The sequence below is a fragment of the Electrona antarctica genome, assembly GCF_951216825.1.
Source record: "Electrona antarctica genome assembly, chromosome: 18".
NCBI lineage: Eukaryota > Metazoa > Chordata > Actinopteri > Myctophiformes > Myctophidae > Electrona > Electrona antarctica.
The window spans coordinates 33,983,788-34,252,755 of record NC_136799.1 but is presented as its reverse complement, the minus strand read 5'-3'; the positions used below and the strand labels follow the sequence as shown (position 1 = coordinate 34,252,755).

The window sequence follows — 268,968 nt, the reverse complement described above, 5'->3', positions numbered from 1 at the left end:
CTGGACCGCTAAGCCAGCCCAGGCCATTCGTTTCCCTTTCTAGCACATCCAAGCTCCTTGTTTGTTAAAGTGGTATAAAGGGATTATTATACAACAGGTTGTTTTGAGGAAGCAATCTGATTGGTTGAAAGGGCTTTCTAGCCGTGCTTCAAACCGCATTATTTCAACGCCTAATCAAAACAAACAATTCAGCCGTGCTTTTCTCTCAGAGCGCAGCAGACTCGGTGGCTAGGCTAGCTAGTTTCTTGGGACATTTGTGGTCGTAGTGACTACATCTGTCATTGAAAAAATATTATTTTTGTTCCTGCAGCATCGCAGGCGTGCATTAATGACGTTAAACCACCCCCTCTCGTGTAATATTGCTTAATTGTACCCATTTGTGGTGATTGTGGTGCTAACTGGTCATCATGAAGAGCTAGAGAGACATGGAGACTCCCGTTACTGAACACTCATAGCAATGAGTACTATCATAATATAGTGCTATTTAACACTCATTTAAATAAAATCACTTTAACATTGATTGTGACCGCTGACAGCCATTGCTACGTTACAGGTATTTAATGTAAATAAGACGGATACAATATACCTTTTTATGGTGATGGGATTTTAGGGTACAGTTTTCAGTCTTGGCAGTTGGCACTCATCAGAATCTACATTAGAATCTCTAAGCCAATCAAAATGTGACACAAAATGTGACACTTAGTGGAACTAACTGCGGTAGGATAAATAATAAATGACTAAATTCACTTTATAGTTTAATTGTATTGGTGGTCCATCCTTCCTTCCTCTGCAGAGGATGTAGATAATGAATAGGCCATGTTCAGACTGGCAACCCAAATCCCATTTGTTAAGATAAAATTGGAATGTTTTGCTCATTTAAATGCACCAAAATGTTTTCCTGCAGGGCTCGCTTGAATTCATTGAGCAACACAAGTTCACGCATCGAAGTGAAATCCTTAGTCTCGGTGGCATGACCCCACTAGACGCATTGGGATTGGGATCCTGCAGGGTCACGTGGGACCCAACGCAAATGTTGCATGAGTGGGCGGATTTTAAATACCTGCGGGCTGGAATGGGGGGTAAAGGTTTAGTGCACCTGAAGCATGAGTGGCTGTGCATCACGTTAGCTTGATATATTATGGCTAAATGTAGAGAATGTCATTTCAAAACACTAGACATGTACGTGCCCGTCGGCCACCGGCCTACTTGAGAACGATGCAACTTGGGAACCTAATAATACCCATTGTCAACTTGTCATAGCACCCGTTTTAACTATCTGTCTGTGTCCCACATGGAGATCTCTGTATCTGCCTGTGTCTGAAGAGTGCAAACTGACTGTGAAAAGTGGAGTGGTTAAGTAATCAATTTGCAGGTGTGGGGTTGCCATGGCAATCAATTGGCAGATGCTGGAAATTGCACATGTGAGGGGACTTTGGCTCATTAGGCCCACTGGCAGAGCTTGACCAGAGCCTTTTGTGGTGGTTCTGGAGAACCGTGGGTCCGACCGACTCGATACCTGGCACTGCACTCCCTGCGGGGGTGTGGGACACGTGTGTCGAATTTGAAGTCGGTGGGGCAAACGGTTCTCGAGTTACGTGCATTACAAAAGTACACACACACACACGCATGCACGCAGACAGAGACGTTGCGCATTTATAGTTAGATTGTTCCCAACAGGTACAGTATGTGCATAAACAACATAATGCATCTATTTAGTAATAACCTACTGCCAAGCAGTAAGTACAGCCAAGCCCACTGTGTCGCTGTCCGTGGTGCTGTAATGGCAGTCTCTCTGTGTCTCTCTCTCCCTCTCTCTCTCTCTCTCTCTGTGTCAGTCTGTCTGTCTCACTCTCGCTCTCACTCACTCTCATTCTATGTTTCTGATTGTTGTTGGATCCCAATAGAAATATTCTAGGATTATGCAGGATTTTTCTTACCCTCCTGCTCCAGGGACAGACTACTACATACTTCCTGATTACACTGTACCAAAACAGCCTCCCTCTTTGTGTAAAGTAGCCACAATATTTTAAAATGCACCAAAGTATAAATAAATAAATCTCTGCGTCTCTGGATGCAGGAATAAGTGCCACATATCTGCTGACATCAAAGCTGTCCTGAGGGGAAGGGACAAGGTGGGGTAGGTGGTGTCTCCAATCTCTAGAGCTTGCACCCGCAGGGTTTGCATCAAGGGCTCTATGTGAGGTGTGGGAGATGGCATGTCTGTGCATGCTAGCCACATCTCCACCAGGAGCCCCAGAAGGCACAGGGACCACACTCTTCTCCCTTAGTTTGTCAACAAGAATCTGCTTTACATCAGTTATTTTTAGCACTTGAAGGTATATGTTTCTAATATATGAAAAGAAGGTTCAGGCTTAAAAAACATTGAGTTCCTGGGTATACTCGTTGCTGTTGGGAGGAAACCGCCTAACTCCATTTTTGAGGTTTTTGATTTTTCTTTTGCATAAATCAGTGCTATTGAACACCCTTTACGTCTGTGTGTTGGTTAAAAAAATATTGAACCAATGGAACGTATTAAAAAGCGCTTCGGACAAAACCTCTTACTCTCTCAACTCAAGTCACAACACCAACTTTGATGAGGCAGTATTGCTTTGTTTTCAATATATTTATATATTATATATTTCCTGAAAAATGTATATTTCTGAAAAATGAACATTTTGGAGTTAGGTGGTTTACTGGTTTCTTCCTGACAGCGGAGATATGAGACATCGCACATCGAGGTGGGCTAACAGCAAAATAAGAAACAAAATAAACTAAACAGAAAGCCACCTTACATTACCTAGGCCAAAATAATATAAACACTTAACAACAGTTAATCTAACTCCTAATCAGGGAAACGGCAGGAAAAGGTGAGCCTAAAGAAACACTGCCCATCTCTACCACCAAACCATGGTGTTAAATCATTAACAGCATGTTCATTGTAACTACAGTCAGTACAATGAACAGAGAAAGTGGCATGGTTGCTGTCAGTGTGGCTGGGAGAGGAGCGAGAAGGCTGCCGGACCAGCCTCTTATAGCACGCAGGAGAAATCACCTGTCAACTATATCTGCCAGACATAGTAGCCCAACCCCTTGCATCCAGCGGCCCAACCCAGTAGTCGTGCACTTTGAGTGGCAGGGGTGCGTATAATTCGAGATTACTAACCCTACTGCTAACCCTAACCTCACGCAGAAGCCACGGGTGAGTCTTAACTGGCCACGTATGTCAGACTCACGCGCGGTTAGCGAAAAGATTGTGGCACAAGCAGGATTTGATACCAGGAGGTGTGGGTTGGGAGTCTACTTAATTAGAGAGTCAAGCCACTGAGGCTGGTGCTGAGATGGAGCATTCGGTAGATCGGTTATGTTTGGCAATCGTCACTGTCGTACGACACTGTAAGTTTAAGTTAAGCACTATTCACACCCATGTTGTCACAGTGTATAGTTTCCACAGCAACCAATGCAGATAGGTCGACGATGTCTGAATACACAAATCCGATTTGATCACACTTGCAAATAACAAGTCAGTCCTAAAGGTCATATTTGAGAAACAATTCAAACAAATCCTGCCTTTTGTTCCAGATGTCTGACCAGATGTCTGACCAGCCAGCAGAGGAGACATTGACTGACCCAGAGAGAAGCACTGTGACTTCTACCACTGCCTCCAGTGTACGTACAATATTACATTTTTGAGAGGCGGTAGCCCCTTCTATGTCCAGCTTTGAGGGTTTGTGTAAACACAAACATTGTCCTAACATTGAATGCCATTGGAATTATGGCCAGTTTGGAGTGTTTGTGCAATCGCGGACATTGTGTAAACACAAACATTGAAGACGCAAATTGTGATCGGCCGGAATGAGATCATGTATGTATGATGATACACACACACACACACGTGTGTGTGTGTGTGTGTGTGTGTGTGTGTGTGTGTGTGTGTGTGTGTGTGTGTGTGTGTGTGTGTGTGTGTGTGTGTGTGTGTGTGTGTGTGTGTGTGTGTGTGTGTGTGTGTGTGTGTGTGTGTGTGTGTGTGTGTGTGTGTGTGTGTGTGTGTGTGTGTGTGTGTGTGTGTGTGTGTGTGTGTGTGTGTGTGTGTGTGTGTGTGAAAATATATATAAATTGCATCGGGGTACTCGGGTGGCGCAGGAGTAAAGTACCTGTCCACCAGTCTAGGGGTTGCAATCCACCACAGTGCATCTGGCTTAGTGGCTTAGCCATACGCTATATATAGCACGAACACAATTGTCCATGTTCTACTCCAAATAAAATAAATAAATATAAGATAGATAAGATTAAGACAGATAATCAGGATTCCAATCTGCTGTACCGCGTAACTCTAACCCAATTGCCAACGACTTTTCTTTTTTCATTTTATTTCTGTAAACCGTAATTGTTGAATGTTGACGTTTCTTAACCAAAAATATGTTTCATATCAATATTTGTAGATGCGGACCATCGCGACTCAACACGGTCCATGTGAAAACTAACCCTAGGCGTAGTCTCTTTGGCAATTGTTTTGTTTTGGTGGTGTCTTGAGACTATATGTGCAGTCCTGGGAACACATCTAAGTTAGTTTCAATCTCTTGTTGTGGTGTACAGTTGCCTGAGAACTTGGAGCTTTATTGTTATAGCAATAAATCAGGCTGGACCTGTCCAAGTTTAAAAAAGGTTTTTCCCTGAATTGCAATATTTTACATAAATGTTATATAATGTACATATTTGTGAGGCAACAGAAAGGATCATTACTCTCTTCCACAGTCATGGGCATAGATTCAACCTGTCTAACATAGCAGATGTAAGGCCTTTGCAAGTGTGACGCAGGCGTTCTTGCCTGGATCAGCGACGCGTCTCCACATGAGGGGCGCGGGCCGTGTAGCGCGACCACTGACCACCTCTGACCACAATCCAGCTATATTTGGGCGGGAACCCCTTTTGGTGTTTTAAAAATTGTTATAATTTAGCTATTGAAAAATAGCAGATCTACAAGCTCATAGAAGGAATCTTTTTAATTTTGAGGTCAGGCCTAAATGGGTCAAATGATAAGGGACAATATCGGTGGCACCCAACTGTATGATTTTAGCCACTAACATACAGAATGACTTATGTGTCACTCTCCCTTCCCCAGCTGTTTGTGGCATCAGTGTTGCTAGAACCAGAGTTGAGCTTGACTCCCATGCCCTCTCCAGCACACCAGAGCTACGGTGCTATGGCCAGCGCTCAGAGCTCCGGCCACAGCCCAGCAGACGAAGAGGAACAGGCCAAGACCCATGAAACTGAGCTCCAGGACCTCCCTGACCCGTACTATTCCAGCCAACTCATGGACAGCCCCGTGGGCTACCAGTAACTCCAAATGCCCGCCTGCTAATGTCCCTGTGTCCTTTATGTGGGAAACACACGGAGAGCTAAATGCCACAATGCTGCATTTTCGCCACTGACCTCGGAATCCAAACCAGCTGCCTCAGACCCCTCACACTGGATTTGGGCTGATTGAGAAAGTCCCTTTGAAAGACTTATGAAGCTGTGGTCCCCTCCCGGGGGATAGACTTACGGTATGAGAGCACGATGCCTGTAGACCTCAAAGTCTCAAAAACATGTCCTAAAGCTGTCTTATGACCATTAACCATGCATTAGTCTCCATGGATAGGATGCAGTACATCTGCGTGTAAATGTACCTCTATAGATTCACTTTTGTTCCATCTTCTTTGAGGCCTAATTTGTGACTGGGGTGAGTAAACCACACGTCTCATGTGTGTAGGTCGACAGAGACACATGTCCACGACCACATGAGGTGGGGGGACAGTTCCCACAGAAGCGGGTGGTGCAGGCTTGCCCCAGCAGACCGACAGAGTGGTCTTGCCGTGGGCGGACCTTCTGTGGCAGAGGGTGAGGGCAACACCACGAGAAGCCATCTGCACAGTGGGCAGAATGGAACTCAGAGATCTAATCTACACAAAATGTCTACAGAGGCACAAGAAGCCTGACTGTACCTGATTTATTACCATTTTGAGGTCGCAATTTTTGCTCTTTATTCAAATTGACGGTTGTATGTAATGTAATCAATATTGTGGTTTGGGTTGGCAGTTTGATTATTCTATTTGTAGAGCCGTCATATTTGTTAATCTAGTTTGACATGATCTGAGTTAAATATGGCAATGCATTCTTATTTGAAGCAAATTGAGAAATGAGTCATCAGAGGTCTATTCAATTCAGTCAATCTTATCGATGGTTGCCATGGTCGAGGTAGCAGAGCCAATTACACGATAGCACTGGTGTGTCCCCTCAATCGCTAATGGCACTACAGTTAGGATTGGCCATATTGATACATATGTATGCTAGATGTGTGAACACACAGCCAGATTACATTGGATATTAGTTTGTTTGTTTTAAAATAACTAAATATACTTAAATTATACCCATATTCTGGCATCCCAACAATTTTCAGAAATATATATCGAACTGGAGTTTGAAGGGAATGGTTATGATTTCCGGAGGACAGGACTAAATGTTTAGTTATACCAATTGAACAATTATTCGTGCAAATTTACTATCATAATTCATTTTTATTTTTATGCAGTTTCCTTTAATTTCTTTTTGATTGTTACATCCATGATATCATTCTCACAATTCTTATGAGAATCTGACGGCAAAAAAAGAAAATCGTAACAGTAAAAATACTAACCAAATTGAAAGGTGAATTCAACCGCATGTTGACAGTGTCTGTATAACGGAGAGATTGTCCCTATGCATTCTTCTCAAGGTCATAAGTTCTATGGCTAAACATACTGATCTCACAAATTACAATAACATGCTGTTATTTGCTAATTTTGACTTCCCAGGCGATGTGAAGGTTTCCATGTCAACCTGAATGTAAACGGAATGTGGTTTGTTAACATGCTGTCTTGCTGTGCCTTGAAGAGAAACTCCCTTTTGTCTGACAATCCAGCATGGCCTGACATATGCTGCATGGACTGAATCCGAAACGCAGGGAAACCAGGGATATTGACTTAAAAACAAACACCTTTTGACAACCCAGATAAGTTTGTATTGCATAGAGGCAAGCAGTAGGCTCCTCTAATTATATTAATGCATTTGTTTTTGAGTATTTAAAAACAATCTATTTAAATTTCATTACTTGTCTTTTATTTTTTTTATTTTTTTGAGTGGGTGGATCTGTTTAGATTGTGGCTCGAGGTGCCTTTTTGTGGATGTCCCTCAGTGTCTTTGCGGTGCTTAACTGCTGCGTTCTGTGATCACAAAAGCCAAGTTCTAAGCAAAGATAAATCATTTTGAAAGTTGTCTAACCAGTGTCTCTCTTCTATCTTTCCTTTTATTCTCTTTTCTATCTTTCCTTTTATGATTTTTACTTATCCCCATGTTTAATTGGAATTCAGCCATTGACAACATGACTTAACGGTTCCCCCCACAGCATCTCCAACAATAGAAAAGCTATTGTGTTCTAAAGTAAATTGAGCAGTACTTCAAAGTCGGTAACTGCGAACCAGTGCGTCAAGTCATGAAGGGGTTTATGTGGTTTTAATCACATCTTTGTGTGTAATGTGAATATACAGTAGCCTGCATACTGTGTTTTTTAATTCATGTTTCTTAAATGTATCCCTTGGGAGCAATTTTTCAGATGTGGTTTATGAACTGAAGAGACTATTACAGTGTCTTACAAAATTAAAGTTATTTGTTCCATGTGAAGAACAATGGAAATTGTATTTCTGCTGAACACAATAGCCGACAATAGAAAACAAGAAATGCCCATTGTGGGGTTAGATTCTTTAAATAAGTATTTTTTTTTATTTTTATTTTTTTATATTTCTTTATTCAGGGAGAGGTACAAGGTTAGTTTTACATTGTCATTGGTGACATTCCCTGTTTTTTTGTTTTTTTTTAGTGCAACCCTTCCCCTTAGGTTGGGCAGAGTGACCAAGAGTGGTCACGCTTTCCCAGCCTAACCTCCCGTTCACCCTCCCACCCTCCCATGGGTCCTAGGGGAGGCAAAACATAAGAATTAAAATAAATTTAAATACAGCACAATAAGGAAAAATAAATAGTAGGGTAAGTAAGTAAGAAATAAATGAATAAAAAGAAACAAAAAGAAAAAGGAAACATGACAAACGGAGAATAAAACACAAACAATTACCAAATGGACATTTGTATAATATAGCCTACTGCATATACCTCCCTGGGACATTGAAATTGATACTGAGTAGTTAAATTAAATTACAACTGATCGCTCGGGTGTGTTTCCAAGTTGTTGAAGTGTGATATGAAGGGTTGCCATCTAGCATGGAATTTCTCGATTGAGCCTCTAATTGTGAATTTTACTTTTTCAAGCTTTAGGAAAAACATCTACTTATAAATAAGTATTTGAAGGATAGATCAGAAATCTTCCTAAAAGATCAGTCTTTGAGCTGCCCAAGTGTGTTCTGGTTTCTGCTTTAAAATTCTTATCACAATCATTTTCTCCTGAAAAATACAAAATAGATCAGTTTCTATAATGCTCATATAAATTGACTACTGCTGCGATCATTTGCAAAGAGTAAAAAAAAAATGAAGAGAACTGAATTTTCATGGTCCCTGTAACCATACAGTACCAGTAGGAAATGTTAGATGTAATGCTTAATTTGCTTTGCTGTACATCTGCCATTTCTGTTCACATACTGAAATCATTGCTGTAGACATTGCTATGTCTATTTGGAAATTCAGTGGTTTTTCCAGACTTTGTCTTGCTGGTAAACTGGTAAATCTTAACTTCTTAATATAGATTTCTCGAAATCATTGACTTGCAGTAAAATGAGGACAAACGTTGGCCAGCCAGCTGTAAATGTGGGTTGTTATTTCTCCAAGGTTGAGGTTAAGGACCAGCTTGTGATTGACCCCCGTCAGCCTGACGGATTTTCATCTGTCAAAAAGTGAAGTGCTGTAATGTGAAATTAAAAAGAAATCAGCTCGTTCCACTCATCGCGTGCCATGAAGTCATTATAATTCTCCAAAGCTGTGGTCTGCACTCTGCAGGACGGCAGGTTGAGAGCCAGTGTACAGCTGACGGCATATGGTTAATAGTAGGGGATGTGTTTGTACGTACTGCAATGCTGTTTGTTGCTTTCAGGGTTGATGTATTGCTTTCTGGCTTTTTGTCCAAAATGCTGGATCGTTACTGGCCCATTTGGGGCGGAGGACGGTAACTGAAACCTAAAGTTCAATTTAAACACACAGCCGCCCTCCTGGCCACATGTATACAGACTATACACAAGCATGTACTTTTGCTGGCCATGACTCCTTACACAAATGTCAAGTTGTGAATGTGAAAGTTGAATGCCGAATAATTCAAGAATTCCCTTTGGGACATGGTTTGTTAATTGCTGCTTTAGGGGAATCGGTGATGCTCAGTTAATGAGGTAAACAACTGAAAATAGTGAACAAGAGGTGAAGCACAGACAGGTATGTTTTGTGAAGGTTATTTTACTACATCTAATACTGTACCCTTTTTATGATGAAGATTAAGGTCATGGTTCAAGGTTTCTTTATTGTTATTTTTGTGTACGGGCGCTAAGGACCCTATTTTCGTCAGTGCTAAACCCCTTATCCCTAAACTTCTCTGCCTTTTTGACTATTTTGAAAAACATTAAAAAGTAGATAAGTAGTTAAAATGTAAATTGCAAGCTAGTCAACACCTGTCTGCCACTCAAGACGTAGCCTAATTATGGTGTGGCGAAGGGAAGGGGCCATACTGGGTCTATGAGCATTTGTCCTGTAGTACTTGCTTCACACACACACACACACACACACACACACACACACACACACACACACTCACTATTTCAGAACATTAGCATGTGTGTGCATCATTAGCTGACACATGTCACACCAATGGGAGCTCATGCTGCTATGCTCATGTTAGCACATCTAAAACTTTTTTACGGCAGCCATATTGACAAAATAAGGTTGTGTTCCCTATTTAGCCAGGCTAGCCATTCCCCAGGGTCAACGGGCACAAAAGCAGCACCGTGACTCTGTTTGAGCTGAATGGAAAGAACCTTCATTAACTGCAAAGATGTCAAAAAGTCTAATTGCTGCTCCGTTCACAAACTGCACACCTATTAAATAACCATACTATAGTTACAGATTTATTTATATATTTATTTGTAGACCTTTATTCATCCCGCTCAGGAAGTTGGCTGGTCAGATGGTCAATATTAGCACAGAAGGTGACCTTCTGATTATCAGACGGCCTATACCCACTGTAAGAGCCATTTACTTTCTATCCATTTCTTTTCTATGCATTTTATTTCTATAATTGACGTCACGGTCAAGGCCAAGGTGTTGGCCTTGTCTAGGCTATATGAGGGAGTGGCTTACAAAGCACAAGTGCTACTGAAGAGAAAGAGGCAACAGTTTGTTGACTGTATCATGAGAACAAAGGCTGTTGATAATCTCATTGTTTAACCTGCTGAAGTGACGGTAAATAAATGAATTCAAACGAAGTCAACGTTTATTTGGTCATCAGTTTTTTGGTTTTTATTATATACACGTCTAAACTAGATCTCGCTTTCAGTAACCAGTCCGTGGTGTCAGTTCAGGACTGACGCTACATTTGGTCAACAAACTGCCTCGGAGTCCGGACCGCTTGCCATTGGGAAGCAAGTCGAACCGGCGAGGCTCGTTTGGAAGGAGGAGGAGGACACATCACACACGGGCCGCAGCGCAGCGTGTGTTTGTGAAGGCGGACGGGACGGGATCATCTTCCACGGCGGACACAGCAGCGCGGTGTCAACCCAAGCTACAGGGGTGCTACGGGGACATCGGCAGCCACGACCACCGCAGCTGTCCGCTGACAGCAGCGGACTGGACCGGACCGGACCGCGGCGCACGGCGATCGGGATCGCATGATTCGCATCTCATCAACGCTGACGGCGTTCAGCAACGTGCATGTGGTAGGCTAAATGCTTTAGCGGCACAGCGCCGACACTTAAAAACAAGTTGAACAACAAGTACATTATTGAACAACAAACAAGGTCGAATTAACATGGATCAAGTGGAGGCGCTAAAGAGCGCTGGTGATGACAATGAAGTTGAAATTGAACTTGAGTCTGGGGAAATGGCCATGGGAAAACGGGTGGTCAAAATGACTCCTAAGGCTTTGTGTGAGAAACTTGAAAGCTTGCACAGGGAAAGAAAGGCCAAATTGAGCAAGCTGACAACTCTGAGGGAAAATGTTACTGCCTTGTGGGATGAGACACGTGAAAACGAGGCAAAAGATGCATTTCATATTTTCAAAGGGTTATATGATGAAACAAATGGTGTTCACACAAAGCTGTTGGGGCTTGTTCCGGCTGATGAAGCCATAAGACAACAAACCTGGTATGATGCAAAAATGCTTAATTTTGATAAATTTATGAAGAAAATGGGTGAGAGGTTTTATGTTCCAGGTGATGATGATGATAATGATAACAATGATGATGATGTTGATGATGATGAAAATGTAAATGCTGGGAGTGAGGGTTTTGTTGCCACAGGCGACAATAAAGGTGATGATATTAACATTGAAACTGAGAGTTCTGTTGCTGCCCGTGACAGTGATGTGGTTGATGTTGAGCCACATGACAGTATTTCAAATGTCACTTCCAATGTGTCAGATGGTCATAAAAGCAGTGCTTCAAAGTCCAGCAAAAGATCCTCAACCTCATCTGCACGCATCAAAGCAGAGGCGGATAAGGCCGCACTTGTGGCTCATGCTGCAGCACTAAAAGAGCTACATGCTTTGGAGGAACAGGGCGAGGCTATAAGCAAGGAAGCTCAGGCTATAAGGAGGAAAAAAGAGCAAGTGGAGTTGAATGCCAAAATAGCAGCCTCTACTGCCAAAATAGCAGTCCTACAGGAGGCTGGCAGCAGTGTCACTAGCAAAAAGTCAAATGGAATGGAGTCCTATTTCAGACAAGGTGCTAAACCAAAAAGCCAACCTATCGTCACACAGCAATCCTCAACTCAACAGCGTCAATCAATGAAAAACCCAGTCACTTCTCAACATCACAAGCATCATAAACAATCAGTGCACACAGCCACTCTGGATCCTGTCAAAACACAACCAAGGCAAAAATTACCTCAACCAGTTTTGCCATCTCAAGTCCATAACCAGGTATCAGGGGATGTGTACAACATATTACAGAGGCAAAATGAAATAACATCACTCCTGGTTCAAACCCAAACCTCTCACTACTTGCCTCACAGGGAAATTCCACTTTTTGATGGTGACCCACTAAAGTTCCAATCATTCATTAAGGCTTTTCAGCACTGTGTGGAGGCTAAAACTGGTGATTTTGGTGATTGTTTGTACTATCTTGAGCAGTTCACTAGGGGGCAGCCAAGGGACCTAGTGCGCAGTTGCCTTCATATGCCACCTGAAGAGGGTTATCCTTCTGCCAAAGCACTTCTGAGGGAACATTTTGGGCACCCATTAAAAATAACAGAAGCGTACATGGAAAAAATCAGGACATGGCCCAATGTCAAAACGGAGGATCTTAAAGGTCTCAAATCCTATGCACTTTATTTGAGAGAGTGTGCAAATGCTATGGGGGAGTTACAGTACCTGGAGGAGCTTAACATGCCTGCTAACATGAAGGCCCTCATACAGAAGCTCCCATACAGACTCAGAGATCAGTGGAGAGGAAAAGCATGTGACATTGTTGACAAGTTCAATCGAAGAGCCTGTTTCATAGACATTGTGAAATTTCTTGAACATCAAGTCAGAGTTGCTTCTGATCCTGTCTTCGGTGATATCCAGGACAGTCCTTTGGGTAAAACGACAATTAAACCCAAACCTCAACAGCAAACCATGAAGTCACAATTCAAAAACAGTTTTGCAACCCACGTTGAGCTTGATGATGAAGTAAGATCAGATCCTCTCCAGAATAGGTCTAAGAATTACCCCAAGGAAGGCCCTACATCCTGTCTGTATTGCAATTTACGTGGGCATACTTTTGAGCAATGTTGGCAGCTGGGAAAAAAGACACACAGGGAAAAGTTGGACTTTCTGAAGGAGAAAGGCCTGTGTTTCGGGTGCTTGCGCACAGGGCACTTGTCTAAACGTTGTGTCAAGCGTATGAAGTGCTCTCACTGCAGCCAAACACATCCCAGTGTTTTACACATACACAGAGAGACGGGGAGCTTTGGAGGTAGCACTGATCTGCCAAAAAGAGAACCGGAGAGCCATACAACATCAACTTGTGGCCATACAGGGGCTGGCAATGGCATACTTCCAATCTTGCCGGTACAAGTTAAGTGCTCAAAGGGAAATAAAATAATCCAGACTTACGCTTTTCTAGATCCAGGAAGCACAGGCACGTTCTGTTCAGAACAGCTGGTCAATAGGTTGAACACAGAAGGTCGGAGAACAAAGATCCATCTGCGCACCATGGGCCATAGTAAGGTGACACCTAGCTGCATTGTTAACGGCCTGGAAATCTCAGAATTGACTGGCAATCAGTTCTTTGAACTCCCTGATGTGTTCACACAAAGGAAAATGCCCGTGACTACTGACAACCTCATCAGTGAGGAGGAACTGATTAAATGGCCGTACCTCCAAGGTATCCACATCCCTCGTATAACGTCTAATGTGGACTTGTTAATAGGTACCAACGCATCCAAGCTAATGGAACCGTGGGAGGTGATTAACAGTCATGGGGATGGTCCCTATGCCGTTAGAACCCTACTGGGGTGGGTTATTAATGGACCACTACAAGGCAAAGACACTTTGAGTGGAAGTGGCTGCCCCACCGTTACTGTTAATCACACAGTTGTGAACAGGTTGGAGGAACTGCTTATTAACCAGTACAATCATGACTTTAACGAGAAGACTTCTAATGACCAAGAGGAAATGTCAAGAGAAGAAAAGAAGTATATGGAACTTGTGGAGAGCTCTGTTGAGCTGCAGGATGGGCATTACAAAATGAAGCTGCCCTTCAAAGCAGAAGCCAAGGCTCTGCCTAATAACTTCTGTGTTGCTAAGCAACGGATCCGTGGCCTAGAAAGGAAACTTCAGAAAAATGAAGGCTTTCGCAGTGAGTACACAAGCTTTCTCACTGATGTCATCAACAAAGGCTATGCTGAGCGGGTGCCACAACATCAGTTGGAACCAAGTGAGGGAAGGGTGTGGTATATACCCCATCATGGTGTGTACCACCCTAGGAAGGGCAAGCTGCGAGTGGTGTTTGATTGTGGAGCAGAGTTTAAAGGGGCCTCACTCAACAGTCAACTTCTGCAAGGCCCAAACCTAACCAACTCCTTGGTCGGAGTTCTCCTACGGTTCAGACAGGAGTTTGTGGCAGTAATGGCAGACATAGAGGCCATGTTCCACCAAGTCAAGGTGGCAGAGGAGCACAGGGATTTCTTGAGATTCTTGTGGTGGCCTGAAGGGGACCTAAGGCAGGATCTTGTAGAGCATCGCATGACTGTTCATTTGTTTGGAGCAGTATCGTCACCCAGTTGTGCATGCTTTGCTCTCAGAAAGACCGCTGCAGACAACAAGCACAGCTATCCAGTAGAAGTCATCGACACCATCAACCGAAACTTCTACATGGATGACCTACTGAAGAGCCTACCTTCTGACGAGGATGCAGTCCTCTTGATAGCAGAGCTCAGGTCTGTCTGCCAAAAAGGAGGGTTTAACCTTACAAAGTGGATCAGTAACAGCAGGAAGGTACTTCAAAGCATTCCAGAAAACCACCAATCCAAAAACCTGCACGAACTAGACCTGGACAGAGATAAGCTGCCTATGGAGAGGGCTTTAGGTCTGCAGTGGTGCATTGAAACTGACACTTTTACATTCAAGCTGAAGGTGAAAGAGAAGCCCCACACCAAGCGTGGCATGCTGTCCATAATCAGTTCCGTCTATGATCCATTAGGATTCCTAGCACCACTCATACTCCCTGCTAGGCTGTTGTTGCAGGAGTTATGCAGACAGAAATGTGATTGGGACGACTCAATACCTGAAGCCTTCCTGCAGAAGTGGAACAAATGGCTGGCAGACCTTGAGAAGGTGGCAGATTTCAAGATCTGTCGTTGTGTTCAGCCCAAGGGTTTCAGAGGTATTGCAACTGCTCAGTTGCATCACTTTTCAGATGCTAGTGAAAATGCTTATGGCACAGTCACCCACCTCAGAATGGAGAACACAGATAAAGTTGTTCATGTTGCTTTCCTGTTCGGCAAAGCCCGAGTTGCACCACTGAAGCCTGTTACCATACCCCGCCTAGAACTCACAGCCGCCGTTGTCGCTGTTAGAGTCGACAAAATGCTGCAGGCTGAGCTGCAGCTTCCACTGAAGAAATCTGTCTTTTGGACAGACAGCACGTCAGTGCTAAAGTACATAAAAAATGAAGACAAGAGGTTCCAAACATTTGTTGCAAATAGGGTAACAACCATAAGGGACCACTCAGATGTGTCACAATGGCGATACATCCCTACATCACAAAACCCTGCCGATGATGCTTCTAGAGGACTGAAGGCAGAAGACCTGGTCAAACAGAGATGGATCGAAAGCCCAATATTTCTATGGGAGACTGAGGAAAAGTGGCCAAAACCTCCTATAGATGTGAACATCACTGCTGACGACCCAGAAGTTAAGCGAAATCTGTTGATGAATGCAACTGTTGTTGATGCTGTGAATGCTACTCACCAGCTGATAGCCTATTTCTCTGACTGGCAGAGGCTAAAGGTTTCAGTTGCATGGGTCCTCAAACTAAAAAAGGTCCTGCTGCACTTGAAAGAAAAAAGAAAGCAGCTTACAAGTACTGGTGGTATTGGATCACCTATATTGGACGTGCATAAGGAAATGCAAACTGTGAGAGCTTCACTGGGAAGCCAGACATTGTCGCTTGACGATCTCTCAGAAGCGGAGAAATCTATCATTTCATTCTGTCAGCAAGAGAGATTCCACAATGAAATCACAGCCATAACCTCTGGAAAACCGGTACAAAAGAGCAGCTCCATCTACAAGTTGGATCCAATAGTAGATGGGAATCTGCTGAGAGTTGGGGGTCGACTGAATAAAGCAGCTTTGCCGGAAGAGCTAAAGCATCCCCTCCTCTTATCTAAGGACCAACACATCGCAAGCCTTATCCTCCGGCATTATCACGAACAGCTGGGTCATGGAGGAAGAAACCATGTACTTTCCACTGTAAGGAAAAGATATTGGATCACGAACGCCAATTCTGCAGTGAGGAAAATCACCACCAAGTGCAGATTCTGCAGACAGTACAGAGGGAAAACTGGCGAACAAAAAATGGCAGACCTGCCCACAGAGAGAGTGGTTCCAGATCTCCCTCCATTCACAAACGTTGGTGTGGATTACTTTGGACCCATCAGCGTGAAAAGAGGACGTAGCATCGTAAAGCGTTATGGAGTAATCTTCACTTGCATGGCAAGTAGAGCTGTTCATCTGGAGGTGGCTTACTCACTCGATACAAGCTCTTGTATCAATGCTATCCGCAGATTCATCTGTAGGAGGGGTCAAGTTTCTCACCTAAGATCAGACAATGGTACCAACTTTGTGGGAACTGAAAGAGAGCTAAGAGAGGCCTTGGCTTCATTCGATCAAACCCGTATTGAAAGGTCTCTAGCACAAAGGGGAATCAAATGGAGTTTCAACCCACCGGCTGCATCTCATTACGGTGGCGTATGGGAGCGTATCATCAGAATGATCAGAAAGATCTTAAGTTCAGTGCTTCGCCAACAAACACTAGATGATGAAGGCTTTCAAACTGTGTTGTGCGAGGTTGAAGCTATGCTGAATGACCGCCCCATAACCCGACCATCGGATGACCCAAATGACCTAGAGGCTTTGACACCAAATCACCTACTCCTAATGAAAGGCAAACCAGTTCTGCCACCAGGACTGTTTGGAAAGGAGGATCTGTATGCAAAAAGAAGATGGAGACAGAGCCAATACATTGCTGACCTCTTCTGGAAAAGATGGATCCACGAATACCTACCGTTATTACAGGAGCGTCAAAAGTGGATAAAGGAAAAACGATGTTTCATGCCTGGAGACATTGTCGTTGTGGCGGATTCTTCAGCACCAAGAGGCTCTTGGATACTTGGAAGAATAGTGCAAACCTTTCCTGATAGGAAAGGCCTCGTTCGTTCAGTTCGTCTTAAAACTAAGACAAGTGTGATTGAAAGACCTGTCACAAAAATCTGCCTTTTATGTGAAGGTGCAGATTAACCACTTTGAGTTTGGAATAGCGCAATATTGAATATTGCTGAGTTTAAATGCCTAAAAAGGGTTTTTGTTTTTTCTGGCTCTTTGGTTTTTTTGGTTTAGAATTGCTCTGTCTTGCATGCCAGTAGCAATTAGGGGCTGGCGTGTAAGAGCCATTTACTTTCTATCCATTTCTTTTCTATGCATTTTATTTCTATAATTGACGTCACGGTCAAGGCCAAGGTGTTGGCCTTGTCTAGGCTATATGAGGGAGTGGCTTACAAAGCACAAGTGCTACTGAAGAGAAAGAGGCAACAGTTTGTTGACTGTATCATGAGAACAAAGGCTGTTGATAATCTCATTGTTTAACCTGCTGAAGTGACGGTAAATAAATGAATTCAAACGAAGTCAACGTTTATTTGGTCATCAGTTTTTTGGTTTTTATTATATACACGTCTAAACTAGATCTCGCTTTCAGTAACCAGTCCGTGGTGTCAGTTCAGGACTGACGCTACACCCACTCTATGGCCGCCCTGTCTCGTTTCATTTTGACTCGTTTCATTTTCTGAGACATTGCAAATCTAACGTTATGAGGTTTCTCTCTTGATCAGACTGGCTGTCATGCATTAAACCAGACCAGAGACCTTAATCTAAACTGTCCCTGCCGGAGCTCGGGAGACGATGCTAATGAATGCAGGAGCTCACTTCCATGATGAACTGACATTTTGAAGCAGTGAGCCTGCATATAAACTAGTCTGGGATCAGCCCCCATGCATACCACAAACCTCATTGGCCCCCAAAGTCACAACGGATGATCGAATGCATTGCATGAACCTCTGCCTTCACCTAAGGACTGCATTGCAATGCAGAGCAGTATTGGCTATGGATGAATGAACATTATAGGTTCCCCACAATATGGGGAACTATATTATAGTACCGGTAAGTAGTTTTTCTATTAAAATAGCAGATCTGCAAGCTCAAGTTTATTATATGTATTTTAGCAGGCCTTGTGTTAAAACCTTGTGTTAAGGCCTTGTGTTAAAACTATGTCACTTTTTAATGAATGAAATGCATTTTGTCCAATCTGTATGGTAGAGTATGTTAATACAATATAACAATCATGGATAACTTCCATTATCTTGTATTGCTAATAAAAACAAGTACTTTATTGTAGAATAATATAATATATATATTTTTAAATAATAGATTTTTGACATTTGTGAATCGGTTAATAATCGCCATGAATTAATCGTGATTAATCTAATCAATTTTATTTTCCACCCCAAAGAGCAGCACAGCATTAACAACTGTGCAGGATATGAGCTAACGACTCCCCTTGCAGCCAGCCAGTTCCAAATTGCAGCCACCTGTGTAGGGTCTCTTTTTTTAGAGTGGTTGTAAACCCTCATGCACAAGAAGATACAAGTGAACTTTATTCCGACTGTAATTGGATTTGAATACGGGGATCTGTGGCAATATAATGACTCTGATCTTACAGTTCTTCACCACTTTTTAAACCCTTCATATAATTGGTCAGGCATTTTGGTCCAAAAGGGATTTCCAAAGGAAGACCTTGCGGTCTTGTTTCCATTCGGATCCCATGTACTTACACATGCAGTCATGAACAATAATGTAAAACAGCAATCGATCACCTCCGTCCTCCGCTCCCTCTGACCTGCTGACAGGTGAAATGTTAGGCCTGTTTTAAAGGAGGCCAGTGATCTGCAAGAAAGGGGGCATAAGGGCATTCTACACCTGAATAGCAGTGCTGCGGAAGGTGAATTTACCCATATTTGTTTTATAAGTGGGTGGCACCAGATCATTTGTTTAAGCTCCCCCTAGTATTGTGGATGTGGGTGTCGCTCACTTTTTAAAAGTAATTAGTCAAGTAAGTGGGCACTGAGGGCATGGAGAGCAGAGCTGCATGTACAATTTTGAATATCGGACCCATTTTCAATTGTTTGACTCTGTCTTCTACCCGGAGCCAGCCAATGTTATCCAGATGCTCTGCATATAGGTGGGTCATTGGTCCCAGGCCTAGAAGAAGTCGAATTAGTTTGTTTTGGGAGGTTTGGAGCTTAGTCTTCCGTGTCATTGAGATGTTAGAGAACCAGGATGTACATGGGCAGTATGAGGGCTCCAGCTAAAGTCCTGAAAAAGAGGAAATTCTGCCCAAGAATCTTATCCTTTGATTCACTCTTTTGATCGCCCTTGTTGTCATGCTTTCACCTGTCAGCTTATTGTTAAAGATACAGCCTAGATATGTAACCTTTTCTTTGCTAGAGATTACTATGTTGTTAACTCGGACCTTAAAATCATGTACATTTTCTAAGGGAATGGTTGGACCCAAAAAGAATGGATTCCGTTTTACCAAGATGCCATGAGAGTTTGTTAGAAATGCCGGTGAAAGACTTTTCTCACAGGTCTTCACTAATGTTCATGATAAAATGCCACCATTTCTTTCTACTCAGTCTGTGTCTCATGGCATGGGAGGGCTGTGGGCAGAAACCCGTCCACCAGAAACAGCAGGCCTTTCTATTCCCGAAATAATTGATAATGGATAATAAGTGATAATGGAAGCCATCGTTCTCACGATAATAAAAATTGAAATATTTTTGAGAAAAAATCTTGTTTAAAAAATATGCTTAACGATGATGTCACTGGTGGATGGGTTTCTGAACGGCCCACAGCTCTCCTATGAGACATAGACTGAGTAGAAAAGAATAGTGGTATAGAGGGTATGCGCATCATCGCATGCATAAAGTGAATGGGAAATCAAGTCGAGTGGTAAAGTGAGTGACAAAGTGAGTGACAAAGTTTAATGTTGTTTAATACAATCAGATAGGACTTTTATTTGTGGATGTATGGGATGTCAAGGCCATAAAGTAGTTTTTTGCCACTCACTACTAGGCATTCCCGCATAACTTCCAGGTATGATGATGATGTCACGACATGTGCATACCCTCTATTGTATCATGAACATTAGTGAGGACCAATTATATGAAGATAGGTTGAAAAGTGGTGAAGTGGTCCTTTAATAGATTTTAACCTTGGACTGCCTGAAAGGCAACCTACCCCAGCCCAGATGGTCAGAATAGAATCTCTACCTCCTGCCAGAGGCGACATTGTCAGTCCCTAATAGGTTAGTCTCAGTCTTTGTGGTGGTGCTTGCCGAAAATAAATGTTCAACAGCAGTCGTTTTCAGCGAGCGGCAGTATTGACAAATTAGCCAATACTGGCCTGTGCCGCGGCTGAACGGTCCAGGCTCCAGTAAGGGCGGTAATCCAGACAGCGAGTCCCGAGCCCGTCGGCCTTTGCTGCATGTCTTCCCCCATCTCTCTCCCCCTTTCCTGTCTAATTACTGTAGTATATCAATAAAGGCAAAAAACACCCAAAAAATATCTTAAAAATAAAAAAAATTGCCAATACCACAGCGTTGCAAAAGTTTTGGTGGCCACTAAACGGCTCTGGTTGACAAAGCTAGCCAATTAGTCATAGTACTGCTTCTTGGATGATCTGTAAAACGGATTCATCTTGGTTTCCAACCCCCTCCCATCCTCTATGATTTATCAGCTGAGATTGAAGTACCTAGCCCTTCTCTTTCACCAAAACCAAACACTCATACATGCCGCTCTGGACCCTCACAGTTGCTATGACAACGTTCAATCCCCCTTCATTCCAAAACACATTGCAGACTTTCTAAAAATAATGTGTGTTTTCTTTTCTCACAGTCTCTTCTCTAGAATGTGTACAGCCTTCAGAATCAGCGCTGCAGCTCTCAGGGGTGAGTTAGCTGCTAGACCCATAGAGGCCTTAACCATATACTTCATCATAAAATAGTGAAAATAGTGCATCTACAAACTTACAAGGCGTTGCATCGCAATGCCTTGTGTAGATCTGCTAACTTTTTCAAAATATTGTAGTTTTTGAAACTAGAAGTTTGGGCCGCTAGTATGCCGCCATACAACCAATAGAGGGTATGCGCATGCATAAAGTAAATGGGAAATCGAGTGGAAAAGTGACTTTGCAAAGTGAGTTTAATGTCGTTTAACGTCGTCCAATGCAATCAGATAGGACTTTTCTGTTTGGATGTATGGGCTATCAAGGCCAGAAAAGTCTTTTTTTGCCACTCAGTAGGCGTTCCCGCATAACTTCCGGGTATGATGATGATGTCACGCGCATACCCTCTATAAGCCCATATATGGAGATCTCGGTATCTGACAGTCCATGTCCCTTTTACGCCTGTTTTTATGATCCCTGATGTCGTCAGTATACAGTATGCACATTGTGCCCATATATGGAGCTGACTGATTTGTTTGTGTCTGATGCCATGATGGCACATTGAGGTTATATGACAACATTCCATATTTGGGCATATATGCATTGGGAACTCAGGGTTATGGGACGGTGAGTCATAGTGACTTGAGCGTGATGGCGTGGTCCAGTCTTCCCATTGGCCAATTTTAATATGATAATATAAAATTGAAAAGTGTGTTTTTATTATTACATTTTTGCCTAATATGACATGCCCAAAATAGTGTGGTCAGGTTGAACGTGCTTAAACCTATTCATTAGTAATTACACACTTCATTCACCCATTTGGTTAGGGGACCTGAGACAAGGCCAGGTAAAAAAAAGTGCCTCAGCAGACAAGTGTTGGCCCCCATATTGCTCTGTAGGCGGAAGTGGGACAAGTGACATCTCATCAGCATGCATAAAGCCAACTTTCATTGGGATAGAGAGTGTTCATAACATTGGCTGTGCGGAGAGACAGATTAGGGCCATGTCAAATTAGGGCCATGATGTCAACCACTATTCCAGCGGCAGCAACAGACAGTCAAGTCAGCCCACAGATGCGACGCTAACAGTGATGCAGCCAAACTGAGCGTGTGAATTCTGTTAATGAGGTTCTTCAATATTACATCATAAGGCGTCTCAACCTTTTTATATGTCACTGGTGTTTAGCAAACACACACTCAATCACACAAACAAGCATGTGTGTACTGTTGCGTGCAAATGAGGATTAAAAACGGGACTGTGTTCCTTGTCAGGTCAGTGTGGAGTTCTAGAGATGATCTTACTGTGACATTGTGCAGTTGCATGTTTAAGTGGGCTGATATGCTTACAGCGCTCTGATATTCAGCCGAGGTTGCCCTCGCTTCTGTAGCCAAGGGGAATTGGCCATTCAGCACACGGCTCTTACATAATGCTAGGGAACATGCATTCAGAGTAGAAAGTAGGAGAAATCGTGCATAATATGATTGAACACTGAACATATAGCATTTCAACTATCAGTTATCGGTCGGAGACTGAAACAAACAGATTGCGGGTGAAAGAACACTGCTGAATGTCTTTATTTAGCGTCAGGAAAGCACAAAACATGTTACATAAAGTGTAGATTACATTACAAGCTGTTTGGTTGAGAGAGTGCCTATTTGCAACAACTGTCAAATGGGTTTTCGTTTTTTGGTAAAATAATAGCTAGTGAAATCAGAGCTGCTCATTAGCAGCTGATAATGAGGTAGACTTTGACACACCCAATATGAACAGACCTGGATGTTAAGGAGTTAACAAACAGTTTGTCAATCATGGCTGCCAAATAGAGCTACTCTCAGCTAATTGAAAATAGACATGAGCCACAATGTGCATGAGGCCATGCACTGTTACCAAGAAGGGAACAGCTATAAATACAACACCTACACAGTCAGTTAACAAACAATACACTTGTAACTGGGAAAGCACAGGTTGAGCAGACTACGCAGGGATATTCACGTTCACAAATAAAGGTTTCCCCACTGAAATGTAGATAATAAAAAATAAAATAAAGCAAATGCAGCCATTACACTGAATAAAATATTATTCTGGTGGCACTGATTTGCTCCTTTGGGGGCAGCAGAAGTGTCTGGTTAATGATCTACCTTAGTACAGCACACACCATGTGGTTGTCCTGTGAGACAGAATTATTCTACAGGAAAAGACACGTAAAGCTAAATATTTTGAGGGCATATATCAGCTCTCTTATCACAGCAGATACACTTCAGAATACAAAAATAAACTTTATGAATGTAAACTCAGACTAAAGCGATAATAACCACCTAGCAGCTGTGTGGCATTATTATCAAATACTTGGCGTATTGTTGCAAAATTACTTGGCATTATGGCAGTAAATATAATGAACCGAGGAAGAAAAATTAAATGTTATATGCCAATGTTATAGCAGCAATAATAATTATCGCAAGAGATTTGATCTAGATAAATTGAAGGGGAATTTAGGGGAGCGCTATCATTGGGTCCCAGTCCCAAACACAGTCCCAGTTTTATATGGTGGTGGTGCAATATATAGATTATTGTGACCATAATGCATAACAGGTCTTCAAGCCCTGGATGTTTCCCCTCAACTACTTGGAGTAAACGCAACATGGCCGCTGTGTCAATGTGGTCAAGTACTGTTTGGAGCTAGATTAACAATGTTTAGATTAACAGACATTATTGAGATGAACTACAGCGAAACTACATCACACTAATACCGTGGGACAAAACTGAATAAGTCAAAGTGAAATGATGCTCTCATTTCTTTGAGTTAAGATGTCCGTAACATCCGAACTCTTAAAGCAACAATAACAGTCTAGCAAGGTTAGAGATTAACAGTCAGAAACAGTCAGCTCAAGCCCCTGTTGATTCTGTGAATAAAGAGGCATCACACACCATGTTAACCGAGGTGCCCATGGATGCCTTAACAGTCATTGAGATCACAGAAGAAGCTATCGAAGATAATATAACAGTTCGTGTCAGTGTGTCTAGAGTATTTCTAAATGAAAACCCCTTAAGCCCTCTTACATTTATTCAAATATAGCTGATCTAAACGCTCACAAAGCATTGCACTATAATGTGTTGTGAGCTTGCAAATCTGCTATTTTCAAATAATTTATGAACATCTTTCAAAACATTTAAAACATTTTGCCTATAATGATGAAATAGGGATGCCAGGGTTAGTTAATTATTAGATTAAAGGTTACTGCCCTCTTAAATAATAAAACCGTCTTAATGGGTTCTGCATCAGGTTTGTAAAGTTTTATCAGAAGCTGCCAATGTGGGCCACAGTAATCATCACAGTTTGATTAGTGTCAGTTTGATTAGTGCCCAAATGTAATATCCAGTGTTTCACTATTGTGCAACTTTTTTTAAAGATACATCACAAAGACCACCACAGGCATTGTTGTCATTTGAGTAGATATATCGATGCCATTATATACAAAGCAGTTTCAACTTGGAACAGTTATCGCCTAAAGCCTCGCCCTCCATGTGAGGACCTCATATGATGTTAGCAGAGCCAAAGCAGGCTGACAAAAATCCTCTCCACTTTATAGCAGCAGGGTCAAGTAGCTACAACATCCACAGAAAAAGAAAGCGAACTCTGTGAATGTCAATCGATCCAACTATCACTGCTGTGCGTGATTACACCGTACATTCGCAAACACAACACAACCCGTAATCACAGAGGAAATGTACAGCAGCCAAATCAGCCGATCTGCAAAGTTACACAACCTCACTCCATGGCAACTATTTGGGTCAGTCGGCCTTGTGCTCGCTGTCCGTTGGCCACCCTTGGCTCATGACCGCCTCCACAATGGTGTACAGGTTGAGCCAGGCTTGTTGCAGGGGGGCACTGTACGCTTCTCCCAGGCTGCATTGCAGCATGTAGAGGAGGGACTCCCCCACCACCTAAAAAGAAGCACAAAACAAACAAGGGAACACATGCACATACACAGAGATGTCATGATACAATTATGGATGGTTGAAATGATTTGATTTGAATTGCTGTTGTAAGATCGTCTTACACCAAATGCCTTGATGCTGACTCCTGCTGTCGCATGCTTCCTTCCCAGTTTCACCAGATAGTCCTTCAGAGCGAGAAGGTTGTCAAGGTTTTTGACGGCTGCATCGAGGACAAGCATCACCTGGAAGCAGATAAGTATGTGCACACACCACACAAACAAAGAAGAAAACGAATGCACATGTTGAAGAGCTCAATGCTGTGTCTTGAGAGTGAACTGCTGTACTATACAGTGTGTATACTTGTAGCGGAGCTCACCTTTGTGATATGATCTAGTAATGCGGCATTGGAGAGGTAGTCCTCAACATAGGTTGTGTCGAAGTTGAAGAGATTGCGGAGTGAAGGTTCCAGCTCAAACATTCTACAACAGATACATACAGTTAAAAACGATTAATTTATTTAACTATTTCATTTAAGCCTCACAGGTCCATTTAACACTTGATGATTTGGCTGTGCACACATGTCACACTACTATAATAGAGGTGCATGCATGCAGGCACAATATCCCTCTATAAAAGCTAAATCAGATCTCGTCTTCTCGCATCTTTTTGGCAGCAGCAGTTTCAAAGTAAATTGTAGATTATTGCTGTCTGTCGCCAAGCAACAAGTCAAGCCTTTGGTCTCAAGTGTGCTGTGCAGGAGCCTGGAGGAGCCGCCATAGGTTATCTTCTCTTTACACCTGCGCTACATTAGCAAGACTGCACTCCAACAATTAACAATTAACACAAAATGTAGCAGCTATCCTTTACCATGTCCTTCTTGCGTTTGTGCAAAGCAATGCATGTGAAGTGAATTAATGATGAGTATCCTCTGCACAGACTAAGTACCTTGACAGTTAGGTTTGTTTTCTCACTTTACTGTCATTCCCATCAATGCATGCAACCATGTAGGATATAGAATATTACCTGTTGAACATGACGACACCATGTGGAATCTTGTTTTTCCCCAGGCTTTCCCAGCTGCCTCGTATCAGCTCCTTGTCCTTCTCTGCCATTGCCATCCTCGCTCTCTGTCTCTTGTGTCTGTGCACGTGCAGAAGTTCTTCTAGTGGAGGAGAAGCAGCAGCTATTCTAGTGGACCAGATGAAGGTGCAGTTGGAGGAAAGCCATAGCATGCTATAGTGACTCCACGAGAGGACACTTCTGCCGACCCACCTGGAGAGCACAGTGGAGCATCAAGCCGAGACAGCGACAGTGTTATACATCGAGAGGTTGGATGCGATCCCTGGCAAAGTATGTAGACGAAGCATGCTGTACGTTGGTTAGAGTACACTTTTTTTCTGAACTTCTTATGGCAAAGCCAGACTGTGTGTGTATGTGTGTGCGTGTGTGTGTGTGTGTGTGTGTGTGTGTGTGTGTGCGTGTGCGTGCGTGCGTGCGTGCGTGCGCGTGTGTGTGTGTGTGTTCGTGTGTATGTGTTGTGTGTGCTTTTGTGCACACAGGGACTTGCCTGACACCCTGATGCACTTGCTCTCTCTCGCTCCACTGCTCCTGGTGCAGTCAGAGGGATACAAGTCCTACCACGCTCTTATCTGTCACACTGACTGCTCTCTCTCTCTCTCTCTCTCTCTCTCTCTCTCTCTCTCTCTCTCTCTCTAACTGATATGCTCTCTCTCCAGAGCAGGGATATTATTCATGCCACTGAAGGAGAAAAAGAGGGATCTCTCTCTTTCGCCTTTCTGAGGCTGCAACGATGAGCCACAGCTCCTCCTGCAGGTGAACTGACAGCGACAGTACCAGCTCCTCCTGCAGGTGAACTGACAGCGACAGTACCAGCTCCTCCTGCAGGTGAACTGACAGTGACAGTACCAGGGGGGCAACTCCTCCTGCAGGTGAACTGACAGCGACAGTACCAGGGGGGCAACCAGCTCCTCCTGCAGGTGAACTGACAGCGACAGTACCAGGGGGGCAACTCCTCCTGCAGGTGAACTGACAGCGACAGTACCAGGGGGGCAACCAGCTCCTCCTGCAGGTGAACTGACAGCGACAGTACCAGGGGGGCAACTCCTCCTGCAGGTGAACTGACAGCGACAGTACCAGGGGGGCAACTCCTCCTGCAGGTGAACTGACAGCGACAGTACCAGGGGGGCAACCAGCTCCTCCTGCAGGTGAACTGACAGCGACAGTACCAGGGGGGCAACTTGCACATGTGAACACAAACACAAACAAACATGCAAACCAACAGTTGGCCCTTAATTACTTACATCCCATCCCTTTTTTGGGCATGTCATCATTCGCGTCAGTGGTTAAACCCCCTGTCGGTGAATTATCTCCCGCCACCTACCACCTAGGCAGAAATTATCCCTTACTTAATAATTCAGTCATAAGGCTTCATAACACTCATTATAACTGTTCATAATTATACATAACAACTTATAACAAAGACACTTGATATAACTGATCAAGTTATACAAGTATGTGCCGTTTCCCACTGAGCTTATAATGCATTATGACTAGCACTTTTTTAATACTTAATAAACTTTGTTATAAGTTATATATTATATTGTTATGCATATTACATAATTATGAAAATGTATAGCAAGTGCTATGAAGCCTATATAAATGAAATCATGATGCATTATATACTCGATCTTTAACTAAAGTGCTACCAACATGTCTTATGCTATTCATTGTACAGCAAAGTATATTGGGCTTAAGTAGTTGTAAAGGGACTGCCAGCGCATTGGGTGTTGGACTGCAGAATAACCTTTAATTTAAAATGTTAACAATAGGTGCTCTTAAGTGGTTTGTTTTCAAGGAGTGATCCATTTGAGGCCTGTATCATCTACTCCGTGGGCGTGTCTCGTTTGACCCTTAGTGAACTTCACCACCGTCTGATTTTATTATACCCTGCTTTCATCTTACTGTATATTAAAAGAAATCGCGGTGCCCTTTTTGGCACTGCATGGACAACCAGCGGATTTGCTGCCCTTGCACTTTCAGAATTAAACGTGTGGGAATTTTAATATTGTACAGCGGCTAAAATAATGAGCGACCTCCTTGGTGAAATTATATTGTTGATCTGCTAGAAGAGGCCACTCCTCAAACACCCTGATCATAATATGTGTTGGCCAAACACTCACCCTGTTATTAATCTAAATGAGATATGTTGTTTGTTCCCACTCACAGCCCCCCCATTGTAAGGTACTGTAGGCGGTAGTGGAGTGCTCTCACATTCCTTTGCTGTGAATCAGTCCTTACTATTTAATATAATCTCTTGGGCCTTATATAGTACGAAAATATTAGATCGACAATGTGTATGTATACATACTCACATATATACACACACGTATACACACACATATACATATGTGTGTGTGTGTGTGTGTGTGTGTGTGTGTGTGTGTGTGTGTGTGTGTGTGTGTGTGGATTGATTGATTATTTTATTAGACAATAACATTTTCAAACGTCAAAGCACATTGGTCCAAAAGGATAGCACCGCAGAAAGACCTTGTGGTCTTGTTTCCATTCGGGTCCCATGCATTCTCCAAAACATGATAACTATGCTCAGTGGCCTTGTGGTTAGAGTGTCCTCCCTGCGACTGGGAGGTCAGGGTTCAATCCCGGCCGGGTCATACCAAAGACTCCAGGGGGTGTACTTGTACATCAAGCTGTCTCACGCTACAGAAACAGGAGATAGGCTCCTGCCCTATGGGCCTCATGGCTTGGCAAGGCTACTTACTTATGTACAGGTCGGAATACAAGCAATCACCTTCTCTCCTTTTGACCTGTTGACAATGACAGGTGAATTTTCAGACCTGTTTTAAAGTTAGAGTTGCTCCAGTGCCTCCTTTTCCTGTCCTGCCTCTGAGATGCACCAGACTGGCCTGCCATAGGCTAGAGGCACGGTTGGAACTCCCTTCTGCCAGTGATTTGCTTGTTTTGAGGGAAGGGGGCAGGGCATTACACACCTGAGTGGCAGTGCTGTGGAAGGTGAATTTACCCATATTTGTTCTAAATGTTTGAAGACACACACACACACACACACACACACACACACACACACACACACACACACACACACACACACACACACACACACACACACACACACACACACACACACACACACACACACACACACACACACACACACACACACACACCATATAATAATAATGGGCAGAGGATAGTGTAGTCTCCCTGTTACATTCTATCTACTATTTTCATTAAATGTTCCTGACTGTATTATTCCTGAGTAGGCAGTTACTGGTCGTTACTGGTCAACATGTTATCTGAACCCCAATCTGAGAACCCATCAGCAAATAAAGGAGATGTGTCAACAGTCTGTCTCGAGAGACTATCTGAACCCAAACAGACATCTTCAAATGGTTACCCTGCAGTCCAAAACATACATTTTAATTTTATTACTTATATAAGGTTATAAGTAACAATAAATTAATCAATTTGGCACATATGTACACGATACATCACAAATTCAATTATTAATCGATTAGGCTTTTTCAATTGATGTTGTGGCCTCTAAACTGGATGTTTCCAGTAATGCAACAGGAGATGTGAGGGACAGCCTTACAGTAGCTTCTCCTCAGGGTTCAGTGCAGCGTGGGGAGGGATGCATGGTTCCCATGACAACCTCATTGGAGCCCTTGAAGCTTTGTCATGTGATGTTTGAGGTGTTGGGATGAACTCTCTGACTATCTGTAACATCTATAGGTAGTATTCAAGGGACCTTTAGCTTCTCAACATCTTTTTTTCATGAATCTTCAAACAAAAGCAAATGTTTGTCACACTTCAAACCAATACTTGGGCTTTTATACCATACAGGCCTAGGCATAGAAATATTGTATTTCCTTTTTGTAGATCACTTGAATCATAGTGAATTTATATCTAGATTTTGACCGCCTGTAGTGTAAAACATGTAAAAACAAAGAATCCAATGGCCCCAAAAGTGATGGTAAAATATTTGTATTCAGTTGAATTATGATCGGATGATCGGATTATGATACAGCAGTATGACCAAACAAAGATACAGGTAAGGATATAATAGAGAACTGAATTAGTAGTAACACTTGTAAAAATATAGGATAACAAATAACAATATAATAATATAGCTGCAAGCAGCGATAACAAAATCACACCTGTGTGAACTGAGCGGTCAGGCTGCTCAACAACAACGCTTACTGGCTGCACTATAGTGCTCAGTGTGAATGGCCGTTTTAGGCGGCTCAACAACTGACTTTAGGTCACCCAGCGGTATTGCAGCTGTTCATACCCCAAACAGACAGACAGACAGACACACGCAGCCAGTCATTGGATCGGTTAGGTACCGCTCAAAACACAATATGCAATAAGTACAATAAGCCATATAAACATAGAACACTGAAGCTGAGAAAAAGAAGAATATATATTTTTTTACACATTTTCACATACAAACTTCTCTTCAACTGGGATTTCAGATAATGGTCCATAAATTGTGTGTAGAACGTTTCACGTACATTCATTGCTCAAAAATACCGGCAGAAAATCAGGTGTAAGCGTCTTTCAAACTGCTCAAAATGGCGGAAAATCTCTGGGCGGAGCTTACTGGTCAAAGTGACAGCATGAGTCAAGACACATGTGTAAACAAGATCCATGGTTTCAGCGCTATTTGGCATTTTCCTCTACCATACTGTAAAGTTAAGTTTCATAAACATGTGACTCTGCATGTATGCATTAGGGGCAGAAGAAGAATTCTCATCAAACTGCAATATTCATTGGTTCATAAAAGCTTCATTTTTTCACATACAAACTTCTCTTATACAGGGTTTTTAGATATTGGTCCAGACTCCAAAGGTTGTGCGTAGAATGTTTTGAGAAAATTGCGCAAAAATCCCAGGAGTAGATCGATTTGAACGGTTTCATATAATTCAAAATGGTGGGAGATCTAAAGTCACAGGTCAAAAGTCAGAACACAAACGTTGTTCGGCATGAGGTGGCGCATATGTGTCTCGAAGTTTTATTGCTGACGGTCAACCGTTTCATAGCTATGGCTATTCAAAGATTGCATTTTCAATTGCGTGCTATAGCGCCACCCTTTGGCCAATGGTTGTGAGCTTCGTGTCTTCACCGTTTGGCATTAACCTTTACCATATTGCCACGTTTCGTGAAAATCGACTGCATGGTTAAGCCAGAACTGCAATAAGTAGCGGAAGAAGTTGAAGAAAAATCACACCGGCAATGTGAAGTGAGCGGTCAAGCACAGTTGTTGACTTAAGCACAGGGTTGTAATTACCCCTCCTTCCTGGTGTGTGTGTGTGTGTGGGGGGGGGGGGGGGGTGACCCATTGACCCGGTGTGTGTGTGTGTGTGTGTGTGTGTGTGTGTGTGTGTGTGTGTGTGTGTGTGTGTGTGTGTGTGTGTGTGTGTGTGTGTGACCCATGCGACCCCAATTAGCTGACTGCTGAGTGTGCATCTGCAGGGGTCAATAGGTTGTGCTACAAACACATTCTGTGCTCAAACAGACAGACAGACAGACAGACATACACACACGGCTGTTCTTGGGAGAGGCTAGCAACGCTCAAAAAACATACAAATACAATGAGGGACCATAGGCCCTTCAGACCTGGCCCCTCAATAAAAGACAGTATAACCAGAATAGCCCTCTGTGCCTGGGCTGGTCAAGCGTGCATAGTATAGGCCACCAGTAAGTAGAAGTAGAGGGATCTGTATTATGTGCAGTCTACATGTATCACCAATAATAAACGACCTATATAGACTTAGGGACTGATCTGGCCATCTGCACTTGGACTGACCGGACATAAATAAAATAAGACAGCAACCATAATATGATTTTTACGATCTACATGTTCAGACATTTCCATCTGGTTTAGTAAGAAATATATATCCTTGGAATTCCAGACAGTTCGCTACTTCAGTACATGCTCACAGAGGATTGCCAATGTAAAAGGCCATTTGATGTGGGAGTTTAGGCTTGGAGCAGAGCACTGAACTTGCCTTTGTGACGGACATGACCGGTAAGGGCTATTTGTTTAAGTGGCAGTGTGGCTCCAGAAATAACTAGGGACATTGACCAAAGCATCCGAGAAATGTCCATTTCAGATGTTTCCTGTCCTCACGGGACCTGTCCATTGACAAATTATTTGTTATGATTATTCAAACAGAACTAAAAGAAAGGGCCAGCTGACCAGAGTGGCAGTTTTAATACTTAAGCATAAATCAGTGGTATATGATTAGCATGACGTTTATACGTCCATCAGAGACGTCTTGTTTTAGAATAGAATAAAACAAACTGACTTTACAGACAAAGTAGGGTCAATTAGTCTCAATTTGTTTTGAACTGTTATTTTCTGGCTAATGAAATGTTCATCATGCTCTAAAGTATAACTCTCATATTAATAAAAAACCGAGCCTTTGATTTTCTTTAATAGTATTTTAATGAGGATAGAATATCATACAGCCAAATATTTTAATTTGTAAACTTCAAGCATAATTCCCTTCCACTAAAATATATTATGTATAAAAAAATCTTAATTACTTGTGGAGTTCTATGCATGTTGATTTAATTTGCTCAGCCCTAAGACTTTGTGTTAGCATTTGTCTGAAAATGCAGATGCATTGCAATTTCATAATTCATAGTTACACATCTGAAACTATCAACTGCCTCTTTGCACATGGTTAGCCTTGACATGAATTATTTTTGAGGACAGGACTCTTCTCAACCAGAAAGACCACAAGACAATCCATGCCGCCTGGAACTTTTTGATCATCTCGTTTTTTTGTACCCGTTGGATTTCACGCTCTTTTCTTCTACCTCTTCAATTTTCTCTCCGTCGTCTACATTTTCTTCCCTAAATCAGACATGTTGGGTTAGAAAATGCCTATATAGTAATTACATGAAACTTTTACTTGGCTACACTTTTTGCCTTTTCTCGTCCAAAGGTTCTGAGGCCGAATCACAGCATTATGTAATGTAACATTATGACTAAACCACATGCAGGCTTTGGCTTTCCAGCACCGGTTCTATTCATACGGTCACCAGATACAGTGGAATTACATGATTGTATGGACAAAACTCGAAGACAAGTGCTATATGGAAGAAATACCCATGTTGCATACCTTATCTGAGTGCTATTTTCAGTGGTGTGTTCATCTTTCTCATCCTCAGATGATGATATGGATGTCATCTGTGTTAATTCAGCCACAGTGCCATTTGCTTCTACAAAATGCTCACTCAACCCGGCTTCTTTCAGTTTGTTCCTGTATGTCTGCTCTGCATGGGCCTTGGCCTTTCTCTGGAAATAAGAGGTAAAAAATAATGCAACTGGGAAAGATACCGTTTTCTGATGCAATTTAAACGTATTGTGTTTACCTGCTTCATCTGTTCAAACAGAAATGGGCGTACGCTGACTCGTGTTTTCATGTCACACAGTTCTCTTTCATAATCTCTCATCCTTTGTTGGTCAGCCTCTCTGACAGTCAAAGAGAAGATTATAGATTAGACCACTGTGGCACAAGTGTGTGGCTGTTGTCATGTGTATATCAACAACAGGTATATAGAATACCACAGGGCAGTATTATGCGTGTCTTAAGTACCAGGTCTTATGACTTAACTTAAGACCTGGAGGCGTGGTCAACGCTGTTTAAGTAATAAGACCTGGTACTTAAGACACGCATAATACTGCCCCACAGTCTCTTGTGCAAGTAAATACAACACTGAGCAGCAGATATATAAATATATTGCAGATATAGAATATCCCAATCTCTTATCAAGTTTGAGATGTCACTTCGCAAAATATATTAAACACAGCCTTTCTTACGGCACTTACCGATTCTGTTTTAGTTTTTCGTGATACACCTCTTTCAAGCTGCTATGTGGGTCCATAACTTGTGCACGGGTGGCAACTGCTTTTGTCATGGCTTGAGACCTCGTTTGGTACCTTCTCATCCACTCTTCACTCTCTTGTTTCTTACTGTCCCTCAGCTCCATGGAGTTCCTGCACAAGAGGAAAAAAGGATTTTAGACATGCACGCAGTTCTCATTGCCTATTATAATGACATGCCAAGAATAAGGATGCTAGGGTTCATGTGGTTGAGATAGATTGCAATTTTATTATATATATTGCCAACACAGTGAGATTCACCTGATGGCCATGCAGCGCTGTCTTGCAGCATCTGTGATGTACGTGGGAAGTGTGTCAGTGGACAGTGAGGTTAAGCCCCCAAAAGAATGACTTCTCTTTAAATAGCTGGACAACGATGCTGGTTCCTAATGGAAAGGAAAATAACTTCAAAGTTTAAATACAAAAAGCTTACATTACAGCTTAAAGCTTATTACAGATATGGATATCGGCCATGTTTATTATAGATAACAACAGGAACTCACAAACTGCATCTTTGCAAAGAGATATAATTAAAAAGCTGCCGAGGCTGCATGGTTCCTTCTATCCTTAACTGATCAGGGCGCTTTTCCTTTCTGCTTTGGATTACGGGGACATCATTTACAGAAATTAATTTTCTACCACACTTAAAACCATTAGATTCGGTTTATCACTCAGCTTGCAGATTTATAACAGGCGATAGTTACAGTACCCACCATTGCATCCTCAAAAACAAGGTTGGCGTGTCCTCCATTGCTATCTAAAGAGATCAGCATTGGTATTTATTTACAAAGCGGGATTTCACCCCCCTACTTAAATGCGCTTTCACATTGGAATATTGGAGCCTACTGAACCTACCACACAGTCCCAGGACTGTCTAATGCTTGAGGTTGTGTGTGTCTCCATAGACCTCGGAAAGACTTTTCAGTGTTGTGTCCCGCACACTGTGCCTGGAATAATCTATGGGGTCAAGCACCTTTCCCTTGTTCCCCTTGGACTTTTTCAGTCTGGTAGTGGTACTGTATATCAACTCTGGTTAACCTTAATTGCACCTATTTTTTTTTAAATGTATGGATGAGCTCCTATGAGATGTGATTTTGTGACTTTGTTTTTTATTTAGTAATTTAATTTCCTCTTTCATGTCATTTTGTTTTTTTCTTAACTTGTGATCTCAGCACCAGTGGAGGGTCTCTCAACTCTGTCTGTCTTCTGAAAATTAAATAATGGCTGATTTATATAAATTATAGAGATAGATAGTAGAGGAGGAGCAGTTTCAATGAGCATTGCCTCCAAGTCTAAGACAGAATATGAAGATTTATTGTGGTTGCAGGCAACAATATTTCGTTTTTACCAAAAGCTCTATACTAGTAGAGTAGAGTATGAAACTGGTATTTATTTGTATAACATTTCTAAATAGAAAATATACTACAACTAGCAAATCTTGTCTGAAAAGTGACCCAACTGAAAATGTTGTTCAATTTGAAAATAAAGTCAACATTAACAACTTTGCAAATCCCAAAATTATTGAACTTCTGTTGGCAGCTTTGAAATACTGAACAAAATCCTGGGTCTGCACCATGCCAGAGGCTCACCGGAACTCATCACAAGATTTACGGTTCAATTCTGTCTTGAGATCTGGAGATCTTTCCTCACTTTCCTATCTTTCTACTATCTCAATAAAGCAAAACATATGTTATAATTAGGGATGTTAATCGATTAATCACCATTAAGAAATTAATCAATTAAACTTAAACGGTTAATTCTTAATCGAACATTATGCGGTTCTATCATTGGGTGGTTTTCTGTGCTGTCTGCGTGTGCACGCGGCCGAGGAACGCACATGTGGGCCGGAAAAAAAGGCCCCCCCCCCCACCTGACAGACAAGACCGTGCACTTTTCATTTCATTTTATTCCTCATACAAAGATGCCATTGCTTGGCCCAATGGCCCTGTATCGCAAATGGTCAAATAAATATTTGATTTAGGAATATATAGCCTTTTGTATTCTTTCTGTATCAGCAAAGTGTAGATTTTTGTTAGACATTGAGGGAAATTAAGATTCTCAGATCTAAACTTAATCGATAACTCCCATCCCTATAATTAAAGGATAATGGTCTACCTGTGAGTTTTCTGGGCTCATCCTACTTTGTCTCGAGGGGAGAGTTGAGGTTAGCAGTTGGAATGGTTTACACCTTGTTGCATCTTTCCTCTCCGTCCTTCTCATAGCATGGGTCTGAAAGGTCTTGTGCAGCCTGCTGAAGTCAGGGACAAGAGGGTTGATCTTTGGATGGAAACTAGGCTTCTCATCCAGGAAGGCCAACATCTCTTTTTTTGTACGCAGGGCACTGCGAGGTTCAGGGTCCCCAGGGGAATTATTATTCTGTACAGGAGCTTTGCAGTTTCTCAAGGTCTCCTGTGCCGTTGTCTGAGTGTGAACCTTTCTGCAAAGTTCCTCTAGAAAAAAACACCACATTCAGACGGAAGAAGTGTCAGCTGTATGGTGTAGATAGAATGTACAGTATGTATTGATTATATTAACAGAACATATTCTGTGACACTGTATTTTATTTAAAATAACGCTAGATAGATGTTAAATTCATACAAAATGTTTTCCATTCTCTCTCTCTCTCTCTCGCACGCACGCACGCACGCACGCACGCACGCACGCACGCACGCACGCACGCACGCACGCACGCACGCACGCACGCACGCACGCACGCACGCACGCACGCACGCACGCACGCACGCACGCACGCACGCACGCACGCACGCACGCACGCACGCACGCACGCACGCACGCACACACACACACACACACACACACACACACACACACACACACACACACACACACACACACACACACACACACACACACACACACACACACACAGAGAAAATCGACTGGAACAGAAAATCGGCCTTGGCATTTGTGGTCTTCACCGGCTCAAAGACACCATTATGTCTTTTTTTTATTAATTTTTCGCTTTGTTTCAGCTCGGCTGTGGCCCCAGACTGCCCAGCCCTTCTGGCATCTGCCAGAATTGCCAGATGCACACACACACACACACACACACACACACACACACACACACACACACACACACACACACACACACACACACACACACACACACCTCACCTTTCAGAGGTTCAGAGTCTTCTGGTTTCTCAGTTTCTTTGGGAAGAGACTTCCTTGCAACAGCAGCTTTGTTTTTGTGATTTTGTGCAGTTTGATTTAACATTTCAGTTAACTTGTCTACCTTTTCTTTCTCTCTCTCCAGGAAGCTGAAAGGTTTTTGTGAGGAGAGGAGGAAGTTTCTCCTCTCCTCATGGCCATGTTTCCTCTCCTCCTCTCTTAAACGCAACATGTCTTCGTACAGGGGCAGACTCACATGGCTGGGGACGGGAACCGCATGGAACTGCTTCTGACACTCTGCCTTGTCCTCCAGCAGTGCGTTTGATGGGCCGTGCTTTGGTATTGTCTTATTATCACATTTTCGGGAGACATTTGACAGAGATTTCCTTACGTGCCTCTCTGATTGTCTGGTGACCTGCTGTGATGTTTCCTTGTCTGAGTTCAGGACACGTGTAGAACTGGACCGGCCTGGGCCTGAATGACTATATGGAAATACAATGATAAAATAGTTATGTGTAAAACGGATTTGACATGAACATTATGAACACAAAGGATAATTGAGGAAAACTGCACAATATACCTAATCGAATGTCTTTCATTACTGGGCTTTCCGTTCATGTCTGTTGAGAGCAGAGAGTTCAATTGAATCCTTCTGTCCAGATCTTCTCTCTGTCTCCTCTCTGCCTCCTGCAGCTGCTTCCTGTGGGCATCCTTCAGGGCCTGGAGACGGCTCTCAAACGTATGTTCTGCTTCTGATCCAAGGCCATCCACTAGCAAGGCTTCCAAGTCTGACATACTGTATTTATTTTAGTTCTGAATGCCAGAACTGGAAGATCAATACACAAAATAGGGTCAATATAAATGTAATATAATTAAACACAGCCTAAAAAAACATGTTCATGCCTGCATGCAAGATATTTTATTTCTCCATTATTTCTCCATTGTGTACTGCACATTGCGCAATGAAACTTTATCAATAGCCTATTAATCATTCCCCTCCCACAATTTGAAGCGCATGTTTGGAGTTCCTGACATATGTTACCATGGTAACCAAGCAAGCCTACACTTTCACAATGATAGGAATTGTGTTATCGGGGGAAATGTATGGTACTAGTTTCCATACATACTTAAACAAACTCGTAAAACACACAAAAGACAAGATAGCATGAACAAAACCAAACACAAAACTGACTCCCAATGTGATAAATAGCCTATACAAACCTGCAGTGCACAAGTAAATAAAAATCGTCCATTGCGTTCTAACTTTTTCCACTTTCGTGAATCCTACTCGAATTTCCAAACCACCCTATCTCGGTTATGGTGTTTGACGATATCGTTGTAACTTGTAAAATCATTTCTTAAGCCCTTAATACGATAAGTTAAAGTGCCAGATGTAAAGTTCTCTTTCGTTTGTGCAATGTCGGGTAAGTGGTGCCATTAGCGCTGTATGTGGACAAATAGAGTATTGCTGGCCTGGGTGCCACTGCCATTATTTTCCTCATTGGATGAAATGAGGTACTTTTTTCCTTGTAAATATATGGAAGGTAGCATCCTTGTCCGAATTAAAGGCAGACGTAAGCAGACGCCCTGGTGCCTGAAAGGAAAATCATATACGGTAATAAAAGTACCTTATTCCAGTGGACGACAACAGGAAGTATTTCCTCCAGCTTTAAAACGGGGCCGCGTTTATGCATGTGATGTGAATGTCAACAACATGGCTGGATTATAACTGATACATATTAATAAGGAGTCGGACGCATTTCAAGGGGAATCGTTGAACAGTGGATCGAGAACAGCCAGTGAGGTGTGCAGTGAGTGCACAGTGGAAAAAGTACAATGCATAGTTTCGCAAAAGCGACGCTGGCTTTAAATGGATTTAGCCGGTGTTACATGAATGGGGCGAAGCACTCATCTAATGTAAAAATCATTAGTCGGGGTCTGAGCACACAGAATAATGACCAGAGTGATGTTTATGATATTGTTATATCCGGAGGAGGGATGGTGGGGTCCGCCATGGCTTGTTGTTTAGGTAAGTACTTGATGGATGCCCTTGCTTCAAGTGAAGGGCTGATTGCAAATTTGCTGTAATATAAACCTGCCAGTCAGCAACCACACTGCCATTATGTTCACGTACCTGTGGTTCTGCAGCCCCCTATTTACACATTTAAGTAACAATTATGATTAAAATGATTAAACATAACTAATAACTATAGGTGAGTGTTGTTGTTTTCCTCACTTCATTTGTTTATCTATTATCACGACTGTCATGGTAATAGATAAACCACTAATGATCATCATTAAATGATGTGAGGAAAACAACAGCATAGTGTCATCACTGTCATGACATGACACCAGCCACAGGTATGTCTAAATTAAACTATGGTATGACGCATATAAAACCACAATATTTAATGAAAGATAAGTTTAAAAGAAAACAATGTACATGGCTGAAGTCTGTGGTCACGTCCATTTGCTCATTATGTCACTGTGTTGACAGGTATGGATCCCAATTTGGAGGGGAAGAAGATTTTACTGCTCGAAGCAGGCAACAAGAAAGTGATGGACAGTGTCCCTGAAAACTACAGCACCAGAGTTAGTTCCATCAGTCCCGGCTCCGCCACCCTCCTCAGTGGTACGGTGTACAGACTTGTGCTTTATAAATATGTTTATAAATATTACTATTTATGGTGGGATACCCAGTAGTACCGCTAGTAGTTAGCTAGTACTGTATGAATATGGTTTAGTTTGCTTTGCTCTGAGCAGCAGTGGCTGCAGGGGGTAGAGTGGTTGCTTAGGAATTGGAATGGAATGTACAATCCCCTTTCCTGGCATTATGCCAGAGAGTGTCTTTGAACAAGACACTAAACTTCTAACCGCTCCATGGAACTGCTGCTCTACTGCTGCGCTTAATAATTAGGATTGGTTAAAGTCTCGGAGGACAAATTCAAATTCCTAGTACAAATTGCAGGTTGTATGTCAGTGCACACACACTGTAGCATCACGAAGATGCCAAATGCTGCGAGCGGCAGGAGTCTCTTCCTGGTTTTTAGACCACTTTCCGTGGGGGCAAGCGTTTTCGGTTTTCTGGCCGACGCAGCATTTCTTTTGCTGCGCCTTGACGCCCATATCTACTTGGCCAATGAAACTTTCCCTTGTCAGAGTGTTAGCAATTAAAGAGACACTTAGTTAATGAATCTCATTTGTGGCAAACGTTTAAATAGTTCTTACAAAGTAGGACAGGGATCAGTAGCTGTCGAGTCACCGGAGGCTTAGCAGGGATCATGTCTGGCTTCAGGTGTCCATGATATAATCTGTCTCCTTGGATTTCTCTTGGCCTTTTTTTAATTAAACTGATCCAGCTTCCAAAACACTACATTTATATCAGACTACAATTGATAATTTAACAGTAACTGTCCAGACCTTGACCGTTATTGTGCCCTTGACCTTTGACCAAATTGACAGAGAAATAAATCACCTGTTTGTCACAGCGTACTGACCATTCCCTCCTAGGTTCACGACAATCTGCCAATCCATTCTCAAATTAACCTGCTATATAAAACAAACAAACATGACCGGCTACAATATGCCATCATGCATCACTGAATGCAGGCCCGGGTAACCAGGCTTTCACAAATTTCTTGTCAGCCTTTTACAGTTGAACACACACCCCAACAAAGACATTAGTCGGACGGGGAATCAAACAAACTGCTTTGATGGACAAATCTCACACAGACTTTTACTGTGTGTTCATTGGGCCTGATCTGTCAAAATTATGTCCCAACCAGGACCGACTCGCCCTGAACATACTGTAATGATTCAGGATAGCCAAATGTAGCCCAAAATAAAAATGTTTTGCCCAATTAAGATAAAGCATGTCAGATGCCAAATTACACGGACCTGTGCTGAAATTCACCCAACTCAAACTTTTGTTTACAAATTTGACAGGTAATATTTTATATCTAAAACACTGTCCTCGCCCATACAGGTATTGGAGCATGGGATCATGTCACAAACATGAGGTGCAAGGCCTATCAGAAAATGCAGGTACTGTACCTTTTTTGTGTTTTTTGGCACCTGGTGTAACGCAGTGGGAAATTGACCTTGACACTATACTGGTGTGTCATGATCTAACATGATTTAGGTAACAAAACAAAGGCTAAAAAAAAGTAACTAAGAAAATGATTGCCTTTTATTCATACCTTTACCGTTTATTATAAAAATTATAATTATATTTTATGAATATTAATGTATATTTTATTCATCAGATGATCAACTTTTTTGTGTTATCCTTTTAGCCTTCATATCTGACTGTACCACGTGGTGTTTACATTTCTGACTAATAAAGTTTTCAATCAAAACTGTAAAGAAAATAAGGAAATAGTTTGCGCTCTTGTCAATCAGGTGCATAAGTTAGCACGCTGATATCGAGTAAAAGTAATGTCCATACTAAGGTTTAAGAATGCAAAAAATTATTTCATAAATTCATAGTTTAAAGTGCTGTACAAAACAAAAGTGTAAATAAAAAATCTCTTTTTGCATGATAGATGCATGCAAAAAGAGATTATAACTCATTCCATGCCACAGGACGCCTTTGGACGCCTCCCCTTTAAAAAAAAAGGATAGAAAACATTTGGAAATTTGTGAAAATCCTTTTGAATAATTCACCAATAATAATGACACAAGCACAATATGAGTTGATGACACCAGGTCGAAAGTGGTTAACATATTCTACAAAGGAATGTTCCAGAAATCCTCTTCCTTGTCATGCAAAGCAGCGTCTTTGTCCTTACTCTTGCACTCTGTCAGATTTAATGCTGCCACAGACATATTTTTGTCCTCCATAAATCAACACGCCTTAACAAATGAGCACTGCAGGAGGAGGGTTTTGGATCGGCGGTTAACCTTCACTCACTCCTCTACTATAGTGAACAAGCAGCACTGTACCATTTCTCTGGGGCTGCATTTAATTGTTGGCTCTGAGTTAAGTTGTACACACAGTGGCGTCGACTAGCATACATTTTCTTCTGTTCTCCTGTGTAATTTATGCATGTACAGGGCCTTGCGGATTCCAGTGTGCCGCAAAACCCCAAAGGGCACGAGGTAGATTTAAAAACAGAACCCCCAGTTGCCCTGGCATACTGGGAGTACTGGCCGCAGCATCAGTGTTTATTTATTAAAGTCATGTTCGTTATGAAGAATAAATCCTCTTGACGTTTTCAAATGGGTGCTCATTCCCTGTGTCTTCTAATTATGAAGATTCATGTGAAAAACGGGACTGAGATGAAAGATTAGTAGAAGAGTGGTTGTCTGCAGCAAAGTGAACCCATTTTACAGCTGCGGCTGCAGGCTCCGTCCCTCCCGTAAGATGTGGTCAGTGTGTACCAAAAACTTAACCACAGGGTTTCTCTCAGGGCCTAGGAGGATGTCATCATGAAGGGCTCTATGGTGATTATGGTGATATACCTCTCCCATAATACCTTCGCTGCTCTGCCGCTGTTTCGGCTTGTTTGTCTCGGCTCGTGAATCTCAGCCATACTGTAGTAGCGGAATGCACTGAGGTCAGCTCTAAATAAGATCCCTTCCACCCAACAAAATACTCTTCCCACTTAATTGTCCCCTGAGCATGATGGTTTGGAAAGGCTACATGAGGGAGAATGACATTTGGTCATTAGGTTTTTGTTTTTTTCCCACGTCGCAATTTTGCAAGGCTGTGCACGGCGTTTAAATCTCTCAAGGGACCTCGTGACCTTGTTCTTTTTAAAAGTCATATCTTTTAACTGTGCAGGTTTTAAAAAAAAAAAAGGCAAATAATTTTGGGGTTGGTTTCACTAAATCTTTTCTTCCCAACCGCTTATCACAAGTTGCATACCACAGTGCCATTAGCGGTTTGCTGCAGGGCATATCCCCCCACTTTATGGCAACTTGGGAGAAAAAAAGCACAGCAGCATATTACTACTGAATGATAGGGTCTGTCGCCATGGTTACGGCCCAAGAAAGGATTAATCGTGCACAAACACTTTCACGTCTTTGTGTTTAACTTAAATGATGCCTTAGAGAATGAAATTACAGTATAGCCTATAACTACAACTTTTTCTAGTGCTCATTCTATAGGGGGTGATTGTGGTGATGTTAGTGGTGTTAATGTTAGGGAAACTAACCCCCTGTGAGTAAATATTGACATGCAGACTGAGTCATCTTCAGAAATGTGTATTATAGACCTTAACCACTTGAAGCCAAGCGGTCCCTATTCTGGGAATGTCATAATATGCAAACCGTCGATGAAAATAGATTTACAAGCTCACAATGCATCCCAATGTGAGCATCGTTAGCTTGTAACGAGCTATTTTCGGTAAAGGGATTTGGTGTAGAGGGAAAAAGGAGTGGGCCAAGGATAGATCCCTGCGGCCCTATAGGCAGGCCCCGCTCCCCCCCCCCCCCCCCCCCCCCCCCCCAGGTTTAAGTGGTTCAAAGTGAAGTATAATAAAACAATAATAATAATTATTACTTCAGCCAAATTTGGAATGAAATGGCTTTAGAGTGATGAAAAAGACAATAAGTAAAAAAGTTTTACATGGGCATCTCAAACATACTACCCAAACTCATTAGCAGGGGGTAACGATGGTGATGGTTTACAAATGTAAAGGTTTTATTTTACGTATTATAGACTGTATCAGTGAAATTGCATCGCTAGAGAACAACTTGAGTCCATGTACGTATTTCCTGTCGGCTACTGATATTTACAAACACTGCAGCAGGAAAGAAACGTTGATCCGTTTAAAATCTTTCATCTTTCATCATTTGTTTCTCCAAGAAAATGTGGCAACGAAATTCCCATTTCACCCTGTTTCACCGAACTTCAAAGGTCAGCTTGAGGAGCAGACAACCCCTGACCGTGGCTAAACAACTTTGATGTGTTCAGTTCTATGAAGCCGTGCTCCTTGCGCTGGCTATATTTAGGGAAAAGGGGTGCATTTAAGGATAGAGTTGTAGACCACAGGGATAATTGGCCTCTCATTTAGGTTTGGGATGCCTGCTCTGATGCCCTGATTACATTCGATAAGGACAACCTGCAGGACGAGATGGCATACATTGTGGAGAACGACATCATTGTGGCTGCCCTCACCAAACAGCTGGACAGTCTCTCTGGTAAGGAAGCACATGTCGTCTGTGTTTTCAGCTTAAAGCCCTGCTGTGTGCTACTGGTGATACACACACACACAAGACCTCTTGATTCTTGTGCCATCCTGTTAATGGATGCTGGGTCTGGCTGCTAATAACACCACATTTGTTCCATCCTGCCCATGGGATTTGTTTATTTGTACTTTTCCCAGTGTCTGTTTTTAAACGACTAGTTCAGCTCTTGGATCCATCCGTGTTTTTCCTGCTATTTCAATCAAGCGCCACATTTCCTCCAGGCCAGAGCCCCAGCGGCCGGCACCAACTGAAGACACGTGCAGTGGTCCAGTGACCTATTTAAATCTGCCATGTGCTCTAGTCTCTGCCACCTCTTAGGGCCTTAAAGTGCTGACAGTGTGTATAGCATTGTTTTTCTTCTTTTTTTGTTGGCATCAGAATGGCTTTTGTGAGGTTCACAAATGAAAAAGTATCTCTGCCATGGGCTTGACAGTAAGCCGGCATATTTATAAACAGAACTTCTCCACATGTCGCAGATGCAAAGTGTAACAGATGTGTGGTCACTGCACGTTTGTCTCATGTGTATCACCATTCTGGCCATGGTGTAGACAAGTCAGTACATGAAAAGCGTGCTCTGCGCCAGCTGGGCGTCTTGTAACTCGGCTCTCTCCAATCATTGCAAGACAATATTTGACACTTGTGTTCGGGAACCAGTAGTCGACCTGCGGACGGGCCTTAATCCAAGTCGGCAAGAGCCAGTGTAATTCAGGATCCTTTCATGTTTAGAGAGACTGGACCGCTCCTGATATTTTAGGAATACGGGCCGGGGAGTTTTAGTGCAACACCCAACATGCTGGCAGAGTGTGGCGTGGCGTGGTCTGCTTGTAGATAAACACTATTAGGCAATGCAATGTGGCAAGCCGAGCCCATTAAGAAGGTTGTCAAATGTGAACTCGTCTACTGTATGCCAGTGAGGAAAGCCAGTGGAGTTTTATGAGGTGGTTTATAGATCTTGCACTGCGTAGATCACAGCCAAATCTTACTTTTTCCCTCCTTTAGTTGGACAAAGAAAGTAGCAAACCCCTGATTAGTGTGTCACTTTGGTATAATGAACAGGACCACGTTGTATTTCTTTTGTTATGAGAAGAAGAGTTGCATCAGTTGAGCCAAGGTCATTCTATTTAGACTTTAGAGAATACGCTTCATCCAAAGTAACCACTTCTATCTTCATGGTCAGATAACGTGGAGGTCAAGTACAAGTCCAAGGTGGTGAATTACGTTTGGCCGATGTCCTGCCAGGTGGCTGACTCCATCCCTTGGGTCCAGTTGACGTTGGCCGGCGGAGAAACGCTTCAAGCCAAGCTTCTGGTCAGTTTAAGTTTTTCATCTAGATTTCCTCATTGAAAGATTCAGAAGTGACCGTTAATTCTGAGTGAGCATTATTCTATACCTGAGCTGTGCATCTTTCAGGTCGGTGCTGATGGACCAACCTCAATGGTGAGACGAGAGTCTGGGATTCCCACTGTAAAGTGGAATTATGACCAGTCTGCTGTTGTGGCTGTGCTACACCTATCAGAGGTCAGTAGATGGATGGATGGAGAAAGCACATACTGTTTTTCCACTTGTTTTGCCCTGTTCAAAGTTCAAACACTAAAATAAAGAATCTACAAGCTATTTTTGAAATATAATGCCTATAATGAAGCATTGCGGTCTGTGAAAGTGGTTAAAAGCTATTTAAAAGCAATTTGCCTACCATATATTTATATATGGTAATTATGATTATTGTTTTAATTCATGTTAACCGTATGTGTTTTATCAGCCCACAGAGAACGTTGTTGCATGGCAGAGATTCCTCCCAACGGGACCCATAGCAATGCTACCGGTAAATTGCAACCCATGTTTAGTAGTTGTCTAGAATCCATTCCTGTACCTGAGGACGTATTTTGACGAGCGTCTCCTGTGCATTCTTGCAGTTGTCGGACACACACAGCTCTCTGGTGTGGTCTACCAGCCACCAACACGCAGAAGAACTGCTGGAGCTGGACGAAGAGAGCTTTGTGGATGCTATCAACTCTGCCTTCGTAAGGCCTGTTTCTACCATCAGCAACACTAAACTGCTTTATATGATGATGCAAAGATAAGATAGACCCCAATGGGGAAATTCATGTGTCATGGCAGCAATAGCAGTAAGCGTGAAACACCGGGTACGTACTGGTAAAGGTCTTTACATACCGGGGGCATGACAAATACATTACTATATTATACAATTACATTATACAGCAGCATCAAAACCATTCATACTGTTACTGTATAGTAGGCTAGTTGATTTCTCATCTGTACATTTTGATGCCTTTATTTGTGGTGAAAAATCACTGAGATAGTGATATGTGTACAGTGTCAGTACAGTAGCATACAACAGTGACGGTCTGGATAATATAAACTGTCTAAACAGTGAATATGAGTATACAGTAGTATAGTCTATCAGCAATTAAACAGTTACAGCAGTTAACAGACACCTGTCATGGTTCAGTAGTGTACATCCCAGTAGTGCCAGAGTCAAGTAGGAGTCCTTCATTCAATAATAGAACAGATCAGATCAACATATGGGGATCAGGCTTGGTTTTGGAGCCTGGTGGCTACTGGCACAAAGGACTATCCAGGTCGCATGCATGGATAACAATTCATTTCAATATTAAAAGATTGATTCATGAGTTCCCTGAACGTTTTCCAACCACTTTGCACCCTTGTGGTCACTGCTATGTCCACCCCCCCATCAGCATTCAGCATGTCCCCTAGGTAACAGAAACTGTCCACCACAGCATACGTCTCCCGTCCACTACAAGCCCCTCTTGCTCGGCTGCATCTACTTGTACGATGTCTCCCCTGCACCGCTTGCACTGGAATGTCTCACTTGCCACTTGCAGGCTGCCTCTTACGCCACTGCATCTCCGATAGAACCATTTCTTACAGCCCCGGCACTGGAGAGAGTTAGCTTGTACTCTCTTCCCACAGACTCCACATGGCCAAGCTCCTGACTGCGGTATCACTCCCAGGCCAGCACCACCAACCATGACCTTTGACTTCTCTGCATTCACCTTCATCCCTTTCACTTCCAGGCATGTCTTTTAGGCTGCTAGCCTCCTTGCTAGGTCTTCTCAGGTCATCCGCATAAAGCAGTTCCCATGGTAGTCCACCCCTAACATCCCTCGATACCACATCCATCACAATAGCAAACAGTAATGTACCGAGTACTGATCCCTGATGCACACCCACCCTCACTTCGAAGCCATCACTGTCTCCGTTTCCTGTCCTGACTACTGTGCATGCTCTGCTGTAAAGAGTCATCACTACCTTGACCAGTCCCTCTTCCACTCCAGACTTCCTTAGGGCCCACCTCACCACCGCTCTTGGCACCCTATCGAAAGCTTTTTCTAGGTCAGAAAAAGCATAGTACAACCTCTTCCTCTCCTCTTGGTGTTTCTCTTGCATCTGTCGAGTGGCAAAGATTGCATCTGTCGTACCTTTACCGGGCATGAAGCCAAACTGCATCTCATCCACCTCAACCTGTGCCCTCACCCTCCTTTCCAACACCCCCTCTAGCACTTTCATTCCATTGCGCTAATGTTTAACGGTGAACATTATATAGCTTACCTTTCCATTTTTGTCTTTGGAGAAACTCCTTTTTCCCAAGCTGGCTATTTTTACTGGCCTTGCCGATGGCTGGGGTCACCACGGTTGACTCATGCTTGGTGTCAGACCTGGTTTGCTAATTAAACCTGTGGTCTGCCAGTGTCGACCATTACTGCATGGAATGTTTTTCAAATGGAGTTAATTCAACTGCATGGCCTGGCCAGCGTCTTCTTTTAATTAGACCAGCTCTCAAAGCCCTGCCAAACCAGTTGGTTAGGGAGGAGGAAACAGACTCTCGCCGGCCTGTGCTTCAGAATTGCCCCTTTGTCAGCTAATTTCTTTGTTGTGTACTGCTGTCTTCATTTTCTCTATATTCTGCTCCCTATCTGTCATTCTAGATTAATTCATTGATTGATAGAGTAACAGTTGTATTAATCCTCAATGGGGAAGCTACAGGCCAACACATGTTAATGTGTGTACTGTAAAAGACAATAAAAAAAAACATTACACTTTTCAAAAACAATTAACTACAGAGAAATACAGTACAGTAATACAATAAATATTGCATGTCATTAAAAAGCTTGGTGTGTGTGTGTGTGTGTGTGTGTGTGTGTGTGTGTGTGTGTGTGTGTGTGTGTGTGTGTGTGTGTGTGTGTGTGTGTGTGTGTGTGTGTGTGTGTGTGTGTGTGTGTGTGTGTGTGTGTGTGTGTGTGTGTGTGTGTGTGTGTGTGTGTGTGTGTGTGTGTGTGTGTGTGTGTGTGTGTGTGTGTGTGTGTGAAGGAGCTCTGACCACAAAGGCAAAATCAGCAGGTTCCTGCCTAAGGCGAGGACTTCAGACATCAATTTATTAATCCTATTTTTGTCAACTGTGATGCTTCTCTGTTTACTTCTTTGACAGTGGAGTAATGACAACCAGTCTGAGTTGATGGAGACAGCTGGTTCCCTGTTCCGCAACGCATTGTCGATCCTGATGCCATCTGCCGGCTCAACGCGCCAGCTTCCCCCCAGTGTGTCCGGCATTGGCCCAAAGAGTCGGCTCATGTTCCCCCTGGGCATGGGCCATGCAACAGAATATATAAGGCACCGGGTGGTGCTCATTGGGTAAGACACTAAAACAGAGAGGATTGTGCCACTGACTCAGATTTAGAGGACATTGACACACAGGACTGTTGGAACCTTTCTGACAAACAATAGAGACCAGTTTAGTCAATGACACTGAGTCAGTCAGTCAGTCACTCACTCACTCACTCACTCACTCATTGTTGAAACAATAACTCCCTCATGTTGTGTGCAAACAGTGATGTGTAACTACCTCTATTAACTATTTGTGAATTCCATTTTCAGTATGACACATGTCAACATCGGAATATTAACTTAATATATGCATTTCCATTTTTCTAAAACATTCAGTTCTGTCCTCAAACCATACATAGATTATAAAATAAGTCACATAAGCGCCCTACATCCGTGTTCACAAGCTACCTACATGGCTGGAGCACCCAATGAATGCTTTTAGATACTATTACCATGTTATCATTTAGGGCTCCTAAATAAAAAATTAAAAGCATCTTCATAACGAACATACTTTTCTATGAATGTATCCTTTTTATACATACATTTCATCCCAATAGTTACTACTTACTTTGTTTCATGCACTTGTGAAAGAAAATGTTTGTGAATATACAGTATGCAAAGCACTTTGTGTTCGTTGTTCTACTAGTTTGTTAAATATTAGCTTATTTTAGTTCACTGAATGTAAAATGCTTCAATTGGACACGGCTTTGATCCTATGCCGCATAGACTAGAGAAAAATGTGTTGCCTGTATTTGCATAGTAAGGGATTTGTTTGTGTTTGCAGGGATGCAGCGCACCGTGTGCACCCCCTAGCCGGCCAGGGAGCCAACCTGGGTTTTGGGGATGTGGCTTGCCTCACGCGGATCCTGAGCCAGGCGGCCTTTAACGGGAAAGACCTGGGTCAGTGAGAGCCCTAAACAGACACAAGTTCTGCAGCCCTAGCCAGTGGTTTCTCCTAAGCTCTTTACCATGGCCCCAGCTTGAATGCACACTGTTGACCTTGCATTATAAAAAGAATCAGCTTTTCCTCTAGAGTTTATTTGATGTTTTTCTCCCCAATCCACCAAAGAACTGCATGCACGTCGCATTCAGTAAAAAAAAAAAAGAAGAAAAGAAAAATGAAAATCCTGTTATGTGATTATGTATTTCTTTTTCCTTTTTCTTCCCTTCTTTTCTCTGTTGATTGGTCTGTTTTGAAGTCAAAATAGCTCCAGTGTATATTGACTTAATGCAGAAAACACATGAAGGCCATGCACATGGCTTAACACAGTGCAAGATCAAACACTTCAGCTCATAAAGGCTGTGATTGTGTTTGTATAGGAGCCATGCATCACCTGTTGGAATATGAAACTGAACGCCAGCGGCACAACCTCCCCATGATGGCTGCCATTGACCTTATGAAACATCTTTACTCCACTAATGCTGCTCCTATGGTCCTCCTACGGACCTTTGGTTTGCAGGCCACGAACATGCTTCCTCCGCTAAAAGTAAGCCTCTCTCCTCATCACCTGTGTGTGTATATATACTATACTGTATATTACGTCACTTGGGAAACCTTGTGTCCCCTTGGGGAAGCCTCTTCGCCAGTCAACCTAAGCCCGATTTATACTTGTGTGTGGGTGTCGCGCACCGAAAATAGCACACAGTATGCACATTGCACAAGCATGCGTAGTGTAAATCAAGTCTTAATCTCAGTGTCACTCAGGAGGAACGTTCATCCACCTGTCTGATGTAAGCCCCGCCTCCAACGTGACTCCATCCTGCTCCGCCCCCTCTTCTGATTACATGGGGCTTAACTTCAGCCGTGCCTATAATTTCCATGCTTCTGAACCTACTACTATGGCATCTAAGTTTAGCCCCAAATGTAGTGTTACTGAAAGTGTGTGGGTGGGGTGCAGGGCAGGCCCTGGGGCAGCAGCGGTGTGTGGGTGGGGTGCAGGGCAGGCCCTGGGGCAGCAGCGGTGTGTGGGTGGGGTGCAGGGCAGGCCCTGGGGCAGCAGCGGACAGCGGTATGTGGGTGGGGTGCAGGGCAGGCCCTGGGGCAGCAGCGGACAGCGTGTGGGTGGGGTGCAGGGCAGGCCCTGGGGCAGCAGCGGACAGCGGTATGTGGGTGGGGTGCAGGGCAGGCCCTGGGGCAGCAGCGGACAGCGTGTGGGTGGGGTGCAGGGCAGGCCCTGGGGCAGCAGCGGACAGCGGTGTTGGGTTGTGTTTTCACACCACTTTTATTACAGACCAGTAAGTGAAATGGCTTTATTTCCTACTAAGTGATTCAGACCAAAGTGACTGTAAAGACATTTCACCCTAAAGGCACGGAGTTTAACGTGACATTTTTTCCATATTAAATGTCAAGAGTTTCCCGGTTTACAGGTCTCGTATAGAGGTTTGTAGTAGCACTCAGATCTAACATACCGTTACTAAGCATGATGAGGCGGGTGCAGTGATGGTGTAGTTGATCCTGTTCTCTTTTGCTTCTTGCAGGAGCAGATCATGGCATTTGCAAGCAAGTGACAGGTGACATTTGTCCTGCAGTGGAGGTTTGACTGGACTTTGTGAATGGAATGTAAAAGTGTAAATTAATAAAGTTTTATTTTACTCTTTTCTATATGTGTGTATTGCTGTAACTTGAGAAACCAAGGACAAAGGCCTGTTTTTGGAACCATCTAATGGTAAACGTTAATCTATTCTTAGAAGTGGTCTTTGGTGTAAAAAAAAAAGAAATCCACACCCACATCCTTTCGTGACATTGAACATTGAGGTTGACATGCTCTATGACAGCCCTGAGCACATATTAAATATGATGTAGACGTAAGAGGCACCCAAAATTGATATGTTATGCTTCATATTTCACTCAGTTTCTCTTAATTGCCCTAGGATAATTCATGTAATATATCATCAGGGCTAAAGCCTCATATGCTAAAACACAAGACACTTTTAGAGACATTTAATGATGGATTGTGCATGCTGCTATTCTGTAATAGTTATGTTATAGTCATAAATCAAGTGTTCAGAAATAGAAAAGTGGTGTAAAGATATGCTGTCAGGCATATCTATATTTTTGTACATGTTCTGTAAGGCCTGAGGCTATTGTTATTAACCCATTTAGACCTGAGGCCAATTCTAAATAAACCTTCTAAATCCTGATTTTCCCAACGTTTTCTGGGAAAAAAATAAATAATATATATATATATATATCGTCTCTTGTCGGATGGAAACCTTTTTCCTGGCATGGCCAGACTAATAACCCTGCATAGATAAAATGGTAAAAGTAGCAGATCTACAATGCATCACTGTGCAATGCTTTTCGAGCTTGTATATCTGCTACTTTTCATACTTTTGTGTGACGTTGTAGTATGACCAATTAGGGCATTCATTTACCAAAAGAAAGAAAGTTAGAATTTGGAGATAAGTGGTTTCTGCCCGACAACAACGATATGTTCCTATATAAATGAAATGAAACAGCTAATGTAACACAGAGGTGTTCCAGGCTGTAGGTAGGTGTTCCAGGTCTAGATGGATTAATGCCTAAAATAATGTATCCAGTTGGATTATTATTATACAAGTATGAATTTGCAGAAAGAATATGTTTAAATATTTTTATTAAAATGTACAGCATATGTGTATTTCACTTACAAAGTTTTACAAATGTTTTAATTTACATACAAGTACATCATCAGGTGATTCAACTGATGAAAATAGAGGCATTTCTGAGCAAATGTGCAGCGGCAGCATTCAATGTCAAAGCAGATTTTTGTCAAAGTACTTCACTTATACAAGTTTACATTGGGATATTATATACAGCAGTAGTTATTGTACATGTTGAATACTAAAAGGACAGCAAAGGCATCGCTTGAAGAGCAGTTACACAGAAATGTTCAATGGCTATATTAAATAATATAAAGATTATTAAAATACTGTATAATGAGGCAATCTTGCAGTTATTTAAATATTTGTACAGTTCACAAGAGAAAATGCAACAAACCCTTTTTTGTGTTATTTGTGGCTTGGATAAACACAAAGAGATCAAGCAGTCATGGATTATTTCTTCCTTTTTTTTGCCTAATTACCGTGACCTTTCTTGTTTGTTTTTCATGTACTGTATATGTCTGTAAATGGTGTTGAGATACACTCTAGCTAGCCTTGATGATATGCTCCTCCATTGCTATACTAACATATAGTTTAGACTTGGGGCACTACAATTTGGCCTCCCTGTTTGATATGTAGGAACTGCTCCACTGTAGACAAAACAAATATTCAAGGCTGAACTTTCAAACACAGACATACGTCATACATACAACAGTATTCATTTCAGTGGCGTGCACAGACATTTAGAGGGGCAGGTGCTCAAGTTAAAAAAGGGCACCTTGTGCAGCGCGTGGAACCGGCCGGTTGCCTTAATCTATTTTGGGCGGGAACCCCTTTTGGTGTTAGCATTATGTTATGCTTTAGCTATTGAAAAATAGCAGATCTACAAGCTCATAGGCGCGCTACGAGCTTGTAGGTCTGCTATTTTTGAAAAATCTAAATCTTTTTTTTTTTTCAAAAGGGCACATTGCCAAAAGGGCATTGCCAAAAGTGCTCTAGCACCCCCTAGTGTCTATCTGTGCACGCCACTGCAACACACACTCAAGACTTCTCTCCTTCGCTGTGCTTTCTTAGGCCCCCTGAGTCATAGTCAATCCGACACTCCTTGATTAATATATACAACTATATGCAGATGACACCAAAGCAACCGTTGATGTCTTAGCTACAGTTTCTGCAACTTAAAGTGGTACGTGCAAAATCTAAGGAAAGGGAAACTTTTTGACTGTTATCCGACTACTCTTTTCCAACTACTGTATGTCTACACTTCTGTTACACTTCTCTAACAGCTTGTAAGGGCTAATTATCTCCCCCCCGTCTCATGAAAACATCCTAGTTAATATAAAAAAGAAAATGATTGATTTGCAAGCATTTAGAACTACAACTAAAGATTGCATGTTGCATACACCCCAACGTTTCAAATGTTCCACTGTACTACACAGTGCGCACCAGCACCACAGTACAAACTTCTCTAAAAACACCATTACATGTTGCATTGCTTCTAAACAACTCTCTACCCACTGTAAAGGTGGGCAAGTGAGACAGCATTTCTGATCAGACACCTTGGAGGAAGCCAAAAATGTAAACGCTTTGTTTAACAAAAATAAAGTCGGCTCACTAATTATGGGCTTGACGTACAGTAGAAATAGCTGGCCTTATAAAAAATATAGTGATTTATTTTTTCAACAGTTCTCGGAGTATCTGCAGGGTGCTGAGGTCAAAGAAGGTGGGGGGTGGGGGGTTGGCTTGGAAGAGTGTGGTGGGAATGGGGCTGGTCAGTGGGGCTTCGTAGAGGGGGGGACAGCCCCACAGTTACAGACCTGTCCCTTTCAGTGCGGCAGTGACAGTTGGCTGTCCTTAGTGGATGTTGAGGTTACGGAAGTGGTCGAAGGTGGCTCCCAGGGCCCAGCTTGTCTCCACATTGTTCACCTTCTTAGCAAGCTGTGGAATAAAGAGCACAAAGGAGATTATATAATGTGCCATAATTGATTTGATTAAGCCAAGCTATCCTTATTCTATCATTTTTTCCTTATGTATCTCAAGCATTCAATGTGTCTCTTTGTTTAAGTCTGCATTGTCCAATGTCTTACCTGCAGCACCGTGCTGTCTTTAAAACCAAAGCCCTCCTTGAGCAGGCAGGTGATATATGTCATATCCATGCACAGGAAGGGGCTAATGGCGCGGTACTTGGTCATCTTGTTGCATACTGCAAAAAAGGGGGAAAAAAGCGTCACACGTCATGCGTATTTTCGAGCCTTAACGATACGTGATTAAAAGGTGAGTGCTGCTTTGTTTTACTGGGAGGTGTGAGTTAAGGGTCAGCTAAGGGTGAGGGTGGGTGGGAGTGTTGCTAGTCATGCACTGTACGCAGCGTGTGCCAGCCCCCAGTGTGTGGTGTGTCACAAGCGTCACACGTTGTCATGAGCTCTATTTAAAACAAAGTGTCTTTTGAGTAAATATGTAGACGCCACTGCAGCCCATCCTAATGTCGTAATGTGGAACATATTTTTGAACCTTAACGATACGTGATTAAAAGGTGCAAGCGTTGTGTTTTGTTTTGCTGGGAGGTGTGAGGTAAGGGTCAGGTAAGGGTGAGGGTGGGTGGCAGTGTAGTGTCCGCTAGTCATGCACTGTACACAGCGTGCGCCAGCCCCCAGTGTGTGGTGTGTGGCTGTCAGGTGCCATTCTGCCGGGGGCCAGACAGACGACCTCAGTTCAGCTGCCAGCGCCCAGTCTGTGCCAGGCATGCTCATCAAGACCATGTGACTGTGTTCCCGCAAACACAAACAGGTTTACAGAAGACACCAACTCATTCCTGCTAGTGATCAATCTAGTTCTGCATTGGATGTTCAGAGATCCACACACTCCAGCTAATCTTGAGTGAAGTTAGAGTGTATCTAAACAAATACGCAAAGGCCTTGTGAAATCTCAAATGTTATGTTCTGATGCCACCCTAAACACATTTAAAAACACTACATACGTACATATAGTCGTTTATTTACATTCTGTCTCCATGAGACATTTGAGCTAACAACTGCAATAATCCCTGTGTGTGCCAGGGCAAGCTGTGCCAAGTTGACACGATTGTGCCAAGCTATCTGGGCACAAACAAGGTTTAGTACGTGTGTGATTAGAACAGTGTGTGTTTTGCAGGAAAACTCAGTGGTTATGTGAAGCCTGTGAGATTGTTGGGTTCTGAAATATGTAAATAAACAGCGAGCTTCCTTATTTGTCCTCTGTGCTCTAGTCTGAACTAATGCAAACCTCAGCTTACCCGCCCCAAAGAAAATGTTTGACTAGCTCACCTTCCTTGGCTCTCTTTTTGAAATCTCTGACTTCGACCATGCCACCTCGACTTCCATCTGTAATGAAGCAAAACAATACGTTACTTTAACCACTTTCAACCTGGTGTATCTGTTTTGGGCATGCCATTATAGACAAACTTTAAAAAAAAAATATTGTCCACAATGCATTGCAACGTGTTGTAATGCATGATTACTATGCTGATAGCATAGTAAGTGAGCACAGTGAACTTTGTTAATCGACAATTTTCACGATTCACTGTATACAACAAAGTACAGTACCAGTATATGTATTTTCTATTATAAATTACAATTTACTTGAGAAACAATTGGAAGCTGATTCAGTTCTCTCTGCCCACTTACCAATGAGGCCTGACTCCACAGCTCTGTCAAAGTAGTAGGAGAAAGCATAGAAGACACTGCTGCCCTTCACTTCAAACGGCTGGTGCACTTTTCCTTTGATCACCTTCATCACCTCGTAGTAACACAGCTTATAGCCTGCATAGCCTGCATATGACAAAAACGAAAATGAATGCTGTATTGTCACAGTGACTTAACACTCAAACATTCTATATCAGAGCACATGATGTGTGTTAAGGAAGTGGCTTAAAGAAGTCTAGAGGCAATGCAAAGAGGAATGCAGCCCGGAGAGCCTGAAGTCTCAGTCAGTGAGGTCAGACGGGTGAAGTTGGGGGCTCTCACCATACAGTTATACCAGGGAAGCCCCAGAAAGACCACTTTCACACAGACCCATGGGACTGGTTGGCTCGGTCGAGCCTACAAAACCATGTGTTGACAAGGGCAGCACTTAGTATGGCCCTGTTGGGCTGTCTATTTTTACCACATAATTGAAAGCGGTCAAGATCAAGCCGCTAGTTACACAGAAAAATAACAGCTCAGGGACTAACCCAGTATCTTTTGGCTACTTGACTGTGGTATGGGAGTAGCTGCCTTATTTGTGGAGTTAACTGACAGTTTTCCTTTCATTTAAATACAAGGTTGACTGTAGTCTAATTGTTCAAGAGGGAAGGCGGAGAGTGAGAGGATGACAAAACATGTGTTTGTTGCCAAAGTCCCAGGGACTCCTATGGGAAAGTATCGTGAGAGACTGCAGTACTGTATATTGTTCTGCATAATATACCGTTGGGTTCTGCAATCTGTATGCAAGGAATGTAGTCTGTCGGGTCCAAGGAACTGGGAAGGCTATCCAAAACCACAAAAGCTTTTTAAACTTACCGTCTGGAATTCCGCTAACTTGGTAGTGTGTTCCTCCAAAGGTGACTTCCTCCCTAAACTTCTTAGGCAGGCAGGAACTGTAAAAGATTTTCCAATCTAGACCTGAGAAAGTGGAAACACAGCCAGTTTTAACCTACCAATCTCCCATTGTACAGAAGTACACATGTCAGATGTGGAATGAGCCTTGCAGGTACTAGAACTGATTACCCACCATCAGCTCCCAGTGCACCAAGAGTTGCCAGTCGAGCTGCAAACAGTCCATTTCCAAGATAGCTATGTGGGGTGAAACATTAAGTTATTTATTTGTTACTATTTACAGGTTTTCATGCCCAAAAGTATAGAATTACATATACAGTACGGTAGAAGGGCACAACTGCCTCTTTTCCATTATTTACCTGTGTGTGTAGAGTTGATATGTCAAGTTGAACATGTTGAAGTTGGCTATATAAGAGGGTGGGGACAGTGAAACAGTTTTCTGTTGAAACAAGGGCACATGTTTAGTGTGTTATTGGTAATATGCATCAATATATTCAAATGTTAATTAGTCAAATTGTACACTATGTTTCATTCACCTTTGATTTGGGAAGGAAAGTGATCTGGGTAGAGCCACCGCCCAAATCCAGGATGCCTACTGTCCTCTTTGTATGGGAATATAAGTGACCTAAAGCAAAAACAACAGCAATAAACACACAACTCAATATAGAAAACAGTAGAATGCATCCTTTTGAATATTCATCATCATTGTCTGTAAACAGACGATGTGACCATATCATGTACAGTACATTAACTGCGCACTTGTTTATTTAGAATTAATTAATTTCCCAACCACTCAACTCAAGTAATATAGACTGGCCCGCTGACAAGTATTCTTGCAACTGTGCTGACCTTGTCTGTGGACAGCGTATGGGAAAGGGTGCATGGGTCTTTAAATAATGTGACGCTACACCAGTTCAGTGTCAATTGTAAAGGAATATCATAAACCACATGGGTCGCAGTGACTCATCGTAACCACATGGGTCGCAGTGACTCAACTTCAGACCCTCAGAGAGAACACAAGAGTCAGTCACTAGCGGCTCACTGTGTACAGAGGCGACCTCAGTTACGAAGCCCCCCTGACCGTTAACACCACTGTAGCAGAAAAGGAGCGATGTCTTACCTGTCAGAAAGTTCACAGTAACCCAGGCCAGGACTCCTAAACCGGACACACGGAAAGGGGGGGGGGGGGTTGGAACATGAGTAAAACCATGAGACCTGGTTACCATTTATTACAGCTCAACTACAAAACATGGCTTGTTTCAGGCATTCGTACACATGTTTAACCTCTTAAGCCCTATTCAAATATTTTTAAATTATCTACAAGCTCACAATGCGTGGCTTCTTTTTACTTTTTTTAAAATTTCTACCAATAATGACATTCCCAAATTAGGGACGCCCTGTTTGCAGAGAAAAGGCCTAAACGAGGGTGGCGGAGATGACCATTGTCTAGCTTTCTGTTGTTAAAGTGCAATGAAATTAGCGGTGTGAGTCTTGTAGGATTGTAGACCAGCCCAGGTAATAACAATAGTCTCAGATGTCAGTTATTGCACTCATAAACTGTGGATAATGAATGGTACAAAGTGCATGATGAAGCATAACGTGGTGAGGTCGTCTTAATGAGTGATGTGGAGGATCACTTTAAATTATTGGGCGTGGGGCAGCAGCAGCAGCGCAGACAAGGATATTTAATTGTCCCAATGAGGTAGCAGCAGGACTTATGAGGTAGCTGCAGGCCATAAATAGGTTTTTATGAAGACGGTATTGGTTGATATAACTTTAGTCAATAATGAACCATTTTCTGAAAGTTGGAATGCTTTCATCATAGTGAATGCATACTGGTAATACCACTTCAAAGATGCCCTACCTTCGTTTGTCCCGTTCATGATGGAGACACTGTTGTTTGGTATAAAGAAAGGTGACTCCTCAAAAACCTCCCGCACCTGTGGAAACAATGCATATACATCTCATTCAACCATGTAATATGCTACAGTATATAGTAACCATAAACTATGACAATCAGAATATGAACCACTTGCCAAGGATAGACCCCAGGGGGACCTTGGTCAACTAAGTACTGTAGGGTTTAGATCATTAATATCCTCCCTGATAACACAGGCAAATGAACTGTGGTGGGTGTTTCTGAGTGACAGATGTCCGACCACAAGCATGGTTGAAACAGTAGTCTAAAAGTTAATAATTCAAATGACATATGGCTAACCGTTACTCCAGACAACCCCACAACAGCTGCTTTTTTACAACTTGATGACCTGCCCTGGTTTTGTGTGTGTGTGTGTGTGTGTGTGTGTGTGTGTGTGTGTGTGTGTGTGTGTGTGTGTGTGTGTGTGTGTGTGTGTGTGTGTGTGTGTGTGTGTGTGTGTGTGTGTGTGTGTGTGAGAGCGTGCTTTTCAAAGACACTTGTAAGTACTTAGTGGTTTCTCATCCCATTCTTTGGAGGAACGGATTATGTTTGTGCCAAACAGCCGGAGGACTGTGAGAAAACGTGCCTCACCTCATCGAGCAGCGCGCTGGCCTTGTCCACGGGAAGCAGTCGCAGACCCGCTGTGGCTTTCAGGACCACCGGTGTCTGCTTCCAGTCTTCCTCGGGCACAGTCTTTTTGGCAATCTTCAGCAGCTGTCTGATGGTGTTACCACCCTGAAGGAGGGATAATGAGCAGTTACAAACCAGCGACAGTCAGCAGTCACACACAGTAGCACATAGCAATCACCCAAAAAAACGTACCCACAGTGGTAGCAAACCAAAAAGGATGAATGAATGACTGGACTGATGGTTAGACGACAATTCGTAGTGATGTTTCGGTTCAATGGGATATATTCAAGGATTAAAGACTGAATGTGCAGTATATTGCTCTAGTCATCTTGTGGAAGTTAATTGGACTCAGCAGTAGGCAGTGGTAATGGCAGCAGTACAAGGAATTCTTCAACAGTATATAGACTATCACAGGGATGCAACTTCATGAAAATCCCAATGGTTTGTACACAGTAAAATCCACAGAGTTCATTTAATTCTGAGAGTGTAAAAATGCACCCGTAAGGGATCCATTTTCACACTCTCAGAGTTAAATCAAAAGATTCAAAACACCAGATTTCATAGATAGTGGGGAACTTCCCAATTTCTATCATCTTAAATATCAAGTAATGGCATAACTGGCATACATACCTCCTCAGGCCTGTCTTTGTAGGCAGACAAACCAGGCTTCACTGCGTGGTACATTTCATGGTCGAGAACTGGCAGCTCCACTAAAGAGAGAAGCAGTGGGTGTCAAAGAGCACATAATAAGCCAAGCAAAAGACAACTAATTGTAGGACGTTTGCCTCAAATATGAAAGAGTTGCAACTTAAAAGCATGTATTTGCAAAGCATTCAATTATCACACACGATACTTAGACAGTAGGAGTTGACTTAAATCCAGATTCACTATTACAAGTTTGCTTTAATAGTGTAGTAAATGCAGCGTTGAGTCAGACAGGCAAATTAAAACTCCAACTCAGCTACTTTTAGACTACTGTCTTGCTCGTGCTCTCTCCACACCCTGCCGGCACATGTTTGTCTATACACCAGAAAGTGAATGACCTAACAGCAAACAGAGGCTCTCTGGGAGGCAGCGGCATGTGGATCCTTATTGGCTCCTGGGACAGTGGCAGAGAGAGACTGGATACGGCAGAGAGAGAGAGAGAGAAACCTCCACTCACCTGGGTCTTTCTGAATAAACTTATAGATGTGGATTCTGGTGCCTGTGCTGCCAGCGTCGAACATGATTCCATAGAACACACGGTTCATGCTCAGAGGGGTGGAAGCTTCAGGTTCTGCTGGATGTGCATGCTCATGGTAAGGCTCAGCTGCCGGATGGAAGACTTCAGGCACAGGGTGATAAGCGTCAGGCACTGGGTGATAAGCGTCAGGCACTGGGTGATAAGAATCCGCTGCCGGGTGGAAGACCTCAGGAATGTCAGGGTATGTCTGAATGTCCGGCTGGGAAGCTTCAGGAACCGGGTTGGAGACCTCAGGCAGATGGTTTTCCGCGTTGGCGGGGTGCTCGCGGTAGCGGTAATGGGGAACAAGGCGGTGATGCCGGTAGTAGGTGGCCTCTGCTAAGAAGTTCCCGGCCAGAAGCCACCACAAGGACAGGGTCAGGAGGAGCAACATCTGGAGAGCCATTGTTGTGGAAGAGGAGACCGCCTGTGAGTTTTAAAAGAAGAAAGAGCAGCAAAAAAAAAGCTATGAAAAATGAAAAACCTTTTGATGGTGCTGATGTTAAAACTTTATCAGAAGGGCCCCGTTGTATGGAGGAGCTGCAGGGACCGGAGATGTTGCAGGCTGCTGTGATGGAGGTACAGAGGATGAGACACGGTGGATCACAGTGCACACTCAGGACTGTCTGGTCATCTGTTTACTGTATATAAAGACATAAGGGCTTGGCACAGGGCCACGCCAACAGCAGCCATCAACCAATCATGTGGAGTTCCATCCCAGCTCCTTCCAGAGTCCCCCCCACCTCGTGCTAGAGGCTGAATACCTGCTTACCAGCAGATTTCTTTTCTCCTTTTTTTTTCAATTTTACATTATTTTTGGCTACATGATTTTTTTCTTCATCAGAAGCCAAATTTCTCTAAAAATAAGAAGGGGGAAAAAAAGGATTTATCAAGAGATCAAAATGAATGGTTCACACAGAAACTTAAAGCAATGGTCTTAAAATATATTTTATGTGTTTAATTAAGACTTACAGGGCAACTGGCCTCTAAAATCAAATTGAATGTACTTTTCTTTTACATTTCTTTTTACTTTCACCAGTGTTTTAATCCTAATTTGGTCTATTACTTATATTGGCAATTGGCAATGATGAAATTGTTACAGAGCAAATTATTTATTTATTATTTGATGCTCATGTTGCTTAAATAGAAATATTACCTATTTTTTTAACAAATCTTATTTACATGTATTAATGCTATTGCTACTGAACTGTTGCAATTGTTAACGCTTGTTCAACTTTAATCCTATTTACTTTGTACTTGTAGTAGGCTACTTAATTATTTTCTTTGCACACTATACTGCCCACTTTGTTGAATACGTTCATTCTGCCATATACTTAGATCTTATACTTTGTAAGTGATTCTGGATAAGTAAGAGTCTGCCATATGCCTACATTTTAAATTGTAACGTGGCTTTACATTCACTAAACCAAAATAATGCAGAGGGCTGTTTAAATACACGGTGGGACTTTGTGGTGAGGACATAAGATGGTGTTATAATGAAGAGAAACCCCAAAAGCAGAATGGTAACTTTCAAGCTGAAACTATGAGTCATTGAGTGGAGTTACTTGATGGATTTTACATTACTACCTGACAAACCCCTTTCAACAACTCAAATGATATACTGCATGTGTGGAAATGCCCTGCAATACATCGCAATCCACTTGTCATGCTACAACCATGACGTGTGCCCGAAAACCCACATAAAAAACTACTTGTAGTACTTTTAACCGAGCTTACTTTCAAAAAAGATGTGCAAACGTGACTTATATTCCAACTGGCATAAAAGTTAAAATAACGTTAGCAATCATCTCACTCCCACTCATCCCTGAACTGACCACAGGTTTTCCAAGGCAGAAATATTTGGGCAGCAAGGCCTGTTTGAAGAAAGGATGCATGAAAAGCATGAGTTGCTGTTTCTCTGATTTAGGTGGGTGGTTGAAACCATGCAGCAACGTATCAGCTGAAGTCCCATGTAACATTCAGAGTCCCTGGTCTTTGGGAAGGGAGGAAGAGAGGAGGATATCCCAGCAGACCTTTACGCATAGACTGGGGTACCTCATGTGAACTATCACTTTCAATGGGACTTTGCTTCCACAGATTATAGAGATGCTGGAAAAGCTGCAGGCAGCAGCGCTTTCATTGAATTTCAAGATATTTTGTTGGTGTCCAAACAAGGTGATCTGAGTGACAGTCTGCTGGCTCATTCAATTCTGCTTGTATTATTAATGAAGCCGTTTCACATTCATACAGCGGGTGTTGGGTGAGCGAGGCAGAAACTGACTGCCTGGTCAGAAGGGTAAGAAGGACTGGGGGTGGAGCGAGGTCCTGCAGATGGGCACCATGGAGTACAGAGAGGAGGTACATAGAAAGGACAGTGGACAGCGGGTTGGGCTTGGCACCAGTGTGCACCCATCATGCCATTCCAATCCCAGGACACTCTGCTGTGCAGCAAAGCACCGTTCCAACACTGTAATTTGGACTAAAAATATTGGACTTTCTTTCCTCCTTCCTTTTTTCTAAATACCGTGGCTGCTTTTTTCCCCCCAATCCTGTGGCTGACCAGAATGGTCTTTTACCCCTATCAAAGCATGCATGTGTAAGACCTCTCATTGATTTACGCCAACATATATTCTGTTGGCCATGTTAACAGTATAATCTGGTCATTTATAATGAATTAGAATGATGTCCTATTTAACAATTACTTACATACTTCTTGAAGAAGCCATGTCTTGTCCGCAAAGTGTGTCTATTCTTCTCTAGGCTTGGGCTGGCCGGGTGGGTATAGTGTTGTATTGTTGTATTGTTTATGGGTCCCTCTTGATTTTGAAAATGAGATGCTACATCTCAAGGGACTGTCCCTTCAATAAAAATCTGAAAACAAATCTGAAATCTGTTGTTCTGCCATATACAAATTCAGTTAAAAAAAGAAGAAAAAAGAAAAGAAAGAAAGAAAACATTCTTTTGCTGTGTTTTAACGGTGTGAAGCATCTTACAGCACTCGCTATCTTGCACACCAGTGAATTATCGCACGGTCTAACCGTTGACACATAAACCTTCTTTCGTGCAAGAATTACAACGTGATATTGTGTGAACAATGGCTTGACAAGCACATCCTACAATTACACTGTCATATTCATTTTTATATTGCAATGGCAATTTAGAACTGCAGAAGGAGGAGAGGACACTGGAGCAGCACGGACATTTTAAGCCTTGTATTAGGTGCTAGTATACAAAAACAACTAACGTTAATCGTTAGGCTTAAAATATCTGTGCTGCTCCAGTGTCCTCTCCTTCTTCTGCATTAAGTGTCCTTGTTCATGTGATGCACCGGACCAGGCGTTCTAGGCTTGAGGCGCGTTAAAGATCCCTTTGTTCTTAAGCTCGTGTGGCAATTTAGAACTGTTCTATCTTACTCTAGAGTGAATTGACATAAACTAAATTAAAGGAGCACTAGGATGAATGAAGATGCAAGGAAAACTAGGTCAATCGCAGCCAAATGAAAGCATAGGCTATGTAGCGAACACACTGTAATCTATAGGCAAGTTAAGTATGGCAGAACTACAGTATGGTATATGACACAGCATATCATGAACAAAATTACCCAAAGACGAGGTAGCTTGAATACAAGGTTTAGTGATTTGTCTCGAGCTAGCAGAACGTTGTAAAGCATAAGAGGGGACCCCAGCTTTGTAATCTAAGCTGTGCAATGTATTATTAATATGCTGCAATGTTGCCCTCAGGAATGCCATGTTTGTGGGTGTTCTACCCCAAAAACTCTATTGAAGAGGCCTAAACCTTGTCATTACAATTCCAATGATAATCACAGCTTTGAAAACTCAGGGTTATTTCAGTTTTCTCTGCTTGCTGTCATAGCAATTACCTTTAAATTTAGTCTTCAAACTCTATGCATGATGCCAGAGCAAAAAAGGCATAAGTCTATATGATTCAGTTTACAGTAGCTACACCCTAACATTTTGTGATATCTACTTTTTTGTTTGTTGAATAGTGTTCCCTGGATGGCCTCCAGCAAGCTGAACAAGATGGCTGAGGACATGCAGTGGTTCTGAGTTTAAATTACGACCTGTGCTGAGCTTACATTGTTTCTTTTGGTTAAGCGTAACCAAAGATGTACAGACAACTGCAATTCATTTGATTTTAGTGGCTTCTCTGTGACTTACTGTATGTAACTGCAAAAATAAAACAATTTCACTGCCAAATGAACAGCTCACTGTTCTTTTCAGGACAATATGCAAACATTTCTGCAGAGGCCAAGTGTATGTCATGTCATCATGTGGGAAGACGTTGTGTGCAAACAGATCCTGTTTGATAAAAAACAGATCATGCAAACAAATCATAATTACAAGCCAAGTGACATATGCAGCCCATACCGTGTCATCACAGACTCCAAACATGTAGTGGCAGGCATTCAAATGTAGTAATGATCTCCACCACTATCCAACATTCATGAGCTTATTTTGAGCTGGGACATAATAATGCACGCCTATCTCATCCAGTAATTCAAATACATGCCTGCTATAGGCTGCTATCCCTGAGGATTTACATTTGCACAGTGGGATAAATTATAGGCCTATGCGGAAATGTCTATGTGCAAAACATTTGCATTTGTATACAAAGTTAAAGAAATTATCTAAATTAATGCGTTGCTATACCCTGCAGGTACCAAAGGCAGATACATTTCAGAGTCTCCACACGTGACTGACTGACCACATCTCCATGGCAACACTAATTGCAAACAATGTCCCTGCTGGTGTCAGAGGCAATCCTGATCAGTGAAGCAATGTTATAGCACTGAGAAGTTTCTCATCTTCTCCTTGCAACAGTCAACTCCAGCTAGTTTTCTGCCTGTCACCCACAATATGCCGAAGAAGAAAAGTACAAAGGGAAAGAAGGCGAAAGGCGGGTAAGTTAGCAAGCAATGAATGGGCCGACTAACAGATGTGTCATAATAACAGGATAAACCGTACTCAGCAACACAAACACAATAGTGATATGGCATCATGTTTGATTTAGATGCAGGCTACAGTTAGCAAGCATACAACGTTGATACTGTGTCAGTAGCCTACTTATTAGGCTGCGGCATTCCTATAATTGTATATTGTGTAGTTAAGTAGATATTTTGGGTTTATTACAATATAATTAGGTGTATGCATGTCTATTTGGTTACTGTGTTTGTTTATTGACACATAAAGAACATCATTTGTAGTTTTTGGCTAATTTGACACAAATTAGGCTATGGGGTTTACACCTTACCATAAAATAAACATCTAGCAGACTAATGATTAATTTAATTGGCTGCAGCTGTCTTTACCCTGGCCTGCTGTGACTTATCTGAACACAATTTCACTTCATTGCTATACAGAAAAGGAAAGAAAGAAAGCAAACAAGACTCGAAAGCAGACAAAGAGTCTGACATTGAGAAGGCAAAGGCCAATGCTGCTCTATGGGAGGCCAAGTTAGAGCTCACCGAACAGTCACGTGGGCAGTACCGTGAGGCTGCTCGCCGGTTGGCACGAGCCAACGATGACCTGACAAACCATCAATATCGAACAGAAAAGGACACCATTGACATCATCAGACTGTTAAACAAAAAGGATGCTGAGAAGGAAGAGAAGGTTGTTGTTATTATTATTATTATTTTTTTAAATTATTATTATGTATGTATGTGTATGTATGTATGTAGTCATCCTTTATTAAGTTATATTGGGAACATATTCCTGTAGTCTTTTTGGCAACACCTCCACCAATAGTGTAAGTGTGTGGCATATGGGATACATTTTGTTTGTGTCATTTTATAGATAACAATGTTGGAGGATGAACTCAGAAGGCAAAAGGAACTTGCGCAGGAGGAGAAACAGAAACTGGTAGGGTGCATCATTACACAAACACAACAGTCATCATGTGACTAGAAAATTGGTAGAAATAAATGGCAAAAATCCCTTTGCATACAAAACAAAATCCCAGTGTTAATTTAACAGTGTAAAAATACATTTTGAGTGGTGCTAGCCACTCCTATAGACGGCAATGTGTGTCCATATGGCTGTCCCTGTGTCTGTCCCTGTGTCAGAGTACGGAAATAGCGTTTGTTGACCACCAAGTGTCACTGTTGTGTTGTCACTGCAGCCTAACACACACACACACACACACACACACACACACACACACACACACACACACACACACACACACACACACACACACACACACACACACACACACACACACACACACACACACACACACACACACACACAGAGAGAGGGCAGGGAGGGGAGCTTGTACAGTACAGCACCACTCAGTTCAGATGGGTCTGATTTTTTTTTATAATCAGTGCTCAACACGCAGAATGTTTTTATATCTTTGGTGTCAAATGTAGTCATGTGTCAAGTACAGTATCGAATGAGACAACAGTTTACTTTAAACCCATTGACTCACGAATCAAAGGAATGTGCTGGATCTGAACAGCTGTGTTGTATATGTAATTACGTTTTATGTAAGACAAAGAAAGCTGCAGCATAACAACAAAACAAAACAGTACTTTATCAGTTACACAATCTAAAAGGGTTCTGAATCCTTCTGAGTGGCAAAACACACACACAAAAAAGAAAACAGATGGTCTGGGAAAACTGCATTGACACGTGCTAGTAGTCAATCTTGATGTCTACACATACATTCCCTCACGTCTTTGTAAATTGCCAAGAATAGCACAGTCTATTTTTTGACACTATTTATTAGCCTCTGTTAATTGTAATTAAAATCACATGATCAAATGCTATTATTATCAAGCGTCCAAACAAGGGGGAATATTTCCAGCTTTTGCTAAACAGCTGTTTTCCATCTCCTAGCGCTTACTTCATACTCAAATGTGATCCAATAAGCAGCAGAGGCACAAAAAAGAGGCTTGGTCTGGATCAACTTGAAACATCCCCATTTTAGACATGCATGGTGGAACTGTCACATATGCGGTATGCCCATGTTGAAAACATATATATTGTTGTGGTTGACTCCAAAGATGTGACCCCGAGACGCTCTCCTCCAACTCTTTTTCTCATTGCGAGGTGATAAAATGGTTCGTCTTGAAAAGTGACTTAGTGGAAACTACCTCATCAAAAGCAGTCCGAGAACGTGAGTGCCCTGGCTTTAGTCTTGATGATGAGACTCTGGGTGCTGAGAAAACCAGTCAGCCAAACAATTATATCATAAAGAGTTTTCCAAAGCCATTTACCACACTACATTAAGAAATGCACAGTAGGCGCATTTCCACTTTGAAATGGCGGGTATTTATTGTGTGGAAAGATGACCTTTTTAAATAATTTAGAGAACCCCCCCCCCCTCACAATTTAGTCAGTTCCCCACACATTTCTGTGTAGTCTTGTCACCTGCCACTGGGAGCCCCCACCGGTGAGAGGATATAGGGCCTCCACTTTACTCCGAGTCCTCACCTTTCAACACTCCCCATTGTCAGGTGCTGCCCCAGCCCATAGGAGTCGCCTGTGCAGTGTGCAGCGATAAAGATTACCTTCCCTGCCAGACGTCCCTCCCCCAGTTGTGCTTGTATTTAAGGATGCTCGGCTAAGCCGGAGGCAATGTGGCGGATTCAAAGTCTTAGTCACAGCCAATCCTGAAAACTGTTAAAACTAGAAACCATTGGTATGCATTCAGTTTACACTACAGTATGTACAATATACTGCAAGTTTGTACATGTAGTATGTATAGTTCTGGAACACATGCAAACTTGAGTCAAGACGTGTGTGTGTGTGTGTGTGTGTGTGTGTGTGTGTGTGTGTGTGTGTGTGTGTGTGTGCGTGCGTGCGTGCGTGCGTGCGTGCGTGCGTGCGTGCGTGCGTGCGTGCGTGCGTGCGTGCGTGCGATGTTGGTGAGGCAAATGCCAGGGACTCGTGACAAGTCAATATGGGGATGTCAGTGAAATAAATTTTAACGGTTTCAATGTTTTATTTAGCACATAAAGAAAATAGAAATAGAAAAAGAGAAAAGAAACTTAAGTTGGATTCATTATCTAATAAAGCTAAACCATTAAATATATTCACAAGTTTCTTTGCTGTTTTCTATTTTTATTCATTTCAATGAATTAAACTAAAACAGCAGATCTTCTTTAAAGACTACCAATAAAGTTTGTGTTTTCATAAACAAATTAATTGGGTGATCCTCCATTCTTCTAAATGTAATATATTTTCTGGGGCAACTATACGCTAAAAGAAATATTTGGGTTTCATACCATCCAGACATGGTTATGTTAAAAAACATAAACAGATGGTCTGTTGTCTCATAGTAGGTAAAAGTTTGACTGGACATGTTTTAAATTCCATGCTCTTCAGGTCTATTTTTTTTTAATGCAAACAAGGTACAGGGTCAACTGCAGACATGCAAAAGGACCCAGTGTTGTTGTTGGGCTCAGTATGTTCAGCATTTGGCTGAAGGTGCTGACTTTGCAAGTTCAAGACCTCCAACTTAAATGTGAGTTTTGAGAGCCAATTTAAGTAGAGGTCACATATAGTAGGGGAGCCTATCACTTTCCGTGATTTTGGAATGTTAATTTTTGGAGACAGGTATATCTTGATTCTTGGGGTTACCAGAATGCCAAAAAAACATGTCTCCAATTTTTTATGTCAGGTTTAGCATGTTTAATTAGCATAATTAGCTAATAAATTGTCAAAAACGGAAATGGCAATAACTTTGCTTCTAGGTAACTTATAAAGGTGATCTAAGAGTCTGAGTCCATGTTTGTGATGTCCAGAAATGCATCTGTTACCATTGTGAAGTCATACAAGCTTTCCTAATTAGCATAATTCCCATAAATTATGCAAAAACGAGGTGAACATCAGCAAATTGCTGCATGTTTTACTTTTAGTCAACTTTGAAAGCTTCTCACAGACTCCATGTGTATGTTTACAACTCCAGGAATAATTATCATCCTATGAATAAATCATGCAACCTTTTGTCTATGTAATAATTATGTAATAATCACACCAAAACCAGAAATAGCTATATTTCGTTGCTTTAAGTTAATTAATAAATGTGATCTTACAGACAGTAAGTCTGTTTGCATGTCTAGAAAATATTCTCTTTCCATAACTAGGATATGCAACCTTTCCATTATTAGCTTTATATATATATATATATATATATATATATCCCTCATAAAATAAAGAACAATATGAGAAATGGTCACAGAATTATCACATGATTTTTATTCTAATATTTACAGAAAGTTTTGAAAACACATTTAATTGAAGGGTCTTCGTCATCGTCAATCCCCAACAGATGTGCCTTGTTTACATTACCACACACCTCTAATCATCGGCCCTACACATGCACATCTCAGAGCAGTTCAAATTTTGAGATCGACAAGAACAATGTGATATGCACTGTGATTTCTTGCAGACACATTTTATCAGTTGGGTAATGGTGGCTGGGCCGTGGGTATCCCGTGTTGTGACTGGCACCAGTTGATCTCCCTCAGCCTCCCATCCATTTTTAGTTTCTGGTGGCATCTGTGGGTTAGGTACGTGGTCCTGATCCCATACCATTGCCTGATAATATGCATGGGTAATGGCTTGATTTAATGCTGCTTGTGTAGGTGGCAGCTTCTCGGCTTCTAATTGTTTCTTTGTGAATAACCTCCACCTGAGCTCATCAACATCCACAGGATTTGTACCGGGCTCGTACAGCTGGCAAACAAATGCTTCAATCTTTTTTGACAGTTGTACCCTTCCAGCTAAGAGTGTAACTGTCATAGATGGAATGGCATTGGTACAGGCAATGGGAAAGCCACCATGGATCAAGACATGTTCCCAGTAAGCTGACCACTCCATAGCCACACTGGACAGGAAGACCAAAGAACATAGTGAGATCCATGTAGTATTTGACCGACGCCAGGGTGGAAAGCCCCGGGCCCCTACCACTTATCATGTGGAAGACAACACACCGATAGGGAAGTGTCAGAAAAACAATTCTTGTCAGGTATCAGCACCAAAGATGAGCTGACTGTCTTATCTTGCTAAGAAAGCCCTCCAACACTTCCAGGTGAAACCCAATGTTTTTATAATCACGTCAAGGCAGGCTGTCCACTCAAACTCTATCGATGTAAAACATCTCCACAGCGTACAGGAAGAGGCTGACACAAGGATAATCCTGCACAGCCTGGATGCTGTCCGAAGAGGGGCAACACAGCTCTACATTGAGTCCCCTGACACTGATGTCTTTGTTCTTACAATACGACGGTACCATCAGCTGTGCAAGGACATCTATTTCATCACCGGTGTGGGGAACAAAAAACGTATCATCGCTGGAGCCAGTAGTGCAGGCACTGGGTAAAACGAGGACTTCAGCCTTACCAGGGTTCCATGCCGTCTCTGGAGCTGATCAGACAGCTCCAGGGAATTTAACCTGTTGGCCAGGTCTAAACAGGTGTCCTGTGGAGGTGGTATCTGCAGTTGCTACTGTATATACTATGAGCTACAAAAAGGCTCAGTTCTGACGCAGCACGTACCTAACCCACAGATGCCACCAGCAACTGAATATGGATGGGAGGCTGAGGGAGCTCAACTGGTGCCAGTCACAACACGGGATACCCACGGGCCAGCCACCATTACCCAACTGATCAAATGTGTCTGCAAGAAATCACAGTGCATATCACATTGTTCTTGTCGATCTAAAATTTAAACTGCTCTGAGATGTGCATGTGTGGGGCAGATGATTAGAGGTGTGTGGTAAGCAAGGCACATCTGTTGGGGATTGACGATGACGACGAAGATGGAGACCCTTAAATTTTCAAAACTTTCTGTAAATATTAGAATAAACAATCTGATAATTCTGTGACCATTTCCCATATTGTTCTTTCTTGCGACTGCAGGTCGCCTTTAGGAAATTATGGACGGGCCTGCCCCAAAGTTATTAGTTCTCAACAGGCCCGAAAATTAAATTAGATCTCTATATGGAGCTGACCTGTTCTGACATTCCATATGTTGATCTGACCTCATCAAACCCTGTACACTCAAGACACGCTCCATATATGGCCAGTTCAGAATACATTCCATATGTTGATCTGACCCCCCATGCCAAAGCACCAGCACTCGCCCAGCAGTCTGTCATGACCCAGGCAGATATGTTGATCTGACCCCCCATTCCAAAGCACCAGCACTCGCCCAGCCCTTTAGTGCGAGGTCGCTTCTAATATTTTCTAGACATGCAAACAGACTTACACTGTCTGTAAGATCATGCGTATTAATTAACTTAAAGCAAAGAAATACAGCTATTTCTGGTTTTGGTGTGATTATTACATAATTATTACATAGACAAAAGGTTGCATGATTTATTCATAGGATGATAATTATTCCTGGAGTTGTAAACATACACTTGAAGTCTGTGAGAAGCTTTCAAAGTTGACTAAAAGTAAAACATGCAGCAATTTGCTGATGTTCACCTCGTTTTTGCATAATGTATGGCAATTATGCTAATTAGGAAAGGTTGTATGACTTCACAATGGTAACAGATGAATATCTGGACATCACAAACATGGACTCAGAATCTTAGATCACCTTTATAAGTTACCTAGAAGCAAAGTTATTGCCATTTCCGTTTTTGACAATTTATTAGCTAATTATGCTAATTAAACATGCTAAACCTGACATAAAAAATTGGAGACATGTTTTTTTGGCATTCTGGTAACCCCAAGAATCAAGATATACCTGTCTCCAAAAATTAACATTCCAAAATCACGGGCATCAAAATTTGATTGATAGGCTCCCCTACTAATAGGTGTCAATGAGTGTTGCTGAGGTTGGGTGTTTAAGTTCTCTGTTTAAGGAGAATGAACCAGAGGAAAGCTTGAAAAGCTCTGGGAAAACAAGTAGAGTTCTCAGTGACTCACTGTTGCACAGGTTGTGTGTTCAAGTACTGTTTCTGTTTCTCTAACACTTAAGTTAACTTAGGTATAATGACCATGGGGAATGCTTGAAAATCTCTTGGAGAACAACTAAATATTACTCAGTCACAAGTGTGTTCAGGTTCAAGCCCTCCGACCTAAAGGCTTAGAGCCAATTTACAGAGGAATGCTTGAAAAGCATTTTGGAGAATATCTGTCTCAGTGTCTCACTGGAGAGCTAAGTGCCAAATGTCTTGTGCACGCGCTGCCAGTAGGCCAAGGATGTAAATCCCTTGTTGTGAGGCAACAGTGCAATCCACTGAGTCTTCTCAATGTCACCATGTTGAACATTTTGAATTTATTTTTTAAAATCAATAAATAAAGAATAATGTTACTGCCATATTGGCTTGATACCACGATAACACTTTGGGTAACTGTCATTTGAGTGTTGCTGTAGCTGCCAGAAACGTCAGTTTAGGGGCAACAACAGCACAAGCGCACGTTGGCGGCACAGCATACAGTAGCAGCGCAAACAGATCTCGGCTTTCCTCCTTATCTGAAGAATAACAATTAAGCCAAAAAGATGTAGTCAGATGGTTTGAAACCATTCATTTACTCATCATGTACATCATTGTGGGCGCATGTTTCGCTGGTGTCTGTATGACTTTGGTCACGTTGTTGCATTTTTTCTCTGACTGGTGTGTCCACAGTAGCAATTGACTCTGACTTGAGGTATTGAGCCTGACAAACCCAGCCTGATGTGTGCTTAAGTTGGGCTGGGTTGCAAAGGGCATGGTCATTGTGAACTTTTAGAACGTTTACTTCTCAGCTGGTATAAGCAGTTGTTCTGTGTCCCTGGAATCTCTGGATAGTTCTCTGAAAAAAGAGCATAATATGTACTCTTCCTGAATCTATACAAATGGCCTTTCACAGAGACACATTTATGTATTTAAACTTTTATGTGCGTAAACACACTATATTATCTTCTATGTTGTTTTTGAACGTTGCAGGTTGCTGAATACACACTTCAAATAAACGAGTTGGAAGACAGGTTCAGAGAGAGGTCAGATGATTTTAAGATGATTCAGGGGGAGTGGAAGACGATTAAGGAGTTTCATAAGAAGAAAGCCCAGATGGAGCAGGAGCTCAGCGATGTGAGGATAAATACACAGATGATTACTGTACTTCATCCATTAAGACCTGAGGCCCATTCTAAAAATGTATTTTTTCTGAAAAACTTATGTTGCTATATATATATCGGTGGTGCTCAAACCTAATTCATGTCAAGGACCACAAAAATCATGTATGTATTTGGCTGCGGTCCCCCCAGCGCAAAAGATTTTGTTCCAATCCAGGGGCTCTCAGTCCCAGGAGCAAAGATTTGAGTTAAAATGGTTCTCTTAAAAAGTATATATATTCAAAGATCTATCTACTATTTTTGAATAGCCATAAAATAATGGCTTTTTAGTGCCTTAATGGGTTAACAGGTGTGTTTGACCTTCATCACATAATTTTAACAGTAAACATTAACCCTGTGTTTTCCAGATTAATGAAAGCATGCATGTTGCTGACAGACAACACCAGGACAACCTGGCCAGAATGGAGCACAGATTCTTCATTGAAAAGGTATGAAAGATTTGACAGACATTTTCACTGCACTGCAGTCATAAGTTAAAGACAAAGTGGACATGGAAGTACAGTAGTTTTGTAATAATGCGATCCAACTAAGGTAGTTGTATGACGGTGTTGTGTGTCTCAACGTGTCACATCTTGACATACAGTAGTGAGCTTATTGGCTATTTTTGCTATTAAATAACAACCCAAACAATTATGTTTGGAAATTGTTGAACGTTTTTTAATGATTTAGATATTTTTTTACAATGTTAAAAAAGTTATAACGCCCATATGACATTCCCAAAATAGAGACGCCAAGTTGAAAGTACTTATTGACATTAAATTGAACAATTATCTAGTCAGGTATGAAGCCAAAAGAAGCAAAGAGACACATAGGAGGAACAGTGAGTTGTGTCTATTCCTTTGCACAGGCTCGCCTGGAGAGAGAGGCTGAGCAGAGGATCGCCCTGCTAGCTGAGAGAGCCCACAACGAAGCCATTGTGTAAGTGTCTCTCTGCTGTGTCATTACAGGCTAATTTTATTCTTCAAACTGAACATTCAGGGCAGGGTAGAGCAGAAGAAGTAAATAAATCACAAGTACAGAAAACAAGGTTATTGTTCCCACTTCACCATCTTGTCAGATTCACGAATGTGTACAGACAACGATTACATTCCTCGCAGTCTCACTCTCAACGGGCCTTGTCTTAAACAAACATAAACATCTATGTTAGTTTTGAATCCATAAGGGGGTATAGGCTACTTTGCTTCTGTGGTGTTACATTTTACATAACACATTGACATTGGTGTTGGTGAGGCTTTGATGTTGATTTGAGTTGAGTACCACTAATTGAGTTTAAGTGTGAACACGCTCCAGTTTGACCCAGTTTAATTACATTTGCTGACTAGGAGCACAGAATTTTACTGGGATATATTAGTCACGATTTACTCTACATGGACACACCTCATTTATTCAGCTCCGAAGCCAATTCACCAGCTTTGAGTGAGTCACAGTAAATTAACAGGCCACATATAGTATTTTAAAATAACATTTGTGGGGCGTCCGGGTGGCGCAGGGGCAAATACCTGCGCACCACCGTGGAGGCTGTGGTTTGATTCCTCCACAGTGCTTTGGGCTTGGCTGGGCGCTCAACATGAACAGCAGGTTGACCAGGGCACCTGTCTGCAGAGAGGGAGGGAGGGATAGATCCTCACTGTCAGGTGAAAGGAAGCAGCAGGTGACTCCTTGGAGAAGAAACGTGATTGCAGGCCTGGACTGGCCACTTAACGTACCAGGGGGCTCTGAACGGTGAACCAATATTCTCCAGCGCTTGCTCCAAGCGCGACCGCCCCTCTAGACCAGAAAGCACACTGGCTGGGCCAGGCTATAGCCCCAGACAAACAAGTAGGGGTTGACAGTGGCAGGGACTGCTGTACATATGGGGAACACAGACTAAATTAGGGAGAAAGTTAAATAAATAAATAAATACATACATACATACATACATACATACATACATACATACATACATACATACTAAACGTTTGTAGATCACTAATATGCTACAGTAGGTAGCATATGACCAATTCTCAGATCTTCATGTAGCCTGATAAACTGAATTTTCAATATTCATGCTTTAACTTCTCACTGTGTTGGCAATTTTAGAAAGTTTCTGACATGGCTTCTCTTTCTGATTTGCTTGTATCCCCAAATCAACAGCCAGCTGGATGACGCCTCACGCTCTGTATTCAAGGAGAACGTCCGACTGAATGAGGCACTTAACTATCACGTTAAGGAGGTGGAAGACTTGAGAAGATTGACAGTGTCAATGGTCGAGGAAAACGCCTCCCTTTGCCTGAACAAGGTATGCTTAAACCAGGGGACAGGGATTTTCTTTTATATATATTTTTTTATCCCACGATTTTGTAACCCATTTTTGCAGGGCGCTAGCTCTGCAAGCCTTTAGTTCAAAGTTTGTTTTGTAAAACGCATTGACAATGAAGGGAACATTTACGTCATAATGTGTCGTTTACATCATATTGTCTCTTTATTGTTAATGGCCTTTAATGTTTGTGTTGGCACCGTTTGTTTTACATCACCATTATGTGATTACCTAATGAACATGAGTTAGACTTTCTTTTTCTTTATTTCTTTCAACCTTTATTTATTCAGGGAAGTCAATATTGAGAACCAGCTCTCTTTTACAATGACACCCTGATTACACTGTACATAACATACATTTGAACACAAATACATTACAAGGAAAATAAACAATACAGCTATATGTCAAATTATTCCATACAAGACATTTAAATCAATCAGTGAAATCAAGATCTTCTGATTGTAAACATGTGGGGGGCATATTATTGAAAGGCAGTTTTACCCAGTTCAGAGTTAATATCAGGAATCTCTAATTTGAAAGTAATCTTGAGAACTTTAACATATTAGCGCCCCTCACTTCACACAGGTGTGATTTTTTCACCTAGTGTCAATTATCTAATGTAATCCTGGGCTCTACACTCCCTCTGCCAACCTGGGGAGAGCAACGGACTGACCTCATGCTTCCTTCAATGCATGAGGAGTCCAAGCCACTTCTTTTCACCTGACAGGGGGGAGTTTTCCTGTTTGGACATAACGGGTAGAAGGAACACATTATTGGGGACACGGGGGGAACATGCAAACTCCACACAGAAGGGCCCTTTCGCCAACCCAACCTCAGGTATGGGCACTGATGACACAGAGGACAGAACACATACCCCTAGCGCCCACAGCGTCCCCAGCAGGAATTGAACCCAGGACCTTCTAGCTGTGACTCTGTGAGGCGACACCCAAAAATAATCTTTTAATCCTTTTTAGTTAGAAATCACTTGTCAGATGGTCTGCATGTGGTGGGCATATTTCAGGTAGTATTTCCCCTGTGTTGTTTACTTGCACTGACCCTGTGTATAGCTTGTGGTCCTACTTTCCCCTCACCTCCTAGTGCTTGCCAGCCTCTCTGTGGTTGGTGGTTGTGGTGAGAGTTTCCACTGGCAAATGGGCTCCATTGGCTATACCCCCTCCCCCAACTCAATGTTTTCCGCTTATGCGTTTCTAAAACAAACAAATACTTTATACATGAATCTTACCTTATAAGTACAAATTAGAGTATGGTACTGTCCGTACCATACTCTAAGCTAAATTACACCAAAGGTTACTTTAAATCTTACCTTACCATATTGTGATATTTTAAGTCACCGTCTGATCAACACAGCCTTAGAACATCCTTGATCACATCTCATTGTTATGTCACAAACCATTTTCTATCTAATATGCTCCAACCAAATCATCATGGTGTCACCACCACAACCAAAACAATATTTCTGGGTGGATAACGCTGGTGGCGGCATTGTATTTTACGGTGATGTGCCATGTCACTCGTCCCGCTCTTTGTTCTGAAGCATCATTGGTCCGACGAAGCGGATTATTACTACTTTAAGTCGAATAATATTTACCCTAACCCTAACCTCACACTAAACTGTCTTTTTGAGGACTATTGGGGTTTCGGAATAAAGGGCAGGTGAGGCCCCATGGTGATGATTATACTGAGCATTACAAACATATTATTTTGTTCTAAATATCCACAGGTTGACAAACTAGACATAGCTAATACTGGACAATGTATCTTACATTTTGTAGATATCCATAGACATTCCAACCCGGAAATACTGCCACATTAGTTTGTTTTGTATATAGTCCTATCATGTGACTAAGTCCATGCGCTACCTTACATGCATGACCTGATGAAACGGGAAACTCTCATTTTTCCAGACTATTGCCTCTCGTAATTTTCAGATGCATTCAGTCTCTAGCACGGAAGCTGCATGAGTAAAATAATGTAAAGCGAAGTTTGACACACATCGGTGGAGTCGGCACAGCTGGAGCTCTCTCACTCCCTTTCTCTCGCTAATCAAGCTCTGGTCTGACGTCAATATTTGAGTGAAAAAGCAACAGTGCCATCCAGCGGTATTGGCGAGGTGTTGCAGCTGTCCGTGCTCAGACATACTTACAGACATACATACACACATAGCTGCGTAATGGAGCGGAGGCACCGCTCAAAAAGGCTCTCTCTCCCCCTATATCTGGGTGCAGTGTCAACATTTCCCTACAGGGGAATGTGATTATACAGCTCTCTGATATATATTCTGTGCAGTGGTGGACTTGAACCAACAACCTTTATAGCGGACTGTTTTTGATCAACAAGCAGTGATAATTACAACTATATTTGTCTCCGCCTGGCCGGATGGCCGAAGGCCAGAGGCTGTTTTCGTCTGTCCGTCCGTCCGTGTCCATGTGTTTGTCTGTGAACAGATAATCTCTGGCGCTGTTGGACCGATCGGTGTGAAACTTGAATACTTTATTATTTCTGAGGATCTAGTCTAAATATTCTGTCTAGGTCTAGTTATTAGTATGGTCACATACATTTAATACATTTAATGTTTACTTGCCTACTACTTGAAGTCGGTGGGGCTAACGGTTCTCGAGTTACGTGGGTTTCAGACATACGTACACACACGTACAAACACACACACACACACACAGAGACTTTGTGCATTTATAGATAGATATTAAATAATTTAAAATGAATATTAAAAGATGACGCTTATTTAATGATGTAAACAATCTACTGTTGTAGCCATAAAACAACAATAATTTAGTGATAGTAAAAAAAGGTTTCGTACAAATAAATAATATTCGTGCCATTTCATATTTACATAGAGCCTCTTTTCCCCCAATAGATCAGCCACTTTCAAATAAGGAAAAAGTGTACAGAGAACGAACCAATTCTTTCGTCTTGCCAAAAGACATGAAAACTGGTTTACACTATGGGTGTAACAATTTTCCAAATCCACATTTCGGTTCAGACCTGTCCCTTGTCTTTGAATGACCAGTGTGCAAATTGCTATAGAGCTTATATAAAGTTTGTGTTTTATTTCAAACATGTAAACATAGTGCATCATACACTAGTAGTAGTTTCAATTTCAAAGATTTACTATAGCAATGGCATTCTAGAAAGCAATGGTGGACATAACTTGCAGTTGAACATACAGTAGAGTTGTTTGAACAATCATTTTGTAATGCCATGTTAACCACTTGAACCCTATAGCATCCCTATCTTGGGGGGAACATGGGCAGAAAATCGCAAATCTGCAATGCATTGTGAGTTGGTAGTCTGCTATTTCCCTAGATGTCCTAATTATGAGTTTACACTAGTAAGTATACAGTTGAAGGCCATCGATATTGTCCTTTTCTTTTTGCTGAGGTTTGCGTGATCTGCGCAAAAGGACAGTTAACCCATTTTGGGCGGGAACCCCTTTTGGTGATAAACATTGTTATAATTTAGCTATTGAAAAATAGCAGATCTACAAGCTCATAGCGCGCCACCGAGTGGCGCGCTACGAGCTTGTAGGTCTGCTATTTTTTAAAAATCGTGAAAATATTTATTTCAGAAAACTAGAGGATTTAGAAGGATTTTTTTAAATTTTGAGGTCAGGCCTAAATGGGTCAAATGATAAGGGACAATATCGGTGGCACCCAACTGTAGATGGTATAAGTGGTTAGTTAAACAGAATTAAGATAGAGAGGGGAAGACTCCAAAAAAAACGAGATGCTGTTGCAGTTTATTGCCAAATTTATTGTATATTGCCAAATTTATGTTTTGCCAAAGATTGTTGATCTATAGACAAATCCATGGAACACTGCCCTGTAGGCCAGGTGTAGCGATTACCTCAGCCAGGTGTACCTGCTCAGCCATACTGAGGTATACCTCAGTAATGGCTGTGCCCAGGTCACCCCTCCGTGGATTTGTCTATATAAGCGAGCTTGTACATCTGAGAATTATATTGTGAGACACCTTTGTAGTTTGTACAATGATTGTACTATGGTTTTTCTCAGTTTATTAATAAATAAACCCAAACTCAATTGTATCTTACATGCCAGCGTGGCTCAGGAGATAAACCTGGGCTTTATAAACTGAATAAACCCAAGAGTTAGGGTTCAATTCTCTAAGAAAACATTTTCAGTCCACTGTAAATTGTAAAAGTTGGTTGGAGAAGTGTTACTTTCTCAGTTATGCTTTCCATTGACGTGTAGCTCAAGTGATAACCCCAGGACTTATAAACTTGAGGTTGAGGTTTCAAACCTGCCAAGGAACATTTTTACTGTCCATCTAAATTCTAAATTCTATAATTCTTAAGTATTATGTTCTCAATTCCATCCTTCATGTCTGTCTGGCTCAAGAGTCAAATCCATAGTTTGTAAACCGAAGGTTAAGAGTTCAAACCTTCCAAGGATAATTTTCACTGTCCATCTAAATTCTAAAAGGAAAGTTATGTATAACGTTGTTGATTGTACTTTCCATGCCAGCGTGGCTCAAAAGATAAATCTGTGGTTTGTAATCCGAAGGTTACTGGTTCAAAACTCAAACAAATCTAAAAATCAACTAAAACATCTAATCAAAAGTCTCATACAACAAAACTAAAATAATGCCTCAATAAAAACAACTGGTCAATTTAAACCTCATAATGGGAAAGAAACGTTCTCTCTGTCCCTTTTTTTCTCCCCATATTATTATTATTATTATTATTATTATTATTTTTTAAACGTGTATGTATGTGTGTCACAACCTTGTGGGCCTTGTTTGCGTTCGTTTCTGACATTCTGTTCATGGTTCAATCACTGTGTTTTGTAGTGGCGTTCCTGCTCTCCAGTTAACATTAGGCGGCGTTGCATGCAGTCAGCCTGGGCACACTTGAACTTCCTCGGTGCGGGGCAGGGCTTAGGAGGCAGTCAATCATGAGTATGGGCTATAGTCCATGGTCAAACATGATGAAAAACGAGGATTTGAAAAAAGACGAAAATCGCTCCGAGACCATGGGCTATAGTCCATGGTCTCGGAGTGATTTTCGCCTTTTTTTCAAATCCTCAAAAATGATGAAAAACGGCATGCTAAAGTATGCCGTCCGAGACCATGGGCTATAGTCCATGGTCTCGGAGTGATTCTCGCCTTTTTTTCAAATCCCCAAAAATGATGAAAAGACCATGGGCTATAGTTCATGGTCTCGGAGTGATTTTCGTCTTTTTTTCAACGGCATGCTATAGTATGCCGTCCGAGACAATGGGCTATAGTCCATGGTATCGGAGTGATTTTCGTCTTTTTTCAAATCCTCAAAAATGTAGAAAACCGGCGTGCTACAGTATGCCGTCCAAGGCCATGGTATAAACTTGAACCCATGAGCTGTGGCTCACATAGACAGCAGCTTAACAGAGTGCCACCATGCTCTCTGAAAATCTTCTCAGCTTACCATCTCTTTCTAGTGTTCTTCTGGATGTTATTCTCCAAAACGTGCTGCAGAGTGAAAGTATTTGAACTCACAATCTCTGGCTCACATGGATGTCGTCTTAACAAGGGTGCCACTGAGCCCTCTGTGATTAAGTTGTTCTTCTTGGTGTCACTTTTCAAATGGGGCCTTGGGATCATGTACAGAGAGCGTTTTAATGGTGTTTGCTGTGCATCAAAGGTGTCTTTTAGTGCTTTTGTGTTATCTTGGATTTTAATCACATAATATAGAGGAGAAACCATGACAGAACAAAGATAGCCTGGTAGCTCAATGTGTTAAGTGGCTGTCCACATGATCCAGAATTTGTGGGTTCAAATCCCACTCTGGTCTTTACTCTGAAACTTTACTTTGAAGAAAGAAGAAGATGAAAGCGCATGGAAATCTCACTCAGTCAGGCTATGGTAGTGATGGTGCAGCTGGTACAGAAAAGGACCTTGAAGTCAAAAAATCACTTTCACCTAAAAACTCCATTCACACATTTTGAGTGGTGCAAACCACTCCAACAACTGGCTTTGTTAGTACCCGTGTGTGTGTGTTTGTGTACCTGTCCCTCAAAAGAATGAGCATGGTTACTAATACTATGGTCACTGACATTACGTCAGACCACAGCTGATCAGGCTATATAAGACCTTGCACCACTCAGTTCACACAGGTGTGATTTTTATAATTCAGCTTACTGTGGAGACACATGCTGGAACTTTTTACTTTGAAATGTTTTGTAGTTTCTGAGTTATTTAACTTAAACGCTCAATGCATTCTCAATGGCAATAGCACAAACTTTGGCATGCTACTAGTCCTACATACTTACACCTAGAAACCCCATTCAAACCTATTTAGGTTCATCTCACGGTGGACATATGTGCCTGAAAAGGAATCTTTGAAATGTTTCATAGTTTTAGAAATATAGTGCTTTTAAATTTGAGAAATTCAGAATGGGGGTCAATGGCAGATTTTGGCAAGTAAAGATTTGAGGGGGGTTTGAACCCTCAATCTCCAGATAATGCAGCCAGTGTGCTAAGTCACTGATCTTCTTCTACCTGCTACAACGGTCAGGGGACCTTAGTATAATTGCCTTATTTGAATCTGAATCCAACATATAAAAACATATTTGTGATTTTTGTTCGTTTAATTTGATTCCAGCAAACAGAAATTTGCTAGTTTTTCATTTTTTTGTTCAGAATTGAAAAATGGGAAAACGCTAAACGAAAAATCACAAAAACTGGTCAAGGGACCTTAGTATAAGTATGTTTGTTCAATTTAATCCAGCAAAAAGAAAATTGCTATTTTTTTCCTTTTTTTGTTCAGAATTGAAAAATGGGAAAACACTAACCGAAAAATCACAAAAATGGTGGTGCCTTAGTATAATTCTGTTTGAGTCCAGAAAACAGAAATTTGCTATTTTTTTCCTTTTTTTTTTCAGATTTGAAAAATGTGAAAACTCGAAGCCAAAACCCAGCTTTTAAAAGCTGCGTCAAAGTTGAGTTTTCAGGAGAAAAAAAGCACGCAAAAAAAAGCTGTTCATTCTAAGCTTCAAAACGAAAAAGCTGCTATACATAGAGATAACATGGGAGCACGAAGCAAGAAGCTGCTTCTAGCTTCCTTGGTGTTAACGCGGCTTAAGTCTGATTATGCCTTTGGGTTTTTTGCTCTACTGATTGTTACCCGTTTCCTTTCTTGTCAGTTAAAATTATCATTCATCATCACTTCCATCTTGTCCATCACCTAACCCTAACCCTAACCCTAACCCTAACCCTAACCCTAGTTGTCTGGTACCAGATTGGTTACCATATGGTACCAGAACAAAACAAACAAGAAAGCAGTGTGAATTGTCTGGAACCAGTGGCGCAGTGTGTTAGAACGCTGCCACATGATCGTGAGATGGTGAGTTCAAACCCCACTCAAGTCTTTACTTTCAAGACCGATTTCAGAAGAAGAAAAGTAACAAAAAAGCAGTGTGAATTGTCTGGAACCAGTGGCGCAGTGTGTTAGAAAGCTCCCACATGATCGGGAGATGGTGAGTTCAAATCCCACTCAAGTCTTTACTTTCAAGACCGATTTCAGAAGAAGAAAACCAACAAAAAAGCAGTGTGAGTTGTCTGGAACCAGTGGCGCAGTGTGTTAGGACGCTGCCACATCATCGGGAGATGGTGAGTTAAAACCCCACTCAAGTCTTTACTTTCAAGACCGATTTCAGAAGAAGAAAACCAACAAAAAAGCAGTTGAATTGTCTGGAACCAGTGGCACAGTGTGTTAGAACGCTGCCACATGATCGGGTGATGGTGAGTTCTAACCCCTCTCAAGTCTTTACTTTCAAGACCGATTTCAGAAGAAGAAAACCAACAAAAAAGCAGTGCGAATTGTCTTGACCCAGTGGCACAGTGTGTTACGACGCTGCCACATGATCGGGAGATGGTGAGTTCAAACCCCACTCAAGTCTTTACTTTCAAGACCGATTTCAGAAGAAGAAAACCAACAAAAAAGCAGTGTGAATTGTCTGGACCCAGTGGCTCAGTGTGTTAGGACGCTGCCACATGATCAGGAGATGGTGTGTTCAAACCCCACTCAAGTTCAAACAAAAAAATAAAGGTCCAGGGTGCAATCCCACCCCAGTCTTTACTGTGACACTTTGCTTTCCACAATGACATCAAGTAGCACAGAAAAGCTGTGTTGTAGTAACCATCAGTTAGCTCAGTGTGATGAGAGGCTGTCCTTGGGAGCCACAGGTCCAGGGTTCAAATCCCACATTAGGCATGACTGACACTTTGCTTTGCACACTGATTTCCTGAAGGACAACTTTAAAGCAGCCCAGAAATTCACCATGATTGTGTGCCGATAAGTGGCCCAGCGGATAAGTCAGATGATATCCGTAGTATACCTAGTAGAAGTGTGCCGGTTCAAACCCGACACACTCCTAGTAGGCGGTGATGGTTCAAATCACTGACACTTTGAGTAGGAGTGGCCCAGTGGATAAATCAGATGATATCCGTAGAATACCTAGTAGAAGTATGCCGGCCGACATACTCCTAGTAGGATGGGGCTAGTTCAAATCACCAACACCTACAGTAAGTAGGAATGTGTGCAGTTAAGTGGCCTGGTGGATAAATCAGATAATATCCATAGAATACCTAGTAGAAGTCTGCCGGTTCAAACCCGACATAGGATGGTGCTGGTTCAAATCACCATCACCTAGAGTAGGTAGGACCGTGTGCCGTTAATTGGCCCGGTGGATAAATAAGATAATATCCATAGAATACCTAGTGGGATGGTGCTGGTTCAAATCACCATCACCTAGAGTAGGTAGGACCGTGTGCAGTTAATTGGCCCGGTGGATAAATCAGATAATATCTGTAGAATACCTAGTAGGATGGTGCTGGTTCAAATCACCATCACCTAGAGTAGGTAGGGGGTCAGGTAAGAGTATGTAGGGGCAGAGTAGGTTGAGGTGTAGATAGGGGGAGGAGTAGGTGAGGGTTGGTCAGTTAGGGGGAGGAGTAGGGGCGGGGGGTAAGGTAGGGGGAGATTAGGCGAGGGGGGGGGGGGCAGGCGAGGTGGAGAGTAGGTGAGGGGGGGGGCCTGGCAGGGGAAGAGTAGGCGAGGGGGTGGCAGGCAGGGGGAGAGTAGGCAAGGCGGGCCAGGCAGGGGGAGAGTAGGAGAGGAGGGGGAGAGTAGGAGAGGAGGGAGGCCAGGCAGGGGGAGAGTAGGTGAGGGGGAGGCCAGGCAGGGGGAGAGGTGTGAGGCCAGGCAGGGGGAGAGTAGGAGGGAGGCCAGGCAGGGGGAGAGTAGGTGAGGGGGAGGCCAGGTAGGGGGCAAGGGGGGAGGCCAGGTAGGGGGAGAGTAGGCGAGGGGGGCCAGGCAGGGGGAGAGTAGGAGAGGAGGGAGGCCAGGCAGGGGGAGAGTAGGAGAAGGGGAGGCCAGGCAGGGGGAGAGTAGGAGAGTGGGGAGGCCAGGCAGGGGTAGAGTAGGCAGGGTTGGTCTTCCTATTTTTTTAAAAATCATTTTAGAAGATTTTTTATAAAAAAAGAAAGTAATTATAAAAAAACGATCAGGAAGAATCCGCCTGCCTGCACCCTCCTCTCCCCTTGCCTGGCCTCCCTTCTCTCCTACTCTCCCCTTGCCTGGCCTCCCTCCTCTCCTACTCTCCCCCTGCCTGGCCTCCCTCCTCTCCTACTCTCCCCCTACCTGGCCTCCCACCTCACCTACTCTACCCCTGCCTGGCCTCCCTCCTCTCCTACTCTCCCCCTACCTGGCCTCCATCCTCGCCTACTCTCCCCCTGCCTGGCCTCCCCCTCTCCTACTCTCCCCCTGCCTGGCCTCCCTCCTCTCCTACTCTCCCCCTGCCTGGCCTCCCCCTCTCCTACTCTTCCCCTGCCTGGCCTCCCTCCTCTCCTACTCTTCCCCTGCCTGGCCTGCCCTCAGCTACTCTCCACCTCACCTGCCCCCCTCACCTAATCTCCCCCTACCTTACCCACCTCACCTACTCGTCCCCCTATCTACACCTCAACCTACTCTGCCCCTACATACTCTTACCTGACCCCCTACCTACTCTAGGTGATGGTGATTTGAACCAGCACCATCCTACTAGGTATTCTACAGATATTATCTGATTTATCCACCGGGCCAATTAACGGCACACGGTCCTATCTACTCTAGGTGATGGTGATTTGAACCAGCACCATCCCACTAGGTATTCCACGGATATTATCTGATTTATCCACCGGGCCAATTAACGGCACACGGTCCTACCTACTCTAGGTGATGGTGATTTGAACCAGCACCATCCTATGTCGGGTTTGAACCGGCAGACTTCTACTAGGTATTCTATGGATATTATCTGATTTATCCACCAGGCCACTTAACTGCACACACTCCTACTTACTGTAGGTGTTGGTGATTTGAACCAGCACCATCCTATGTCGGGTTTGAACCGGCAGACTTCTACTAGGTATTCTATGGATATTATCTGATTTATCCACCAGGCCACTTAACTGCACACACTCCTACTTACTGTATGTGTTGGTGATTTGAACTAGCACCATCCTACTAGGAGTATGTCGGCCGGCATACTTCTACTAGGTATTCTACGGATATCATCTGATTTATCCACTGGGCCACTCCTACTCTAGGTGTCAGTGATTTGAACCATCACCGCCTACTAGGAGTGTGTCGGGTTTGAACCGGCACACTTCTACTAGGTATACTACGGATATCATCTGACTTATCCGCTGGGCCACTTATCGGCACACAATCATGGTGAATTTCTTGGCTGCTTTAAAGTTGTCCTTCAGGAAATCAGTGTGCAAAGCAAAGTGTCACAGTCATGCCTAATGTGGGATTTGAACCCTGGACCTGTGGCTCCCAAGGACAGCCTCTCATCACACTGAGCTAACTGATGGTTACTACAACACAGCTTTTCTGTGCTACTTGATGTCATTGTGGAAAGCAAAGTGTCACAGTAAAGACTGGGGTGGGATTGCACCCTGGACCTTTATTTTTTTGTTTGAACTTGAGTGGGGTTTGAACCCACCATCTCCTGATCATGTGGCAGTGTCCTAACACACTGAGCCACTGGGTCCAGACAATTCACACTGCTTTTTTGTTGGTTTTCTTCTTCTGAAATCGGTCTTGAAAGTAAAGACTTGAGTGGGGTTTGAACTCACCATCTCCCGATCATGTGGCAGCGTCCTAACACACTGTGCCACTGGGTCAAGACAATTCACACTGCTTTTTTGTTGGTTTTCTTCTTCTGAAATCGGTCTTGAAAGTAAATACTTGCGTGGGGTTTGAACTCACCATCTCCCGATCATGTGGGAGCGTTCTATCACACTGCGCCACTGGTTCCAGACAATTCACACTGCTTTTTTGTAGGTTTTCTTCTTCTGAAATCGGTCTTGAAAGTAAAGACTTGAGTGGGATTTAAACTCACCATCTCCCGATCATGTGGGAGCGTTGTAACACACTGCGCCACTGGTTCCAGACAATTCACACTGCTTTTTTGTTGGTTTTCTTCTTCTGAAATCGGTCTTGAAAGTAAATACTTGCATGGGGTTTGAACTCACCATCTCCCGATCATGTGGGAGCGTTTTATCACACTGCGCCACTGGTTCCAGACAATTCACACTGCTTTTTTGTTGGTTTTCTTCTTCTGAAATCGGTCTTGAAAGTAAAGACTTGAGTGGGGTTTGAACTCACTATCTCCCGATCATGTGGCAGCGTTCTAACACACTGCGCCACTGGTTCCAGACAATTCACACTGCTTTTTTGTTTGTTTTGACCTGGTACCATATGGTAACCAATCTGGTACCAGACAACTAGGGTTAGGGTTAGGGTTAGGGTTAGGGTTAGGGTTAGGGCTAGTGTCCGTTGGGGGGTAATTGGGTGATTTAACATGGAGTTGATGAGAAACCGTGAAACACCCAACCCACCCTCAACAAAATCCGGGATGCCTTCAACTTGATAAGAAAACGGATTAATGGGATTGATATGCCATTGAATATGTTGGTTGATAGATCGTTGGTTTTCTTCTTCTGAAATCGGTCTTGAAAGTAAAGACTTGAGTGGGGTTTGAACTCACCATCTCCCGATCATGTGGCAGAATCGTAACACACTGCGCCACTGGTTCCAGACAAATCAAGTGCTTTTTTGTTGGTTTTCTTCTTCTGAAATCGGTCTTGAAAGTAAAGACTTGAGTGGGGTTTGAACTAACCATCTCCCGATCATGTGGCAGCGTCCTAACACACTGCGCCACTCGTTCCACACAATTCAACTGCTTTTTTGTTGGTTTTCTTCTTCTGAAATCGGTCTTGAAAGTAAAGACTTGAGTGGGGTTTGAACTCACTATCTCCAGATCATGTGGCAGCGTTCTAACACACTGCGCCACTGGTTCCAGACAATTCACACTGCTTTTTTGTTTGTTTTGACCTGGTACCATATGGTAACCAATCTGGTACCAGACAACTAGGGTTAGGGTTAGGGTTAGGGTTAAGGTTAGGGCTAGTGTCCGTTGGGGGGTAATTGGGTGATTTAACATGGAGTTGATGAGAAACCGTGAAACACCCAACCCACCCTCAGCAAAATCCGGGATGCCTTCAACTTGATAAGAAAACGGATTAATGGGATTGATATGCCATTGAATATGTTGGTTGATAGGTCGTTGGTTTTCTTCTTCTGAAATCGGTCTTGAAAGTAAAGACTTAAGTGGGGTTTGAACTAACCATCTCCCGATCATGTGGCAGCTTCCTAACACACTGCTCCACTCGTTCCACACAATTCAACTGCTTTTTTGTTGGTTTTCTTCTTCTGAAATCGGTCTTGAAAGTAAAGAATTGAGTGGGGTTTGAACTAACTATCTCCCGATCATGTGGCAGCATCCTAACACACTGCGCCACTGGTTCCAGACAATTCACACTGCTTTTTTTTGCTTTTCTTCTTCTGAAATCGGTCTTGAAAGTAAAGACTTGAGTGGGATTTGAACTCACCATCTCCCGATCATGTGGCAGCGTTCTAACACACTGCGCAACTGGTTCCAGACAGTTCACACTGCTTTATTGTTTGTTTTGTTCTGGTATCATATGGTAACCAATCTGGTACCAGACAACTAGGGTTAGGGTTAGGGTTAGGGTTAGGGTTAGGGTTAGGTGATGGACAAGATGGAAGTGATGATGAATGGTGATTTTAACTGACAAGAAAGGAAACGGGTAACAATCAGTAGTGCAAAAAAAACAAAGGCATAATAAGACTTAAGCCGCGTTAACACCAAGGAAGCCAGAAGCAGCTTCTTGCTTCGTGCTCCCATGTTATCTCTATGTATACCAACTTTTTCGTTTTGAAGCTTAGAATGAACAGCTTTTTTTGCGTGCTTTTTTTCTCCTGAAAACTCAACTTTGACGCAGCTTTTAAAAGCTGGGTTTTGGCTTCGAGTTTTCACATTTTTCAATTCTGAACAAAAAAAAGGAAAAAAATAGCAAATTTCTGTTTGCTGGATTAAATTGAACAAACATACTTATACTAAGGTCCCTTGACCAGTTTTTGTGATTTTTCGGTTACGTTTTCCCATTTTTCAATTCTGAACAAAAAAAGGAAAAACTATCAAATTTCTTTGCTGGAATCAAATTAAACAATCATCACAAATATGTTTTTTATATGTTGGATTCAGATTCAAATAAGGCAATTATACTAAGGTCCCCTGACCCACAACACAGTCTGCTGTTCCCTTTGAGTACAACATTCATACAGAAATAAAATACAAAAAATAAAATAACAGGAGATTTGTCTATTGTTTCTTTTGCTGTTGTTTATCTCTAGACGTTCAAATGTTTATGAACCACAATGGAAACAAGTCTCTGGCTCTTCTGTCATTATCTATTCTGCCTTTTAGGAACAGCATGCACAGTGGCTCACTGGGTACAGAGCCTGCCTGGGAATCAGGAGGCTGCAGGTTCAAGTCCTAGCTCTGACATAGTGTCCCAAAATCATGAAAATATGACAATATATTATGCCGTCCCAAACCATGGACTATAGTATGTTGTATTTTCATCTTTTTTTCAAATCCTCCAAAATCATGAAAAATGACATGCTATAGTATGCCGTCCGAAACCATGACCATAGTATGTCGTTTGTTCATGATTTTCATCTTTTTTTCAAATAGCCCAAAATCACGAAAAACGACATGCTATAGTATGCCATCCGAAAAAAAAATATAACTTTGGCATGCTACTAGTCCTACATACTTACACCTAGAATCCCCATTCAAACCTATTTAGGTTCATCTTACGGTGGACATGTTTGCCTGAAAAGGAATCTTTGAAATGTTTCATAGTTTTAGAAATATAGTGCTTTAAATTTAAGACATTTACAATGGCAGATAGTGGCACGTCAAAAAGCACTTTCACCTAGAAACTCCATTAACACTTTTTATAATTCAGCTTTCTGTGGAGACACATGCTGGAACTTTTTACTTTGAAATGTTTTGTAGTTTCTGAGTTATTTAAGTTAAACGCCCAATGCATTCCCAATGGCAATAGTACAAACTTTGGCATGCTACTAGTCCTAAATACTTACACCTAGAAACCCCATTCAAACCTATTTAGGTTCATCTTACGGTGGACATGTTTGCCTGAAAAGGAATCTTTGAAATGTTTCATAGTTTTGGAAATATAGTGCTTTTAAATTTGAGAAATTCAGAATGGGGGTCAATGGCAGATTTTGGCAAGTAAAGATTTGAGGGGGGTTTGAACCCACAATCTCCAGATCATGCAGCCAGGCAAAGGGAACAGCAGACTGTGTTGTGGAAGGTAGCTAGTAGATCAGTGACTTAGCACACTGGCTGCATGATCTGGAGATTGTGTGTTCAAACCCCACTCAAACCTTTACTTGCCAAAATCTGCCATTGGGAATGCATTGGGCGTTTAACTTAAATAACTCAGAAACTACAAAACATTTCAATGTAAAAAGTTCCAGCATGTGTCTCCACAGAAAGCTGAATTATAAAAAGTGTGAATGGAGTTTCTAGGTGAAAGTGCTTTTTTGACGTGCCAATATCTGCCATTGAGCCCCATTGTAAATGTCTCAAATTTAAAAGCACTATATTTCTAAAACGATGAAACATTTCAAAGATTCCTTTTCAGGCAAACATGTCCACCGTAAGATGAACCTAAATAGGTTTGAATGGGGTTTCTAGGTGTAAGTATGTAGGACTAGTAGCATGCCAAAGTTTGTGCTATTGCCATTGGGAATGCATTGGGCGTTTAACTTAAATAACTCAGAAACTACAAAACATTTCAAAGTAAAAAGTTCCAGCATGTGTCTCCACAGTAAGCTGAATTATAAAACGTGTGAATGGAGTTTCTAGGTGAAAGTGATTTTGACGTGCCACTATCTGCCATTGTAAATTTCTCAAATTTAAAGCACTATATTTCTAAAACTATGAAACATTTCAAAGATTCCTTTTCAGGCAAACATGTCCACCGTAAGATGAACCTAAATAGGTTTGAATGGGGATTCTAGGTGTAAGTATGTAGGACTAGTAGCATGCCAAAGTTATAATTTTTTTCGGACAGCATACTATAGCATGTCGTTTTTCGTGATTTTGGACTATTTGAAAAAAAGATAAAAATCATGAAAAAACGACATACTATGGTCATGGTTTCGGACGGCATACTATAGCATGTCGTTTTTCATGATTTTGGAGGATTTGAAAAAAAAATGAAAATCATGAAAAAACTACATACTATAGTCCATGGTTTGGGACGGCATAAAATAATTTGGGATATTTTCATGACTTTGGGACACTATGTCAGAGACAGGACTTGAACCTGCAGCCTCCTGATTCCCAGGCAGGCTCTGTACCCAGTGAGCCACTGTGCATGCTGTTCTTAAAAGGCAGTTTAGATAATGACAGAAGAGCCAGAGACTTGTTTCCATTGTGGTTCATAAACATTCAAACGTCTAGAGATAAACAACAGCAAAAGAAACAATAAACAAATCTCCTGTTATTTTATTTTTTGTATTTTATTTTTGTATCAATGTTGTACTCAAAGGGAACAGCAGACTGTGTTGTGGAAGGTAGCTAGTAGATCAGTGACTTAGCACACTAGCTGCATGATCTGGAGATTGTGTGTTCAAACCCCACTCAAACCTTTACTTGCCAAAATCTGCCATTGACCCCCATTCTGAATTTCTCAAATTTAAAAGCACTATATTTCTAAAACGATGAAACATTTAAAAGATTCCTTTTCAGGCAAACATGTCCACCGTAAGATGAACCTAAATAGGTTTGAATGGGGTTTCTAGGTGTAAGTATGTAGGACTAGTAGCATGCCAAAGTTTGTGCTATTGCCATTGGGAATGCATTGGGCGTTTAACTTAAATAACTCAGAAACTACAAAACATTTCAAAGTAAAAAGTTCCAGCATGTGTCTCCACAGAAAGCTGAATTATAAAAAGTGTGAATGGAGTTTCTAGGTGAAAGTGCTTTTTTGACGTGCCAATATCTGCCATTGAGCCCCATTGTAAATGTCTCAAATTTAAAAGCACTATATTTCTAAAACGATTAAACATTTCAAAGTTTCCTTTTCAGGCAAACATGTCCACCGTAAGATGAACCTAAATAGGTTTGATTGGGGATTCTAGGTGTAAGTATGTAGGACTAGTAGCATGCCAAAGTTATAATTTTTTTTCGGACGGCATACTATAGCATGTCGTTTTTCATGATTTTGGAGGATTTGAAAAAAAAATGAAAATCATGAAAAAACTACATACTATAGTCCATGGTTTGGGACGGCATAAAACATAAAATAGATTTGTCTATTGTTTCTTTTGCTGTTGTTTATCTCTAAACGTTTGAATGTTTATGAACCACAATGGAAACAAGTCTCTGGCTCTTCTGTCATTATCTAATCTGCCTTTAAGAACAGCATGCACAGTGGCTCACTGGGTACAGAGCCTGCCTGTGAATCAGGAGGCTGCAGGTTCAAGACCTGGCTCTGACATAGTGTCCCAAAATCATGAAAATATGACAAGATGTTTTATGCCGTCCCAAACCATGGACTATAGTATGTAGTTTTTTCATGATTTTCATTTTTTTTTCAAATCCTCCAGAATCATGAAAAACGACATGCTATAGTATGCCGTCCGAAAACATGATCATGTATGTCGTTTTTTCATGATTTTCATCTTTTTTTCAAATAGTCCAAAATCACGAAAAACGACATGCTATAGTATGCCGTCCGAAAGAAATTATAACTTTGGCATGCTACTAGTCCTACATACTTACACCTAGAATCCCCATTCAAACCTATTTAGGTTCATCTTACGGTGGACATGTTTGCCTGAAAAGGAATCTTTGAAATGTTTCATAGTTTTAGAAATATAGTGCTTTAAATTTGAGAAATTTACAATGGCAGATAGTGGCACGTCAAAATCACTTTCACCTAGAAACTCCATTCACACGTTTTATACTTCAGCTTACTGTGGAGACACATGCTGGAACTTTTTACTTTGAAATGTTTTGTAGTTTCTGAGATATTTAACTTAAACGCCCAATGCATTCCCAATGGCAATAGCACAAACTTTGGCATGCTACTAGTCCTACATACTTACACCTAGAAACCCCATTCAAACCTATTTAGGTTCATTTTACGGTGGACATGTTTGCCTGAAAAGGAATCTTTGAAATGTTTCATCGTTTTAGAAATATAGTGCTTTTAAATTTGTGACATTTACAATGGGGCTCAATGGCAGATATTGGCACGTCAAAAAAGCACTTTCACCTAGAAACTCCATTCACACTTTTTATAATTCAGCTTTCTGTGGAGACACATGCTGGAACTTTTTACTTTGAAATGTTTTGTAGTTTCTGAGTTATTTAAGTTAAACGCCCAATGCATTCCCAATGGCAATAGCACAAACTTTGGCATTCTACTAGTCCTACATACTTACACCTAGAAACCCCATTCAAACCTATTTAGGTTCATCTTACGGTGGACATGTTTGCCTGAAAAGGAATCTTTGAAATGTTTCATAGTTTTAGATATATAGTGCTTTTAAATTTGAGGAATTCAGAATGGGGGTCAATGGCAGATTTTGGCAAGTAAAGATTTGAGTGGGGTTTGAACCCACAATCTCCAGATCATGCAGCCAGTGTGCTAAGTCACTGATCTACTTGCTACCTGCCACAACACAGTCTGCTGTTCGCTTTGAGTACAACATTGATACAGAAATAAAATACAGAAAATAAAATAACAGGAGATTTGTCTATTGTTTCTTTTGCTGTTGTTTATCTCTAGACGTTCGAATGTTTATGAACCACAATGGAAACAAGTCTCTGGCTCTTCTGTCATTATCTATTCTGCCTTTTAAGAATAGCATGCACAGTGGCTCACTGGGTACAGAGCCTGCCTGGTTATCAGGAGGCTGCAGGTTCAAGTCCTGGCTCTGACATAGTGTCCCAAAATCATGAAAATATGACAAAATATATGCGGGGGACCCGGGTTCCATTCCTGGGTGTTACACTAACATACAAAACAGCTCTCAAAGCATTTGATGAATGTGATTCTGTGTACAAGACTCGATTCTTTCAACTTTACTAACTGGAGGCTAACATACAAAAGATCGCTTCAACAGTACAAAGAGGCAGTTGTTACTGAGTGATGGTGTCGTAGGGGCTGATGATCAGACAGACTCTCAGCACAGAGAGTTCAAGTTCAAATCCCAGTCTCCCTAAAGTCTAATGCTAGAGTTATTCAGCTTTATTAACTGAAGGCTATTCTAGCAGTGGCTCACAGCCTCAGTCTGACGACCTCAAAACTCTAAGGAATAAACTTTTATAACTTCCTGGTCGTGTGACTAGGTCAGGTGCAGTTCACCTGGTTTCCCACACATATATGCCCATATATGGACACAAAACAAAACACACCTTTTTGCATCAGCCTTTGACATATTATCTTAAATGTATACATTATGACTGAGTGTATGTGTGTGATGTGTAAGTATTTGTATGTATATGCATTGCACGCCACTACTTTGTTTATTATTGCTTAGATTTTATGTACAGTACTAGTCAAGTCTAGTACTAGTCATGTACATTAGCCTACTCGTTAAGTCAAATGAGAGCCCAATGGCTCTCATTTGACTCTCATTTGTTCTCTATTCTTTAACAAGAATCCAACTTGGTAACCTGGTAAATTATGTGGATGACACACTATCTGGTCACCTACTCACTCATACTCACTTTTCTGTCCTCACTTTTTATCCTCAAGTCCAATCCGGCGAATCACTTGTGGCTGCCTCAATTTTCTGTCCTCACTTTTTATCCTCAATACGTACATTGCTCAGCCAATCAAATATTGCGATGGGGTGGTCAGTCAATCAAATCATCGGGTACACACAAATACACAAAGCTGGGCATAGGAGGGGCTAGCGCCCCTCAAACATTGGCCCCCTCTTGTTTTTCACCTACCGGCATGCCCCATCAAAGTGATTTATATAATAATACTGATGATCAGACCATTGGTTAGACCGAGCTTACCAACACTGCTATTGTTTTCGCACAGGGTACCAGTGAGCTGATGATCCAGGACAACGCAGCTCACGTGAAGGCACAGAGGGAGGAGATATCTGAATTGAAGGCCAAAGTGGCTACCTTGGAGCGAGCCCTCGGGTCGATGGCTGAAGAGTTTGATTGGGAGAAGGAGACGACCCAGCAGCGAGACCGGGTCACAACCCAAGCCAGCCAAGTAGAACTGGACAAGTTGCAGAAGGTGCTGGCCATGCGGGAGAAAGAGATAGGCCGTGTCAAGCGGTTGGCATGTGTCGTCGTAGAGCAGCGCACAGAGGTGGAGTGCTTCTTCCAGGAGGCTCTATTTCAGGTGAAGCAAGAGATTCAGGCCAGCAGAATGCAGTACAGAGAGGAGGCACTGCAGGCCTACCGCAGTAAGATGGCTGAGGCCAGGGCAGGCAAGCAGAATTATCCCCTCATCCGCACCTTCCACAAGAACCCTCATAGCACCAACTGTGTCTATTCAGACATGGATGAGGCTGCAAAATGGTGAGATCCTATGCCAGAATCCTAGTGAGAATGTCTTGTTTTTCAATGCTAAAAGCACTGTATCAGCACCTTATACAGTAAGTCACCTGCAACTCTTCCAAAGGTGGGCCAAACACCAATATTAAATGCAGTTCACATCTAGATGCAGCTTATGACATGGAAATGTATTATAGTTGTGTTTTGCATTCATTGATTTCATGCACGGTTGCACCCCTTCTGATTCAGGACTCATGTGCAGAGCAACAAGGTTGACATCTCAGATCTCACTTGGGAGCAGAAGGAGAAAGTGCTAAGACTGCTCTTTGCAAAAATGAACGGACAGAGAGCAAGGTATAGTATTACCCCCTTTAACAGATTGGATGTGGACGAGCAAGCAACAAGCATGTTGGTTGTTAGTCATTTTCCCTTTCCTTTTTATACCTAATCGCCTTTTTATACCTAATGGCCCCACTTTGGACGAAGATGGTCCATTTGGAGTCACCGAACATGAAAACGAAACTTCTGATGCAATTAATTTTGCAGAACAAAATGCAGTGACACCAAGCAATAGTTCAGCCTGAGCCACCATTTGTGACTCCTCCCTCTATTTAATGTCTTAAACAGCTCTGTTCTCAGCAGAAGAGGATACCATAAAACATCACTTAAGGCTTCAACCAATTTTCTTTTCCGTCCAGCTGCTTAAAAAGAATGAAGAAAGAGTCTGGGCACAATAGTAAAAATAGGCTCAGCCACAGAGTCGTGTGCTTGGAAACAAACATCTGGTCACGTCGATTTGCCTTCAGCCTATTGGCTCCACTTCACGTGCACCAAGACGTTTATTTAGTTCTTTGAACACTTGTGGTCATGGAGCAGCTGGTAACATGATTTTCAGAAAGCAGTGTACAGGAGATCTGACTGCATAGGGGGTATATCAGGGCAGTCGATGTATATTCACATTAACCGTGGTCTGGCATGTAGTCCAACAGCACAACATGCTGAATTTGGTGACCTTGGAAGGCCATTTTAGAGAACCTCGGTCAGTGTGCTTCACACTGACCCCAACTAACCCCTTTACGAGGCTAGTTGCAGGCCTGAGAGAATAAAAACACCCGAGTGTTAAAACATGGCCTCTCAAAATGATGTACTTCATTGCAACTCTGCATTTTTCCTGACAGGAACCCCAGCCAACCTTTGGCTTTGCCTGTGTCCTCTAAGAAGAATCCAATTCACAGCGAGGCTGCTGGGTAAGGCAGCAGCGGAATGCATGAGAATACAACAGCTATATTTTCTTCTTTTAATTACAAAGCGTGTGCAGATTTATTGTTCCCACATTCCATGTTTAGCCGGCAAAGCATTGGACTTGTGAGACTGTGATTCCCAAGTGTGATTTATCAGATTCATTTTTTTGTGTGTGTGTGACATAATGACGCCCGTTTTGCAGAATTACAGAGCTGCCGTCCCCGATGACCTTCCTCACCCAGGCGCCTGTATCCAGCCTGCCCTCCAACCCCAACAGCCTTCCGGATATATATAACACCACATGACTTGTTTCTGGCCCTGGACACTTACATTGCACTTTCACTGGGACGTCTGCTGCTTGCCGCAAAATTGCAATTATGTGTATCTTTGTGTGCAAGATGTTCTTTATGTTCATGGGAAAGCTCTTACCTTAACCAAGACTTAAATGAACCCTTTGCTTCTTTCTGTCTTATCTCTGCAGCACGCACAGCTCATGTACTGTACATCCGATTTAACAAGTGGCCTTATATTCCATTTGCTACCTTTCCTAACCATGAAGTTCTGATATTGTACTGTAAAAAAAATATATATATAAATTTAAGATGCAATATCTGGAACTGAATGTGTGACTGACGGTTATTAATGGAAATACAATGTTAATTGCAAAATGCCAGAGTGGCAGTGACTCAGCGCCAGCGGTAGAGTAGCCGGTAGAACAGCCGGATGCAGAACTGTGAGCTCCCCCCCGAGTGTCGAAGTGTTCTTGAACAAGACTCTGAACCCCTAATTGCTCCTGATGAGCAGGTTGGTGCCTTGCATGGTTTCCTCCGCCATCTGTGTATGAATGTCTGTGTGTGAAGAGTGAATGTATAATGCATAATACTATAGTAAGTACATGGAGTTTCAATACTGGTATTGTGTTGGAAGGACAGCAAACACATTTTTTCTTAGCTTTGTTATTGTATTGCATTGTTTACATTATACAGGTTGTATGCATCGTCAAGATCTTGACACATTCTGTACACATCATTAGTAGAAAATCTGCATAGGAGAGAAATTACATTTATCCATCTACAGCTTTATAATGGTTGACTTTCAATGTACCATTAAAAAGTGTCAAGACAATCTCTAAACATTAAGGCTTGTCTCATTGAGAGGAGGGTTCACAACGTCTAGAGCTAGAGGGACTGCACAGTAGTTAAAAAAAACAATTCTATTCACAACACACAGTTAGGGCTTAGCGTCCCATGGTGGGCATGGTAACGGCAGGAGCTTTCGACGTGGCATCTTCAGCTTTCCATTGTGACGTAACAGTTTTTATCTGTGTGTAAAACTGGATGCCCTGCAGAGCAAAAAAGCATTTACATCAACACTTACTGTACATTTATCAATCACTTAGAATAAGTACAACTTTTACAACTTTTTTCCAACTAAATTTCCATGTCTTATATATCAGACGGAGCAAGGATCAATACATGGTGAAAGTCTGTCAATGCTCTCTGTATGGCTGGAGCAACAAATCGAAACTACTGCAGATTGCGAGGCCATAAAATACTACTTGTAGAATAAGGTAGCAAATTGCCATGTTCAGAACAGGACCAAATATAAATGACCAAAATGTTTTAACACAACACTGTACTTAATTAGCTATATAGACTATGTTCACACATTTTACAGTCTAGTAAACTTTGAATTCCAAGGCACTTGGAATTTGTTCATTTGTTACTTACTGCTTTTCCATAGAAGTTGGTGTCACCTCTGAAGGACCCTCTGGATCCAGTAAAGGAGAACATGGGCAGTGGAACAGGGATGGGAACGTTCACTCCAACCTGCAAAATGCAACCAGTCATCATCTGCATGAGTGCAAGCTTTACACAATAGCGGCCTGGATCTAAGGGTTCGGATGAGTATGTAAATATGATACCTGACAGACCCTATACTTATCTTTAAAACTAACCTAGAAACTGATGTGTTCTCAACTTCTCGTTTTGACAGTGTTGTGTGCATTTGCTCATGAAAGGGAGAGGAATAACTAAACAATAACAAAACATGTTTCTTTTGAAGGCAGTGGAAATAAGCATGCGCTGGTTTACAATGTTTGAAACTGCGGGTGTAATTCTGGACACACTGGAGTCAGACCTTTTGGCCAAGGTATATTGGAGGGAGGGGGGAAAAAATAAAAGGAGATGTTTGCTGCATGGAGGTTTGGAAAGGAGTCCAGCACATGGCCTGCAGCATTCCCCGACATGTGAACAGCAAACACAGGGCCATAACTGGGCCCCGCAAGCAAACAAACAGGCTGGTCATACAATATTTATGCTTAAACGTTTAACAGGTTCCAAGGAATCCCATTTCAGTTTAATTTAAGACTCCCCCCCCCCCCCCCCCCCTCTAATTCTACCAGGAAAAATCTTGTCCCCTGTGAGATCCCCCTGTTTTTATTGAACAGATGCATATTTACACAGAGGCTATTTGTAGACCCCATGGGATGGAAAGGGGGCACCAAAGTGTATATTTTAACTCAGGCGCAAACAAGGCTATACTCGCCATGGAAAATAATTGTTCCTGTGTGTGTGTGTGTGTGTGTGTGTGTGTGTGTGTGTGTGTGTGTGTGTGTGTGTGTGTGTACACATTTTCAAACAGAAGTGTGACTCCTTGTTTAAAATGCTGTATAGACATTGACAGCAAGCTGTGAATGTAACCATTCTCCTAAAACAAGAAAACACATTGGGAGATTCTAGTCACTCACCTGGCCGACGTCCACCTCATGAGTGTATTTGCGTGCGGTGGCACCATTTGTGGTGAAGATAGCTGTTCCGTTGCCATAGGGGTTGTTGTTGACCATAGTAATGGCATCATCCAAGGTGTCTGCCTCTAGGACGACCAACACTGGCCCAAAGATCTCCTCAGTGTAGCACTTCATCTGGGTCTGGGGGGGGGGGGGAAGAACGGGGAGACACCTGTGGTCAGACCTCATGACGTGATTCACCATTTGGGCATTTACTAAAAACAGGGAGACACCTGTAGTCGGACCTCATGACGTGATTCACCATTTGGGCATTTACTATTTAATGTCATTGGGGTATATAGTAAATACATGGTGTGTGTTATTAAAAATCACACCCGTGTGAACTGAGTGGTGTAAGGTCTTGTATAGCCTGTCTGACGTAATGAAATCATGTCTGACGTAATGAAATCACACCCGGATGAACAGGGTGAACATAGCAACCATGCTCATTTTTTCTGCACTAACAAAGCCAGTTAATGAAATCACACCCGGGTGAACAGGGTGAACATAGCAACCATGCTCATTTTTTCTGCACAACAAAGCCAGTTGTAGGAGTGGTTTACACCACTCAAAAAAATGTAATCAACATAAAGACATTAATACACCTACTGTGACATTGGCGATGATGGTGGGTCCAACAAAGTTGCCGTTCTCGTAACCCTTGACGTGTACATTCCTACCGTCAAGGAGTAACGCCGCTCCCTCGTCCACGCCACTCTGGATCAGGCTGTTGACTCTTTCTTTAGCCTGGGGAGAGATCAGAGGCCCCACATCTGCGCCAGGCTGGTCCCCTGACAGGGTCCCCGAAAACAACCGGTTAGAGGTTTACATTATGCATGTACAGTACGCACACTACAAATACTCTTCCAGCCACAAACACACAAAAGCCAGGGCCAGGGGCCAAGACATGAAGACACTCCCTACAAAATGGCTGTTTAGAGGTTTCCTGTGCAGTCGCACAAATTGCAGATCGCTGCAAACATGGGGGGGATTATTCATTCTTTTCTTCCACATCAACTTGCTTTCTCAAAAGATTTGATGCTCCGAGTCACTATTTAGCTCAGGGCTGCGGATTTGGCCACAAATTTGCAGCATGACTGACTGAACAAGCTCTCAGTCCCAGCTGACTCCAATGCAAAGTTATAGTAGGGCGCAAGGCGAGAGGTGTGGTTAGGGCGGCGTGGGTGGCCCTAAGAGGGCCAAACCGAAGGCCCCCGGGGATGAATGGGGGCCTGGGAGAGAGGGAGAGGGCGGGGCGAGAGGGTGGGGTACCTGCATTCACGCACAGAGCCTTGGCACGGTCCACCAGCTCCGGAAGCCAGCTGCGTGCCTCGCCCACCAAGATGGCTGTAGAAAGGGCCATACAGCGTTGCCCTGCCGCCCCGAATGCGGCGCCTACAAGCTGATTAAGGGTATTCTCCTTGTTGGCATCAGGCATCACTACACCATGGTTCTTGGCTCCCTACAGCACATGACAAGCAGTTAGACTTAAATTATTACACAATGGAATGTGAATATATGTGGCATTTATTATGTTACATTATTATGTTATTATGAATATATTATGGCATAAACGATAATGCATAGGAACAGGATAGGTTTACAGATTAGATATTATGGGACTGCCTCCCCATAATTCAGCAGTGTTGCCCAATTCTAATCTCTGTTCTGCATCTCATTTTATGTACAGTAAATTGGAGCAAAAACTAAATCAGCAATAATTAGTGGGTCAATGCTGCCCCCTTCTGGTCAGTTTTGAAAACAGTAATAGTCTGAAATGCAAATCTTATAGTAGGCTACATAACATTTAGTATTCTGACCTGGGTTTTCCATACTCACCATATTAGACTGTACCCTCTTTCCATTTTTGGATCCCCTCTCATAGATATACTCTCCAGCTTGGTTAGAGCCTACAAAGCTGATTGCTTTGATGGCTGGATGATCACAAATTAAATTTACAGCTGTGAGAGAAAGGGAGATACACAATATCTATTAGCATCACTACTTATCTTACTTATAATATTAATTTCATCATCTGTTCCAATTTGTGATATTACAGCTTAAGGGTAATTCATACTTTGCTACACGACCCTTTCACTCAACAGAAATACATCATTTTTGTTGAAGGGTTGCTGAAAGTGTTGTGCACCATACGAAGAATAGACCATTCAATCCATACCATCATGCTGGCCATGGATGATGTTAAGTGTTCCATCTGGCGCACCGGCATCCTGAAGCATCTTGGCCAACAGCATGGCACAGGTGGGCACGCGTTCCGATGGCTTTAGGAGATAAGTATTACCACACACCAAGCCCATGGGGAACATCCAGAGCGGGATCATGGCGGGAAAGTTGAAGGGGGCGATGCCGGCGACCACCCCGAGGGGCAGGCGGAATGTGTAGGTGTCCATGTCTTTGGTGATGGATGGTAAGGTCTCTCCAAGCATCAGAGAGGTAATGCTGCAGGTGTGCTCCACCACCTCTGGAGGAAATAACCATACAACCATACAGTCCATAAAACTAAACAAACACAAATGCGTATCTAGACAACCGAAAGGCAAAACACAGGACAAGGTCTTCATTCAACGTATTGAAAGAGCACCTAAATCAAGCTAAAATAAGATTGTGGATGTATTTTAATAATTCCACATAGTCTCAGTCTCTGGGAGTTGGAAACAAGCAGGTAAACTCATTCAAAGTGCTGGAATAAACTCACTGGATTGCAGCGTTTTTAGAGCATTGATTAACTGTTCACATTACCGCAGAGCACGTTTACAGTAAGCACAAGTGTATGAAGTGCATGTATAGAAAGGTAGGGGTCTGTGTGTGTGTGTGTGACGCGTAGTGTAGTAAGTAAGAAACTTACGCAATCCCCTGAACACATCCCCCTCTGCATCTGCAAGGGTCTTGCCCTGTTCTACAGTGATTGACATGGCGAGTTCTTTCTGCACACACACGGAAACATCAATGTAAAATGTAAACAACGGTATATGCAGTAACACTCCAGTGTCAGGTTATCAATATGATCAGCAAGGTAAAGATAGCTGAACTTGAAAGAAGTATTACATACACTAGACTACACCAGTAATTCTCAAACGTTGTAATTTCAAAGTATTCAATCAATCAACAAATGGCTACAATTCATTTTATACAATTATTATTATTTTTTTATGTCTGAGACAATCTATACTGTAAAATCCTCAGTGTTAATTTAACTCAAGAGTGTAGTGTATAAATGGAACCAAATGGCACACGTATGGGACGGGTCCATAAGTCCATTTGGTTCCATTTGTACATTAGTCCAGCAGCCAACAGGGGGAAATTTGGTATATAGTTTTTTTTATTGGTCTAAAGTATTGTCTATATACATACATTCATGAATCCACTTGCTGACCGACTGTCAGCATAACCATTGAGCTTTTTTTTTCTTCATAGGGGGATATATGTGACCATACCATTAGCATCCTATATAAAGGCAAGATTTTCAATTATGCTTTATGTAGCATGTGACATGTCAAACTAGGGGGTTATCATGATTCTGAATCCATTCCAAGCATTAGTTTTGCACAAAAAAAAACACACCCGTGTGAAGTGAGTTGTGCAACTCCTGTGTGGGGGTCCCCAGGGGGTCCCCGGAAGTTCCAGACCCACAGGAACGCGGCTAGGGTGCCACCCCGGTTCCGGCGAGCCACCCCACGTCCGAAACGGTCGGGAAATTACAGCGTTACCATGTGGGGTCCCCAGGGGGTCCCTCTATTGTACAGTCACCGTACTGTAACACCCCAAATCATTATCATGAATGTATGTATATAGACAATATTTTAGGCCAACAAAAAAAACTATATAGCAAATGTCCCATTCCACACCCCGGCTGCCGGACTACATGCTCTGAGTTACAGACCCGAAATGATTCACCAGCTGGGGGTCGCTGGACCGCTCCTTGAGATCCAGTGTATAGTACACAATTGAAAAAAGGTACCTAGGGGATATGATATGCATCCCTGAAACAAGGTCTTAACTCAACTCTCTGAGGTTTAACACTACACTATGAGCTGTTGAACATTTCACTGACTTACAATGTTGTCCTTGATAATCTGCTGATAGCGCAGAAAGATCTGCTGCCGAGCCAAGATGGAGGTCTCAGACCAGGACTTATAGGCCCTGGAGCAAGAGTCCACAGCCGCCAACATCTCCTCCTGGGTAGCCTTGGGTACGCGGGATATTACCTCATTGGTGGCCTGCATCCAAGACGATAAAATAGAATGGCTTAATCAGCTTAATGGGATATTATGAAAAACATCAAAAACCATGTTAACAGGCTGAAGATATCAAGAATAACTAGAAAAAGTGCCCTTCTGGGCACAGGTCTCCACCAGGAGGATAGGACTGTGTGAGATGTTTGGCAAAATGTTTAGGAGTAATATAAACATGTTTTTTTGTTTGTTAGTTTTTTGCAACAATTTTCTTCATTTTGTTGAGGAAATGCAGAGCCAGATCACTCATAGCATGAGGATAGAATTCTGGATGAGCAGGACATGTGCAGCATTTTGTTTTGGGCCACTCCTGAAAACTTTGGAAGGCAATGTTAGCCAATCAGTGTAGAATCTGAGAAATCCAACAGACTCGTCTTGATCACATGACTACAGAGATCATGTGTACCGATTTGCATGACATTTGGATGAAATCTGTGCAACAATAGCAATATGTTTTGCAGAAATCGGCCTCATGGTGGCGCTATAACCGGTAGATGTGGAGGGATGCAGGGACAATGTTTTTCCATGGCCTCTAGGGAGTGCGCATACATAAGTTGTATACAGATCGATGCAGTTATAGCTAAAAACAGGAATTGGCCTGTTACAGCGCCACCGTGAGGCTGATTTGGGGGAAAAATGAGTGGCATGTCGTCCTCGGCCTAGTGTAAATGTGCGTGTATAATTTCATGGAAATTGCACACTGTGTTTGTGATTTATGGCATTTTGTTCGAAACGGACCAATCATGTGAGCTTTGGAAGCCAATCTTAGCCAATCAGGATGGAAGATGGGAAATGGTGCAGATCCGTGTTGATCACATGACTATGGGGATAGTGTATACCGAATTGTGTGATGTATGGATAAAATGTGTACGAGTAATCTACAGAAATGTGTTTTGCCTAAATCGGCCTCATGGTGGCGCTATAACAGGCCGTTGAGGAATATTTGGGGCAGAGGTTCGTCGTTGGCATCCAGGGAGTGTGTGTGCAAAGTTTGGCATGGATCGGACGGATCCGAAGGAAGGAAGGAAGGAAGGAAGGAAGGAAGGAAGGAAGGACGCACGGACGGTGTGCAAAACATACTCTCTCCCCATGCCTTCGGCCTGGTGGAGACAATAATATTAGAGAACACTGATAGTGTTGAGTGAATTTTTTTTCGATGAACTGGAGATCATAGGGTGAATGAACTATAGAAGGGGGTGGAGCACTCTGATAATTTACAGACATTAATGTGCTAAGAAAATCTCCAACTGATGTTTCGACACATACGGGCCTGTTAAGCAGTTGTAAATGGTTAACTCCTCAGGATGCTCATCTGAGATACCAGCACTCGGTTAGGGGGTCACAACGTTTAGTAAACTACTGTACATGGCAAAAGTTAAGTCCTAGTCAGGACTGGTCAGTGGTCACTGTATGCGACGTGTGTCTTTTCACCAAAATGTACTGACCAAGAGGCTGCCTATGAAGGACATTTTATCCTGACACTGCGTAGACCTATACAGAAAGAGTTGAATGACTTAAAGGACCTATAACATAAAATTCAACTTTTTCAAATTCTTTTGTGTTTTTGGGGCTCCCATATGTGTTTTCTATCCCCACAAATAACCAATTTTGAACAATCAGGCTTTCATATCATATAGGTGCTTTAATGGAAATTGCTCTCAGGAACAGCTCAACTGATTTTGGTCTCATCGTGATGTCATCAATGTCACCCTACTTTGTATAATAACTCCTCTTCTTTAGTCTTCAGTTCCAAATTTGCATTTCCACTTTGTTTACAATGTCCACCATTGTTGATTTTCCAAGCTGGCATGGAATGGAAACAAGCCTGGTTGTATCTAGCATCAGTATTATAATGACTCAAATATTAAATAATCTGCATATCAGCACCCCCACCACCTCAGGACATTGTGGTACTGCAGCTAAAACTGCTTTCAAAGTCCAGAAAGAAATGACAAGGACTGGTTATATCATAGTGGTGATTGAGGCTCAAACCATTAGAAATAACTTTGAGGGACATAGACAATATGATATTAAATATTAAAAGCAGTTTTAAAATGCATGTTATTTGCGCTTTAATAATTAAGCTTTAGTAGAAAAAACTGTTTGCATCAGAAAGTGCATACAAGGCATGCAAAAAAGAAGGAACTCAGTAGAGTTAGGTGATTATATAGTCATTTCAATACCTGCCCATTGTGAAACATTTCACCCATATCCAGGAAACCCTACTCAACCCTACAGGACATACTGTAGGTCAGTGCTGTTAGTGTGCTGTTATGTTACTTACAGGATTGTGAATATCGAGCCACTCTGAAGTCTTGGATTCAACAAACTTGCCATCTATGAACAGCTTAGTGGTGGGCTGGAAGGAGAGATGATACATTATGTCTGCATCTTTTCACCACATAATTATGTGAATTATAATAATCAGTTGCAGATAAGTTATAACTTATAACTTATCTATATGCAACTGATTATTATAATTCAGGTTCATTGTGTCATGTAACAACAGATGGATGAGAGTGATAGTAATAATATTTTCATCCACTCACCACAGATGAAGAGTAACACATGCGGCCCACTTGAAGTGGGACCTGTACAAAAGACAGAGCAGGTGCTTAGTGCAGGTTGTGTTGCTAAACAGTGCAATACAGACGATCAGAATTGTATAGCTTATGGTAATGCAAAACAAAGATTAATGCAAAAGAGACCATTGTCCAGTTTCAACCAGCTTTGGCCTGATTAATGTGCAACTATGAAGCAGTCATGACTGCATGTGTGGGGGTCAAAGTCAAACCATGCATAATGAACATGGACTCTGGAGCTGAGGTTCTGCTCATAGATATATGGTTCTGCTAACAGGTGGACTGATAAATACCCCCAAAAGTGATATGCTTGTCTGGTGGCAAATGCACTTCTTTCACAGTGTTAAATAAATAATCATAGAGTTCCTCTTCCATAGACAGATGAAGCTTCAAGCAATGTGAAATAATTCTCACTCAGTAAACTGAAACAAATCAACTCCATGAAACAAGTAGTTTACAATTACATCAGAACAATCTGGCACTCCATCCTGCAACCACATGACATCCATCAATTTGTAAACATTGACGTCAAAAGCACTTGCAGCTGAGGCAAATAGTTTGTTTTAGTTGTTATATATTTGTCTCACCTTTTTCTTCAACAGTGACCTCATTGCAGTCGATGCCATTGTGAAAATCGTGTGAATTGAATTACTATGAATTATTATTGTACAAAAAATTGACCCCTGACGCCCAGGTAGGAGGACAGTGAAGTGGCAAGTTTGACAGGGGACTCACACACAATCCTTCACTACTTGGGTCCAAAACCTAAAAAATTAACCATCTTGTCTTGGGTTCACTCAAATGGGCGGGCACGGAGGAAAAGCATGACCTGCTATTGGCTCTTATAAAGTACGCCTATGAGCTGAGCCATTTTATTGGCTCAGCCTGCGTTGACGCGGTCCAATCTCTGCCCACGATTTAACATAATGCCTGCCTTAGTCCGGAACAACACAACCATTTATACATATTTTTTTATCGGTGTTGATTATGTGTTGAACATTCATTACTTGGTCAAAAATAAATTGTGTAACATTTTGTCACCGATGATAGTTAGGGAGATCTAAAAGTGGGAAAGCTACAGTGTTGCTATTGTGCAGTTTAAGGTCTGTTCTTGACACAGAGAAACGTCAGTGTATTAAACTCAGGCTACAGTATATGAGAAAACGCATAGTCAAGTCCCCGTGCCGAAAATAGCAAATCTTCAAGTTCACAACGATTTGCTTCAGCGAACTGTTGTGGGCTTGTGGATCGGCGATTCTCGCGCACGACGTCGACACCGCGACACCACTGGAAGAAATAAACCACGCGTTACCGTTACTGATCGGCGACTTTCATACTGCCTGTTTAGGCTGTTTCAAGTTGACTTTCAACTATTTTTTTTGGATACCCCGACCAACATCATACATCACAAGGGAACGTGGTCTGCAGTCAACTACAATGCATGTGTCTTTTGCATGCCTTAAGGTGACTGCTCAGTCAGTGACAGTGTGCTGTATTTTTATGAACGCCTTGCTGGCTGCTAATGTGAAACATATGAACCCCAGACATTGCTTAGTCATTGACCAAATAACTATAGGGAGGAGGGATTTTAGAGGAACACGCTATTGGTCGCCAGATAGATGATGCTTTTATTCTCCAGCTCTCCAGCAAAAAGAGTATAATAGTTGCAGTTGATTCACAGAAAGTTGTGTGTCAGAAAACTATGGCGACCAACAATAAGGTGAACGTCTGGATAACTTTGATTTAACCATTTGTTTTTCAAAATGTGCTATCTTCTTTGTTTTAACATTTGCTTTGTGTTTAGCCTGTACTTCATGGATACTTCAGGAGCTCCTGTTCTTGGAGGGTTAGAATAGGTAAGTACAGTAATATGTTCCCCCCCCCCTTATTATTAATTTAAGCTATATAGCCTGAGCCTCTATACTCACCTTTTACTTACACACAAAACCATATTTAATGTCATGTGTGCCAGCTTTTGCTCTCAAAGGTATCGATTATGACCATGTTCCAGTCAATCTAATCAAAGATGGAGGTCAGCAGGTACAGTTGATGAGATTTACTAATCTGACACACACACACACACACCCACACACACGCACACACACACACACACACACACACACACGTTTATAACTGCTATTCTTCATCTAGTGTCACACCACATAAATAGGTAACAATATTTGCATAAACATCACAAGTATAATAACTGTGGTAGTAATATTCATGTTCTCTGTCTACTCAAGCTTACGGATCAGTATAAGGCATTAAACCCGATGCAACAAGTGCCTGCTGTGCAAATAGATGGCATCACCCTGTCTCAGTCTGTGAGTCTTCAAAATGCTTTTAACAATAAAAGCACAACAAAATGCCTTAGTAGTGTTCATTTAATTACGAAAAAAGGGTAAATTTCTATAATCCGAAGGCGTTAATTAAAACTCAGTATTTGTCTGTGTGATTCAACATTTTCTCTGCTCTCCCAGCTGGCTGTGATCCAGTACATCGAGGAGACCAGACCAGGACCCAGGCTTCTGCCCGCAGACCCCAAGAAACGTGCACAGGTCCGAATGATCTGTGACATCATTGCCTCTGGAATACAGCCTCTGCAGGTGAGTGCACTGTGAGTGCACGGTGACACTGTGGTAAAATGGATTCCCAATCAAACCAAAAACTGCCTCCATATTAATGCTCTTCACCAGACTGATGAGCATTAAATGTACATCACTGGTGGATGTGCCAATGAATTGCTCTTAACCACTTAAACCCTAGTGTAACTATTCTGGGGGGAACATTCGATCTACGTGATCGTAACGCACCGCGGTATGAGCTTGGAGTTGGGCTACTTTCGGCAATGAGATTTGTTGTAGCGGGAGAAAAGTGTGTTAATTCATTAATTCATTCATTATACCGTATGTACTGTATTTGTTAAGTCTTGGTGGGATCAATGACATCAATGACTTTTCTCAGGACACATTTAAAGTTATGTTGTCATGACAACACATGACATGGGGCAGTTTATCACAAACAAATTATGTAATTAAAAATGAAAGTTTTGTTAGATGGAGATCTAACATTAAGCAATGCCAAGTATAAGTGTATGTACTGTAGAAGGATTCATAATAGGATCAGACACACATGAACTCCTTATAGAGAAATTACAAAAATATTAGAAATAGCTGACGGATGGCGTTGTTTTCTTTTTGACTTGCAGAGTTCATTGTCTGCTTCCTGATTGTGTTTCAGAATCTGTATGTTATCCAGAAGATAGGAGCAGAGAAGATGCAGTGGGCACAGCATTTCATAGAGCGTGGTTTTCAAGGTGGGTAGAGAACTGCCTTTATAACATTACTTTAAAAATCACTTTAGACAGTCTGCTCATGAGGCGTTTATTACTTGGCTAACCTGGTGTACATTCTCAGCTTTAGAGCCCATTCTGAAAGAGACAGCTGGGACATACTGTGTAGGAGATGAGGTGAGGGGATGATATCAGAATTACAATCATACATACTTCACATATCGTTGCTGTCGGGTGGAAACCTTGTATGTCCAAAACTTTACATTACTTTTCCAGAAAAAAACAAAAACAAAAAAACAAAAAAAACAATGGATCAAATTAGTTAATACTTTTCATTGGTAATACATATGTAACCCAGGTTTTGCAACAAGTGTATGCTATATATGTATATACATATTTTTATATACATATTAAGACTTAAAGGAGCACTTCACCTATTTTCAACCGTATTGTAATTGGTCCTTACTAGAAAGAAAAAATAAAACTTGATAAGGAGATACAAGGTGTCTGCACAACATTGACAACATATAAATTAGTTTAATGTATGGCTGTAGTTTAATTTGGTCCATTAACAAAGTTCTTCCTTCTCAGATATCCATGGCTGACATCTGTCTAGTCCCACAAGTGTACAATGCTGAAAGGTAACCAGTTATTCAATGATAATATAAACATTGGTACATTTGTTTCTAATATTTATTTTTGCTTTTCCATGAATGTCACATCAAACAAAAATGTAACTTTTCCATGAATGTCACGTCTCCAACAGGTTCAAAGTGAATGTCGGGCAATTTCCAACAATCAAAAGGCTTAATGAGACGTTGGTGGAAGTTGAAGCTTTCAAAGTGAGCCATCCGTCTTGCCAACCAGACACACCTGCTGAGTGCTGATATGCGTACTTAAGATTGTGAGAAGTGTGTCATTAGTCTTGCATAGCCAGACGATCGGATATCTCTGCCTACCAATTATAGCCTGGATACATTGTAGATTCATTGTATGGGCTTGGATGGCCGGTGAAGGGAACTGGTGAATGGTTATTATGCTATGGCCACTGCCATCACCCGGATTAGGGTTCTGCGAATTGTTCTCCGAATTGTTACCACCCCTCTCTAGACCACAAAAAATTGTCACCCGATTTATCAGTATGCGGAGATCTCGATAGTCTGGTTATGTGTATTGCATACAATGTACATTGTAGAATAAAGTCCTTTGATAGTAATTCTGTTTCAGTGTCTACATGACAAAAATATGTATTTTATGTTGTATGTTACCCTGGTGGTCAGGTGTATGAAACAAAAAGGGTTCATTTAGTGAAAATGCAAAAAACAAAAAAATCAAGTAAATATCTCTGTCACGAAGGAAATGGGGAAATTGTTTTCACCTATTTGTATGTTCCACACTGATGTCATCAATGACCTTTGTCTTGGCCAAATAGGGCATAGCAGCGGTCATTTTATGGTTCCACAATTTTAAAGCCCATTCATTTTTCCCATAGAGATTAATTATTTTAAGCCTGGAACCAAGCCATGCATCCAGGCTCCTGGTGAATCATGAACATCACACATTTGATGTTTGTTGTTTTGCGGTTAAAAAAAAAAGGAAAATAAATCTGCATAATACCTGTGACTCAATTGTGTATGGTTGGGACACAGTGGAAATAATGTAGCCTTTGTGTATAAAAGTATATGAAAAAGTATATTTTCATATTTTATTTTAACCAGAGATTGTGAATGGTTTATGTGATGTTTTATACATAACTTTTTTCTACAACATGGCTTGGTGTGTGTGCGTGCGTGTGTGCATGCTATGGCCTCGTTCCCAGCCTTTTCTCTGCCTGAGACTGGTAGGGCTGTGTATTTCTCAAACTTTTACATTTGAAGTAGGGATGCACCGAAATGGAAATTCTTGTCCGATACCGATACAATGTTTAAAATAACAATTCAGCCGATACTGACACCGATATTCATTTAGTTTTTAAGGTTATTATTTTCCCCTTTTGTGCCAGGGAAAAAAATCAAACTGTTCAGAAATACAGCTTCGTAGGCTGCAAGTAACAGACCCCAACGTAGCCAGTGCAAAATTGATGCTTATCAAAAACAGATAAATATAGATTATACTACCATCGGTTAATGTCAGCTTTATTTGTCGATACCGATATTGACCGATAACGTCAAATATCGGCTGATACCGATGTGTGGACGATATCAGTGCATCCCTATTTTTTTTAAATATATTTTTGGGGCCTTTTCTGCCTTTGATAGACTGACAGGAAATTGGGAGAGAGATGGGGAGTTACATGCAGCAAAGGTCATCAGGAGCGGAATTGAACCCGCAACACGCTAAGCAGCCTACAGTAGGTGCCCGGACATTTACGCCAGCCTTCCGGGCTGGTGCATTCCTTATTTGAAGGTATGCAAGAAGAGTAGGCACCTCCATGTAAAATATACTTTTACCAAAATAAAATTAGAAAAATAGTCTTAAGTATACGTGATTTGACCATTTACAGACTTGTAAAAGTCAATCCTCAAGGAACCCAGAGAGGCCCTGAACCCCACTTTGAGAACCACTGTAGTGTATGCACTTCCCCTGGATGTCTTTTGACCAATCACGCTCTCTTCATGCAGGGAGAATGTAAAGCCTTAATGTAATTCTCTCTGCAAATTCCATTACTTCATAGTTAGCTTGACTGAACAAAATGCTCTTCCAATGCCACAATAAACTGCAGGCAGGCCTATGAGACAGAACCATTATCCAGCCAAACATGCACTTTCATAAGGCAAGTCACCTTATTGTGTCCATCCAAAAGACCAACTAGCCCACTTAATTGAAAGGGGTATTTCACTTAAACACATCTGGGTGCCAGTGCACCCCAGATATAGGCCCAGTCAGCATAATGTTAGAATCACTGAAAACACATCCCTGGTTCAGTGGGTCCCAATAGTCCTAATGCATGAAATTATCCCCTCATGCATAGACAATGTCAACCACCAGAAGCACAGGCAGGCTTTCAATTAGTCTTATAGCCCAATATAACAGTCTGGGTGCACACAAAAGCTGAGATGTTAAAATGAATGTGTGCTTTAGTTAAAAAAAAAAAAAAAATCCCTCTTGTTATCTATCCAATAATCCATCAATCCAGGTTAAAAGTACTGTAAATTTTATTTCTTACAAATAAATATCACATAAAAACAATGCAATAAAACACTAAAATACATATACATAATTATAGAGGAATCTCTACATGACACTTTAAGGCATCATTGTATAGTCCACAGCCATCTGATCCACCAAACACCAAGACCCTGCACTCGATGTCCACAAGCTTGTTCTTCCTCCACTTCTCATTTCGCCTCCGCTTCTCATCATCTGTAAGGATGGCTGTGCTCAGATGGATGAGACTGTGTCCAGCACGAGGTTTGGAGCTAAGAGGTGATGCGATTAATGAAGTCCACATGTTGGTGTCTGAGAAGGAAAATAAAGTGTTACAGTCTACTAAAATATATCAGCTATTGATACAAGAAACCCAGCGACTCAGAAAATGAATAGTGTTGTGATTATAAATTGTCAAGTATATTAAAACCATGGTGTTGTTATAAATTGTCAAGTATATTAAAACCATAATTAAAATCCTAACGGACCGAATCATTTAGTTAAGACATGCAGTATATTGTTGCTGTGTATATATATATATATATATATATATATATCGCATCTCCAATTAATATTTTTCTGTTTAATAAATGCCCCATTTATCATGACAATGTTGTGCAAATATAGCAAAAAGCCGATCTACAAGCTCACATCGCGAGAAAAGTCACGTTTTGGACATACAAGGTTTCTGCCCGACAACAATATGCTCAACACAAGGAGTAAGTGATGGACAGCTAAATCAGGAATATTATGTCAATGAGTAAGTAGACCGTAAAAATCAGGAATGTTAGACTCTGAAAGTTAACACTTTCAGTATACAGTATTCTGCCATCTGAGAGAAAGGGTTAAGCAACAATCCTCACCTATATTGAAGACATGAACATCCTGTAGAGTTCCAATAGAACTTGAGCCTCCACTGATCAGAATCCTGTTGTTTGACACTGGAAGTGCTGCATGGAAGCTGTCAAAATATATCACCTGGGTCAATAATATTCCAACACCTGGATCAATAATATTCCTCCAACACCAGTCTTAAAATTTATAGCAATCACCAAGACTGGGTCTAATAACAGCTTGGCTACTATGTGGATCTCAGATTAATGACATTATATTGACCTCTGCATATGGAGTCACTTGCCTCTTCATTGATTTAGAGTATATAAGTCAAATGTTTAAGTATAAAAATAAATAAACATAAAACCTGGGATTTACTTCATTGGCCTACTGGCAGCACTCAAGACATTTGGCATCTATCACATCTATCCTGTGATTTTCAACATTAATCCCACACAGCTCGCCCCCTAGTCTGCGAGCCACACCTAGGGGGCGTTTGTGGATGGTTCATCTCGACTTTATTGATTTATGATCCATTTGACGCTTGTATTGTCGTCTTGTTTGAGCTGAATTGTACAGCATTTTTAATCTGCTTTATATACAGTTTTGTATTTTCACTGCATGTAAAGCACTTTGAGACCTCAAAGTGCTATATAAATACAATGTACTTGCACCGTTAAAAAATAAAAAAAAATACAAATACCGGCACAATTATTTCCGAAACAAAGTGATTTTGTCACTGAACAGACATCTTGTGTGGTACGCTTGCGTGCCATGTAGTACAAGCAAGTCTGTCCTAGAAAGAAAATACAGATGGGCATTGCAATAGCATTTGTCAAGGTTGAATTACATACTCACCCCCGTGGCAGTGGTGGCATGTTCTCATATTTCACAGCAGTGTACTCCATAAAAGCTTTAATCAAAAAAAAAAAAAGAAAAGATAAAATTAGTGTGAAGATGAAGGATTGCTGTGAAAAACACGACATGCCTCTCTACCTTACCAAGGTCTAGAACGTGGAGATCATTGAGGTAGGTTGCAGTCTTCCGGCCACCAAAGACAAACAGCTTCTTCGAGAGGAGAGTCATCGAGTGCCTGCTCAATACATGATTATTTATCAAATAATCTTAAAAAAAAAAAAAAAAATGGCAACATCACCTCATGACATTGTGTCAACTTACCCAAGCCTAGACAGAGGTGGTTTCCCCTCTATGATGGGCTTGTACCAGAGTTTAAATTCTGGGTTAAAGATGTAAAGAGCATCACTGGGGATCAAGCCTGTTTTAGCACCACGTCTTGGCTGGACACCACCAAAGACATACAGTTCTTTGTTGTAGACGACTGCAGTGTGATGAGCCAAACAAGGAATGTTTCCAGCTGCCTAAGAGGGAATATGCACGTAAAAACTAGTGTCCCCATTTTGGGCATGTTACTATAGGCAAATATATTTTCCAAAACAGACCTACAAGCTCACAATGCAATATGTTGTGAGACCAAGTATAAATCAGGCTCAAGTGGTGAATAGAAACATTTGCTAGCTACTATTACTAAAGTACGTAAGTAACCGCAATGTTTATCTTTTGTGACAAACTCACAGCGACAAGCTCCCATTTCCAGCTCAGAGTATTTAGAATGTAGAGGTCACTGAATCTGTGTCCCTCCCCCAAGCCACCATACACATAGACCAAGTTGGATTCAGGGTCATAGGTTACAGAGTGGCCAGTGGCAGGAGGTGGTATAGGTCCAGAGGCAGAGGAATTCATGGGGACCCAGTGGTCATTATCTGAGGAAGATACAAAAGCCATGCATTAATTCACACCAAGCACTAACAAAATATCTAAATGTAGCCGTCTTACGATACACAGTATGATCTTTGGGGTGACCTTTTACTGAACACACACACACACTAGTTGTCTTTTACATGGTTGAAAAAGACTGTTGAATTATCTGCCATCTGTGTGTGTGCGCGCGAGCCAGTGGGAAAGAAATTTCCATCATGGAAAATGTATAGAATAAAAAAATACATTAATTAACCTACCTGTGTCAAGCTTCCACAGAGAATCCTTGCAGTGAGTTTGACTGGTCGCCGACGTCTCCCCTCCAATAACAACGGCTGTATGATGATCAGTCAAACACATGCCATGTCTCCAGCGTGCTGATGGACACACTGATAGACAGTCTGCGCCCACTAGGTTTTCCTTTAGAGAGCGGTTCTCACACTTTTTAATTTCCAGTTTGGAATCTCCTTCATGCTCCGGGTTCTCTCTGATTTTTCTTCTCGTTCCTCCAACAAAGATCTTAATTTTCTTGGGGCTTGGACCTTGTTCCGTGCCTTCAATTATTGAACTACACATGGTCTGGCCTCTCCTTGCAATTCCAGCAGTCGTATCCTTTAAATAGATGGATCATGGAAGGACAAAAACAAAGAATCAGTTATTCAGCCCACATGACTACAGTAATATTAAATGTTATTTACCAGAGTCTTCCTTACCCGTGGCCAAGTAAGACGCTGATCACTTGCCAAAGTGGAGTCATGGGTTGGAGTTGTTCTGTCAGCTTGAAACTCAGAATGGCAAACACTGTCTCCCAAATGCGAGGGGGGAGATTTCTGTCGGTAGCACGCACACACACAAAAATCCAAATGAACAAGACTCAGAGCGTCCTTGCAAAATAAGTCAATAAAGAAATATATACATGTTTGAGGGTGTAAGCATCATTACGGATCAGGCCACAGACAAACATTTGATACAATTTTACAGTAAAACCCTCAATGTTCATTTAAGTGAGTGTACAAATGGACTTGCGGGTCCATTTCACGCTCAGAGTTACAGACTTGGGTCCATTCGGTACCACCAATCAATCATTTAACTCACAAAACACCTCAATGGTGGATGCCACATTGAGAAACAGTGTTTTACATTAAGATGCAATTAAGTTCAAGATAAATATTAAAATTTGAATACAAAAAAAAAAAAGTCTGCTCACCAGAGTTGTGTCCAGTGTTTGGGAAAGTTCTACCAGTTGCTGCTCTGGGAATAGACGTGTCCTTGTACGTTTTTTGCCTTGTACCATTGGCGTACTGCTGATGAAGGCAGTTTTATCCTGTGGTTGGTGAGAATTCAGTGTAAGGAATGGAATCGTTATTGAATCACACATTGTGTCCAAGAGTACAGACAGGTGTTCCACTTTAATATCTTGAAAGTGGTTGCAGTAAAACACTTGTGAATTTTCAGAGAGAGTTTATTTTAATGATGCGGGGCGGCAGTGGCTCAGGGGTAGAGTTTAATGATGCGGGTGGCAGTGGCTCAGGGGTAGAGTTTAATGATGCGGGCGGCAGTGGCTCAGGGGTAGAGTTTAATGATGCGGGTGGCAGTGGCTCAGGGGTAGTCTCCGGAAGAACAGCCGGATGGGATCCGCAAGGTTCCTAGTTCGAACCCGGGCTCACCCCGAGTTACTGTCGAAGTGTCCTTGAGCAAGACACTGAACCCCTTCACCATTGGTGTATGAATGGGTGAGTGAAAGGGTGAATGTAATGCAATCTATGTAAAGTGCTTTGGTTAAAAGCGCTATATAAATGCACCATTTAATGATCATATTAATCGATTGAGTTACAGCTTGAATCAATGAAACTAAGAATATACTTTAAGTTAGTAAGAATATATATTAAAAACAATATACAAAAATGACATTACTTTTTTGCCCAGATACAATTTGTATCATCTAAAATGTTTTGCCAATTATTTGCCCCCCCCCCCCCCCAAACTACAAAATCCTCACAGCTTGGGAATCGCTGCTGTAGACTTCAATACAGGGGAAAGGAATATCCATGTTACCTCTCTGCAAACTTTAAGCTTGATCTTCCCATAAACTCCTCTGCTCGCTTCCTCCGCTGCCACAACTGCGGGGTCCCAATCACCACCCCAAGTGAGAGACCAGCTTTATTGGGAGTCAAACATGCCACTTTAATTCAAAGGAAACTGTACAGTGTACACTAAACAGTTAAATCTTGTGTTCCAAGATGGTCCATTTGGTTCAATATTGTACACCCTCAGGATTTTACAGTGGATGTGCTTCATTTGAAACAAATTTAAATGCAAACATGCCTACTGCAGTTCTCAAACTTTTCCCACCTCATATTTTGGGGACCCCCATACAAGATTTGTCTCGTTATGGTTTTCACATTACAATATCTTTTTTGAAAATAGCTGATCTACAAGCTCACAACAGCGTCACTGAGCTTGTAGAGCAGCCATGTTCTGTGTGCAACATCTGTGCTCACATAGGCCTATGCTATAGCCTAAAATTATTCATTGAATTTGATGCCATTAACCAACTCAGCTGGGGACCCTGTAATCCAGTCAAGGACCTCTGTGGGCCCCCAAACCCCACATTGAGAACCACTGGCCAACCTTGCCTGTTTTGCAGTGACAGTGTCCCAATATGTTGGGTCTTTCCACCAATCTGAACCTCCACAGATACGGAGGATATGGAGGCCCACTCTCCAAGACCAAATATAACCAAATGTTTGGGGAGAGGCAGTGGAAGGACGACTTGTAAACTCCTTTTGGAATTACTGCAGGGAGAGATATGAACAAACTTTTAATGAAAAGGTTTAACTACTACCTAACACCACCACATTTTGAAATGCTGTTGTTACTTACCCAACAAACTGGCGGGGAGCATTAGCGATGGACCAAAGAGCGAAGAAATTTAAAGGACTCATGACGACTTCCAAAGTGAAGTTACAGCTACGCAGTATGGACTGTGTGGTCTTATAGCTCAATGAATGTTATTTTCAACCTACCTCAAGTTACCCAGTGTTATTTGTAGGAGGGCCATAATTGCCTCACCTGCGCTAATCATTCTAAACAACCAATAGGATAGGTAGTTGAGCTACAACAATGGAAGTCCATTTATGTGGGCCTGAGGTGAACCTTAAAGCCCTAACCACACCAAAGGGTCAGCATGCACTTCCTTGGGTCCAAACGGTTGCAAGGAGTTAACGCTAAAACCATATTGACCCTTTGGTGTGGTTTTCGCCATTGAATTCCATGCGTTGAATCACTAGGGTCAACGTCTCATATCACACCGCAGGGACAACGCTAAAACCGTCTTGACCCTTTGGTGTGGTTAGGGTTTTATTGAATGCAGTTGTTGCCCAGTCTTTATATCACTACTAGGCCAAACCTTTGAGTTTTTGCACTACATGCATATTGTATATTCTTATTTTATATATATATATATATATATTTTTTTTAATCTGTTATATTTTTCTGTTGCCTTTTGTCTTAATGCTCTTGTGTCCTATAATAAGCTCCCCTTGCCTAAATGTGATTCAGTGTTGCTGGCTGCCTACAGCCTTTAGGGAGAGCTAAAAACGTAATGTGTTTTCATCACCAGCTCTGTAACAATTACATCAATCCCCCAGTCAGACTTTAATGGAAACACACGGGACTAACTTGGAGCAGCTTCTAATTCTGGATAAGAGTTGAAGCTGCTGTAATCTTCATTTCTCAAATGAAGTGGGCATATTTTCTTTGAAACACAATTCATGGTCTTCATCCCTAAATGGGTAACAAAAAAATAAATACCATATGTAACTCAGAAAACTATACAATAATTTTCCTCTTTATTATGGAAAAGAATTTCAGGATAAATATGTAACATTTAAAACAATATAGTACAGCAGACATGGGAAGCATTGAATCAGTTGTTTATATTCTACACAACATTTAGCAGCAAAAGCATTGGAAATCAGCAAGAAATCTTTGGAAACATGCACACACAGTGATTTAATGAGGTAAAAGCATTGATTTTGGAAATCAGGACAAATTAGGACTGGACATTACAAAATATGTCCAATGCACAGGGGATATACAAATGCAGTGACTTTGATTTACATTTGTGGATAAAAAACATTGAGTTAATAATCTGAAAGACATCCTGTGGCTGAACTGTGGTTAAAATCAGATCCCTCACTCAAAACAAATAAGCTAAGTGGGGGCAAGTCAAATGTAAATATTGAATTAATATTACATAACACCAGCTTCATGTCATGTGTTAAGGGATGGCTTTTATTTGTGTCATAATAGACAGGTTGTGAACCTCTCTGGTCAACCCGTAAAACCTCCTCCAACACATTCAACATCCTTACAGACTTTTATCTTGTGTCTTAACGACAATAATTACAAAGAAAGTACATTAAAAACGTTAAAACATTGGCCTTGCTCTGCACACCATTTATATGAAATTAAACAAACATGGTTGGATTTCACACAGACTTTAGAAAACGATCAGCAAGAATGCAGTTGCATAAATGCAAATGACAGGAACAGAATGAACTTAAGAATCATAAAAAAGGGAACATACAGGAAACAAAAACAATCCCCAAGTGCTGAGTGTTAATTTAACAAGGAGAGTTAAATTAACACTGACTTGACTGTCTCAGCGAGATAAATCAACACCCATGACTTTAGAACAGTGCATCTGATGCATGCATGTGTCAAGGGTTCCCTGATCGCTGCTTTCAGAAAATAAAAATGTTATGGCTTACGACAATATATAATTTACTTTATGATAGACATTTTACCTAAATGCACAGTACATACACGGAGACATGGCACGTATACATTATATGAAATGTTTCAGAAAATATCTATCGGTAAGTGGGAAAATGTGGCCCCTGGGGCGATACAAGCCGATAGTGGTAAAAAATAGATGTGCCTATTGCTAACCATTAGATAATATTCTCTCTTTTACCATGTGTGGAATCAAAAAATAGTTTATAGTTCTTGGAATCATAGTTCTTGTATATCATACATTCATAGACAATAGGGAATAAGATTCTTCTCAGGCACTATAATATACTCTGTAGTACAGTGTTTTATTTCTCCAAAGTGAGTAAGAGTTATCAAACTTCAGGAGGTAAGTGCCCTCACCAGGGAATTCATGACTGCCGCCGTGCACCATCAAGTGGCTATCTTGGCGGTAGACGGGCAAGATTTCACCGAGGTTGGAGTTGGACACTGTTTTGGAGCCCTTCTCAACATCTCCGCTACTGATGGGCCCTGCAGCACAAAGCACATACCAACAATTCAAGAAAACTAACAAATATACCAGGCAGAGACACATATCTACACACTTTTATGTTGGTAAATTGTGACAGAATCAAGTGTTAACCACTTAAGCCTAGGTCTTGTCGATCTGCCATTTTTTACGATAATGACATGCGGCCGACACACACTGACCTTCAAGGTCATCCTCATCTTCGTCATCGCTCGATTCGCTGATGTGGACTGTGATAGACCGGCTGGTGACAGGAGTCCAGTCAAAATATACACCGAAGCCGATGTCATAACCATCTGTAGCAAACTCCCAACAAACTTGTTTCCCCTCAGGGACGGTAGGAACGTGTACTGTTATGATGTCCCCTCTGTATATCGTCACCACGCTGTCCTTCTCCAGTCGAAGCTTGGCCTTCAGTTCCTTGATTGCTTCAGATGTCCATGTCGATGGAGGCTTCAATGGTGGCATTTGGCCTGGAGTTGAAAAAAGAACCCAACAATAAAACTTTGATATGCTCTTTAGTAAACAGAAATTGCATTTTCAGGTCAGGATACCATTGAATTTTATCCAATCAGGAGAGAGAACTCACACAGGATACAAACTAAACAAGTGAAATTGGAAGTGGTGACACAAAGAAATGAACTGGAACAGTATAGAATTGAGGCTGATAAATGGGTACTCTCCTGGTACCTGGATATTGCATTTTGATCCACTTTTTAATGAAATTCATAACTTCATATAATTATATATACCTTCATGGAGGCTGTGGGAGAGCTAAACCCCTTATCCCTAAACTTCTTTGCCTTTTTTTGTTTTTTACTATTGAATAGTTAAAATAGCTACAAGCTCACAACGTGTCGATGTAGATCGGCTAGTTGAACTATTCAAAAATGATTTTCAAAATAGTAAAATTAGGCAAAGACGTTTAAGGATAAGGGGTTTGGCATGGACGAAAACAGAGCCCAAGGTCTCTCCACCATTATCTTTGTATAGCTGTACTGGCACACCCGGAATCATCATATATACACAGTTAATATGTGCGTGTGTGTTTGTGTGTGTTAGGTTGTGCACAGGTGGTGAAAAACAACCATGCTGTTTTCATGCTCATACCCACCCAGGCACCCACCCAGCAACCCAGCCAGCCAGCCACCCACAGCTCCGTAAGGGAGTGGTTGGACCACTCAAAAATATCAGCTCTATAAGCTCATGTGTTGCATGGCAATCACTTGAATAGGGCTTAAGTGGTTAATCCGACTAATAGATTGAATTGATTATTACAAAATCTGAGGAGAAAAGCCTGGTCTTGACCAGTGTCAGTGTCAGAGTGGGGTGACTCCATACCATAGATGTGCTAATATAATTGGGTGGAATACCCCGCAGCTTCTCACCTTTCATGTCATCAGAGAGCTGGCAGTTCCCAGCGGTGCTGTTCCCCTCTGAGACTCCCTCGAGGGCCTGCTCAGCAGGAGTATCCTGATTAGCCTGAAAACAGACATTAACACACAGAAAAACAGACAGATTTTTTCTCTCTCAAAATCTCTTCACAAAAAATAGCTGATCTAAATGCTTGAAGATCTGCTATTTTTGGCTAATGTTCCCCCCAGAATAGGCATGCTGGGACACAAGTTGTTACAAACTAATGTGCTTTATCGTCTACCACCGACTGCTCATCACCTGACACATAAACAGCTGTACCCACCCCCTCGATGTGTTGTTTAGAATCCGTAGTGTCTTTAGTTTCATGGTCCATATTGGGCTGGCTGACGGAAGTGCTAGAACTCTGTGAAAGGTCTGTATTCTGGAGTCTGTAACAAAGACAACAAATAGAAATTAATAAATAAGATAATTGCTACCTGTATCTAATGCGCACAGCAGTTATTACACTAGGCTTACATCAAGACCATCATAGTGTATCGGTAACATGAATAGTGGGCACCTCAATGTAACATTGGCTATTTGGTTAAAAATTAAATCAAATACACATGATTAGAACATTTTACATTGAAGGTATATTTCTACAATAGCTACAAAACATGGAGCCAATATTTTTGACATTTACATTTAAGTCTGATGATGATGTACTTATGTACATTACTAAAGACAATGGGCCTCATGCGCCAACCGTTCTTAAGAAGTTCTTAAGAGGAAATTTGTTCTTAGACCCATTTAGGAAGTTTTTAAGAAGGTTTTGGGATCCCTCAATCTTTTCTTAGCTGTGATTTGTTCGTAGGTAAGAACAGAATCTACGCACACTGTAGAGCACCCTTAGGGTGCCTTTTTCTTTCTTAAGTGCAATCTGAAAACATAAAGGAAAAACAGCGCCATCTGCATGATATTCAAAGTTTGGTCTGAGGACCTCAAGGGGTCCTTGAGGAAGTTCCAGGCAGTCCACAGCAAAATATGGAACATTTTACCACTTTAATCTCATTTTATACTTTGAAAATAGCCAATCTACAAGCTCACAAACGCGTCCCATTACTGCCCATTTTGAGCTTGTAGATCGGCTATTTTCGAAACATTTTAATAAATCTTCAAAACATTTCCCTAGCAGAAAATATTTCCTATGGGGGTCTGCAGAATGCATGTCAATTTGGGGGTCCTTGACATGAAAATGTTTGAGAACCACTGGTTTAGAGTTTACAACCCAACCCAAACAAACACACCATACCCACCACATAACCCCCACCCCACCCGCAATCACCCCCCCCCCCCCCCCCCCCCCAAGTTGACTATTGTGAGATAAATAATAAAATACATTCATGAATATTGAAAATATTGAAATATTGAAAATATGAAAATTTCTGTTCACTTCAGTACCTCCACAGTATTATTGATTTTTAATGTTTGGAGTCTGGTGTTCCACCATATTTAGACTTTAGTTTAGGTATTCTTGACTTCACTCAACTTTATTTCTATGTGTGAGGTCCTGTGATTTCTGTGTGCTGCAATCACACACAGGTGTGACTGCAGGCAAGGCCATGGAGTCATGCAAAACCACACCCACCTGGGTGAACACAGGTAGGAAAGTGAATTCCCAATGCCTTATATGGGATTGGTGGGGCGGTTCCCTATGGTAATTAGGATGCTAATTAGGATATATGGGGTGTCTACCTATGATAATTTGAATGAACTGGCACACCCCTTCAAGTTACGAGGATTTGGATTCATCATCATAAGAACATGCTTACGAACAATTCTGCCTACTTAAGAACGTTTCATGAATCTGACTGGACTTCTCTTAGGAATTCACTTAGGAAGAAATGTAAGAGGAAAAGTTAGGAAATTATTGGCGCATGAGGCCCATTGGGCCTCATGCGCCAACCGTTCTTAAGAAGTTCTTAACCCTTAGACAGATTACTACTGGAAAACACGTGGAGTTTTGCATTAGTCTTTTCTGCCCTGTACGTGATTTTCCGTAGTTCTCTTTTTTTATTAATACCAATATATTAATTCGGTCCGCACCTCTGTATATAGTATTGAGCATAAATATCAACTACATTTCCCAGAATTCCCGTGTCACGTGACACACGTGTATGCTTTCCTATTGGAAACTGACGCCCAGCCCCCAGTGAACAGGGGGGTTGGTTGACTCCTCCGAGGTGGGCACTGGAGGAAGAGTTTTTCAGCCAGGTTTGCAGTCGCCGCAAAAAAAACAATCTGAAAAATGATCCATCCGTGTCCAGTGGCATTCTCCAGTCCCAGACCGTTGGCCGGGCTGCAACATCCACCCTCGCGGATTACACGTGTGCGCAATGTTTTTTCTTCTCCCCACCGGAGTTACCACCAAGGCTGATGCCTTCGCTAAAAGGTAATTTTATTGTATTCGAAAATGCCCTAATATGACATGTCTAGTAAGACGATCCCTATATTTGGCCCGAGCCGACCTAGTGCTGATATCAGATAGATGTGGTAGAACCATATATGGATAGATCTAACTGGTTTAGTCATCGTGACATGCATAGTCGGAGAATATATAACAAGGGTCGGTACTATAGGTGATCGACGTAGCTAACAAAAACATCTGATCAAATGAATGTATTGTACTGTGTCTTTGTGGGCCGAATCGTGGCATCGTGGCATACAAATAGATGTTTGTATAATTAGTATCACGATAAAATAATATGGCGACGTTAGAATGACACCACCAATGAGTGATCGCGTGTAATGTAGCTGCCCAGCGTATATCCAGCACCATCACGTCACCACATTCCACTGGCTGTTGGCTAGTAGTAGTTGCTAACAAACACTGCACAAATGGTACTGGCTATTGGCCGGGCCACAAGCCCGGGCAATAGCCAGTACCAATGTTGCTGGATGATTGCGACGCAATGGTGCTGGATATACCCTGGGCAGCTAGCTACATTACCACCGATCACTCATTGGTGTTTCATTCTAACGTTGCCATATTATTTTATCGTGATACTACTTATACAAGCATCTATTTGTATTTGTCATGCCACGACTCGGCCCACAAAGACACTGCACAATAAAATCATTGATCGCCAGCAGCCGGGTAAAACGCCATGTAATAGTAGCGTGCACTGACTACAGCTAAAATGTTTATTTCTTTTTATATATTTAGAACTGGCATCAGATGAGGAGGAGGAGGAGGAGGATGAAGAGTCAAGACTGCGATGGCGTTCTCCGACACTGAACCGGATTCATTCATTCATTTCAGGGGGGGGGGCAGTTTTTGGGTGTTTTTTTTATTTAGCCTACTCACACATAGTACACTGGGTTCCCCCCTCCTGCTCCCATCTGGGAACTCTCAGGCAGACTTGATGCCCGGCCACAAAACGGCCTGGCCAATCAGCAGCAGCTAGAAGCGAAGTTGCTCACAAAACGGCCTGGCCAATCAGCAGCAGCTAGTAGAAGCTAGAAGCTGCTGCTAGAAGTTGCTAGAAGCTGCTGCTGATTGGCCAGGCCGTTTTGTGGCCGGGCATCAAGTCTGCCTGAGAGTTCCCAGATGGGAGCAGGAGGGGGGAACACAGTGTACACTCTGCTGCCCCATATGGCGGAGTCAGGTTAACTCACACACACACACCGTCAAGGACTGGGTTTGGGGACATTTGGGAGGAGTAGCTCTGATCCATAGCTCTAAATGCGCATTTAGAGCTATGGATCAGAGCTAGGGGAGGAGTAACTGTTTTGTATGTAGGCCTATTTATTTTCTGTAATATTTATCATTTTATTATGTTAGTAGTCGTAAAAAATAAAAGACGCTTTTACAATGAGTTAGACCTGTCATGACTATTTTGTTCACTATTGTGAGGTTTATTGTATATGACTAAGCAAGTTTCAACTGTGATTTACTCTGTAACGGTAGATGGTAATAACTCAATTTCTTTTTTATAATACAGTATACATTCAAGTCTATATTTTGATACATATCATGGGCACCAAGTCATATCAAAACAATGTCCTTGGATGTGTTTTTTATCAAAACTGTGTTTCTTCATAACAGGTTTTTGAGATACATGCATGAATAGACAAGGTACTGGTAAGACTATGTAAACATGGTATATATCAAAATGTGCGTTAGAATGTCTAATTTTACCCCAAAAAAGAATTGAGTTTATATGATGTTCCAATTTCAGAGCTATGGGGACTTTTAGCTGGATAGGTCAGATTGATCATGACTGACCATGCTATTTATAGATGGCAAAATATCTACAGTGGTACATGTGAGAAACTTTTTCTTTTATTTTAATTGAACTAGACAACTCACCCTTTAAAATGAGATATTGCATGGCTATGTATGCCCAGCAGAAAAAAAGTTATTTAGAAAATAAAACTTCAACCGGGCATAACTTTTTTTGGTTGTCCTAGAAACAGAAACAGTGTAAATGCAGGCTCTTTTAAATGGCTTCCAACACAAGAACTAAACATTTTATCAACTCAGTTCATTTTTTTCCTGGAAGCAGACAAGTCAAGCTTTCTCTGAAGGTCTTTCGTTGTCACACATTCACAACAGAGAATTTTCAATAAATCATTCAAAAACGCCATTCTGGCCATAGAGAAGTCTACCTACTATATAGAAATCCTTGAAACGCTCAAAGAGTTAAGAGGAAATTTGTTCTTAGACCCACTTAGGAAGTTTTTAATAAGGTTTTGGGATCCCTCAATCTTTTCTTAGCTGTGATTTGTTCGTAGGTAAGAACAGAATCTACGCACACTGTGGAGCACTCTTAGGGTGCCTTTTTCGTTCTTAAGTGCAATCTGAAAACATAAAGGGAAAACAGCGCCATCTGCATGATGCTCAAAGTTTGGTCTGAGGACCTCAAGGGGTCCTTGAGGAAGTTCCAGGCAGTCCACAGCAAAATATGGAATATTTTACCACTTTAATCCCATTTTATACTTTGAAAATAGCCAATCTACAAGCTCACAAACGCGTCCCATTACTGCCCATTTTGAGCTTGTAGATTGGCTATTTTCAAAACATTTTGATAAATCTTCAAAACATTACCCTAGCAGAAAATATTTTCATATGGGGGTCAGAATGCATGTCAATTTGGGGGTCCTTGACATGAAAATGTTTGAGAACCACTGGTTTAGAGTTCACAACCCAACCCAAACAAACGCACCATACCCACCACATAACCATCCCCCATTCCCCCCCGCCATCCCCCCCCCCCCCCCCCCCCCCCCCCAGTTGACTATTGTGAGATATAATAAAATACATTCATGAATATTGAAAATATTGAAAATATTGAAAATGTGAAAATTTCTGTTCACTTCAGTACCTCCACAGTATTATTGATTTTTAATGTTTGGAGTCTGGTGTTCCACCATATTTAGACTTTAGTTTAGGTATTCTTGACTTCACTCAACTTTATTTCTATGTGTGAGGTCCTGTGAGCTGCAATCACACACAGGTGTGACTGCAGGCAACGCCATGGAGTCATGCAAAACTACACCCACCTGGGTGAACACAGGTAGGAAAGTGAATTCCCAATGCCTTATATGGGATTGGTGGGGCGGTTCCCTATGGTAATTAGGATGCTAATTAGGATATGTGGGGCGTCTACCTATGATAATTTGAATGAACTGGCACACCCCTTCAAGTTACGAGGATTTGGATTCATCATCATAAGAACATGCTTACGAACAATTCTGCCTACTTAAGAACGTTTCATGAATCTGACTGGACTTCTCTTAGGAATTCACTTAGGAAGAAATGTAAGAGGAAAAGTTAGGAACTTATTGGCGCATGAGGCCCATTGGGCCTCATGCGCCAATAAGTTCCTAACTTTTCCTCTAATTAGCATCCTAATTACCATAGGGAACCGCCCCACCAATCCCATATAAGGCATTGGGAATTCACTTTCCTACCTGTGTTCACCCAGGTGCATGGGTGTGGTTTTGCATGACTCCATGGCCTTGCCTGCAGTCACACCTGTGTGTGATTGCAGCACACATAAATCACAGGACCTCACACATAGAAATAAAGTTGAGTGAAGTCAAGAATACCTAAACTAAAGTCTAAATATGGTGGAACACCAGACTCCAAACATTAAAAATCAATAATACTGTGGAGGTACTGAAGTGAACAGACGTTTTCATATTTTCAATATTCATGAATGTATTTTATTATTTATCTCACAATAGTCAACTTGGGGGGGGGGGGGTTATGTGGTGGGTTTGGTGCGTTTGTTTGGGTTGGGTTGTGAACTCTAAACCAGTGGTTCTCAAACATTTTCATGTCAAGGACCCCCAAATTGACATGCATTCTGCAGACCCACATATGAAAATATTTTCTGCTAGGGAAATGTTTTGAAGATTTATCAAAATGTTTCGAAAATAGCCGATCTACAAGCTCAAAATGGGCAGTAATGGGACGCGTTTGTGAGCTTGTAGATTGGCTATTTTCAAAGTATAAAATGGGATTAAAGTGGTAAAATGTTCCATATTTTGCTGTGGACTGCCTGGAACTTCCTCAAGGACCCCTTGAGGTCCTCAGACCAAACTTTGAGCATCATGCAGATGGCGCTGTTTTTCCTTTATGTTTTCAGATTGCACTTAAGAACGAAAAAGGAACCCTAAGAGTGCTCCACAGTGTGCGTAGATTCTGTTCTTACCTACGAACAAATCACAGCTAAGAAAAGATTGAGGGATCCCAAAACCTTCTTAAAAACTTCCTAAGTGGGTCTAAGAACAAATTTACATTTTACATTGAGATTTAGGTTGCCCACTTTTCCGAGTTAGTGCCTGCACTCTTTCTGTATCCATTTTATCGAGTCTGACTTTTACTTTCGTATCTATGATAGTCTTGGTCTGTTCTCTAACCCACTATAAATCACTGGACATCCGTGCGCAAAGCCCGTAGTTCTGCGTACATGTACACAAAAACAAAGTGCTGACCCTGTAGCCAGGGATGTTACCTCGACATTCGGAACCTGTGTGGACTGTATTCGTCTGTACGTTTCAATAGATATGCGTTTTATTTTCGTCTGTGTTGGATTCTGTCGGAAGTTCCCCGTTCCCTCAATGGGTGGTAGTAGCGGGGCGCATCAGTTTTAAACCGGTATTACACTCAATGTAAACAGGATGTAAACACGGAAATAAAATGGCGTTAATAAAGCACACGGGATTAAAACTGATATCTATTGAAAAATACGGACTAATACAGTGCATAAAGGGTGTGGATATGTCGAGTTAACATCCATGGCTACAGGCTCAGCACTATATATATTTTTGTACATGCACGGAGAAGTACGGGCTTTGCGCGCGGACGTCCAGTGACAATTAGAAGGTTTAGCAAAAGTGAGACTCGACCAAACACATACATACTCTTCACCCAACGCAACATTGTGTAAAATTACACAGTATGCTGAAAAATAAAACAATAACCAATATTTTTGTTCCAAATAACTCAGGTTGGGTTCTGAAGCAGCAACAGGTTACCTGTCTAGCAGCCTGTCCTCGCCGTACGTGGAAGTCGTGGATGCTATTCCAGGAAAAGAGGAAACCGAAAGGGATGACAACCTGGACTGCAGCTCAGATGTGGCTTCCAACCTCTCCATCGCTACAAAAGACAAGATAACAGCCCCGTCTCTATGCGAGAAGCACATGAATCCCCGCCCTTCTCCACGAGAGAGAGGGGGAGAGATAGAGATGTCAGACAGACAGACAGATGACAGACGCGACGCATGACAGACAGACAGATGACAGAGCGAGAGGTGAAACATTGAGGGAGAGAGATAGCCATGTAATGTTCACATGACGATTTATGACAGTCATGTTTCAGGGCTAGGAGAGAGACTCTCCTCTGACTATAGTAGCCGAAGTCCAGTCCGCTACATCGCAGTCTTCCTGATTGACTCGACAAACTGTAAATGACTTGTGTCACACATGAGCACTGGTTGGAGTACAGTACAATACTCAGATGTCCATATAAGCTTCACCGTCGGAAGGAAGCTGCCGTTTAGCTACCTAGCTTGACAACAGTGTAAACAGAACAACAAGTTGGCGACCAACTCACCACGTGTAAGTTAACGTTGATAGAAGAGACGGTGTGATGTGTGTAGACTGGTAGATTAGGACATCAGGAAGTCCAAAATGACTGCAATCATGCGACGTGCCTGACTGTTCCCTGCCCGAGCCCGCTGCTGCTTTGCAGGAAAAAGAAAACACACTGACCCGATTCTCACACTTCCGTTCTTTCTCGAATGCTGACGAAATTCCACGAATCTGTGCAGCTGGAGTGGATCATCATGACACGGTGGTGGGCAACCGCATTTCAGCCATACATTTGCCCGTACACAAACAAAATTGCGGCAGCCGGGTTAAAACCACAGCAGACATGTATCACGATGGACGGACAATGTTGTTTTATTGTTTTAAACGATAACATTTGTAGTACCGTGGCAATTTTTTTGAGGGGCCCTATAGCCCCACGGCCTCAAGATGGCGCTGTTGACTATTGACTTAATTTCTCCCAATGTATTCACATTTTCCATTGAAACACATTTTCAAATAACCATTTAGAAGCAAAGCACTTTTTATTTAAGTGTTTTAAACCCATTATCTTAAATGGTAGAATATTGTACGATCATTATAGGGTTATTAACCAGATCATAGAAGCAGTAAGGCTATGGACCAGAGCTAGAGCCCAGCATAATTTGGGGGGAGGGCGTTAACATGCATTTGTCATTTGTTTCAGAAATTAGCTCAGATCAATCACTGTGCTAGAGTGACATGATGACGGAGCTATTGTAATTTGTAAACAGTGACTTTTCCATACTGTCTATTACATACTACTTTATTGACTCATGGTGCAGATTTGCTCCGTTCATACTTGTGCCTAGCCCGTCTCCGGACCCCCCGGGTTGAGCTCCTTTGGACCCCTAACCCGTAGGGTCCGGTCTCATCGACTTCAAGCGACGTGGTACGCAATCTGATTTACCTTGACTTACCCCTGTGCTGCGCTGTGGGTATGACGCTGACATATTCCAAAAGAAGCATATAAGAGCTATAGGAGACAACGAACCCTCTGACCCCTCCGCGAACGGCTCAGAAGCCGTTAAGTATTTTTAATATTTGTTAGACCGTTTTGGCAGCTCTCTTCCTTCCTTCCTTGACTTCCTTATTGACATCCTATTGTACCGCCTCCAGCGCAGATAGCCAGTTCCGACGGAACTGGCTATCTGCGCGTTCCTGCCTCTGTCGCAGGTAGCCAGCCACGGTGCTGGAGGCGGTACAATAGGATGTCAATAAGGAAGTCAAAGAAGGAAGGAAGAGAGCTGCCAAAACGGTCTAACAAATATTAAAAATACTTAACGGCTTCTGAGCCGTTCGCGGAGGGGTCAGAGGGTTCGTTGTCTCCTATAGCTCTTATATGCTTCTTTTGGAATATGTCAGCGTCATATCCACAGCGCAGCACAGGGGTAAGTCAGGGTAAGTCAGATTGCGTACCACGTCGCTTGAAGTCGACGAGAAGGAACCCTACGTAAAGTCATCAAAATGTCAGAAACTTTAACGTAGGGTTCCGAAAGGAGCTAACTTGTGCCATAACAGTAGGACTTTAGAAGGATTGATTGATTGATTGAAGAATTTATTAACAGTTTTGGAGAATTACAGTAGGGTACATTTCAAGCACAACTCAATACAAGACTGTAGACGACACCATAAAGCATTACACTTTTTTACATTAGGGTCCACCATCACCATGTTCAATTCATCATAACACGCCGAAAACAGGATATCATCATAGAGGAGGTAAAAAAAACATATACAGTGAGGGAAAAAAGGGGTGGTGGGGGATTCAGATTTTACGAGGGCCAGTTTTGAATTGCAGCCCAGAATTGTAGGTGCCCTTTGAGAGCGGTTTTGAAGGATTCAAGAGATTTGCATGTCTTAAAGACTGTTGGTAGGGCGTTCCACATTTTGGTGGCATAGGAGCGAAATTAATTTAGTCCCTTGTTTGTGCAGAATCTGGGACACTGTGACAGTGTTCCGTTCACCTCCACCATCTGTTCAGAAGCTCTCAATGTTTTAACCATAATACTAAATATACAATAACTAAACATAAATCTCACTTGAATTGGATTGCAATACTTTACAATTTCAAATCATTTAAAAAAAAAAGGTCGGGGGCCCCTGGGCTGCAGCCCACCCTAGCTAGCCCAATGGTAAGTCCGCCTCTGATTACTAAAACATTGCATGGATGCACCTGGTACTCACTCAGGCGACCCAGCCGGGGTGATCAAGTCCCGACTTACGTCCCAGTAGCTACCCTCAATCAGTCCCACTAGGGCAAAACCAGGGCCACACAATCCGTTGGAACTACTTTGCTTTGTGGGTTGACTCCTGTCTGGGCCCCTCCTACGTCTCACCAGGTCCACTCCTGCTCTCACCAGGCCCAGGACCTGTGCGTTGCACCAGAGTCCCAGCACCAGACACTTCATTCAGGCAAATTACCAACAATTATGTACAAAACTAGAATTTCGCGGGCCTTCGGCCCGCTCATCCTAACGCGATGCGTCGCAAATGGGAAGAAGGCAATGGCAACCCATGATGTTTTCATTTATGCATTTGCTTGGAAAGCGCAAAGTTGCCAAGCTGGCTGAGTGGCCCTGTTTGGTTTTGTGTATGTGCGTATGAAAGCGAGCATGGCAAGGCGCAGGAACAGTGTACTGTACTGTACTGTACTGTAAGTCTTTGTACTGTACTGTAGTCATGTGTACTGTACTGTACTGTTCTCTGTACTGTTGTATTAGTGTTTTTTTATTATTATTATTATTACATGGATTAATATTCTGATGTACTGTACTGTACTGTTCTCTGTACTGTTGATATTATAGTTAGTAGTGTTGTGTTATTATTTATTATTATTATTATTATTATTACATGGATTAATATTCTGATGTGAGCTTTCTTTCTGTACTGTACTGTACTCATGTGTACTGTAGTGTTCGCTGTATTGTTGATATTATTGTTGTTATTAGTGTAGTGTTGTTATTTATTATTATTATTATGATTGAAAGAGAGCATGGCAAGGCGCAGGAACAGTATACTGTACTTTACTGTACTCATGTGTACTGTACTGTTCTCTGTACTGTTATTAGTGTTGTGTGCTTATTTATTGTTATTATTATTATTACATGGATTAATATTCTGATGTGCTGTACTGTTGTCTGTACTGTTGATATTATAGTTATTAGTGTTGTGTTATTATGTTTTATTATTATTATTATTATTACATGGATTAATATTCTGATGTGAGCTTTCTTTCTGTACTGTACTCATGTGTACTGTACTGTTCTGTACTGTTGTTATGATTAGTGTAGTGTTCTAATTGTGTGTTATTATTATTATTATTAGCGTTTTGTGGCGTGTGTGTGTGTGCCATTTCAGCTGCATCGCGAGGCGATCCAAATCCCCCCCCCCCCCCCCGCGCACGCACGCACGCACACACCACACACACGTGTCTGCAGTGACACTGCGTTGTACACAGCTGTTCTATTTCATCCTTACTGACTGCCAGAGGCAGTGCTTAACACTGGACGTCAATCATCCAGTGTTAAGCAGTCATCCAGGATTCATAGAACCATAGTTACATACGTGACTTACGTTTTGTGTTGCAGCGCGTTGTTGCAGCGTGTGCGTGTAGTGTTGTTGTTGTTATCCATATATGCGCCTCGGTTCGTCCCGATTGTACCACGCCAGGTGTCGACGCGGTCGTGTTTGCATGATTGTAACTGTGTATGTAATCGCGGCGCTCTCCATCCAAGTTAGAATCAGTGTAGAACCTGTGTTGTTGTTCTTCGTCTTCTTCTACTTTTGGTTTCCGGCAGGCTGTACACTGTGTGTGTGTGTGTGTGTGTGTGCGCGCGCGCACGCACGTGTGTGTGTGTGTGTGTGTGTGTGTGTGTGTGTGTGTGTGCGTGTGTGCGTGTGTGTGTGTGTGTGTACCGTGTAACTTCCGGTAGTGTTTCCGGAAGTGTGAAAGGTAACACGAAACACACGTGGGTCACGTGGTGGGGTTTTGAGCCATTGGGAAGGGGTGATGTAGTGTTGCCAGGTCCACGTATTGTAAGCGAGTGGTAGTGTGTGAAAGTATAGGCTGTAGGCTGTAGGAAGTCAGGGTTTGCGGCCTTGTTTACATAGACGTGGCAACAATGTTTGACAATGTTGGCGGCGCAGCCAATGAAAAGAGTGGAATCACGGGATGCAGTGTTGCCAGGTCTGCGAATTGTAAGCGAGTTGTAAGTAGCGTGTTGAATGGCATTTGTTCTGGGCTTGTTTTCATAGACGTGGCAACAAATTAGGCGGGGGTGTCGGTGCTTGTGGCGTGTTTGTGTTTATTATTTATATTGATATTGTTTGCGAGTGTGGACGGGAGCCGGCTTTAGTGGCAGTGCGATGACAATTTTTACGCGGGTGGTGTGGAGTGTGGCCGAGCGGCGCGACATTAGGAGATAGGGAACGAACGACGCGGAGGGTAAGTGTGTGACGTGTTAGTGTGTTGTTGCAGTGTGTGTTGCAGCGTGTTGCAGCGTGTCAGTGACGTAGTAGCTGGTGACTTTCTTTTCGTGGTTCGGGCTTTGGGGACACCTTCTCAAATGTATAATAGATAGTAGTAAACTACAGCAGAGATAAACACAATCAAGGGAGATTAGGGTAAAAGGCTAGTCTATAAAAATGAGCAATGGTTCCGCAGACTCCACCCGAGCGAGAAGGTGGTGCTGCGGGCTCCGCTTGCTGCTTGAATGGCCCTCCTAAAGGCCTCACCGAGGGTTTGTTGGGCTTCCCTCGCATTGTCACTGTATAGCCTACAATATTGTCAACACACAGGCACAGCCCAGACAGTGCAGCACTCAACTAGAAAAAGTATTGACTTTCTGTTTTGCACTAATCTGTGGATGTAAATCAGCAGTTTGAGCAGTGCAACCACCCGCAGATGTAAAATAAACATGGGGCATGAAAGATTTCTGCAGATGTTTCGCTATGGAAGCAGACAAGCAGTAGTAGCTGTCAAAATCATCTTTCCCTAATTAGTCTAGTAAATAAAGTAAAAATGTCCTCTCAGGTTGGACAAAATTGTATTATTTTGTTTCTCACCTGATTCTGGACATTAGGTCTACTAGCCAGGATAAAAAAAATTACCCTAATCTGCTCACTGCTAATACCCTAAATTTGCCTTAATCCAATATGCCACCATTGACAATCTATTATACGGCAATATTTTCTAAATTTCATTATGCTTGAAGTAGCATGTGACATGTCAAACTATGGGGTTTTCATGATTCTGAATCCATTCCAATATTAGTTTTGCACGAGAAACACTCCTTGCACTAAATTTGGCCATAGCCACTTGCCCAAATGTCCTCAAAATGAGCTGACCTCATCACATTTGTGATGACGGCTATGGACGTTTTTAGCCCAAGGAGTGTTTTTTGCGCAAAACTAATGCTTGGAATGGATTCAGAATCATGTCACATGCTACTTTGAAATTTAGAAAATATTGCCTTATAATAGGTTGTCAATGGTGGCATATTGGATTACGGCAAATTTAGGGTATTTGCAGTGAGCAGATTAGGGTAGATTTTTTTATCCTGGCTAGTAGACCCTAATGTCCTGTCAGAATCAGGTGAGAAACAAAATAATCCAATTTTGTCCAACCTCTGCCATTTAATTATTGTTCATGCACAGCAAGCAATTAGGCCTACAGCACCGCCACTCTCTTTAGGTAGTGTAGGCTCCAGTCCTATACCTCAAGTCCCTGCACACCTGCAGCAGTATGTTGTGGAGAGCACTATGCGAGCCTTTTCTATTGTTTGAATAATTGCAATTTAATAGCCTAATGAGTGGAGTTGGATGCCGTGCATCATTCTGAAGTATACTGTAGCCCTGCAGTGTGTGAGCGAGTTCTCACCATAGAGGTTCTCACTCTTAACTCCCCCCTTTTTAATTTACTAGTGCAACAACACAAAATACACACTCAGAAATAACAGTCAAATGATGATTACAATGTTGTTGTTGGTATTCAATGCTAGCCTGGATCCAGCCCACAGACCCTGCCCACAGAGCCCACAACACAGAGCGAACGCTACAACGCGTCCTTTGAAGACATATGTGAATAATGTGACTGAATGAAGAGAAACGCTTAACAAACAACCATGATAACTATAAGACGTTAGTAGCATAAGCATTCTATAATAAATCAACAACGTTAGCTTAGCTACCTTGTTCATTCATGGACTGAGTGGACTCACTGTGACTGGACGGAACGGCCCGGAACGGAACCGGTACAGTAGTTTAGTTTTCCCGCGGACGTTCTCTGAGGCGGGACCATGCGGGGACCATGCGGAAGGAGCATGCTGCTGATTGGACGCAAGGGGGCAGGCAGACTTTCCAACGTTGAAGCTCTGGGTCCTAGTGGTAGAAGGAGGGACTACAGGCGGACCCGTGGATTCATGACCGGGAAACCCCGTGCAGCTGGGCTTTAACGTTGAGCGCTCAGTTGCCCTACGTCACTCAGGACCTCAAAGTTGAGGTCCTGGGAGGGACTTCCGGCAGTCTTCCGGGTGCTTCAAAACGCCACTGAGCAACTTCCACTGACATGAATAGCTGGGGGGGCGGAGCTTCGCGCTAGTTCAGTCTCTATTAATATATATACTCTATGATTGGACGCAGTCTCCTTCTATACTCTGATTGGACGTTCACTGCGTGATCAGAGCCGGGACCAATCAGAAGGCGAGGAGCATAGGCAGCGGGCCAATGGCGTTGCAGGACGGACTCGAGCAGCAGGTGCATACTGAGGTTCAGACGTAGATGCTTCTCAGACAGTGTTTGAATCAGTCGCATCTCACCAGCTCTTCCGTTAACGACACAACACAGAGTTACTACATTGTTTTCATCTTCGTTTGTCCTTTCTTTCATTTTCTTACTTCTTCTGTGGTTTGAACGTTTGGCGTTTCTTTCTTTTTCGACGACCACGTCGACGACGAACGTCGACCAGTTTGACAGAGGTAAGTTGATGTTCTTCAAAATACCGTTTTAACGGAATTGTGGTGGAACATGACATTTTTATGATTTTTTCGATTGCAAAATGTTTGTAGCGTGAAGTGTGTTATGAAAATGCTAAGAAACTAACTGAACTCATTGTGGATCATTTACAGGCCGTTTTGTTTTTAGAGTAATGTTTAAATTTGAAAAATCACGGCGTGTCGCCACCAAAATGTGGAACGCCCTACCAACTGTCATTAAGACATGCGAATCCCTTGACTCCTTCAAAACCGCTCTCAAAGGGCACCTACGGATGGCTGCAATTCGAAACTGGCCCCCGTAAAATCTGAATCCCCCCCCCCCGCCCCCCCCTTCTTTCCCCTCACTGTATATATTTCTTTTCCCTTTTTACCTCCTTTTTGATGAATTCCTGTTCTGTCTATAGAAGTGTCTATTTGTACGTCTCTAAATGTTTTGATGATTTGAACATGGTGGACCCTGTTGGAAACAAGTGTAATGCTTAATTGGGTCGTCCACTCACAGTTAACAGCCTTTGTATTGAGTTTGTGCTTGAAATGTACTGTAATTCTGCAAACTGTTAATAAATTCTTCAATCAATCAATCAATCAATCAAATCATCCTGTCGCTTGTCAATGATGTTGGCTGAGTTTTGGTTATAGCTAGTGTTTTCGTTAGAAAAATGACATTATGCCACAGAACCGTAGCATGTTTGTATCAACATTCGTTCTGTCGCTTGTCAAATAGAACTTAAAGCTTTATTTATTTTTGAAAATGACTATGCTGTCGTCTGTCAACTCGTCCTGTCGCTACTCTCTTGTCAAATAGCTAACCGTTAAGCTTCGATGCGGTGATGTTTTTAAAGTGTTAGTAATGGAGTTAGTACTGTAGGACTAGGAGTATACTATACAGATACCATTTGTTACATTTGGTTTACGATAACACCACATTGATGCTTTAAACAAAACAATCCTTTGCGTTTGACAGCCTTAGTTAGTTAATTACTAATTGCTTTGCAGATTTAGATTATTAATACAAAACAAGAATAAACAACTTTAGCCCTATTTTATACTTTGGCTATTTTTGAAAAGGTTTGAGTGATTTTATTCTGAAACAGGCCATTTATAATTACTACCAAAGTATACTTTCTCCTTCATGTAAATATATTTTAATGCCAAATGTATGCTTTTGTATTGTATTACTTTTGTATTGTACTTTGATTATATAACTTATCCACCACTAGATAACATGCACAGCACATTGCACACACACTTTAAAATAAAAGGTCATGTTATCTGATTTCAAATGGGTTGCGTTTTCATAATCTTGTGTGAGCTATGTGTGAATTTTGTGTTAATTCTCTCTCTCTCTCTCTCTCTCTCTCTCTCTCTCTCTCTCTCTCTCTCTCTCTCTCTCTCTCTCTCAGGAAGCAGAGGAAGGAGGACAAGGAGAAGACACCAATAGACCAGTACACACACACACACACACACACACACACACACACACACACACACACACACACACACACACACACACACACACACACACACAGATAAGGAATAGGGAGGTGTGACAGAGAGCAGAGGTTTCAGAGTACAGCCATGTTGCTGTGTGGTGGAGTCTTGTGGTCCGAGATGGTGACGACCTCCCCCCGGGCCAAGGAACCGGACAACGCCTCCTTCTCTGTCAACGTGGATGACAGCCTGACCAGCCTGCAGTGGCTGGTCAGGCCACCGGCCTGTGACGTCTCCGTTCCTGGTGCCAGTGGCAGAGGGTCCCAGCCAGGTGGAGGGCCAGCCAACTGGAGGGAGCCTCCGCTGTCCGCCCACCACCACCAAACACATCCTGTCATCAGCTGCCGCCAGCCGGTGAGTTCTTCTCCGGTGCCTTTGTCCCCTCTGGCTGCGGACCCAGCACCCATCCAGACCATGACGCTGGCCTGCAGCCTGCGGCAGAAGAGCCTCCCTGGCATCGTGCCCCGCGGTACCCGTGGAAAGAAGCCGCCGTACACCTACCCCATGATGATCTGCATGGCCATGCAAGCCAACAGGAAGAGCAACATCGCTGCCTCCTGCATTTACCAGTGGTTCATGGACAACTTCCCCTACTTCCGCCACCACGACAAGCCTGACTCCTGGAAGAGCTCCATCCGGCACAACCTGTCCACCATTAAGGAGTTCATCAGTGTCTCTCGGCAGGGAGATGACCCAGGCAAGGGAGGCTTTTGGACGGTCGACCCGCAGTACGCCGAGGGCATCCTTCTCCGTGCTCTCAACAAGTGGACTTCCGACTTCAAGAAGGACCCGACACTGCCTAGCCCACTCGCGCAGATCCCACCACTGCCGAGCCCACTCCCGGCCAGCTCCCTGCAAACGGTTCGTCGTCCCTGTAACCCCACAGGCGGCCTGTCTGTGTCGCAGCAGTTGATCAGGGGCTTTGATGACGCCACCAGCGTGGAAGAGAAACAGCCAGGGAAGGAGATCGGCAAGCTCAAGAGGAAGAGGCGTCCAGACTCTACAGCTACCATGGCCAAAGTCCCCCGTCGATCCAGCTCCCTGGTGCTTCAGACAGAGGAACAGAAAGAGCTGGACGGCCTCCTCGATTGGGTCTTGAGTAGGCAGCTCGGTCCTATACAGCAGCATCAAGGTCCAGAGCTCTGCAGTGTTGCTACCTCCGCAGTCTCCTGTGCGGCTCCTTCACCTCCTAGCGGTGCCTTGGGTTGGCCCCCACAGAGTCCCTTCGTTCACCATCAGCTCCTTGATTCGACCTTGAGCAGGGAGCCGAGTCTTGACAGCGGGAAGCCGCTGAGCACCAGCCCCATAGAGGACAACCTGACGGTCAACTTCGACTGGGACATGGACTTGGACATCCTTACCGGCCCCATAGACGACGACCTGACGGTCAACTTCGACTGGGACTTGGACCTCCTCGATTCGACCTTGAGTGGGGAGCTGGGTCTGTACAGTGAAGAGCCGTTGAGCAGCACCAGCCCCATAGAGAAGGACGTGATCGTGACCTTTGACTTGGACTGGGATGCCTTGCTTGGGTCAGCCTTGAGCGAAGAGCCGAGTGTGGACAGCGGGGAGCCGCCATGCTGAGCCTCAAACCCAGAAGGAGGACCTGACAATGCAGATCCCCTGGCCCGAGTTGGCAATATTAACAAATGTGAATACCACACTGTGATGTCACTTTGTGTCTTTCTATGGATTGCCATGGAATGCGTCGGCTGGAGTTTCAGCACATTGGTGGCAGGCGGTTAAGTGGACCTCAACAGGAGTGAAGAGAAGTCCCTTCTGATTGGTCACAGAGGTCCCCCCAGTTGCGCTGGGTTAGTTGAGCCCTACTCCTATCCGCTCCTGGTGCGTGTGGTGGATGTGTTTCTAGGAAGGATGGACGACTGTAGCATGAAGGCAGCTGCATTACCACTTGCCAGTGAGCCTGGCTCTTCAGATGAATGCACCTTGTAACACCGTGTCCCAGGTTTGAATCCCTCACTAGGCTGTCACTTTGTTTTTGTCCGGATTGCCTTGGAGTGCTTTTGGCTGGAGTTACAGCACATTTGTGGCAGCCGGTTGTTAATTGGACTTCGACAGGTCCCTTCTGATTGGTCACAGTTGAGCTGGGTTAGTTGAGCCCTGCTCCTAACCGCTCCTGGTGCGTGTGGACGTGTTCCTAGGAAGGGTGGGGTGCCTATGCCCACACAGGCCTACTCACACAGACACAAACACAACACAAGGACAGAGACCTTGGTATGCTACTGTGTACGCATATACATTTACTGATTTATGATAAATTGCAAAAACGCAAACGCAAAAACGTCCCTTAAAACAAACATGTTACAGAAAATCACCACAGGAAACCAACGCACTCCAAGAGGATGTCATAGCAGTGGTGGAATATTTTATACTTAAGTAAAAGTAGTATTAAATAGAATAAATACCACTATATGAAAATGCTCTGTAACAAATGTTCTAAATGTGCTTTAATCTAATCTAATCTAACAAAGTAAATGTAGTCAAATTTTACTAATTTGTCTAACTTAAATCTGCAAAGTAACTTGTAACTAAGGTTTCAAATGAATGTAGTTCAGTGAAAAGTTTAATATTTGCCTTTGAGATGTTGTAAGAAAAGAAAGAAAGAAAAAGCTTCAAAATTGTAATTAGTACAGTAATAGTACCTGTGTATTTGAGCATGATATTGAATCTCCTGGAGTCTGGACCCAAAAAGATGGAGCCTGGAATGTCAGAATTATTATTAAAACTGTTATGTAATTCATTATCACAATGCTTCGTTAGTATTGTTGATGGTCTATTCAAAACAGAGCTATATATAAATAATAGGCCTATATATTGTTTTTAATTTAGATTTTATATTACGGTTTTCTAGAGATAGGCCTATTTGGCAATGATTCATATTGCATAGTGCATATTTGTATGTCTCTAAATGTTATGATGAATTGAACAAGGTGGACCCTCTTAAATAAGTAGTGCTTTATTGGGTCGTCCACTCACAGTTAACAGTTTTTGTATTGAGTTTTGAAATGTACTACTGTAATTCTGCAAACTGTTAATAAATACTTCAATCATATTTTCTCTAACTATCACTAAACACTGTTGAAATTCACTTGCACTATGTAGACAAAAACAGGAATGTGGGCAGGGACCTTTATATGTCACTGAGCATCATGCAGGTACTGAAAGACCACCCACCTCAGACATCAGCAACATTATATGAAAATTACAAATTCATTCTCAAAGAGATACTGTAGGTGGATAGGATTCTGCTCTGCCACGAAGCTGCCGCTTGACTTCACTGCATAATCTTTCCCAAATTATTATTGGACAATGCTGCGTTTAAGATATCTCAGAGGAGACAGCAGAGGGGCTGAGGCGGCTCATCTGATCGGAGCCAAGGTAATGCTTTTTCCAAATTTCAAAATGCTAAGACAAATTCTTGTTTGAACTTAAGCAGCCTACATCTGAGGTGCAGAAATAGACTAAAATTAACATGTAGGTTAGCTGATGTAGGCTAACAACTACCATTCTTTTTATTTTTGTAAAAAAATAAAGAAACTATAGGCTATGCTATATTTATCTAGAATAGGCTAAGCATCTTGAATAAAAACAGTAACTTTGATGACATCGCACAGCTAGCCTATGATCGATTTAGCCTAATACTGACATAGTTACTTTTAGTTCACTGTCTTTTTTCCGCCTCTTATTTAACGAATTCCACAGCCAAGCCAATCAAAACATCAAACAATTAAAGTAGCATAGATTTTTAAGATGAATGATACAGGAATGGGTTCTTTCATCTTTCAGGGAGTTTATAGGCATGGCTGTGGAATTTACCAAATTCCACAAAGCGTTAAAACATTTTTTGTTAACAAAAAGTAAATGCCAAAAACGTAGGCCTAATAAATAAATACATAAATAAATAATGCATATCAACAATCATTATTGTTATTAATTATTAGTTTTAGTATTATGCATATTTATTGTTGTGGAATAGACTTGTGGATACTGGATAGATTTGAAATCTAACTTGATTTTGAAATGAATGTCTGCTAACTATGTCAAGAATAAGAAACTTATAGAGAGATGACTTGATGACTGAGGTCATTTTGAGCAGGTGCGATGATGACGAGGCATGTATACAATGTAGAAAGGAGGGACACCGCCACTTGCTAGGTTAAGAGCATTTATTATTAAGAAGCAACGTTTAGGTCTTGCGACCTTCTGGCGGTGTGCGGGTGTCCCTTTCTACAAAGAATAAGAAAAACAAAATAAAACTAGAAATGCTCTCTGCCAACTTGCGCTTTGCACACAAGTTGGACAAAGGGGGGGGGGGGGGGGGGGCATAAGATGACATAACTATGTATGTTATATTAAACGGTGGTTCTTGATTGGCCGAGGGGACCACCAAAAATGTAATTCAAAGTAATAAACTGAAAATGTAAACTTTTCTTGTTTAATTTTGGTGCCAAGCCAATTTAGGGATTAGGCTACTTCTGTCAAGTCCAATGTGCCACCATTATATACATATCCAATGTGGTGACCGAGGATTTTAAGACAGGCTAAGGGCCAAGCACTAATTATTTTTTTTTTAAAACAAGTTGTTGTATGTATACATCTCAGTTCAACAAGAAGAGGGGGTCTTGAATTCTGTTGACAACAAAAATCAAAGTCGAAGCATTTCTCTTTCCTCCTAGTTTGGACGGGCTGTGACTGGCTGGGTGCAGCATGCATTCCAGAGCACCTGTCCCCCCATCAGTGAGGAGTGTCCCGTCTGTGCTTACAACGAATGGGACCCATTAGAGGAGGTGATCGTTGGCTGTGCAGAAAATGCCTGCGTGCCTCCCTTCACCATGGAGGTCAAAGTAAGAAATGATAACATAACTTGTTTGAAACACATTATTTATTGTGTTTCTGTGCACTCTCTACAAAGTAAAATCTAATGGAACCATGATGTGCATGACTTAAATGTACACGATGATGCCCTCTTTGTGAGTTTCTTGTCTTACTGTTCAATTGTTGACAGGCTAACACACATGGAAAGTGGTGGCCCTTCTATCAGAAGTATGGGGGCAAAAGTTTTCCTGCAGACCACTTGAAGAAGGCTGTTGCTGAGATTGAGGAAATGTGCAATATTCTACGTCTGGAGGGGGTTACTGTTCAAAGGCCAGAGCCCATTGACTGGTCATTTGAATACAAAACTCCAGACTTCATGTCATCAGGTAAATACCAGGTACAGATAGGATTAGAATCATTAAATCATCAGCTGATGGATGCAAGAACGTCAAGAAGTAGAGGACTGTCTGTGTTGTCAATCATTAACTGACTGGCATTTCAAACCTTTGTTTTTATGCTTTCCGTGTCTAAGCCAAATGGCTAAACTATTATGAGCAATTTGTAAGTGTAGACTTGTGTAGGATTCCATTATCTCTTTACCACTACACTACCACTTACCAAGATTGACAAATTCTGAGCATTATATAACTGAGAATGTAATAATCAACCCATGGCATTTAGCTGTAGGCCTATAAGGTGTTTTAGATAGACTTGACATGATGTGTATCTTTGACAACACCCAGGCATGTATGCTGCCATGCCCAGAGACATCCTCATGGTTGTGGGCAATGAGATAATCGAGGCTCCGATGGCCTGGAGGGCTCGTTTCTTTGAATACCGTGCATACAGGCCTCTGATCAAAGAATACTTCAGAAAGGGTGCTAAATGGACCACTGCTCCCAAACCTACTATGGCTGATGAGATGTATGATCAGGTGAGGCCTTTTTGTAAAATATTTTGTCACTATCGGTATCGGTATTTCCAGACTTCATCTTTTTGTTTTTCATAAACGAATGAACTATTTTATACTTTGTTGTATGACAAGGTTGTGCAAAAGTATAGCAAAAATAGCTGAACTACAAGCTCACAATGCGTCTCAACGCAACACGTTGTCCTGAAAAGTATCAGTTCTAGTCTGGACATAAAAGTAGCAGTTCTGGTCTGGACATAAAAGGTTTCCGCCTGACAGCGTCAATTCATTACTGGTTTGTGTTAAGCTACCCTTCATTGCCTCCTATGGTGTAAATCAGTGGTCAGCAAGTAAGTTTGGCCTCAGGCCAAACTCTTTCAAAGACAAATGAGGGCCAGAACACAATCAATGGCTAATTTAGGACCTGGAACCTTATATACAATAATATGAACTATTGTTATAAAAGTTAAAACGTGTGGTATAACAATAGATAGAAAACCATTTGGAATGAAATGTTACAGGCCTCATCCTGAATGTCTCACTTAGAGGATATTTATATACAGGATGTTAATAGTAGGGTCACAAGAAACCCCTATAAAAAAATGTCTCAATACTGACAGCCGGTAAGCAAGTGGATTCATGAATGTATATAGACAATATTTTAGGCCAATGTACCAAATTTCCCATTTTAAACAAAAGAAGCCTGTTGGCTGCCGGACTACTCAGCGGGGTGGGGAATCGAACCCGGGACCTTCTAGGTGTGCGGTGACAGTGCTACCGACTGCACCACTGTTCATTTATTTTTTACATTAATGTCATTTATTTTAGACAATTATTTGGGGGCCTATTTGCAATATCCTGACGGCCAAACAGTCGGCCCACAGGTTAGGAATGGCTGATCTGATGGTATAGTGGATAGAGTGATCCACTCTATGGTCCTGGGACTCCTGGTTAAACACTCAAATCGCATTTCCATTAATTTGTGTGGAGTCTGGACCCTGCTAATGCATTGTAATGCATGGTTGGCTGCGGGAGTACAGCGTTGACAGACCCCTTCAGCCAATCGGTGTAACAAAAATCACACTTGTGTGAAGTGAGGTGGCGCTCTTATCATCATTTTTCATCATACATCATCATTCTGGCCAATCACTTTTGACATCCTCACTTTTTATCCTCATATTCCGTGCTCCGCCAATCAAATCATCGCTATTGGGTACACTCAAAGCTGACTCAAAAGTGACATCTCCAGTCTCGAACATTATGGCTTGGCCCGTCTTATCGCTGCTTGCAGCTATATTTATACGCTATTTCTCTCCAAAAATCCTTTACAGCATCTCATGCACTGTTTGTAGACCCTTTCGTAGTCTTCATCATTCCCCTTGTATGGGTCAGGGATGATCAACTGCTTCTGGGGGTCATAGGAACCAAGGAGCTCAACCTTTGCTCTGCAGTCTGTCACAGATTTAGCCTTCTTTTCCAGGTAGCTTAAATTATTCTCGTCCATGCACAGGGCATGGTCAAAGCTGATGAAGTCTTCTTCAGTCACCTGCCTAGCCACATGCTTTATGGGCACGCTGTGGCTATTCATGCAGGCTATGGCACGAGGGTCTGGTTTGTTGCCAGTCTTTAAGTCGGACGTGGCAGCACTGTCAATCCTCCACTTATCCTCAACACCAGCATCGGTTATCATCTTTCTGAAGACTGCTTCAGCAATGGGGGATCTGCAAGTATTCCCCAAACACACAAACAACACTGACATATTACTGGGGGCCTCCATTTCACATTGAACAATAAAGCCCCACGTTGGCGCACCTCCAGGGTCTCTGAATCTTATGTGGCCGGCCTGTGACGTCACGTCAGTCTGCAGTCATCTATGGCGTATCTATGACATAATTATGACTGCAAATGTGGTCAAGCCTGATTGGACTTCCATTAAAGTTAAATCATTTTAAAAATACTGTGTGTATGTGTGTACACATATGTAACGGAGCGCATACGTTGGTCCGACGTATAAACAGTCCGACATGCAACAGTCCGACATGCGTGGCCGGTTAACCCATTTTGACCTGGGAACGATTCTACAATTGTCTTCTCAATCCTGACAGTTTTCTTGAAAAACCCCATGTTTCTATTTCAGTGGTTCTCAAACATTTTCATGTCAAGGATCCCCAAATATATATGTAATCGGGCCGCCGCCGACCCCCATCTGAAAATATGTTGTTCCAGGGACCCCGCAGAAGCACATATTTGAGTTAAAAATGTTCGCTCTAAAAGAATATATATTCAAAGATTTGTGCCGCATTTAGACGATTTTTCTAAAATAGCAGACCTACAAGCTCGTGCCGCGCTATGAGCTTGTAGATCTGCTATTTTTCAATAGCTAAAGTGTAACAACACCCAGAATGGGTTAAGACTCCCATAAGGAAAGCCAACATCTTAACCAGGAATGTTAATATCAATCCCTTACTTTTTCTGTCATGTCAAGAGAAAATTAAAAATACATTAACCCTAGAGCCAAGAAGATTCATATTTGAGTCAGTGATAAAAAGAAGTCTAGGGGAACAGTGGCACAGTCGGTAGCGATGTCGCCTCACAGCTAGAAGGCACCGGGTTCGATTCACACCATGGGCGCTGTGGGTGCTGGGGGCGTGTTCTCTCCTCTCATCAGCGCCCATACCCTAGGTTCGGGTTGGCAAAAAGGGCTTTTCTGTGTGTCGTTTGCATGTTGTCCCTATGTCCCCTACTACCCTAGGGTAGGTACCCTCACAAAAAACATATAATCGTCTTCACAATGTCTCCTGCAGGACTACCCCATCTGCACAGTGGAGGACAGACACAAGCTGGCTGCCCAGGGGAGGTTTGTCACCACAGAGCATGAGCCCTGCTTTGATGCTGCCGATTTCATCAGAGCTGGAAAGGATCTGTTCGTCCAAAGGAGTCAGGTATAAAAGTCACAGTCCTGTTCGCCATACTATCTCAATAATCAGATTATTTTGCCATGAGAATACACTAACCTGACTCCGCCAGATAGCGGCAGTATTGAGTTCACAAGTTCCCTCCTAGCAGGAGGAGCAGGAGGAGGAACTCACTGCTGCCACCAGATGGCGGAGTCAAGTTAGACTAACACATGCACATACCAAAACTCACCACCTATAGAGCACCGAAGTCCTGACGTCACTGCCCTCTACTACCAGCAGAGGGCAGTGAGCTCAAAGGTTCCTGTATGTTTTTATAAGCATTGTACTCTCCATAGGGGGATTTTAGATCGCCTCATATAAGAACTGTGTTTGAAAAATAAACCGATCACCCCGGCCTTTTCACTCATATGGATATGAAGCATCGACTGAAGGTGGAAATGTACAAATATACCCAAAGAGTAACAAAATAAGCGTTAGAAACGAGCCAAACAACCCAGAGACTACATTTCCGGGTAGGCTGCTTCTGCCCGCAGCCCGTCGCACAACAGAAACTGAACGTTAATTATGTTTATTTTTATTTTTATTTTATTGATATATAATGTATCGTGGTTAGTACGAGTCGAGTCACCACCAGCTGAGCTTACGTCAACGAGGAATCTCAGGAACGCAATATGTTGACAGCTGGGCGTGACGTATATGCTCAGCGACATTGCATTCATATGTAGTTTCTAGGCTTTTGCGGTCACATTAATTCAATTTTCTCTAGAAACTGGCTGTATCAAATATGAATGGACATCATTAACGACGCACAGCCACTCCCCTGACAGAAACGCTGAGGTGGTCGGTTTATTTTTCAAACACAGTTCTTATATGAAGCGACCTAAAATCGCCGTTTGGGGATCTCAATGCAAATAAACAAATACATGAACCTGGCGATTGACGACCTCTACTGAAAGTGACGTCAGACTTCGGAGCTCTATATACAGTAACACTACTTGTATGCCAAATCCATATGAAGTTGACCTCCATTTTAGGCACACATTCTACAAACATCAACATTTTTATATAGTGTTTATAATAGTGAAATATATATTTTAAAATAATGAGGAAAAATAGGGCTAAAATCAGAGCAGTGCTCAAAGTCGTAGTCAAAGTCATACGATTTGTCACACACGTTACCACAGTGAAATTTGTTCTTCGCATTTGACCCATCTCTTGGAGCAGTGAGCTGCAGCCAAGGATTGGTGAGCTGCAGCTGTGCCACGCTCGGGAATCATTTTGATTAGTTGATTTGACCCCCAATCCAACCCTTTGATGCCGAGTGCCAAGCAGGGAGGCATTGGGTATTTTTAGTCTTTGGTATGACCCGCCCGGGGATCGAAGTTTCAGGGTGGACACTCTAACCACAATTCCCTCCCCACTTCGCCTTATAAAATCATCAGATACTAAGGGCTGAGGCTCAAATGACAGTTCTACAATCTGCAGGAGAGAACAAAGATTAGATAAAGTCAAATGAATGAAGAAGAGGCAGATTATTTAACAGGACGCAGACCTGTCACAAGCCATAAAATTGTCCCACTGTTCTGTGTGTGCTCCAAGGCCCCTCATATTGCAAATATTATTTTGAAAGGATAGTAGGGAGACAGTAAACTGAGGTCAGGCAGGAGCATTAAACACAGGTCTCCAGACGGAATTGATTTGGGGAAGTTGTGATGATATACCGGTCAGCCACAGCCCACAGGAGCACTGCATCCACCTGTATGCGTTGACACATATCCCATTGCTTCCTCTGCAGGTTACAAACTACATGGGAATTGAGTGGATGCGTCGTCATCTTGCCCCAGATTACAACATCCATATAATCTCCTTTGAGGATCCCAATCCTATGCACATCGATGCCACCTTTAACATTATTGGGCCGGGACTGGTGTTGTCCAACCCTGATCGCCCTTGTCACCAGGTAAGATCAGAGGGGCTGAGAGAGAGAGAGAGAATGAGAGAGAGCTGAATGAAAGACACTGAGAAACACCATGAGAGAGAGAATCTTTCTCTTAGTGTCCAGAGCTATACCCTCTTGTGAGATAATATAATAATAGGTCAGGTGTGTTTCATTTTGTCATCTCCATTGTGTCTTATTTCTCAGATTGACATGTTTAAGAAAGCTGGCTGGACAGTCATGAAACCCCCATTGCCCTTGATTCCTGATGGTGAGTTTTGACTTTTAAACCAATGACCTATAGACAAGGCAAAGCCAGGCAAGCACATTTCAACAATCAGACAATTCAAAGTGCTTCACATAAATCATTAAGACATGAATACACTAAGCACTAATAAGAGACAATTCAGACAGTATAAACATTCTATTGTCAAAATTCATGTCACCATCCTTTCAGCTGTTTAAACCACTAGCACATTTTTTAAAGAATAATATGACATTGTGAATACAAAATCTTATGGACATCCTTTGCATCTTATCTCCTGTGTAGACCATCCACTGTGGATGTCCTCCAAGTGGCTGTCTATGAATGTATTAATGTTGGATGAGAAGCGTGTAATGGTTGATGCCAATGAAACCACCATACAGAAAATGTTTGAGAACCTTGGTGAGTTGACATAATGCTTTTTTCATTTCCATGACATAGTCCATTCATGTACCTTTTTCATACGGAGAAATGCAACAATGTGCAAACACAGGCACCATTGTGTGTTTGATTTTGCGGAGATAACACTTCCGCGCTTGTCCTTGTACGGTATGTTGAGCGCAAGCCTAGTCTTTTTTTTATCCCATGATTTTGCAACCCATTTTTTCACCCAGTGTCAATTATCTAATGTAATCCTGGGCACTACACTTCCTCGGCCAACCTGGGGAGGCCGCGGACTAACCTCATGCTCCCTTCTATGTATGAGGAGTCCAAGCTGCTTCTTTTCACCTGACGGGAGAGTTTCCCCCGCCGGACGCATGGAGGAACACGTTATTCCGACCAGTTCCTTTCCCCTCCATAAGCCTCGTCTTTCCATTTCCGTTGGCAAATGAGTTTACAAACGCAAAGCTTGTGAATTGTCATTCACACCGTTCAGCTATGGTTCAGCTTGCCCCACATCAGGGCGAGGGGGCGGAGATCAGAGAGAGGGGGGCTCTCTATGACGAGACGTTGCTACGAACTTCTGCCTGATGACCATAAGCACAATATCTCCCGCAGCTATAGGGCCAGGGGGGATTCCCATTGATAAGACGTTTGGGTAATTGTCTCTTGACTCTTCCTGAGCGGGAGACCAGGGTTCGAATCCAAGGCATTACATAATCACTTTTGTGAACTTTCCAGTAGTGATTTGTACACTGTAGAGATACTGTCCTGTATACATTTTCTTCTTGATACAAAGAGTGACAATGGGGTGTCCTTTGCCTGCGTGTCAGCCAAATTAATCCAGGGGAAAGGCCTTTATAAAATGAAGATACAAAACAAAATGATATGCAATGATTAAATTATATTGCCTTGAATGAGCTTCAACTTTTCTGCTCTGTACAATCAAACGACAACAAAGCAGCACAATTTAAAATTCAAACACTTGATAAAGTGTAAAGTAAATGAAACAAAAACATTTGAATCCTGCTTTAATCCTGTACTTACTCAGCTGAGGCTAGAGACAGTGTACAAGATGAATTGACAAAACTCTGTGCAATGAATTCCTCAGTATGTGGTCCTTTTAGTGGAAAGAGGTTATTGATCAGAAGGAGAGCCTCAGTGGATGCCAGATTAGCAGATGTACAGATATTCAGGAGGGCATACAATACCGCACACACCCATTCCACACCCAGAGAAAAGCCACCTAAATGGAATTAAAATGTCAATCTTGTTAAACTGTTACCAGTGCTATGAAATTCAAATACTGTTTGTGTTCCTTGGCTCAGTGTCTTTGTGTGTGTGTGTGTTTGTGTCAGTCAATGCTGTCCAAATTCCGGCCCGCCAATCCATGTGCTTAATGTCCTGAAAGTCATGCATCCAACAAGCTTTAAATTGGGCAGATTGGAATTTGGCCCCCTTTGAAAAACATTTGGACACCCCGGCCTGCCATAATTGAATACCCATTCCAGTTTGGAAGTGCCAACCAGTTACCAAGGTAAAAACAAGCATAAGGGCAGAAATGTGTGCAGGGCTTGAGTGTGTTGCAGTGATACATTTCAAGTTGCATTAGTTAGAACAGGGGTTCTCAACCTGTGGGTCGCGCCAAATTATTTTGGGGCGGGTCCCCAATACATGAAAAAAAATGCAACTGATTGGCTGGAAAATGGAAATTAAGAGTTTACATAGTAAACGCATAAACATGCATAAACTTTCCTTAATGATTATATCTGGTTTCAGTATTTATTTATGATGTATTTTCGCTATTATTAAGGTTATTGTAGTGGTCAATTTGTATTGGGGAGGGGGGCGGGGCAGGGGTCACGAGACATGGCCAAAGCATTTCCGGGGGTCCCCAGCCAAAAACATTGAGAACCCCTGAGTTAGAATAGTCAAGTCTTAAGTCGAGCCAGTATGGTCTCACAAGGAGACTCCTTGTGAGACCATACTGACATGGCCCATACTGACATGGACTCCTTAAGTCTCAAGTTCAGATTTGTTAGTTACTTCAATTTTGATTTGAGTTTAATTTATGTTTAATAAAATGACAAATAGAAATACTAAAACCTTCCTCTAAAGAAAGTATTGTGAATTTGTGAGTGATGTTGAGCTACAATCATAGAAAACAACATACCACTCATAGCAAGAGGACAGGATGCTTCTATCAACATAGGGTCATTCAAAGCCATGGTGGGCAAATTACTTTGGGTCAGCCACAAGTCTTCACAGTCAGAAGCAACAAATTGATATTGTGGTTTGAGGATGAAATTGTGTCCAAGAAGCTGTGCTAATCTGAAACAGAGGAAGAGAAGAGGGAATAGAAATTATTTTTACAATAGCATGCATACACAGTATAATCTTCAGTGTTAAAATGTTGTCCATTTGTAACTTGAGTGTACAAATGTAACCAAATGGACCCATAAAGGTTAATTTTGTTAAGTTTGTACTCTAACGTCATGACACAAAAATATGAGCAGACACATTTTGAACTTGAACACAACAAACTATACAGTATGTATTAGAAACAACACGATACATGAAAGCAGATACATGAATGATCTTTGTGGAGTTCTCTTTCCTGATTTGATAAAATTGGTACCCCACCCTCTATACACTATAGCAATAATTATTGTCGGATTCAGTCGGAATAAAACAAAAAAGTATATTTACATAACACTTGGCTTGGCCCCTTTTAAATGAACACTAGAATGTAACTGTGTATGTGCGTGTGATTATGTGTGATACCTTTTAACGGGAATGGCAGAGATGTAACTGTACACAAGGCAGTGCTTGGGCAGGTGAGAGGCGAGATCTGCACATATTTTAGGGATGTGGGAGGGCAGACAACAGAGGAATAGAACATCTGCCCACGCTGCCAGCCTGCGGTTGTCAAAGTAACATTCAATTCCCTTCTGTGCAAATTCTACTGAAATGATAACACAAAGATAATAACAAACAATTAACTCTGGAAAAGGCTGTATTTCTGTATACAGAATGGTTCGACCAGATATAAGGTCTACCTGATGTTTCAGGTCTTCTAGTGGAGATCTGGATGTGTGAGGGTTTTATCCCAGTCCTTTCAAGCAGCATCAGGGCCAATTGCTTCCCAATGTGTCCCATTCCTAATATACCCACGGTCAGACCACTTCCTTCTTCTGATGCAAGTGAATTACCTTTTGCAATATGCCTTTGAATTTCCCCCCTAAATGTATGCACATGGAGTTAACAATACATTGTTAGAAATGGCTGCATTTGTATTATTCTCCTGATAGGAGAAGAGCAAAAACCTCATGCAAACAGATTTTTTGCGAATGACATCCCTATGGTTTGATATACAATTCTGATTTCAGGACTACTTCTTCCAACATTAGCTAATAATAGCAATGGTTTACACAAATAGCTGAAACCAATCAGATGAGTGAGTGAGTGACTTACTTACTTCAATGAGTGAAGAAGTTTGCATGCGAAAACACCGTGCGCGCACCCACAAACTGTCAGGCCAGCCGAGCGTGCACGAAGATGTAGTTGTTCTTTTTCATGTTCATCTAGTCCACATTCAAAAGCGAGTGTTTTCAGGTTAACTGTTAAATCCATTATTCACGTACAAGTTATGATTGTAGCTAGATTTGAAATATGAGTATTAGATTTGAACACCATAATACACACAACACTAGTTTCTATGGTAACGACCAAACTTCCCGGGAAAGTAGATTATAAAGCTGTAAACGACTGCACAGCAATAAGTTCCGGTTTTAAGGTTTATCATTTTCAAAATAAAAGCTTTAAAGGGCAAACAAGGTTTTTTGGGCAGGACTAGGTTTTTTTCAGCAGGACTTCAGAATCAGAAGAATCACAATCAGAATCACTTTATTTGTCAATTTCCCTATGTACTAAATTACATAAAGAATATGAAATAGCTAGGCTACCATAACCCCTCGGCTCAGCCACTTCATTGCAGTGCAACATAATAAAACAAACATCTAAGAAACATAAAAAGACCAAAAGAAAACACACACACACACACACACACTGAAATTCAACTAAAGGTTAAGTGCCATATAATGGTGCAATCTTTAAAAAAAAAAGGGTTACCAGCACAGTTTAGTAAAGTGAACTGTTGAACATTTCAACATTATTATTTCATAATTGTCCAGTCAAGTAGGCCTACACCACGTCCAATCAGTTTAGGTCAGTTGTATCTACCCATTACAGTCTTCACTCTTCACTGCACTCTGTAGTCAGGAAGAAGCTGTTTAGCTGTTCTGCCTGTAATGTCATTGCTCTTCTGCGTGGGTAGGTTAAATGGGCCATGGAAAAGGTGATGGGGGTCCCTTATGATGGGGAGGCTACTGAGGCAGGGCACAGCGTTCCGTATAGAGGTCCAACAAAATAGACAGAAGGGCCGGAGCAGCGTGGTCGGTGGAGCGGCCGGATGGGGTGGTTCCCAGTTCGATCCCAGGCTCCCCCAGAGTTAATGTCCAAGTGTCCTTGAGCAAGATGCTGAACCTATGAATCTATGTAAAGCGCTATATAAATGCACCATTTACCTGTGCTCACCAAGATGGTTCTCAGGAAGTTGAGATCCAGGTGCAGCCATAGTCCACAATCAACTTACTGGAATCTACTGCTGTTAATATCAATAGCACCAGACACGGGTGAGGGGTGCTCTTATCATTGTACGTCATCATACTGTACGTCATCACATCCAATGAGAATTTGCCTTCGTCTTCAATGTTTGTGTTTACGCAATGTTGTTTACACAAACACTCAAAACTGGCCATTCTTTGTCAATGACATTCGATGTTCGTGCTGGGACAAACGCTCAAAGCTGGCCATTCATTATCAAAATAAATGGCATTCAATGTTTGTGTTAAGAGAATGTGTGCGTTTACACAAACCCTCAAAGCTGGACATAGGAGGGGCTAGCGCCCCTCAAAAATGTCTAGAAATCAGGTTCAAGTCAGAACAAAGGGGGCAGGCCTGAGTTGTTTTCAGCACAGCAAACTGGCAAATGGCCCAGTATTTTTCAAATAATAAAATATCTAATTTGTCATATTGCAAATTAGACAAGTGGTTTGCTACATAAACGTGTATTCCATAGTTTAATATAGAAAGGAAAGAGTAAAAAGAATGTTGACAATTTCAGGTAAAGTGGACTTAACACTTTTTATTTCCCTTTAAGATAATTTCATGCTTTCAATACAAATTCCAAAAAAATCTTCTGTACACTTATGTACAAGAAACAATATTCTTAATTTCCACATAAACAAGGAAATAAGCAAATTGAAACCAGTGGATTACAATGAATCACACCAAATATCAAACATACACTTATAAAAACCCTACGGGCACATTAAGACTTTGGCTAAGGTCTTAAGCAAAAGGTAAACTTTTTGTATAAGTTTTGTAGTGAACAATCCCAGCAGCCTTCATGAAAACTGTGCATTAGCCTGCAACAATGATTAGAGCCAACAATCACATTGTGATACATCATGTCACTTGAAAGTGCAGATTAATCAGTTTTATTCCATGGTTGAAATGCACTACTTAAATCTGTAATTTCGAACTTATTTTAATGAATAAATGTTATTTTAACCAATCTGTATGTTAATACAGTACAACGAGGATGTATGCCTGAAGCTCATGAGGAAATATACATATACCCTCGCCAAGCGTGGATGTCTCCTCTTGTCCTATAGCGGTAGAAATGTGAAGTTTGTGAGAAATGTGAGGTCGCGAGACATGGCCAAAACATTTGGGTTTCCAGAGACCCCCGGCTAAATGACTGATAGTTATGAACCAAATGGACCCTTACAGGTCTGTACTCTGTACATTAAAATTAAACTAATACAGAGGGTGTATTGTAGACTTGGATCCTTGGAACATACAAATGTGTCACTCAGTCTGTGGAACAGAGAAAAAGTGGGACTGAGAGGATCACTTCTTGCCTACTTTCAAAGGCCTGATGCTATTGTCTGGTGGTGCACTGTACTTCACTTCTAACGCTTTACTAAAATCATTATTATGTAGCCAGGCACGCATTAACAACTTTCAACCTGACGTAGCTATTTTGGGCATAAAAAATATATATTTTCAAAGATGCGTTGTGAGTTTGTAGATCAGCTATTGTCCTGGATTTTTTTGGGGGGTGATTTCTCTTTTAGTTTTGGTAATACAAGATAAGTGGAGTGGTTGGAGGTGGTCCCTCTGCTCTTCCACTCGAGGTATTACATGAAACTCAAATGAAAATATCTCAGACATGTATTCCATTATACCAACAGTAACAATTTCTGCACGTGTGTGGTCACAGGTTAAATTCCAGGGTAGACATGAAATTACACAGCTTTATGTTGCTGACCTGCTACTTTGTTGTTGAATTACCTTATACAAAAGGTTTTCTATTAATGCATTTATTTACTCATTATTTAATGTCTTTTGTTGTAATGAGGGACCAGCTGATGTGGGAGGGATGGGGTGGGTTGGTGAGCAGGGGTTGATTTTTATCTAACCATTAATTGTCTATAAAAACCTGTATTGCTTTTGTAGAAAAAGGTAAAAATAAATTATTAAAAAAAACAAATCCTAATCCTATACGAGGGTCCGTGTGGTCTCGCATGGCCAGACTACTATTCCACAATCTCCGAATGTTATATAGTCTGGAACTACATCTCCCAACAGCTGAGAAAAGAAGCTATCGTCTGTTCATCATTTTTCAGCCAGGGCTACCGTGCTCCAGATTGTAAGACAGAAGCATTTGAAATTTGTTGAAGGCAACAGTCTTCAGCGAGACTACATGTGTGTGTGACACAGTAACAAGAAACAAGGCCTAATTACACGTTACTTACAATATAATTTTAGGGACATAACACCTAAGATACAGTATAGTGTTTGACACCAAGTAAGATAAGAGAATTCTGGGTGACTGATCACAGATGAGTTGTACACAGCTGCTGTATATCAAAACGAAGAAACTGCAGAGCATCCTTATCTCAGCCAGCCCAAAGGCAAAGGGGTAGATCATGTTTTCGCTGGAACGATCAGTGCCAAATTTCATGTGCCATAGAAGTACCTCTTATACCTTTTATATTTGTGAGGGGCGCTAACCCCTCCAATGCATGGCTTTCGGAAATGATGTCATGTGGCAGCCAAGTCTATGGGTTTTTTAATGTTTGTTTAAAGCACTTATTACATAAATTGTTTGCCAGCAAAGTCTATGGACTTTGAAAGTTTGTTTAGGGCAGCAGTTAAACATTGACGAAGTGAGACGTCATGTGGCCAATGGGGGCCACATAACCAGGCCCAAATATAGTCATAGATACATAGTAGCTGACTGACTTCACAGACTGGACACCCGGCCTAGCGGAGATACAGAATGCACTCAACCGAGCACATGAACGTCTCTAGTTTTCCTCAGTTATTTAGCTTTTAACATTTAAATAGAGACCCAATCTTTAAACCAAAAGTAATCCACATAAAGCTGGAGAAAAGGTGGCCTTGAGCGGCATTTATTTCCCATTAAGTCCCTTTGATTCAACATAATTCTAATGACCATGAAGGCACTGTGAGGGAAATGTTGGAACGGGTACTGTAACCTAATAAGCTGAATCACATTAGCTCAAATTGCTCAAAAGTTGAGCAAAGCAGTGAGATGAATATTACTTTATTTACACCAAGACTGACAGATCAGGTCTGATCAGACTCCATGTAGGAAGGGCTGAGCGTTGAATGGCCATTCGGCCCAAGTTCACGAGTAGACAATTCTCCATCATCCCCTTTCCGGTTACAGTGCTGCAGTGTACTTACTGTCCAACTGACCCCCATCCAGGGTGAGGTAAAAGCAAAATGGCCGTGTGTGAATATGGTCAATAATCACTCTTCCCCTTGTTTCCACTTCTGCGACTCCTCCTGGCGTGCATCGGGGTGAATCTGGTTCCGCATCCCGCCCAACACGTTGGAGGTGGCTTCAGTGGCCATGATGAGTGGCTTGACTACCGCCGGCGGTAGCTGTCGCAGAACCCCGCCCACTGCCCCCGTCATGCCGCGGTGCTCGTGCTCTCGGGTTGCTGTGTCATAGATGGTCAGTGCAGTGTCTGTGATTCCCTGTAACGTAACAGACATTCCATTAACAGACAATGGCTACGGATCATATCAGTAGCATCGTAGTGTACAGGTATTGCACTTTAACTGCTTCCAACCTCTGTCCCAAAATCATAATCATATTTTTTGCTAGAATGTTCAAGAATTTTCAATAATGTGTCATAGTTGTAGTCAGGGTTGTCAAATGCATCATTTTAGGTCACAAGTCGGATTGTGTAATTCCCCTAACTTTTTTCATGTATCTCAGTTGTTGCTATAACTATAAAGAAATGTCACTGAACAAATGTTTTAAGATTACATAGCAAGCATTATAGCCTATTGTAGGAATGCGAAGTCCCATCTTTTCTTCCCATGATCAAATGGGAGAGATACAAGTGGAAACAACAATGTATTTAACAAAACATAAATGAGTAGGCTAGCATTGTAAATGTCACTGTCATCTCTTTGTGTACTAAGCTTAGCTTTCACATGGAGGAAAGGAGAGATGCACTGTCTCAAGGAAGCAGGGGAATCAGAGTGTGTGTGTGTGTGTGTGTGTGTGTGTGTGTGAGAGGTGAGTGTGTGTGTGTGTGTGTGTGTGTGTGCGTGCGTGTGGCAGCGACAGAATAGAAAGAGTTCCAACGTTAAGGGGCACAAGAAAGATAAATGTGTTATGAAGTGAGTTTTGAATGTTATGAAGTGAGTTTTGTAACTTTAGAAATTATCTTTTTGACAACACAGTGGATTACACCACTTTAGCATGTTCTTCTTATTTGGAACAGCCTACTGTATGTCCCTCGCTTGGTGAAGGAATCAGTTGGAGTATTTTGTCCTGTACCCATGTCCACATGTTATTATTCCTGTGAGCGACACGCACTGATTGCAAAGAGGGATATGGGTAATTATCTGGATTGCTCCAACTCAGATAATTTCAGACTGAGAATGTCAGACTGGGGATTGAAAGAAGTTGCGCACAGCAGAGTAGTAGTTAACTAAATGTATAATCAATCACCCTGTATTGCTTTCTAAAGTATCTGCCTACACACAACTGCTGGTGCAACAGTAGGGAGAGATTGGCATAAAGTTCACTGTTGTAAAGCAGATAGAGCACAGGTCTCCGCCAGGTCAGGTAGGTTATTGTGGGCTAGCGATGTTTGGAATTCGCCTACGATCTACGATGGAATAAGAAAGATCTCATGGATCCGTCTTGATCACTTGACTATAGAGATGTGTACCGATTTGCGGGATGATAACATTTGTAGCCAGGAGTATAACAAATGTTTAGCAAAAACATTTAGCCTCCTGGTGGCGCTATATCGAACGCAGCGTTCATGATTTGTGGCATTTCGTTCAAAACGGGCCACTGCTGCTGTTGTCAATCTTAGCCAATCAGCCGATGTCGGAGACAATAAATGGTTGATTTTTGTTCTCCAAATCAGTAGCGGCACCAGGATTGCCTTCATTCAGTCTCATGAAGGAGTTGAGGTGAGTGAATCGTTATGCAAAATGGCCAGGGGCCATGTAGGAGCCGGTCGAGCCGCAGTAAACACATTACCAACCCATCTCCGAGCCTCAGTCTGGCCTAGGCTTGGCTTGGCTGTAGAAAGGGAGACACAGACAAGATACTGATGGAGGTGATGCAGGCAACAGTTTCAGTAGTTTCCATACCTCTTTTACAACAGTGTATGCTTTGGCCACTCCTTCTCTCAGGTCCACAGGCTGATGAGCCAAACCGTAATGAGAGAAGCGTTTTATCCTCTTTGTCTCCCTCTCATCGGGCACCGGAGACACCATGTCGTACGCCGTCTCAGCTGCTGCCTATGGAGGACAGAAGTTGCATAGTTGTTTGATTCCTCATGAGGTGGAGTTACTGAGGTCTCACTTAGTTAATATTGAATGAATTAAATGAACTATAACTAATGTATAGTTGTAATGGAAATGGACAATTCACCTGGACAGTCCGCACCATACGGTTAGTGAGCTCCAGAGCAGCCATTGCAGTAGAAGTCCCAAAAGAGGCGGTGCCACGTTGAAACCCGCGAACTATCCGACCGTCCTTCCGGTACTGCTCTATCGGGAGCCAAACCAAGTCCCTGAATCCCTGAACTAAATATAACAGAGAGCCGAAGAAAGAAATTGTTCCTATTTAAAGAACAAGCTTACTTATCAGGACAACACATGCTGACACGATTACAGTAGGATGCCAACATCATCAAGTGAGAAATGAAGTATACATTTTTGTGACCTAAAAGAAATTCAGTACCCTGCCTGTCTATTTGTGGAAGCCGGTTCTAGTTTAGAACAGTTTCTACTCACCCAACTGTACCAAAGAGTGAATAGGTCCCACTCCACCCAACAGTCCAGGCAGCTGGTTCTTCTTGATGTCATTTAACCACTCGTTTATTGCATAGGAGAAGAGTTTATCTACACCCAACAGTCTGAAAGAAAATAGAAAATTGTTCCAATCAATTCCTCCCCACACAATACTGTGTTGTCACTGCTGTTGTACTCTACTGGCTCACCTGCTAGTGAGGAGCAAAATCATTAAACAAAACGAAAGAAGTGTAATACAATGTTTGACACATTTAAACATACCCTTGTCGATAGCACAACCGTCGTAGTTTCAGTTCAGAACAATTCAGCTGAGTCAACCCGATTACGATCCCTGCAAATGTTCCCTGCAAAAAAAAGCATTCCTAAGATTATTCATCACAAGCACAAGACAAACAACAAAACAATGTGTTTTCCCACTTTATAACAACCCTCATCCTACATACCTGCTCCATTGACACATGTTTCCCATGGTAGTCCAGGCGAATGGGAACTTCAGACGTAAACCGAAACTCCCTGGTGATAAACAAGACAATCGTCACACACATCTGCCACCCACTAGCTTAATAAGCACATAAGCTCGATTTCATAATTCACCGTACAACAGTGTTGCATTGCAAGAAAATACACAATGCCATTTTTGAAAATATTTGTGTAGTCTTTTTTTAAGATTTGTTTTTGGGCTTTTATGCCTTTATTGATAGGACAGTAGACTGACAGGAAATGAGGAGAGAGAGAGATGGGGAGTGACACACAGCAAAGGTTGATTGGCAGCCTAGGAGGTGCCCGGACATCTACGCCAGCCATCCGGACCGTTTGTCTATAGTCTTACGGTTGGGTCACTTCACTATTAGTTATAAGATACACATACCTAAAGAATATGGGTTGGTCTGTAAAGGAAGGAACAGCAGCATCAGTTTCGTTGGAATCCTCCTGTCCAGACGTGGTGAGACCGTTGTGACTGAGGCGTCTCTGAGCAGGCACTGAGATGATGGGAGCAGGGTCCTGGCTGCTGCCCGGGTGCTTAGAGAAGCTGCAGGAGATCTCTGGGGCAGCTGGCTTCTTCATTGATACGCAGAGAGCTGTGGACAAAACATGTTGACATGAGACAAATTGAAACAGTTTTTTCCCATTGATTGGAATTGGGCTCAGGCTGTGCAAATAAATAAATACACTTAAATAAACTTAAAGTTTGAATGTTCAGAACCGTTGAGAAGCCATTGTAAAAGGAGTTTTACCTTCTTGTTCAGGTGGAGAGAAATACTCAACTTCTGCAGCGAGACTGGCAAAGAAATCCTTCATGAAAAACAGTGCATCCTGCAAACAAAAAGGTTATGTGTCTGTCATGTAGAATTCTACTGGATGTTGCTGATTCAAGATAGGATTTGATCATTTTAAAAGTTCACCCAAAATACACAAAAGAAATACATATTTTCCGTACACATTTCTTTCTTCACAAAAACTGCAAATTGGCAGGTGTACACTACAGTTTTCAATTAAACTGTTCACAATGAGGTCAGTGGATTATCAGGAGTAACTGTATCAAGATTGCGAGAGACGTTGCTGCTGAGTTTTTCAACTTTAAAATTTAAACCAAATGGAGTTCCATTGTTATCAGGCTAATGACAGACATCTCCAAATCTCGAAAAGAAAATCATATCAAAACTATATAAACTATATAACCACACAGAGAAAGAGAAAACGTGTTTATATTTGGTGTGAACTGTTCCTAGTTTTGTACCTGATCAATATTGAGACGAACAGGCATCAGGGAAACGCGTAAACAACACTCCTGGGGAGCTTGTCCTGTCTCTGGACACATGTGCAGCGCCCTCACCGTCAACTAACAGACAGAAAAGCACAGCATAAGGAAACGGCTTTCACACAACACACGTTTGTTCGCTCTGACAGGTCAACTGTCATAACTAGTAATCGATACCAAATGACTTTGTAGCATGGTGGCCCCATCGTAGTTTCACACTGATGATTTTACGGTGTAAATACAGCCCTCTTCTGTTTTAACTTATTAATTTTTTCCCAGCGGTCATGTGATCCACGGGGCTGCCCATGGTCCAAATGGTAATACTATATGTAGGGCTTTAAGTAACCAACAATCACTAAACCAATTAAATTACTAAAAAGTAATTTGATGAATTTTCACATTTACGGTAACCACTTACCGCTATATACTCCATAGTATGATGATCGCTAAAATAGCAGATCTACTCGCCATTTGTGAATTTTTCGGAAGACAAAAAAGAAAATGTTTGCATATAATAAATTAATAATATAACCAAAATAGTATCGCCAGTGGTTAATCGTACAGTATATGTTACAGTGGCCAATGTAGCTTTCCTCACCATATTGGAGTGGGCTTTGCGGGGCATTTCCTTGCTAGAATACAGATAGAGGAACTTGTTCATCTGTGAGGTGGCCAGTCTGTCTCGAATCTCCAGGTCCTGTACAATGAAGACCTGTCGGGACACTGGCTGGTCTGCTGCTGACCCAGGATCAGCCTGAGACTGAGGGTACACCTCATGTTGGAACCGTACCTGGAAAGAAAAAAACATCAAATTGAACGTGCAATCGAGAACTGACCTATATTTGAAATAATCACATTTTCTTTTAACCAATCTGAATGGTAGTGCATGTTTATAGATCACTTGCACATCTACAGTTGTTGGAGGTGGTCTCCCTGCTCTTCCACTGAGACATGTAAGACCATCTTAAGTCATCCACGAGAAACACGAGATTTGATTAAAAAACATTTAAAAATATAATTTGACCTAGGCCCCTCACTAGACTACAGATCCAGACTACATCTTCCGCCCGAGTCGGAAGTGACTCTTCTTCTCTGCTTATTTTGCGCATTTCTCTGGCACTAGCGTCACAATCTCGCCTAGAGGGCTAGGCAGGATTGTGTTAATACCACGACACAATGGGAGTAGGGTTGTGCCCATGCAGCACATTAAGGCCTGATAGACTATATTATGCCCAAAGGCACAGTAAAAAAAGAATCACACTTGTGTGAAGTGAGGGGAGCTCTTATCATCATATATCACATCCATGCTCAGTCAATCAAAACATCACTATGGGGTACACACAAACACACACTGCTGGGCATTGGAGGGGCTAGCGCCCCTCAAAAATGTTGAATCCTACACGTAACATAGAAATGGTCGGAAATCTCGGTACGCTCAAAATATGAGCGTAAATTGCTTGATGAATCTGACCCATTATCTCCACTGGTCAATAAAGTGGGGATGGTGGGTGGTAGGTGGTTGTGGTCTCCCATGTGGGAGACATTGGTTAGAATCCTGGGTGTTACAGTTACAACACATAAAACGTATGGAATGCAGCTTTAAGAGCAAAATGGCTTGCTGGATGACAACTATGACTATACAACTATATATCATCAAGAGAGAAGAGCAACTCAGAAGAGGAAGAGCTGTACCTTGCTGAGCTGGATCTCCATCAGGACATCAGGGTTCCTCCCTTTCCCGCCCCCTGCTCGTCCCGCAACCCTGCCCTGCCTCACTGGAGTTTGAGAAGGGGAACTATGGGGAGTGGAACTGCAAGAATGTCAAAAACCAAAAAGAAAAGCACAAATCAAACAAGTCAATTTATATTTGAATACACTTATAGCATCGCTATAAATAGTTATTTGTGCACGACTGATGGATCGTCCATGGCTCACCCCCGGCTCCATGCTGGAGAGGCAGTGAATGTAGCGTTCCCAAAGTCCTTCCCACCGTAGAGATGCCAGATGACAGATATCTCCCTGATGAGGTAACGCACCTCTGGAACAGGGAAGTTCATGGCCCCACGGCTTGAGTCACTGTTGTCCAGAGGCTGACTGAAGTAGTTGTCTTTGATTTCTATGATATCTGAAGTCAACCGCTTCACCACGGGCTCCTGATCCCGATCCTGAAACACACCATTCCTTTGAAGCGACAGACAAAACTTATCTTTTTCCTCAAGCTCATATGAAGTTCGGTGAACTTGGCAACAAGCAATAGGTGTGACGGAACCGAACCGTACTGTGGGCAACTGGAACAGAAGCAGCTAGGTGGCTGCACCGACAAGTGTCAAATTGCTAGGTTCCACTGACTTTTTAAACGATGGACTGATCACCCAAAGGTCTGTGCACAGTCATGCTTACCTGGTCTCTGGAGCCTGGGGTCTCTAGGATACAGAAGTCGTCCGTCTCTTGGGCCAGGGTGGGCACAGGGGTAATGAGGGGAGAGTGAAGCATCATTGGGTAGGTGGGGCTCGACTCTTGCGTTACGTTTCCGCTCTCGTCCGGAAACAGGAAGAGGTCTGAGCGAGGAGGGTCGTGGTCGTGATTCCGCTCCTCATGCATGCCTGTATGTGTGGGAAACCACAAGTCAAGTCTCATAGGCAATGTTCAGGCTGACAGCAGCTCAAATCATTTTGTTGGCCTATCCAGATTGGAATTACATTTATTTGATCAAGTATGAACAGCAAAAGAAAACATGGAAACAGAGTTTTCTAATCAGATTTGAGCTTTTGCTTGCCGGAAAGAGCCGATCTACGAGTTCACAACGCCTTGCGTCATTACCACAGTAGGCTTTGAAGTAAGATTGACGATGTGCGAAAACACAAATCCAACCTGATCACTTGCAAATAATAGTGTGGAGGATCAGTCCTGAATCATATTTGAGAAACAAAACGGATTCTCCTGCACTCTGAACAAAGCCATAACAAATTAAAGGTTTATTGTAGATCCACAGTATATTACAGCAAACTCACCGTTCTGTTGCAGGCCCTGTGCTGGCTGCCCATCCGTCTCCTCCATAGCTTCACTCATCAGGTCCTGTAACATCTGCTGGTCAGTCTCAGGGAGCAGAAGAGTCTGGGATGGTGGCCGGCTCGGGAACTCCGCCTGTCCAATGATATAAATGCTCAGACTGAGACTTCCTGACTAGGGCTGTCTGTCCAATGATATACACGCTCAGACTGAGACTCAACTGAGTCACAACGATTACATAATGATTGCCTGATCGCTATGATTTGAGATCCTCACAACTATTTTGCATAATCACCAGAATCTTTTCCATTCATTTGTATGAACTCACCGGTTGCAAAATAGCCGATCTACATGCACACACTGTGTCGTGAAGTGAGCTTATGGATCGCCTATTTTTGTAAAAAGAGTATTTGTAAAAAGTATTAAATGCCTGGCCTGTTTTGGCTGTTTCAGTGTATATTTAAATTATTTTTGTTTACAAAGCCTAAAGGTAAAGAATAAGTTGATTTATATGTTCAAATGTTCAATGCCTAAAACCACGCACAAAAACAGTGTGATGTGACAATAAAGATGACTCGGATTCTGAATGAAAATTCTTCATCTCAATTATTTGTAAAACAATCGTCTAGTAGTCCCACCTGACAATACCTTCTCTGAAATTAAGAGTTAGGTAATTTACATCCTACGCCATGGGATCATGGACGGTGTTGCTACGGACCTTGGCTCTGGCTGTGGTGCTGCTGCTTTTGGCCTCCGGCTCTGCAGGGGGCAGCAGGTCTCCGTAGCTGGCCACGTACTGGATGAGGTTCATGAGGGCTGCACAGGAGTCTGAACATGTTCTGATGTGAATGACATCACTGGAGCAGCGCAGCTCGAATCTGGGCTCTGTCTGTCACCCCAACAAGAGAAAAACAAAGGGTGACGAAAACAGAATCATGCAGCAGTTGTTCTCAATCCCAAAGTGGGGCCTGGGGACCCCCAGGGGTAATGCCTCATACCTCAAACATCGGCTATTTTCAAATAGCAAATGTATGTATACACTGGCTATTTGAAAATAGACAATCTACAATTATTTTCATCAGTGGGTAGAAACAGGCTTTCACCGAAACATGGCGATTGTTATCATGAGAAGCATGATCTTCTCACCAATACTCCATCCATTCCAGGTTTGACAGCTGTGATCCTGAGCTCCAATGTTCCCATGTCGACTACCTGTACATAGTCTGTGGAATAAAACAAAGGTCAGGGCAATCAAATCACTAGCATCTTTAAAAAAAAACTTGAAAGGATTTATTTATTATCCTACCACGCGTTAGATTGACAGAGACTGCATTAGTCTTGTCGGACAGGAATAAGGCAGCCTCATCCAAGATTATCCTGGAAAAAGCACAGAATATTCAGTAATGACATATCCTTCAGTAATAGAAGACCCATCTCTGTTGTGGCTCTGCTATATTGTCCGTTTTATAAAAAATAAAACATAGAAAATATTGTAAATTAAAAAAAGATCTACATTGAACGTTTTTGACACAGACTTTTGCCGAAGTAATAATTAAGACTATGTGTATGGCCTACCTTGTTTTTCCAGTAGCCTATCTCTACTGGGGTGTACTGTAGCTAATTGAATGTCAGGTGAGAGGAGCAAATATTGAAACATTTATTTAGCCTACCCAGACCTGGTAGTACAGGTGTGCAGGCAATATTTATCAAAACTATTCATATAATTGATTCACATAGATTCATGCCTTTATTCATGGTGTTAAATTCCTGAGAAATGGACCTTCTTTCACATAATATACGTGTTCGGTTATGTGTAAATATACTAATGACAATAAAATAAAATAAAATAGAACAATACCCCTGGCATAAGGACCTGAACTTTTTGTACCTGAGTGTAGAGGAAGAGTGGTCTAGTGAGACACTGCTGGACACACTGAATGTCTCCACAACCAGCAGTGATCTGACAGGAAGGTAAAGGGGTCTGTTGAGAAGACAAAACACATGAGATGCATTAGAATACAATAGACAGATTAATACTTACTACTACGGTACTTCCCATAATATGCTATGGTGCCTCCCTGCTTCCTATGGTGCCCGTTATCTATAATGCAACTAATAAGGTAAAGATTCTATCCTTTAACCCATTATACTTTAGCTATTGAAAAATAGCAGATCTACAAGCTCATAGCGCGGCACCGAGTGCTGCGCTACGAGCTTGTAGATCTGCTTTTTTTTAATCTTGAAAATGTGGTGCAAATCTTTGAATATATATTCTATCAGAGCAAACGTTTTTAACGCCACACATTATTTGTGGACTCCTTGACATGAAATATTGAGCACCACTGATATAGAAACATAGGTATTTCAGAAAACTGTCAGGATTTAGAAGACTTTTTTTTATTTCGACGTCAGGCCTAAATGGGTTAATACTTTCATATACAGGTTGGTTCTACAGTACCTGTAATCTAGAGAGCAGCTCCATAGGTGTAGATGTAGGGTGGTGATGGACGTAGGTGGGGTGTATCCTAACACAGGCTCATCAGAAACATTCAGGAAGTCAACAATCTATCACACACACAAAAAGAAAGAGGTTAATATTGTGCTGCCTTTGAACTTTATTTGCAACCTTTCACACAAAGCTAAAGTAGCTCTGGTAGAGTTATTTTGGTTCTAGCTCATCTTGCCCTACCTGGTCATACCAGCCCAAACTGGAGGGCACTACCCTGTGCTGGAGTGTTGCCCCCCTCACTCCAACAGCCACCAAGAATTCCTTTATGGGAAACAAATAGTTAGCTGCAAGTAGTAGTGGATAAAATTAGCAAACTGTATGGTAGAGTAAGAGTATGTTTAACACAATATAACTAACAACTGCGGTGATTGCTTTTCTGCTGAGAAATGTAGATGATGTGGTCAGGCAGGACCACACTGGTTGACAAGAGGCATTGCATGAAGCGTCTAAGCTTAGCAGTAGAAATTGCAGTGAATGCGGGAGACTTGAGTTATCACCCGTGTTGAGAATCTCTGGACTACATTAACCGTCAGTAACAATTTCACAGTCACACAATTCTCGATTCACGGTTCTCCTCTCAACATCTATTCATTCAAACTGGGTAAACAGATTAGTATTGCTCTGACCTTGACATTTCGCTCCATGTTTTGGGATGAGATTTTGACAGCAACAGACAGCATGCTGTGAGCCTCCAGGCCAATGCCCTCCGAGGGTGTTGACACTCTGACAGGAGAGGACTCTGATTGGTAGATGCCTGGCTCCAGCCAATGGGGATGTGTCCTGCAGGGCAACTTGATGTCTGAGCCAGAGGTGTTTCCCTCCACAAGGCCTAAGACATATACAGATGAACCATAATCAATTTAACTGTTTTCAACCTGTCGTTGAAAACGCCCACTGCGTCGGGTGCAGTACTTAGTTTAGACAGTTTTTGGTTTAGACCAGTCATTAGACCTACAACTACAACCTATCTCAAACCCTCACCCTAAACCTAACCTCCCACGGGGCAGCACACCTAAACCTAACCTTAACCCATGTCTAACCAATGACTAGTCTAAACTAAGTATGCACCCCCACTGCCCATGTCTTCTGTGTATTTCTCTGCGAAACACACAGTAATCTCAGAAACAGATTTGAAAAAGTGACAGAATGACCTACATCCATGAGACTGAAACACAGAAGTTTTGCATTGGGTAACAATTCAACTAAACCACATTTAAATTCCTGGTTTACCTTGGTGGTACATGCAGATGCTGCTGGTGTGGAAGCAGATGAAATGTTGGTCTTTGTAGCCTTCATACTGAGTGACACTGAACAGCACTGCGTTCTTCACCTCCATCCAGAACTCTCCGTGTCGGTTCTTCACTACAGTCTTATCCTCCCTCTAAGGAAGACACATTAAAGGTCTAGTCTATTAGCAAGAGGTCAAAAGGCATAGGCGTAACAAAAGAAAAGAAAAAAAGCACAAATGTATAAGTTAGGCTTACCTTAGCATTAGTCTGTAGAGATATCAGGCCGTGGTTGACACTGAGGATGACAGAGAACAGGCTCTGGGACGACTTGCTCTGCGTCTTGGGTTTTTTCTTTTTGCGAGACCGTAAACCCAGTTCAGACGCAGGACAGTAGTACTGAAGGTTCTCCTCCTCCGAGCCGCTGGTGTCCTCTGCAAAAACATCATCATCAGCATGGAGTCAAAGAGTGCCGGATGAATATGCCCAAAAAATATTAAAGAAATAGTAAAGAAAATAATATTCCCAACTCTGATGGTTTCACATTACAGAAGATTAGCATTTGATCAAATGCTAAAAATGTGTTCATCATAAATGTTCTCTCACCCTCAGGCCCAGTGGAGCGGAACTGGCTGAAGCTGTCCTTAGAGTACGTGTTGATCAACTGACTGGCTACAGACAGTCCAACTCCATATGGCATGTTCTCAACTGTCTCCACTGGTGACGGCGCAGTGGGCTCCCATAGCAGCAGATCATTATTTACTCTGTAAGACAAATGGGGGGAGTTACGTAAACGCTATTTCAGAAAACAATTTAGATTTATTTTTAGTTTTATGTGAAACAATAAATAACATGGCATTGTATGAAGTCTGTACCTGTTGTGTAATTTTTCATAAAATGTTTTGCTGGGCAGTGCCAATTGGACATTAGGGATATATAATTCAAGAATAAAACGAGAGTTGTTTGTGGTTTTATCCTGGAACTCTGTCATCTCTGCGATATCACCGGGAATGACCATCTGAAAAAATAGAAAGATTTATAGAAGTTGTGTCACTGCCATCATGTCTATAAAGTCTGTCAGGTTTGCATAGCTGTACCCCTCATACCAGTTACAGAATGACGTACTGTCAAATGATTGGGGACAGAATTCAATTCAAACAAAGAATAAACCTCTGTTCCACTTTGCTGCTTCACGCTTGTCAAAGCAGCTAAGCTCCACCCATTCCGGATATCAAAAGGTTAATACCAATGTTTGAATTTGGCACATTTTTAACCACTTTCAACCTGGCATTGCTATTTTGGCCAGGTTACAATTGTAATACAAATAGAGCGGTGCCCGTTGGGCACTGGCCTACTTGGAACGATGCAAGTAGGAAATTAATGCCCCACCCGGAACGATGCTTGTTGGAAATGCATGCCCCACCCAGCTATTATGTCTGTGTCCCTTTTATGCCCATATATGGAGTTCTTTGTCAGGCATGCCCAAATATGGAGTCTATGCAGATGTCAGAATGATGTAAGAACAGACCAGCTCCATATATGGACACTGGACAGTGGCCTTTTGGGGGCGGTTCTGGACACTGCAGTGTGTGAAGTTTTGTCTGTGTGCCTGGGCTAGTATGGAGTACAATATTTCTGATCAGAGTTCTTGGAGGCCAGTCCGGGGCGGTGTGGAAGTTACCCCATATTCAGGCACATATTCGATGCATATACATAAATACAGAGATATTTCGGGGACATACAGATTTGGGCAAACATTTAGGGGACATACTACAAACGCTGTTCTACAAGGGGGCTGCTCAAAAACTAATTTAATGTCTTAAGACACAACACACCTCCTCAGTCTCGTACATGACCCTGCGTGACGAAAAAGGTGAGGGTTCATGTTTCCCAAAGTCGCAGACATCCTTCAGTGAGTGGGCAGCCCCCTCCTCCTCTTCTTCCTCTGGGGAATGGTCGTCGCCACCCTCATCATCTTCAGCTGTGGCACGCTCGAGGATAGAGTGGACGGCAGTGGGGTTCATCTTCAGCACAACTCTGTAACACAGACAACCCCAATAGAACAAGGATAAAAAGTGTTTTTTGTGACTGGTGTGGTCAGCTGGGCCAAAAAAAACATCATAACTCACAGTTAAATATCAATGCTTTTCAATGCACAGCAGCAGTCAAGAACATTTCTTCAAAATGCTGTTTTTAGTAAACAGCATTTACTTTTACTTACAAATCTTAAGTACAATTGATATGAGATACTTTTTATACTTATGCACAGTAAATATATTGTGGTATTCAAATTTTCATGACATTTTCATTTATATAAGAGTAATTTTCTAGTGATTCTTTTTACTCAAATGTTGCATTATTTTGGGTTGGGTTGAGTGCATCATTTCTGAATGGGTGATTACAGCTATACCAGAACCTTACCGTGGCCAGTCAAACTTTCCGCTGTCAGATGTTGTCATATCTCCATCCATGGTGTGGGACACCCTGAGGAACCTTGCAGCTGGTTGAGCAGGCTCCTCCTGGAACCTCCCTGTGGAAGAGAGATACTTCCGTTTAAAACGGTTCCTTGGCAAGAGGTTGGAGACATTTTATTTCCACAGTCACATACCAACAAGCTCCCTGAAGATGAGTTCCATCTTGGTTTGCTCTGGAGAACTCCCTCCCATGAACTCAGTCTTCATCTCAAGGTCCTCCAGATCCAGGTACAGGATTTCCTTTTGTAGGGACTTCTTAAACCATGGGCCCCTCTCCTGATCCGAGCGCAGGTCTGGGATGGGGAATCGGACCACCAGGCACAGCATTGGGGAATTTACCGTCAATGACACGTGACAGCTGGTTGGTGTACGGCTGTCATCAAGGAAAACCTCTGCAAATGCCTTGTGCTGCAAAGTAAATGTAAGGTAAAGACAGTATGACTTAACTGTCATTGCATCTCTGTATGTATTTATAATTTCATTTTACCGACGGCACGGGATGGCGGCCATTGCGCTGTCTGCGTCACTGTATTTTACGCACATGAACTGGCTACTGGAGGCTCGACTGTTGGACTCACCACAGAGAGCTATTTGACAATAAGTACTACAGACGAAAAACAGTTTAAGTCACACTAATTATCACACTAATTATCCATAATGTAAAAATGATGGATAAGGAGTGAGGACAACGAGGCCTTTTCGTGGAGGGGTCAGAATAAAATGTGGACTTACTAAACTGTTTTTCGTCTTTATGTGCCACTATATTGGCGAGGAGTATAACATTAATTCAGCCGTCTTATTGAGTATGCCCGACAGACACACTGCAGACAACCTGGCTGGTAGGTAAACTAAACGATGCAGTGTTGGAGGCTTGGTAGCCTGGCTTTGCTCACTCACACCTCGACACAAGAGTGAATCCACATTATCAGTATGGCTAAAGCCAGGCTAGAGGCTTGGGCACTGAAGGTGCGTTCAAACCTGAAGATATATATTTGTTTCCAGTCACTTCAATCGCTTCACTTTGGTCACACAGGTCAGCGTTGGTAAAACAAATGTATTTTTCATGCGAGATCTGAAGCCGTCTTCCCCCTCCCTCGAGTGGTGGATTATATTATTGATACAACTGATATAAAAAGTACACCGTAATTTAACATTGGGAGTGTAACCATATGGACCCGCTCGTTCCATTTTGTGGTCTCAAAACACCTTTAGGCTACTGGTAAAGTGTGTGCATCACAGTGCATGTGTTCACGATAATGCACGTTAAGTGGACTGGGACTCGAAAAACCCTGTTGTATTTCTTTTTTTAATGGTTTAAAAAAAGCAGCTAACGGTTAATTAGATGGCAAGGCCTAACGGTAGCCGGTTAATACAATGTCTCTAAATGGCCACCCCTAATTTCCAGGACTACACATTCTTCACATACAGTAGGCATATATCAAGATCTTGTAGCCCTGAAAATGCAGTTTGCGCTTCAGCTGTGCCAATTTTATACTTTGTTGAAGGTAGCCAATCTACAAGCTCACGACGTGTCACATTGTGACGCAAGCTTGTAGATCAGCAAATTATTGAAACTTTTCAATTATGACATGCCTAAAATGGGGACGTCAGGGTGAATGCGGTTCAGGGGATATCCTTACCAAGCTAACATGTTTATTGTAGGACGTATACATGTGAGAAGCCATCATCTCTGTGGTAGCCAGCTTCTGGGGCTGTAGTAATGAGTTAAGACGGTCTACGATGCTGATGTCTAGCTCGGAGCGGACCACACCCAGCTCTACGTGAATGTCGGCCTTCCTGGGGATGGTGCTCAGACGCACCTGGCCACCCTGTGCAAAGGAGTAGAAGATGGATCAAGAGCTGGAGATTAGAGCACAGGGTGTATTGTTGGCTTATGCCTGCTTTATACTTTGTCATGTGGCGCTGTCGCGTGCCGAAAATAGCAGATCTAAGCTCACAACACGTTTCGTGGGCGGCTGTGGCTCAGGAGGTAGAGCAGGTCGTCCAAATTATCTGTGGGTCGGCGGTTCGAATCCCGGTTTCTCCTGTCCACATGTCGAAGTGTCCTTGGGCAAGACACTGAACACCACATTGCCTCCAGTGATTGCCACCATTGTTGTGTGAATGTGGGAAATGAGTCAACGCTGGCATTGACTGTTCGCCACTTCACCTCCCAATGTATGAATGAATGGACCAATGTAAAGTGCTTTGAGTAAGCACTCAAAATGCAATCCATTATTATTATTCATTGGGCCGTGTGTTGTGAGCTTGGAGATTTGCTATTTTTGTCATGCGATATAATCGTATGACGGAATTAAGCATTATTACCTGAGGGCCTCTGCGCTCAGCCAGTTTATAAAGCAGGTGAAGGCAGGTGGTTGGTGACTCATCAGCATCAGCTGGGGTATCAAATGTCAGGAGCTGAGGTGTGACAGGGACATTTGTGAGACACACTCGTGAACGATGTGCCAAATGGGTTTAATTGCAGTACTTAATCAGCCAAAGCTGCCATGCCATGTGTGCTAATGTTGGGAAACCTAACCTCCGTGTACTGAACCCTTCTTTGGGAACCATCGGCAGTGGCTTCAGAGGGAAACAGGCATTCAACAAACTCCATCTTGCCTAGGGAAACATCAGTGCTAAAGGTCCGCAGGCTGGAGCCCTGGCAGTGCTCGTACTTTATCTTCAGATCTTGGCCCACAAACCTGAAGAGAAAGACCCTGGTTAGGCCTTAATGCACACAATGACAGTCTGCTCCCGCCTTATTGGTGCCAACCCTGTGGAAGAGGAGTTTAGTGAGTAAGTAAGCACACCTGAGGTGGTCGTGGGGGCAGGCCTGGTCAAACACGGTCCGAGACTGGAGGAAGGCAGCTGCAGGCAGCTGGCCTGGGTCCACCATGCTGAAGAAGTCTGTGGCCATGGGGGCAAGAGGGCTGGGAGCAGCATCTGGTGGGGGCAGGGGGTCAATGTGGAGGACAGAGACAGCCAGGCTGCCCAGAGTCAGCCGGAATACCAGCTCTGGCCTCGACTCATCACCATGGGTTTTAGATGGATGGGCTGAAACACAACACGACAACAATGATGCCACTGTATGCATATACTGTAGATATTGTCTCGTTACTCTGGTCAGTAAAAAACAAAACAACAACAAACAATACAATAGAGAATGGAAAACTATGACTTGAACAAGAAGGATAATTTATTCTGCTGAAGCACTTACAGGTCTGTCTCAATAATTTTGGGGGGAATTGTAAATCTCGGGCCTGGAAAGGGCCTTCATTGGTGAGCTTCTCTCTTTGTCTTGGCACGTCCAGATAATCATCCCACAGATTCTACAGGGACAAACACACACATTCAGTGAGACCAAGACACCTGCTAAACCTGCTTTGTCATATGAGCCGAAGCATGGACCGCAGGTATGTATATAGACAAAATAAACTCAGACCAAAGTATGATAATGAATAATCTATACACACAATGACAAATTATAATTAACAACTTGACATCTCTATCGGACAAAGAATATTGAAAATAACAGATACACAGGGTCTTTGTAGATAAACTTGACAATGTCAATAGTCTATTCTAACATGTAGGTATAATCATAGTGAAAGAGGTGAGCATTTACAGTTGCATTGCCACAAGGAGACTCCCCTGGGGAGGCAGAGTAGTTGCTGTTTAGAGACAGGTCCAGGTCGACAGTGGGCGGTTCACCCAAGGGAGGGAGGGAGGACAAGCTGTGAGACATGTCCATGTCGGCCATGGAGAAGAACACGTCCTCTGCACAGAGAATAGATTTAGGGGTGCAACAGTTAATCAAACTAATCAATTTAATCATCGTTTAATCAAAAAGTAGCAAAAGTATTAAAAGTAGCCAATCTGCAAGCAAGCTACACCATGCTTTAAATAGGGCTTTAAGTGTTTCATTAGACTAATTGATTTAGTCGAGTACAAACATTATTATTATTATAATTTACGAAACATGCTTCTCGATTATTCAATGAATTGAAAAGGTTATCAATAGAATAGATGCAGCACTACATAGATTTGGTGATGGAAAGATGCGAGTAAAGAAAATAAGATCAGCCATTAGACCAAATGTCATTAGACAGAACTTCATCATGATGACAGCTGATTTGTAGGACTGCGGATGCTATTGAAACCAACATCCATTTTGCTCTGCCATCACACTTGATGTGGGAAAGTAAACCCCACCGCACCGCAAGTACGACTTAAGAGGAACATGGCCGCTGTGTGAACATGGTCAAGCAGAATCTAACCCCGGCTAGACACGGTTCTGGTAGTCTGGCTCTCAAAGAGCTCCGGGTCAGCTCCGGGTGTAGCAGTGTCCTTCTTTAGACAACGGTTCAGTTCCATGTGGAGCCGGTATTCATCTTCTTGCTGCATGGGACGACTTTTCCTATCCTTGGCCCATTCCTGTGCTCCTTCAAATAAAAAGCAAGAGAGGCTCCATTCACTCCATTCCAACTGTAAATAACTATTATTATTTGTCTTTAATGTTGTTGTGGTGGAACCACAGACATCTCTAAACAACGGCCCGCTTACCTCCACCTGAGAAAGCTCCAAACATGTCCAGTAGAAGATGGACTTGTCGTGGAGACAAGAGGATGATCATTGTATCAATTTGTCCATCAACATCCAGCTGAAAAGCAAAGTATATATAGAGTAATTTTAATCACTGATTGACAGCGACTGCCCAAAAGGTAAAATGTTCCACAAATCAAGTCAAATGAAATAATTTGTGAAAATCTAAAAGTTGGCCCAATCTCAATGACAAATTCTAGGCCCAAGAGTTCAACAATTTTAATCCCTATCCGAGAGGATCAGATTTGGATTTTGGAGGTGTTGCAAGGTGAACTGCCTCAGGCTCAATGCCGACAAGACTAAGGAGATGGTTGTGGACAAACCACTACAGCCCCTGTATTTACTTGCATGTAAACGTTTTGCATGCGAGCTTCTTCCATTTCACAATGCTAGGAATTGTGGGTTATTGCCTCAAGCCAAGTCTGCAGCAATGCATACTTATGGAAAGTATCCACAAAAGGGTCAAAAAGTCAATGGGAGAACCGGTTTGCACTTGCCAATTCTACAGTGGGACAGCCCTCATGGACTTAACAGGGAAGAGCATCAGAGCCTGAATGCATGAGTGCGGACATTGAAATTGTGCCAATGTTGTCATTAAAAAGTAACAGGCATTAGACATGTACCTTTGCTCCAGGCATTACTAGGTTATGCTTCAGGGTGAGCGACAGTTCGACTTTACCACCAAAGCTGCCTATCTGCATCGGCTCAAAGGTTGTAGCTGAGGATACTGGCTCTGTGAACTGGGGATGAGGCTCACATATGATTTTGGGGTTCCAGCTAGGGGAGAGCTTGGCCTCAGTCTCCTGGAGAGAGAAAAGTTCATACATTTAATTAATTAATTAAACAAATAAACAAATAAACAAATACATAAATAAACAAACAAACAAACAAACAAACAAACAAACAAACAAACAAATAAATAAATAATCAAAGTAATGTGTGCCAAGAAATGAAGAAAGGAAAGCTGTAAACCCACTGCAGATGTAGGTGAAGATTTGAAACCAGCACGCGCTGCTTCTGAGAACTCATCCCAGAAGATGGTGACTCCTTCCATCTGCAGGTTTTTATGTGCAAATGTGGTGGGTTGGTGCACATTGACACTAGAACTCTCCTCACCCGTTTCATCGCAGTAAACAATTCTAAACAAAAGATTACTTTGTGTTATTGCTCTTTAACAAAGGATTAACAAATACTGTAGGTCGACCCATTGAATTAACTCCACTTACTTGTTGATCCGAATCTCAAGAGCAATTCCAGTTTTGGAATTATCTGGAATGTGTTCAATTCTAAGAACTGTATTCAAGAACGTCACTTTGACTCTCCTCAGAACTAAAAAAAAAAAGACAACATTATCAATACATACTTTGTGCCAATTCTACCTATTAATTCACGTTTTGACTTATTATAACATCTACCTGTTTCTATGGTTTCTGCAAACTTCTCCAGTCCTTCAAATGGTTGAAAGCTCTCCCCCATATCGTCAGTAAGTTTCTGGCTTAGACATTCTTTGGCAAGCTGCATGCTGCTGGTCATGAAGCTGGACCAGTACATGGGTTCCATGCCAGAGGCTACGGGGGGGGAAAGCATGACGAACAGCAAATAAATTACGAATTTAACAACAAAAGTGATCAAATAAAATCTACACCTATCACCGACACTTACAATAACAAAAATATCAATCAATAAAAAGGGAAGGTTTCTCTCACCAAGTGGACTGAAATTTAGAAGTGTAGTTCTCATCATTAAATTGAGAGATTAAAAGGCAGAAATTACCAACTGGAAGTAAAGCAGGAGAAACTAAAGGTTCAAATTAGGAAGAATTCAGCGAGAATCGGGTGTTGGCCAGTATTCTTATTAAACCTTACTTTGACCATTGATCAGGGTCTCACTACCGAGCTAACCCAGGGTTCTATAGTTTGGCCCTTTTCCCCTCTATACCAAATCTCTTTGTCGAACAAGCTCACAATGCGTTGTGAATTGTAGACCTGTTTGCCAAACATTAACCCATTTTGGCCTGGGCCGATTCTAAAAACGCCTTCTAAATACTGACCTAAGTTTTCTGAAAAACTTCAAATATTTATATAGCAGCATCATTTTTTTGTAATTTTTCAATACTGTACATACTGTACAGAACCCCAAGAGGGGTTCCCGTCCAGAAGGGTAGGGTTACAAAAAGGGGTTCCCGCCTATAATGGGTTAATAGAAATAGTACATGCCCATAAAAGGGACACCGTATATTTGACTCGAGACCACCTAAATAGAGACAATCAATACCGAGATCATAATTGTGTTCATAGTTAGGACTCAAAATGTACACCATTTTTCTGCTAGTATTTCAAAAGGATCCACCTACTGTATTCTATTGGATACAGTGGTACTACATGGACTTAATCAAAGCCTTTAATTTAATTGCTTTCTGTGACAATCTTCTTATCCTTCTCAGTGCGCTGATGCAATAGTCTTAGTCAGACCATTACCCTTTAGAGTAGTCCAGGTCCATACTGTTACCTGTGATATTGCTAAAGTGAACATTTTATCATGAATGCTTACGCTGCACACAGAATTAGGTGACATTATGCAGAATTTTCTCTTTTCCACAAGAGTATCTTAAGACTTAGGATACTCTTGTGGGAAAGAGAAACAATATATCATCGTTCTTGTTTGAATAGTCTAAAGTTAGAAGCTTCCTAAAAGTGTGTTAACAACAGTGCCTGAATCGATGCCTGAATATACCATAGAGTAAAAACTCAATGTGCATGGTTGTAGCCATAGTCTCTGCTCCGTGTACATATGTACAGTAGCCACACATATTATGCATGTACTCTGTTGATAGTTCGGTACACTGCACTACAGCATCCCAAAAGACAATCCAATGATCCTTGTGATGTGGATCAATGCTCAAGTAAATTAATAATTATTTAAGCGAGCATTGCCCAAAACCAAAATAGCACCCTTGTGTATGCTATCGGTATATTGACAGATATGAGACCATCAAATTGCGGTCTTGAGACCTGACTCTGGCAATAGTGTGACACAATAAATGGTGAGTTGCTTATGTGACATGGGGGGGGTGGGGTTGGGCATTGTAGCTTTTTCAGACACACAAGACCTACAATCAACCAAAGGTTTCCCATTAAAGAAAAAAGGTGAAGGTATCATTTCCTCACCCATCCGTGGTCTTGGTCTGAACACCATCTCCAATCCCTTGATCTCTAGTGCACAGTTTTCTTGCAATAGAGCCGCCCATGGTACAGTTAGAGAAATTGCCTGGATGAAGCCCTCTATTACCTCAAAGGGGGCATCTGCTGTCTCTAGAAGCTCATTCAGTGACTGAGGAAAACGGGGGGAAATGCTTAGGTCTATTTCAGTACACATATTTAAGTCTACTTAATTATTATGTGAGGCATTCTGTCATAATGTAAACATACCCATTTGTCCAGGGGGACTTGTGCAAGAGATCCAGTACCTTGATAGAGATCTAAGCTGAGTTGATCCAAACTCAACTTCTCCTGTAGAAAGTTTCCCAAGTACCGATGCAGGAGGTATCTGCAAGCCCTCTTTTTAATGGACTCTGAAAAGGGCCAAGGCATCTTCACTGGATGAATTTACCCCCGAAAAGTAAAAAGGTCTTCTCAACAGAGGATGTTAGCAGCTAAGAAAATAGCTGCCAATTTACTCATGGATATCCTGTTCTGTCATCCTGTCGACTTTAAAAAGTCAATAAAACGTGATCCCAAGCTTCTTCCGCATCCCAATAGTGGGGCCACTTCAAGAGATGTGCTGGAACTTGGAGATATGTTTGGCAATTGGTCCGACTCCAGTTTGCTGCGCCTACAGAATATAAACACATGGTGACTCTCTTGTAATCTGACACATCGATCGCATAATGTTTACAGACAGAGAGCCATTTGGCAAACTACATGATTACACCACTACATACAAATACATCCATGTTGTTTACTCCAGTGCAACGTGAATTTTATTCCTATTGTGGACCAGGAACTAAGACTTGTTCATTTATTGCACCAGCTCATTTGGACCCTTAAATTATAATAAACAATATATTACCAACAAACAAACAACACCAATGACATCGCAATTAATAAGCCGGGGTATCGGTCACCCAAAAACAACTCGCACGACAACCTGTATCAATGGGGGTTTATATCATCTAACTTACCGCGTGTTAAGCTGTCATAATGATCAAGATATAAACAAGGCGGTTAGACAGTCACAAAGGCATGCCAAAGCTCCGGCTAGCACGTCAGTGGCTAGCTAACCCTAATGATTATACTGGCTGACTGGGCTATTATCTAGCAAGCTAACAGGCTAGCTAGCTGGGCTGTCTAGTGTCTAGACTTAAAAAGAAACATTGTATTTGTTAAATTCTCTTCTATGACAGATACACGTACACCGTCCAAATAAACATAAAGCCGTAGAAGCGCTGTGCAACACGCTGAAGGCCAGAGTTCAGTGTTGCTTCATACTTATCTATCTCACCTTCTGCATGAGTTGTTTACAAACACTTTCATGACGACAACTCAGTCCGCACCAAGAGCACGAGCACCACGGTGGACATGCACCGCAAGCTAGGATTAGTCAACGACGTCAACACGCTGTCTGGGAACAGAACTATTTCAATACATTGTTTTTCAATATATGGGCGATAAGTAAAAAAAATAAAAAATAAAATGTATTTATTTTGCTAAACCATGGTACTGCCAATGTCATATGAATAATGTTATATCATTTGTAATGTAATTTATATGCGGCCTATATTTGTTAAACAACTAATGGTCAGCAGTAACACATTGGTCGAGCTAGGGTCTCATCCTTTGACTCATCAACCTTGGGGCGGGCAGGAAACGTCCACCACCAGACAGCGGAAGTTTACAACCAGGGAGGAGGTGAGAGAAAGACGCGTACTGTGCATCAAGTTACAAAGTCATGTTTTTAATTATTGTGAGGTCGTATATAGTTATGGTTCAGGTTTTCTTAATCATTAATACGTGTTATTTCTATAAGCTAAATGCGTGGTGTGAATGATATGACTTTCTGGCCTACAGGGCCTCTGGGTTGTTACGTTGGTTGTATGCTAACGTTTGCCTAAGAAGCAGTGGGTGATTCTCTCTTGAGTTTACCAAGAGAGAGAAATTAACTAATTAACTTGTCTATCTGAATTAGACTTGTATTTAAATAGGCTGCTGTACTCTCTGTTGTCAGCAACGTTAACGTGGTTTGGTTTAGCTAGCAGTACTACAATTAGAATCTAATGTGATGTCGCGTGTGTCCACAAGATGTCGCTACCTCGTCACATATGCATGTTTTTAGAAAGGTAAAGGTCCCGTCAATCTCTGGTTCCACAAGGGAGCTTGGATTTAATGTGTCTGGCCATCCTGTGATGTCAGTCTATGTTTGACATAATGTATAATCTATGACAAAGCATGTGAACACAGATTCAGGAACACATTAACAAGCTCTATATGGTGGTCCTATTCATTTTGGTTTCCATTTCAATACAGATATTAGACTTGATAAAACTGTTGCGTGGAATGGGTTCTCTAACTTGGCTTCAGTACTGCTAAATCTGACACTGCTGTGAGTTACTTCTAATGTTGTTTCTATTGTATTGTAGGGGATGGAGATAGACTCCCAGCCAGACGACTTAATTGTCTCTGCAATTGAAGAAGATTTTGTTGAGCTTGGAGACGTCAAGGACATGAGGTTGGAGGCAGAAGCAGTGGTCAATGACGTACACTTTGCTGTTTCAGAAATGTATGTTTCTCAATGTATTGACAGTGCGTCGGATGTGGCCCATATAAATGTGGAAACAAGAGAGGGCAATCGCTACTGCCTTGAGCTAACAGAGGCAGGGCTAAGGGTGAGACTTTTTGTATTTTTTTAATCAATTTTGTACTAATGTGTTCCTGTCCTGTGGTGCATCGCCCTTAATCCCTTTATTATTAACGTGCAATCATATTTATTCATATTTATCCATTATGCCCTTTCATAATAATGTAGCTTATACTTTGTGTTAATATTTCTAAATGTTGTTTTCCAAAGTGCACAAATCTAGTCAAATTCCCTATATACAAAAAAACTATCACGGTTGTTTATCCTAATAGGTGGTGGGCTATGCCTTTGATCAAGTGGATGAAGATCTGAACACCCAATATCATGAGACTGTTTACTCACTCCTTGACAAACTGAGTCCAGGTTACAGAGAAGCCTTTGGGAATGCTTTGCTCCAGCGACTGGAGAGGCTGAAGCAAAATGGACGATAAAGAGAAACAAGATTCTCTGGAAGTTGCTGAAGGTTGAACATATCTCTGTATTTTAGATATTCAATAGCAACTCAAGTAAAATATGAGATATCATATTGCTTGATTGACATCCACAAGCCTAACTGTACCACTCTAACTTTGTTCCCACATTATATAATGCCTCACCTCTTCTACTCAGCTAGATTAAAGAAATAGAAGCAGCCATTTAACTTCATATAACCATATTTGACCTCTGCTGTTGATTGCGCTAAGCCTGTGAACTTGTATGTGCTCTGATAATATCCATCAATTCACTAGTTCTTAATCTTATATAGTGTAGGTATTGTTTAAAGGGCCAAACAGTGGCGAGTTTTTAATTAATTTCTCATTCTTAAATGCCTTAACTTGTCATCTTTATATGCCATTTGGTTGGAAAAGTAGACCTACAAATTAATTATTAACTTATGTTATAGCTAATTTTGTATTTAAGAAAGATACAAGTTTAGGTACATATGATTTAGAATTTGCTAGGATATGGAAATTGAATCCCTCAAGTGGATCCCCCAAGGCAAAAGAAAGGACTAAAGACCTGCCGCAGAGTCTTGGAGACCGATGCCAAGCAGCAGCATCCCGGTTTAGGACCGGGATGCTTGGAGAATCTGTTGGTCTAAGCCCCAAGAGGGATAATAGGCGTGTGTTTGCTCATTTTTCCAAATAAATGACTCGGCTGACAATGTTTGACAAGCAAGCTACTTGTTTTGATACTGTACAGATCTTTGGGAAGATGGACAGAAATGCGAACTGATTTCAGAAGTTGCTTTTACACCCTGCATTTTGCTGTAAAAAGAAAACAAATATTATGTGCAAGCTAGCAATTCTTGCATTCATCATATACTCATTTATACTTTTGTTCCTTTATGCTGACCTTTGCTCAGACCAATAAAATCACTTGTTTTGATTGAATAGTTTAGACAAATAGCGGCAACAGTCAAACGATCAAGTCCAAAGGGATAGCCCTTGTGGTCTTGTTTCCATTTAGGTCCTATACAATCAATTCATAGACATGACAAGAAAAAACAATTCAATATTACAGTAAAAACAATGTACAGAGTGGGGAAAAGGGAAGGGGAGGTGATCACCTATTTACATGAAAAGTGATCATTTTCTCCCCCTTGGGCCTGCTGAAAGGTGGATTTTCAGGCCTGTATTTTTGGGGGGGGTGCTGTAGGAGAATTTACACATTTGTAAATTGGTGGTACCAGAAAGTTATTTTCAATTGCTTAACCCTGTCTTCTATCCCAGAGCCAGTTTAGACTAGCAAAATAGGGCCATGGGCCCCAGGCTGAGAAGTAGTCAAATTAGTTTGTTTTGGGAGGTTTGAAGCTTGAAGTGACCTTGGGATGCTGAAGAACCAATAGGTGGAAGCATAGTCAAAGGAGGCCTGAATTAGAGCTCCCGCAAGTTTTGAGAGCACTTGTTGACGAGGGGAAATATCACCTTTGTTGCCATGCTTTCACCTGTCCGCTTGTTGTCAAGAATACAGCCCAAACATGTAACCTTTAAACAGAGATTATTATGTCATCAACTTCACCTTAAAATCATTTATTGACCTTGTACCAAGCGAGTTGTATTCAAAACCAAAATAAAACAAATTTCAAAAGTTCTGGAAAACATTTGGCAAGTTTCTGATTAGTAAACTACAAAGAAAAGCAAATTGGATATTGTTCAATCTTTATTAGTGAATTATTCAAAAATATTTTACAAAATTGATCTGCTTTGACAGCATTTGTTAGACAAATTACAGTACATTCTATAAAGCTTGTCTGACTACACAGCAGCCAGTAAAGAAAAGACATCTAGAAAGATAAACCGCAAAGTCAGAATCAAGAGGAAATTTGTTGCGGTATAATGTAGTTACGAGTAGGTAATTAATTATTTTATGTTCCAAACTGTTAAACTCACTACTAAGATGAACACTTGTCTGCAGACTTCGAGATATCTGCACAGTATTTTGGAAAAACAAAATGGTGCAAACCAAGGAAAAAAAGCTATACCTTCTAAAATCAACTGAATGAACCAATAAAATCATCATGTCAACCATTTCCCTTCAAATCATTTTCAGACAGAAAATCTGTATCCCTTTAAAAAAAAAACATTGTACTGTGAATACCTCAGCTCACAATATTAACTTGGAACTGGATTCAGCATTCACAATCTGAACTGGGAACTTGACGCAGAATAAGTCCTGGCTGGCATCATCTCTGAGCTCCCATTCCACCACCAGTCGTATCTATAAAGACATTTTGAAAAGCCGGTAAAAAAAAACTAACAAAATAACACAAATGTTGCTTGCATTCAAAAATGGTTAGAGGAAACGAAAGAAACCTGAACCAAAAAAGACAAGCGACATCTCCCCAAATGACTTGAGGAAATGAAAGAGACCTGACCCAAAAGGAGAAGTGACATCTCCTCACGAATCCTAATTTCTACTTTGTCACTCAGCAAACAATCTGATTCACAAGCAAAAAAACATGATGCATCATACGAGTACGACAAAGCATATTTGGTTTAAAAGGGGCACTTCCCTTTATTATTAACACATGAACGGGGTCATTTTAATGTTTACTCTGGCTTCTGTGTACACCAAAGACAGTTTTTAAGTTGCTTCATTCAAGATATTTGATAATTATTTTTTATCAGACAGACATTATATAAATATTAATTTCACACAATTAGTGCAATTTTCATTTCCCTGCTCCATCACTCTCAGTTAAGGGGTCCTTGGCCTGAAAAACGTTACTTACTGAGGGATACATCGTCTTCACAGGTAGCTGATTCACATAGGTATAGCTCTTCTGCTTCTCAATAGGACACTGGATTCCAGATGTGCAGCCATCATCATCGGGGATCGGGAAAGGAACAGGGAGTCCGGCAATTACTCCATGGACAATGGCTTTGCTCGTTTTGCTTTCCACAGCTATAACAAGACAAAATATACCATGAGTACAATCAATTGATATTTGACCTAAAGACAGGTGCATCAGAATGCACATTTCTTTTCTACTTTATCTATATTCAAGAAGTTTTCCAGTTTGACATGGACTGCATTAAAAAAAAGAAAATACATTTCTGAATGATACTTACTACTACTGAATGTCACATTGACACTATAGTTCTGTCCTTTGTGAAGTTGGCACGGTTGACGGGGACAAGGGACGATGTCAACCATGGCCACTTTTCCAGCAGAAGATCCTGGAAAGTAGAATTATTTAAAATGCCATTTAAAATGTTTTATGTTGGATAGTGTGTGTGTGTGTGTGTGTGTGTGTGATTCAATAAATCACTGATTGATTGAAGTATTTATTAACAGTTTGCAACAGTACAATTCAAGCACAACTCAATACAAAAACTGTCAACTGTGAGTGGATGACCAATAAAGCACTACGCTTGTTTACAAGAGGGTCCACCATGTGACATACAAATATACACTTCTATATAGCCAAGAAACAGGAAATCATCATCATAAAGGAGGTAAAAAAGAAAACATATTCAGTGAGGGGAAACTTTGATACACATTGTATATGTGTGTGACAAAGAAATGTCACACACATATTTTTCCAGTGCATAATATGGCAGGCCTTGTTGACAGATTTGGAAGAGATTTTGAAGGTCTGGTTCCAAAAATGAACCAGTATTTAATGTATAAAATCCATGCCTGGCTGGAAAGTGTCCAAGTGGGAGTGTTTAAGTGGTAGAGGGCGGGGCTTTGCTAAAGGTGAATTGAAGAGAAGTTTGTACGTGAAAACATGAACAGCGAACACACTGTAGTAATGGATGAAACCAGGACACATAATTGTTATTAAAAACACAATGATTTTGCCGTTTACAATGGAACTACTGACTGTCTGGATAGCTCAGTCGGAGAGCTCTCGCCTTTGGACCACAAGTTTGTGGGTTCAAATCCGGGCACCGCCAGCAAACTCAGCGTATGAGTCAAGATCCCTGCCCCCCAGCAATAAAAACAGACACTGTCACAATTACATGGTCTTCGTTTTTTTAAATATATTTTTTTGTCCCATTTTTGCAACCCATTTTTTTCCACCCACTGCACTGATGGAGGAGGGAACACGCCCAGCGTCCCCAGCGGGAATCGAACCCAGGACCTTCTAGCTGTGAGGCGACAGCACTACCGACTGCCACCGTGCCTTCGTTTTCTCAAGTTCAATCTTCCATGTTTCTATGGCTAATTGTGTAATTGCCATCCGGCTGGGTCCCGCCTTATCGCTGCTTGCAGCTATATTTATGTTTTTGTCTCGACGGCGACACATCTCGTCTTTCCTTTTGCCTTGCTTCTAATGTATGCTACAGTACCTTTTATTTTACTTACATGTAAGATTCAGATTTCAGATTCACTTTGTCACTTAGTTGCACGGTCAGGTACATACATGTGAAAGTATGCAAGTTGTGTAAGTTGTAACCTTAACTGCTGTGCCACCTCTGGGCGACTGATTTCCCCCCACGAGATAATAAAGATATCCATCCATCTATCTATGTCAATATTGAATTAACAACGTGTTAACAGATTGTACACTTCAGATGATTCACATTAAAGATGTATAACATTTTACTCTCGGTTTGTACCGTCATATATAGTACCCTGTACGTTTGATAATCAGTATGTGTACGCATTATGCAAGGGTTACGCAGCAGCCAGAGCTCCCACTTACAGACCTACATTAATATTTAAACATTATGTGCACTGACACTTTGCACATAAAGACTGAACACAACGTATGCAGAGCAGACTACAACATAATTAGTAAATCTTTATATACATACAAAACCAATGTAAATAGATATTTACATAGGTGTAGTGCGCACATATGGATATGGATATAGGCAGGCACCATGCCAACAGCACATTCAAGCACCTCAAAGTATGTTACAACTTTGTTTTTCAAACCATTTTTCATTTAAGACTTAGGCCATCTTCCGTCTGGAAGTCTTTAAAAATGCTTTCTAATCCAGAATGTATGTCACTTGAGTCTAACTTGACCTCTCCCCGAGTATTTGTGCTTTCTCGTCTCACAGGCTTCCATGAATCATGATCACGAGGGTTTCCCTGGCTTAAGGCTCTACGCGTCAGGCTATGAGACAGCAGTTCTCAAAGTGGAGTATGAAAAAGGTTAGTCTGGACTGGACCTCTGGTGTTCCAGGGGGTTCCCATCGAAATCAGTTTAACCCCTGTTTTTACTTTGCCTATTCATAAATATGGCATTTAGAAAAATGTTGATAGATCTTGAAAAATGTAAAAGAATTAACAAGTGTTCTCTTATGGATCTACCAGTACCTGGCACAACAGGGTGTGCAGCCATAATATCAAGTTAGTGGTCCACTGGTCCTTGACAACAAAATGTTTGAAAATCACCGATGTTAGTTATTGTTGTTGTTGCTGTGCTGTCATGATTTCAACTTGTGTTGTGATTTGGCACTTAAAACGGAATTGATTTGAGTGATTTATGTATTCATTCTGAATCTATTGAACACAGAAACTGACAATCTGACTGACACGTGACGTCAGATTGCCATGGGCACGTTCACATGATGAAGCGTTTCAGGGCTAGGCATGGGGTATTTCGCACTGTGCTTATGAAATTTACACCAGACTAGACTACACAATCCAAATGTGTCAGTAACACTGCTTTATAGAAAAAAATCTCAATTGTTCCAACAACTGAAATTCCATTTAAAGGCGGGGGAAGCAAATTAAAAACTTACCACAGTCAATAAATTTGACTGGATCCGCACATGTGAACACTATCAGAGAGAACAACACGATCCAAGTAGTTCTGAAGTCCATGATAGTCTTCGTTTACCCCGATTCTGTTAATTTCTGTGAAACAAAAGCACATTAAAACAGTCTGTATGTGACCTGGATCAGTCAACAAAGAAGAACAGGACGTTTCATCATCATACTTAATGGTCTGTTTGTTTGTTCCTCAACTGACAAGAGTTGAGAAACAAACACGTCAGAAATTTAAAAACATTGCACAAGAACGTATATAGAACGAGTATAAAAACGTATATAAAAGTACACAAGCCACGAATCGGCGTCTTAAGCGGGGGGGGGGGGGTCACAATAAAACAAAATAGGGCACAACAAATAGATACATTACATACCTTTAGTTTGCTTCCGCAATCAAGTGCTTAGTGCAGCAGCGCAGCAGCATTGCAGAATGTTGTTAAGCCTTTCTTATTTCACGGTCACGAGACCAGAGATGACGTACACATTTCAGTGCACACGTTCGAGTCTGCACCCCGTAGGTACCGGTTGTTGTTTTTGCTTCACGTCAGCAAAGCCAGCGAAGCGTCTTTCGATGTTCCCCGCCCGCGTGCCGGGTCTGAACGACGATAAACCTAACGCACCCACCGAGTTGCTTTCTTTGATTGGCGTTAGATGTCAACGAATCACGTCAAGCCAAGGCGTGTTGTTCGGAGACAGACATCTGTCGCAGCCAATCAACGTGGCGAATTTCGCCAGTTGTCGTCGTCATGGGAGGAGGCGAATCAGGTGACGATGTAAATGTTATTATGAAAGATGTCATTGAGAGGAGCAATGATTGCTGCGACAAAGACAACAAGAGCATTAAATATTGCTAGGTAACATTCATTTACGATATACTGCAAACAGCACGATGCATGGAATGACTGTAATTGAAATTATGAGGTAGACATAGGCAGCTTTGAGCATATCACTTTGTTTTATAATCGTGTCTGCTGGCCAGCTAACATGTTAGCCAAGTTGCTGATGTTGTTTGTCACTATTTCTGTTCTATACAGTCGGTAAACTTTATTTAGTATTTCATTAGCCCCATAGGGAGAGGGCACATATGGGGCTAGTATTTCATAGACTATACAGATGATAGACATAAAACAAGTACATAAGCAGAATTGAAGTAGATGTACAATTGTACATACACACATATATATATATATATATATATATATAGATAGATAGATGAGTGTGTTTATGTACATCTATACACGCACGCGCACACACACATACACACACACACACACAGTATATATAAAAACAGCATTAATACAGTAACAAGCAAAAGACAAAACTTAAGCCCTAGCATTTGGTGTGTGCTAAATATCTACAAATTGTACAATAAATGTGGGGCCAAGAAAATCCAGCCAATGTTAATTTTACAGACTGATACATGTGTCTACTGAGCAGAAGTACTCTTGTTACATTGTCACAATGTTTCTTTCTACTGACCAAATGTGTGGTTTGGTGTCGACGTTGTGCTTTTTTTTACAGGACATCATTGTCTCTCCAAAATATCTATGTGAGACAGCAATTACAACGATGTCCCAGAAGCCCTCACCCTGTCTACACAGCCGCGCTCCAGCGCTTCAGCAGTAACTCAGCAGCCCAGGAGAAAGCAGTGGTGTCAACTCCATCTGAAGATAAAGTCCACCTCAGTGAATCATGTGTTAAGGTACTCATGACAGGACAGTCTTAGCTTTGGTTTATTCATTACATCCTATATATAACTATATTATATACTGTGTTTGCAATGTTTATATGTGTCCATATAATTTAGCACAGAATGGGGAAAGGCTGCCTTTTATTGCTGCACAGTACATGGAATGATTTGAATTGATTTCTAGCACATAGCTATTGTAAACTGTCTTCCCTGGTTGCTGTAGTAGCTGACTGGATAGAGAAGGGAGGACACTATCAAAATGCATATTATGTATATTTTGTATACCTATTTTTTATTACTTGTGCTTTTATTGATGTATATTCTGTGTTCTTGTTTTGTTCCTCACATGACCATACTGTATGTATGTATGTATGTATGTATGTATGTATGTATGTATGTATGTATGTATGTATGTATGTATGTATGTATGTATGTATGAACACATGTAAAGTATGTTATCAAGGATAAATAAAATAAATCGAGTGAATGTAGGCTGGACAAAAACTACTGCCGAAACTATCTAACCAGTTTAACAAGAAGTTCTGGTATAGCCGGATAACATTCACTCTGCAGTAGTTTTTAAATATACACAAATATTATTTGTGGCCAATCTGCTATTGAGCACGACCGTTGTCCAACCTTTTCCAGAGACTAAAGGAGATTATGGGGAACGGGGAGTATCTGAGGATCCATGTGGAGGGAGGAGGCTGTTCTGGATTCCAGTACAAGTTCACAGTATGCAGTAACCTAACAGAGGATGACAGGTAAATTACACCAGCAACTGATTTTCCTTTCTTTGATAGTCGCTGTTGAAAACAGCCAAAATCCAATCATTATTATCTAAAAATGCAATCTCCAAGTAAAATAACTTTAAACTCAACAAGCTGTACTGCCAAAGTTATACAAATGTTTGTATTTGTATGTTCTCAAAGTGAAATGAATACTGAGGATTTGATTGTGTTCTTTCCTCAGGGTGTTTGAGCAGGAAGGAGTTGGGATCATTGTGGACCAGGACAGTCTGGACTTTGTGAAAGGATCCACCCTAGACTTTAGCCAGGAGATGATACGCTCCTCCTTCCTAATGGTTAAGAACCCTCAAGCAGATCATGGCTGTTCCTGCGGCAGTTCCTTCTCAGTCAAGTTATGAACAATAGTTCAGTCAAGTTATGAACAATAGTTCTCTTAATGCAATGTAAATATATGGGATGCACAACATTCATTAAATAATGTCAGCCTATTTGCACAAGCAACTTCTTAATCATGACAGTGCTTCAACAATGTGGAATATTAATATGTGGAGTTGAGTGATCTGGGGTACAGTGATTGTTTGGCCAAATATTGACGACAGAAAGGCAAAAAGAAATCAGGAATTCAGGATGTCTACCAATATTTATTGCTCTGCATTATACTACATGGCCTTAGCACTCATCAGAATTGCTAAGGTGCTCGAACGACTGATTGCTCTAAATAAATATCAAATATTGTCAAATTAAATAATTTATTGATCCACAATATACAACATTGTAAATTGATATTATATAATATATCCCTCTAGCCTGGCATGGCCAGACTAATCTCCCCAGGGATCTTTTTTTTTTCTTCCTGTGGCGGATTTGTCTGGTTTCCAGGCTAATATTCCTCTGCCCTATATTTACAATAAGTAAGCAGCCTTTGGAACCAACGGTTCCTGAGCCAGGTGGTGCATAGTTATCTCCTGTACACGCTGGGCAAGACCTACGCTTGTAGAAGAGTATATCGGCGGAAGTAGCGGGATTTTGGCAGAAGTACCACTCAAAGAAATTACGTTGAAGTGTTGTGATTGGTCAAAAATGTCGTACTATCGGGGGGAAATACATCTGACGGATGTTCCGGCCCGACACTTCCGCCGATGCACTCTCTGTTGTGACCAGGCTTTTCTCTTTGCAGATGAGTAAGGCAGGGATCTCCTGTTTCAATAGCTTGATGTACAAAGTAGACCCCCAAACAGATACAGGAAATCAATCATAGTTTGGAAGTCTTGGTTTCTCCCACTGTATGTAAATATGCCATATATAAAGTATGTGAAAATAAAGTGCGGAACATTACTCTAATGTCCAGGCGTTTGCATTTTCCGTCGTAAAATTTCTAAACATGTACCATACTGTATGCATTTAATCAAATTAAATATACTAAAATGAAGTATAAAGGGCAGTCAGCTGCCATTCACTGATAGGTGATAAGACTGTTTTAGATTAGTTTGTGTGAATTTAACTACTTCACATTAGTCGAACATCACAAACCTTTTGGCAGGTTTTGTAGTTTGCTCAATGCAGTAAGGATAGTCATAGTATCACACATTTAAAACAACTTCAGTGGCCTTTTTTTTATTAAAGTTGAATTTAAGAAACATCTCACAAAAATATACAAAAAAATATCTACAAATGATATTTACATTGGTGTAATGTAATGTAAATCAAAATATGCAGCAACATTTATTTTTCCATTTATATTAATACAAGGAGCAAAATGTTTTGCACTTTTTATATTTTACCTCTGATATAACATTCCATTAAAGCAATATCTGATTACACAAAACGGTAACTTGAAAAAAATATTACATCATAGCAGCACACTGAAAAGTGACCAAAGGAGAAATGCAACAGTGCATTGAAATGTCAATTTACTGCTTCATCCTTTGTTTCTGAGGAATTTGGTTAGACGGATTGTCTTTCGGTAAGCCATGCACGCCCATTGCCCACAAACAAATCCTCAAACAAGTATTCACACACAACATGTGGATTACTTTACAAGCTAAAAGACTGCTACAGTACAGTACATGTACGCACATGGTAACACACTGCTGAGGGAGGTTTGAGGTTCAATCAGTCAACACAATCACATAAACAAACCATAAACAGACCGTCAGGGTAACACAGTGACCAGGTCAGGAATACAGTGCATAGTATGCTTTGGCATGCTGACATCCAGAACATAACTGTGGATGTTACATTCAGGAGAAAGGCCACAGGAGTATAAATAATCTGTAAAAAATATATAATAAAACAAGTAAATAAGTACATGATAAAAAAAATTAAAATGTAACGATACAAAAAAAAAAAAAAAATCAAACAAATCCAAACCCTCCTCAGTTAAACGCTCAAAGTACATTAAGGCTAATTCAGTTTGCTACATGTATTTATTTTCTTCTTTTAAATGGCATTGTCAATAACACAAACTCATACCAAGTGGCAAAATTGCCGTTTGGACATTTACACCGACACACTCGTACTAAAAAAAAGAAGAAAAAAAATCATTTGCAGATATTAGACAGATGTTTTTTTTCTTCACATCTTTGACATGATGTTGTTAGTGGGATCATTTCCACCAGCAAAGCGGCGACGGTGTGCCCTTCTTAAACGATGACAATCAGGATCTACGCTAATGGTGGAAATGAGGCTTGCACGTATGCATGCACCTAGTTTTGAGGCAGTGAGTTGGGTAACTTCCTCTGTCATACACTGTCCTAGCTGCCAGGTCTGTTCTCCCCGGAGGCATGCATCATTCTGCAGGCTCCTCTCCTGCCATCGTCATGTTGGAAAAAGCCCATGCAGCCAGCATTCCTGTGGTACGTTGCTCAGTGAGGTGTATGCACACATCTCCAGACAAACAGGCTGAGCGGGCATGGAGAGTTAAGGACACATGTATTATTAACATTTGACAGATCATGTTATCTATCCATCTATCACAGTATCTCTCTCACTCCCCCCCCCCCCCCCACCTCCCCCCCGCACTCTCTCACTCTCTCAATTCAATTGCACTAGTCATAAACAACACAATTCATAAAGTATAAAATACAAATTTCATGACTGGTTTTCCATGTCTGCTTTTAGCTTGATTTCCATGACCAAAAGATTAACCTTTCTCAGGGATTACCACTGAAAAATAGTAGACTGTATAATCTATAATAACACTGGATGTGAAGCAGTGCAGAAAAACTTTTCCAAATCTACAAAATTAAGATTAACCTTTCCTATTTAGGTATTCTTTCAAACTTTTCAATTTTTTAAAAATGACTGTAATAACCGTGATAATCATACCTTCTGTCGTCTCCACCAGCACTAATGACAAAGCGATCTCCATTTGTGAAGCGTATATTATTCAAGTGAGCTGAGTGACCCAGAAAACGCTTGTGTTTGGCCTACAAGGGATAAAATATCAAAGTGTCATCAATGTGACCCTTTTCAAACTAAATTATAAACAAAACATGTATTTATCAAGTCAGTGGCACTGTAAATAGATTATTGAGGACATCACATATTATCACATAGCCAGCCTTTATTTGTCACTCATGGGTGAGGAGAAGGGTGACAGAATTTGTATCTTGTATCAAACCTCTGGTACAGTGTATTTATTGGCACAGGATGATATGCCTGCCCTTGGTTGGATCAGTTTGTCTCAGTTTGTCATTTAGACCTTAGATTTGATCACATGTACAATTCTTAAGATAAAATAATACTGTTCTTGTATATATCAATGGAATCAGTAGCAAAGGAAATGGTATTATAATAATACTTACAAACTTCTCTGGGCATGGGAAGTCAAACAGCTTTACCATTCCAAAGTCATCCCCTGTGACAATGTTGAGGCCTGAGTGAGACACGCAGGAGCATGTGACGTCCGCTTTGTCCGTGTTTCGGGACCAGACCCCTATAACCTCGTCCCCAAGGACACTGAACAGACACAACAACGTTAAGCAGGACCTATCAATGGAGTGCACAATATTGTTGTTGTGTTTACTTCAACACAGCATTCTCACCTTGTCCATGTGGCCCAGGTAATCCTATCAATATGGGACTGCTCTGTCACCTGCTTCCCAGAAGGTACCTCGTAAACTAGCCGTTTATAAGCGCCTGTCGATATCTGTTCAGGACATTAGAAGCTGTAAGTCACACAGGCTGAAGCACAGCGCCAGACCAAGGCGTGATCTCCCAAATTGAGAAGTGATTATTATCTCTCTGGTGTGTACCGTTACTGTACCTGGACGTGGGTGCTGTCAGCAGAGAAGTCCATCTGCATAACAAAGCTGGGGATATCCCTGCAGCAGTTGATACGGTTGAGCTGTGGTCCAAGCGTCAGATCATAGAAGTCAACTGCACTCTCTGTAGAACCTACAGCCAGGTACCGTGAATCTGGACTGAACCTGTATGTAAAAAAAAGAAAAGGCAATTTTTAAAGACTTTGTGGAGGATGCAGAACAAACTTTCCTCAACGGGATTACATTAAGTCTCTGACCTGATATCCTGGATGGGGGTGCGGCGGTCTCTCTTTTTACCCCAGATTTTGAGCGAGGCCACCAGAAGGATAATGAACTCTCCATTCTTCATGCCGATGGCCACCATGTCCCCCTCAGGGCTGTAGCTGACGGCACGCGCTGGATGGCCCAGGTTCACCTTATTGAGCATTTTCTGTACTTCCACAAGGCGAGAACGTTGTGTAATTGAGTTGTGCCGGTACAGTAGTAGGTCAGGACATCAATATTACAAAATAGCTTGTGCTGACCTTTTCTGGGATGTCCCAGAGACGCACAGTGCCGTCCTCTGCAGCAGACAGGAACACATCTCTGGAGGGATGGGCGCATACGCCCCAGATAGGCCCATCCATGTGTCCATTCACCAGGATGTTGCATGCTGCATTCTTCTCCCCAACCTCAATAATCTCTGCGTTCCTGGTCCCCACTAAGATCTTACCCTGGATCAGTGAGAGAAACATGAACTCTAATGATGAACATTGATGAGTGAAGGTGTAGCATTATATAAGTGTAATAATAATAATAATAATAATAATAATAATAATAATAATACTAATACTAATACTAATACTAATACTAATACTAATACTAATACTAATAATAATAATATAATGTACTGTAGTGTACCTTTCCCCTGCACACAGAGCGAACACAGTCAATGATCTGTCCAGTCTCTAATCGAAAGGCCCTGCATCGCTTCAACTCCTGATCCCAGAGCTTCAGAGCCCCTCCCTCCTTAGACCTGCAGTATGGATCAATAAACACCAAAACCACATTATCTTACATGATATTACTTTAATAATTATGATTATACACCAAGACATGCAGAACATAATTCAATTGGATTCAATAGAAAACAGAGCAGTACTCACGGCCTTTCCTTGCCCCCCGTGACAATGAGGCCATCTCTCAGTGTGGTGTACATGGTGAATACAGGCCCTGTATGAGCCTTGGCCACTATTCTGACTAGAATGTGTTCCTTCCACACACACACATCTCCACTAATGGTACCTGTAAACGTCAAGTTATTCTGAAAAGAAAACAAAGCTGCACTAATCTAGTGGCCTAATAGAGCAGCAGAGGAAGCACATTCACATTTGCATTTCATAAAACAACATGATACTGTAAATGTATTACGGTAGTAAGATTACAAGGCATTATAAAGGTAATTTGGTATTAATCACATAATAGTAAAATGCATTTGTTTTTCTTTAACCCATTGAGACCTGGAACGCATCCATGTCATGTTAGCGTTTAACCACATTAACCATTAACCCATTTTGGGGCGGGAACCCCTTTTGGTGTTTTAAACATTGTTATAATTTAGCTATTGAAAAATAGCAGATCTACAAGCTCATAGCGCGCCACCGAGTGGCGCGCTATGAACTTGTAGATCTGCTATTTTTGAAAAATCGTTAAAATGTGCCTCAAATCTTTCCGAAAATTGTCATGATTTAGAAAACTTTTTTTTTTTTATTTCGACGTCAGGCCTGAATGGGTTAATGCATATTATAAAGCATTGCACATCAGATTTCAGGTTTTTAATTATATTTTTAAATGGACTTACAGCGCCAAATGCCACAGAGAGCATTGTCTGCATGCGGGCATCCTCGATGGTACTGAGCACACCTTTCTTGCCGAGTAACGCCCGACCAGCCAACGTCCAGAAGCGCACGTGTTTGATCCCCACAGACACAAAATGTGTGTCCGAGTCTGGCCGAAACTCAGCCACAAAGATCCGTTGAGTGTGACCCCTCCGACTGGCCACTTTGGCACCTTGATTGACAAAAGAGAATAAACATAATATCACATAATGTATTTATGGGTCTCTGAGTCAGTTGGACCATTTAAGTATAATATATTTTACTTGTTTAAGTGTTCCAGTTTTTTAGCTTTTGTTTAGATTTTGTTTAATCTCACTATCGTAGCACCATTGAAAAATAGGCTTCAGCCCTCAATGTGTCTTTTGAGAGTTCATAAAATGATGTGCTGTGATATGAGTTCGCTGCTGGCCGGTATTGATATTTAAACAAGTGCCCGTTGGGTGCCGGCCTACTCGTGAATGATGCAAATAGGGAATGCATGCCAAACCCTGTTATGCAATACCCATTACCCGTTGTCAGAGCACCCATTGTAACCATTCGTCTGTCTGTCTGTGTCCCTTTTGTGCCCATATGGAAAAGTCATTGTACAGTTGAAAACGTCTGTGGAGAATGTGTAGATCTGAAGAGTGCAAACTGACTGTGAAAAACCCGACGCCATGCTCTGCACTCCTTCGGGTCGCCTGCGACAAGTGTGCCGAATTTGAAGTCGTTCGGTCGAACGGTTCTCGTTACGTGAGAACGTTTTTTTAGTTTGATGCATGAATTACAGATGTATGTACATAGTAAAGTAAGTAAGCCTTGCCGAGCCATGATGTCATGAGGCCCGGTCGAGCCACGAGGCCCATAGGGCAGGAGCCTATCTCCTGTTTCTATAGCGTGAGGCAGCTTTGATGCACAAGTACACCCCCTGGACATGACACTAATATGTCGCAGGGACTTACGTATGTACGTAGAGAGTGCAATGAGTGCATATATTGTAAGATGTATCAGGTGTTTGAGTGCAACTGTAAACAATAAGGCTGGCTTACACACAACATATACAGAATGAGCTACAGAGAATTGTTACACATATTAATGCTGTACTATCTGTTCATGTCTCCATGAAATAAAACCATACATTTGATCACGCTGTTAACTGTGTGCAGGAGTTTTAAGAATCGAGAGAAATAGTTGAATTCTTAGTACAGAATCTTGAATAACCGGTCACCAGATTACAAACAGTGAGTTATCCGAGATATATACAGGATTTGACCAAAGGGGTCAGAGTGCAAGGTTAGTCATTAAACCAAGGGGTTAGTATTGATCTATGGACACTTTTGCGGAACTAATTAACCAGAGCACCACAATTCATCTTGTGAAAGTGAAGGACAAGACAACACGTTCACAGTCCATTTGAGCAGTCCTGTGACTCCTGTCCTTACCTTCCTGCCACTTCCAGATGGTGAGTGTGTGTTCTGGGTCCAGGCCAATGGACAGCAGGAGTTTTCCCGTGGCACTGAAACTGACGGCGCACACCCCACTGGAGTGAGAACAGCGCAGCACCGACAGCGTCTGTTTACTCATGGCATCCCACACATGAATGGCAGGAGACGTAGCTGAGAGAGAAAGGACAGAAGGAAACTTGAACTGCTCGCTTGCCGACATCAATTCATTTTCAAGTGACACCGTCATACTATAAGTATAAATTACACTTTTATGGTGAAGTAGTCATCCTGTAGTATGAATGTGATTTAACTTTGATTACATTTTATAGTGGTCATTAGATTAACAGTACAAATCAGTGGCGGTCTTTAAATCACTTTTACGTTAAGGTGTTTTTACAACATGGCTCAGCAGGAGGCTAGCCGTCTATAAGAGGGTTGGTGTTGGTCTGTATGGCAGATCTGCTGTATGTGTTCTGGAGCAAATTTTGCATACCATTGATCTAACACGAAATGACCACTAGGTGGCAGTGTTTCAAAAGTATCTTTTAAGTCCAAGCTCATTTATATTATGCTCTCCATAAACCCATTTCTACAAAATTCGAAGTATTCTTGAGCGGTGGCACACCGTCTCCAATGAACAGCTATGTGCGTGCGTGCGTGCGTGCGTGCGTGCGTGCGTGCGTGCGTGCGTGGGCGTGTGTGTGTGAGTAGGACCTTTGACCCCTGTCTGAATAGGACCTATTGATCAACAACTGTGCTTGGCTCCAAGGCACTCCAAAGCACCACACACACTACAACACAGTATTATAACACAGTCACTATGTAACTATAACACACAGTAACTATAACAATAAAAGTACAGTTCCACCGCTCAGTTCGCACTGGTGCGATTCTTTTGTATCTTTCTTCCAATTGCTACTTAATATCTAAGACTTCTGAGGTTTTTATTTTTTCCTTGCAATTGTGGGAAATAATTCTGAATGCTTAAATTAAATATTGTATGAAGTCAGAATTGCGAGAGAAAAACAGTTAACTCCACCATGAGATATCATCAGATAAATATCCACAAATCAACACACTTATTTGGATTTTTGAACCACACAAACAAATTATTGTTTGTGTGGTTCAAAAATCCAAATTATTGTTTGTGTGCTGGTTGAGGCTTGAGATATTAGCAGACCTCTGTCATTTATATCATAGAACAACATGTGACACCCTTTGGTAAAAAGCACTTGAAATAATGATGAGGGAACCTCTGCAAAGTCACTTATGTGTTTCAGGACTACAAACTGTAGTACACTAGTCATTGTTAAAATACTATGGTAATTAAACAATGCATTTCCATCTTTCAGAAAATTCCTTACCTGACATATCACCACTATCACCTGAAAAAAAAAAATAGGAAAAATGATGAAAGGAAGACATACAGTATATATGCTGCTATTATTTATTGTATAGTACAGTGACTCACAACAGTAAGCTCACAACACGCCACGATGCAATGCGTTATAGATTTTATAGATTTAGCTTATAGATTTTTGTGACATTATCAAGTGACACTATTGTGCGACACTGCTGGACAACAACGTATAATAAAATCAATTAGATTTGTGTTGTTGTAGATCTGTACAAAACGTAACAAATAAACGCGATTCCCGATCATTAGTTTAATCAAAAAAGCAATCAATAGAATAATCCCTAAGAAAGTAATTGACAATAGCAGCCCTTTCAGAGCTTGCGTCTTTTAGAAAGTGCCCGTGTATAACAAAGCCTGCAGCGTGAATGCTAATTCCTCCATAATTCAACCGCATATAGATGGCGATTATGCAGGTTAGTTGCTTTGGAACACAGATCAGATCAGAGTGGGGGATGGTGGTCGGATTCACTGACATGTACAGTAATCCCTCTTGAACACAGTGTACAACACAACATGCAATATAGGGAAGAGAAATAATGGCTTGTGACACGTGAGGTCAACTCCTCACAGACATACCTACTTGGCCAGTCGCCACCACGTTGGGGAATTTGGGGTGTTGATTGATTGTTAGGCACAGAATGTCATCGCTATGTTCTACATAGAAACTTTGGCAGGCTGTAAGAACAAGATAAGACGCACGCACGCACGCACGCACACACACACACACACACACACACACACACACACACACACACACACACACACACACACACACACACACACACACACACACACACACACACACACACACACACACACACACACACACACACACACACACACACACACACACAATAATGTATTAGGTAAAAATTTGATAATGTCATTAAGGTCATGTAATGTTTATGCACTTGGCACCCAGCAACATTTGTTAATAATATAAAACAAAAGATCTTTAACCCAATTTTATACATTGTTCGGAAATAGCATATCTACGCACTGAGAGCTTGTAGATCTGCTATTTTCAAAAATCTTGAGGAAAAAACAAACAAAATCCTGAAACCTTTGGAATATGTTTGTATGGAGGTCCCTGGCACAACATATTCTGGGCCTAAATAACTATCAATTTGAGGGCCTTTGACATGAAAAAGTAGGAGTAGCACTGCTCACATGTGGTTAAGTTGAGGACGATGCCCACAGAGGCTGTATGGTAGATGATATCTGCCCCCTCGTTCAGGTAGTGGACGTTATTGCGGCAGTCGTTGCCGCGGTAACCGAACACCAGATCCAGCACCAGATCCTGTGGGAGGTGTAGGGGGGGAGGGGGGAGCAGCATAAAGTCAAGGAAAGGTCGACTCCATGACAACAGGGATGCTTTTAGCTAAATGCCAAACGTTCGTTATTCAATTACGGCATCGTCAGAGAGTCCCCGAGGAGGTGGTCTGGAGAGTGTATGGGAACACACCGTCTTCGGATAAAATTATTACATTTGCAACGTACGCTAAATACACACACACACACACACACACACACACACACACACACACACACACACACACACACACACACACACACACACACACACACACACACACACACACACACACACACACACACACACACACACACACACACAAACACACACACACACACACACACACACACACAACTCCTCCCTCCTACTGATGGCCTCACTGCCACCAGAACAGTACAGAAATGAACAAACAGACGTCAGATGTATAATGTTCTACTATATGATTGTATAAATACTACTGCCCTCTGTGTGAGTGAGTACATGATGTATACTCAATACAACAAAGTGCAATAATTTATTTATTTATTTATTTACATAATTATAAGTGCTTTGTGGAATGTATATGTGCAATAATCAAGATTGATTTATTTATCTACCAATACTGCTATACCAGTATCTGTAGTCTGTAGATTGTATTGTATATTCCATATGTATGTATATACACACACAGTACATATTCATTTAGCTTATCTTTGTATTTTGAATAAATAGTTGTGCTGTAAATAATTGAAAATAATATGTCTATTAATTTGCTTGTAATGCACCAACCCCACAAATTACCTGGCAATAAAAACAATTCTGCTTCTGATTCATTATTGTCTCCACCAGGCCGAAGGCATGGGGAGAGAGTATGTTTTGCACTCCGTCCGTGTGTGTGTGTGTGTGTCCGTCCGTGTGTCCGTGTGTCCTTCCGTCCGTCCGTTACCAGCTAATCTCCGGCACCGTTAACCCGGTCGATGCCAAACTTTGCACACACACTCCCTGGATGCCAACGATGAACCTCTGCCCCACATTTTCCAGAACGGCCTGTTATAGCGCCACCATGAGGCAGCTTTTCATATTTTTTACCTAAAACTGCACCGATCTGCGTGAAACGTTGCATGCACACTCCCTAGAGGCCAAGGACAAACCGTTGACCTGCATTTTCCGCATCTGCCTTTTATAGCGCCACCAGGAGGCCGACTTTTGTAAAACACATTTTTTGATATTACTCCTCCAGATTCTGTCCAAAAATCTCACAAATCGTTACACACTATCTCTATGGTCATGTGCTCAAGTCGAATCTGTCCCATATTTCATATTCCATCCTAATTGGCTATAATTAGCTTTCACAGTTTGCAAGATTGCCCCGTTTTGAACAAAAGCCTCAAATCATGAACGCAGCATGCAATTTACGTGAAATCTTTCACACATTTTCTTACTAGGCTGAGGAATATATACCACCCTTTTCACATTGACCTGTTATAGCGCCACCAACAGGTTGATTTTTGCAAAGCACATTTTTGGAACAAAATGCCTCAAAAACATGTTTATATTAATCCTAAACATTTTGCCAAACATCTCACACAGTCCTATCCTCCTGGTGGAGACCTGTGCCCAGAAGGGCACTTTTTCTAGTTATCTGTTTTTTTGTTTTGTTTATTTTTTTAATTTCTTGAAGAAGATCTGTAAGGATCAAAACATTGTTTCCCCAATACATTTGTGAACAAGGAGTTGTATTCCGGTGTGCAGACATATTTTTTTTATTTGGCCTACACCTGGACATTTCAACTGGATGTGTCTTATAAACTGACCTTTCCCTTGTGAGGGAGACACATGCCTGATTTATACTGGGTTGCGCAGAATGCATGCCATTTCTCGCACCAAAAATAGCAGATCTACAATCTCACAACGTGATACTGATACAGGTACAGTATCTGATCTGAGAAAAGGTCTAGATCTATCTCACCTCGATTGGCCTCTTCTTCTTTCCAACATTGTTGGTCTGTAGTTTTTCTGGTTGTGGTAAGGCTCTACTGACAGGAGGCCTGCAACAGACAGAACTCTTCAGTGGTAGAACTCAAATACACACCAAAACCCAACACACACAAATACACACCAAAAAGTGACTGTGGGTTGTAGAGTAGTTAAACTGTATTATTGGATTTACTAATCATTGTGCAGTACAGTGGTCAAGATGGAAGATATGTTTATTGTGGATGAATGAAGACATACTGTACAAATATACTAGGGCTTTAAAAACAGAGGCCAGGCAAATGTTTATTTAAACGAGCAGTAACCGGAGGACAACTAATGATGGGAGGAATATGTGTGTAAACTGTTACAGCCTTTTAAGTAAGAGTACATCTATTCAGGGTTTCTGAATGAAATCAAGAGACTATCTACAGTACGTAGATTAGGACAGTGGTTCTCAAACACTTTCTAAAGATATTTCAAATATTTCAAATATATCAAATGTAAAACCCCCACAAGGACCCTGGGATCCCAGGAACCCCACTTTGAGAACCACTGGATTAGGACACACCCAAAACTCACAACACACAAGCTTACCTGGACCCTCTTAACGAACGGCAGCAGTAACAAAGAAATAGCAGGTATTAGCATTTAACCACATGAACTGTAGGGCTCTATTCTAGTCATAGGTGAACATTCGATGAAAATAGGCAAACGTTTGGTGAAAACAGAAGATCTACAAGCTCACAGCACTTTGTGATCTACAAGCGCAGAGCTTGTAGAACGGCTAATTTTCAGCAAAGAGATTTGGTGTAGAGCAGTGGTTCTCAAACGTTTTCATTTCAAGGACTCCGATAAGTCTGAGAGTGTACAAATGGAACCAAATGGACCGTTACGGGTCCGTTTGTACAACCTCAGAGTTACAGACCCGTATGGGGTTTGGAAACCCCTCAAGGAACCCTGCGGGTCCCTGGACCCCACTTTGAGAACCACTGGTGTCGAGGGAAAAAGAAGGGAGCCCAGTAAGGACCCCGGTCCAACACAGTATATGAGGCTTTTAAAGGTCTCTGGCAAGGCCCACCAACACAGTGTAACACAACACACAAGCCACTGAGAACATAAAATATATCAGTCAGCTCCACGGTGTAACCATAACAACCACTGGCCATCTCTATGACAACCACTGCCCTGTTGGTGTGTGGATGCTCTCACCACAGTCCAAAGCCAATCAATAACGGCCAAAGCACAGAGCGTCTGTCACTGATCACCCCGTAACTCAGAATAACTCAGAAAACATCCACCCTGGAAAAAGCTAATGTTATTGTCTGGGAATTATGCTCCTTCAGAACCTTGCAGTACATGGCAAATGAATACTTGTTGCACTAATGCAGAATGAGTAATTATGATTAATTTATTATGATATAATTATGTGTAATTATGTAATTACATATTATGTGCTGTATCAGCCTCGATCTGCTATTTGGGTATTTCTAAAGCCTAATTTATACACTGCAGTTCGACGGAGTCACTGTATATTTAACTCTGAAATGACTCAATATGCTGTTATCATTGTCAAATCACAACACAGAGCCATGGATGTTCATATTTTTAAATATCTAACTCAATATCTGACATATTGAGTCAGTTACTAACGCACTGTCATTGATTGAACCTATCTTCAATCTGAACTATTAATCATAGAAGGATGAGAGCGATTTAATTTAAAGGTTTGTCTCAACCATTTCAAATCTTGTGTTATAGATGACATTTTGCAGTTCAAACATGCACACCTCTAGGTTGCCCATGTTTACATCATGTTTATTTTCACCTGGCTGGTGAGGTAAAGGCGAGGGAAGGCAATCAGATTTGTATAGCAACAACAAGGCAATGCTTCACACAAAACATTACATAGCATATGTATTAATATGTGAGATGCCATAGGTTAATTTGCCTCATTTGCCATGACTTTGACCCACACCCTGTGCTTTCATCATTTGTGCTCAATAAGGAGATGTAAACATAGGATCTTACCTGACCACCCCCTGCCTTCAAGTTGTGTTAAAGAAGAGAGCAGGACAGTGACAGATGAACAGCCATTAAAGAGAGAAGAAGAGTTGAAAATACCAAATTATTTCCAAGAGACAGGGAAAGAATTGGAAGTATAAATGCAGAAAATATAAAAGATCTGTTGACTGAGGCAGTGGTTTGGTGTCATTTTGATGCAGAAGCCATGTACAGTATACAGTACATGGAAACCGATACATGACACCCCAAATTCATGGAGTTCGTTCTATGATTGCGTATGAGGTACCCACTGGTCTAGGCCTTAGAATGATTCCATTACCGGTTACCTTTCATCCACAGAGGGCTCCTTCAGCTGTAGGTGGGGTTTGACCCCTGTCATGGGTCGTGCGTTGGTGGATAAGGCCTTGATGGTGTAATTGATCTCATTCTCTCTCGTCACATCACTGTCATAACCTGATGCATGATGGGAGAGATGGGAGATGGGAGGGAAGATCTTTCAGAGGAGGTTTGTGTGTGTGTGTGTGTGTGTGCGCCTACAGTTGGGTGCCACCGATATTGTCCCTTATCATTTGACCCATTTAGGCCTGACCTCAAAATTTAAAAAAATCCTTCTAAATCCTCCAGTTTTCTGAAATAAATATTTTCACGATTTTTCAAAAATAGCAGACCTACAAGCTCGTAGCGCGCCACTCGGTGGCGCGCTATGAGCTTGTAGATCTGCTATTTTTCAATAGCTAAATTATAACATAATGTTTAAAACACCAAAAGGGGTTCCCGCCCAAAATGGGTTAACTGTCCTTTTGCGCAGATCACGCAAACCTCAGCAAAAAGAAAAGGACAATATCGATGGCCTCCAACTGTATGTGTGTGCGCCTATATTGGTCTGGGCACACTGACAGGTGAGAAACGCCCTCGACCGCAAGTGATAAAACACACTTGACCGAAACAGAAACACACCCGCAAGTGAGCACGTAAGGATGTTCAGCCCGTTACTAAGCAACAGGAATTACAGCAGGAGTTCTTTCAATATGGATTCACCTGTCATGCCATCACATTGGTGGAACTACAGCTATGGGAAGAGGTGCATATTTTCCTTTTCCCCTTGCAGACTACCTACGTGACCTTTTCTAGGGGGGCATGAGACTTATTGGCCAATATTCTTTAGGGGTCATCAGCCATAAAGATTGAGAATCACTCAGTTAAAACTAAACGGAACAATCGCTAACCTAACGCCTGAAATTTCTGTTCATGCAATTCATTTTGGGTATGATACTGCCAGTTCAGGAGCGACTACCACAAGAAGAAGAACCATCTTACCACCATCATCCTCACTCTCAATGTCAGACTCTTCACTGTCACACTGTCGAATCTCCCGGTGGCCCTCTGGTTCATGGGCCCAAATCATGAGGCAGGTATCACCCCCGCCTGCCGTCACCAAGAGGCTATCATCGTGGGTCCATCGCACATTGGTGACATGCGTGCTGTGGGCCACGTATCGTTTGAACTTTGCATATTTTCCCTGGAGGTAAAGGCAAAGATGTTTGAGATTGGCATCAAGTTGTGACATAACAGCATTAACATAACATTAGCATAAATCTTAAAACACTCTTGCCTTGAGCCATGAGATACAAAAATCAGAATCTCCATCAGACAGTAAAACACTGATAACCACGCAGGGTACAAGCCGTCCATTTCTTTCTTCTTTTTTTCTCCCAATTTAGTTTGGCCAATTCTGCCCCATATGTATGTACTAACTAGTTAGTTAGTCCCACTGCTAACCTATACTGTTTGGTCTTGGGGAGGGTGTATACAGACAACCATGTGTCTCCTCCGATACACATGATGTCGCCAGCTGCTTCTTTTCACCAGTGGAGTTTCACCAGTTGCACGTAATGTGTGCAGAGGAATCCTTCTCAGCTCCACTCCCTGCTGAACAGAACAGGCACCCTGACCAATCTGTAGGAGTTACTAGTGCAGAGACAGAGAATCCCCTCCCCAATCAGCCTCCCCACCTGTGAACACAGCCAACTGTGTTCATTGGAATGCCCATGCAGCCAAACCCCGGCCCTAATCTCCACAGTGGCACCAACTGGAAGCTCCAAGTAGTCAATTTGTCTTACCTTGACAGGGTATCTGAAAAGCTTGACATATCCCAGGTCATCTCCCGTTGCTAAGACCTTCCTGTCATTGCTAAGGCAAGCGGCAGAAACTTCAGTGACCTCGCTGACCACAGGCCAGACGCCCTCAACAGACGGTCCCAGGACACAGGTCCATGTGTACCAGTCTATCTTTTCCACCTGAACGGGATGTAAGAAAGGCGAGGGGAGAGGGAGAGAAAACGATGGAGAAATGACAAAGAGGTCGAGTACATCGTGTCAGGAGGAGGTGGAGGGGGGGAGGGGAGTGGTGAGCCAGTAGGACTAAAGGAACACCAGTGGTTCCACTGAGACATGACCCAGCAGCACCAAGCCTTAACGGCATCTATCACGTCTAACCCTTGTTTCCCTTAATGCTCCCCTGCACCACTTGCTTCACATGGTGTCTGAATGTCACACCAAAAGAAACCCTAAACAGTATCCCAATTCCACTACCATAATTAGAACAATACTGGTGAAAACTGGGCCGTGTTAATGCTTCAGTGCCCTTCACTGAGTCCCCCCCCCCCACACACACACACACGCATCCTGTGGGGGAAATGTAGGCCAACAGTGGCAGAACCACGGCACAGCAAAGACTGATACGGCGCTGCTGCTGCTGCTGCTGCCGCTTACCTCTGTTGCTGGGATGGTCTGCCTCTTGCCGCGAGGAGCTTCAAAGAAGAACTGCTCTTTAGCACCGGTGTTGACCTGCAATAGTTTTCCTGTGAAGTAGAGCGGAACCCAGTGTGTGCAATTACAATTCATAATCACCCACTCTACAACGAGTTACACAGTAACATGTCACAGTGTACTTCCCTGACACAAGAGGTACATTAATGAGCACTGAGCAGCATGGTAATAGTGAGCCTGCTTACCTCTCTTGTCCCAGTCCAGGTGGGTGATATAGTTAAGGGATCCCTTGCACACCCCAACTCTTTTGCTGCTCATCACATTGTAAATGTCCACAAAGCTGTCGGCTGAGGCTACGGCCAGGTACTTCCCTGCCCCTGGGTAAACACAGTAGAAAGTGTTTAACGAGCCATGACGTTGTCTGGTGGTAATAACACAATATATATTTTTATGGCATGGCTCCTATGGGGTGAGACATCTAGAAAAGGGTCTGTCTGTGTGTCCGGGGTTAATTTCGCAAACCACTGGGTCGATCAACACCAAATGTCATGCATACATCAAATTGAATAGTCTCTGGTACTTATGAGTCATGTTACATTAAACGTACCACTCCACATTAAAACAGTGGGACAGATTCTGCCTCGTGTTCAAAGTGAGATCAGCTTTTTAAGAAATCTACCTCGTCAAAAGATATGGTCTAAAATAGTTACATTTTAATGTTTACTGTCACTAATGCATATTCTTCTGTCCAGATGGCATTGGGAGCATGACCTTAGAATATCTAAAGGCTTCTCAGTGGTTGTCTTGGTGGTTGTCTTTGAGCTCATCTACGTCTACTAAGATTTGGGATTATACAATACAAGATTATGAATAGAGCTGATATTACCCCAGTTAGATTATTCAACATGGACGGAAAACACCAAGATCTGTGTTGGCACAATAACTGTGGCAATCTAGGTTGTCCAGTTGTTCAATCACTCTGATTAAAAGTAATATCAGTCTTTAATGTTCATCTCTCTCTGTATGTCCAATAGCATGCCTGCTGTGTCAAAAATCTGATGATATCGTTGGAGTTACTCTTAACTAGCTCCGGACATTGTTTATCTACCAAAAGTCAAATCCTGTAAAAATGGAAAGGAATAGACCAGCCTACTCCTATTCTTGGCTGGAAGAGCACCTGAACCGGCTGAACATGGAATGGACAGCCATGTCTGTTAAAATACTTTGTAAATGGTCTGGATGGCAATTGGGAGTTCTGTAAATAAAACCAACAATACCTCGTTGTTCTGTGTCTCAGCGCCGGAAAACCTCTGCTAGCCTACGTAACAAGCTGCATTTTAAGTAGGTTGCCAGACCCTTTCCAGTGATTTTAAGAGTGATCTCTTGAGAACACATCGGAAAGTAATTTTCACAGCAGAACAACTGAATTCAGGTCAAAAACCAGCAAATTTGCCCTAGTTGACCTAAAGGAAAAAAAAAAAAAAAGATCCATAAACCTTTAGTGTGGACTTTCTAAATATAGTGTGGGTGGATCCATGGGTGTAGGGTTGAGAAACAGGATCCCTTGCATTGTAGATTAAGGTTAAGTGTCCCGGATAAAGAGTTTCTTCCTATCACTTTGTCCGAGCTCACCATTTCCCTTCCTCTCCAGCCGTCTGGCCTTATTACAGAGTTAACCACTAATGTGGGCCGTGCAGCATATTCCCCTGGTCCAGGTGAGAGTGGGCCTCCCTGGAACCAAGGGTCAGAATATTCCCCTGGTCCAGGTGAGAGTGGGCCTCCCTGGAACCAAGGGTCAGACAACTGCTCCCCCCTTTCCCATGACAGTACTATTAGGCTACTACTATAGTAATGACAGTCTCTATTCACTAATAAATAAGCTATAGAACTATTATGTTAGAACAAATAGCATGTGTTATAGAATATAATAATGTAAAGACTAAAATGCAAGGAAGTTCGATCAGCATTAAGTGAACTTCAGTCTAAAATGTTAATTATACAAACGCAGATAACAATTAATTGCACTCATTTTAAGTCCTGTTTCATCTCCATGTTTGAAAGTCTTATCTGTGCAAGCCAATTTGCAACAAAGAGAGATGGAGAGGAGAGGGAGAGGGAGAGGGAGAGGGAGAGGAGAGGAGAGGGAGAGGAGAGGAGAGGAGAGGAGAGGAGAGGAGAGGAGAGGAGAGGAGAGGAGAGGAGAGGAGAGGAGAGGAGAGGAGAGGAGAGGAGAGGAGAGGAGAGGAGAGGAGAGTCAGGTATTAGGCACCAAGGTCTCTCTTCCTCATGAACAGACAATGCTCTACTTTCAACTGATACTTCATTTCATAGTTTGCTACACTGCAATATCTTGTAGCCTACTGCCAAGTTTAGGTTTATGCACGTACGCACACCGTAACAGATGAATGAGCACCAGGGTGTACTGTACATTGAGACAATGGCCTAAATAAATCAGAAACTGAAAGTAAGAAGTGCTGCTCATTTGAGTATTTGTGTGCAGGATCATACACTAAGCGTTGCCGTGGCACATCCGATTTGGCTGAGTATATACAAACACAATTTTTGGCGCATACAGTGTGATCTTTGTCACTGCATGGCTCCTCAATGGCAGGTGAGCCAGTAGGGACAGCAGTGGAAACACACAAATGTGTGAGGAGGAATTCACTGGCAACTAAAACAACTAAATTGGGAGAAAAGAAGGGGTAAAAATAATTGACTACTCTAAAAAATAAATAAATAAAAATAAAAACAACCACCTACATAAGACTTTGGTTTTAGTTTGAGCTCTGCACAGCGGCATGGATATGAGGAGGGTTTTCCGTTGGGAGAGACAAAGGTTGGGGGACAGGGGAGTTGAGTCACAGACCTGGCGAGAATCTGATATCCGAAATGATGTCCTTGCGGTGGTGGAAGGACACCAGGTCCTCCAGGGTGTCAGCGTTCACAATGAGGAAGCTGCCATCGTTCAGGCCCACCGCCAGGGCCTTGCCGTCAGGGGAGAAACAGCAGCAACGTCCCCCTGCAGAGGGAAAGACGTCTGTTCACACAGGGGGCCGCGTGGACCTCGTAATGTTGTGCACCACTGTGAAACAGGAGGAGAGACGGTGGTGTCTGGACGGGTGACTCACCTTTCCTGAGCTTTCGTACTGCCAGCATACAGTGGCTGGAGGACAGGTCCCATATGCGCAGGGTTTTGTCATCGCTGACAGTGGCACAGAGGGGGAGGTGGGGGTGTGTGGCCAGGCCCCATACTTCACCCTCCATGTGACCCTGCAGCCGCACGCACGCACGCACGCACGCACGCACGCACGCACGCACGCACGCACGCACGCACGCACGCACGCACGCACGCACGCACGCACGCACGCACACAGACACACAAACACACAGACACACATACACACACACACACACACACACAGACACACGCGCTGCTCATTAATCTCAAGGCATCGCATCATGACGGATTGGGAACTTCTTGCTTGTTTATTTTTGTGTATTTTTATCCAAAGTGGCATGCCCAAAATAGGGAAGACAGGTTGAAAGCGATGAAAGATTTCTTTCAGAATGTCTCAATGCACTTCCACTTTATAAAGGTCACACAGTGGTATTCCGTTATGAAACCCTAAAAGAATTGGATTGTCTCAAAGGTTACATTGCTTTCAAGTTCCGGCATGAAGCTTCATTTCAGACAATGCCTGGGCTTATAATATGTTTATTACATATACTCTATACCAGTATTCCTGTCTGACTATCCTTATTCATTGAGGCTCAGGATTTCAGATGGTAAGGATAAAATTAAATATACAAAAAGTATTATGAACGTACCCGGTGAGGTAGAGCCCTTTGAAGACACCATCGATGAATGAAATAATTAATCGAAAATGTATTTCACCCATAGGAATTTACCTATATGCATTAAAGCCTTTCAAATGGACAATCAATAACATTAGCACTACAGTAGGACAATCAATAACATTAGCACTACAGTAGCTGTCTAATTTCAGGGGAGCCTGGCAGAACCAAGGGACCACTTAACTAAATGAACGGTCTAAGATTCTGCAGCAGTAATCCATCAGTCTTTACAGCCATGGCGTCTGTGATTCTGCGGCGTTACGTAAGCCAAAGATCAACAGTTTTGTAATGACATTACGAGGAAGAGGACAGTTCCAGGCACTGGCAGACAGTCAGTCAGTGCATCTGCACATCTTCAATCCAAAATATCCTGGCATAACCTTATTCTTGTCATTGCGGGCTCACACCCATTCAGGCTGCAAAACTCTGGTCATTTATTTTTATGATTCTTATGATATGTTTTATGCTTCTGGTAAGACTTTGATAATTACGTATGCCCGAAAGGTCTTGTGATACGATGATTTGTGAGGTTGTAGATCAATTATGTTTGTTATTTGTCATACCATTATGTACGTATATGGGGCATAAGCCCTTAAGTGGTTAAGAAAATGTACACCCTCTGTTTTTCCCCCACAACACCCTTCCCACCTTGACTGAGTTAGGGTGGCACACTGGCACAGCTTGGATTTGTTGTACCGTATTCGGGTTGTTCTCACGTTGTTTTCATACTAAAAGCTCAATCCATCCGTGGTTCACTCACCTGGACCAGCAGAGTGATGGGACCGCTCTTGTCCACTTCCAGGATCTCTCCATTCTTGGTCCCCACTAAGATATGGCCGTGGCCCAGAGATATGGCACGTATGGAGGGATTGTCCTCCAATAGCAGTCCTACGGAGACGGTGAATCATATAGTGATGTCAGACAGTATCGCTCAAAACAGGATATAAGAGGTAATCTTCATTACACTGAATGTTTTTAATAGGGTTTTTACTGCATCTCTGTTGGAGCTAGGGGACCAATATATTGTCACTGTCGAACCTTGTATATCGAAAAACTTCTACAGGAAATGGGGAAAAAATGTCTTGTGTTCCAATGGATTCATGTATTTATTATTTTTAATTGGTTAAATATATTTTTTAGGCCTGGGCCGTGGCTCAGCGGCCCAGGCACCTTGGCCGGTAGTCCAAGTCTGGCAGTGTGCCGCGGGTTCGACTCCCGATCCCGACGGCCTTTACTGCATGTCACTCCCCCATCTCTCTCCCCCATTTCCTGTCAGCCTACTGTCTGTCCCTCCATAAAAAAAAATATATATATATAAAAATAAAGGCGAAAGCCACAAAAAAAAACATTTAAAAAAAAAAAAATATATATATATATATATATATTTATTTATTTTTTAAATTCAAAAATAGTTAAAATAGCTGATCTACAAACTCACGTGTTGTGACATGCTGTGAGCTTGTAGATCAGATTTAGTTATACGACAAAGAAAAATAGGGCATTCATTTATGAAAATATGGAGATACGAGGTTTCTGTCCTATTAAATCTAGCACAGTGGTGGTAAGTAGAGCGAGAGAAGTATAACCTTTCACCTTTGGACCCTGGAGCCAGGACTGATCTCTTGATGGCATAGGTCTTCAGGCATCGCTCAAAGGTGTCATCCCACAGCGCAACAATGCCATCCTTCCCTCCAGTCACGAATCCCTGCAGAGTAACTCATTATTACCATTACCATTCACACACTGTGAATAATCCCCGCTGATTGCACCTGTCATCTGACAAAGCACAATTTAATCCTACAGTCACTACTGTAAACAACAACCGCGGCGACAAAGACAGCAGCAGCAACAGAGCAATAATGGGCGAGTTCCAACATTTTCCAGCGTGCTGCTAACCCTTTCCGCCACAGTACCTTTTCGAGAGCGTGCACGCTGAACACGGGGCCATCGTGCGCTTTGACCGTCTTCATTAGGAACATGTCCCTCCAGATACAAATGTCTCCTGTGCATGTGCCCGAAAACACCATCTCCTCCGTCCAGCCGTACACAGCACACATCATAGTCTCTGTCTTCCCCATGTACCCCTTACGGCCAATCAGGCCGCCGCCTAAGAAGACAAAATGGCAGAAGAGCAGGCGTTCAGACACATCACGTGTAAGTTAGGTTTGTTTTGTTTTGAGTCTCTCTAAAAGTTAAATAAAAGTCACCCAGGGTCTCTTACCCGCTTTATGCCAAAACTTCATATGTTTCACTCCAGCTGTGATTAGCTTGTCAGTCATGTAGGGATTAATTTTCACCACGAATATCTTGTCCTTGCTTCCCCTGAAAATACAATTTAATGGGACAAGAATTGTATTAAAATTGTGCATTTGAAATCTAAGGCAGTGACCTCCAGCTTGAACCAAATGATTGACAGGAATGAAAAGGACGCTTACGGGTCTGTAAGTTAATAACACTGAGGATTTTACAGTACTAACTCGCGTCCCAGAGATAAAATATAATATCAAATGGGGGTCCATCCGTGGCCCTATGCATATCAAACAGGGGGATCTTGAAATTAAAACGTTTGAGAATCACTGTCTAAAAACAATATAATAAGAAATAGCACATGAGAGAGAGCTTGGGTACTGGCTCCTTTGGGCTGCTGATTGCTTACCATAAAAGGAACAATACGCCTTGGTGTCTGTTCCCTGTCCAGGGCAATGGAGCGTACCTCACACTGCAAGTTGGCTAATCATCAGCCTTTTGTGCTGCTGCATTACTGAGAGTCATTGAACCTAGTGCAACATGATGCTCTCTCTCTCTCCCTCACTCACTCATCACCCTTGCACACTGGGGCAAAGTAGCTTAACTGAAGTACTGTACTTAAGTACAATTTTGAGACGCTTCTACTTTACTTTACTACAAGTATTTCCATTTTTATAATACTTTGTGCGTTCTACTCCATACATCTCAGAAGCAATTATTGCACTTTCCAATACAATGATTTTTTTAGACTTAAACAATTATTACAAAACGACGTACATTAACCACTTAAGCCCTGTGTTACACTTCAGCTATTTGTACTCACAATGCTTCATGGTTCGACACATAACACATTGTGAGCTTGTAGTCAACAATACCAATATGTTTCGATTCAACCACTTAATGTCTTCATCAGGGCAAGACTGGTCGAAACCTGTTGGACTTTTACTTATAACAGAGTATTTTTAATATTGTAGTTATTGCAACTTTTACTCAAGTAAAGACTTCTGTGTACTGGCCTTGCATAACCTCTCCCAGCCCTCTCCCACACCAATGACACCATGCTCTCTTCACTTCACTTCTCCCAGCTGAGGACTAGGCGGTGCAGCAGTGTACAAGGCATGCTCTGTCAGGCCTCATTGCCTCTGCCCACCATGGGTCTACTGCCTCACCGCTCTGCCAACCATGGGTCTACAAAGGAGATTATGCAGCTCCCAAGCTGTCAGAGCTGCAATGGAAGCCCCGCACACAACAGAAAGCTATTTCAGAGAGGCTACATGCAGGCAGGCAGCGCTCCAACTGGCCAGGGGGAAAATCAATGAAGTAGATCAATGCTAAATCTGGGGGAGTACCCGGAATTTGACAAAGCTAGATATTTGGAGGTATGGAGTATTCCATTAGAAAGAAATAGAGTCCGCAGCACTGGTAAGGAATAACTCAGCTCAACTGGTTTATTAATTCAACGTTTCGATCACTGGGATCTTCTGATCTTCTGATTTCTTTCTCTTGTATTGTCATTTGTCCAGAACCTTAGAGGTTAGAGTGGATGTGCATGCTCTATTACCTTTATGAGTATTCCATTCACATGATGATTTTGGATTTAAAAAATACATTTTTACGATTGCAGAAATGTACACAAGTCTGGTGAGGTAATTTAATCCAATGCACAGGTGCTACATATCTGTTCACATATCATTATATCAAGTATCATTTGCAGCAACGTGTATCAAGTCACCTCACCCATTCTAGACGCAATTAGATGTCTAATTCATCATGGGTGTGCAAGTGAACCCCTGGGGCAAACCTCTTCTCTTAAACCCGTCTGTGTGACTTGGCAGGTTTAAGTGCTCTATTCACAGGAAAAGCCTCATAACATAATAGGCAATTCTCTTTGCAATCTCCTCTTCTATCAATCATCATGAAGACCCCGGACAGTGCAGCTAGTTCAATTTGGCTCTCATCTATAAATGTCCATGTGTAAAGTGGAAGAGCTCAAACTGTCTTCAGAATTGACGGGGGGGATTCAGCAGCAACACTCCTATTCCGTATGTAAGCCTCTCTGTCTGCAGTGAGGATAACCCGCTGCTGGGCGGTGAAAGGCTGATCTAGTGCTACGCATTAACCGCTGTACTGACCGTATGGCTGAGAGCTTCTCTCCCTTCTTCCAGTCCCACAGGACAATGGTGTGATTGTCATCCAGCCCCACCGAGGCCAGGCGCTTACCATCCGCTGTGAAGGGAGAAACAAAACAAGCCCTTTCAAAACAGGACGGATAAAAGCCCCACTCTCGCTTTGGTTCAGTGAAGTTTGGGTCTTGTTAGGAACATCAAAACCTCCTGGTGGGTCTGATCTGTGGCAGGTAATTCACTGATATTGACAAAGAGTTCACGGCTCTGCCTCGGTCTGGGGCCAATTAGAGGAAGTGAAATAAATGGGTCTACCTGTCCTAGATGCTGCTGAAACGAACAAAATAAACAACAGGGGTAAAAGGTTCTATGCATTGTTGCTTGTAAACTGTCAAAGGCTTAAAGGGCCACTTCACCCCTTTTGCAACGAGATCTTTTGTCTTCTTTTGACTTTTGTAAAACACATTTTTTGATATTACGGATCTGTCCAATATCTCGTATTCTATCCTAATTGCCTAACATTGGCTTTCAATTTACGTGCGTGACATTTTTCACGCACATTCCTACTAGGATGAGGAATATATTCCACCCTTTTCACATTGGCCTGTTATAGCGCCACCAGCAGGTGGATTTTTGCAAAACCCCATTTTTGGAACAAAATGCCTCAAATCATCCAATTGCCATCAAAGGCGCAAGAAGAAATGGCACCCTTTTCACATTGGCCTATAGTGCCACCAGGAGGCCACAATAACCTGACCTGGCCTGGTGGAGACCTGTGCCCCGAGGGGCACTTATTCTAGTTTCAATGATGTTTAGGGCACAAGAAACACTTTCCTGGGGGGTATATGTCTGCAATGTTTGTACTATTGTAGTCACGACGCCATCTTCATGACGAATTTTGTCATGAAAATGTGGTCTCACTTCCTTCCTGGACTACATGTTGTCTCAGTAAGACAGCCCACATTGGTTCCCTTCTCATCCATCATGCACTTTATAATATCACCATGCACTTTACTTCGTGTTGTATGTTATGTGTTATGTTGTATTTATGTACTACGGTTATGTGGGAGCTCCCTTGAAATTTCGTTGTATGCTCAGTGTATGCTTTGTGTGCAATGACAAATAAAAGTCTATTCTATTCTATTCTATTCATGGGGTGTCTCCTCTCCACAAGTGCACCAAAGCATTGTGGTCATTGTAGGAATTCAACAATCCAGTCAAACCCTAGTCAAGCACACAAGACTTCATTATTTTTCTGGCCATAGGGTGCAAATTTCAAATTGTGCTACTGTTATCTCCTACAAATACTATTATTGAGTGATTACAGTTTCTTCCAGCAGTGAAATGGCCCTTTAAGTTTGCCTGTATCCACTGTGGGGAAACATAACTGTTACTGGAGGATCTAAAGGATCTACTTGTGAATGTTTCCGTCCAGTAGGCCTATATTAGTTCACAAACAAATTATACACATACATTTTAGCGCTGATGCAGGACAAAATATGATGCACTTTTACTGTTCAAAAAACAATGTTTCAACATTCCTTCTGATCTGTCCAGTATATTCTCATCTTATGCAATGGACGGTAGTAAACACAATAATACGCAATTTAAATGTAATCACACAACTGCTTTGCTCGCTGAAAATCTGTTGTTTTTGGCGAACACTGTGGGTTGTACAACAATGTATGACTGAGCCGTTAGTGAACCGTTCCGGGGTGTTACCTGAGAAGTCCAACGTGCACACTCCAAGCTGGTGGAATCCTTTCAACACTGACATTGGTTTCAGCATCTCTGTGTCCCATACATGGATGGACGAGTCTCGACCCACCTGGACAGTCAACACATACAAGGCTTGACGAAAACACTTGCAATGCAAAGTGAGGTAAGGTTACTATAACAACAGTAGTTACATATCCTTGAGTCATAAATACAATGGTCTTATTTCTTAAGACTGTTAACCCTATATAGCCTATACATTGGATGTTTGAGAATCTACTGTACAAGCTCACAATGCGTCACATTGCGACATGTTTGGAGCTTGTAGATCTAAATCTTGAAATCTCGAACCATTTTAACAACACAAATCTTGTATGGGGGATCCCTAACACAACATATTTTTAGATGGGGGGGGTCCATAGACAAATCACTTCAAGGGAAAGGCTCGCTTGACAGTCTGGAAGAGTTCAGGATTCTATATTCCTTTCTTCCGTCCATAGACAAATCATTACTAAATTCACCAATCGCTGTGTGTCTGTCCTATTCCGGGTCACCAGTGAAATGCATGTTGGGACGGCTTCTGGGTCACCAGTGAAATGCATGTTGGGACGGACACAGATTAATACTGGGACACACTTTTCCGCGTAACAGACCCACACGGGGAAATTCCGCGTAACAGACCCACACAGGGAAAACAACTCGGACGGGGCATGTTTACGTGAACACACGCGCTGTTTCGACACCACACTGAAAATCATTTGCTGTTCATATATTCAGAACGGGTAAGGACTAGTACTGTACATATTCATTTGGGGGTCCTTGGGATGAAAAGGTGTGAGAACCACTGAGCTAAACCAGTGGTTCTCAACCTTTTCAGGCTGGGACCCCCACCATAATCACATTTGAACTGGGGACCCCAGCATTGCGAGGCGTTGTGAGCTTTTAGAGCGGCAATTTTCACTTTTTTATATTATTTGACAATTTGACCAATGTTTCTTTTTTTTTTTAAATTTTGTTAGTTACTTTTGATGCAGTAATGTGTTTTTCTTTGTGTCTTTTCTTTTTTCTTTTTTGAGGTATTAAAAAGGTCTTAAAAGTCCTTAAATGGTCACTTCACTGTCATCTGGGGACCCCCTTAAAATCACAGGTTGAGAACCACTGAGCTAAACTACCTGTCCTGTTGCTACGTAGTCCTTCAGGGGATGGATGGCCAGGCAGAGGATGTCATCGTCATGTCCCATGTAGAAGCGCTGGGTGTTCTGTTGTCTGTTGTACACCACGCCCACGGCGGCCACATGGTACACGATTTCCCCTGTCTGTGTATAGAACAGGTTGCTTCTGCAGTCATAGCCCCTGTAGCTAAACAACAACACAGGAACACTGTTCAAATAACAGCATTCTTTCAAAAGCTACTGTATGACCAGACAAAGCATTATTAAGCAGACTTCATGTTATGTATTTGTTGTGTTGTGTGCACTTGGTTTAGGGTGATTTTTTGTTGCTTATCGTCATTCGATCGGTGTCCGTTTTTGTGACATCCTACCCATGAACAAAGTGCAGCTTCACTCCATTGGCCGGTGCACGGTCTCTTTTCTTCATGGCTATCGCTCGATGCTTCTCTTTGCACTGCTCCTTGAGCTGAGGTAGATCTTCTTTGTAAACCTGAATATGAAACAGTATGTAAGATATTTTACAAAACATCTGTGCTGTGCTGTGCTGTGTGTGTGCGTGCGTGCGTGCGTGCGTGCGTGCGTGCGTGTGTGTTTGTGTGTGCCAGGCGCCGTACATACTATTGAAACAAAATCGCTCTCTGTTCTGCGGGGAGAGGGGGGGCAGAGCAGCTCACGATTAATTTTCAATGGGAGTCCATAGGTTTCACAGAGCAGCTCTGCTCCATGGGGGGGGGGGGGGGGGGGGGGGGCAGAACACAGCCATGGAGCAGAGCTGCTCTGTGAAACCCAGTGACTCCCATTAAAAATTAATTGCGAGCTGCTCTGCCCCCCCCCCCTTCCCTCCGAACAGCGATTTTGTTTCAATAGTGTGTACGAGGCCTCAGACTTAACACTGTGTCAGACTTATCAGACATGTCTCACCACAACACTAACCTGTCGTCGATATGTGAGCTGTGTCTCCTGCTCGATTTCGGAGTCCATCTCAGGTACATCCGATTGGTCAGAGTCGGACTCCTCGCTGTTAGAATCTGCCAAATTCTCTGCAAGAACAGCAAGTGTTGAGTCAGACCAGATCAATCAGACCAGACTGAATCACGCATTTCGGATATGTCTCACTGTGTGACACTGACAACTGGACCCAAAAAAAAGAAAACATCCTGCTTCAATCAAAGCCAAAGTGGATCATATAACAATAGTTTTACCTGGTACCATGATGTTTGCTATTTATCTGGCAACTCTCCTCCTCTGGGACATTACTCAAGAGAAATTCAGAAAAATGCTGATGCAGAGAGAGAGAGAGAGAGAGAGAGAGAGAGAGAGAGAGAGAAAGCGATAGAGCTGTGCCAACTGCCAAAACAAGGTAATAAGCAACCGTGGGAGGCAGCTGAGGGCAGTCACTCGCAAGGTCCATTAGGAAAATTAAATGGAAAGGCGTCTCTCTCTCTCTGTCTGTGGATGAAATTAAATCTGGGGGTCTAAGTAAGCTTTACAAGCTCCAGTCACTCTCGATTTTTCAAAATATCTTATCAGGGAAGGTTTTACAGAAAAGCTAGTATACTAGAAATGAAACAATCTGCATTGTATTAAAGGTCCAACTTATAATTATGCTTTTGGGTGTACTAATTGGTGCTTATTCTGCAACTACTTTCTAGATTTTTATCCTGAATCGTACAGTATTGTTCGTTTGTGAGGAAATGTGGAAATAATGACTGTACATGTAATGTACTGTATAACACTTCACAATGTGTTGAGAGTTCGCTCTCAAAAGGCACTGGAAAATCTCAGCCAGCCTATGTGTAAATAAAAGTAATTTATACAGTCTGTATAGTTTGTACAGGTATATCAATGCTAAATTATATACCTGATGATTGGTTGATGTGTAAACTAGACCATTGTACAGTATGTACAGTATGCCCCCTTTATAAACTTCTTCCAGCACCATCATCTCTTCCCTTTACCGATTCTCTGAGAGGTGTGCCAGGGGCTTAGGGGGTAGAGCAGTCGTCTTGGAATCCGAGGGTTCCCGGTTTGATTCCCAGTTCCTGACCACTGCGTGTCAAAGTGACATTGAGCAAGACGCTGAACCCCTAACTGCTCCCAATGAGCAGGTTGCTTCCTTGCATAGTTTCCTGCACACTTGGTTTGTTAATGTGTTTGTGAATAGTTGAATGTACAGTAATGCAGTGATGCAATGCAGTGAGAGCTTGAAAATCTTGAAACATTTTAAGAACACAAATCTGTGTGAAATCTGTGTTTCTGTGGCAAAATACACATTAATCTGAGGGAAAGGTTTGAGAACCACTTGAGTTATAGTGTACTTTTGTTACCCCAGATTCACGATATCTGGAAGCACCTGTTAATGTGTAGACCTTCAGCAGCGTGGTGCTTTGACAGGCCGTTTGTCCTATAGATGATTCCCATGGTTGCTCTGGGCACTGTTCCAACTTAAGTGCCTGCTGGCGAGGAGAAGGCAAGAGCCATAGCTTTTGCAGTCAACTCAACTATCCTGCCCAGAGATTGGAGTTCCTCGCTCTGAAGTGAGCTGTACGTGACATGTTCACTGTCTAGACAGACAACAACCCCCTCACGTACTGCACATCTTAAAGTAAAGATGTACACAGTACGTGAGACCAAGGCCAGCAGTGTTGTTGGGACTGCAAACTGGCTCCATACATCTTTGAATTCAAGCGTTTTCCTGCCAGGCTGTAACTCATTGCTCTCAGTAGAGGCACATTTGTGAAGCCTTTGAGCCACTGCCTCTAGGCAGAACGACAAGTTTGTGTGTGTGTGTGTGCGTGCATGCATGCGCGTGCGTGCGTGCGTGCGTGCGTGCGTGCGTGCGTGCGTGCGTGCGTGCGTGCGTGCGTGCGTGCGTGCGTGCGTGCGCATAGGATGCCTCCCATTTGAGGTGCCAGCCTCAGTCACTGAACAGTGCGTCCTCCAGTGACTGACAGCAGTACATGCAATGTCGGAAGATGATGTCTCCTCTCGTCTCTACTTTCTCTGTGAGTGGGTTGAAAGCACCGTGTTGCATTTCTGGATGAAATGTCTGACCACACTGATCCCTCCAGGTCAGGACATGTTCCCTTCAGTCTCTCTCACTGACCTTCAGTCCCACCAGCGACAAGAGGTTTGGTAGAGTCATTATAAGCTTGTATTTTGTTTCACTGAGTCTGTGGTGAAACTTGAGACAATCCATGGTATTGGATGGGTTCAGCCACCTTTTATTCAGGTGACTTTGATGATATGTCCTGTATGCAGTTAGTTGCCATGTTTGTAATAGTGGTATCTAACTCTTGGTTGTTCAGGGAATGTTTTGTTGTTGATATTTGGGTTCTTTCATTTTTCTTTCAAAGCTTTGCCCCATTGAGTATGGTACGTGATATGTGGTACAGTGGTATAAGACACCTCATTTTGCTAAGCGCTCGGAAGGTCTCTGATCTCTTCACCTTTTTTGTAGGTAGCTGTTATTGCTGACTCATTCCACTGTGCAGTGCTTTTCTTTTCCTGTGTACTTGTGATGAGGGCTGGTATTTGTTTGTATAAATATGATCCTGAATGTTGTATAATTTCTGATTTTGGTGTAACATCCTTTCAAAGAATATTTTGAGAGTAACTCCCAAATGCACAAGTCAACGCAATAAGCTTTGTTCCCCCTTCAGCCACCCACACCACTGTGACTGAACTCAGTTCTCCATTAAGTTCTGTACTCACACACATATACTGCCAACTTCTCTTAGTAATTTAAAATATAGTTTTAGGGCCAGGCTGATAAATCCACTTGCTTCTGCCATAATGCAGCCCGCACGCACGCACACGCACACGCGCACGCACACACACACACACACACACACACACACACACACACACACACACACACACACACACACACACACACACACACACACGCACACGCACACGCAAGTCTACAAGTTCTCAAGGCGTCGCATCATGACAGACTGGGAACTTCTTTGTCGGATATTTTTGTGTATTTTTATCACGTGATCCCACTCTCTCTGTCTCTACATGCACACGCACGCACGCCCGCACGCCCCCACGCACGCACGCACGCACGCACGCACGCACGCACGCACGCACGCACGCACGCACGCACGCACGCACGCACTCTTGTCTTGTATTTAAGTTAACAGAACTTCCTTTCTCAACAGCCCCTATCTCTATCGCTGTTGAATCATTACATCATGTACTTTTTCCATGTATTTGTGTGAAAATAAATAAAACAAAACAAAGTAATCCTTTGATTGAAAAGTAATAACATCTTACCCTGAGGTGCTATATGCAGAGTTTCCTTCTTTCTCTCTGGAACGAACTTCCATTGGAATACTGAGTGGTCAGCTCCACCAATGGTGATCACCCACTGGTAGTCATGTGACCATCTGGCGTTGGTTATGTGGGCTGAATGGCCTAAATACTTTTTGAATTTTGCACCTAAAATCAAGAGGAAAAGAATATCAACATTAGTACATTACATAATAAGACACATAAACGCTTGGCATGTATTTTAAATTCTGAAGCAAGTCAGCATCTTTCCGTACCTTTTTTTACACATGGGTATCGTAAAAGTTTGACTAATCCATAGTCGTCCGCTGTTACTAAGACTTGATTATTAAAGTTGGCATCCACAGAGTTGATGTCATTGATGTCAGAGTATTTGGGCCAGATTCCGTTGACCTCAGGACCCAGGACACATGTCCACGACGACCACTGGACCAGCTTCAGCTCTTCTCTACTGGCCACCTCCTTACCACCTGAACGGCACATGAAGACATTTAATCACATACTGTACACAGAGATAAATACAAACAAGACAATAAATACTAATATAAACAATTAAAACATGATATGACAAGGGACTTAACAAAGGCACAGCAAGAAAGCAAGCCATCATTAACCAAGGGGCAGAGCACCCAGGGGACAGATTTATCCAATAAGTCCAATTGGAATTTAAGTGAGGCCAACAAGCCATGATTTAAGATCAGTATTAAACTTTAGTGGGGAATTTGGGGATTTCAGATCTGCCGGCAGAGTCTGTGTGAATAATGTGTGAATAATGGTCAATACATGCAGTAGCAGCAGTATGATATCCAAACATTAGACCTTTTTGGTTATTTCACTGAGCATTTAGGTACGTTACGGCAAAGCAATAGCAAGCTGTAATCTCACATCATTTTATATTCAACAGGCTTACAACCCGACAGTCTTGTACTTACTTGGCATCCTGTAGAAAAGCCGCCTACCGCTGCCGTCATTGGTCTGCAGGTACTTGCTGTCCGTGGACCAGTCCATGTGTGTGATGAAGCTGGTGGAGCCGAAGCACTCGCCCACCTTCTTGTACCTCTGCACCACTCCATAGACATCCACGGAGTTATCGTTGGATCCCACGGCGAGGTGAGCCCCGTCTGGGGAGTACTTCAGCTCATGTATGGCCTCCTTCCTGTCCTTGATGTGGACCACCTCCGTCATGTCTCTGACGGGTACAATTGAGAAGGAGAGAAACTGAGTTTCTTCAGTAACAGGTGTCACCCTGTCTCTCCAGCTCAGAATGATTACTACCAGAATAATGAGCTATCATTGATCAACACTTATTTTAACATACACTTACTTCACATTTAAGCTCACAAATGTTGTTCTCGTGTTTCTGCTACAGAGGCTGAGCATGTCTTTTTTGTGTGAATGTTTTTCAGAACATTCTCAGGCTTTAGGTCACTTGTATGTATTGGGTTTTAGAAGGTGTTTTTAGAAACGCCCTAAGATTTAAATGGGTTTTTATATCAATGTTGTGCTTTCGTGTTAAACATGTAAATGTAAGGAAGTAGTTAATCCATGGGGGGCTCACTTATTACTTAATGCCCAACTTCGTCCTCTACAGTATCACACAAAAGTAGCCCAAATAACTGATCTGCGAGCTTGTAGATCTTTTAAGTGAATGTGGTTAAGTCTGTGTGTGAGTTTTATAAATATTCAACCAATAAAAGTACAAGAACTTGAGACTAAATAATCCCCAACTACATTGGAGTACAGATACTTTTGTAATTTCCTGGAAGGTTTCCACCAAACAATGACAATATGAAGATGTGTTGGTTACATAGATACAGTACATAGCAATATAAGCACTGGGTCCCGCAGGAAAACTGCTATGAACACGGAAGTAGGGCGCTTATGACCTATCTATTATAATTGTATGTGTGTGTGTTACCCAGTAGTACCCACCTGACCCTGAGAACGGTGAAAGAACCATCCTTCATGCCCAGAGCCACATGAATGCCGTCAGTGCTCACTGCCAGACAACGTATGGGTTCCTCCATGTTACAGCGAGCTATCAGTGCATGATCTATAAGACTCCATATCCTACAGATAAACAACCAGAACAAAGTTAACAGAAGGATGTTACTACAGTTGCAACACGCTGGGACTAAATCATTATTGCATAATGGAGTTACTTTGTATCAATGGCATACATACATACATACATACTGTACATACATACATAATTGGCATAATATTGTGTACTGAAGTTGATTACATTGATGAAATCTCTTTCCCAACACAGCTGGTAAAATCTGTAATTTGAATCATGTTTCTGTATGAGACACCTATACTCAAATGGAAATGACTGGAGTGCCATTAATGTTTTCCCCCTTTTTTATATGAAATTAATGAATAATGCATTTTTTTTCCTCCAACAGACTGTATTGATTCACAGAGATTGGTCTTTACAGTGCAAAGTAAGGGGCTGAGTGTGATATCTGACCTGACAGAACGGTCGTCACTGCCAGTCATGGCCAGGGGCTTGGTAGGGTGCACTGCCAGCGCCCACAGCTCGCCCTCACAGTGGCCCTGCATGATGAGGAAGGGCTTATTCCGGTCGTGGACCACCACCTCGAAAATCTCGCTGTCCTGGGTGCCTACCAGGATGTGGTCTCCCCGCCAGCACACGCTGCGCACCGATAGGCCTGCCGACGCACCGGACAAGCATACGGTCAAGACACCAAGAACAGTACCAACAAACAGACTAAGTCAGACCCCCCACCCCCACCCCCAACAAACACGTACACAGAGTGGATGTATACGTGACAGGACAGGGGAACTTACAAGGTATTGTAAATAGCCATGTAATGACTAGCTAGGACAGGGATTTAAACAGCAGATGTGATGGTAGGACACATTGTCACTCTAATCTGCGATTCCGGGCTCAGTAACAGAGAGGAAAGAATGGAGGGGGCATGTACTGCATACATCCATTGCCCACCACATGACATTATTGTATGTACAGTAAGCAGCACATAACTGTAATGCTGGGGCTGAATTACCGACAAGAGGAAGTGAACGATGTGGGGATTGTTACGAACACAACATTACCCACCTCTGCTATTTTCACCTCTAGCTACTGTTTGGTCCAAAATGACCAATCAAACAGAAGACGGACGTAAAGGAAAGGAAAATAAAAATTAGTAAGGAGAAGAATAGAAATACAAAAAAAGAAGCTTTTCATTAAAATTACGTATTTGAGGTTGCCCTTATATGTTATTCTTGCTTTTGTACTTTTGTAGCAGGTCAACAGGCACGGACGTGTTCTGCACCGCAGCCCTGAATTTATGAACTCAGGTGAGAAGATGAGGCAGACGGGTCTCACACATCACCTTTATATCCTTGGTCTGTTTCCCTGAGATCGATGACAGTGATTGGTTTGAAGTTGAGATCCCACAGCCGGACGCAGCCGTCTCGGCCCCCGGTGGCGAAGCCTTCCTCGCAGGCATTCATGCTGAAAATCCCTGACTGGAGGAAATGACACGTTATCACTGTGGATCTGCACTGTACAGGGACAGGATAGAACGACACACAGTGTACAGTAGCACCGCTGCACAGCCATGCAACTGTTTAACCCATTCAGGCCTGACGTCGAAATAAATAAAAAAATCTTCTAAATTATGACAATTTTCTGAAAAGTTTGAGCCACATTTTAACGATTTTTCAAAAATAGCAGACCTACAAGCTCGTGAGCTTGTAGATCTGCTATTTTTCAATAGCTAAATTATAACATAATGTTTAAAACACCAAAAGGGGTTCCTGCCCAAAATGGGTTATTTAGGATCACTGTGGATCTGCACTGTACAGGGACAAGATAGAACTACACACAGTGTAGCACCGCTGCTTACATTATGGTTACTTTGAAATTTTTACAACAAAAATCTAATCCTATCATCATTATACAGTATTATAATGTGAAAATCTGACATGGTCCAACACTTCCCCAAATGCGTCCTATGCATGTGTTGAGAGCTTGCTGCCAACAGCGATAGAGAATCACACCAGATGCAACACATTGTGAACTTGTAGATCTGCTATGAGTTTGAAAGTGAAAAGGGGTTAAGTTTGTCTGTGGGGTTTATAAATATTTAACCAATCAAGTATAAATAACAGCGTGTGACTAAATAATAACTACATGGATTCATTTGGAACACAGGTTTCTTTTCTTCTTTTTTTCCTGAAAAGTAACAGTTTTGAAAATAAAAGATTTCCATCCAACAGTGACGATATTCTGGCGACAATTTCCCAGAGCCTTTGAGAGCAAGCCCACAGAACGCATATCTCTCATCTCGTCCTAGGATTCAGGTTAAAGATCGCTGAAGTTGCCCTTTAAGCCCCAATGACATGGTGAACAGTTGAATGCAATGGACAAAACAGCAGCAATGCATGTGTGTCACAGCGACAGAGCCTTTCCCCATCCTCCACCCAGCTGTTGAACCCATAGATATCATTTAATCCTCCTGCGTAGTAAACACTGATCCTGTTCCACAGTGCAGATTCAAATGAAGCCATAGGGGCTATACTGTATATCAGCCCCTCTGAAATGGGTTAAGACAATTACACACTGAACGTGGCTGAACACAAGACGAGACGCCATGAACGAAGGAGTGTGTACGCCTGCTGTCCACAGAATGCACATGTGGTTATCTTATGTCAAGTAATGAGTGATGACAGCATCATAATATTTGCAAAGGCAGAATTTACATTCCGTGTCTTGAGTCTGCAAACAGCTTGCCTCTGGCGAACCATGCGCAAACGGCAGGAAACGTGAAACCCAGCCTGAGTCACACAGCACACAGACGTAATCACCCCGTGATGTGTGTACGCAAAGCTGTTTAGCATTCTCCTTGTGTGGGTGAGACGGCGCGTACTCCAGCGACATCGATATGATGTCTAGACCAGTGCTTCTCAACCTTTTCAGTTTCAAGGACCCACAGTTTGACACGCATTAGGCCACGGATCCCCATTGGATTGATTTATCTCTTGGACCCCAATCTACAGTGGAAAATCCTCTGTGTTCATTTAACTCATTGACTGCCACCGTTGAACTCCGGCGCTGCCGCTTCCCTGCCGCCAGGATGCCGGGGTCTTTTATTTTGAAAACTCCCAAATTCACCCCAAATGACTGAGTTAACTCTTGACAGTGTACAAATTGAAACAAAAGGACTTGCATGGGTCCATTTGGTTCCATTTGTACACAGTTAAAGAACCTAAAGCGTCCATTTGGACCTCTGGTAGTCCTATAGGATCTGACATTGAGACCCCTGGTAGTCCTATAGGATCTGACATTGAGACCCCTGGTAGTCCTATAGGATCTGACATTGAGACCCCTGGTAGTCCTATAGGATCTGACATTGAGACCCCTGGTAGACCTATAGGATCTGACATTGAGACCCCTGGTAGTCCAATAGGATCTGACATTGAGACCCCTGGTAGTCCCATAGGATCTGACATTGAGACCCCTGGTAGTCCCATAGGATCTGACATTGAGACCCCTGGTAGTCCCATAGGATCTGACATTGAGACCCCTGGTAGTCCCATAGGATCTGACATTGAGACCCCTGGTAGTCCCATAGGATCTGACATTGAGACCCCTGGTAGTCCCATAGGATCTGACATTGAGACATTGAGACCCCTGGTAGTCCCATAGAATCTGACATTGAGACCCCTGGTAGTCCCATAGGATCTGACATTGAGACCCCTGGTAGTCCCATAGGATCTGACATTGAGACCCCTGGTAGACCTATAGGATCTGACATTGAGACCCCTGGTAGTCCTAGAGGATCTGACATTGAGACCCCTGGTAGTCCTATAGGATCTGACATTGAGACCCCTGGTAGTCCTATAGGATCTGACATTGAGAACTCAGCTCAGATCATACAACGTACCCCATGAGCTCCTTGCACCGTCCTCATTAAATGGACCTCTTTCCACACGTAGATGTCACCGTTCAAGGCACCAGAATATGTCACCTCGTCCTTCGCACAGGCAAGGCAGAGGATGGTTTGGAGATCCCCGGTTTTGCCAAAAACACCTCGTTTGGGGGTCAGAGCGTTGCCACATAAGCTCCAGAACTGCAAACACAAACAGACAGAAACAGGGAAAGAGAGTGAAGTATCACATTTTACATGGCACGCACGCACGCACGCACGCACGCACGCATGCACGCACGCACGCACCCTCACTCGCACGCATGGTCGCACGCACCCTCGCTCGCACGCACGCACGCACCCTCGCACCCTCACACGCACGCACGCACCCTTGCTCTCTCTCACACACACACACACACACACACACACACACACACACACACACACACACACACACACACACACACACACACACACACACACACACACACACACACACACACACACACACACACACACACACACACACACACACACACACACACACACACACACACACACACACACACCTGATCTTCACTTTATTTAAGCACTTATTAAACTCTACTTCTGACTTCTGTTGATATGCCCAACATGAGGACGCCAGGTAATAAATGGGTCCCTTTCACGCCAATATCCCACCCCATGCATAAACTTCAAGGTGTTTATTGCACAAACACAAGACACTTTTCACATAATGTAAACACAAGACACTTTTCACATAATGTAAACATTCTAATTAAAAGGATCCAAGTACATGGTGCTGCAGTGTTTGTTAATATCACTAGCTGACCCAAGCTGTTCCCTAGCAACACAATTCCACTGACAAGGTCTATAAAACATTTTTACAGCAGCCATTTTGACAGGTAAACACAGCTGAAAATAATAACGTGTTTCATGTGGGTGTTACTGTGTGCCAGACAGCTCCTGCAGCACGGCACACACAAACACACAGGCATTTAGCGTTATTACCTTCAGCTGCAATTAATCGTGAAAATTGAAAAGGGTCCATCCAGCTAGTAGCAACATTTCAAGCAGTGAAATTCTTGTACGTCGAGCTTCAACAGTGTGGGATAAAAAAAAAATGAATCATACGAAAATATGAGCAGTCAGAATAAAATACAAGTAATCCAAATAAACACAATCACACACACACAAACACACACACACACACACACACACACACACACACACACACACACACACACACACACACACAAGCCCCCCACACCCCACACACACACAATGTGTGTGACACACACACAATCCAGTAGAATTAGGATTAGGCGGTGTATGCAGTCCTGTTCCCCGTTGACATAGAAAAGCCTCCGATGTTTGACAGCAGGCTCGTATCTAAACCTGTGATGCTTGTCTGTGATAATCGATCCTTCCTGTTAACACGGAGCTGCCCTATCAGTCACCGCACGGCGCCGCCGGTGTTAACTGAACGCAGGGTCTGACAGACAGGCGTGTTGTGATAGAGGAGCTCCTTCATAATGTTCTGTCTGTCTGGCCTCCTCAGACGGCCTCATCTGTTACCTGTCTCCTCCCAAAGGCAAAGCTCCCACCAGTTTGAAGGTTGTCTCAGACAGGTTTTAATATCTGGAGCGAGGGGGGGGGAAGGTGATGTGGTTTGGGGGGGAGGGGGTTAGTAAAAAGGGTTGTCATTCCCCAGCTGTTCCCTTTGACGGGTACATCTTTCAGTCACATGCCGATGGCGGCATCTCTGTATTCGAGACACACACACATCACACACATCACACACACATCACACACACACACACGCACTCAGCATGATTTCGTCTCGATGCAGACAGCGTCTATCCGCTGGATGGATTTTGCCCTCAGACATGGCTGTGGCTGCGCATTTCAATGACCTTGTCCATAAATCATGAGCGTTTGTGTGTGTGTGTGCATGTGTGTGAGTGTGTGTGTGTGTGTGTGTGTGTGTGTGTGTGTGTGTGTTCGTCTGTGTGTGTTCGTCTGTGTGTGTGTGTGTGTGCGTGCGTGCGTGCATGTGCCTGCCTGCCTGTGTCTGCATACTGATTATGTGGTTAAAGCACTGACCTCTAGTTAAGCAGAATTTATGCTAATCGCACAAGGGTATCGCTTGCCAAAATTAAACGATTACAAACTAACATCATGTCGTGAATCTAGCGATATAAATTTCTTCATGTGTGAGATTTAATTTTTTGTGACAACCCCTACACCCTACTGGTGCATGCTTAGGTGTTTCTTTGCAGGGTTCTCATATTTTTGTCTTTTGTGTGTGTGTGTGTGTGTGTGTGTGTGTGTGTGTGTGTGTGTGTGTGTGTGTGTGCAAACAATCTGGGCAGGTGTCAGGGTGAGTTGTGTTGAGAGGTCTAGGAGCATATATTGGAGGACTGTGCGAGATCCCGGGCAGAGTGGCGGGAATGAGGGGGGGTGCTTTTTGTGGCCAGGCCGGCAGCCTGTTGCAGAGACCCAGTGTGGATGGATGCAGCGTGACTGCACGGCACGGCACGGCACGGCACGGCACGGCACGGCACGGCACTCCCTGACAACCACAGATAAGACCAAGAGACGCAGGCGAAGGCTAATCCCCTCACTGCTGAATTACTGCTGAGAGGAGATGGGTTGCCAGAGGGGTTTATGATGAGGCCGGGAATGAGAGAGAGAGGGAAAGATAGAGAGAGAAATAAGAATGGGAAGTGTTGTGTGTGTGTGTGTGTGTGTGTGTGTGTGTGTGTGCGTGCGTGCGTGCGTGCGTGCGTGCGTGCGTGCGTGCGTGCGTGCGTGCGTGCGGGCGTGCGTGCGTGCGGGCGTGCGGGCGGGCTTGGGGGCTTGGGGGCTTGGGACAGTGTATTAAAATGGTGGAAATCAACTGTAAAATTGGTACATTCACAGTAAAACTACTGAGAGCTGAAAAGGGGGAGCTAGTAAAAATGATGACACATGCTATGAATGTGTTACAGTTTTATGGTATTAATATCACTGTCTGTCAGAGTAACTCTTCCTTTCTTGAATCTACGGTAATACAATTCTTCTCAGTCGAGACAGCTTGGTTACCTCCAGTGGGAAAGGCTTTCGTTTCATTTAAAAAATCTCATGGAATCTGTGATAAGAAAGATGGGTATAAATTAAAGCAGTATGGCCACTAGAGGTTGCAGATTACAGAGTATTTTATAATGGCTGATGGGCATATAAAACAGAGATAAAGTGAGACCTTGCATCATGGCTTATTGCTTTTTTTTTAATTATATTTGTCCCAATTTAAAAAAAACGTATTAATATAATTCACTACTTCTACAAGAAAGTAGTCCCCGGCTACCAGGAAGAGCAACTTCCAACTTTTCACAAACAAACACATAATAACACAAAGGTTATAGTGTATTTTATCACGTGTACTAAAAGGAGACCAGCCAATCAGAACTATGCGCTTCAGAATAACCTCCACCTTTCCCCACATCTCAACCATCATGATAAACCCTCTTAAATCAACAACACAATGAATACAATGAATGACCCTCACCGCCGTCCTCACGCTGACTCCAAGGTTAAGAACACAGGCTGAACCAGAGACTGATAGATGGCCAGTGTGCCTCTTTTAGAGTCTTACTGAAATAGACACTGAAAGGCAACTGGGTGACAACATAATGGAAGTTGATTCTTTGAAAGCTTCTCTCATCCACTGTGTAAATCTTAAGCTCACCTGCAGGTGTGTGTATACTGTATGCACATTGCACATTGCACACACGCATGAACGAACTCACGCATGCACGCACACGCGCGCGCACTCACACGCGCATGCACGCACACACACACACACACACACACACACACACACACAAACAAACACTCCCCATTCCTTTTTTTTATTTTTTATATCCCACGATTTTGTAACCCATTTTTCACCCCTGTGTCAATTATCTAATGGGCTCTACACACCCTCCGCCAACCTGGGGAGAGCAACGGACTTGAACTCATGCTTCCTTCATGCATGAGTGTCCAAGTCGCTCCTTTACACCTGACAGGGGGGAGTTTCCCTGGTTGGACGTAGCGCGTGGAAGGAACACGTTATTCCAACCAGTTCCTTTCCCCTCCATCAGGCGCCCCGGCTGGCCAGGGGGAGGCAGTATAGAGACCAGGATTACTGCATGTTTACACACAGGTTCCTTAATCAGCTTCAGGCCCCATACACATGGCCTCAATACAATACATACATATCAAACGCATGTTCTGTATTCTGTCTGTGTTTGATGGCCGCCTCAATGCTTTTCCAATGGAAGTCACATGGTTTGACCAAACATTTTTGTTTGATGGCTGTGTTCTGCCAATCAAACACAAATGCGTGTGGTAAATGGTGCATTTGTGTGTGTATGTGTGTGTGTGTGTGTGTGTGTGTGTGTGTGTGTGTGTGTGTGTGTACAGTATAGGTCTACAGAAGGTCAAGCCAAGGCCTGAACTAAAGAACATAATGGCTGTATGATTAGCTAAGTGTTTCCTCTGGCTTGGAGGAGCCGTGGGTTAGGGGGAGAAGAGAAGGGTACTGGCAGTAACAGTACCACTGGTCCCAGTCACACATAGGCTGTGTTTTGTGCGACATGCTAGCGAACGGATTACTGGAGCTAAATCTCCTGGATGCACTGAGTGCTCTAATCGCTGAGGGCCAGAGAGCAGATGTCACATGGTGGTCTGGCTGGGCGAAGGCCGGGGAATTATGTGGCATGGCCTGGACCAAACCGGACACCAACACAGGAGGAATGAAGAGGAGACAGAGGGGAAGGAGCATGGGGATAAACTGTAGGCTCTATCTTATGCACATAGAATAACTCTTCTTGCTTCCGGGCCCCTTCCCTACTTCAGGTACATTTGGTGTCATCGATGATAATAATTAAGGCTCTGTTCCAATTAGTGTACAGTGGTTCATAAACCATTTCATTTCAAGGACCCCCATACTCTCAGAGTTACACACCTGTACAGGGCCATTTGGAATCCACTCCAGGACACTTTGAGACCCACTGGTGTAGCAAAGTGCTTCCAGTGAGCCAACATGCACAATAGCGGCACCCTGACCCCTGAGGAGTAGCCTACAGTTTAATACAAATGCAATGCTAAAAGGACGGAAGCCAAGAAAGCACTATGGCTTGTTTCCATTGGGGGCTCAGTATTCTGTTCATAGAAACATTAGTGACAGACATTAGTGACGGACAAATATACAAGTTGAGTACAAAGCAAAAAATGTATAGTAAACAGTTTGGGTGCATTTATGATGATAGGTTTGGACTTTGTACAGGTGCCTGCCGTTCTGAATTGCAGCCACCCGTAAGTGCTCCTCACTGGAGAGAGGAGGGTATAACCAACAGCAGGATCCTATTCCACTGGGGAATCCACTCCGCAAGGGTCTCAAGTTACAGATGGATAAACGGACACTGAGGATTTTAATGTGTGGTAACCCACTCATCTACATCAAGCCCATTTAAGAAGGCCTCGGCGTTGAGACTCACGGGGTCGGGTGCACTTTTCCTCGCCATTTGAGAGCTTTTGGGAAGGAGCTCATTTCCTAATGGCCCTGGCCACTCCACTCAAGCACCCGCCACTGAATATCCCCCACAAGACGCCCCGGCTGGCTGAGGCACCCAGATGCAACATTTATGAAATGAAAAAGAAGCCATGGGTTATAGAATAGGAAGTATAAACAGCTGCTGCTACTGCAGTGTGTACAACCAATTGCTCCCTGGGGACAAATGCAGTTCTCCCGTTACATTCTTACATGCTTTCAGGACGTTATCTTTAAAAGATGAAAGAGATGAAGTAAGAGGCTAAAGATTGGCAACAAACTGAGAATCAGAGAGTCAAGTTCACCATAAAAAATGTGAAACTTGAAATGTTTCTGAGTCACTGTCTGGCCTACTTAGAGTTTAGGGGCTAAAAAGCTTTACTCTGAAGTTGAATATATATTTTTAAAAGGCTTTGAAACTGTCGTACCGATGATGAAGAGAGCACAGATGAAAGCTTGGCAGTTCCTGCTGTTCCTGTGTTTTCAGATATTATGCAAAAGGAGTCTTCCCCCGCATGCATGCATGGTGCGCGTGCACACACACACACACACACACACACACACACACACACACACACACACACACACACACACACACACACACACACACACACACACACACACACACACACACACACACACACACACACACACACACACACACACACACACACACACACACACACACACACACACACACACACACACACACACACACACACACACACACACACACACACAAACACATCAAAACATACAGCATATGAGATAGAATCAGGAAGTAGCTGTACCTTGATATGTTTGACACCACAGCTGACAAGCTTGCTTGGCTGGTACAAATCCCATGATATGTCAAATATCTGTTGAAGAGATCATGATAATTAATTGAGTCATCGCAAAATACATAATTAGTGTACAGATTAGATTAGTGTAGCCAACCATCTCTTGTGTCCCTTATTGAACTGATGGCATTATTGAACTATGGCACACATTTTGCTCTTATTTTGGGGAATCAATCAATGACACACATACAAGTTCAAACAGCTCATATACGTGTACATAATGTATATGAGTTGTATACCGGTAATACTGGTAGTTAACAACTTAAATTCTCTAGAGTTGTCTCTGTACTTGGACTGCTTTTTTCTGTCAACACCAACATGTCAGTACAGTACAGTACAGTACAGTACAGTACAGTACAGTACAGTACAGTACAGTACAGTACAGTACAGTACAGTACAGTACAGTACAGTACAGTACAGTACAGCACGTCACAACTTGCAAGTTCACAACTTTGTGAACTTGTATAGTAGACCTGCTAGTTCTTTGGCTAATGTTCCCTCCAGCATATGGATGCTGTGGTTCAAGTGCTAATTTTAATAAACAAAAAATGTACTGTACATTGGGCATCTGGGCGTCTCTTATTTTACTTGGACGCCTGACCGGGTGTCCTTCCTATTTGAATTTCAGGTAGTTGACAACCTCAGTACAGAACTAGAAAAAGTGCCCTTCTGGGCACAGGTCTCCACCAGGAGGACTGTGTGAGATGTTTGGCAAAATGTTTAAGAGTAATATAAACATGTTTTTTTGTTTGTTTGTTGAGGAAATGCAGAGCCAGATCACTCATAGCATCTCTGAGGATAGAATTCTGGATGAGCAGGACATGTGCAGCATTTTGTACAAAACGGGCTACTCCTGAAAACTCCGGAAGGCAATCTTAGCCAATCATTGTAGAATCTGAGAAATCCAACAGGCTCGTCTTGATCACATGACTACAGAGATCATGTGTACCGATTTGCGTGAGATTTGGTTGAAATCTGTGCGACTAACATAAACAATGTGTTTTGCAGAAATCGGCCTCATGGTGGCGCTATAACCGGCAGATGTGGGGGGATGCAGGGAAAATGTGTTTCCATGGCCTCTAGGGAGTGCGCATACATAAGTTGTATACAGATCGATGCAGTTATAGGTAAAAACAGGAATTGGCCTGTTATAGCGCCACCGTGAGGCTGATTTGGGGGAAAAAATAGTGGCATGTCTCCTCGGCCTAATGGAAATGTGTGTGTATAATTTCATGGAAATTGGACACTGTGTTTGTGATTTGTGGCATTTTGTTCGAAACGGACCAATCATGTGAGCTTTGGAAGCCAATCTTAGCCAATCAGGATGGAAGATGGGAAATTGTGCAGATCCGTGTTGATCACATGACTATGGAGATAGTGTATACCAAATTGTGTGATGTATGGATAAAATGTGTATGAGTTATCTACAGAAATGTGTTTTGCCTAAATCGGCCTCATGGTGGCGCTATAACAGGCCGTTGAGGAATATTTGGGGCAGAGGTTCATCGTTGGCATCCAGGGAGTGTGTGTGCACAGTTTGGCATGGATCGGGCCAACGGTGCTGGAGATTAGCTGATAACGGACGGACGGAAGGACGGACGGACTCACGGACGGAGTGCAAAACATACTCTCTCCCCATGCCTTCGGCCTGGTGGAGACAATAACCAGATATTCCCCTTGAATCGTGTTTAAAGCTATTAGCTCTTGTTCAAGTTTTGATTGCTGCATGCCATTGCCAAGTCAATGTCAAGTCAAAGTATTAATACAAGTTTTTTTTTTTTTTCTGGTCCCAGGAGTGAGGGCAAATTGCTTTTACAGCTTCACTCAGCTTATGGCTGCTCAGATGGCTTTATTAGCACACAGAAGGTAGCTGTTAGGGGTCTTGCTCAGGGACACAACATTGGGCAAGCTGAGGATCAAACCGAGTCAGCTTTGGCCTTTCTAAAATAAACTCCTCGGTTCCGAAACTTAACTTCGGTTGATTATTTCTCCCCTTCAATAATACCAATTGGCATTGTAATTCATATTGTTGCTAGTCACCTTTACAACAATGTATATATAACTTGTAAGGATCGTGAAATCGCGGAATGAGCAACACATCTAAACGTGTGGGTAGCGCTTCCCAAACAATTGCCAAAATTCCCCAATATGCTTCTGTTGGTACCTGTCACAGGTGTCACGGTGTGTGACTGGCACCTGCCACTTTGACAGAGATCTGTCTTTGGTACCGTTGTGCAAATCTTGCCTGTAAATCTCTGCAAGTGAAGTGAAGCAAAGGAGAGATGTGTTGTCTATCAGGTACGGCCACCTCGTGGTCTGTCTTTGACTTCACCAGTCTCACAGCACTTTTCATAAGTTTAGAAATGGTACCAGTCCAGGGCTGACTCCAAATAATGCTGCCACTCCGAAACGGAACACCGGCTTCCACTTGCCCCATGGGACTTATCCTGAAGGGACAAATAGCCTCTCTCCATGGGGGTAGTGTTACTGCCCCCTGTGTTACTGCAGTGTTACTGCATGCACAAGCTCAACAAAGTTGCAGGACCCATGCTTTGGGATTGATTTTTGGGGGGCACTGCCCGCACGTTTAGTTGTGTTGCTCATTCCATTCCTCGTTGTAAAGGTGAATGATATAAAATACAATACCAATTAGTATTACTAAAGGGGAGAAATAATCAACCGAAGTTACGTTTCCAAAACCTTTTTTTTTTTGGTATTTGTGTATGTATGTGTGTGTGTGTGCGTGCGTGCGTGCGTGCGTGCGTGCGTGCGTGCGTGCGTGCGTTCATTCTCTATGATCATGCATAAAGCATGGAGCTGAGCAAGAAAACAACAGCTGCCTGCCTGCGTTTCATCTTTTTAAAATTCCATTTCATTAGCTGGGCGTGTTCCCAGACAGGCCATGGAAAGACCCTGATCAATCAGGTGTAACTTGTTTATACCTCCTTCGGGAAAGGGCTCCATCCTGCATTTATCACTAATTGAGGCGATCGATACAGATGGATCTCAGCAGTGGCGTGCACAGACATTTAGAGGGGCAGGTGCTCAAGTTAAAAAAGGGCACCTTGTGCAGCGCGTGGAACCGGCCGGTTGCCTTAACCCATTTTGGGCGGGAACCCCTTTTGGTGTTAGCATTATGTTATGCTTTAGCTATTGAAAAATAGCAGATCTACAAGCTCATAGCGCGCCACCGAGTGGCGCGCTACGAGCTTGTAGGTCTGCTATTTTTGAAAAATCAAAAAAAAAAAAGAAACATTTTTTTTCTTCAAAAGGGCACATTGCCAAAAGGGCAGGGGGTGCTCTAGCACCCCTAGTGTCTATCTGTGCACGCCACTGATCTGCCTCCTGACTCAGTGAGTGTGTTTACCCTGTCAGTATGTCCAGGAGCCGCTGCCAGCACCTTCCCTCTTCTCCAGTCCCACACACAGATTGTGTTCTTGGAGTCCAAACCCACAGAGACCAAACACTGTGGGGGCGGGTTTGGGGAAAGAGAAAGAGATACAAGATTAAGACTGGTACAACAGAAAACATCCTGTATACCAATTAACCGCTATTCTGTTACACATCACACACTGAACATGGTCAACAAACAGTCCAAAATGTCTACTCTGTAGTGTGATGGTGTCGCTTGCCCACAAGAACTGATCTTCAAGATGCATTGTTAGCTTGAAAATCAGGTGTTGTTGGCAAGCGACAAACTCCTACTCCTACCTACAAACTCTACAAGCTTGTGAGCTTGTAGATTTGCTCATTTTGAGAATGCTTGACAAATTCTAATTTAAAAATTTGGGAAAATGTTTCAATCTTTTAGAATTTCTGACTATACTGTATATCAACATAGGGACACAAGGAGGAGAAAAAGCTTAACCACAATTTCCCTTCTTTTTCTCCTCTAATGGCCACAATGGTTTGCTTCATAGGCTAATAATGGCTATGGAACAGAACAGTTGTCCAGCCCCTGGCGCTCAAAGTGAGCACATTAAAGTGCTTTTTGTTGGGTGAGGGAGTGAGTAGGCAGCAGTGCAGTGAAGAACAGAAGAGAGGAGTCCTTATGGATATGCATCTGTACTCTGAAGCGTTGCTTTGTTGTTGTAGTGGGTGTCCTCTTTGATTTGCTGTTGAATCAATGTTGGGGTAAACAGAGGAGAACCCCTCTAGAGTTTGATAAGCCTGTATTTCAATGATGATAAACAGAGGAGAACCCCTCTAGAGTTTGATAAGCCTGTATTTCAATGATGAGTTGACTGAAGGGCCACTGCATGATGAAACGCAAGGAAACCGTGACAGTCAAGTAAAAGAACGAGTGCTTTTAGGGGTAATTCAGACTGCAATTATAAAGTGCAAGTATAAACCAGGCTTAAAACAGTATTGTATCACCGCAAATATTTGGTCTGAACTAGGCTTTATATGTAAATTAAGTCCAGTGTTGACATGAAAAATAATCTCCTTTTTAGAAGATCTGTGCAAACACCTCCTCCTCATAGGGGGGACAGAGGCGAGTCGGAATGGTGGTGTGTTGGAATAGCGGGCTTCGTAATGCCAGCGTGTAGGATACAACTATACTTGACTCTACTCGACTGTTACTTGCTTGCTTACTTTGTTTTACACTGCACATACTGTAGGAATGTAGGTCACCATAGCGATGTCCAACCCTCTGCGGATGAGTGCTGAGCAATGCTAAAGTTAAAGCTAATGCCAAAGCAAATGCGGCCTGAGAACGATATCTAGCTCACCTATACAGTCCCGTAAAACTGTTTCCTATAACATTTAGGTGAGAAATACGTCGTGCTCCATAATTTCTTCATTTACATTTATGGCTTGTTAGAAGTTTGTAGAACAGTATTCCGGAGCTTCTATACAGTTATAGGGCAGTCCGTGGTGATGAAATGATGCTAGTGACTATTCTCTGAACAAACTAGTCTGCAGTGGATTTTGTTAGGCCTGTCACCTCAGCTGGTAACCGCTACATTTGCCTAATTGAAAACTAAAAAGGCAAGTAGATGTTGAATCGAGTGGGCCTGGCCGCTACCATCCAGTGGAAAAGTGACTATAGTGAGTATATGGTACTCCTGGTCACGTTGCAACCCAGCAGCATGCCCTGAGACCTGCAAAATAGATGTCTCAAATATCATCATACTCCTCGACATCGCTTTAATAGACGGAGACCAAACAAGGGATTCCACAAGCCAGTTCTCAATTCATCCCTGACTTTCTTAGAGAGGAGAGACAGGGTGTAAACACAGAGATGCTAAACGAGAGGCGAGTGAGCCTCCGCTGACTTTATACACTGTCACATCCTATCTAAATCCCCTGCTCTCTGACCGACCAAGGAAATGCACAGGGTCATTCCCCCTGTCTCCCACTGCTATATACATTAGCTGTGGAGGTACTCGTTGCCAAAAGCTCCTCTGGGAGAAAGATGAGGGTCACGCACAGATATAAACCCAGTGCTGCATCCGTGGAATACTGATGTTTGAGACATGAATATTCCAGGGGGCATGGTGGCACAGTCGGTAGTGCTGTCGCCTCACAGCTAGAAGAAGGTCCTGGGTTCGATTCCTGCTGGGGACGCTGTGGGCACTGGGGGCGTATTCTCTCCTCCATTGTCATCAGTGCTCATACCCTGGGTGGGGTTGGCAAAAGGGCCTTTCTGTGTGGTGTTTGCATGTTCTCCCCGTGTCTCCTATATGTACCCTCACAAAAAACATGCAGTAATCCTGGTCTCTAAACTGCCTCCCCCTGGCCAGCTGGGACGCTTGATGGAGGGGAAACTGGTTGGAATAACGTGCTCCTTCCATGCGCTTGGACTCCTCATGCATTGAAGGAAGCATGCTTTCCCCAGGTTGGATTATTGACACTGGGCGAAAACATGGGTTACAAAATCGTGGGATAAAAAATAATTTTAAAAAGAGACATGAATATTCCAAGCAAATATCAGGTAGAGAAACTGTTTACATAACATGAGCCATATACTGTATGACTGAGTCAGCCATCGACTTGACAGGAAAGGTCCAAGTAATGAAGTGCCCCACAATAAACAGTCACACAGGTACACTCCGATCCTGTACTGACCGAGAGCAGTCTATTAATGTACTTCAAAGTCAAACTGCACACACATACAATTTGACTCATGAACTGTACAATGAGGACAGATACGTGAAGGATAACGTCTGTGCTCAAGTGTGTCATTCCCTTGAGGGGGATTAACATAACTCTATTCGATGGTGAAAACAATCTCGGAATTTCAAATGTCTTTGTTTCTAATCTACCCAGGCTCACCGGCTCTGGCTGCCACTGCCTTGACACAGCTAGGTGCTGTCCAACTCTGTGAGACAATAGATGACAGACATTGCAGCTGACTCTTTCAAAGTTGAATCTCTGAAGCGGGGTAATGCCTGTGTGCAGCTGTCTGGCTAATACTGCTGGAATAATCACAGATGCCTCATTTGGAAATTCAGCCCAGCAGGCTCCAAGCTCCAATCACCAGCAATAGCGACTGAGTGGAGCTAATGGTAACTGCTGCAGTAATTGCTCAGCTGTGCATTATTACTGAAAATATGTTAACCACTTAAACCCTATACACAGAATAGTGAACATAGCCAATCTACAAGGTCCCAGCACATCACAATTTCACGTACAGTTGGGTGCCACCGATATTGTCCCTTATCATTTGACCCATTTAGGCCTGACCTCAAAACTTTTAAAAATCCTTCTAAATCCTGAAAAAATCCTTCTAAATTTTCACGATTTTTCAAAAATAGCAGACCTACAAGCTCGTAGCGCGCCACTCGGTGGTGCGCTATGAGCTTGTAGATCTGCTATTTTTCAATAGCTAAATTATAACATGTTTAAAACACCAAAAGGGGTTCCCGCCCAAAATGGGTTAACTGTCCTTTTGCGCAGATCACGCAAACCTCAGCAAAAAGAAAAGGACAATATCGATGGCCTCCAACTGTAGATCTGCTATGTTTGTAATTATTTTGTGCCTATGACATTCCCAAAATAGGGCGTTAGGTTGAAAGTAGTCTTAAGTTGTGCACATGTATCCTCTATAAAGCAGATACTATTCCTTTGTCATGAACAAAATCAAAGAAAAGTAAACGCCTCTATAAGAATTACATGAACACGGAGGTATTGTCAATGTTATGCTACACAGAAATGCTTGGTTTAGTCGTCACCTACCTGTCCCTCGAGGTCGAATGCCAGGCAGGCGATACCGTGTGTGTGCATGTCCTTGAGGATGGACACGGTCTGCACCGTGTAGGAGTCCCATACGCAGATATAAGGTTCCTTGCCCACCTGTCCAGTGGCCACCAGCACACGCTCCGGATGCAGTGCTAAACTGAACAGAGAGAGAAAGACAGACGCTATTAATTTAGCTGTAAAATCCCCCAAAAAAAGGATACCAGTTTGAAAGCGTACCTCTTTGTGTGCGTGTGTGTGTGTGTGTGTGTGCGCGCGCGTGCGTGTGTGCGCGTGTGTGCATGTGTGCGTGCGTGCGTTCATGTGTGTGTGCGCAGCTGCGCATGTGTTCATGTGTGCGTGCGTGTGTGCGTGCATGCGTGCAAACTCTAATGCATGTGCACGTGTGTGTATGGATGGGGTGATACATGTTATGTTCTTGACAACATAACTATGAATAAAAGGGGCAGCTTTATCCCTCGGAGGTGACATGGTTCAGTTAACCTATTCATGCTCAGATAGATTCACGTCTCTGCTTCCTCTATGCCTGCTGGCCACTGAAGAGGAGGGCTTTACGTACAGGCCACAGACGTTGTTTTTGAATCCGTCAAACTGTTTTTGCCTGTGCTTTGCCCCTGTCACCTACCCAAATTGCACATTGACCTTTATTATACTTTTAAACCTATGTACTTAAAGTTTCTTTATTTTTATTTTTTCTTAAATTAATTCCTTCCATCCTTTTTACAGCTTATGTAAAGCACTTACAGTTACAATTGCACTTGTCTTGCCTTACATTACAATACCTGGGCTTGCCTAGCATCACCAGGCATACGATTATTACATAATGCCTCATCCCAGTCCATCTGTACAACTCACCCCCAAACCATACACATCCCTACAGTACAGTACAATGGTTCCCACACTGAGCAACAGCCCGCCGTACAAAGCCTTCCGCCCCCTCCCCCAACCCCAGCAGCTGCCCGTCACGTTCCCGGCAGGGCTGGGTGAATCACTGGGCAATTCTCTTCTACTCGTGCCTCGTCCTGGCCTATATATTATATTTCATGCTGCGACGGACCTCCTTCCATTATAATCAGGCCACCCTTTATGCCAACTGCACTCTGGAATGTTTAATCCTGACGTGTTTTCAGACAGCAGGCCAGCGTAGAGTTTTTGCGGGCCACTATAGCACGCTGACTCAGATCAGCTCACGAAGACCTGGCATTCACCCACATATGAATCTCACACTCTCTACACAGCAGAAATCATTGAACTCTTCCACTTCCAATCGCTCAAATACTTTTGTGCGACTTCATACTCCTTCACACATTTCTTACACTTCCCCTTTCTCTCTCCTGTGTCTTTCTCACTTCCAGGTTAGCGCCATAAAAAAGCCATATTCCCGGCGCCAGGCGTTTATTCCTCTCGCTCTCTAAAAATGGCAAACTCATGCTCCGTCGTACATCGGCATCACACATCAAAACCAGCTCATGTCCAAGTTCACACGCTGTGAGCTTGTAGATCGACTATTTTCGGTGCGTGTCTGCGGGAAGTATAAATCAGCCTTAGTGGTCACACCTGCCTCAAAAGTGCCAGTGTGTCATCCTCACCATTCTACTTTGAACAGATTATTCAAATTGCTATAACTTGATGATGAGAGCTGCAGGGTAATAACCTTGATAAGAGGGTGTGCGTCTTCTTGGCTCTTACAGGAGAGGTTGACTCTGTATCTCCAGTATTTTACAGGAGAGGTTGACTCTGTATCTCCAGTATCTCCCCTAGCCCTACACCCTTTTGTTTTTCCTCTCCCCTCCCCTTTCTGCGCTGAACACTCCAATCCAACCTGGCAACATTCCTCTTCTCCCTTATATGAATTATATAATCAAAGCAAAGCAGCCAAATATAGTATTCAGAGGAAGAGAATCTGATTATAGGACTCTTTTAAATAGCCAGCCAGGCGGTTAATCCACAAAGCTAAATGCATTTTTATTAGTTCCATCATCTGATCAATGCAACAATTATGCAAGATTGATTGATATCACCAACACTTTATGCTTGTCTTACTGCAAGCATAATGAGGTGAACAAATAAACCCACCCAAGTATAATATTCCAGCCTTTAAGTTGTTAAGACTGCATTTTGGTTCTTCATAAAAAGAGACAGAGCATTAGATGTTAAACAGCTCATGACTTTCTACACAATTCAACAGTCATATTGGTTCATGATGATTATCCAAGTATTGGATGGAATTGCATAGGGCCTATCCTATCCTATGCCTTTTGTACCTGAGATAAGAAATGTGCAGTCTGTGCCTTTTGGTCTGCTAAAATGAGATGCATCTTTCAATAACATTTCAATTTGTTCCAGCAACTGGTAAATACAAGTTCACAAATCTCCTGTTTGATGTAGGCTACAGATGTTTGGCTACACATTATACTCATTTGCTCTGGATACAGATCTAATGTTTGCTTCTGCCAATTTATTTAAACTACCCGTTTATACCAACAACAAACGTAACAAAATAGTACACAGTACTGTAAGAAGTGAAGATGAGCCACCAAAATAAGAAAACATTATCAACCAGAAAAAAGAACAACCCAACTCAACCTGGGACCGGACCCAGTGAAGCCGGTGAAGTCACGGACATTTTTAGCAGGCCTGCTAAAAATGTTGAACATTAATGACAGTTCATCAAATGTTCCCAGGGTGGGTGGGGTTCTGGGGGAGGGGAAATTACTTTGGACACGTGGAAAACTCAGTTAAACAGTAAACACGCTATTAAACATGTGGAGTGACGCATTACCTGGGTTACATCATCTTCTGTTTTGACATGAAATAATAATCCCGTACCGTGTAGTGTATTGTTTCATTAACGCGAGCGTGACAAAATAGGCTATAGCTTGTTACGCTGCTGCAGCTGCTCGCTTAACACACGTGAACGGTAAAGATACCAAGGACTCGACAGTGATGTCATTGTCGGAAACTCAGGATTTTACCTTCTACTGAGTAGAAGGCAGACTCTGGTCCAATATAATATATGACCAGATTTCACTGAGAGCCTGCCATCGTGCAACCTCCAGCTATTCACCAGAGGAGAAAAAGTGAATTTATTTTATCCAAAATTAGTTAGCACAGGCAGACTCTTCAGTTCACATACTAGAGCATGTCTGAAATAAATATCAGAGCTGAAATTGACGTTTAAACATGTAGCTAGGTGTAATGTTAGAGTCCACAGAAGTGAACCTTTCAAGCCTGTATTCTCAACTCTCTGTTTTTTGCAAGACATTACTCTATAAGCCACATCTCCAAAACTGGAGGGTCAAACTGAACAACCAATGTCAATTTGAAGCTATGATTCCCATTTCCCTGCTTTCATATGTGACGTGAAAAAAAGAAAAGAAAATCGAATGGCAGCCCCTCAGTCAAATTTGGCCACATATGTATTTCTTCAAGAAACCCCAAATCGTCAGATGATATATTATAATTTTGTTAAAACATATTGCACAACTCGCAAACTCTTTCCGATCAAAGCCAGACAATATCAATATCCAAATTGCACGTCTTGCCTCCAGGGACTTTGTGGTACTTATGGTTTGGTATTGTCCAGAAGTTATATTTGCACTCTAATCTCTGGCAAAAAGACAAAAAAACAGACTATATGACTGCACGTATTTTATTGTTGTGTTGTGCAAGACCATGTTGTACTGTTGTACACCAATCACGAGGGGCAATTTAAATGTTATTATATGCACAGTAGAATGACATAGTAATGAATCAAGGCTTTCTATTCTATTTTATATTTTGGAACTGCATCGCTTCATGTCCATCAGTGGTCATGGAACACTATACCAGGCTCCCCTTTGGTTCTATTGTTAAATCATGATTCTTTATTGAAATGTAGCATACTCTCCAAAAAAGGCTGTCAGTGTCTGACCTACTGTAACAACAGCCAAATAAATGATTGTTCAATGCTGGGAGGACACGCATTGTCTGCAGAGACACCAGTGGTAATTCACTTTTCTGGATGTTCATGATATGGAATGACAAATATGTAAACATACCTTAGTTGATGCTGTTAAAAGCAGAAAGCACTACTGTAAATAAATACAAATGTATTGTTGTAGTCAAGTCCTGTGGGATGGGGAGGGAATGCGTTTATCATTGTTCTGTGAAATGTGCTCCTCTCTGTATACTAAAATAAAACTCGCTGAGTGTCCCTGGAGAATAAACCCTATTGATTTCCATGACCCCTCTAGCGCAAATCACACAGCATGTATCTTTTTACATTTTATTATGGTACCTTATTTTATCTCACTTTAAAGCTTTTGCTGTTGCTTACAATGTGCTAATGCTTAAGTGAATATGAATATACAATACCCCGCCCCAATTCTGGCATTAATAACCTTACATTGTCCTATTCTTTCATTTTTAGTGCCACTTAGTGAGAGTGCAGGGCTATAATGATGGCAATATCAGTGGATTCAAAGCGCTTTGGTCCGGTTGGGTGTAGCTGGAAGGGCTTTGAGAGTTTATATTAACTGTAAACACTGTCTAAGTCAAGATGATAAAGATATGTGGCCAGAGCCAGTCTGATTTGAACCAGGCACACTTTGTCTGATCTTAATGTAAAAATCACACTTGTGTGAAGTGCGGGCCCTCTTATCATCATACGTAACGTCATCATACACCATCTCATTCTGGCCAATCACACTTTGCGTCCTCACTTTTGTCTTCAATGTTTGTGTTTACACACTTTTGTCTTCGAGGTTTGTGTTTACACAGACCATCAGAGCTGGATTTCTGAGGGGCTAGCACCCCTCAAATATAGATGAGTATTAAGATGATATTATAGATCTAAGCCAGGGTCGATTCACATTCTCCAACACACAGCAGTTATCTTTTTAGTTATATTGCCTACGCTACGGCAGATTATAAAGAGGTAGTGGATTAGGACATTTCTAAAGGTATGTACACTACTATAGACTATCTCTACACTAGGCTTCACATCATCGTCATTTTAATCCAGCTGCTAATAATTCTAAAGCAAGTGTGCACAACTAAAAATAGAATAGCCATAATGAAATTCATCTTTTTAAGGTTAATTTCTGCTTCATTTTGTATAGCCACTCCATCCATGATGTCACAATCCATGAGCCAATTGAAGTAGGCTGATGTGTAGTTGCATGACTGAAGATATAGTCATAATTATAGACCATTTTCACAGGCAGATTTGTGTGTGTGTGTGTGTGTGTGTGTGTGTGTGTGTGTGTGTGTGCTGCAGAGTGTCTTGGCAGCTGAAAGTGTAGGATTACATAAAGAAGGGGACAAACCTGTCAATTTACCAATGTCTTACAGAGCCCTTCTTATATAATGGTTAGGGTAGAGAGTCACATCACGTCGATGCGATTCTGCTGATTGAGACATACCTACTGCTGGTAACTGTGCTAAAGGACTGAAGGTCCATCAAGTGATTAAAATCATTGCTCAATCAATATTCAATGGGTTTTATCACGCGCTTAACTGTAGTTGGCAAACAGTGATATAATAACAGCAGCATATCATATAACAGCCTAATACACTTAAAGATTCAAGATCTTTAGTGTTACATCTTATATACACGAATGTTGAGAGCTCAGTTATTATATTATATTATTTACAGCAAAGAGACTAGATGAAAAAAATCACACTCATATGAAGTGAGGGTCGCTCTTATCAATATCATCATACATGATCTACATCAGCCAATCAAATCAATGCTACAAACACAAACACATGCTCAAACACACCTACACACAAAGCTGTGCATAGGAGGGGGCCAAGAACTGACAACTGGGGGATTCCATGCAGTCAATGAAGATTTTAAGTATAGTTAAGGTTCAGTCAGGACAACTCAAGAATGGATGGAATATATATTTATTGAATATAAAATAAATTAGCAATGTATTTATTATGGTTTGGCGATGAATTGGATCTGCATTTCAGGTACTCAGTTCAAGCGCATCAGTCCCGAATCCCCCGTACCTAAACAGTAGATCCAAAACAACAGGTGGAGGAGGAGGGGTGGAGGAGGGTGAGCAGCAAAGGTTTAGCATACAGCAGCGCAGCAGAATCAGCAGCAGCAGCAAGCAAGCCGGGGGAGGAGTGCAAGCCTTCCAGTTTAAATAGCCGGTATGAAGATGGAGTGAGTGTGTGACTGGCTGAGTGAATCATGTGAATGAGAGCGTGATGCTGAGGCGGCCCAATTAACGGCCGGCAGCAACTGCACTGAGGTTGAACTTGCTCTGCGCATGTCTGTGACAGGCGCGATGCTCATATAGTAGTAGCTAGTAGTGCACTACTTTCTTCTCGTTGGTATACCCACACCAGAGTTATTCTAAATCACAAGAGAGGGTCAGGAGTCAGGACCCATATGTGGGTCATGCACCAAATTTGGGCCTTTTATCCCATTTCCTACAAAAATAATCACAACATAATTCCAACATTTTTCAAAGTATTTCATAAAATAAAGAATAATTTCCGTAAATAATTTCACTAGTTAGGATATAATTTCTTTTTTGGGTCTTGAGAATTCACTAGTCCATAGTAAAGAGATGGCCCAATGGGAGCTATAGCCCCTCCTACATACAGCTTTTAGTTACCGTCCACAAACTTCGTCTTAAACAAACAAAATTCCCATTGACAATGAATGGAGAATTTTATGTCAGTGTCTGAGCAAATAGGCATAATGTCTATTTTACGTCATGATGATGTACGATAATATGAGCGCCCCTCACTTCACACAGGTGTGATTTTAGAGGGGCGCTAGCCCCTCCTATACAGCTTTTGTCCCCACACGTCTCAATATTTGCCATTGACAATGAAAGGTGAAATTAGGTCAAATGTCTGCCAAATATGACGTAGATTTGTGGCAACACAAACATTAAATGCCATTGACAATGAAGGGAAAATTTACGTCATATGTAGACGAGTAAGTATGCCCCTCACTTCACACTGGTGTGATTTTTTAATTCAAAGGAATTAAAAAGGGAGACACTTTATTCCAACCAGTTCCTTTCCCCTCCATCAGGCACCCGGCTGGCCAGGGAGAGGCAGTTTTAGATTACCAGGATTACTGCATGGTTTTTTGTGAGGGTACTTCTATACCTACCCTAGGGGACACGGGGAGAACATGCAAACTCCACACAGAAAGGCCCTTTTGCCAACCCCACCTAAGGTATGGGCGCTGATGATGGGTGCTTATCTTTGGTCAGTCCAACACCCTACCCCAAACCTTAACCTAACTCCACGCATGTGTCTTAACCGGCCACGTGTATCGGGAGCCACGAGTGAGATATAACCAGCCACGTATGTCGGACTGTTGTATGTCGGACTGTTGTATGTCGGACTGTTGTATGTCGGACTGTTGCATGTCGGACTGCTAGACCAACAACAGACCACGCTGATGACCAATCTAACCCAGGACCTTCTAGCTGTGAGGCGACAGCGCTACTGACTGTGCCACCGTGCCTCCGTAATCGATATTTCTGCACATAAGACGAGCAGGCCGTTTTAATATGAGCCCATCTTTATTTCCTGTGTCTGACTGTCTCATTGATAGTATCATAACAAAGCATGTCATAAATCACCCCAGATTAAGGATTACCCAAGTAATGAATGCAAGTACACACGATTTAGAGATGGACGTAAGTAAGCTTAGCTGTATAATACGCAATGACCATGAAGGAAGGCTGACAAGCAGAAATGAAGGAGGAACCTGGAAATTAGATCTCATGAACAAAATAATAGAAAGGCGAGATACGACTGGGGGCTTGCCTCTATAGGGGTATCATACGGCGCCATGTGTTTCACCTGGGAAGATCCCAGCCTCCCCCACACAGCTGCCACCCCCTACAACACACGTATGTAAAACCTGACACCACACCACCAACATCAACATATCCTACAACTTCCTTCAAGATAGACTCTTTTTTTCTTGGCATGCAAAACTGTTTTGTCCTCAGTGAGTCATATTCAGAATCAGAATGGTCAACAGAGTTAATGTCAAATGGATTGCAGATAATACATTTGTATAAATACTGAATAGTATGATTGAGGTCCCTACATGCATGTCTTGCATACTGTATCAGTGGGAAATGTATTGCCGCCATATGATACTTAGATATGTGGTCTGTACAAACCCCTGAAAGTGTTCAGTGGTAGCCTGAGGTTATTTGAGACCAGACCGGATTGGTCAAAGGTACTGTAAACATATCTGTACATACTGTTGGTGCAAACCAACAAGATACCAAAACAAGAGGTCAACATGGCATCAACAAGGCATCACAGAGATGTGTACCGCAGGGATGCACATGGGATTCTATATAAACGAATCCATGGAGCAGTGCCCTGGCCTGTAGGCCAGGTGTAGCTAATCAGTGTTGCGGTGTACTGCGCTTAATGGTACACCGCAGCTATGGCCGAGCCCACGGCACCCCTCCGTGGATTTGTCTATGCGTACTTAACTGACCTGACCGTACAAACAACGTCAGGCACCACTGTCGAGTTCACCGTTGTTACGAGCGAATGTATATATCCATAAATATCCATGGTAATTGGTAACAGCATGCCCTCCATTCCGCCGTCTTCATTCACTTTCTCACATCGCAACGTTTCATAAGGCATATCCCCAGTTGTCAGCAGGGTTAAGAACTTTAACTAAATCGCTCCCAAGCCAAACTTTTATTCCTCCCTTCTTTTTGAGCGGTGCACACCGCTCCAATGAACCACTGTGTGTGTATGTCCATTTGGAGTACGGAATGTCCGTAGCATGACCTATTGACCCCTGCAGATGATTGGGGTATATAGGTCACTGTTGAGCAGCCGGTCTACGACCTATTGACCCCTGCAGCTGCTTAAGTCAACAACTATGCTCTACTCCAAGGCACCACACACACACACACACACACACACACACACATACACAGACACACACAGACACACACACACACACACACACACACACACACTCTATAACAATAAAAGTGTAGTTGCACCGCTCAGTTCGCACAGGTGCGAATCTAACTCCCCACCAGTGCTCACATTGAAAAAAGTAAAATCCCCCCCCCCACCCTCAGTGATCTGTAGCCCGGGGACAGTGATATAGGAGAGGTGAGGTACTGTGGAGCTCTCTGTAGCCGGGAACAGTCAGTGATCTGTAGCCGGGGGACAGTGACAGGAGGGACGGTGGTCAGTGACAGGAGGTATGGGGGACAGTGACCATGAGTGACTAACATGCGAAAGCGAATTATAGCTCTATAGCTGGACCAGAGCTAGCATGCTATGCTAATACAAAGATCACTGAACTAGGATATCTGAAAGCAATCATTTTGAGACATGACCCAGTGTAACGTGATGAAAAATATCAATGACACCGAAACAACGAGATTAATAATGTGGTTCAATTAATAAAAAAGCAATGCACATTCAAATCAAATCTCACTGCGAATCGTTCACGTTCACCTGTCGAAAAACAAACCACGCTGCGCACTGTACATGCATAGCTGCGTCAGAGGTCACAAAAACACTTCCGGTATAATTAAATTTTTATTGTTATCGCAGACCTATATTATGTACGGTCCAGACACCAACTAATAGGCTATAATGCACGGACACAGGCGCCGGCACGCCGCATCGTACATTGGTTAATTGCAGTGTAATATGTATTTTCTAGTAATGTATGTATGGAATTGCAGTTTGCCAATCCGTGTTATTTCACCGTGTTGGGGAGAGACCGGGTTGGTAATGGACTAAAGACTGACTTAAGACAGCTTGACTGAGTTGAATGAATTGAATTTGAGGGTTTCTTGGTATGTCGTCATGTTTTAATCCATATTTCAATAGTAATCTAGTTCTGGTAATCCCATAAACCAGTTTTGTGCTAGTTACAATTTAGGCATTTAGCAGACACTCTTAGAGTGACTAACAAGTAGCCTACTTAGTAGCAGGATGCTTATCGCATAGCCTGGAGGGATGGTTGTTCCATGATTCTTTTATTTTTTTTAATGACATCTAATCATTGTTTTTTGACCGATTTTAGAAAATAAAGGGAATTGAGGTCATTGGCCTGCTGGCAGCATGCACAAGAATTATGGTGCTGATCAGCCCAGTGTAAGATTAGCTGAGGAAAGTCAGACAGACAGACAGACAGACAGACAGACAGACAGACAGACAGACAGACAGACAGACAGACAGACAGACAGACACATACGCACGCACGCACGCACGCACGCACGCACGCACGCAGGCACGCAGGCACGCACGCACGCACGCACGCACACTCACGCACAAAAGCGTTAACCATGTGAATCAGCATCCCTAATAAGCATCCCTAATATGGGGCAAACATTCTGTGAAAATATCAGATGTACAAACGCACAAAGTTTTACAATGTGACGCGATGTGAGCGAATCTACAATGTAGATTGTCTATTTTCAGCAAAGAATTTTGGTGTACTGTGTAGAGGGGGGAAAAGGAACAGAGGCTTGGAAAAACACCTTTTTTAATGGCCAATGGCTGAAGTTTGAGGATTTTCAGATTTAAATTAAATCATTTAATCCCAAAGTGTATCTGGCATTTGTCCACACTTCACACATTTCTCACTGCAACAAAATACAAAGATGACACATAGGCTAAATGTGGTCCCAAACCTAAGATTTCACAATTATGGTACATGAACAATATCCAGACTAAAGCCTGGTGTGCCAGATGTAGACATATGTCATGCAAAGATTATTTTTCCCAAAGCAGCCAGCTACTAGTCAATTAACTCTCCAACACAGCTTTTGAACTGAGGCAGAGCAAGGTTGGTGTCTCTGTTGACCAATTAATAATGGAGCAGGAGGCCAGCTGACTAATGGCACAGTATATAATCCTAGTCATCTCCAGGCCAACCCACACAATATCAACACAAAGCACTGAGGCATTGGACAGAGATCTTTGTTGTGTGTTGGCAGCATTATGTGGGGCACTTTATGAAGTGTATTATAATCTTGGGAGAATGATGTGTAAGGCCTTTACACAAGAAGTGAATTGGCCCTTGAGTTGTCATGCTACTTGGCTGTGTTTTATTTAAAACTGGACGCTTCAGGGTTACTTTGCGCCTACTCATGATGGGTTTAATCGATGGCTTTCAGGGGATCCCCTTAACGACAATGGTGCATGCATTGCCCTTCAACATTTAAATAGACTTTTGCCAGATCACTGAGCACAAGAGTAGTATTGACAGACTGCCAGAAGGGTTGACTATACTGTTACATGATATAGGGTATTTATCTCAGAAGTTATGGAAGTAGGCTATCAGTAGGCTACTTCAGGAAATCTTGTCAGCTACCATGCACTGCTGATGACAATAATGCTCTCATCACTCTGAAAACTCCACCAAAGAAAAAGTTAACTGCTGTGGAATTTCCAGATGTAGGATATATACAGTAGTCTATGTTCTGCCCTTGAGACAGAACACAGTACATGACTTTACAACCACGTACAGAAATGGCAAATGTTCAGGTTGCTGGTGGATAGCCTTCAGTCTTAGCTTAATTTATAACTCCATCGCGCCAAAAAACCTGATCTGCAAGCTACCAACGCGTTGCGATGGGATGCGTTGTTCGCTTGTAGATTAGTTCTTTTTAGCAAGTAACGCCGAGTCGCCGACATCGTAGGCTACTACGGGAGTATACATGAATTGAGCGTGTCGCTGTCAGTGGTGCTGAAATTACGGGAGTGAACGTGCAGGCTGCGCGTGGTATAGCGGCGGTGTGTTATTACACTACCTGATTATGTCATCGTTGTGTCCCAAGTAAAATTTCTGCTTGTGTTCCCGTGTATTATACACAACTCCCACACCGGCGACAAAATACACAATCTCCTTAGCCGCTGTGTAGTACAGGTTGTTGCGGCACTGGTGTCCCCGGTATCCGTAAACCCACTCGAGTCTCAGGTGGCAATTCGGAGCAGTTCTGTCAGCCATGTCCGCACGTCCGTGTCTCTGCTGTTATAGCCAGTATCTGATAGTGTCATTCACCAAAAAGGATTTATCTTAAGCCTGTGTGTCTCCCATTAGTTCCGTTGGATTTGTCAGTCCAGTAAAAGCGATATTAGGCAGCATCTGAGGGTCATGTACATAATAGTCCTATATTATGATACGAAAGACCCCCTGTCTTTCTTTTTATAAATGGCTAATAGTTAGTCCTTGTCATATTGAGAATCTACGTGTAGCCTACTATACGTCAGCCCCGGGCTTGCAGTCCTTCCCGACATAGGTCAAAGCTCCTGTCAAATTCTACAAAGATGGAGCTTTAGTGTTATTCTACAAGCACCGCCCAGAACGATGAAAGATCATCCACCTATCCAATCGCGTCTACCGCCATCCTAGACGGAAAAATGAAGGAAAGGACAAGCAGTCACCCACAGCATGCAATACATGCACAGTCGATCTTCTGCGCATGCGCTGTGCTTTCACTGAGCTGAGTGTGACGAAATAGCCTCTTCCCCACATTTCAGTTTGCTACCAACTGTACCAACTACCAAGTGTACACTATACACTATATACTCAGCAGTATAGTATACTGCATGCACCAGCCCATACATCATTCAATTAGTATCATTACTATTCAATTGTGCATTTTGACAGGTGTCAAACAATTTCCAAATCAGTTCTTTATACTGTATGTATGCTTTCAGATTTTGATTATTATTTCTTTTTTTCCCAACTTATATTTTATTCATTTTTCATGAACAAAATATGTGGTCTTACATAAAGCATTATATTTTGACAGTAATATACATTTTCATTTACTTCCATTGAGAAATAAAGTGTCCTTATAGCCTTACAAGTTTTAATTGCAAAAATATGCAAATGTTTTTATTTTTGTAGGTTATATTATATTATGCTGGCATACTTTGATTGCTTTTGTGATATAAAAGGAATACAAACTAATGATAACATACAGTATTTGTATTCTTATTCTTATTTTATGTCTCTATTATTCATAAAGACAATGGTTGATATGGCTATAGGATTATATCAACAGGGAATAGTTTTTAATTATCCCTGCCAGGCCAGAAGGCCAAAGGCGAGGTATGTTTTCACTTCCGTTGTCTGTCTATACGACTCCGATATATTTTGTCCAAACCTCACACATATTTCTCTGTAGACATATGATCATTTTCTATTCCATTCCGAATGGGTATAATTGGCTTCCAAAGGTTGTTTTGTACAAAATGCCACAAATCATGAAAGCAGGAATTATGAAACTTGCATTCACACAACAGAAACCGTGCACATGCACATATGGTGAATCACATGCACATATGATTCTCAACATGCACTGATGTCAGACACAACACCATGTATTATTAGATGTGACGCTTTTAATTCATCCCAAAAATCAATTCTGATGATGAACAACAACAATTTGTGTCGTCTGGTTGCCTCTGATATGACCATGCATAATATGGGCATATCGGTCAGCGGTGTGAGGGCTGTGTAGCGGACACAGATTGTCTGCATGTTCATCTGTCTGTCTGTGTTCCTTTTATGACTTGGCTACAAGTCATTATGATAATGGCGTCTTGGTGTAGTCACTAAGAACGGGTAAAATGAGTATTGAATAACAAAAGAGGCATCCTTTGTGAACAGACAACTTTTTCTTACATATTAAGTACTAGCCATTAGTATCCATTGTAAGGCCTATTTCCTAATAAGAACGGGCTTGATCTGAATTGGGTTATTTTGGACATGTCAAAGTTATTCCAAATAGTTTTCAAAAATGTTCAAATGTTCAACAGCACGAAGAATAAATTAGGGCTTACGTTTTTGAACTGTTCCTCATTTTGCCTGGAACACGCTGGAGCTCCCTCAAGGACACCTGGGGGTCCCTGGACCCCACTTTGAGAACCAGTAGGCTATTCGAGAAGAGAAGGGATCTCAGACACTTTCCTATGGGGCCTCAGCTCCATCATGCTCAGTGTACACAGAAATGTCCTGGTAACTCTCTCCTCTGCATGTCTCTGTCCCCAGTAGTCCAGGGGCTTAGTGCACTTTTTTAGGAGAATAGTGCACTTGCGGATAAAAGCGCCAAATTTTGTATGAGGCTTCTTTATGTCATGCTAAAGGATTTTAGCCTAGGAGCCCTTGTCAAATATCTATTTTAAATATCAAATTGCAAGACTATCAATATCAATGAAATATGTGAAATATGTGAAAATCCGCCTAGTATTTTTCAGACTATATACATCATAAAATGATCAGATTACTTCCAAATGTGATAAAGTTGACTTATTTTGACATTATTAAAGTCACAGAACATGAAATATCATCAATAACACCTTTATTGCAATGAAGAATACAAATTAATATGCATCATAGTGCGAAACATGTTATAGAGCTGTGCGCATTCTGCCTAGCTGTCACAATTGCATTTGCAAAGTGGGGAACAGTCCAAATTTGCATTGCTGCATTGGCAGGTATACATCACCTTTACAGGTGCATCTGATCAGCTCTCTGCAAGCTCTGGAAACCTTTGGAATGGTCAGTAAACTAGCACCCATGACCCTTCTTCCTTGGCCCATAGTTTTGTGGAGAAGGAATCATTTGATGGCTTTGTGTGCTGGTGGCCCAGATGCCTGCTTGGTAGACTGCCCGTTTCACATGTGAGTGCACCCTGGGTGGGAGGTAATTTCTCTTATCGTTCGATTTTGTTCACAGAAGAGTTATTTTCTTTTTTCGTTGATGGAGCTCAAAGGACTGGATTTGTCATACAAAATTACTGTCAGTCTTTCAAGCTCCCGGAAGTGCTGGCAGTCAACATCTAGTTGCTGGAAGGGATGCTTTGCCAGATTGACGAATGTTTCTGTCGCAGGCAGCATCATAGGCTTGCCAGGTCCGCCAAGCTGACTTCTTACCCTTTCCATTAATAGCCGGGGAGCGGGAATAGAGATGAACCTGTGATGTCATGACATACTTTTTATTTGTGTTTTTTCTATTAACTTGGTCATTAAGGAACACAGAATGAGAGGTCTGCTCTGACCAAATTAATAGAAAAAAAACACAAATAAAAAGTATGTCATGACATCACAGGTCCTCTCAAATTTTGGGTGACTGGCTCCCCGGCTATTAAGGCATATGTTGTGTCACAACCGGAATATGCGTGAAACATAGGCAGGGCTCGAGATTTGGGTTCCCCTAGGCTATTGCAGTCTACCAAGCGGGCATCTGGGCCACCAGCACACGAAGCCACCAAGTGATTCCTTCTCCACAGAACTATGGGTGGGTTAAGGAAGAAGGGTCATGGGTGCCAGTTTGGCTGACCATTCCAGAGGTTTCCAGAGCTTGCAGAGAGCTGATCAGATGCACCTGTAAAGGTGACTGTAGTGTAGTACCTGAAAATGCAGTAATACAAATTTGGACTGTTCCCCACTTTGCAAATGCAATTGTGACAGCTAGGCAGAAAGCACAGCTCTATAACATGTTTCACACTATGATGCATATCCTTGTACTATAATGGAAAGGGGGAGCAAACCAATATATTTATCCGTCCGGCTTCTCCTACGAAACTTGGCAATTCTGCTCAGCAAGCCATCCTGGGAAGCAGTATAGGGGAAGGCCTCTCGGAGGACATGAACACCCTTTCTTCATACCTGAAGGACTGCCGCCTCAAGCTCAGTGTTGAGAAGACTGTAGCAACAATGTTCCACCTCTACAAAAGGGAAGCAACTCGCCAAATCAACATCATGGTCGACGGTGCCCGGCTACAGTCCCAGTCCTCACCGACATACATGGAGTGAAGCTCGACAGAACACTGTCCTTTAAACAACACCTGGACAGTGTTAAGGGAAAGCCCGTGCCGCACTGATACAGCATCTAGCTGGCACCACGTGGGGAGTCACCACAAAGACACTGCGCATCTCCACCGAGGCCCTAGTTTTCCCTGCCGCTGAATACTGTGCCTCAGCCTGGAATCGCCCCAGCAGAGGTCAGGCGAGAAGCAGCCACACTGGCCCTCACTCGGAAGGCACAGTTGAGAAAATCTCATCTCCTCCACAAGGTCGTCACGGAGACACCACAGCGTATGCATCTCAAGTCCCGGCGGCCCTTTGCCACACAGGCCCAGGAACTGCTCGGCACAACACCAGCCGACACCTCCAAGGCTTCCTGGGTGAAGGCAAGATGGAGAGACCAGTGGAAGGCAGCAGATCCTTCCAGGCTTCACTACTACATCGAGGATCTCACAGATGTTCCTGGCCAGCGCCTCCCCCGCAGGGAGTGGACAACCCTCAACCGCCTGAGGACGGGTGTGGGACGCTTTGGTGCATCCATGCAGAAGTGGGGTCTCACAGACAGTGCCCACTGAGAATGTGGGGATCCATTACAGACTGTGGAACACGTGCTGACCAGCTGCCCCACATACCGGCCACCAAATAGTGATCAAGGCTTAATTGACCTAGACAATGACACACTGGACTGGCTTGCTGCAATGGAGCTGAAGGTCTAAGGACATATACGACAGAAGAAGCACAAACAAATTCTACATGCCACAGGAATCCATCTGCACTATATTGCCTCCGCTCACCTGTCATATGTATTGTACAAATTTGTGTGCCATACTGTTATTGTGCAACATTTAGCTGTGACGCAAATTATATCACAATTTCCACATTCACCGACCCCTCCCCTTTTCACTTCACACACACACGCACACACAGCAGCACGGTATGGTACAGTACAGTATGGTACGGTACGGTAACGTACAGTCTGGTACAGTACGGTACAGTAACATACAGTATGGTACAGTAACAAACAGTATGGTACATTGCAGTACAGTACAGTACAGTACAGTACAGTCTGGTACAGTACAGTATTGTACAGTACGGTACGCTACAGTATGGTTCAGTACCGCACCCAAAATGTAGTCTGACTGAACAAGTGGGCACCCGGACAACTGGCCACCTGGATGGTGTGGCGCGAGACCGTCCGATGGCCGGTCGAGTTATAGTTCATTTGTATGTATTCTTCATTGCAATAAAGGTGTTATTGATGATATTTCATGTTCTGTGACTTTAATAATAGTCAACTTTATCACATTTGGAAATAATCTGATCATTTTATGATGTATATAGTCTGAAAAATACTAGGCGGATTTTCACATATTTCACATATTGCATTGATAATAATGTCTTGCAATTTGATATTTAAAATAGATATTTGACAAGGGCTCCTAGGCTAAAATTCAATAACTGACCCTAACGAACCATCATGCAAAAAATTACGCTTTTATCCGCAATTGCACTATCCTTTCACTAAGCCCCCGTACTACAGGCCCTGCTCTCATAACAGACAGGAAGGAGAGAACAGAAAGGGGGGGCAAGGTGACTGCATGGTTGTGAGTCATATTTGAATCTCATTCCCTATGCCCCATATAGTGCACTATACTTTGGGGTTCCGCCATTTTGGATTAGTGTCTGAATGTGTAGTGAACATTTTTGCACCCTAATGTAGTGGACTGAAGTATCCCACAATGCATCGGGGATTCTAGGGAACATGCGATGGTCACTACATTCACTCAGCGAAGCAAATCTACCCCATAATGCATTGCGCAAGCTCGCTCTTGAGCCACACATGCACACGTTTGCGCTCGTGCACTGCTTCTGCATGCATGCGCTCCAGCTCAGATGAGGCAGAGGCTGAACCACAATCAACACGTACAAATGTACTTTTTAAACGTCTGTTTTCATCTCTCTTTTCTTCCCGGGCACATCTCGAAGCTACAGATCTCGAGACAAATGATCTGTGCATTCATTTGCAATTGTTTTATTGATTTTATTTCATTTTTAATAAAACATGTATTAATTTGCAATAGTAAATCTGATTGTATCACCCAGCGCATGATGGTATAGGAGAGGAATCAGTTGCCTGTTGCCGTATAATATATTCGCGAGAATAACCTATTTTATCACACACGTAGGCTACTTGCATGTGAGACAAATTAATTGTGTCACCAACATATATTTATTATTCATTAATTCCTGCCATGAATAAAAAAACTATTATCATTGGATCATGCACTGAGACTTGCAATCAATGGCAGAGAGGAGGCTCTGGGGTTCACTCTGGTCCCGAGGAAGTCAAGGCGAGTACCCCATCATGGTCACTGACCTCGACTATGCAGACGACATCGGCCTAATCTCGGATACAGTTGAGAAAGGAAGGGAGCTACTACTGGCAGTAGAAAAGGAGTGCAGGAAGATCGGCCTCAAGCTCAATGCCAAGAAAACAAAGGTAATGACAGTGGTAATGACACCGAGGACAAAACCATTGCCACTGCAGACGATGCAGGTGCTCGAGCGAGTCGAGGACTTCAAGTACCTCGGGGCCTGGACTGCCTCAACTGAACAGGATCTGAAGGTTCGCAGAGCACTTGCCTGGAAAGCCTTGCACGGGATGAGGAGAGTGTGGAAATAAGATATGGGAGAAGACCTTAAGAGGCTACTGTGGAGTCAGTACTGCTGTATGGGGCCGAGACATGGACCCTTACAATACAACAGGAAAAAGCCCTGGATGGAGTCTACACAAGAATGCTACGAATGGCACTAGGTGTCCCATGGACGGACCGCATTAGAAATGTGGACCTCTATGGGGACCTACCACGGGTCACGGACAAAGTCAGAGAGAGAAGGATGAGGCTGGCAGGGCACTGCGTCAGGCACCCAGAACTTGAGGCAAGTAAATTGACTCTATGGGAGCCAACCCAGGGCAAAGCCACGAGGGGAAAGAAGCGTACCACCTATGTAGATGTGCTGTGGCGCAACAGCTTGGCTGACAACACTGAAGAGCTCAAGAACCTGATGTTGGATAGGAAATTAATTGTGGAGGGCAGCGATCAAGGAATCTCGAGTTGGTGTTGGCTAGACCTCACTCTCGCAGCAACTAACTATAGGCTATAACATTATTAATTCATTGAATTGCGATACATAATAACCTCATTATGTAGGCCTACAGTATAGCAATGTATTGGCTATATTGTCAGGGAGGTGGATCTGTAGTGACAGCCATGCCACTTATATAATATTTGATACAGTCTGTTTCTAGTGAAAATTTAACTAATTCAGCAGCAGTAACATTAGCATTTTCTCTCAGTCAGTTGATTCGTCATAATATGAGTGAAACGGCTGCGATTATTTGTTTATTTCTTATTTATTTATTAAATGAGGCGATGATGTCATGCCATACTTTTTATTTGTGTTTTTTCTATTCATTTGGTCATTAAGGTCCACAGACTGAGAGGCCTGATCTGCCGGAAACATCGCGAAGAAATGTTACGGCCATTTTTGTATACCAAACCATAGACAACCAATATAAGGCAACATTTCCAAAATTTCATCATGCTTTAAGTAGCATGTGACAATTGTGACATGTCAAACTAGGGGGTTTTCATGATTCTGAATCCATTCCAAGCATTCGTTTTGCACAAAAAACACTCCTTGGCCTAAAAACGGCCATAGCCGTCATCACAAATGTGATGAGGTCAGCACAAATGTGATGAGGTCAGCACATTTGGGCACATTTTGGCAAGTGGCTATGGTCTGTGGTTGTCAACAGGGCGCCCTGCCAAAAATAACTTTTGGTAATTTCATCGTCTACTCAGGTTTATGTGAACACCCCAGACAGTTTTTAAGTTGCTCGATTCAGTATTTAGATATTTGATATTCATTTTAGCTGCCCCGCCCCCTTCCTATACAAACCCATTGTAACTTCAAACTGCACGTAAAATAAAATCACTTTTGTCTTCAATGTTTGTGTTTACACACTTTTGTCTTCAATGTTTGTGCTTACACACTTTTGTCTTCAATGTTTGTGTTTACAGTAATGTTTGTGTTTACACAAACACTCAAAGCTGGGCATAGGAAGGGATAGCGCCCCTCAAAAAGTACTTTATATTACATCATTATTACTCATTATTGCAGGCTACTTTCAATTAAAAGAAGGCTAATGTTTTGTTAAAATAATGTTGTGATATGTTCATAAAACACCTCCAAATTACTTGCAAAATGAAGTGGGAGTGGCATAATATTAAATGAAGAGGGTAGACAAACATCGAATGCCAAAATAATACCATTGGTATTAAAATGCTAACAGCCTAAATTTAAATTGTGATAAAACACAAATTATTCAGAAGCTGCAGCACGTCATTATTGTTTTTTATCTCACTTTATTATTTAATAGGCCTGGATAAATACAACACAAATAAATAAATCGAGACAAAGCCATTGCCCTGTACATGCACTTATGAGCATCAGCTCCAACCTCCAACCACTGCAGATGAGCTGGTTATATATTGTATTAAGTTACATATGCGTTACCATACTGTTTGGATAAATTAAGTACAATCATACTGTAGCTCAACTTGTGGTCAGATAACGCCATCATGGGGAGAGATGATGGTACTTCCAAATATTTGTCATGGCCTACTTTGTGCATCTCAATACACGTGCTACTGTATGATTACATTAAGATAGACTAGTGACACCGGCATATGATATGAATCTATATGGTTTTGCTGATGAGTTGTGTTATGATGCTTTATCTTTTTGTCTGATAACATGAACCTAGAGTACCCCAACTGCCCTAAAATCAATGATGATGGATTTGATGGGCCTTACAAATATGTATTATTACAAAGATAATGACTTGGTATGGTTTAAAATTGTATTGCATGCACACTACAAACATGATAGAGGGTTCAAGACACATTAAGAGAGGTGAGATGAGATAACGTATGTGGTGTATTATGAATCATAACATAGGCATAACTACATGGTTAGTCACAATTGTACATATAACTTCTGTAAGCCATTTCTCCAGTGTCTTAACAACGTGCCTTAAACTGAAGTCTATTTGCATATCAACTGGTCCACAGGCAGGAAGCCACTCTCGGGGGTGAAAGACAGTCATTCCAAATTGTAGGTTTTACTCCTTGACTTGAAGTATTTGGGAGAGCCAAGTTACCAAAGTGACTAAAGGCTATCTGTGGGTAGGGTCAGCGACCACAGCCTTGCCTTACGGCAGCTGTAGAAATACCTAGGCTATTCAGGAAGACCACCTGGGGCTTCCTGGTTGACCTGGGCCAACCTTTATGATAGGAGGCTACAGTTTGACTCTAGGCATTCTATTATTATAGTGCCTGTCACAGGGGGGGGTCTTTGACTTAACTGACACACACACACACACACACACACACACAGTGACACCCACATGTTAGAATTGTATAAGATGGGACACAGAAGAGTTGGGAGAGGAAGGTTGGTTGGTTGGTTGGTTGGAGAACGGAGAGGACAGGCTTGGCCTGGCCTGAATGCTGTATGGAATTGATGCCTGATGACTTGATGCGTGTAACTTGATGTAACTATGGGATATGCCTTGATTGAATAAAAGAAGGACTTTGCCTGGACATCGCGACTCACTTCATGCTATATTAAGGAAAATAAGGTTATAATCCACGGACCTGCTTAGTTCCGATTCCACAAAGTGGCGCCCGGCGTGGTCTTGATGACGTGGAGTGATATTCTACGGCACGGAAACCGAACCTGCGAGGATCTGTGGATTTCCCTTAATTTTTCTTTTTTTTTGGAGTGAGTTCTGCGACCCCAAGACTGACAATGGTGCTGGGGCGAGTCTGTTGTTGAGGCCTGGTGTTACGTGAGGCATGTCGTTCCCTTCGCCTGACGCAAAAAATGCATCAACACGACCGGGTCGGCACCACATGTCGTGTATTTTGGACACGAGACCATACAAACTTAACCAAAACGGGAGAGCGGAGATAATTGTGAGACGGCAGCAGACAGCAGAGTAGATGTTCCTTGATGTTTTATTTCGACAACACAGCATAGCAAGACATGGCATAGGCTCCTCAGCCTTTCGGCCTCGGACAGAACTGACTAAATGACATAGAGAATCAACTAGCTTAAGTACAGGTTTACACAATACACATTGGACCAGACTACCATTTGGCCATTCCTAGAAGGATCACTGTGGCCCTTTGATCCACTGTTTTAGCATGTCAACAAACTCCTTTTGTCATACGAATAGCACAGGATAGCAAATGGCAAAGCCCTCACCACATGGGATCGGCGTGGGAAAGACAGTCACATACTTTGGAGACGAACTGACTGGTGCAATTAACTATACCTAATGAATAAACAGGATCACCCATATGCTAGGCCCACGAACATGAGATATTGTAAGAATTATTGATTCATAATTCACCACATTCCCCCTTTGACAGACACAGTCTGTCACTATGAAATATGAAACCATAATTATCTTACCAGTTACCACCCCCCTTGATCCTCAGCTTAACAATACTCAAGACACCAGAATAGCAGATTTCCCCAACATAGTTTTCAGACAGACATTCAAGATTACACAACTCGACATAAATGATTTCCTTTACAGTAAGTACAAATACAATTTCGTATCAGTGGATAATTCATAAACGGTTTCCATTACAGTAAGTTAAATACAATTTCGTATCAGTGGACGGATCGGATCAGAATTCTCTTTGCGTTATTTCAAACTCTTATGGCTAAAAATGTCACAGAACATTAGGAGGATAATTTCCCTGTTGTTACTCAAATCTAGGATAACATGTTTATAAGCACCAGATCACATGAAACTCTCTCTTTGGAGTTTTCACAGGACCGAAATCAAAATAAGTCTTAGACTTATCCTGACCATAACACACCAAATCACATAAACCTCTCTTGGAGATTCACAGGACCAATAACACACCAAATCACATAAACCTCTCTTTGGAATTCACATGAAAAATAAGAAAAAGGAAGAACACGTTATATCCCAGAACAGAAGCCAACAGAAATTTAACCCCTCACTAATAACTCCCATCCCGTAATTTAAATCACATTTTAAGCCCTAGAAAACCACAAAAGAGTCAAATTAAACCCTCCTTTCAACACTGTCGGTACTACACGACTACCAATTAATTACCCTGTAATTTAATCACTATCCTGACTTTAACACTGTCGGCACTCAACGGCTGCCAATTGCCCTGTAATTTAAACATAAATGATTAGTACAAACGAACGTGACGCACAATTGTAATCAGAAAGAAGGAATGTCCGTCTCCCTCATATGAACAAAGGAAATTCTTCTGTTTGCTGCATTCCGTTACCTCAAAGTTCGCTTCAGCTGCAGATCAAGTTGAGAAAATGTTCACCGCTCTGTTTTCGCTGAAAGTTCTCATAATCATCTCCCCCCTCCCAGCTCTGAATCATCATCAGAGATGGGAAAAGGCCGAACATCTTCATCACAGACCCAGTGCTGCGGGTCTGCAAGGCCCTCAGCTTATGTAGGTCAGTCGGCCATGGAAAGCCAAGCCACCGCCGCCACGGAGATGTGTCCTTCTTCGGCACGTGTCGTGCGTGCAATGTGTGATCAGTACACCGCATACCACACGGCCGCTGTTTGACACTGTCCTCCCGTCCATTCCGAAACGAATTCCCGAAAGTGGAAACCGCCGCCGCGCCAAGCGTCGAGTGGCCGCCTCCCCCCGTCGGGATGAGCGAACCCCTCTCCCCCTGGAACGCTGGTGCCCCCGCCGCGCTGCACCGCTCCTCCGCTCGCCGTCCCCAGCGTAGAGTTGATGATCGAAGGCCCCCGTGTGGCTGTCCGCTCCTCTCGTCGACCGCTCCTCTGTCCACCCGTGCACTGGCTGGATAGTGACGCAGGCCGCCGTTGTGCAACACTCCTCATCGCGGTGGTCCGTCGACATCCTCGTCCTCGTTCCGCTGGAACCCGTCGTCGCCGTCCTCCACAAAAACTCGCTGATTAGACTGAATAAAAAGCCGCCGATTCTTCCTGTCTGGCGCTGGAACGCACCATAGACACCGGTTTCTAGGCACCACATGTCGTTCCCTTCGCCTGACGCAAAAAATGCATCAACACGACCGGGTCGGCACCACATGTCGTGTATTTTGGACACGAGACCATACAAACTTAACCAAAACGGGAGAGCGGAGATAATTGTGAGACGGCAGCAGACAGCAGAGTAGATGTTCCTTGATGTTTTATTTCGACAACACAGCATAGCAAGACATGGCATAGGCTCCTCAGCCTTTCGGCCTCGGACAGAACTGACTAAATGACATAGAGAATCAACTAGCTTAAGTACAGGTTTACACAATACACATTGGACCAGACTACCATTTGGCCATTCCTAGAAGGATCACTGTGGCCCTTTGATCCACTGTTTTAGCATGTCAACAAACTCCTTTTGTCATACGAATAGCACAGGATAGCAAATGGCAAAGCCCTCACCACATGGGATCGGCGTGGGAAAGACAGTCACATACTTTGGAGACGAACTGACTGGTGCAATTAACTATACCTAATGAATAAACAGGATCACCCATATGCTAGGCCCACGAACATGAGATATTGTAAGAATTATTGATTCATAATTCACCACACGTACAAACAAAATAACACCAAGGTCAGCGGTTTCCTTGGGTTTGCCTCTGTGGGCACCACCTACATTTTTGTGGATAAACTGGAACCCGGTTTGGTTCCTCCCCTTTCTTAATCCACTACCTCCTGGGTGCTGTTTATTCCTACTAACAACAACACTACATGTTTAGGGTAGTGGTGCTGACAGATTCTGCTGTCTTGAGAGATTACATTACAAGCTTTATGAAAGTCAGGGGTAGCTCGGAGCCTCTGCCTGAAGTCCGGTGGATTATTAAGGCATAGTGAGCTCTGTTGAAACTCGACTACGTGAAAGTGTGCTGACCTGTTTCTTCACAAATGGATGGTGGTGATGGGAACTTCCCTGTGGTCCCTGATGTAATGTACGGCCACACCCTTCAATGGACTGTTGACTGTTATCACACCATCCTGTCCCTCTCTCCTGTCCGGCTGAAAAGATCACCTGACCTACAGGGGGAAAAGGCAAAGTGCATGAAACATGACTACCTGTAATATAATCAAGGATCAGCCCTAGAAGACAATGAGAGGTGGATGAATTTGAACATCTTGTTCCCCCTCCTCTGATTGCTTGGGCCCTTCAGACGCGGTTGTTCAGCAAGCTCTTCCTGGCTTGCTGGATGCACGACATGTACTGCTCAGTCAAGCTGGAGCACAATAGGGGATATTGTGGGTTGTCTCGGTAGCACTGGAGCACACGGCCCTGCAGCTCAGTGCACACAGTCTCTGTGCATCGGGGCCGGATGTGAGCCTCTGCCTTGTTAGCTGCCTGGCTGTATTGTTCAGATGCCTGCTTGTAGTTTTCAAGGTTCTTCTTCTCCAGCATTTCTAACGGTTCTTTATAGAAGGCCGCTGCCAACTTCCTCTCCAACTGTCTGGCCAGTAACATGGCCTTCTCCAACGCTTCTTGGGTCTTGCCTTTCTCGTTGAGTTGCACTGCATGTTCTCTTTCTCTCTCATGGGCCAGTCTGGCCTCCTGCACCAGAGCCTGCTCCTGTTCAAACTTTCTGCACATTTCCTCCTGTATTTCTGCATCAGATGGCCCTTTTGGTATTGGACTTGGTGGTGGTGGTGGTGGCGGTGGTGGTGGCGGTGATGGTGGTGGTTGTTTTTTTTGTGGTGTTGGTGAAGACCCCTGGGGTTTCTTCATCCGGTGGAGGACCTCTGCTGAGAGCTTCACTCCTTGAATGACTGTGACATTTCCCTCTTCGTCCAGTCCGAATGATACCTTCGTCATCGTGCTTCCATTGCTGCCCATTCCGGTCTGCTGTTTAATATTAGGCTACTTATACCACAAACGTAACACAGTATCCTCAAACCCCATAGGCTGGATTAAATAAT

The 268,968-nt window shown here is 42.4% G+C and overlaps 18 protein-coding genes across 31 annotated transcripts in view; 7 read left to right on the top strand and 11 right to left on the bottom strand.

Moving 5' to 3' along the window:
* Nucleotides 1-7,290, top strand: part of tmem63c (transmembrane protein 63C) — a 45,633-nt gene extending 38,343 nt beyond the window's left edge. Inside the window, exons 22-23 of one of the 2 annotated variants that reach the window (XR_013792195.1) lie at nucleotides 3,580-3,666; nucleotides 5,120-5,169. Coding sequence is in view for 1 of the 2 variants with exons in the window: in XM_079527229.1 (XP_079383355.1) it covers nucleotides 3,580-3,666; nucleotides 5,120-5,338 (306 nt within the window). In the remaining variant the exon portion in view is untranslated. Of the gene's footprint in view, nucleotides 1-3,579; nucleotides 3,667-5,119 lie in introns of both variants that reach the window. The other variant, XM_079527229.1, reaches the window with a different exon arrangement.
* A 17,473-nt stretch (nucleotides 7,291-24,763) lies between these two features.
* ngb (neuroglobin) lies at nucleotides 24,764-26,028 on the bottom strand (the record flags this gene model as incomplete). Its single annotated transcript, XM_079527499.1, has 4 exons — nucleotides 24,764-24,916; nucleotides 25,033-25,152; nucleotides 25,287-25,389; nucleotides 25,934-26,028. 4 exons carry the CDS (start codon nucleotides 26,026-26,028, stop codon nucleotides 24,764-24,766), a joined length of 471 nt encoding a protein of 156 aa, XP_079383625.1.
* A 6,519-nt stretch (nucleotides 26,029-32,547) lies between these two features.
* Nucleotides 32,548-38,340, bottom strand: fam161b (FAM161 centrosomal protein B). Its single transcript, XM_079527869.1, has 9 exons — nucleotides 38,223-38,340; nucleotides 37,582-37,827; nucleotides 37,005-37,483; nucleotides 35,982-36,316; nucleotides 34,128-34,252; nucleotides 33,813-33,980; nucleotides 33,356-33,455; nucleotides 33,103-33,278; nucleotides 32,548-32,834 (listed from the first exon to the last, which is right to left on the bottom strand). The coding sequence occupies exons 2-9, from the start codon at nucleotides 37,794-37,796 to the stop codon at nucleotides 32,750-32,752; spliced, it is 1,683 nt and encodes a 560-aa protein (XP_079383995.1). The 5' UTR covers nucleotides 37,797-37,827; nucleotides 38,223-38,340; the 3' UTR covers nucleotides 32,548-32,749.
* Nucleotides 38,341-38,650: 310 nt separating this feature from the next.
* Nucleotides 38,651-51,437, top strand: coq6 (coenzyme Q6 monooxygenase). Its single transcript, XM_079528529.1, has 12 exons — nucleotides 38,651-39,030; nucleotides 39,499-39,633; nucleotides 40,987-41,045; nucleotides 44,021-44,147; nucleotides 45,373-45,503; nucleotides 45,606-45,713; nucleotides 45,955-46,017; nucleotides 46,109-46,216; nucleotides 48,664-48,866; nucleotides 49,624-49,739; nucleotides 50,160-50,326; nucleotides 51,318-51,437. The coding sequence occupies exons 1-12, from the start codon at nucleotides 38,838-38,840 to the stop codon at nucleotides 51,345-51,347; spliced, it is 1,440 nt and encodes a 479-aa protein (XP_079384655.1). The 5' UTR covers nucleotides 38,651-38,837; the 3' UTR covers nucleotides 51,348-51,437.
* Nucleotides 51,438-53,456: 2,019 nt separating this feature from the next.
* Nucleotides 53,457-61,206, bottom strand: entpd5a (ectonucleoside triphosphate diphosphohydrolase 5a). The gene is made up of 13 exons (XM_079527971.1): nucleotides 60,703-61,206; nucleotides 60,171-60,250; nucleotides 59,502-59,645; nucleotides 58,857-58,932; nucleotides 58,113-58,148; nucleotides 57,529-57,617; nucleotides 57,352-57,431; nucleotides 57,168-57,229; nucleotides 56,957-57,058; nucleotides 56,084-56,227; nucleotides 55,724-55,780; nucleotides 54,509-54,624; nucleotides 53,457-54,359 (listed from the first exon to the last, which is right to left on the bottom strand). The coding sequence occupies exons 1-13, from the start codon at nucleotides 61,166-61,168 to the stop codon at nucleotides 54,276-54,278; spliced, it is 1,536 nt and encodes a 511-aa protein (XP_079384097.1). The 5' UTR covers nucleotides 61,169-61,206; the 3' UTR covers nucleotides 53,457-54,275.
* A 4,433-nt stretch (nucleotides 61,207-65,639) lies between these two features.
* bbof1a (basal body orientation factor 1a) lies at nucleotides 65,640-97,717 on the top strand (the record flags this gene model as incomplete). Its single annotated transcript, XM_079527498.1, has 11 exons — nucleotides 65,640-65,683; nucleotides 66,143-66,395; nucleotides 66,579-66,644; nucleotides 73,675-73,818; nucleotides 74,210-74,290; nucleotides 74,710-74,780; nucleotides 75,996-76,140; nucleotides 95,701-96,194; nucleotides 96,420-96,524; nucleotides 97,349-97,417; nucleotides 97,615-97,717. The coding sequence occupies 11 exons, from the start codon at nucleotides 65,640-65,642 to the stop codon at nucleotides 97,715-97,717; spliced, it is 1,575 nt and encodes a 524-aa protein (XP_079383624.1).
* Nucleotides 97,718-98,358: 641 nt separating this feature from the next.
* Nucleotides 98,359-107,840, bottom strand: aldh6a1 (aldehyde dehydrogenase 6 family, member A1). The gene is made up of 12 exons (XM_079527975.1): nucleotides 107,623-107,840; nucleotides 107,003-107,044; nucleotides 106,738-106,812; nucleotides 104,277-104,438; nucleotides 103,067-103,145; nucleotides 102,380-102,682; nucleotides 102,040-102,161; nucleotides 101,473-101,662; nucleotides 100,810-100,991; nucleotides 100,162-100,341; nucleotides 99,143-99,241; nucleotides 98,359-98,754 (listed from the first exon to the last, which is right to left on the bottom strand). The coding sequence occupies exons 1-12, from the start codon at nucleotides 107,659-107,661 to the stop codon at nucleotides 98,650-98,652; spliced, it is 1,578 nt and encodes a 525-aa protein (XP_079384101.1). The 5' UTR covers nucleotides 107,662-107,840; the 3' UTR covers nucleotides 98,359-98,649.
* Nucleotides 107,841-108,028: 188 nt separating this feature from the next.
* Nucleotides 108,029-111,649, top strand: gstz1 (glutathione S-transferase zeta 1). 3 transcript variants are annotated; one of them, XM_079528560.1, is made up of 9 exons: nucleotides 108,029-108,499; nucleotides 108,840-108,891; nucleotides 109,008-109,075; nucleotides 109,279-109,359; nucleotides 109,516-109,641; nucleotides 110,276-110,351; nucleotides 110,452-110,504; nucleotides 110,919-110,968; nucleotides 111,094-111,649. In XM_079528560.1, the coding sequence occupies exons 1-9, from the start codon at nucleotides 108,473-108,475 to the stop codon at nucleotides 111,212-111,214; spliced, it is 654 nt and encodes a 217-aa protein (XP_079384686.1). In that variant the 5' UTR covers nucleotides 108,029-108,472; the 3' UTR covers nucleotides 111,215-111,649. The 3 variants fall into 3 exon arrangements, with proteins under 3 accessions (XP_079384686.1, XP_079384688.1, XP_079384687.1); XM_079528562.1 differs by lacking the exon at nucleotides 108,029-108,499 and adding an exon at nucleotides 108,519-108,748 and having other exon boundaries at nucleotides 108,839-108,891; XM_079528561.1 differs by lacking the exon at nucleotides 108,029-108,499 and adding an exon at nucleotides 108,519-108,755.
* A 1,815-nt stretch (nucleotides 111,650-113,464) lies between these two features.
* Nucleotides 113,465-119,125, bottom strand: LOC306941649 (uncharacterized protein). Its single transcript, XM_079527230.1, has 12 exons — nucleotides 118,968-119,125; nucleotides 118,721-118,879; nucleotides 118,140-118,242; nucleotides 117,292-117,408; nucleotides 116,798-116,914; nucleotides 116,345-116,696; nucleotides 115,902-116,089; nucleotides 115,488-115,687; nucleotides 115,310-115,401; nucleotides 115,167-115,221; nucleotides 114,338-114,435; nucleotides 113,465-113,786 (listed from the first exon to the last, which is right to left on the bottom strand). The coding sequence occupies exons 1-12, from the start codon at nucleotides 119,027-119,029 to the stop codon at nucleotides 113,548-113,550; spliced, it is 1,782 nt and encodes a 593-aa protein (XP_079383356.1). The 5' UTR covers nucleotides 119,030-119,125; the 3' UTR covers nucleotides 113,465-113,547.
* A 776-nt stretch (nucleotides 119,126-119,901) lies between these two features.
* Nucleotides 119,902-131,017, bottom strand: tmed8 (transmembrane p24 trafficking protein 8). 2 transcript variants are annotated; one of them, XM_079527231.1, is made up of 6 exons: nucleotides 130,853-131,017; nucleotides 130,276-130,453; nucleotides 123,071-123,176; nucleotides 122,760-122,853; nucleotides 121,554-121,844; nucleotides 119,902-121,373 (listed from the first exon to the last, which is right to left on the bottom strand). In XM_079527231.1, the coding sequence occupies exons 2-6, from the start codon at nucleotides 130,440-130,442 to the stop codon at nucleotides 121,156-121,158; spliced, it is 876 nt and encodes a 291-aa protein (XP_079383357.1). In that variant the 5' UTR covers nucleotides 130,443-130,453; nucleotides 130,853-131,017; the 3' UTR covers nucleotides 119,902-121,155. The 2 variants fall into 2 exon arrangements, with proteins under 2 accessions (XP_079383357.1, XP_079383358.1); XM_079527232.1 differs by having other exon boundaries at nucleotides 130,276-130,396; nucleotides 130,853-131,014.
* On the top strand, nucleotides 130,970-151,189 carry LOC306941859 (glycine amidinotransferase, mitochondrial-like; the record flags this gene model as incomplete). The annotated part of the gene is made up of 11 exons (XM_079527496.1): nucleotides 130,970-131,092; nucleotides 139,265-139,306; nucleotides 142,697-142,751; nucleotides 144,050-144,217; nucleotides 144,379-144,574; nucleotides 144,932-145,122; nucleotides 147,903-148,040; nucleotides 149,812-149,976; nucleotides 150,160-150,223; nucleotides 150,503-150,619; nucleotides 151,095-151,189. Exons 1-11 carry the CDS (start codon nucleotides 131,040-131,042, stop codon nucleotides 151,187-151,189), a joined length of 1,284 nt encoding a protein of 427 aa, XP_079383622.1. The 5' UTR covers nucleotides 130,970-131,039.
* Nucleotides 146,396-146,875, bottom strand: LOC306942630 (low molecular weight phosphotyrosine protein phosphatase-like; the record flags this gene model as incomplete). The annotated part of the gene is made up of 1 exon (XM_079528638.1): nucleotides 146,396-146,875. The coding sequence occupies one exon, from the start codon at nucleotides 146,873-146,875 to the stop codon at nucleotides 146,396-146,398; it is 480 nt and encodes a 159-aa protein (XP_079384764.1).
* A 129-nt stretch (nucleotides 151,190-151,318) lies between the features above and the next one.
* noxred1 (NADP-dependent oxidoreductase domain containing 1) lies at nucleotides 151,319-154,293 on the bottom strand (the record flags this gene model as incomplete). The annotated part of the gene is made up of 6 exons (XM_079527495.1): nucleotides 154,077-154,293; nucleotides 153,658-153,839; nucleotides 153,383-153,563; nucleotides 152,772-152,929; nucleotides 151,646-151,844; nucleotides 151,319-151,454 (listed from the first exon to the last, which is right to left on the bottom strand). The coding sequence occupies exons 1-6, from the start codon at nucleotides 154,229-154,231 to the stop codon at nucleotides 151,319-151,321; spliced, it is 1,011 nt and encodes a 336-aa protein (XP_079383621.1). The 5' UTR covers nucleotides 154,232-154,293.
* Nucleotides 154,294-155,789: 1,496 nt separating this feature from the next.
* atg2b (autophagy related 2B) lies at nucleotides 155,790-181,246 on the bottom strand. 5 transcript variants are annotated; one of them, XM_079527224.1, is made up of 43 exons: nucleotides 181,130-181,246; nucleotides 180,058-180,460; nucleotides 179,797-179,959; nucleotides 178,045-178,197; nucleotides 177,856-177,958; nucleotides 177,606-177,768; nucleotides 177,253-177,432; nucleotides 176,591-176,687; nucleotides 176,305-176,469; nucleotides 175,653-175,804; nucleotides 175,245-175,356; nucleotides 174,838-175,081; nucleotides 174,567-174,729; nucleotides 174,353-174,445; nucleotides 173,665-173,853; nucleotides 172,159-172,432; nucleotides 171,972-172,080; nucleotides 171,386-171,587; nucleotides 170,426-170,568; nucleotides 170,157-170,314; nucleotides 169,809-169,984; nucleotides 169,555-169,705; nucleotides 168,951-169,153; nucleotides 168,505-168,585; nucleotides 168,274-168,380; nucleotides 167,704-167,796; nucleotides 167,122-167,192; nucleotides 166,962-167,038; nucleotides 166,534-166,704; nucleotides 165,818-165,950; nucleotides 165,207-165,409; nucleotides 164,742-164,971; nucleotides 164,499-164,616; nucleotides 163,405-163,596; nucleotides 162,786-162,887; nucleotides 162,283-162,361; nucleotides 161,916-162,126; nucleotides 161,491-161,560; nucleotides 161,309-161,391; nucleotides 161,030-161,151; nucleotides 160,665-160,819; nucleotides 160,382-160,531; nucleotides 155,790-158,737 (listed from the first exon to the last, which is right to left on the bottom strand). In XM_079527224.1, exons 2-43 carry the CDS (start codon nucleotides 180,217-180,219, stop codon nucleotides 158,507-158,509), a joined length of 6,234 nt encoding a protein of 2,077 aa, XP_079383350.1. In that variant the 5' UTR covers nucleotides 180,220-180,460; nucleotides 181,130-181,246; the 3' UTR covers nucleotides 155,790-158,506. The 5 variants fall into 5 exon arrangements, with proteins under 5 accessions (XP_079383350.1, XP_079383352.1, XP_079383353.1 ...); XM_079527226.1 differs by having other exon boundaries at nucleotides 181,117-181,148; XM_079527227.1 differs by lacking the exon at nucleotides 181,130-181,246 and adding an exon at nucleotides 181,042-181,058.
* A 202-nt stretch (nucleotides 181,247-181,448) lies between these two features.
* On the top strand, nucleotides 181,449-183,870 carry gskip (gsk3b interacting protein). Of its 2 annotated transcripts, none has more exons than XM_079529094.1 (3): nucleotides 181,449-181,536; nucleotides 182,265-182,510; nucleotides 182,755-183,870. In XM_079529094.1, the coding sequence occupies exons 2-3, from the start codon at nucleotides 182,268-182,270 to the stop codon at nucleotides 182,911-182,913; spliced, it is 402 nt and encodes a 133-aa protein (XP_079385220.1). In that variant the 5' UTR covers nucleotides 181,449-181,536; nucleotides 182,265-182,267; the 3' UTR covers nucleotides 182,914-183,870. The 2 variants fall into 2 exon arrangements, with proteins under 2 accessions (XP_079385220.1, XP_079385219.1); XM_079529093.1 differs by lacking the exon at nucleotides 181,449-181,536 and adding an exon at nucleotides 181,579-181,964.
* A 736-nt stretch (nucleotides 183,871-184,606) lies between these two features.
* Nucleotides 184,607-189,229, bottom strand: LOC306942911 (NPC intracellular cholesterol transporter 2-like). Its single transcript, XM_079529092.1, has 5 exons — nucleotides 189,073-189,229; nucleotides 188,671-188,785; nucleotides 186,037-186,144; nucleotides 185,697-185,869; nucleotides 184,607-185,182 (listed from the first exon to the last, which is right to left on the bottom strand). The coding sequence occupies exons 2-5, from the start codon at nucleotides 188,750-188,752 to the stop codon at nucleotides 185,069-185,071; spliced, it is 477 nt and encodes a 158-aa protein (XP_079385218.1). The 5' UTR covers nucleotides 188,753-188,785; nucleotides 189,073-189,229; the 3' UTR covers nucleotides 184,607-185,068.
* A 172-nt stretch (nucleotides 189,230-189,401) lies between these two features.
* On the top strand, nucleotides 189,402-191,809 carry isca2 (iron-sulfur cluster assembly 2). Of its 2 annotated transcripts, none has more exons than XM_079529090.1 (4): nucleotides 189,402-189,552; nucleotides 190,220-190,400; nucleotides 191,037-191,152; nucleotides 191,361-191,809. In XM_079529090.1, the coding sequence occupies exons 1-4, from the start codon at nucleotides 189,491-189,493 to the stop codon at nucleotides 191,533-191,535; spliced, it is 534 nt and encodes a 177-aa protein (XP_079385216.1). In that variant the 5' UTR covers nucleotides 189,402-189,490; the 3' UTR covers nucleotides 191,536-191,809. The 2 variants fall into 2 exon arrangements, with proteins under 2 accessions (XP_079385216.1, XP_079385217.1); XM_079529091.1 differs by having other exon boundaries at nucleotides 189,512-189,619.
* A 978-nt stretch (nucleotides 191,810-192,787) lies between these two features.
* On the bottom strand, nucleotides 192,788-255,182 carry eml5 (EMAP like 5). Of its 4 annotated transcripts, XM_079528436.1 has the most exons (43): nucleotides 254,903-255,182; nucleotides 243,096-243,255; nucleotides 239,281-239,379; nucleotides 235,863-235,931; nucleotides 229,512-229,697; nucleotides 226,956-227,091; nucleotides 226,067-226,268; nucleotides 225,526-225,663; nucleotides 224,526-224,782; nucleotides 223,851-224,063; nucleotides 223,579-223,743; nucleotides 220,228-220,334; nucleotides 219,666-219,784; nucleotides 219,295-219,481; nucleotides 218,129-218,234; nucleotides 216,416-216,509; nucleotides 214,258-214,358; nucleotides 213,950-214,143; nucleotides 213,630-213,741; nucleotides 212,797-212,924; nucleotides 211,262-211,451; nucleotides 211,048-211,200; nucleotides 208,427-208,558; nucleotides 208,185-208,273; nucleotides 207,534-207,710; nucleotides 206,731-206,932; nucleotides 205,740-205,866; nucleotides 205,420-205,434; nucleotides 203,384-203,462; nucleotides 201,291-201,420; nucleotides 200,697-200,795; nucleotides 200,068-200,088; nucleotides 198,701-198,874; nucleotides 197,243-197,451; nucleotides 196,548-196,705; nucleotides 196,303-196,417; nucleotides 195,927-196,115; nucleotides 195,660-195,832; nucleotides 195,405-195,567; nucleotides 195,184-195,287; nucleotides 194,944-195,097; nucleotides 194,465-194,565; nucleotides 192,788-194,038 (listed from the first exon to the last, which is right to left on the bottom strand). In XM_079528436.1, the coding sequence occupies exons 1-43, from the start codon at nucleotides 255,097-255,099 to the stop codon at nucleotides 194,002-194,004; spliced, it is 5,961 nt and encodes a 1,986-aa protein (XP_079384562.1). In that variant the 5' UTR covers nucleotides 255,100-255,182; the 3' UTR covers nucleotides 192,788-194,001. The 4 variants fall into 4 exon arrangements, with proteins under 4 accessions (XP_079384562.1, XP_079384559.1, XP_079384560.1 ...); XM_079528433.1 differs by lacking the exon at nucleotides 205,420-205,434 and having other exon boundaries at nucleotides 211,310-211,451; XM_079528434.1 differs by lacking the exons at nucleotides 200,068-200,088; nucleotides 205,420-205,434 and having other exon boundaries at nucleotides 198,701-198,887; nucleotides 200,689-200,795; nucleotides 203,384-203,477; nucleotides 211,310-211,451.
* Between the last annotated feature and the right edge of the window lie 13,786 nt (nucleotides 255,183-268,968).

Bases quoted from the DNA above. Each gene is read 5' to 3' on its own strand.
- coq6 (XM_079528529.1), top strand. From the start codon at position 38,838: ATGCATAGTTTCGCAAAAGCGACGCTGGCTTTAAATGGATTTAGCCGG. The intron at 45,504-45,605 runs GTCAGTTTAAGT...TGCATCTTTCAG, and splicing joins CGCTTCAAGCCAAGCTTCTG to GTCGGTGCTGATGGACCAAC. The intron at 50,327-51,317 runs GTAAGCCTCTCT...TGCTTCTTGCAG, and splicing joins ACATGCTTCCTCCGCTAAAA to GAGCAGATCATGGCATTTGC.
- gstz1 (XM_079528560.1), top strand. From the start codon at position 108,473: ATGCATGTGTCTTTTGCATGCCTTAAG. The intron at 109,076-109,278 runs GTACAGTTGATG...TGTCTACTCAAG, and splicing joins TCAAAGATGGAGGTCAGCAG to CTTACGGATCAGTATAAGGC. The intron at 110,505-110,918 runs GTGAGGGGATGA...CTTCCTTCTCAG, and splicing joins CATACTGTGTAGGAGATGAG to ATATCCATGGCTGACATCTG.
- fam161b (XM_079527869.1), bottom strand. From the start codon at position 37,796: ATGTCAGACTTGGAAGCCTTGCTAGTGGATGGCCTTGGATCAGAAGCA. The intron at 34,253-35,981 runs GTAGACCATTAT...CCTTTCCATTAG, and splicing joins TGAGCCCAGAAAACTCACAG to GAACCAGCATCGTTGTCCAG. The intron at 33,981-34,127 runs GTGAATCTCACT...CCTCTTGTGCAG, and splicing joins CAGCGCTGCATGGCCATCAG to GAACTCCATGGAGCTGAGGG.
- eml5 (XM_079528436.1), bottom strand. From the start codon at position 255,099: ATGGCTGACAGAACTGCTCCGAATTGCCACCTGAGACTCGAGTGGGTT. The intron at 211,452-212,796 runs GTGAGTGAACCA...GTGCGGCTGCAG, and splicing joins CCATCACTCTGCTGGTCCAG to GGTCACATGGAGGGTGAAGT. The intron at 196,418-196,547 runs GTGAGTACTGCT...TCCATACTGCAG, and splicing joins ACGGGGGGCAAGGAAAGGCC to GTCTAAGGAGGGAGGGGCTC.
- tmed8 (XM_079527231.1), bottom strand. From the start codon at position 130,442: ATGTGCTTCTCGCATAGAGACGGGGCTGTTATCTTGTCTTTTGTAGCG. The intron at 123,177-130,275 runs GTAACCTGTTGC...TCTTTGTTACAG, and splicing joins GAGGACAGGCTGCTAGACAG to ACTCCAGAATACAGACCTTT. The intron at 121,845-122,759 runs GTGAGAAGCTGC...TTTCAACTCCAG, and splicing joins GCTCTCTGATGACATGAAAG to GCCAAATGCCACCATTGAAG.
- LOC306941649 (XM_079527230.1), bottom strand. From the start codon at position 119,029: ATGAGTCCTTTAAATTTCTTCGCTCTTTGGTCCATCGCTAATGCTCCC. The intron at 118,243-118,720 runs GCAAGGTTGGCC...CTCCCAATAAAG, and splicing joins ACACTGTCACTGCAAAACAG to CTGGTCTCTCACTTGGGGTG. The intron at 116,697-116,797 runs GTAAGGAAGACT...ATCTATTTAAAG, and splicing joins AGCGTCTTACTTGGCCACGG to GATACGACTGCTGGAATTGC.
- isca2 (XM_079529090.1), top strand. From the start codon at position 189,491: ATGTCATTGAGAGGAGCAATGATTGCTGCGACAAAGACAACAAGAGCA. The intron at 189,553-190,219 runs GTAACATTCATT...TTTTTTTTACAG, and splicing joins AGAGCATTAAATATTGCTAG to GACATCATTGTCTCTCCAAA. The intron at 190,401-191,036 runs GTACTCATGACA...AACCTTTTCCAG, and splicing joins TCAGTGAATCATGTGTTAAG to AGACTAAAGGAGATTATGGG.
- entpd5a (XM_079527971.1), bottom strand. From the start codon at position 61,168: ATGGCTCTCCAGATGTTGCTCCTCCTGACCCTGTCCTTGTGGTGGCTT. The intron at 54,625-55,723 runs GTGAGCTAGTCA...CCTTTTTTGCAG, and splicing joins CAAAAAGAGAGCCAAGGAAG to TATGCAACAAGATGACCAAG. The intron at 54,360-54,508 runs GTAAGACATTGG...TTTATTCCACAG, and splicing joins AAGACAGCACGGTGCTGCAG to CTTGCTAAGAAGGTGAACAA.
- aldh6a1 (XM_079527975.1), bottom strand. From the start codon at position 107,661: ATGGCATCGACTGCAATGAGGTCACTGTTGAAGAAAAAG. The intron at 104,439-106,737 runs GTAAGTAACATA...TCTTGGATGCAG, and splicing joins GGCTCGATATTCACAATCCT to GCCACCAATGAGGTAATATC. The intron at 102,683-103,066 runs GTAAGTTTCTTA...TATTTCCTCCAG, and splicing joins GGATGTGTTCAGGGGATTGC to AGGTGGTGGAGCACACCTGC.
- gskip (XM_079529093.1), top strand. The intron at 182,511-182,754 runs GTGAGACTTTTT...TTATCCTAATAG, and splicing joins TAACAGAGGCAGGGCTAAGG to GTGGTGGGCTATGCCTTTGA.
- atg2b (XM_079527224.1), bottom strand. From the start codon at position 180,219: ATGCCTTGGCCCTTTTCAGAGTCCATTAAAAAGAGGGCTTGCAGATAC. The intron at 167,797-168,273 runs GTACTGTAGAAC...TCTTCTCAACAG, and splicing joins AGCTGCTCTCTAGATTACAG to ACCCCTTTACCTTCCTGTCA. The intron at 167,039-167,121 runs GTAGGATAATAA...TTTATTCCACAG, and splicing joins CTCTGTCAATCTAACGCGTG to ACTATGTACAGGTAGTCGAC.
- LOC306942911 (XM_079529092.1), bottom strand. From the start codon at position 188,752: ATGGACTTCAGAACTACTTGGATCGTGTTGTTCTCTCTGATAGTGTTC. The intron at 185,870-186,036 runs GTAAGTATCATT...GTCTTGTTATAG, and splicing joins CAATGTGACATTCAGTAGTA to CTGTGGAAAGCAAAACGAGC. The intron at 185,183-185,696 runs GTAAGTAACGTT...ATGTCTTTATAG, and splicing joins TGAAGACGATGTATCCCTCA to ATACGACTGGTGGTGGAATG.